General features: G+C 41.4%; 4 protein-coding genes across 4 annotated transcripts; 3 read left to right on the top strand and 1 right to left on the bottom strand.

Annotated features, from left to right (window-relative positions):
- Window positions 1-17,460: 17,460 nt before the first annotated feature.
- On the top strand, window positions 17,461-18,126 carry LOC142195821 (claudin-24-like). The gene has a single exon (XM_075265876.1). It carries the CDS (start codon window positions 17,461-17,463, stop codon window positions 18,124-18,126), a length of 666 nt encoding a protein of 221 aa, XP_075121977.1.
- Window positions 18,127-46,021: 27,895 nt separating this feature from the next.
- LOC142195811 (claudin-24-like) lies at window positions 46,022-46,867 on the top strand. The gene has a single exon (XM_075265864.1). It carries the CDS (start codon window positions 46,205-46,207, stop codon window positions 46,865-46,867), a length of 663 nt encoding a protein of 220 aa, XP_075121965.1. The 5' UTR covers window positions 46,022-46,204.
- A 35,498-nt stretch (window positions 46,868-82,365) lies between these two features.
- WWC2 (WW and C2 domain containing 2) lies at window positions 82,366-209,891 on the bottom strand. The gene is made up of 23 exons (XM_075258659.1): window positions 209,449-209,891; window positions 156,690-156,799; window positions 134,703-134,906; window positions 132,495-132,571; window positions 130,236-130,315; window positions 125,789-125,918; window positions 124,148-124,294; window positions 118,816-118,889; window positions 114,711-114,953; window positions 114,477-114,566; window positions 109,329-109,918; window positions 102,204-102,327; window positions 101,746-101,817; window positions 101,316-101,399; window positions 97,592-97,784; window positions 94,502-94,657; window positions 92,512-92,630; window positions 91,545-91,737; window positions 89,573-89,737; window positions 88,092-88,184; window positions 86,684-86,926; window positions 86,026-86,153; window positions 82,366-84,047 (listed from the first exon to the last, which is right to left on the bottom strand). Exons 1-23 carry the CDS (start codon window positions 209,574-209,576, stop codon window positions 83,981-83,983), a joined length of 3,510 nt encoding a protein of 1,169 aa, XP_075114760.1. The 5' UTR covers window positions 209,577-209,891; the 3' UTR covers window positions 82,366-83,980.
- A 46,353-nt stretch (window positions 209,892-256,244) lies between these two features.
- DCTD (dCMP deaminase) lies at window positions 256,245-270,010 on the top strand. The gene is made up of 6 exons (XM_075258684.1): window positions 256,245-256,361; window positions 259,428-259,539; window positions 261,336-261,471; window positions 265,079-265,195; window positions 265,806-265,902; window positions 269,473-270,010. The coding sequence occupies exons 1-6, from the start codon at window positions 256,336-256,338 to the stop codon at window positions 269,552-269,554; spliced, it is 570 nt and encodes a 189-aa protein (XP_075114785.1). The 5' UTR covers window positions 256,245-256,335; the 3' UTR covers window positions 269,555-270,010.
- The last annotated feature ends 18,348 nt before the right edge of the window (window positions 270,011-288,358 follow it).

The following is a 288,358-nucleotide window of genomic DNA, read 5'->3' as shown; positions in this document are numbered from 1 at the left end:
CTTTGGCTGTGTGGTTGTACCATTTCCCCACAAATCCCAGAACAAAGGGAAGTCACGTCCCAAAATCACATTATGCATAAAGTTTTTTACAACACCTACTTCATAATAAACAGATCCTAATATAGTCTCTATTGTGACCTTGGACATGGGGTAATCCTTGACACCCCCATGGAGGCAACAAACACTCATACGTTTGTCCGGGATAAAGTCCCCAGCTATCAAGCTGGTATGCACCAGAGTGACCAGGCTACCAGAGCCCAATAACGCCTTGACAGAATGGCCATTCACCACAACTTTGCAGACCTGAGGCCCAGTCTCTAGTCCCGGTGCCGCAGCACAGACAGGTTTGGCAAATAATGATCGACGCCCACCAGTGTCACAGTCCATTGGCTCAGAGGTGGATGGGCACTGGGCAGCAATATGTCCCCGCTCATGGCATCTCCAACACTGTACCAGCCCTGGTTTCTCCAGCAGAGAGTCCCTTCTTGGGCTGGTGGACTGCCTAGAAAACACATCTCGAGCTCTTTTTCCTCCACTCTCAAATAACGTAACAGTCTTACTGGGACGTGCCCTCCGCCGGGTGTTCCTGGGGGATGGTCACATTGTAGGGTCATCACGGAGTTCAGCCTCAGTCGCCAGGTACCTCTCCAGAAGGCTGATGAGCTGGTTGGCATCTTTGAGGTCTTCATGTCCAACCCAGCACTGCAATGTAGGAGGAAGAGCTCTGGTGATCCAGTCTAGGACCACCTTCTCCATCTTTGCATGGGTACAGGTGTCTGGTTCCAGACACTTTTTCACCAGGTGAATCAGGTCGTACATCTTGGATTTGGCAGGCTTATCCATCTGGTAGCTCCAAGTATGTACCCGCTGGGCACGGACAGCAGTGGTTACCCCTAGCTGAGCAAGAATTTCTGCCTTTAATTTGTCATAGTCCTGGACATCCTGCTGGCAGAGGTCATAATAGGCCTTCTGGGGTTCACCGTTCAAATAGGATGCAATGACGTCTGCCCAGTCAGCAGCTGGCAGTTTTTCCCATTCAGCCACTCTCTCAAACACAGTCAGGAAGGCCTCCACATCATCATCTGGGGTCATCTTTTGCAAAGCTCTATGCACAGCCCACTTCTCATCTCTGTGCTCCACAGGTCTTTGCGGGCTAGTGACAACAGTCTCTTTAAGGAGCACAATTTGTTCCATCAGCAAACGATTCATTTGTTGTTGCTGCACATTGGACTGTACAAGATGCTTTAGTATCTCCTCCATAGTCTGGGTCTGTATAGCGGCAGCAGCCTTCACCCAGGGCATAAAAAAAAAATTGTCTCCAGCAAGGAGTGGATGTGTCGTTGACCCTAGCAACCGCTGTCTGCCCGCATCCTCCACCAATTGTCAGGGTCTGGGGTTGCTAGGTGGGGTGGCATAGACACACAAGTCCAGTTTCTTTATTCCAAAACAAAGGTAGAGTTTTACTCAAAAAGGTAATGCAGCAACAAAAGGAAACAATACAAAAATAAATACCTGCCCGGCTAGGCTCTAACTAAACATAGAATAGGAAAACCATCCACCACGTAATAGCAGGTCCGCACTCCTTAGGCTTGGTAAAAATTAACTTTTAATCCGCCATTTTAAAATTACATAGGACAAACAAAAACGTGAAAAAAGTTCAGAAAAAAGACATAGTGTTTTAAAAACGCCAACGCGTTTAGAATAGGAATAGAATAGGTTACCTCACCTAGAATAACAGAAATCAAAAGCCAGTTGAATCATTCAGGACCCAGCTCCAAAAATATGACCTCTCTTTCGCTCTCCTGCCAAGCTCTGCCCAGAGTCTGCTGCTGGAGCTGGCTTCTTGAGCTCCCTTGATGAGCAGACTCTCTGCAGCTGAGTCGCTGCCAGAACATCCCCAAAGTGTGGACTGGAGGGGGGGGTAGAATGACAGGTCCCACTGCCAACCTACCTGCCATTGATAAAAATCCAGCCCAATACTGAGCATTTACCAAAATGCTCAGCAGACGAAAGTTGTCTGCTGAGAACAAACATTCCTTCTGGAGTTTTCTCATCTCACCCACCTTAGTAGTCTGGGTGAGATGTCCACCCCCTCCATTACCTGACCAGCCATCGGTTTACACTATTTACAACTTACAAAATTTTGAATATTAAAGCTAACTCCTGTCCTCGGTGTGTGAAAGACTGGCCTTTATTATCAAGCCATAACTTCCATATTCTAGCCAAAGATAATAGCCTGGTATCAGAGACCATGCCATAGAGATTCTCAGCTTAACCGAGCCAATATCAGTCTTAACTGATTTATCTCATGGATCTCAAAGTTTGCTAAATCTCATATAGGAAAAAAGGATATTAAAGTATCCTATATAATAGTTAGACAGATTCACTCAATGTTTATGACCAAAACTCTTCTATTACTATAAATAAGGAGATAGGAAATACTTTTAAGTATTACCACTGTTTGAGCTGATAGCTCCAAGTGACATGTTTGTTCCATTGATTTAACCTTATCATAAAGTTGTTTAATTAGTGTATGGCAATAACCCTTATCATGACATTTATTAGCCATCTGACCCAGCCTAATCTCCAATAATTTATCATCATCCACAATATGTGTGACAATGGAGCATTTGACTGTAGGGCAAACCCTTCACCATACTAAATGGATGTTGGCTGTCAAATCTTAAAAAGTTATTACTAGAGATGAGCGAGTAGGTATTCGATCGAATACTATGGTATTCGAAATACTCGTACTCGATCGAGTACCACTCGCTGTTTGAATGTAAAAGTTCGATGCAGAACCAGCATTGATTGGCCGAATGCTATACAGTCGGCCAATCAACGCTAGTTCTTCTCCTACCTTTAGAAGTCTTCTCCGTGCAGCGTCCCCGCGGCATCTTCCGGCTCTTCATTCACTCTGCCAGTCATCGGGATTGGGCAGAGCCGACTGTGCATGTCCGCTTGTAGTGCTTGTAGTGCGGGCATGCGCAGTCGGCTCTGCCCAGGCTCGATGCCTGGCAGAGTGAATTCAGGGCCAGAAGATGCCGCGGCGATGCTGCACGGAGAAGACTTCTCAGAGTATCCAGCCTGACCCTCATTCGTGGACTTGGTAAGTATAATTTGATCGAATGTTGCCTACCCCTGAAACGAGCATTTTCCCCCCATAGACTATAATAGGGTTCGATATTCGATTTGAGTAGTCGAATATTGAGGGTCTACTTGAAACAAATATCGAACCTTGAACATTTTACTGTTCGCTCATCTCTAGTTATTACATCTAGTCAATTTCACAGAGAAATACATCCTCCGTTTTTCTTGTTTAATACAAACACGTGTATTACAAAACTTTATCTCCGTAGTAGAAAAAGATCTGGTGAACATGATGTCATGATCAACCTGACTCAGAAAAGGAATCAAAAGACTCCAAATCAACCGTCCAAATAAAAAAAAAAAAAAAACCACTATCAATGTAAAGCCACCACCAGCACTGAGCTGAAGTGCTAGAAAACATACACATATGACTTTTCCAAATCAGCTATTACTATATTAGTATATGTGGAGTCTCCCAAGCATGAAAAACTTCAAGTCAGAATAATATCAAAAAATTCCTTGCATTCCAATTGGTGATCCTGACAACCACTGACTATTTTTTGGGATGCAAGGAATTTTTAGAGACAATTCTGAAATGTATGTATATAGTACACAAAATGAAAGGGTGTACTTTAGCCGGTATATGAAGCACGGAAATGCACGGTTGTGGTGCTGCAGGTAGACCGAGATGTCGATTTCCTTTCCCTCGCTGCAGCATGTGAAAGGAGAAATGAAGAAGAGAAAGTGCTTTAATGGGAAATCAGTTTAATCACTGTTACTTATTTACAAGAATTGCTTGAAGTATTGACCGCCTGCCTTGATGCAAGCAACATCGGGAGATGGATTGACGCAGCCGTTCACAGACTCCTGGCATGGCCCTCACCATGACGAACGCAGCCTGGATGCGGTTCACGAGCCATTCGCGGGTTGGCACAGGCATTGGATACACAACAGACTTGGCATATCACCACAAGAAAAAAAATCAAGTGGGGTCAAATCGGGTGAGCGAGGGGGCCAGAACACAGGTCTGCCACGTCCAATCCACCGATTCGGTCATCGGTTGTTGATGTGTTCACGGACAATGGGGCCAAAATGGGGAGGTGCTCCATCCTGTTGGAGCCACATCCTTGCCCTCATATTCAAAGGCACGTCTTTGAGCAACATCGGCAAATCATCCTGCAGAAATGCACTTTGTCGGTCTACCTGCAGTGCCGCCACGGTACATTTCCAGTCATATGTTCATTAAAAACGTTTCATATACTGGCTAAAGTCCACCCTTTCATTTTGTGTACTTACTTTCCATGCACCCTGTATATTCATATATATTATTTAATAGATAGATAGTTAGATAGATCCAATATACTGTATATATATTTAGAGAGAGAGAGAGAAATCAAGTTTCCATTTGGGATGTTCCCATTAACAGTTGCTGTCAGTGTAACCTGAAAAAACTCCATAAGACAGATGGAAGTGAATATTGTAAAAAATCTAAGTTATCATGAGATGAATATTTTGAAACCATCTTAGAATTCTTGTATTATGGGGAATTGATATGTGTATCTATGGCCAGTTATGATATTACAAATCTTTGAATGTAAAACTGCAGCTAATGTTTCTACGGTATATGTGATAATGTAGTATTTAGCCATGAAGTGCCTTTATATAAACCTCTGTGTTACATAATTATTAATTATATTTTTATTAGCTTATTTTCTCTTATCAGTTGCATGTTGTTCCAGTCAGAAGGTCATTTCATAGGACTAGCAGAGATCTGGCTTCTTACCTCTATATTTACTGTGTTTTTACAAAGAGCTGACACATGTAGCAAAGAAAGATGGTATAATGCCAACCAAGAAGAGAATGCGGGAGTCGCTGGTGGTTAATCTGGCTCATTCATGTGAGCGTTCCTTTATTCCACCTAGCAATTCTTATTTACTTATGTAAACAATGAGTAAGGAATATATTAAGCTAACAAAAGATTTTAGTCTCAGGATAACTATTGATAATACCACAGAATTATGTTTTTAGGACACACAACAGTATTGTAGTTGTCATAAAACGTTGACCATGTCTTTAATGATATGAGTTGTCTTACAATTAAATATTATATCAGTCTGTTAGATCATGCAAAGTAGAACAAATAAACATCAAATATCCATACAAAACCCAAAATCAAAGTGCAAAACTCTAATACCTGTGTATTAAAATACGGTAAAATATTGTATCTCCCCGCTGGGTTCAGAAAAATTAAAGGATAGATTACTAGCCATGCACATATAGCATATTAAAGGAACTCTATCATTGGGAAAAGTCATTTTTAACTAATCACATCCTTGCATAGGCTTTAGAAAGGCTATTCTACACCTACCTTTTGTATGTAAATAACCTCAGTGGTTTTTGAATGAGCTTGTTTTTATTTATATGCTAATTAGCCTCTCGGTGCACCCTGGAAGTCTCATCGTGCACCCTCTGCTATTCTTTCCTATGTATGTGTACAGCACAGGCTGCTGCTGCTGACTTCCTGCTTCCTGTTTGCACACACAGATAGGAGAGAATAACAGAGATGAGGCTGCTGGGAACTTCCTGTACTGGCTGGAAGCTCATTAGCATATGAATAAAAACAGGCTAATTCAAAAACCACTGAGGCAATTTACATACAAAAGGTAGGTGTGGAATAGACTTTCTAAAGACTATGCATGTATGTGCTTAGTTAAAAATGACTTTTCCCAATGATAGAGAAAGTAATGTGAACCAACCATAGAAAGTCACAATGGCATATACAGACCAAAGAGAACCAACTAATGGATGTTTCACTGGGTGCTTCTTATTGAACCCCATAATAATAGCTGAATAACAGATCAAAATAAGGGAGACAAATGAGAACATTTCTAGAATCTGTATATAGCGAGAACAAGTCAAGGTAAGAAAATGGAGTGCGTTAGACATAATGACAGATCCTCTTAAAGTTGCAGCACCATGCAGAAAACAGACACAAAAATTTGGACGTATAAACGAAGAAAACTAATAGACGGTACAAAGTTAGACTAGACAGTCTAATATTGCAAGAGATTTGTTGTCCAGCATAATAAATCTAGTCTGACTTTGAGAGTATTAGTAAATCTGCCCCAATAACCCCTTAATGCTCTGCGGCATACTATTACGTCACACTGAGCGTATAGTTAACACTCAGCATCATAATAGTACGGCATTGTAATGCCATGGGCGCATGAGCTGTGCCATAAGCATTACCTACAGCTCTCTCTCATGTGCCTATCACACAAAGCCACACCCCTTTCATATAAGTCATAAAACTGTTTGTTAAATAGTTCTTTGGTGCAAATTACACAAGAATTAAGCTATATTTTGTTTTGTAAATCTCTTCCACAGTATAGTTTATAGTTGATTAGTCAGTGATGGCTGACCTCTAAGCAACCTTAGACGTGGTACAATGGTTATAAAGGCTACAATAAACTTTTCAGATATTCTATCTACCTAGAAAGTTCATTCAGGACTTGCATAATACTACAGGTGTACTGAGGATAACATTCCACATTTTATATGACTGTGGTATGCTAAAGAAAATGTGGTGTAGTACACAAATCTCTATTATTAAAGATTATTAATTATTATTAAAGATCAGCTCTAAACTTAATGTAAGTTGGCAGCAGCTCTGGAATTATTTAGGTACTATAGAAAAGTTTTATGAGGACTCTGTTTGACACTGTGATATAGGCTTTATTTTTTAGTATTTTATTGACACTATGGAAATGTTACTTGATATTGATAATGATATTGTAGGCATTCTAAGCACGTTGTTTGATCAATACATTGACTGTACTTCTGTTACGTTCGTGTCTGAGTCCAGACCCAGATTCCGGGCTGCAGATTGCACCGCTAAGGAGACAGGGGAAGGAGACTATCCCTGGCACTACGGTGGCTAGCTAGGCCCTGCCTACGGGTGGTGGTCAGCTGTCCCCAAGCTAGTCTTGGCCCCAACAACTCCTGGCTCTCTAGCACGAAGACCTAGTAGACAGATAGGGCAAGAGCTATAGGAGAGCTAGGGACTGGGGTTTCTAAAGTGGTGACCCCTACAGAAATCCAGGTGCAGATGCAGACAGAAAAACGGGCTGGGAGGTGCTGGACCACGGACACGCAGCACAACACAATACAAACAAGAGAATGAGGAGAGGGACAGTGGAGAGGTGAGGAAAGGGTAAACACAGGACTGGGAGAACACTGGAACCCAAAACCTCTCAAACCACAAGAAAGTGCCAAGCACACAGAGCAGAAGGACAGGGTGGAGATGAAGTGTGTGGAAACAAACAAGATTCACACAACAGGCAAGTTTCACACCACTTCCTAATCTGCTGGAACCTTCACAAAACAATCCTCCTCCTAAAGCCAAGAATCCTAGGGTGAAAACCATGAAAACCGGCAACATGTGGAGCCAGCCCTCTTCCTTAAAAAGGCCCCAGAATCCTCCCATAGGACGATGGCAAATTAAACACCTGAGGTTCGATTCGTGGAACCTCAAGTCTGCTAAGAGGACTGGCACCAATACCACACCAGATGGTCCAGTGGTAAAGCAACCACCAGCAGAACATAGGAGCCCGGATCAAATCCCCATACACAAACAACCAGGTCATGACAACTTCTCTCTCTTTCTCTGTATCAAATGGGAGAGTGACCTACACATGCTGACCAGAGACCTTCAAAGACTTTGATCTGGCTTGGATGACTAGCGTATATATCAGGAATTTTAATTCAGCTACCGTTGCCAACCTGTGAAGCTTCTGCAATGTGAGAGTTCTCTGGACTTATCCAATTAGCAGCTGAGGATTATTATTTAAACTCTCTTCCTCCTCAGCCAGGTGCCTGCTATTGGTCGCACCTAGTATGGCTTTCATTTTTTGTGCTGCACAGCTTTTTTCTGATCTGTGATTTGAAACTGCAAAACCGATTGTCATCTAATGCTGGCTCTGACGTAACCTCTAGGAACTGACCCTTGGGTTGATACTGGAAAACCATTTGTCTTTTGATTTTGACTCTGAAGTTTCATTTTGAACTAGCTATTGGCCTAGACGTTGACTCTCCTGATTTATTCTCCTGATTCTCCAGGGTTCTGGTTTGATTTCTTATTGTAGAGCATTTATTTCTTGCACAGTTTCTGTGGATATAACTTGGATCCCAAATCCAACACAAGTCCATCTGACTTTGCAGCTAGCACCGGTGAAGGTGTTTGGGTGTCTGGGGGTATCTTTCAGCAATTGTTTAGCATTTAAACAGCTAGTTCTACTGCTCACTGTTATCAGCCAGGTCCTGTTATTCTCTGCCATTTACTCCAGGGTTTCTACTATAACAGCATAACAGAAAAAAAAAAGAATAGAAATTTTAACAATGTGATGGAAACAACCATCTTGGGAAATTATAATTGCTCAGAAATATTTTTATTGTGGACAAATGCTTTTTTAAAAAATAAGAAATTAGAATTGTAATAATTAAATTGTAATATAATTGTTTTCAAATTACTTCATTCAATAATGCATTTGCCACCAATATATTTTTGCAAACACTTGCATGAGCTTAGCTGCTTTACATGTTTGCAACATCCACTTTAAAGCCATCTCTCAGCACATTTAATCCCAGGCTGATAAGTAACAGGTATAGAGAATAGTTTTTCCACTGATTTGGCTTGATAATTCCTCCATTGTCAGCCAAGAAATGCCATGACTTACTCCCCAGCGCTGTCCTGTTACATACATTCATATCATATTACCCCTTGCATTACTTCCACAGAAAGTCTATCCTGTGTCAGGGATAACTTTACCAGAACAAATATTCTATTATGTGGCTGAAAGTAAGACCTTTATATAAGATGAAAGCTCATTGACCACTGAAATCCCAGGTGCACCCAGTAGATTTGTTTTATTACAAAGTAATATGTTCTGGCTTTGTAGCTTCAAGGATGTTACAAGGAGACAAATATAGACATATTCATATATTCACAGGCACACACCAAAATCTATTTATATCTCCTTACAAACAGAGCAGATGTAGATCATATATCTTGACACGAATTTGCCATTTGAACATGAGCTTGGTTTATTTTGGCTGAATGGAAATCCTTCATGTTTATTTTAATATTAACTAAACTTTAATATTGACTCAAATTCAGTATTTATAATATATATATATATATATATATATATATATATATATATATATATTTTTATATATATATATATATATATACAGTCCTATGAAAAAGTTTGGGCACCCCTATTAATCTTAATCATTTTTAGTTCTAAATATTTTGGTGTTTGCAACAGCCATTTCAGTTTGATGTATCTAATAACTGATGGACACAGTATTATTTCAGGATTGAAATGAGGTTTATTGTACTAACAGAAAATGGGCAATATGCATTAAACCAAAATTTGACCGGTGCAAAAGTATGGGCACCTCAACAGAAAAGTGACATTAATATTTAGTAGATCCTCCTTTTGCAAAGATAACAGCCTCTAGTCGCTTCCTGTAGCTTTTAATCAGTTCCTGGATCCTCGATGAAGGGATTTTGGACCATTCCTCTTTACAAAACAATACAAGTTCAGTTAAGTTTGATGATCGCCGAGCATGGACAGTCCGCTCTCAAATGATCTGAAAACAAAGATTGTTCAACATAGTTGTTCAGGGGAAGGATACAAAAAGTTGTCTCAGAGATTTAACCTGTCAGTTTCCACTGTGAGGAACATAGTAAGGAAATGGAAGACCACAGGGACAGTTATTGTTAAGCCCAGAAGTGGCAGGCCAAGAAAAATATCAGAAAGGCAGAGAAGAATAATGGTGAGAACAGCCAAGGACAATCCACAGACCACCTCCAAAGAGCTGCAGCATCATCTTGCTGCAGATGGTGTCACTGTGCATCGGTCAACAATACAGCGCACTTTGCACAAGGAGAAGCTGTATGGGAGAGTGATGAGAAAGAAGCCGTTTCTGCAAGCACGCCACAAACAGAGTCTCCTGAGGTATGCAAAAGCACATTTGGACAAGGCAGCTTCATTTTGGAAGAAGGTCCTGTGGACTGATGAAACAAAGATTGAGTTGTTTGGAAATACAAAAAGGCGTTATGCATGGCGTCCAAAAAAAACAGCATTCCAAGAAAAACACTTGCTACCCACTGTAAAATTTGGTGGAGGTTCCATCATGCTTTGGGGCTGTGTGGCCAATGCCGGCACCGGGAATCTTGTTAAAGTTGAGGGTCACAGCAGATTCTTGAGAATAATGTTCAAGAATCAGTGACGAAGTTGAAGTTATGTCGAGGATGGATATTTCAGCAAGACAATGATCCAAAACACCGCTCCAAATCGACTCAGGCATTCATGCAGAGGAACAATTACAATGTTCTGGAATGGCCATCTCAGTCCCCAGACCTGAATATCATTGAACATCTGTGGGATGATTTGAAGCGGGCTCGGCGACCATCATGCTCGGCGACCATCAAACTTAACTGAACTTGAATTGTTTTGTAAAGAGGAATGGTCCAGAATACCTTCATCCAGGAACCAGGAACTGATTAAAAGCTACAGGAAGCGACTAGAGGCAAAAGGAGGATCTACTAAATATTAATGTCACTTTTCTGTTGAGGTGCCCATACTTTTGCACAGGTCAAATTTTGGTTTAATGCATATTACACATTTTCTGTTAGTACAATAAACCTCATTTCAATCCTGAAATATTACTGTGTCCATTGGTTATTAGATATATCAAACTGAAATGGCTGCTGCAAACACCAAAATATTTACAACTAAAAATGATTAAGATTAATAGGGGTGCCCAAACTTTTTCATAGGACTGTATATATATACCGTATTTTTCGGACTATAAGACGCACTTTTTTTCCCCAAAATTTGGGGGGAAAAGAAGGGTGCGTCTTATAGTCCGAATGTGGCGCCTGGCACCCGCTGTAATAGAGAGGCGAATGCCGGCAAGGGATAGTCGCCATCACAGGTGCCGGGGCCTGAGACATCGCTGCGCTCCTCTGCCCTGCATGAAGCCAGCAGCTGCAGGGGCGATGCTATTCCGCTCCTCCGTCCCCCCGCCGCTGGCTTCATGCAGGGCAGAGGAGCGCAGCGATGTCTCAGGCCCCGGCACCTGTGATGGCGACTATCCCTCGCCGGCATCCGCCTCTCTAGTACAGCGGATGCCGGGTCTGTAGTCAGTATCGGCGGCCCCTTCTCCCCCGGAGCCGGTCCCCACCGGCCCCGTACCTGTGAAGTTGCAGGCCGGCTCCTGCGCGGCGATATCGCAGGAGCCGACCTGTTCGGGTGACAGCCGGGCGCCTAATGAGGCTCCCAGGCCTGTCACGGCTATATTAGTATTGCGGCTGAGTCTATGACCAGCCGTAATACTAATAGACAGAATGTCCCATAGACGGCAATACAGTACAGCAATCAAGTGACCGCAGGTTCAAGCCCCCGGGGGGGAACAAAATAGTAAAAAAAAAAAAAAAAAAAAAAAGCTTTAAAAATATATAATAAAAATATGAAATAAAAGTTCTAAATCACCTCCTTTCCCTAGAATATATATAACAATAGAAAATCATATATCATAAACCGCCAGGTTTTTTTTCAATACAAGGTGATCTAAGCAATAGATATTCCCCAAAATGGTAAACTAAAAAGTACATCTGGCCCCGCAAAAAAAAACAAAACACTCTATGCATCTCCGTACAGCTGCAGGGTCACCTGTCAATGTGGCCTTGCAGCTGTTGCAAAACTACAACTCCCATATATTAAATATTTTACCATTTTTTGCTTCAAAATTTTTTTTCCCTATTTTCCTCCTCTAAAACCTAGGTGCGTCTTATAGTCCGAAAAATACGGTATATATATATATATATATATATATATATATATATATATATATATATATATCTTTTGCATGGACAAAGATGGCCTCTGAGACTCCATATCATGTGGATATGAGAATCCTTTTCTATGTACTAGAAGTAATACACATTTTAATTGTCTGATCAATTGGTTGGCAGGAGATAATCCAAATGGAATGGAGAATTTCAAGGAAGGTCTTAGGGCGCATTCACATGGAGGAAGTTGGCAGTGATTCTGGCACGATAACTCGCGTCAGAATCAGTGCTGAAAAAAGACTCCCGTTGACTTCAATGGGTTCCGTTTTCCTACGTGTAACCCATTGAAAGCAATGGGAGGCTTTTTTCCCATTTAAAATGGAACCCACATGGAAAATGGAACCCATTGAAGTCAATGGGAGTTGTTTTTCAGCACTGATTCTGACGCGCGTTATCGTGCCAGAATCAGTGCCAACTTCCTCCGTGTGAATGCCCCCCTTATACTTACTTCTTCTTCCTGAATCCACTCCTGACTTTGACTCAAAAATACAGCAAAATCTGCACTAAAAAGCATCACAAACTCCATGTGTCTCCAGTCTTATTCTGTGTTATCTCCCTTTTTCTGCTGCCCACATATTTACCAACTTGCATGTTTGAAAGAATCCCCTAAATTTGTGTCCCAAATATATGCTATGTATGATGTTCTACTCTATATCACCATGTCAGTATACCGGTCAAAGGTTTTAGGCAGGTGTGGAAAAAATGTTGCGAAGTAAGAATGCTTTATATGCGTTATATGTAAATGCGCAAATGTGTAATGCAAATATGTGTTATATGTTATATTATGTGTTGTTATATGTATGTTATATTATGTGTTATATTATAGTTTATTATAGTGTTGCAACATAGTTTATTTTTGTCTAAAAACAAAATACAAAATTAATGGACAAAATAGAAATGTAAGGCCTGGTTCACATCTGCATTTGGGCCATTCCATTCCCTATCCGCATGAAATATGCAGAGAGAAAAGTTCTGCAAGCGGCACTTTTCTCTCTGCATTTTTTTGAGCCAAAACAGAGCAGAAACCACATGGACCCCATAGCTTATGGGGTCCACGGGTTTCCTTGGTTAACCACTTTTTATGCGGATAGGTTTCTGTTTGGGAAGTTCCCAAGTGGACTCCCAGAATGGAAACCCGAACACCAATGTGATCCGGGTCTTAGTCACATCAATATTTGACTATCCTTTACCTTCACAACATCATCAATCTTTCTAGATACAGTTTTAGGCCAGCGTGGTGTTTTATAATCACTGCAAGGTGGATCTTATCTACATCTTGTGCAAAAATATGTTCAGCGGGAAACGCTGTGATTTCCAAAACCATCTCAGTTTTGGAAATCATACCATGTTAATTATACCTACGGAAACACTGGCTGTTTACCTATAGATATAATGGAAGAAGAAAAGAATCGTCTGCGGACTTTCTGTGAAAAGTGTTGTGGGAAAAACCATGATGTGTTGCCGCCGCGGTTTTTCCTGCAGCAGGGCCCCACATGGCGGAAACCTTGCCAAAAATGCTGCAGAAAAAAATGCACCATTTTACTGCAAGGTTTCTAGCAAACCTCATCCACACCTTGCATAAAAATACGTGCACTGTAGAGATGAGCAAGTAGTAGTCGATCGAGTAGGTATTCGATCGAATACTACGGTATTCGAAATATTCGTACTCGATCGAATACTACTAGCTATTCGCAGTAAATATTCGATTCAAAACCAGCGTTGATTTGCGAAATACTATATAGTGTATAGCATTACAGTATATAGCATTCCAGTGTATAGCATTACAGTATATAGCATTCCAGTGTATAGCATTACAGTATATAGCATTACAGTGTATAGCATTGACCAGCGTTGATTGGCCATTGTACAGCATTCGGCCAATCAACGCTGGTCAATTAATTCCTATGAGAAAAAGTAAGCTCCCTTGTAACAGCAAGCTGCCAGCTTTCCTGACTAGCAAGGACGAGCCTGCTGCAGAACCAGTGTTGATTTGCCGAATGCTGCCGGAGGCTCTTCTGTGAGGAGGCGGAGTCTAAGATCGCTGTGTAGTTAAAGCGCACGGACCCCATAGACTATAATGGGGTCTGTACGCTTTAACTATATAGAGCTCATCCTAAACACTCTCCTCCTGCTATTCGTGGACTTGGTGACTCTCCTTTAGTCGAATAGTGGTTTCCTCTGAAACGAGCATTTTTCCCCATAGACTGTAATGGGATTCGATATTCGATCGAGAAGTCGAATATTGAGGCTCTACTCGAAACGAATATTGAATCTCAAATATTTCACTGTTCGCTCATCTCTAGTGCACTATAGAATTGGCCTGATTTTGGAAATTACAGCATGTCAATTATACCAATGGAAATGCCAGCAGTTCCCCTATAGATAAAATGGAAGCACGACTTTCTGTGAAAAGCGCTGTGAGAAAAACCTAATTGGCTTTTGAAGGCTAGATTTTGTTGGAATACTTTTCAGGTACCATGTCCCATTAGCAGATCCCCTTAGGTGCCAAAACAGTGCAAACAGGCAAAATCCACAGTCACTGCTAAGTCTAGCCAACCTCCCATCCACATATTGGAGAAAAACATGTGCAGTGGAAACATTGTGGGTTTGGAAATCGCAACATGTCAATTACATCAATGGAGAAGCTGGAATTTTCCCTATAGGTATGATGGAAGCAGAAAGTCCTCAGAGGAAACCTCTGTGGACTTTCTGTAAAAAGCACTGTGGGAAGATCCACGATGCATTGTCACCATGGTTTTCCCTGCAGCGCTTTTTTGCTGCTTCTTGCTACGTGGGGTCTTAGCCTAGCTCACTTTCTTGGAGAGGTTGTTCCAAACATCTTAAAGAACTAACCACACATCTTCTATAGATGTTAGCTTGATCTGATATCAGACAGATTGGATGATGTTGAGATCAGGCCTCTATGATACTATATCATCATCTTTTTAACTCTGAACTAAGTTCTTAATGGCATTGGCTGCATGTTTGGCGTTGGGGCTCCCCTGCTGTCAGATGCCTCCATGATGGTATTGCAAGATGTATAGGTAGCTGCCTGTATTTCTCAGCATTGAGGACACCAAATCTCCAACATCATTTACTTACTTTACTTACAAGTAACCTTCACAACGCTGCACTGTTGCCTGCAGACAGCCAAATACATCACATTTTGACTCATCAGTCCAGGGTACCTGCTGCCATTTTTCTATATTTTTGTACCTAGTTAAGACACTTGATCTTGGTTCTGTGTCAAATTTATACATTTTTGACTATAAATCTTCTGTGAAGCTCACTTCTCACCAGACTCTTCCGAACAGTAGATGAGTGCACTTGGTTCCACAGATTTGGGCCAGTTATGAGTAATAGTTCCACTGGACATCTTCCAGTTTGGAAGGGAAGTAAGCAAGATGTGTTTCATGTTTCCCTGATCGACCACTGCTTCTAAGATCCTCAACATTACATATTTCTTGGAGCTTCTTCGTAAGAGCTAGAACAGAGTATCTTGGAACCACAGTCTGCTTTAAAACCTGCTTGTGATTTGTTTCTGTGCTGAGTCTTTCCATGGTGTATAATCTGTGATATGAAACTGTCTTCCACCATTTCACCATTGTAGTGTCGTTTGGCAGTTCTTCACCCAGTTTGGCGCCTCTTACACAGCTGTTTCTGTTGATTGTTTCAACCTATTTATGAAAATGATCGGCTTGATCTCCTGCTTGGTATAGCTCACGATAATCCTACAAAATTCCTGACTTTGTGCAAGTGTTCCTAGAAGAAGTGAAATGGTTATGAAGGCAAAGGTTGGTCACACCAAAAAAAAAAAAAAAAAAAGGTCTGTTAGTGCTGTCAATGAGTTAATAAGTGCACCCAAATATCTTTAGCAGTGTTTGGGGTGATTTCGGGCTTTCTCTGGGAGCTCCTGGTGTCCTTTCCATTTTTTTACATGGGTAGACTTGGACTTGTCCTGCTGTCTTAGTCAGATCCTTCCTCTCACTTCTCTCACCCCCCCCCCTGTTTCCCTAGCTGGCCCACAGACTACTAGCCCTACCTAGGTAACTAACTCAGTCCCCCAACCCTCACCCCACCCCATCATATTTACCTCGTCCTGGAGATGACTTTGAAGTGCCATTGTCCCCTCTCCTGCCCCCACCTGGGAGCCAGAGCTGGCGCCTGTGCAATAGAATGCCGGCAGAAGCCACGCGTGCGCAATAGAACACTGAAGGAAGCAACACTCAGCAGAAGAAGAAGAAATGAGCATTGATGAGTATGATGGAGAATGGGGGGGGGGAGAAGAATACTGATGACCGGAAACAGCGAAACTGAACGTCACCAGGAAATCAGAAAATGTGCCTGGACCGCCCCATTACATATTTATTTTAAAAGGAGTAAATTAAATCTTACACAGGAGGGGGGGGTGTGTTGAGGGTTTAGCTTAATGTTAAACTTTTCGTTTATGCCAGACAACCCCTTTAATTCTGTTAATTGACAAACATAAACCTTTACCTTTGCAGCATTTTTTTCACACCTACCTTAAAGGGTCACATGGCCATTCTGCAGCTCCGTCCCATTCATTTTATTGAGACTGAGCTGTAGCATTGCCATCTGATCAACAGACATGAGATCACTTCCTGAGAGGACAAATCAGCTATTGCAGTATTGAAAAACCTCACATTTGCAATACTGTATATTTCGGAAGTCCTTACAAAGATGTGAAATAGAGCCTAAGGAGTAATCCTAACATTCTCACTATTGTTCTGCTTATAGTGGTAACAAATTTGTGAACAGCTTATATGTGTCACCCACTTTACTATGAATAGATGTCTGTTTGTCTTCTTGTGAAAGCTCCTCTACCTAGAATATGTGTAGTAACCTCAGCCCAAAAACAATAACCTTCTTTATAGAAACATACAAACCATTTCATTTAGTAAAAGTTTCAATGTGTTCTTATTTGATGCACAAAAACTTTCCGTTCGAGGTCCATTTTTATGCCCGGCTTATTTCTCCATGCCTGATTGTCAGGTACACATATTACAATGAAGTCCTGTTATACACACAGGAGGCTTTTATCACCCTTTAAAATCTAATTAATCCATATTGAAGCACAATGATTACTGTTGTGTTTTAGGGTGAGGGGTCATAGAGCTTTCTTTGTTCATCCACTGGCTTGTAATTATCAGCCATTGGGATATAATTTTACTCAGCAAATTGAAAGGTAACAGATCAAATGCTTATCATAAACTTAACTCCTACCTTCCAGGAATTCCTCCCCCATCTATATGAAACACTATCGTTTGTGTGAACAAAACCTTGTCTCCGGGTTAATCATGGGTTAAAGTCTAAAGCTTATATACCCTGTAGCTAGAAGCCACGATTATTAGTTCACTATCAACGGCAAGACACCAGATAGCTGCCGGGGTGTATACAACAATACCTTCAAGGAATAACTAAAAAGTATGGCTTGGGCCAAAAGAACTTACGTCCAATTTGGAGGGACTTTGTTGTCTTTAACGGGATGGATTCTGTCCTGTGTGGCTACATATGTGCCTCTCTGGAAAAACTTGAATCTAGATTTAAATGAGTTAGAAAACTGGACTATGGGACTCTGGCAAACTTGCGTTGTTCAAGAAGAAGGAGGAATGCAATGCAAGGATTTTGATTCTTTCTTGGCTCTTTCATCGGAGCTCAGGATTTCTAGGATTTTAATGTGCCTATCCATTGGCTCTGGGATGCTTGGACTTGTCATCTCCAGTCCTGGTTTAGAATGTGTGAAATTTGGAGCAGGAAATCAGGATCTGAAGAATCGACTCTTACTTCTAGGAGGCATAATGCTTTGGACTTCAGGACTAAGTGTCTTAGTTCCAGTTTCCTGGGTGGCTTATGACACTGTTCAGGAGTTTTGGGATGAGTCTATCCCAGACATTGTCCCAAGATGGGAGTTTGGTGAAGCTCTCTTCATGGGTTGGTTTGGAAGCTTTTTCCTTATCCTTGGTGGATCTCTTCTCGCTTCCTCCTACTGCTTCACATCTTCTGACGCAACATCCATATCTTACAAGCCTACCAAGCAGCATGAACAATGTCTATCAGTAAACTCCAGTAAATATCCAGATCTGGCTATATGACGTTTACCTGTATTATTTAGCTGTGAATCCTAAACCCAGTAGAAATGGATCTAAAACATGTTTTTTAAAAAATCTATGTTTCTCATTTTCTTATCAACTGACTATTATTGTGTTATGGCTTAAAGAGACATTGACAATGTTAGCCATGTGTAAGACATGGCCATGTGAAAGTCAGTCATACCAGTATTACTATAAATTTTCAGAAAATTACACAATGTGTTATATGTTTGATGCTGAGTCTTTTATGAAAACCTTTGTTTCTGAGTCAGGATATATAAGACAAAGCTAAAATGTTATGTCATTCTGTCTATGGTCTCAGCTTACACATTGGTTAAGTGCTATGGTATGGTAAATGTATTCATGACCAACAATGATGCTCAGGTGCAGCGTTACATTTTCTAAGTATTATATTAATCATTCGGCTTGTTAGTTTTGGTATTTGACACAATTCATACCTTTCATCCACTGTTCATTTCAGTTAAAAGCAGTGTTTGATCAAAATAACCCTTATTACATGTAATCTGAAGTGAAATTGAGGATTATTACACAGAAAAATTATGATAGGATTAAAGTAAGGGAATAAAGGATGTAGAATTCTGAATCATTTTTGATATATTTCAATGCATTCTGAAAGTGACATTTTAAGTAAAAAAATATTTTTTTTATTTCTGGATTTTAGTTCTTATTGTGTTAGACAACAAGCCAGCTTTTATCAGATGTCTGTACTGTTTTACATTTTACCAGTCTTGAAAAGCCTTTAGGTTCAGTCTTCTGAGACTGACAACAGGTCGGATATTCTAATAACCCTTTAAGAAGTCAAGTGCACCCATAAGTTCTTATTTCTTATATTGGTGACTGTGATTTTTTGTCCCTTTCTATGATATTGTGTCTACATTTCTGAGCATCAAGTATTAACTCTTAAGTCCTATCATGGTGTCTATCATACACCACTGTCATACACATATCATTATGATAGACACCATGATAGGACTTAAGGGTTAATACTATATTGCCAAATGGATTGCCTACCTATCTAAATCATTTACTTACTGTATAAGCACCTTCATGACACCGCAGATTCCGTCATCTATGCAGTTAATGTGATTTTAACTATTATTCTACTGTATATTCTTTTACTGTATCCAACAACTTTGGTCTTACTGGTTCCATTACCATGGGAGACTGGGGTCATTCCTGTGGCTGGCTCATGGGCTGCATAGTTTGTTTTGCTATTTTGTCCCTTGGATTTTGATTTATTCTTCAAAAAATGACTGGTCTATACTGAATATCTATTTCTTAACCTTTGCTTTGTGTCACCCAATGCAGGTAATAAACTGACTTGGATGAACCTTTAAATACCTGGAAACTGAGCCATGAACTTCTTTAAAATCTAAAAACATAAAACTATGTCTACTGTATAGGGGTATGTAGAAAGCAGTCATTATTGTATCTATTAAACAGATTAATTTGGTGAATATCTGAGTTCAAATAAGGTTTCAAGTTTATTTTATGGAGGGGCAGAGGTTAATAAAAGTTGATCATTCAGTAATGCCCTCCTGATGAACATAAACAGGAAGCTACTTACCAGTGGGAACGCTCTAAAAGTGCTACTAATGGATTTGTTATAGGAAGCCAAGATTACAGGGTAACTGGTGCCAACAATATCACACAGCAGCTGACTATACACAAGGAGAGATAACTGGCAGACACTAAGGTAATTTTTGTGCATCCCTTGCTGTGACTATTAATGGGGATTCTAACACCTCATTTTTATAGAAATACCACAATAAATGCAATATTATACCGTAACAGGAGAAGTCTCCTAATACTTCAGTTGTGAATGGCTGGAACTGTTATCTCTGTTAGTATAATGGGGGTTACCTGTTTACAGATTTTTCCATTACTGTGAACCCCAGCAACAACTAGCAGCAAGTATTCAATTCCTCTTTTGCATAGTCCCAGGAGAAACAAAGTGTTACATACTGTAGGTTCCAATGGAATTATTGGGACTTTCACAGTGGCGTAACTAGGAATGGCGGGGCCCCGTGGCGAACCTTTGACATGCCCCCCCCCCCCGGCTGACATCGAAAACCCCGACCAACGCCGAAAACTCCGCACGACCCCACCCCCCGCATTTCTACGCACACTATTATGCTCCATAGTGGCCCCTGCACACAGTATTATACCCCATAGTGGCCCCTGCATACACTATTATGCACCATAGTGGCCCCTGCACACAGTATTATCCCCCATTGTGGCCCCTTCACCCACTATTATGCCCCGTTGTGGACACCCATTAACAATTATTATACTCTGGGGTCTTTTCAGACCCCAGAGTATAATAATCAGAGACCCAGGGGAAGAACAACATAAAAAAAAAAAAACCACTGTAACTTACCTGTCTCCCGACTCCCTGCTGGCGGCCATCTTCAATGACGTCAGGGACATCATGTGACCGGGAGCCTGCGTCGCGACGCATAAGGACGCAGGCCCCGATCATGTGACCGGGCCGAAGCCTGCGCGGAGCCTGGAGAGGTAAGTAACACAGTTTTTTATGTTCAGTTACCTCTCCTGCACTTCTGATCATTATACTCGGGGGTCCGAAAAGACCCCCGAGTATAACAGTGCTTGTGGGGCCCGCAGTGTCACTTACCGATCCCGGCCCCTGCCAGGATCGGTAAGTATATAGGGCCCGTTAGCGGCTGGAGTAACTCCAGCCGGTAACGGCCTATTAAAAAAACCCAAAAAAACGCAGCGGTAGCGGCTGCCACCGGGCCCCCAATGTCCCGGGCCCTGTGGCAGCTGCTACTGCTGCTACCACGGTAGTTACGCCACTGGACTTTCATATAACACACTAATGTGTTCGGTCTTCCATAATAAGAACTGATGCTTGGGGCCCCTGTCAGCTCTAGTTAATAGACGAGAATCCTTAAAATGTACCTCCAGTTAGGAAATAACTTTTCATACATAAATAGTAGATGTGAATAGAAGAAAGAGTGCAAAATATTTTATTAAAGAAATATGTTTGCTTCTTTATTTATCAAGTTGAGACACGCAGATAACATCTACTATAATCTGCCACTCCATGTGTGAAGAAACTGTCTTAGGCTAAGGCCCCCCAGGTTGTGGAAAAACAGCTTTTTTTGTTGCAGATTCTGCTGTGGTTTTTTGAGCCAAAGCCAGGAGTGGATTGAGCAGAAGGATAGTATAAGTACTTCCTATATACTTCCCATTCCTTTTGTACCCAGTCTTGGCTTTGGCTCAAAAAAACACAACAAAATCTGCAACAAAAAAAGCTGTGTTTCCACAATGTGGGACCTCAGCCTTAATCCCTGCAATGTTTCAAGGTAAAAGTCTATCACTGCACAGGATGAGGCAATAAAATAACAGCCTCCTTGCCCCCTCCCCTCTCCGTAGAGTTCTGTGTGAATTGGCAAGGTAACTTTAATAAATTCCCCTACTGTTTGTACTGTCCAGGACCTAGATGTAGATCTTTTACGGTTGCTACATTTTTCACCAAAAAACACCATGGTCAAAAAAGGGGTTTGATTTGTAGGCATGGCTTAACTTTAATGGAAATAAATTACACTTTATTTTACACCATTTCCTGACATTTTTCCCTTGGAATAAACTATTAAAGGGGTTATGCAGTTTCTAATATTGATGGCTGATCCTTAGGATAGGTCATCAATATAAGATCTATCAGGGTTCAAAAGCTGAGACCCCTGTGGATCTGCTAGCCCTGGGATAACGCAGATACTGATATTGTTCACATAACGGGTGTCACACTGTTCACTTGCCATATGATTTGTAGCAGCTTGTTTTGGTACCGTAATGGTGGGGCATATAAACAATAGTGAGAGTGGTGCTGTTGTGGAGCAGCAGATCTGCAGGCGACTCTGCTGTTGGACCATCACAGATCTAATATTGATGACCTATTCTAAGGAAAGGCCATTATTATTAGAAACTGGTTATTCATTTTAATCATGGAAAATATCTTTATATCAAAATATAAGGAACAAAGTGCTCTCTATGGGCATAATAAAAAGTCTAGAAAATGTTGTGTAATGCTATAATCCAGTGTAATGCACCCATAATGGCCACCAGTACCCCTTCCCACAATATCATATTCCCTTAGTGACCACCACACAGTATAATGCCCCATACAAATATCATATTAGCTTAGTGACCCCACACAGTATAATGCTCACTTAGTGACCCCACAGTATAATGTTCTCCACACAATATAACGCTCTCTTAGTGGCCACCACCCAGTATAATGCCCGGAGTGCTCACCACACAGTATAAACCTCTTTAGTTACCCCACACAGTATAATGCTCACTTAGTGACCCCACAGTATAATGTTCTCCATACAATATAATGCTCTCTTAGTGGCCCCCACCCAGTATAATGCCCGGAGTGCTCACCATACACTATAAACCTCTTTAGTGCCCCTCACACAGCTGTTGCACAAAAAGAAAAAAGGTAATACTCACTGAACCCCCTTTCTCTGCCCCACGAATGTATTTTACTCTATCTGCATCCTGAACAGGCAGATCATATTGAAATCGGGACATTGTTAAAAAATACTTCCCAATGAGGCCAGTTAAAAATACCCACTGATCCAGCAGTTTAGAAACCTTAAATTCTGTCCTCTATCTCCTCACCTTTATTAATCACATATTGCAATCACATTTAAAAGAAATTAAACTATAAGAATACATATAACAATATATGCGGTAGCCCCCCTCCCTCATGGAATATAATAAACATGAAGAACTATCATATATACTGTATATATTGTACTGTGCAGTTATGAATTTTGGCCATGGTTGTTCCTGGTTGTCGTTTCTGTTCATTTGAGTGGTAATGACTTAAATATATGTCTAATGTATATACTAAATCCAATTTGCAATCCACAGCTCAGGATGAAGGAGATCAATTAGGCAGGATTCAGCGCAGACAGTCAGTAAATGTACATGTAATGCAAAGAAAACCAGGAGGCTGTGTGTGTGGCTTCCAGACCAGACAGACCGGCTGATGCTCCTAATCTGATGCATGGGAAATCTAAAAAATAATAAAGGAAAAACATGAAATCAAAGTTATATAGGTCATAATTCATGTTTCTTAACCATCTACTTTGATGATGAATATCTGAGGTCAAGCATATGGATCAGTACCATTCATAATCATCCAAAATTGTGTATCTCTAGAAGAGGGTATGATTTAATCTTCATGTTTGATATGTTTGGGCTTTCAAAACATTTAGCATCACTTGGACTAAATGAGATACCCACCCAGACTTACGGCACATTTCCAAAATATGTAAAATCCCTGTTCATTTGTCGCATGCAATTAGCCAGCTCCAGTCACAGGTGGGAGGCTCCAAACAGAGGGTTGGGTTAGGGGTCCATCAAAAAGGGATGATGGACAGGACTCCCATGGTCAGATATCTAGTCAGATACTTGGTCAGAGTATGTCTAACTTCCTGCTGAGCTCCACAGCCAGACTTTTAAGAGGTCTATTCTTTATTTTACTCCCTTTTTTATTTTGCATACTCTTTTGCTTGTTTTAACGTCTTATTACATCTTTTTTTCCCCTGTAAGCACTGTACCTTTTGGTTTATAGTCAATTGAACATTTAATAAGATTGTCCTTGGATTTAAACATCCTACAATCCCAAAGAGAGAAAACTACTGCTTAGGTTTAATACATTTTATTTGACAGCATGCTAGAGGTTCACTGTGTAGCGCTGGAGAATATAGGTGTGAATGGTCTGGGTTTATCAGTGTCTCATCTACTGTAAGTCGCGGGTGGTAGCAGCTATTTGTGTGGATGTGCAGATGTAAGGTTCTCTTCACTACTTTGTAGCCTATTGTAATAGGTGAGTTACACGTGTATATGTGGTGAGTGGGTGTTTGGTTTCCTGACACTAAAACATAGAAATCAATACAAAAGTGAACCCAAGGGACAATGTAATGTGCTGTAACATACATCATAGCAGGTTATTGTTACTGCAGGTAATTAGCGCATGTGTAAAAACATTTAGCAGGTATATTGATCCGTAGTAGATGACAACATATGATATATTGATCTTTCCTCCCAGCATGCTGGACTGGAAAGACCAAGCAAACCCAATGCTTCTACATAGACATATTGGATCAGATAAACTAATACAATGTAGACTAGTTGGTCTTAAACTGCACCAGATTTTCCAAAATATCTAAGGCTCTTTGGAAATTTAATGTACTTTAGGGGCCCCTTCACATGATACTCTGGCTGATTTGGAACGTGTAAACGTTCCGAATCAGCAGCGTTTAAAGCAGGTCCCATTGCTTTCTATGGGAGCTGGCATACGCGCGCTCCCCATAGAAATGAATGGGAAAAAGCAGCCCATTCATTTCTATGGGGAGCACACGTATGCCGGCTCTCATAGAAAGCAATGGGACCTGCTTTAAACGCTGCTGATTCGGAACATTTACACGTTCCAAATCAGCCAGAGTATCCTCCATGTGAAGGGGCCCTAAGACTGTCTATCCTAAGTTTGCAGCACTTATTAGTTGGATTAGTTTTCAACAACAAAAATACGCAATTTTGGCACTTTTTTGGTGCACAATGTTGAATTTTAAGCTCTGCTTCATTTTCAATAAGCCAAGCCAAACTGTTGGATCAGGCACAGAAACTGTTAGAAAGTGTCTAAAACACAAAGAAAATAGGGTGTAATGTACTGTATGTATGCCCATTTATTGCACAAATTATGCCAGAATTCTGGTGCATTTTTACTAGTTTATCCGCCCCAGTGTGTAGCATCATAAAGTGTATCATGTAATGTGTATCAGAACTTCACACAAAGCCTATCACAAAATGTATCCTTCAAAAGCCAGTTTGCATTCTTTCCGTTTCAAGTGCTACCATGTGACCATACAGCAGTGTACAAGCACATACTGTATGAGGTATTGTTGTGTTCAGGAGACAAAAGTTAGTTGGTTATTCACCTTTAGCCCATTGTGAAGATGAAATACACCTGTTCTGTGATGGTTTCAGTGGTTTCTTAGAGAGCACTAGTGAACAAACAGCATCATAAAGACCAATGAACTCACCAGACAGGGCAGAGATAAAGTTGGGGAGAAGTTTAAACCAGGGTTAGGGTATAAAAACATATCCCAAACTTTGAGCATCCCAAGGAGCACTGTTTAATCCATCATTCAAAAATGGAAAAAGTATTCTACAACTGCATATTTAGCAATCAGATTAGTATTTATGTCTACATCCACATCAATCTGAACAAATTCAGTACCAGCAAAGATATAAGCTTTTATTAAACAATATAAAACATATATATATATATATATATATATATATATATATATATATACAGTGGGGCAAAAAAGTATTTAGTCAGTCACCAATAGTGCAAGTTCCACCACTTAAAAAGATGAGAGGCGTCTGTAATTTACATCATAGGTAGTCCTCAACTATGAGAGACAAAATGAGAAAACAAATCCAGAAAATCACATTGTCTGATTTTGTAAGAATTTATTTGCAAATTATGGTGGAAAATAAGTATTTGGTCAGTAACAAAATTTCATCTCAATACTTTGTTATATATCCTTTGTTGGCAATGACAGAGGTCAAACGTTTTCTGTAAGTCTTCACAAGGTTGGCACACACTGTTGTTGGTATGTTGGCCCATTCCTCCATGCAGATCTCCTCTAGAGCAGTGATGTTTTGAGGCTGTCGCTTGGCAACACGGACTTTCAACTCCCTCCAAAGGTTTTCTATAGGGTTGAGATCTGGAGACAGGCTAGGCCACTCCAGGACCTTGAAATGCTTCTTACAAAGCCACTCCTTCGTTGCCCTGTCGGTGTGCTTTGGATCATTGTCATGTTGAAAGACCCAGCCACGTTTCATCTTCAATGCCCTTGCTGATGGAAGGAGGTTTGCACTCAAAATCTCACGATACATGGCCCCATTCATTCTTTCATGTACCCGGATCAGTCGTCCTGGCCCCTTTGCAGAGAAACAGCCCCAAAGCATGATGTTTCCACCCCCATGCTTTACAGTAGGTATGGTGTTTGATGGATGCAACTCAGTATTCTTTTTCCTCCAAACACGAAAAGTTGTGTTTCTACCAAACAGTTCCAGTTTGGTTTCATCAGACCATAGGACATTCTCCCAATACCCTTCTGGATCATCCAAATGCTCTCTAGCAAACTTCAGACGGGCCCGGACATGTACTGGCTTAAGCAGTGGGACACGTCTGGCACTGCAGGATCTGAGTCCCTGGCGGCGTAGTGTGTTACTGATGGTAGGCTTTGTTACATTGGTCCCAGCTCTCTGCAGTTCATTCACTAGGTCCCCCCGCGTGGTTCTGGGATTTTTGCTCACCGTTCTTTTGATCATTTTGACCCCACAGGGTGAGATTTTGCGTGGAGCCCCAGGTCGAGGGAGATTATCAGTGGTCTTGTATGTCTTCCATTTTCTAATTATTGCTCCCACAGTTGATTTCTTCAATCCAAGCTGGTTGCCTATTGCAGATTCAGTCTTCCCAGCCTGGTGCAGGGCTACAATTTTGTTTCTGGTGTCCTTTGACAGCTCTTTGGTCTTCACCATAGTGGAGTTTGGAGTCTGACTGTTTGAGGGTGTGCACAGGTGTCTTTTTATACTGATAACAAGTTTAAACAGGTGCCATTACTACAGGTAATGAGTGGAGGAAAGAGGAGACTCTTAAAGAAGAAGTTACAGGTCTGTGAGAGCCAGAAATCTTGATTGCTTGTAGGTGACCAAATATTTATTTTCCACCATAATTTGCAAATAAATTCTTACAAAATCAGACAATGTGATTTTCTGGATTTGTTTTCTCATTTTGTCTCTCATAGTTGAGGTCTACCTATGATGTAAATTACAGACGCCTCTCATCTTTTTAAGTGGTGGAACTTGCACTATTGGTGACTGACTAAATACTTTTTTTCCCCACTGTATATATAGGAATTCTGGGAAAGGAATAAGCAAATAAGTTCACTTTGAGGGGAGAAAGGCAAACTTATTTTAAGGTGTTTCTAGAGAGGAGGCCTGCAAACCTTTTTTGTCTGGTGCAGCTTTACAAAAAAAAAAAGTCAAAGATGAAATAATTATGCAACATGTGCCATGCGACAGTTGTAAGGGTGTCGACCTATATGAAAGTCACATTACACAAACCATTTAGTTGATATGAATTTCGGCTGAACATGTGTCTGCAGTAAGCCTGCTATGTGGACGGGGGAGGGGGGGCAGAAGATACCCCTCACACATCCCTTATTCTTGAACGAAATCAAACACATTTTTTGAGCCTTATTCAAATAAATTAAGGCAAGTTTAGCTTCCATATTGTACTTTGCACGGGCAGTTGCTGTCCTCTGACTAGAGTGCAGGCCTGGACATTAGAGTATCGTGCCTCATTCTTGCCCCCAGTCCTGCACCAGGTAGATACACCTTGGCTGACGACTCCTGGAACCAGTGCTGGGGGTTGCTAATCCCTATAGTAGAATGTATTTTCCTGTTTCTCCCAAATGGAACTTATTTGCATATTCATTTCCCATTATTTATCAGGAAATGCCTTAAGTTAATTTTGAGTAAGATCTTTGGAACTGAAATGGGCTGAAAGAAAAACAAACTGTACATATTACTCTCATTGTTTAGCTTAAAGGAGGATTTCATCCCAATATACTCACAAGATTAAAGTGGAATAAAGTTACTGGATTCTAGCCAATACAACACTATTGCCTTATAGACCGATTCCACAATGACCTCATTACTGTTGACCAATGACTTGAAGGAGGGGTTTACATTGAGCGCTCTCATGTCTGCTGTTATTTATAACTTAGAATTAAAATGAAGTGATACATAGAGATAGAAGGTCAGTTTCAACATACTGTTATTCCAGGTTTTCAATAGTAAGAGCACTTTTATACTTTGTAATACCTTGTATTATTGTATGCTGAAAGTTCTCACCACATAAAGTATTATATGACCTATGGCAGTCATGTATACACTTAAAATAGTAGACTGAGAACAAAATTAATTTTATATCTGGAAAGTGGTTCTTCATGGTCTTCTCGAAAACTTAGGTCCCTATAATGCACTATTTTTGCAAATACATTAACTAGGACTTCCAAAAAAACATTTAAAAAAACGATTAACCATTAATGGGTTACATTGAGTATGGCATGTGTCCACCTGTGCCTGAAACAAATCCTCCAATGGAAAACCAGATTGTCTTTATATTCCTCTTCCAGCTCCTGATTCCCTTTGGGAACACATTGTTATGAACTTTGTGACTGATCTGCCTCTTTCTGCAATCTGTATCATCATCTGGGTAGCTGTGGACCATTTCTTGAAGATGGCACACTTCATTCTTCTGTCTGGTCTTCCTAATGCTACTCACCTAGCCAGGTTCATTTTGGAGTATATTTTGCCTCCGGATAGCTTGCCTCTACATATTGTCTATGTAGATCATAGAGTGCAGCTTACCTCAAGATTCTGGAAGTCTCTCTGTGGTTTGCTGAAGCTTAAGTTGGATTTCTCAGGATAGCACACCCAGTCTAATAGGCAATTGGAAAGAATAAACCAGCTCCTGAACAACTATCTCCATCATTTGTCTCTTTTCAGTATTCATACAACAACCATTGCAGGTAATTTACTGGGTTTTCCCAATTTCATCTATGACCTGAATCCTCGTGTTTTCTTCCAATCCCCGCTGCTAACTATTCTCTTGAGAATAATTTTTCAGCTCTAGTAATAAACTGTTATCACACAACTTGTTTCCCAAATGAAGAAATATACAGACAAGAAACATAGATCTCTTCAGGGATTAAAGTCTGGCTTTCTTCCAAGAATATTCACCAGAAAATCCAGTCATACAAGTTTGATCTATGGTCGCTCTGACCATTTTGCAGCAGAGAGGCAGATTAACCAGATATGGGCTCCAAACTCTTTCTACATTAAGCCACCTTGAGCACAAATACCCCTATGTGCCTTGCAAACTAGTGTGGCTTGACCAAGGATAGTCCTAGCTAAGTTCATAGAGCTGGCCGGGAGCTAAAGATCCACAGGCTCCACATCTCTCTCTTCTTTCATGGTATCCATTGTATTCACCATTAAGCCTCTTGCTGGTGTCATCGTCACCTCTGTCCAGCTCTCTAAGGCATTGGCTTGCTGCCTGAACTAGAATTGTGCTTGGTACAGACATCTTCCCCATTGTACCTTCTTTCCCCTGACTTTTTCGCATTGGCCCTGGTAGCACTTCCTAAGTCCTCTTTTTGCAAAGTTTATGGGTGTACCCTAAAATAATTCCCCTCAGGGTCATCACTTGACTGTGGCAGCAGTGACGGACTCTCTGGCTTCCTCTTCATCTCAGTAATAGCGGCCACCATGGCCTGCTGTCATCATTTGGTGATCCCTTTCCACTATCCTAACCAGGGTGCTAGTCCAAGATACCTCTCTTTTGGCTACCAGAGGACAGATGGCCTCTACATCCACTGTAGTGACATGACATGGTATGTCCTCTTCCAGGGGTCTGAGGCCACTTTCTGGTGTGAGAAAAGACCGTGTATACTGTATTCGGAATTCTGGGAAAGGAATAAGCTAATAAGTTCACTTTGGGGAAAAAAAGGAAAATTTACTCTAAGGTGGCGCTAGAGTGTGTTTTGTGTGTTTCTCTCTGTTCATATTCATTTCCCATAATAATTCAGGAAATGGCTCATGTGAGTATTGAGAAATATCTTTGGACCTAAAATGGGTTGAAAGAAAAACAAACAGTACAAGTCAATCTCATTGCTTAACTTAAAGGAGGATTTTATCCCACTATACTCACAAGATTATAGTAGAATAAAGTCACTGGATATTAGCCAATAGAGCACTATTGCCCTACAGACCGATTCCACAATGATCTCATTAATGTTGACCAATGACTTGAAAGAGGGGTTTACACGGAGTGCTCTCATGTCTGCTGTTATCTATTTACTCAGAATTAAAGTGAAGCGATATAGAAAGATAGAAGATCAGTTTCAGCATACTGTTAGTCCAGGTTTTATATATCAAGAGCGCTTTTATACTTTGTAATACCTTGTACTATTGTATGCTGAAAGTTCTCACCACATAAAACACTATATAACCTATGGCAGTCATGTATGCACTTACAATAGTAGACTGAGGACAAAATTAATTTTATATCTGAAAAGTGGACCTTTATGGTCTTGTCGAAAATTTAGGCCCATAGATTTATAATGCACAATTTTTGTACGTACAAACACTAGGACTTCCAAAAAGATATTACATTACAAAAAAAATAAGTTAACCTGGCCTTTTTCTGCCAGGAGTTTCACTGTATCCTCTTGCCTATTTGCTTAATCTACTGGGTAAAAAGACATCCAGGCTATTTCTATACCTGCGCACCGCTGTCAGAACACTCATTGCTTTCCACTGGAAGAAGGGGCTCCCCCCACGGGTCCTGAATTAATTGCTCATATGAAGGATGTCCATAGTTTGGAGTATCTGGCCACCTTCCTTAGCCATAAGATGGAGACCTTCAATACCAAATGGTCTTCCAGGGGCGTCCAGTTCATTTTGCAAGGTCTCTAACTCCTACCCTCCCCCTTTTCTTCACCTTGACATCTTCCCTATACTCTCTGTGTTACTCAGGGCTCATTCACATCTGCGCCCGGTCTCCATTCTGCAGGTTTCCGTTTCCTGCACAAAACTGAGCAGGAGACGGAAAGCTGCAGGACTCTTTCAAACCCATTCATTTGAATGGGTTTGAAAGATGTCCGGCCGTGAGCGCCGGTGAGCATTTTATGCTCTCTGCCGCGAAACCGTTTTTTTAAAATTGGACACAGAGTCAGATATGCAGTACTGTGTGTCCAGTTAAAAAAAAACGGTTTTGCGGCAGAGAGCATAAAACGCTCACCGGCGCACACGGCCAGACCCGATTTGACAGCTTTCTGGTTTCTGCATGCAGAAGACGGAAAGCTCAGAACAGACTCCGGGCGCTAGTGTGAACCTAGCGTCATTAATTTTTTTCTTTCTGTATTTTTTCGATGTTTTTTTTATTATTGTTATTGTGTATTTCATGAAAATTTAAATAAAAATCAAAGTAAAAAAAAAATACAATAAGTACCATGTCAGCATGGTAAACAGATCAGAATATAAAACTGATCAGTGAGGACAATTAAAAGATTGTTCCAACATACAGATATTAATGGCCTATCCTCTGACTGCTTCTAGGACCATTCTAAGGACTGGCCATCAGTGTCTAAGGCTTGTATTTCCTTTTGAGCTGGTCCAAACAGACTATATTTCTTGTTGATAAGGAAGTGATGGCCAACATTTTTAATTTGACAACTCTAGGCAGAAAACCGTACATGGCTGTATGGTTTACCTAGGCCGAGGCATAGCTGGGGGTGCAAATGGGGCATGTACCATGGGTGCTGATTGTCAGAGAGGGCACCAAAAAGCCACTTTTATGTATTTAGTTTAGGGTAATAAACTAAACCTTTGTTCCGGGTGAAGGAATGTCAGGCTATAGTTCCGACCTCGGAACTGTAAATTGTGAGAATCTGCTGAGCACAGCTAATAGTATGACTTTGTGCTAAGTGCGGTATGAAATTTTGGGGTTACCCTGGTGTGATGATGCACTGTATAAGAGAGGCCTTTGCACCTTTTTAGAGTAGACAATTCAACTGGTTGAGGAGCGGATTTGCAATGCAGTTGGCAGGGAATTTTCCCACTAAGCCAGTTGTTGTTCATTAGGGTAGCTCTGTTGTGTGAGTGGGAGACACTAAATGTGTGGTTGGTGAGGTATGAAGAAATTCAGGAGAGGGCCAAAGTTGTGATTCCGAGGTATGAGAGAGTTTGTAATACGATGGAGAAATCAACTGTGTCAATAGCTAGAATTACATCTCCCCCACATACACAAATGTATCCAGAAGCCATGTGACTCCCCCAGGTGACCCCAAGCACATGACATCACCAACGAGGCAGATAGAGAGTGCCAGACATCTTGTGGAGGACTTAAGAGATAATGGAAGGTGACTAAGAATGTTTTTTATACCTCCCCTGACTCCCACCTATTTATTCTGGGTCTGAAGAGTATAATAAAGCCACTTTCACTTTGCCATAACTTTGGCTTAGTTTGCCTTAGGAGCTAGAAATTGGATAGATAGGAACCTGATAGGAACGTAGGAGCCCTGAGAGTACTGGGATAATATTCCTCCACAAACACATGAACAGTAAACTCAAACTAAACATACATTTTCTACGAAAACTCTAGTGATCACCTTTCTGACCAATGCATTGTAAATTCTCAAATCCCACATTTTCTATTGTACATTTCTTGTATTGTAGGGTAAATTGCAGTTTATATGTATAGTTTTATTTGTATACATCACCGGGCCTAATAATAGGCTTCTCTTAGTGAAATTCTATATACTTTATTCATGTCCTTTCTTCTTTATTTCCTTATATTACTTATATCATTGTTGTGCACCAAATAGTAGCTACCAACTGGAAGGTAGATGTAATTGTTTCTCAGAAACCGGTATTAGCAATTACTATGCAATCGTTGAAAGAACGGATGGTGAATAAGTAATAAAACAAATTGGTGTGCATTAAAAATGGCCTGTACTCATATAAAATAAACTCAATAACTTATCACCTGTACCACACAGTCCTAAATTGATAAATTACCTGTACCACACAGTCCTAAGGTAATAAATATATGGGTACCTCAGATTGAGGCAATATGCACAATTCAGATATTTACCCTGTTTGGCTAGGAGAGCAAGACACAACCACTGTTTAAACTGGTACCGCTCATAGATAGTGGAGTGGATGTCAAGGTCCAATAACAGACTTGGGCGGGTTCACTCCTGCACCCGGTCTCTGCTTTGTGGTTTTCCGTCTTCTGCCCGAGGAACTGGACAGGAGACGGAAACCTGGCAGTCAGTGTCCGCCCGTGAGCATCTTGTGCCTCTCCATGGTGAAACTTTTTTTTTTTTTTCCGGACACAAAGTCCTGCATGTCTGACTTTGTGTCCGGTTAAAAAAAGAACGGTTTCGCCGCGGAGAGGTAAAAGACATTCACGAGCGGTCACTTTGAAAACCCATTCAAATGAATGGGTTTGAAAACTGACTGCCGGTTTCCATCTCCTGTCCAGTTTCTCGGGCAGAAGACAAAAACCTGCATAGCGGAGACCGGGGGAAGGTGTGAACCCACCCTTAGTGTTCTAAGGGTGCATTCACACTACGGATACGGTGACTGATTCTGAATGTGAAAACACGTTCAGAATCAGTGTGTATAAAGCAGATCCCATTCATTTCAATGGGAGCCGGCATACGAGCGCTCCCCATTGAAATAAATGGGCTGCTTTTTTCTCTACGAGCGCTCCCATTGAAATGAATGGGCTGCTTTTTTCTCTACGAGCGCTCCCATTGAAGTGAATGGGAAGCGTTCGCGTGTACGGCTCGCCTTGTGAAGGGGCCCGGCACTCGGCTCATTCCGAGCCGTACACACGAGCGCCTCCTTTCCCTAGAATACATACAAAAGTAGAAAATTACTGTGAAATACATATACATTAGGTATCCCTGTGTCTGAAAGTGCCTGGTCTACTGAATATAGGGTATCTGCAGTGCTCCTCTTCCGTTGGAAAGGGGTTAATAGGAGCACTGCAAATACCGTATATTCAGCCAGACTGAATTCCAAGTGTGTGGGGGGGGGGGGAAATTAGTCCTCAAGCTCAGGGAAGGGGCAGACAGACAACCAAAACACCCCACTCCCCTTCCCCAGCACCCAGCAACTACTGCACCCAAAAACTCCCACCATTTTAATTTTTGAAATTTTCCAGTAGCTGCTGCATTTCCCCCCTAGGCTTATACTCGAGTCAATAAGTTTTCCCAGTTTCTTGTGGTAAAATTAGAGGGGTTGGCTTATATTCGAGTCGGCTTATACTCGAGTATATAAGGTATATGAGTATTTGGTTATTTTTAATGCATACCAATGAAAGTTCGTTTTATCCCTTACTTATTACCCATTATTTCATGGATAACATTAGTAGTTGGTAGTTGTTCTACTGTGAAAATTAAAAATTACTGTGGAGTAAATTCTGAATCTCTTGACTACGGATGTCTTCAAGAAGATTTATATAGGACTGCAAGGGACTTATAGTATGTTCCTATGACTTGCTTCACTGGAGAAGAATTGATGTACAGACAGATAGCCAGCAACTGGAACAAACCAAGGCCATGTGTGAATGAGCATATGTGTTTGGTAACAAGCATCGTGTGTAGGAGCAGTTTTAGCTCAAACAGAAACCATGGGAAATAGCATTAGCTCAAATAAGTTCGGCTACATTCACATCTGTATAAAAGGGGCTGAATTGTAGAATCCATTAAAAATTGTGCACAAAAAAGTCCTGCGTGCACAACTTTTCCATCTGACAAAAGCCCAAAATACCACATTATACTGTAGTTAGTGAACTTTTTTGAGCTCCATTGATGTCCATCATTTTAAATATCTGGCGCTTTTGTTGTTATGATTCAATAGTGGAGCAGAACAGTGGAAGTATGAGTTCAGATGTGAACATACCCCAACAGAGTAAAAGTGTTGCTAAAAATGGTGTGAACCACCTGACCTGAGAATATTTTAATATATATTCATTAGTTGGCTGCTTTATGGTTATTATTTCTAAAACCTATCAATTTTGGGTAGGGGTTTCTGGGCCATTGCACTACGGTACTATACAGATACTCAGGAGCAGGGCCAGAGCCTCCTCTGCGCCGTGCAGAGGCTGCCAGTCCTCCTCCTCCTGCACTCCCGGGTCCCTCACATCAGGGGTCTCGGGAGGCAGGCTGGAACCACCGCAACATTGCACAGGAGTTGCCGGCCTCCTCATGAGCCGGAAGGGGGTCTTCCAGTTTTCGGCCTAGTGGCGGTACGAGGCCTATTTAAAGAGGTCCTTTCATGGATCTGGGCACATTCGGTGTTATATAACGCTGGAAAGCACACTGTTGGCTTTCCCGATCTGTGCCCCGACGGGTTGGAGCCAGAGCCCATTTTAAAGAGGACCTTTCATGGATTTGGGCACATGCGGTGTTATATATCGCTGGAAAGCTGATCTGTGCCTCTGGTGAAGAGCTATCGTGCCAGTACCGTAGCTCTTCACAGTCAAAAGGCGTTTCTGACACTCTGTCAGGAACGTCCTTCTGCACAGCAGTGCCTATAGCCCTGTACTGTGTGAGCGGGGAGGAACACCTCCCCCTCCTCTCCTGATAATACTCATCTATGGACGAGCACTGTGAGCAGAGGGAGGGGGCGTTCCTCCCCGCTCACACAGCACAGCACGATAGGCACTGCTGTGCAGAAGGATGTTCCTGACGGTGTCAGAAATGCCCTTCTGACTGTGAACAGCTATGGTGCCGGCACCGATAGCTCTTCACCCGGGGCACAGATCAGCTTTCCAGCGATATATAACACCGCATGTGCCCAAATCCATGAAAGGTCCTCTTTAAAATGGGCTCTGGCTTCGACCCGTCGCTGGCTATTCAGTTGATCTAGTGTAAGCGGTTTCCTGTGTACTGATTACCTGTGTTTCTGACCCCTTTGCCTTTCCCTCCAACCCTTCTTTTTCCTCCTGATTTTGTACTATGCCTGCTCCTGTTTATGACCCTAGCTTTCCTCTAGACCAGGGGTAGGCAACCTTTTTTGTTCGGCGTGCCGATTTAAATAAAAAAATCAAAGATGAGGTCCTCGGAGTGCCAGGCAATAATTGTAAAGCCAACGACACCTACTGTACACTAAAGTCATATAGCACAGGGGTGCTGTCATACTGTGATCCAAGCCACATGCGCTTACCACTATTTGCCTTGATACACATGTTCTTTTCCATTAGAAGCAATGTAAGTACATGCGTAACCCACAATTAGTGGCAATGTATGTGACTGGGAGCAGAATAAGGTCATACCTGTAAAGAGCTGACACACAATGTACCTGTATGCTCCATCCAGTCCTCGGCTGTTAGTAACTTCAGTATTCTGTAAGGGAGCGTTCACACTACCGTCGGTGTCCGACAGCTAGTGTCCGCTGCTAATGTCCACACAAGATTTTCAACAGACATTAGCAGCGGACACTAGCTGTTGGACACAGACGATAGTGTGAACGTTCCCTAAGTGAAACGCAGATTAATTCCAGTCACTTTTAGTTCCTGGCGGTGCAGTAACAGCAAAACCCCAGCCAGAAATTAATGGGTGTCACACTTTCAACAAAGTGGCCACACTGGTGCCCAGGAACTGGATTTGGCTTTAATTGCATCTAGTTACAGTGTCACCACCCAATAGAATCACACTAAGGCTGAGGCCCCACATTACAAAAATGCAGCTTTTTTATTGCAGATTTAGCTGCGTTTTTTTTTCCGTCAAAGCCAAGAATGGCTAGAAAAGAAACACGAAATATATAGGAAGCTTTTTATATGCCTCCCTTCTGCTCAATCTACTCCTGGCTTCGGCTAAAAAAACCCAGCAAAATCTGTAACGAATTGTTACATATTTTGCTGTGTTTTTCTGAGCCTAAGCCAGGAGTGGATTGAGCAGAAGGGAGAAGTATAAGAAGCTTCCTATATATTTCCCATTCCTTCTGTAGCCATTTTTAGCTTTGGTTGAAATAAACCGCATCAAAATCTGCAACAAAAATGCTGTATTTCTGCAACGTGGGGCCTCAGCATTACTCCTCCTGCATACAAGTGGCACGCATGTGGTTTCACTGACCTATATGTTAAAAATAGGGGATGTATGGGACACATATAGGACCTGCTACATAGTTTTCAGCTCTTCAATTTGGCCCAGATACACAGCCACAAAAAGAATGGCTGTATATATGGGTCAATTGAAATGTATAGGTCTGTACTTTTATCCACAGTTGTAGATAAAGAGTCTGGTCATGTGCATTGCAGGTTACAACTCCATGTGCCTCATATTAATAGCATTTTACCCCATCATGTCCCTCACATTAACCCCCTGTGTGCTTTACATAATTGACACTGATATGTGAGACATAAGGAGGTAATAAGTGAATATCTTCATTATATAGGTCCTTCATTAGTACCCCATATGTCTCACATATCAGTAACCCTTATGTGAGCCACACAGGGGTTAATGTGAGGGTCATGGTGGGGTTAACTGCTATTAATGTGAGGCACATGGAGTTACTAAAACTAAAGTAATAACCCCAAATGCCTGACATTAATAAGAATAGTTAGTAACACACACGTACCTGGTGTTTTTACTTTCACTTTGCTTCCTCTCCTCAGGCTGCAGACGGCAGGAGCTCCTCCTCACGTGTAGCAGCAGGTCCAGGGAGCCCTTATCCTGTGCAGTGAGAGGCTCACCTCTGATTGGTGGGCAGGGAGAGAAGGGTGTGTGTCCTACACCTCAGCTCTACCAGAGCACTGAAGGGACGCTCTCTCTCAATTTAGTGTATGCTGGCTGCCGTGCCAGCAAAATATACCTCGCGTGCCAGGGGTTGCCGACCCCTGCTCTAGACCATTGCTTCCTGATTTACTGTTTTGTACTGATTGACCATTCCTATTACCGACCCGGCCTGCCTGATGTTCCCATTGGATTACCCACTGTACTGTGTTTCCCTCTTGGTGATAACCCTGGACTGTGCGATTATGCTTCACTCTCTACTTCCATCTTCTGACCACCCACCACAGCCCTCTCGATCCTAGGACCTAAAATGCTAACTGAAAACATTTGCTGGTAAGAGATCTCAGTGTCTGGTTTACTGTGATTTGTGGTGCGCTGTGTGTTTGGCATTTTCCAACCCGTACCACTCTGCCCAGCAGTGCAGCCAAGTCCATTTCCACCATCTGGGGCTCTGATGAAAACCACTGTGAGGTTGGAGTTAGTGCAGCCCGGGAGGTGTTGAATATATGGCTACATGTTTACCATTTAAGTCTGAGTATCTAGTACTGGTTCTCACTATTAGCCCAGATCTGAATCTGTTATCCTACCATTGTATTAGACATCTTTCTCCTCACTCTTGTTTATGCCAGTCACTCCAGTGGGACATATTTTGACTTAGCAATAGAATGGATATCTTAATCCTAATACTCAAGCCCTTTTCTTGCTTCTTCATTTACCATATGTATCTAGAAAAAGGTCGCGAATACAGGGGGAAAATTGTCTTGTATACATATCAGTTTACACACAAGATGGCTGATATCTGATGGTTGTGAGCTCTCCATAGCCCAAGACGTCCTCTCTTGTCATCTTACATTTGCCTATTTTAATTTTGCAGACTATAAAAGGAGTAAAATCTTTTAAGTCATGGTCATATTGTCCATAGCAATTAATTTCGTAAGGACTTTTATTTTCTAACTTGTTTAAAATAAAATTAAAGCATGATTCTGATTGACCCTGACTCTTATGTAGTTGGCTCCCTATTACATATGTGATTTTTTTTATTTGATTTTTTAGCTCCTTAAAAGTGACATCTTAGTTACATAGTAGATGAGATGAGGTTGGATAAAGACATGAGTCCATCAAGTCCAACCTATAATCCTACAATCCCTACAGTGTTGATCCAGGGGAAGGCAAAAAACCCCATGAGGCTCATGTCAATTGCCTTATTTCAGGGGAAAAAATTCCTTCCCGACTCCAAATCTGGCAGTCAGTATAAAACCCTGGATTAACGTGTCCTTAAAATCTAGAGACCATAACCCGTTATATTTTTCTCTTCAAGAAAAGCATCCAGGCCCACTTTGAACTCGTTCAGTGAATCCACCATCACCACTTCCTGGGGCAGAGAGTTCCAGAGTCTCATTGTTCTTACTGTGAAGAATCCCCTTCTATGTTTCTGGTGAAACCTTCTCTCCTCCAGACGTAGAGGATGTTCTCTTGTCACTGTCACTGGCCTAGGAGTAAAAATATCTTACTATTATCAATTTCCTTCGGGGGAGTTCACACGGAGTAACGTGCCGCATGATGTGTCACGTATACGCTGTGTGAGATTTTGAGCGCCGTATACTCTCCCATTGATTTCAATGGGAGCCGGGATTGTATACGCGGCGTTATTTTGCGGCCATGATTTTGCGGCCACAAAATCACGCCACGTATACGATCCCGGCTCCCATTGAAATCAATTGGAAGTGTATATGGCACTCAAAGTCTCACACGGCGTATACGTGCCACATCACGCGGCACGTTACTCCGTGTGAACTTCCAAGTTGTACAGGATACATTTTTTTTAGATTAGGCCAGGAAAGGTGAAAAAAAAAATCATGCTGACCTATCCCCGATGCTCTGATGTTCCCCCAGCATGGTCAGGTGTTTTCGTGTGGCAGAAGTCCCCATCACGCAGTGACCTCCTGTGTCCCTTTTCTTAGGCCGCTGATTGGCCTCAGTGGTCACATGCAGCTGGGACTTCTTCTGGAAGAAAACGCTGGAGCAACAGGACCATATCGTGCAGGCAGACACAGGTGAGTATGTTTTTTTTGTTTTTTTTTACCTTCCCAGCCTAATATAAAAAAAAAAAATTTATCTTAAAAAACCCATTTAATTTCGGAATGGCCAGACAGTCTGTATAATGCCAGCTTCTTGTGATCTAACGTGCATATTCTTTGGGGTCATCAGTCATGAGTGGTGACATCAGTTGTGGCTCCGCTCCATTCTTCCTCCTCTTACCTCAATTCCTTCTGACAGAAGGAACTCGGAACGTTGCACTCCCTCAGGTCTATAGAAATGGCAAGACGGCCTTGATGTGAGAGATTGGGGTTCATAGAGGTGCAGAGTATTACAGGAAGCCCTGGACTAGGGCTGAAGAGAGGATAAGCAATGGTGGACGCCTCTTGCAACAAAAAAGTGGGCAAATTATAGTTGGATTGTCCGCCTGTAAGGATATGATTTGCATACAAATAGTTCTGTTACAGAGAAGAAGCCTCAATGACAAAATGGACTTGTATAATGTTCCACTAGCTCCTTGCTGTATATAAGGGAATGTAATTGAAAAGTGAAGTGTCTGCTGAGGTATCATTGTGACCTCTTCAGTTATTACAAGTTGGAGATGGTTTTGACCGGAGGCAGGGTTTTGACTTTGACTTGCAATTGGATTCTCATTGTTATTGTTGCATTTGAGATATTTACCATGAATAATGGAAAGGGGGAATCTACTACTGTGGGGAAATTATGGGGTCCCAGTAAAAAGAGAGCAAGTGTTGAAATATTTATGAGGGAAAGGATGGATACATTTGTTAGAAAGTCTGATGCTGCTTATGGAGAGAATAGTTTAATTTGGATACTAGATTATTTCATGGCTTTGAGCAATGTGTCACTTAAAAGTGTTTTACAGATTAATCATCCAGAGAATCCAGTTCCAGAGACTAACCCTATGAGTGCAATATTAGAGGATGTAATTCATTGTAATGGGAATCTGGCACTGATTGTGGAACAATGGTGCAGCCTTTAGCCTTTCCTGGCAGCCACCATACTATTATGTCGGTATTTAAATATGGCGGCTGCTCAGGATAAAAATCAAAAGTGCTGAACCGACTTTTTTTTGCCTCTGAAAAATTTGAAAAAAAAAAAATTGATTGAAGCAATAGATATTCTCCAAAACAGTATAACTAAAAAGTACACCTGACCCTGTAAAAAAACGCGTCCTATGCATCTCCAAATATGGAAATATAAAAAACGTATGGGTATCAGAATATGGCGACTGTTAGAAAAAAAATTTTTGCACCGTTTTAGATTTTTGTTAAGGGGTTAAAATGTAAATAAAACTATAAATTTGGTATCCCCAGAATCATTCTGAAACAGAATATACAGTGAAGGAAATAATTATTTGATCCCTTGCTGATTTTGTAAGTTTGTCCACTGACAAAATACATGAATGGTCTATAATGTTAAGGGTAGGTTAATTTTAACAGTGAGAGATAGAATATCAAAAATAAAATCCAGAAAGTCACATTGTAAAAATTTTTTAATACATGTCTAAATTTTTTTATATATGTCTAAAATACACAAAAGAAGTTATATATATTTTTAAGTTTTATTATTGGTCGGTACAGCGGATCTGCAGGGGCCCCAGTTGTCAGACCTCTGCAGATCTAATATTCATGGCCCATTCTAAGGATAGGGTATAAATAATAGAAACTAGATAACCCCTTTAAAATATTCTCTTTTAAAAACGGGGAGAAAATCCTTAAAAGTGTTAAGACATTAAGAATCATTACTATATAATTTAGTGAGCTAAAAAGTTATATTTGTTCCAGTTGATTATAGCAGAAATACATGTGGTATGGGATGGATCGAAAAAGTTCTTCGAATTCCCGGAGCAGAGCTCCAAATGAATGGACAGTCTACCACTTGAGGAGGGGGATGTGGTCACAACCAGTGAGAAAATAAGTTTGATTTGATTGGGGGTTTTGTTTTTGGTTATAGATAGTGAAGGAGGGTTGCTGTATTTTTTTCTTCGTTCTGTTTTTAGATGTTTAGGTTTCTCTTGTGGAATATAACAGGAATGGGCAATAAATATAACAAGGGTCACTGTGTTTGATATGATAAGTAAGCAACAGCTTGGACTCAGTCTGAAGGATTTGGAGCTAGACTTTCCTATTGGTAAAATGATGTAGAACATTTTGGAATTGATTAAAGATAACAGAATAATGGAGAAATCCAACATTGAAGAAATTCTGTAATTTTTGGAAACTTTGGTAATTGTGAGAAAATAGAGATTATTACATTGGGATTTTTCCCTCTCAGGGGGATTTCAATTATTCTTTGTCCATAAGGTACATTATACCTCTAAAACATTGAAAAGGATGGGTTGCAGAAATTTAGAACAATTTCCTAATACTCATGGAAATCTTGTACATTTGATAGGCAATTGTCCAAAACTAAGAAGATATACATAAGGATACAAATTTTAAAGTTCTTGAGCATGATATATAATCCTGTTGTATGTATATTGGTGTACCATTAATTTAATATCAGATCTCTTTGGTTGCTATTTTATATGTAGCTAGAAAGATTATACTAAAATATTGGATAACTAAAATATTGAGGATTGGAAGATGTTTATAATTAACTCTATACATTTGGAAGGTGTGGTCTGTTACAATTACAATATGGTTAAAGAATTTGCAAAGATATTAACCCTTTCGCTGCCAGGCACGTACACTGTACGTGCTCCCAAGGTGGCACTTAAGTAGCCGAGGACGTACTTAGTACGTCCTCCCTACTAATGCCGATATCTCTGGACTGCATCAACATATCTTGATGCTTTAAAATGCATTTTAAAGAAGAGACTCTCATATTTAAAATGATACCAGGGACTTGATGATTTTACTTACAGTCTTGGAGCCATTCACTGTTGAAAACACTATTTGGCATTGAGATCCAACTGCAGATCTCAATTCCCGACAGCGTTTCAACAGTGAATTTCTCCAAAACTGTACATCCAATCATCAAGTTCTTGATATCATGTTAAAGATGAGATTCTCCTCTTTAAAATGCAATTGAAAGCATCAAGATATGTTGATGCAGTCCAAAGATATAGAGCTCCAAATTGTCCCCCCCTCCTGTCTAAGCAAGCAATTTGCGATCTAACAAGAAAGGAAGAGGGACACGGAGCAGCCCAGCAGAGAGAGAGAGACAGAGAAACGATCTCTCTCTCTGCATAACTTGTATGTGACAGCAGGAGGGGTTGGCAGGGACTCTATTGTCCCTATTAACCCTTCTCCTGCCAATCAGAGCGTATACTATACATTTGTCTCTGATTGTCACATACAGTTATAATGTAATTCCCCCCTGAGCTTTACTAGTGGGTTATTCTTATGTTATACCTCCTGAACATAACCAGGAAGTTTGTTGGCACTGTGACCCAGACATTTACCATTGTCCAGGTCGCAAGCCAAAAAAAAAAAAAAAGTCGCACCAAACACTTACACAACATATACATAAAGTCGCAAATAAAGTTTACATTTCACCCAATCCCTGTCCTGTCTATACCTGAGCTTTCTACAGTAAAATACGTCTCTAGTGATATCCGTTACACACTAAAATAATAGTAATGACGATTATCACTAGAGATGAAAGTATAGATTGCTAAAATTATTATAGGGGGATGGAAAATAACATTTTTATGTAAAGTCCTATTTAATTTGCATGCACAAAATGGGATGGCGCATTTCTGCGATTTTGGCGATTCTTTAACACCCGCCCATGTAAATATATACATGTGTGGTATGTATGAACTCCTCACATATTGCAGTTTTATGGACAGTACATTATGTTTGCAGAAAGGGATTTCTTGAGCCGCACTTTAGTTGCAAACTTGAATTTTTGCGCAATTTATGCTAGCAATCTCTGTTTGCGGCAAAGTTGAATGAAGGTGGTTGTATATATAAACTATTAAATTGTGTTTTTATATACGGTATGCTGTGTACTCTGAAAAAAGTTAGATTTTGGTATCACAGTCACAGTTTGCTAGGTGCAGTATAGCTTTTTAACATCTTAGTGAACAACAGCAAAATCCTGCTTGTCTTCTGTATTCGTGTTTTTGGGAGTCCGAGCTCTTGTTGTAGTTGATGTTTGCGGTACATATAGTATATATACACATTGTATACACCATAAGCTATTATTTTAAAAGTATTTTGTATATGAATGTGAGATTGAACATGAGTTTTAGGTGCAAATATGTGTTTTAGCGTATTTTTTCAAAAAATTATTTGTGTTGGTCGCAAAGTTGCATGAAGGTGGATGTGGCTATCGATGACCAATTAAGACATTTGTAATCTTCAGGTTGTCTACTTTCAAAAAATATATAGGGTTTAGGGGTTCACTTACTTTTCATGGTGTGTAATCCCTACATTTTATAGGATGATACTTTTTTAACATTTCCAGCTTCAAAGCAGAATTTTGTTCCTTCCAGTTCTAGCGATTTTCTGAAGACACGTGCATGCAGGTTCAGGCCATAGTGATATGTATGAACTCTGCACATGTTGAACTCTTATTTTTAGGAGGTTTGGTGCATTTAATTTTTTGTTTGGTTTCCGCTTTTAACAACTAATATACATTTATTTGCATTTTTTCATAAAACATTCACTTTAAATCAAAATTGCATGAAGGTGCCTGTTCGTATACAGTACCAAGTGGCATTCTGACAATGCTGCAGGTGTCTACTTTAAGAAAATATATAGGTATGGGGGGGTTGGATGCTTTTTTAATGTTGCAATTTAGGTTTGATTTGTCCATCTCAAAACTGTGAAAATTGCTCTGGCTACTGGAGGTGCAAAATTTCCAGAGACCCTTGGCAGCGAAAAGGTTAAAGGTTTGCAAACATGTTGTAACACCTGATAGATATTAGGAAATTTATGTCAGAAAAGCCAAGCTTTGACTGGAATGCCACATCCCTTTCCACTGCGAGGAACAATTGAGAAATACAATTTGCATAGATAATGGAACCAGTTAATTTAACGCAATTATACCAGAAAGCTGCCTTGATCGGTTTATAAATTCCCTCCCAAAATTGCTGACACCACTCTAAAAGGCCACATGTGCATTATTAGATTAGTATTAATAATTATCTACTGGTTGACCTTTCAGGAAATGTAAATTTCTTATCTGTCAGTTTATCTGTTATTGTTATGATTATATGCAAGACCACAATAAAAGCAATAGCAGGAGATTAGGTGATGACGGCAAGCAGTAAAGACAGTTATCTATAACTAGCACACTTCTACAAGCCACATCAGACCCCTAGATGCCTTCACCAGAACTCACTGCAAGGAGAATTGGACTTGCGCTGGATCTGGGGATCTGAATTGTTACCAAACAGATTGATGTATTAATAATAAATGCACTGTTGTGGAAACCAAAACAAAATCCACTAAAACTTACACAGTGGTGTGGCAACAAGAGAAGTCAGCAGGGTCAAAACCAGGAGAGGACGTGATAAGCAGAAATAGGAGATGAAAATATCCGGGAAATAAGTCAAGGGTCACAAATCCAGCCAGGAATGTCAAAGCAGAATCAGGAGGCAAATAGGAAATCCAGTGAGCAAACCAGATGTCAGTAAGCAAACAGGAATTCACAGACAAAATGGAAAGCCGAACTAGAAATAGAAAACTAAATTAGTTGGCACTAGTGTCAGGAGGGCAGGGTCTTATATAGGCCTCCAATAGCTGCTAACTGGACAAAGCCAGCAAGTCTCTGAAACTGCAAAAGCTTCCCAGGATGGCATGGTTACATTAAAGGTGCAGCAGCCGGATAGAGATTCCTGACAACTGTGCCTTCCTACAGCTGTCTAAATATTGTGAATTATGAATGTATTTACTTTACCAAAATGTAGAATTTTGAGAAAAGTTAATCTTTTTATTGCAAGTAAATGCTTTCTTAGAAGAGGAGACTGAACAGGAACAAATATTGAACTCTAATAGTCAGTAAGCTGTATATACAAGAAATGACGCATATAAGAATTAAGCTGTATATATTACAAAAGATGTATATAAGACGATACCTACATTTTCGTCATATGTACCAATTTTCCAGGAATACAATAGATTTTTTTGATCATATATTAGTGATGGCTACAAGGTGGACTATTCTTGGAATGGTAACTACTCTTCGGTGTACAAATTATTCTTGTATTAAATAAGCAGTCATACATGAGCTCCTTTGAAATGTTGATGTAAAGTACTGTGAAGCTCATCTGTCATATCTTGTAGCTGTTCACTTTAATTCCGAGCTATAAATAACAGCAGACATGAGGGTGTTTAATGCAAACCCCTCCTTCAAATCATTGTTCATAAATGATGAGGTCACTGCAGAGCCTGTCTGTAAGGGAATAGTGCTTTATTGGCCGAAATCCAGTAACTGTAACTGAGAACTTCATTCACTAAACATAGGCAGAAATTTCAATGGCATTAAATGACATATAGCAGCTTATATTTAACACCACTAACTCCAATACCAACACACTATTAAGATCTGAAACACCTGTTGTCAACAGGCTTCTTCCATCATCCTATTTGTCCTCCAAGACTCTGGACTTAATGGCTGTCACCCACAGGATAAAGCTACAATGCGTTGCAATGTTTTTTGCATTGCTGGGATGTGTTCTGATCTGTGTTAGCACTTTTGTGCCTCTCTGGAAAAACTTAAACCTAGATCTGAACGAGATGGAAATCTGGAACACTGGACTGTGGCAGACGTGTGTGGTACAAGATGAAGGTGGCATGGAGTGCAAAGATTTTGATTCCTTTTTGGCATTGTCACTGCCACTACAGATGGCAAGAATTCTGATGCTTATCTCTGATGGCTTGGGGATCATTGGTCTTATAGTTTCTGCCATGTGTTTGGAATGTCTGAAGATTGGAGAAATAGACACCAAAAGGAAGCAAGCTATGCTTGGTGGGACTCTACTTGTGATCTCAGGTGTCACTGCTTTAGTTCCAGTTTCTTGGATAGCTTATGATACAGTCCAAGAATTTTGGGATGAGACAATCCCAGAAATTGTACCCAGATGGGAGTTTGGAGAAGCTATGTTCATGTGCTGGTTTGGCTCTTTCTTCCTTATATTTGGAGGGTCAATCTTGTTTTGTTCAATGCCATCTACACATGACCAACCAAGTGTTAAATGTGTAGATACAAATATCCCTGGATCTTTATATCGACCGGCTTCTGTGCAAAGCAGGTGCCCTGATCTGATCATCTAAATGTCACAGAACTGAGAAGACTTCAGGAATCTAGAACAATATACTTCCATCCTCAGAGATTTATATACACACTACAGATTAGACTTAATTTTTTATGGAGCTGTATTCATTTTAGTAAGATATTACATGTCTTTTGTTAGATGCAATTTATACATTTATATATAAGGCACCATTTTTATGTTCTATCTGTGTTATGGTAACAATGTTATTTATTCTTGGTTTATGTTATATATATTATAGTTTATTACAATTGGAATGACTTGAAATGTGAAGTCTGCTAAAACAGGTTACACAACTGATTTCCTCTTTGTAAAGATAGTAACATATAAAACCACTATGCACTATGTCTCGACCATTAAACATATGCCAGTCCTAAAATATTGTGGCAGATTATATACCCAATCGCAAAGAACAAGCAAATGAATACAATACCTTGAAACGTTTTCTCTTGTTGCAGTCTTCATGCATTGCTGGCTCTTAGGTCTCTCCTTGATTTTGCAATGTTAATGTGATATAAGTATGTTTGCCAACACTTGAAAGGCATGGGGGAAATAAACCGGCAATAACTTTCTTTTGTTTTCAGTAAGCAGGTCTTTCCCGACCCCACACACTTAGATCAGTCACTTCAGATTGTGCAGAATATTGCATGACACATTCCGCACACATAATAGGCGTGTGTGGATTTGTCACATTAATCACACGCTGACAAGACTGTTTAGCATCAACCATTCAACATTAAAAGCTCATGTTCCGGCACAGACATGGTTAATGGTGTTATAAGACTCTTTAGTTTTGCAGTAAGAAGAATTTTGCAATTGAGTCCTGGCTGTGCCTTAAAGGAGGCTTTATAAAAAATGAAAAACAACTTCAACCTGTAACCCTTTACAGCCTCACAGTCAACATGTACATTATATCATAAATGTTGTTATGGTCACAATATAGTTTAAAAAAGCACTTAGACCACAGGATGGACAAACTTAAACTATACAGAGAATGTTGTAGTTTATTTGTATATTTCAAGAGGGAATAAATAATAAATAATAAATAATAATAATAATAATTATAATAAGCTGCTAAAATAGTGATATTCTATACGTCTATATACCTAATCTCAATGCTTACTTTGTTTTCTTCCCATCTGTTCCTTAAAAGGGAGCCTACTAGAGATGAGCGAGTAGTACCCGATCGAGTAGGTATTTGATCGAATACTACGGTATTCGAAATACTCGTACTCGATCGAGTACCACTCGCTGTTCGAATGTAAACGTTCGATACAGAACCAGCATTGATTGGCCGAATGCTATACAGTCGGCCAATCAACGCTGGTTCTTCTCCTACCTTTAGAAGTCTTCTCCGTGCAGCTTCCCCGCGGCATCTTCTGGCTCTTCATTCATTCTGCCAGGCATCGGGCCTGGACATAGCCGACTGCACATGTCCGGTTGTAGTGCGGGCATGCGCAGTCGGCTCTGCCCAGGCCCGATGCCTGGCAGAGTGAATGAAGAGCCAGAAGACGCCGCGGGGACGCTGCAAGGAGAAGACTGCTCGGAGGATCCAGCCCGACCCTCACTCGTGGACTTGGTAAGTATAATTTGATTGAACGTTGCCTACCCCTGAAACGAGCATTTTCCCCCATAGACTATAATAGGGTTCGATATTCGATTCGAGTAGTCGAATATTGAGAGGCTACTCGAAACGAGTATCAAACCATAGACATTTTACTGTTCGCTCATCTCTAGAGCCTACCACTTCCACCATACTCAACTTCCACCATGTTACAGAGCACAGTAAAGAGATAAATTATATATATATATATATATATATATATATATATATATCAGAGGTGTTGGTGGCCCTGGGTGCCAAATAAAGAGTACAACAGGTGATGGAAATCCAAATGTCTTTACAGCTGATAACAAGGATAAAGATAATAAATCAGCCTAGCCCACACACAGGGCAATACTTCACATCTCATACTCTGACTACCTTTTGAGGGCAACAAGTTTTATTGGGGTTCTCCTCAGTAATCTGGCTCACACTGAGTTTAAACTTGGAACCCAGTCCCAGACCACCTTCTCTCTGCAGGTCACCAGTAGCATTGTCTCTGGAGTTGGGCCACCAGTTTGGGAGTGCTCAAGGTCCTTTTCAAGCCTGTTTCCAAGTCGCTCTCCAGTACCCTCTAGGTTTAATATACTTAGTGGAGGTGGCAGAGACCCGTTAAATTATTGCTGTAGGCAAAATAATATGTACCAAGTGGATAGTGAAAATTGATGCTGGCAGTTACTAGGACGTGGAGTCTAAGGATAAGTTCACATTGTCTTCTTGTCCATTGTGAAAATCCACCATAGAACCAGAACAACAGACTGAAAAACTAATATAATGCCAGATGCAGATGGAGCCCATTCTCTCCTCATTCATCATCAGTCACAAGAATGTGAAAAACAAGATGGCGGCTTTCTTTTTCTTTAGTCTCATTTATCTACTTTTCAAACAGAAGATAAAGACGTTTCTTTAGTTTGAAAAGTGAACAAAGAAAATGGAAGCTTTGCCTCCATATTGTTTTTTCACATTATAGTCAATGATGACAGATACAGAGAGAGAGAGAGAGAGAGTATGCTCTGTCCATTGTTCTGATCCTATGACAGAACAACACAACAGACTTAAAAAAAAGATGTGAGCTTGGCCTTATCAGACACTGGTCTTTAGTGCATGAATGACCGATGAGCACTTTGATAGCAAGCCAAGGTGCTGAGAACTTAAAGGGCATGTACTATCTCTGAATTTATATAATACCCTGACTCCCCTCAAAGTAGTAACCAGCTGCATCCAGGATGTAGTAAACGAATCTTCACGGTAAGTTAAAATTTAACTTTTATTCAATTGCTTAAAAAGTTACACAGTAACTATTACAGGTATACTGTTAACCCGTCAATATGGCGACGCGTTTCACGAACGTCTTTTCCCTTCTTCTCGGCTGATGCAGCTGGTTACTACGTTTTATTGGGAGCTTTCATTACTAACAGGTTGAGTTCACCTGTATACCGGGCTCTCCAGGAGAAGTTTATTCATATGGATATGGTGAGCTGAATTTATTCCTTTTTGTGGTGGTCCCCTCAAAGTGGTCTGTAAAGCTACTATCGGAGGGTGTTGGCAGATATATTTCCAACGTCTCCTCCGGTAAAGTGAAGGAACAGAGAAAGTTTATAATTTGCCTTCACATGACTTAATGAAACAGGTTTTGCAGGAAAGGTTTCATCATCATGGAGGACGTACTGTATATAGGTTATTATCTCATGGTTATGTATTTTATCTCGGGAGAATGCTACAATTTTACCATTACCTTTAGTAGCAGTACTGATATTGATCACTATTTGTGCAAATCTATGTGTTGGCATATTTTTATATAAACACATGTATACACATCTGTTAGGGCATACCGGAGATATAACTAAGAAGCATTATTAGAGAACAGTCATGTGGACTATGCAGGGACTTTCTCTTCCATCTGAAAAGTAAACTAACATGATGGATGAAAGTTTCTGCCATGTTTTTTACACTGGAGTGGATGACGACAGACGAGGCTCTATCTGCATCTGTCACCCCAGGGCCATTTATGTCTGTTGCTCTCATCCTATGATGGATAAGAGCAATCTGGCATATCAAGTCACACCTCCAAGTGCAATTGTAGGCAGATTTGCATGTTCTTAAAAACAGGATTGTCCCTTCGTGACTATCTGTTTACAGTCACACGTATACTTTTCTGATCCTGGTAAAGGCCCTTACACGGCACAATTATTGGTTTAGGAGACATTTTGAACCTGTCAGACTCCTTTTTAAAGTGTAACAAAACTTTAGATTTTCTGACAGTATTTGTGTCATAAATACATTTTGTAATATACTGCATTAACAGATTTTGGATCCTTTCTGTGAAATCCTGCACAATTCATGTTGCATTAATGAGTGTTAACCATTGCGGACATACAGTCGTGTGCAAAAATTTCGGCAGATGTAGAAAAAAATCTGCAAAGTAAAATGATTCAAGATAGAAGTGTTATTAGTTTATGTTTGTCAATTAACAACATGCAAAATGAATTAACAAAAGAGAAATGTAAATCAAAGCAATATTTGTTGTCACTACACTTTGCCTTGTGGTTGGATCACTATCTAAATTATTTCCAGAGCTATCACTGGTTAAACCACAGTCAGGATTAGGATATTTCTATGCAGCAGTATAATATACACTCACCGGCCACTTTATTAGGTACACCATGCTAGTAACGGGTTGGACCCCCTTTTGCCTTCAGAACTGCCTCAATTCTTCGTGGCATAGATACAACAAGGTGCTGGAAGCATTCCTCAGAGATTTTGGTCCATATTGACATGATGGCATCACACAGTTGCCGCAGATTTGTCGGCTGCACATCCATGATGCGAATCTCCCGTTCCACCACATCCCAAAGATGCTCTGTTGGATTGAGATCTGGTGACTGTGGAGGCCATTGGAGTACAGTGAACTCCTTGTCATGTTCAAGAAACCAGTCTGAGATGATTCCAGCTTTATGACATGGCGCATTATCCTGCTGAAAGTAGCCATCAGATGTTGGGTACATTGTGGTCATAAAGGGATGGACATGGTCAGCAACAATACTCAGGTAGGCTTTGGCGTTGCAACGATGCTCAATTGGTACCAAGGGGCCCAAAGAGTGCCAAAAAAATATTCCCCACACCATGACACCACCACCACCAGCCTGAACCGTTGATACAAGGCAGGATGGATCCATGCTTTCATGTTGTTGACGCCAAATTCTGACCCTACCATCCGAATGTCTCAGCAGAAATCGAGACTCATCAGACCAGGCAACGTTTTTCCAATCTTCAATTGTCCAATTTCGATGAGCTTGTGCAAATTGTAGCCTCAGTTTCCTGTTCTTAGCTGAAAGGAGTGGCACCCGGTGTGGTCTTCTGCTGCTGTAGCCCATCTGCCTCAAAGTTCGACGTACTGTGCGTTCAGAGATGCTCTTCTGGCTACCTTGGTTGTAACGGGTGGCTATTTGCGTCACTGTTGCCTTTCTATCAGCTCGAACCAGTCTGGCCATTCTCCTCTGACCTCTGGCATCAACAAAGCATTTCCGCCCACAGAACTGCCGCTCACTGGATGTTTTTTCTTTTTCGGACCATTCTCTGTAAACCCTAGAGATGGTTGTGCGTGAAAATCCCAGTAGATCAGCAGTTTCTGAAATACTCAGACCAGCCCTTCTGGCACCAACAACCATGCCACGTTCAAAGGCAGTCAAATCACCTTTCTTCCCCATACTGATGCTCGGTTTGAACTGCAGGAGATTGTCTTGACCATGTCTACATGCCTAAATGCACTGAGTTGCCGCCATGTGATTGGCTGATTAGAAATTAAGTGTTAACAAGCAGTTGGACAGGTGTACCTAATAAAGTGGCCGGTGAGTGTATATGTTATAAAAGTTCTTATACCGACTGTGTTTTCAACTAGTGATGTCTCTGGAAATAATATAAATACCACTGTAACCGATCTTCTCTTTTATATAAGCTAAAAGCACTAAAAGCAAGTTTATATAATGTCCGAGATATAACGGTTCGGATGACTCTCCCCTACCCTCATTTTTTCTACATGTTACACAGCCCCTTACTCCATACACAGTAAGAGTCAGTTCACACAGAGGAATTTGCCGTGGATTTGGGGAGGACTTCACCCCTGAATCCGAAGCAGATTCCTCCCGAACTCGCCTCCCATTGTTTTCAATGGGAGGCAGAGATCGCAGCAGGACGCGGATAAATGGAAACCTCCTGCTCAATCTTACTGCACATTCCGCGGCTCGAGACTCCCTCCTAATTAGACCCATTCATCCAGGCCTAATGAGGAGCAGGATGCCGTGACAGAATGCTTATGCTTCGCATCTGCATCCCGTCGTGGCTAGCCTGCGCATAAAAGCTGGCGGCAGAAAATGAAAATTAATTTCCTCTTCATTTTTTGCCATGTGAACAGACCCTTAAGATTCAGTGAGAGTCAGCTCTCAATACAGAAACAAGGGAAAGAGTGAAAAAAAAAATGCAGGATTTTACAGAAAGGAGCAAAAATTTGCTAAGAAAATATATTACAAAATTTATTAATGACTCAAATACTGCCAGAAAATCAAGCCAAGTTGTCAGAAAGTTTACTTACACTTTCAATAATTTGTATTAAATGTCAATTATATCCTATTTTCTTTATACAATCACAGATAAAAAGAAAAAATACAGTTGATCACTCACAAATCAAAAAAGTTGAAGCAAAGTACAAAATCTAACCCATACCTATCGTTCCCACTTGTGCTTTATTAGATAAGTATCCCTTTATGGCAGTGTTAGGTGCGCTTAAGCTGAACAATATCTCTGTTTACTTTTGATATTGTGTATTAATTTCTAATTGAGCTGATAAATCCTCTGATGCTGTGAAATGGAGAAGTAGTGAACTTAATGAACCAGAGAACAGTCCTAAGGTCACATTATTAATTACCAGGTCATTGCGTCGTTTATGACAGTACAGACAGTACTTTATGAGGAATTAATGGACAAATGTAGAAAGTTTTAGTAGAAATGGCGAATGTAAACATCAGGGTGCTAAGCCTGAAAACACAGTCACATAAAGCCAAGTGTTAGGCAAGCTTGGACTGAACCCACAGCATGAGAAGCACCGAACTTTACATTGTTTATTTGTACCTGCAAATTAACGACATTCTATTTTACTTTTCATTATACGATAATCCTTTAATAGATCCTGATGAAGCCGCTTTATGTTATTGATTGTGACTATGCACAATAAACCTGGACTGTTGAACCGTTACATCTGCCAATATGTATCTGTGGAATACCTCTCCACAAGTTTTGTCTGCATACTGTGGGTCTCTCCGGATGAAGAGGAGAAGCACAGGCAATCCATCATAACACTATCTATCATCTGCTCTGGTTTAACAGAGTTTGGTTGCAACGATTTATGCATCAAATGGAATAGATCATACATTTGTGACCAGGGGGTTTTCTTTGCAGTAAGTCTATTGATGTACTCACTGGGCCTGGACGACTAAACTGGCCCCCAAGTGAGGGAATATTTCAGCCTTTAATTTTCTGTAGTCCTTTGGAGCTTGGAGCAGTTACAGGCACAACTCCTCTAAGTGCTGTCACTTGCTCTATTAGTAAGTGGTTAGTCTCCTACTATTGCAAATTGATCTGCACCATCTAGTGAATAAGCTCTGCCAGTTCTAGCGTTCTAGAGTTTCTTTCCTCAGTTGTCCTTCACCCAAGACTTTCAAAACATGCATGTTGTTGCCCCAAGCAATGATTTGCCCGCATCCTCCACCATATGTAAACATGGCCACTTCCAAATTAGACTTGTCACCAAACATTACTGGCACACATTTGGCAGATGTAATAGTTCAACAGTATATATTTATTGGGCACAGTCACAATCAACAACTCAAATCAGCTTCAGCAGGATAAATCAACAGTAAAATAAAATGTCTATAATTCACATGTACAAAACAACTATGTAAAGTTTGGTGCTTCTCACCAGATGCTGTGGGTTCAGTCCAAGCTTCTCTTACACTTAGCTATGAGGCACTATATCTTCAGGCTTAGTACCTTGATGTGGTCTTCCTCCTCCAAACCACTAAACACTATGCTCTTCTCTAACAGCTTTAAATTTATTAGTGGCTGTACCAGGGCCGCACCTCTAACGAGGCAACATGAGGCGATGGCCTCAGGCAGCACTATCAGGGGAGGACGGCATGGAGGGGCACTGGTCTGCATGCTTTCCGTCATGCCCCAGGCCATTATTATATGCCGCTCCTCCTGATAGTAATGCCCCAGGCTGTGCTGTTAACTAGATCGGTGTCTTGCAGACGCTGATCTAGCTAAAACTAATTATGTTACTGTAGCCACTGAGAAGACAGACAGACAATACGTCTGTTTCTTAGTGTAGGAGGCGCAATGCGATGATGTCACGCGCCTCCTACGCTGAGACGCAGACGTCTTGCGCGCTGTGATCCGGGTAATGAAGAGGAGACACGGCTGCATTAAGGGCTCCCAGGTAGGTGAGTATAACATTTATTTATTTTTTTTAGCTGAGTTATATATTAACAGGTGCTATTTATATAGGGCTATTTTGGAAATTATTAATACAAGGGGGGGAGTATTTTAAATTCCCCCCTTGTATTGATAATGCCCTTAATAGCCCTTTTATAAATACCGCATATCATTAATACAAGGGGGGTATTTATATAAGGGCTATTAGGGGCAATATTAATACAAGAGGGGTGTATTTTAATTACCACCCCTGTATTAATAATACATACGTACTATTACTCTGGATGTTGGGAAGGAGATTAAAAAAAAAAAAAAAAAGATCTTAGCGGCCATAGCCACCGGGTGTCTGCTGTTTTATACAGCAGATACACAGTGCTAATGCCCACGATTGGTGCCTGTACAGATTGCAGACATTAAACCCTCTGGTGCCTCGGTCAAAACTGACCAAGGCGCCTTTTTACTGGCAACGCATGGGTGCTGCCATTTTGCCGGGGATCACTGGCACCTAGAGCAACTTCCGGAGACAGTGTCCCATTTCCGAGACAGCCGGGAGCCTTGTGAAGGCCATCAGACCTGTCTGTAATTTTTAGTGTTGCAGACTACTCTATGTAGCCTGCAACAGAAATGCAGTTTTTATTTTTTATATTTTTATTTTTGTGAGGACCTTGTGGAAAACCCACAATTCTATCATAATTTTTTGCACATTGTTTACACGGCATTCACCCTGCATTAAAAATTACATGGTAACTTTGTCCGGCGGGTCAGTACGATTATAGTGATACCATGACAAACAATACAAAATCAGCCACAACAAGGCTGGGGCCAGTAAACAAACTGTATGAGGAACAGAAACACACCTTAGTGAGAAAGAAATGTCATCTGTGGTGATAGCATTGAGTGGGAGAAGGCAAATACGGAACAACAACAGACCCCAATCTAAGCTAGTCTAAGAATGGAGTAACATAAACAGTGAGAAAACTGACTTTGGCAGGTCTCAGAGGCACACCGCAGTGCGCAGCCCGAGACACGCAAAATCCTACTGGGGGAGGCAGAACACAATAAGTTGCTACCCAGTCCCAAGCCAAACTGAAAGACCCTGAAAGACACAGGAGGGAATGCAATAGGTGCCTAAATTATTATATTGGTTTTATTATGTTTTACCGCTTTTAAAAATGTCACTTTTTGAAAATGAACGTATTCTGACACCTATAACGATTTAACTTTTTTTTAATAGAACTACGGAAGGGCTCTTTATTTGCGGGACAACTTGTATTTTATTGGCACAAATATTTGGTATGTATGACTTTTTGATCTTTTTTTTGCTATTTTTTGTGGAAATGAAGGTGACCTAAATAAACTAACTTACAAATTGTGATCTATCTATTTTATGGTGTTTTTATTAGTGATGAGCGAGTACTATTTGAAACAACCGTTTTGAACAGCACGCACCCATAGGAATGAATGGAAGCGGCCGGCACGCAGACTTGGCCAGCCGCTTAGCCCCCTGCGTCCATTTATTCCTATGGATGTGTACTATTCGAAACGGGAGTTTCGAGTAGTACTCGCTCATCTCTAATGTTTACCATATGGGAAGAATAACGCTATTTTTGGATAGTGGGGACTTAGGCATGAAATATGCGGGGGAAAAAAATCATGCAAGCAGCACTTTTCTCTCCGCATTTCTTGTGCAGAAACCATATGGACCCCATTATAATCTGCCGGGGTTTGTACGGTGCAGAGCGAGAAGGGGTTAAGGGGTTTGTCCTGTTAGGGACACATACTCATCTTCGGGACAGGGGATAAATGTCCTATGGCTGGGTCCCCCCAGTGATTAGGAGGACAGAGTTCTGAAAGTATCCCTAAAAGCTTCTTGGGAATGGAGGTCCAGTCTGCTTGTGAAATTCTGTCTGCTTTACTGTGTTGAATGGCCACTATGGGACTTTATAGTGGCCCTCCATATAGTAGAGGACATTATGCGGCGTGGAGGGCCTCCAAGGGACCATGGTACCCTTAATCTGCCACTTCTGCTATCCCTAGACTTGCTCCATTTGAGTGTTCAGGCACCAGGGCACCGCCTCTCCAGATCTTAACGCAATCCTATTAATATTATAAAGGTGAAAGTTTGTGAGTTTGGATGTTTGTGCGTTTGTGTGTTTGGATGTTTGGATGTTTGTTCCTCAATCACGCAAAACCCGCTCCACCGATTTGGCTGAAATTTTCCACAAACATAGTCACTACACTCGATTGCGCAATAGGCTACTTTTCGTCACAATAGCGCACATACGTTTTTCCCAGGACCCCCACAAAACCCAAACTCACATCACTATTTCTGCAATCTCACACACTTTGGACCATAGGAAACCACAAAATTCATATTACCCTCTACAGCATAGGTCAGCAACCCCTAGCACACATGCCAAGAGTGGCACTCCTGCCATATTTCACTGGCACACCAGCAGCACAGGACCTGCAAGAGTTAAATGAAGTCCCTTAAGTGCTCTGCTAGAGCTCAAGCATAAGGACACTCCCCTTTGAGAGGGGTGCAGGAAACCCAGGGGGTGGAGCTTAATCGCTCAGGTCTCTGCCTGCTATAGTGGTCTGCATCCTGCCATCATTCCCCGAGGAGGAGAGGAAGCTGCTAGCAAAGTGAAACTGAAAAACACACAGGTACATAGGATTACTGTTCTCATTAATGTCAGGCATTTGGGGTTATTAGTTTAGTCTTAGTAACTCCATGTGCCTCACATTAATAGGAATAAACCCCATCATGTCCCTCATATTAACCCCTGTGTGGCTCATATTAATAGGAATAAACCCCATCATGTCCCTCATATTAACCCCTGTGTGCCTCACATTGATAGGAATAAACCCCATCATGTCCCTCATATTAACCCCTGTGTGCCTCACATTGATAGGAATAAACCCCATCATGTCCCTCATATTAACCCCTGTGTGCCTCATATTAATAGGAATAAACCCCATCATGTCCCTCATACTAACCCCTGTAGGCCCCATATAAGGGTTACTAATATGTGAGACATATGGAGGTACTAATAAAAAAACCTCAATAATGAAGATACTTAATTATTACCTCCAAGTCTTTCACATATCAGTAACTCTTACACAAGGGTTAATGTGAGGGACATGATGGGGTTAATTGCTATTAATAAGAGGCACATGGAGTTACTAAACTGTCATGCACAGGACCAGACTTTATGTGGCTGCTCGAGAATATCCTGTGCCCAAAACATACATGTACTGGCGGAAAATAACAAATCATACAATGTCGTATATTGAAGTATATTAACCTGAAATACCTCTGTCCCAAAGACACTATGTACAGTTTCTCACAACACCGTATAGCAGCTGAAATACAAATTACATTCAACACAAAAGTCTCATGTGCTCTCAGAATTATAGCAAAAACAAGATACACAGTTACATTTCATATCCCATACCTTATACACAGTACGAAAACCTTACCCGTGCCTGTATTTACCCACTTCTACAATCACCGCAGACGAAGTCGCGGGTACCAGCTAGTGTTTTATATGTTGCTACTAGATTTCTCAACATCACTGCCTCCAATATAAGCATATATTTCCTGGTTGGGAAAGGAGCTGTCTCCAGAATTGTGAAACATCATTTGGCCTAACCTTGCATTCATGCGACCAAGTTTCACTGGAGAAATGCAGGTAAAAAAAATATGCAAATCTATCCTCCAGGATGTAATTAGGAGAACAGTGCCTCACACACTCTCCCTAATTTGTATGATTATCCCCTGACCCTGGAGAAGACCAGTCAGTGTTTCTCAGATTTACTGACGCAAACAGTATGCCGGGTAAATCTGGCCAACACATGGACCAAGTTTCACAGGTGAAACCCAGTGATGTGAATGTAGTATAAGTCTCGTAAAAATTCCACTTTCACATAATATTAGGAAACCAATTGAAGCTACTAATGACATGGTACCATACCTGAGAGCTGCTCCATAAACCTAACCCTTGCCATCCTAATAAGTGCTGGCACTGCGACTCCCAGGGCGGCTTCCTTCTTCATATCTACTGGTAATGTCCTTGATAAAACCTTTGTTAACCATGGTCCAATCACTAGGACTCTCAGAGTGTAAGCTCTTGCGAGCAGAGCCCGCAGTCCCTTTGTGTGAATTAACTATTTCTTTGTAATGAGTCTTCTTTGTGTGTACTTGAACCCTACAAATTGTACAGTCCTGCAGAATATGTTGGTGCTATATAAATAAAATGTATTATTACTATGCCACAGTCTTTTTGACCTTTTCACTCCTCCAGACCAAATTATCTACCTCCTAAACTTTCCTCCCAAATCAGTCATGGTGCCAGGCTGTTTCTTGACGTCCTCACTGCCACCAAGCACCTTATTGCTGTCTTCTGGAAGCAGCTGGCCAAGATGTCATGTGGAGGTCTTTATTCTAGGTTGATGGACTTGTAGGCAATGGAATATCTGACTTTACTTCATAATTAGAGATGAGCGAACAGTGTTCTATCGAACTCATGTTCGATCGGATATTAGGCTGTTCGGCATGTTCGAATCGAATCAAACACCGCGTGGTAAAGTGCGCCATTACTCGATTCCCCTCCCACCTTCCCTGGCGCCTTTTTTGCTCCAATAACAGCGCAGGGTAGGTGGGACAGGAACTACGACACCGGTGACGTTGAGAAAAGTAGGCAAAACCCATTGGCTGCCGAAAACATGTGACCTCTAATTTAAAAGAACAGCGCCGCCCAGGTTCGCGTCATTCTGAGCTTGCAATTCACCGGGGACGGAGGTTTCCATCCAGTTAGCTAGGTCTTAGATTCTGGGTAGGCAGGGACAGGCTAGGATAGGAAGGAGAAGACAACCAACAGCTCTTGTAAGAGCTAAATTCCAGGGAGAAGCTTGTCAGTGTAACGTGGCACTGACAGGCTCAATCGCCGCAACCCAGCTTTCCCAGGATCCTGAATGGAATACACTGACAGTGTATTCTCGTATACCCCATATATACACCCCAAATCCCCGTTCCAACGGTGTGCCCCCCCACCTTCACCTCAGAAATACCCTGCAAGTCCCCTAGCAATAGAATTGGGGCTATATACACCCACTATTTTTGCTACTGCCATATAGTGCCATTGTCTGACTGGGAATTCAAAGAATATATTGGGGTTACAAATACCCTCATTTCTTGCTACTGCCATATAGTGCCAGTTTCTGACTGGGAATTCAAAGAATATATTGGGGTTACGTGCACCCACAATTTTTGCTACTGGTATATAGTGCCATTGTCTGACTGGGAATTCAAAGAATATATTGGGGTTACGTGCACCCACAATTTTTGCTACTGGTATATAGTGCCATTGTCTGACTGGGAATTCAAAGAATATATTGGGGTTACAAATACCCTCATTTCTTGCTACTGCCAGATAGTGCCAGTTTCTGACTGGGAATTCAAAGAATATATTGGGGTTACGTGCACCCACAATTTTTGCTACTGCTATATAGTGCCATTGTCTGACTGGGAATTCAAAGAATATATTGGGGTTACGTGCACCCACAATTCTTGCTACTGGTATATAGTGCCAGTTTCTGACTGGGAATTCAAAGAATATATTGGGGTTACGTGCACCCACAATTTTTGCTACTGGTATATAGTGCCATTGTCTGACTGGGAATTCAAAGAATATATTGGGGTTACAAATACCCTCATTTCTTGCTACTGCCATATAGTGCCAGTTTCTGACTGGGAATTCAAAGAATATATTGGGGTTACGTGCACCCACAATTTTTGCTACTGCTATATAGTGCCATTGTCTGACTGGGAATTCAAAGAATATATTGGGGTTACGTGCACCCACAATTTTTGCTACTGGTATATAGTGCCATTGTATGACTGGGAATTCAAAGAATATATTGGGGTTACGTGCACCCACAATTTTTGCTACTGGTATATAGTGCCATTGTCTGACTGGGAATTCAAAGAATATATTGGGTTTACAAATACCCTCATTTCTTGCTACTGCCATATAGTGCCAGTTTCTGACTGGGAATTCAAAGAATATATTGGGGTTATGTGCACCCACAATTTTTGCTACTGGTATATAGTGCCAGTTTCTGACTGAGAATTCAAAGAATATATTGGGGTTACGTGCACCCACAATTTTTGCTACTGGTATATAGTGCCATTGTCTGACTGGGAATTCAAAGAATATATTGGGGTTACAAATACCCTCATTTCTTGCTACTGCCATATAGTGCCAGTTTCTGACTGGGAATTCAAAGAATATATTGGGGTTACGTGCACCCACAATTTTTGCTACTGCTATATAGTGCCATTGTCTGACTGGGAATTCAAAGAATATATTGGGGTTACGTGCACCCACAATTTTTGCTACTGGTATATAGTGCCATTGTCTGACTGGGAATTCAAAGAATATATTGGGTTTACAAATACCCTCATTTCTTGCTACTGCCATATAGTGCCAGTTTCTGACTGGGAATTCAAAGAATATATTGGGGTTACGTGCACCCACAATTTTTGCTACTGCTATATAGTGCCATTGTCTGACTGGGAATTCAAAGAATATATTGGGGTTACAAATACCCTCATTTCTTGCTACTGCCATATAGTGCCAGTTTCTGACTGGGAATTCAAAGAATATATTGGGGTTACGTGCACCCACAATTTTTGCTACTGCTATATAGTGCCATTGTCTGACTGGGAATTCAAAGAATATATTGGGTTTACAAATACCCTCATTTCTTGCTACTGCTATATAGTGCCAGTTTCTGACTGGGAATTCAAAATGCGCAAGGCTCCCGGAAAGGGACGTGGACGAGGCCGTGGGCGAGGTCGGGGGAATGGTTCTGGGGAGCAAGGTAGCAGTGAAGCCACAGGGCGTCCCGTGCCTACTCCTGTGGGGCAGCAAGCATTGTGCCACTCCACAGTGCCAGGGTTGTTTGCCACATTAACTAAACTGCAGGGTACAAACCTTAGTAGGCCCGAGAACCAGGAACAGGTCTTGCAATGGCTGTCGGATAACGCTTACAGCACATTGTCCAGCAGCCAGTCAGACTCTGCCTCCTCTCCTCCTATTACCCAACAGTCTTGTCCTCCTTCCTCCCAAAATTCCCAAGCTTCACAGAACAATAACCCCAACTGTCCCTGCTCCCCAGAGCTGTTCTCCGCTCCTTTCATTATCCCTCAACCTGCCCCTCCACGTCGCGATTCCACGAACCTAACAGACGAGCATCTGTGTCCAGATGCTCAAACACTGGAGTCTCCTCCATCTCCGTTCAATTTGGTGGTGGATGACCAGCAACCCACCCTCATCGACGATGATGTGACGCAGTTGCCGTCAGGGCATCCAGTTGACCTGCGCATTGTGCGGGAGGAGGAGATGAGACAGGAGTTGGAAGAGGAAGTGGTGGATGATGAGGACACTGACCCGACCTGGACAGGGGGGATGTCAAGCGGGAAAAGTAGTGTGGATGTTGAGGCAGGTGCAGCACCAAAAAGGGTAGCTAGAGGCAGAGGCAGAGGTCAGCAGCTTAGGCGAAGCCAGGCCACACCCGGAATCTCCCAAGATGTTCCAGTTCGTACCCAGCCCCGAAAAACTCCCACCTCGAGGGCACGTTTCTCGAAGGTGTGGAGTTTTTTCAAGGAATGCGCCGAGGACAGATATAGTGTTGTCTGCACAATTTGCCTCTCGAAATTGATTAGGGGCTCTGAGAAGAGCAACCTGTCCACCACTTCAATGCGCCGTCATTTGGAATCCAAGCACTGGAATCAGTGGCAGGCAGCAACGGCAGGACAAAGGCCGCCTGCCGTTCACGCCACTGCCACTGCCTCTGCCTCTGCCACTGCTGACTGTGCTGGCGATGCACTCCAGAGGACGAGCCAGGACACCACTTCATCTGCCTCCGCCACTTTGTTGACTTCTTCCTCATCCTCCCCTGTTCCTGTCTTATCTCCTTCTCCTGCACCATCAAAGGCACCATCAGGCGCTTCTTTACAACAACCCACCGTCTCTCAGACATTGGAGCGGCGGCAGAAATACACTGCTAACCACCCACACGTGCAAGCCTTGAACGCCAACATCGCTAAACTGCTGGCCCAGGAGATGTTGGCGTTCCGGCTTGTTGAAACTCCCGCCTTCCTGGACCTGATGGCAACTGCGGCACCTCGCTATGCCGTCCCTAGCCGTCACTACTTCTCCCGGTGTGCCGTCCCCGCCTTGCACCAGCACGTGTCACTCAACATCAGGCGGGCCCTTAGTTCCGCGCTTTGAACAAAGGTCCACTTGACCACCGACGCGTGGACAAGTGCATGCGGACAGGGACGCTACATTTCACTGACGGCACACTGGGTGAATGTAGTTGAGGCTGGGACTGCTTCCCAAACTGGCCCGGTGTACCTCGTCTCCCCGCCTAACATTCCTGGCAGGAACACGAGAAGAACACCCCCCTCCTCCTCCTCCTCCACCGCCTCCTCCACCTCCACCGCCTCCTCCTCCGCCACCGCCTCCTCCTCCGCTGTTAGATTGACCCCAGCTACGAGTTGGAAACGTTGCAGCACTGGCGTTGGTAGACGTCAGCAGGCCGTGCTGAAGCTGATCAGCTTGGGGGACAGACAGCACACTGCCTCCGAGGTGAGGGATGCCCTCCTCGATGAGACGGCAATATGGTTTGAGCCGCTGCACCTGGGCCCAGGCATGGTCGTTTGTGATAACGGCCGGAACCTGGTAGCAGCTCTGGAGCTTGCCGGACTCCAACATGTTCCATGCCTGGCCCACGTCTTCAACCTAGTGGTGCAACGTTTCCTAAAGAGCTACCCCAATGTTCCAGAGCTACTGGTGAAAGTGCGGCGCATGTGCGCCCACTTTCGCAAGTTGACAGTAGCCGCTGCTAGCTTAAAATCTCTCCAGCAACGCCTGCATGTGCCACAACACCGGCTTTTGTGCGACGTCCCCACACGCTGGAACTCAACATTTCAGATGTTGAATAGAGTGGTTGAGCAGCAGAGACCTTTGATGGAATACCAGCTACAAAACCCTAGGGTGCCACAAAGTCAGCTGCCTCAGTTTCTCATCCATGAGTGGCCATGGATGAGAGACCTTTGTGACATCCTACGGGTGTTTGAGGAGTCCACAAGGAGGGTGAGCTCTGAGGATACGATGGTGAGCCTTACAATCCCGCTCTTGTGTGTTCTGAGAGAATCCCTGATTGACATCAGGGATAACTCAGATCACACAGAGGAGTCAGGGATAGCATCCGATCCATCACAGCTGGAGAGTAGGTCCACACATCTGTCCGCTTCATCGCGTTTAATGGAGGAGGAGGAGGAGGAGGAGGAGGAAGAAGAGTTGTCCGATGATGTGATGGTGATACAGGAGGCTTCCGGGCAACTTCGAATCGTCCCATTGTTGCAGCGCGGATGGGTAGAGATGGACGATGAGGAGGAAATGGAGATTGAACTTTCCGGTGGGGCCAGAGGAGTCATGCCAACTAACACTGTGGCAGACATGGCTGAGTTCATGTTGGGGTGCTTTACAACCGACAAGCATATTGTCAAAATCATGGAGGACAACCAGTACTGGATCTTTGCTATCCTTGACCCCCGGTATAAAAACAACATCTCCTCTTTTATTCTGGTAGAGGGGAGGGCCAATCGCATCAATGCTTGCCACAAGCAATTGGTGCAGAATATGATGGAGATGTTTCCAGCATGTGACGTTGGCGGCAGGGAGGGCAGTTCCTCCAGTAGGCGACCAAGTTCTCACCGGTCCACACAAACGAGGGGCACACTGTCTAAGGTCTGGGACACCTTGATGGCACCCCCTCGCCAAAGTGCCGCCAAGGAGGGTCCTAGTGTCACCAGGCGTGAGAAGTATAGGCGCATGTTGCGGGAATACCTTTCCGACCACAGCCCTGTCCTCTCCAACCCCTCTGCGCCCTACACGTATTGGGTGTCGAAGTTGGACCTGTGGCTTGAACTTGCCCTATATGCCTTGGAGGTGCTGTCCTGTCCTGCCGCCAGCGTCCTATCTGAGAGGGTGTTCAGTGCAGCCGGTGGCATCATCACTGACAAGCGCACCCGTCTGTCAGCTGAGAGTGCCGACCGGCTCACTTTGATAAAAATGAAACACCACTGGATAGAGCCTTCATTTTTGTGCCCACCTGTGTAAAGCACCCCAACATGAAACTCCATGTCTTTGCTCAACCTCTCCAATTCCTCCGCATCCTCATACTCATCCACCATAAGCGTTGCACAATTCTGCTAATACTAGGCTCCCTCCACCCTGATTTCCCCCAACTCTGCTGGTTAGAGGCTCCCTCCACCCTGATTTCCCCCAACTCTGCTGGTTAGAGGCTCCCTCCACCCTGATTTCCCCCAACTCTGCTGGTTAGAGGCTCCCTCCACCCTGCTTTCCCCCAACTCTGCTGGTTAGAGGCTCCCTCCACCCTGCTTTCCCACAACTCTGCTGGTTAGAGGCTCCCTCCACCCTGATTTCCCACAACTCTGCTGGTTAGAGGCTCCCTCCACCATGAATTGGTCCAAACTGGGGTTTTTAGAGGCTCCCTCCACCATGAATTGGTCCAAACTGGGGTTTTTAGAGGCTCCCTCCACCCTGATTTCCCCCAACTCTGCTGGTTAGAGGCTCCCTCCACCCTGATTTCCCCCAACTCTGCTGGTTAGAGGCTCCCTCCACCCTGATTTCCCCCAACTCTGCTGGTTAGAGGCTCCCTGCACCATGAATTGGTCCAAACTGGGGTTTTTAGAGGCTCCCTCCACCATGAATTTGCCCAAACTGGGCTGGTTAGAGGCTCCCTCCACCATGAATTGGTCCAAACTGGGGTTTTTAGAGGCTCCCTCCACCATGAATTGGTCCAAACTGGGGTTTTTAAAGGCTCCCTCCACCATGAATTTGCCCAAACTGGGCTGTTTAGAGGCTCCCTCCACCATGAATTGGTCCAAACTGGGGTTTTTAGAGGCTCCCTCCACCATGAATTGGTCCAAACTGGGGTTTTTAGAGGCTCCCTCCACCATGAATTGGTCCAAACTGGGGTTTTTAGAGGCTCCCTCCACCATGAATTGGTACAAACTGGGGTTTTTAGAGGCTCCCTCCACCATGAATTGGTCCAAACTGGGGTTTTTAGAGGCTCCCTCCACCATGAATTGGTCCAAACTGGGGTTTTTAGAGGCTCCCTCCACCATGAATTGGTCCAAACTGGGGTTTTTAGAGGCTCCCTCCACCATGAATTTGCCCAAACTGCGCTGGTTAGAGGCTCCCTCCACCATGAATTTGGCCTAACTGGGGTTTTTAGAGGCTCCCTCCACCATGAATTGGTCCAAACTGGGGTTTTTAGAGGCTCCCTCCACCATGAATTGGTCCAAACTGGGGTTTTTAGAGGCTCCCTCCACCATGAATTTGCCCAAACTGGGCTGGTTAGAGGCTCCTTCCACCATGAATTGGTCCAAACTGGGCTGGTTAGAGGCTCCTTCCACCATGAATTGGTCCAAACTGGGGTTTTTAGAGGCTCCCTCCACCATGAATTGGTCAAAACTGGGGTTTTTAGAGGCTCCCTCCACCATGAATTTGCCCAAACTGGGCTGGTTAGAGGCTCCTTCCACCATGAATTGGTCCAAACTGGGGTTTTTAGAGGCTCCCTCCACCATGAATTGGTCCAAACTGGGGTTTTTAGAGGCTCCCTCCACCATGAATTGGTCCAAACTGGGGTTTTTAGAGGCTCCCTCCACCATGAATTGGTCCAAACTGGGGTTTTTAGAGGCTCCCTCCACCATGAATTGGTCCAAACTGGGGTTTTTAGAGGCTCCCTCCACCATGAATTGGTCCAAACTGGGGTTTTTAGAGGCTCCCTCCACCATGAATTGGTCCAAACTGGGGTTTTTAGAGGCTCCTTCCACCATGAATTTGTCCAAACTGGGGTTTTTAGAGGCTCCCTCCACCATGAATTTGCCCAAACTGGGCTGATTAGAGGCTCCCTTCCTCCATGAATTTGGCCTAACTGGGGTTTTTAGAGGCTCCCTCCACCATGAATTGGTGCAAACTGGGGTTTTTAGAGGCTCCCTCCACCATGAATTGGTCCAAACTGGGGTTTTTAGAGGCTCCCTCCACCATGAACTGGTCCAAACTGGGGTTTTTAGAGGCTCCCTCCACCATGAATTGGTCCAAACTGGGGTTTTTAGAGGCTCCCTCCACCATGAATTGGTCCAAACTGGGGTTTTTAGAGGCTCCCTCCACCATAAATTGGTCCAAACTGGGGTTTTTAGAGGCTCCCTCCACCATGAATTGGTCCAAACTGGGCTGGTTAGAGGCTCCTTCCACCATGAATTGGTCCAAACTGGGGTTTTTAGAGGCTCCCTCCACCATGAATTTGCCCAAACTGGGCTGATTAGAGGCTCCCTTCCTCCATGAATTTGGCCTAACTGGGGTTTTTAGAGGCTCCCTCCACCATGAATTGGTCCAAACTGGGGTTTTTAGAGGCTCCCTCCACCATGAATTGGTCCAAACTGGGGTTTTTAGAGGCTCCCTCCACCATGAATTGGTCCAAACTGGGGTTTTTAGAGGCTCCCTCCACCATGAATTGGTCCAAACTGGGGTTTTTAGAGGCTCCCTCCACCATGAATTTGCCCAAACTGGGCTGGTTAGAGGCTCCTTCCACCATGAATTGGTCCAAACTGGGGTTTTTAGAGGCTCCCTCCACCATGAATTGGTCCAAACTGGGGTTTTTAGAGGCTCCCTCCACCATGAATTTGCCCAAACTGGGCTGGTTAGAGGCTCCTTCCACCATGAATTGGTCCAAACTGGGGTTTTTAGAGGCTCCCTCCACCATGAATTGGTCCAAACTGGGGTTTTTAGAGGCTCCCTCCACCATGAATTTGCCCAAACTGGGCTGGTTAGAGGCTCCTTCTACCATGAATTGGTCCAAACTGGGGTTTTTAGAGGCTCCCTCCACCATGAATTTGCCCAAACTGGGCTGGTTAGAGGCTCCTTCCACCATGAATTGGTCCAAACTGGGGTTTTTAGAGGCTCCCTCCACCATCAATTGGTCCAAACTGGGGTTTTTAGAGGCTCCCTCCACCATGAATTTGCCCAAACTGGGCTGGTTAGAGGCTCCTTCCACCATGAATTGGTCCAAACTGGGCTGGTTAGAGGCTCCTTCCACCATGAATTGGTCCAAACTGGGGTTTTTAGAGGCTCCCTCCACCATGAATTGGTCAAAACTGGGGTTTTTAGAGGCTCCCTCCACCATGAATTTGCCCAAACTGGGCTGGTTAGAGGCTCCTTCCACCATGAATTGGTCCAAACTGGGGTTTTTAGAGGCTCCCTCCACCATGAATTGGTCCAAACTGGGGTTTTTAGAGGCTCCCTCCACCATGAATTGGTCCAAACTGGGGTTTTTAGAGGCTCCCTCCACCATGAATTTGCCCAAACTGGGCTGGTTAGAGGCTCCTTCCACCAAGAATTTGGCCTAACTGGGGTTTTTAGAGGCTCCCTCCACCATGAATTTGCCCAAACTGGGCTGGTTAGAGGCTCCTTCCACCATGAATTGGTCCAAACTGGGGTTTTTAGAGGCTCCCTCCACCATGAATTGGTCCAAACTTGGGTTTTTAGAGGCTCCCTCCACCATGAATTTGCCCAAACTGGGCTGGTTAGAGGCTCCTTCTACCATGAATTGGTCCAAACTGGGGTTTTTAGAGGCTCCCTCCACCATGAATTGGTCCAAACTGGGGTTTTTAGAGGCTCCCTCCACCATGAATTTGCCCAAACAGGGCTGGTTAGAGGCTCCTTCCACCATGAATTGGTCCAAACTGGGGTTTTTAGAGGCTCCCTCCACCATGAATTGGTCCAAACTGGGGTTTTTAGAGGCTCCCTCCACCATGAATTTGCCCAAACTGGGCTGGTTAGAGGCTCCTTCCACCATGAATTGGTCCAAACTGGGGTTTTTAGAGGCTCCCTCCACCATGAATTGGTCCAAACTGGGGTTTTTAGAGGCTCCCTCCACCATGAATTTGCCCAAACTGGGCTGGTTAGAGGCTCCTTCCACCATGAATTGGTCCAAACTGGGCTGGTTAGAGGCTCCTTCCACCATGAATTGGTCCAAACTGGGGTTTTTAGAGGCTCCCTCCACCATGAATTGGTCAAAACTGGGGTTTTTAGAGGCTCCCTCCACCATGAATTTGCCCAAACTGGGCTGGTTAGAGGCTCCTTCCACCATGAATTGGTCCAAACTGGGGTTTTTAGAGGCTCCCTCCACCATGAATTGGTCCAAACTGGGGTTTTTAGAGGCTCCCTCCACCATGAATTGGTCCAAACTGGGGTTTTTAGAGGCTCCCTCCACCATGAATTGGTCCAAACTGGGGTTTTTAGAGGCTCCCTCCACCATGAATTGGTCCAAACTGGGGTTTTTAGAGGCTCCCTCCACCATGAATTGGTCCAAACTGGGGTTTTTAGAGGCTCCCTCCACCATGAATTTGCCCAAACTGGGCTGTTTAGAGGCTCCCTCCACCATGAATTGGTCCATACTGGGGTTTTTAGAGGCTCCCTCCACCATGAATTGGTCCAAACTGGGGTTTTTAGAGGCTCCCTCCACCATGAATTTGCCCAAACTGGGCTGGTTAGAGGCTCCTTCCACCAAGAATTTGGCCTAACTGGGCTGTTTAGAGGCTCCCTCCACCATGAATTGGTCCAAACTGGGGTTTTTAGAGGCTCCCTCCACCATGAATTGGTCCAAACTGGGGTTTTTAGAGGCTCCCTCCACCATGAATTTGCCCAAACTGGGCTGGTTAGAGGCTCCCTCCACCATGAATTGGTCCAAACTGGGGTTTTTAGAGGCTCCCTCCACCATGAATTGGTCCAAACTGGGCTGGTTAGAGGCTCCCTCCACCATGAATTGGTCCAAACTGGGGTTTTTAGAGGCTCCCTCCACCATGAATTGGTCCAAACTGGGGTTTTTAGAGGCTCCCTCCACCATGAATTGGTCCAAACTGGGGTTTTTAGAGGCTCCCTCCACCATGAATTTGCCCCAACTCTGCTGGTTAGAGGCTCAATCCACCCTGATTTTCAAAACAAATGTTGGTGCCAACCTCAACTTACTACAAGGGCCAAATTCACTGCTGGTGACAAGCTCTCCTCACTGCAAGTGCCAAATACACATGTTTCAAGGTGTTTTCCTACTGTCAGAGAGGTGGTATTGAGTGTGTAAAGTGTGTAGTTGTTAGGCTGTGATGTTGGGGTAATAGAGGGTCTTTGGTGTGTTAGATGCCCCCAGACATGCTTCCCCTGCTGTCCCAGTTGTATTCCAGAGGTGTTGGCATCATTTCCTGTGGTGTCATAGTGGACTTGGTGACCCTCCAGACACGGATTTGGGTTTCCCCCTTAACGAGTATATGTTCCCCATAGACTATAATGGGGTTCGAAACCCGTTCGAACACACGAACAGTGAGCGGCTGTTCGATTCGAATTTCGAACCTCGAACATTTTAGTGTTTGCTCATCTCTATTCATAATACCAAAGAGCAATTTGTGGACAACTGGTATTTATAAGACGTACTGTATATTATACTCAGGCTGGTCTCCAAGTCAAAGGGTCTGAGAGTTCGAAACGATTCTCTCTGACCTTTGTTTTTTGCTCACACATCCGTGTTCATGGTTATGCTCCATTACTTTGCTTTCATCTAGTATTCTTCTCACAACTGTTTTTTTCTTTTCTTTTTTTTAATGTAGATTGTGAGCCTCATATAGGGATCATAATGTATATTTTATGTATATATTTTTTCTTTCTCCTATCAGTATGTCTTTGTAGAATGGGAGGAAATCCATGCAAACACGTGTAGAACATACAAACTCCATGCAGATCTTGTTCCTGGCAGGATTTGAACCCCGGAGTTCAGCGCTGCAAGGCTGCAGTGCTAACCACTGAGCCACAGTGTTGTCCCTTGTTTTGTTTTGTTTTTTGTATTCATTTAAAGAAAAACCTAAGAAAGTTGAAATAAGTATCTATCATTTTCAGCTTTGCCAGTATTGCTTAGGGAGGGGTTTGGTGAACATTTTTGCAATATACTTTATTAATCTAGGTTCTGTAAGTGTTAGGGAGAGCCATCTTGTATTTACCCTGTATTGCCAGTATGTATCAGTTGCTATAGGGGGTGGGTCACTTCATATAGCCATATCTCTAGTTATAATAGAAACAGAGAAATCACACTTTTAAAACATATTAAAAAACAGCTTAGAAGGTGATTTTGTTGATGATGTATATATTTCCAGAATAATTTTTCTAGGTGGTATAAAACTAGAGCTATAGCTATATGAAGAGACGACCCCCTGGCAACTGCTATATCTGAATATGGAACGAATCTCCATAGAAACATTCTAAGCATTGTTAGGGAGAACTTTAGAATCTGCTAAAAGAAAGTACAATAGATTTATGAAGTATATAACAAGCATGTTCAAACATACATACGGACATGGTGCAGATATATAAATCCGCACCACACGTCAAATTTGGTCCATAAAATTTTCACAACGTGTAGATAAAACTTGTTGGATCTCATCTACCTTGCTGGATGTTTTATCTTAATACACAGTTTATAAATCTCAGGTAAGGTATTGGTGGCTACTAGGGTTGAGCCGATCTTGACTTTTCAGGATTGATTTTAAAATCCAATTTCTGATCATTTTTCATTCGAACCCGATCTTGATCCCAATTCCGATCCCAATGCAAGTCAATGGGATTTTTTTTTTAATCGGAGATCGGATTTTAAAAGCAATCCTACCCCCTGGTGTCCACTTACCTCCAGAGATGGCTGGTCCTGTGCCCCGTGCCTTCATTCTTCGCCTCACTGCTGCTCCATGCTGCAGTCTTCTCCCTTCGCTGCCCCCTCCCTGCCAGGTTAGGAGAGTTTGGGCGGGTTAGGAGAGTGTGGGTGGGTACTGGGAGGGGAGACGTCACGTCTCCCCGCCCTGTACCCGTCCACACTGTAAGCCATAAGCCACGCCTACCTAGCGCTTTAAACACTAACCTGGGAGGCGGGGCAGCGAGGCAAGAAGAAGGAGGGCACTGGAGCAGCCATCTCTAGAGGTAAGTAGCTGCTAGAGATGTTAGTTTAGACTCCCATTCGAATGAATGGAGGCAGCCGGTGCGCAGGGGGTTAAGGCTGTGTGTCGGCTGCTTCCATTCATTTCTATGGAACTGCAGCGGAACCTTCACACTAAATATACATCGTATACTCAGCGTGAAGACTAAGCAATGCATTGTGGGAAAAATCACCGATCTCGATCCTACATAAAAAGATCGTGTTCGGCATTCCGATGGTGATCGTGAAATTTTCTCGATCGCCGATCGGTATCCGATCTTTTCCGAATACGATCGCTCAACCCTAGTGGCTACTGGTATGAAGCAAAAAAAAAGAAAAAAAAGAGAGGAATGTATAGAAGAAGTAACAGGGATCCACAATGGAGGTAAAAAGCACTTGCATAGTTCACCGCATTACATATTCCTTCTTCATAGTGAAGAGTTAACTCGCATAATGCAGACAAGAACAAGGGCCTTTTTCTTCTGAAAAGGCTGTACTTCTAACAAACAATGCCACTTTACTTTAACAGTATGTCTGTATAACAGTCCTTAGAAGTGTACGGTATGGCTTCTTTACAATGAACAGTTACATTATGAGTAACACTTGGTTGCACTTAACAGCATGGCCTTGTAGCTGTGGCTTTATGACGCACATATGCTCGGGGCGCCTCTGTTTTCCTTGTATCAGGAAACATGGGATTAGAAATCCTACTACGTAATACCGCACCATTAAACCTTCAAAGAAATAAAAGCAAAACATGACAACCTTGCGGGTGGTGTAAAATGGCCACAATCTTGTTTATTAACCATGACATTCAACTAATAACTTACTCATTCAATTTGTCAATCTAGTATAAAGCGATGGCAGAGGACAGGATAAATTAAGGGAAGGGGAACGGGGCTCTCCCGGGTGACTTCTCTTTGGTGTGGTCCAATACCACTATATAAACCAACATAGGCAGGTCGCATGGGAAAAGAATTCCCAATGAAATGCCTGAGGACAATCCCCTTGTTTCTGGTTACATGGCTCTGACTAGAAAGTAGTTGTCCAGAGGTGACCACAAGAGCCAGCAATGATTAGACATATAATCCCATGACTATAATCCCAGGTATAATCCTGAAGAACAACTGCATGAGTGTAGCAGAGTGGACGACACATGAAGGCCATAATAAATCACACCAGCAACCATTTCTTTTGTTAAAAAATGTATTGTTTTGTTCAAATCATTGAGACACATGGAAAGTGCAGAGACAACGTTAATCTATGTGATGGTAGCATTTCCATAGTATTACTGACAAGGACACAATGAAAAACATAAAACACATTCAGAATTTAACCTGATTACATCTTTAGTTCAGTTCTGAGCATTTCAGATTCACGACTATTAAGGAGGAGACAGAGAATGTCGGATTTAACTATTTGTTCATTTGGCTACAAATAGAATCGTTTTCTGACATGTGGCCGTAATACTAGGAAGGTGATATATAGACAGAATAGGTACAATGAATACTAAATATCTTCTGATAATAATAATAAAAATAATAATAATAATAATTAAATAGTGAAAAGTTTATACATCCTCCAAAATAGAACAAGGCAACTTCTGGTTCTCTACAAGCACTGAGCCTATGAGAGGGATTCTCCCACATACTGGCTGGATGGACATGACAGGGCTTCCATATCTAGCCAGTTATATACTACAAGGCACTGAATGGCATATACTAATGTGGTGTAGAAATATACAGAAAATTCATGATTATGAGTGGATTATGAGAGCTTTTCTTATTCTGAGCTATATGACAGCTGGTGAGGATTTTAGTACAAATTTGCTTTATAATGAAGTTTCTTTAGATGAAAGCCAGTGCAGCAGTCACTAAACTTTGGCAATAACAGGTTCATGGAAAACAGTAATACCTTAATGTAGAAGATATGCTCATCATACCCCTGTGGGCAAAGCTATACAAATTGACCCTTTACGCCCCTGTGGCTAGCTACGTACAAAGAAAAGCTGAGTTTTTTTGGAATATGTGGATGCGTAGCTGTTCAATGGGGGATAAAGAAACTATTTACATGTCACTACTTTTCTATTCTTGGATTCACAGTTTTGACATGTGAGTTATATCCTTTGGATAAACATTATAGACATGTTAGACAATACTCAATAGTACATTATGAAACACTTCCTTCTGTTTTCTGCTTTCCCACAGCATTATCTTTTCCTGTATAATACTTTACAAGGGGAAAAAAGCTCCAGAAATAATTTTTTTTCTCTGAAAACTGCGTGCACAAAAAATGCCAGGACACACTTGGATATACTTGAGGTTTGTATGGCATTCATTTTCTTAACCAAAAAAATGTCAAGTCAAAAACTAAGTATGTTGCAAGCATAAGGCGGCATTTTGGCTCCGATGAACACTAAGATACCAATGTTACTCTGAAGATTCGCAGGACACCAAGCAGATAAATTCATCCCCACAAGGTTTCATGCAGCAGGCTGTAATACATGTGGATGGTATAGTGAAAATCTTCAGTGTGTCCAAGCTTAACCTTCCCAGAACTTCTCATGATACAAACTTATTACATTATTATGACATGTCAAGAAAACCTTGAGAGGCCGGAATTAACTTCACAATCATAGTCAAATATAGCAGAAATGTCTCCTGACAGCATCATAAAATCATTTTTTTTTTTTTTTTAAATGGCTCTCCCACACATCTTGGGCTATGAATAGGAAAGGCGCATGTGTATGTCTATAATGCAATGATTCTGAATAGGTGTCAGCTAGCCTCAGCAATGTCATGATCATCTGCCCTTGGTTAACCTAACATCTCCCGCAACATGTGTCTATAGATATAAATGAGAAATTATAACATTGAAAAGGAGTATGTCATATAATTTAGGTTCATTGACTATCGCCATCAAGGTCTGCTGACCTCTCATGCTGTCAGCTCATTTTACAATCAAATATTGTACAATTATTATTTGTGCTTTTGTCGAATCTTACATAAATCATATTGCATGATGCATAAAGAGAATGACATTGTGTGTGGCTCAGTTCAGGCTGCAGGGTAGCACGTCTGATAGAATCTGCTCACAATACATCTGGGTTGTGCTTACTGGGCCATCCTAAAACTCAATGTGTAATATTGTGTACATAACTGTAGGACAAGCTGTACGGGACTCTGTTAGCTTTATTTATGAGTAACATGAAAATGGCCAGAACTGAACTATAGGAAAACATAACATAAATAAGACAGTAAATAAATAAGTGGAGAGAGTAAATCATTAAAAAGACACAAACAGCTCTACACATCAGTCTGACAATATCAAGCTGACAAAAGAACAAAAAACAAAACAAAACAGGCAACCTTCATTAAACCTTAACATTAGCCTCCTACAGAGACCAAGGGTATCAGAATCAATGTTGTACCCCTGGATCTGTGGGGTTAAATGACTTCATTTGTATGTCCTCCCCAACTGTTTGACCTTACAAGTACATATGTGACTTCTTCTAGTAGTCTTACACGCAGGTAGAGCACAGCCGGGTAGCCCGCACCTCCCTAGGTTTAGAGCTGGAGGTTACTTAACCTCGGTGTAGCAGTACTCCATCTTGTATCAGCTCACTGGAATTTCATGCTTTTCTTACAAATAATACTTGATTGTCTTGAAACAGACACTTAAAACTATTTGCTCAATTTCCTAGTGGTAGGGTAACCCCACTTACAATGAGTGTGTTATTCACATTTCATAGTAGAGTGGATCACAATGACAGGTTAGCAAAGTAAAGAGGTGTCCATCTTATTATAGACTGATAAACTGTATTATGTCCTGAAAGGGTTTCCAGACATTGATAATAAAAATGACTCTCTATGGGAAGTGCCACTTCTGTCCATAGCTTGTCCCCGTTACAGCCGCTCAGGTCTGTTCACTACAATGCAGCAGCAATACTAGGCACGGCCTATGGACAGGAGGCATGACATTTCCTGAAAAGCACAGGCCCTTCTTTTCTATTTTTATATTACCCCTTTCAATAGAAAAATGTTAACAATGTTTGGGAGAATTGCCAACTGTATAAAAAACACTCTATATGGTTTCCTGCCCCAAAATACAGGGTCTTAGGAGAATAAAACAATACATCTGCTCCTTATAGAAGAGAAATATTTATGGCGTATTACTAGTCTTCATGCCGTAGCTGTAGTGTTATACTGCCCCCACTGGATCAGCATTAGAAAAGGCATAGCTGAAAAATATGGATTATCCAAACCAAGCACATTAGTAACAAAATGACAAATGTCCTTCAAATGACGGGGCCTTACAACATAGTGCTATATGTTATCACCGCAACGCTTTCTCTCCATGTTCTGATGGCCTCCTCCTACCTAAAGGTCAATGACTTCGTACTGTATATCTGAGTCCATATAAAAGATGTAATTGTGGTCAGCAAATGTTACAAACAAACCAACCATGGTATAGACAAATTGTAGCAAGATGGTGCCTGGTCAACGTACATGCTGGAAGGATACAGGCCAAAGTAGTGAGAATAGTAACAAGGGCTCTATACTACTCAGTGTCCAAGGACTTATGGGAGAGGTGGCAAATGATGTCATCTGCTGTATATTTATCCCCTAACCGTCACATTAAAATGGAAATAAAAACCTAACAAAATTGTTACATTTATATTGCAGATTTATGATTGAAATATATATATATTCCTGTTCATAATTCTGGTGCCTAATGTGTGTTTTAACCCTTTAGCCATCTAACATTTTATCCTTCACTGCGTTCCTGTGTTCATAACATTTTACATTTTATTTCAATGTAAGTTTAGGAGACCTTGTATTTTGTGGGTATATAAGACTTTAATAGTTGTTACTACTTTTTGTTTTTGAGAAATAAGATGAACAGAAAAAAGAAACAATTCTAGCGTCTGAATTTTAAGGTTTATGGCGTTTATCAGGTAGGAATGACATACTAATTGTATTTTAGGGGTTGTTACAAAGGCAAGTATGCTTCTGATTGATAATGGTGGGGGTGATAAAATGAACAAAAGTCCATGTTACCCCCTCCCCAGGGGTTATCTGAAGTGACAGTTACCGCACTGTCCTCTACACCCTGGTTACGGTAAAAATACAAATGTATGCACCTCTGCTTTTACCAGTGATCTCTAAATCTTTAACCATCTCTAAATCTATGGGGGCTACAGACATAATCTTGGTCTTATTTAGAAGTCAAGATTCTGGATAAGACCAAGATCACGGCTTTATCTCTCACAACTCCGGAGTCAGAGCCGTTTAAAGTAACATTGTTCTTGGTCGGGGTTTGAGCAAAATGCATAACGGTTCACCCCAAGCAGGGCTGTACAGGGGGGGGGGGGGGGGGTAAAAAACAAAGGCTACTATCTTTTCTATATGAAGGAATGCTATGTATTTGGTTATATGGATAGATATCCAAACAGTTTTTCCTGATTTTATGGCTTTTAATAAACTCACTCAACACCCCTCAAACTACCAGCTAATATACAACAGAGAGCTGACATTTTACACAAAACTTACATATTCTTATACATTGCTTCTTGTTATAACTTCAATTGTGAATGACAGGACAACAGACCATAGCATTTAAGGGGTTAAATGTCCATGACTGAAGTGATCTCTGATCATGGACACTGTAGGCAGGTATCTACAGTATAACACAGCAGGCACCTGTCCCACAAGGAAAGGGCTTAGCTCCTGAGACATCTAGAAATAGTTGTTGTCAGCAATGGGTTAACCCCAGGTGGTGACACAGGGCACAGTGAAGAATGGAGTGTCAGTATTTCAGCAGATCAGTGACTCTTCTGATCTATTTCCAATTGAATGTTTTTTGGCAATGAACTAGGCCATTGTGTTAGATGCTGCTAGAACTAGAAGACACATTTGTTTTACTTGTGAATCATAAATTCATCTAATCGCTGCCTTGTTGTTCTACTTAAAGCAGATTATATGTGGCCAAATATCCATATATATATATATATATATATCCATATATATATATATATATATATCCATATATATATATATATATATATATATATATATATATATATATATATGTATAGTGTATGTATGTAATGCAGAGATGGCTAGATAGACTCAGTATTGTGCAAATGTTGAGAACTATCACGGAGGTGGCTCCAGATCTATTCTGCAGGAGATAAACGATCCCAAAAAAAAGGCAAACTCTTATTCATGCTTTTTACTCTCCACCTTCCAAAGCCCATGTTGATTTTTGCGGAACAAAATGTAGTTCACAATAGCTCTATTTATTATTCTGTATGATCTGATTTTTTTTTCTCGCTTCACAGTAGAATAGGTTTATACTTTCATGTATGGAGCTGTGCGAAGCGTGTACAGGACATGTTTTTATTTGTACCATTTTGGGGAGTGTCTGACATTTTGATAAATTTTTTATAATTATTTTTGGTAAAGGGAAGTGCAAAAAAATAAATAAATAAAAAACCCAACACTACAGAGTTTAGAGTGTGCTGGAAGTGAAGATATGACCACAGAGCCCTGATCTCAAACTCATCCAGTCCATCTGGATTTACATGAAGTGACTGAAGGATTTGTGCAAGTCTACATCCACAGAAGATCTGTGCTTAGTTCTCCAAGATGTTTGGAACAACTTCCCTGCCCTTTGTACAAGTGTATCTAGAAGAGTTGATTCTGTTTTGAAGGCAAAGGGCAGTCACGCCAGATACTGATGTGATTTAGATTTTTCTTTTGTTCTTTCACTTTGTATTTTGTTAATTGATAAAAATAAACTTCTGTACTTGAAAACATTCCTACTCAGCATTCTTCTACATCTGCCAAAGAATTTGCACAGTACTGTGTGTGCGTGCGTGTGCATGTGTGTGTGTAAGTAAAAGTTTGGACACCCCTGATCAAAATGTTAACATGAACAATTAAGCAGGTTGAAGGTAAAATGATCTTTAAAAGGCATAATATTAAAGATGACACATTCACAATGTATTTTGGAAAAAAAAAAAGTTCACAACTGACATTGAAAAAAAATAAATAAAAAAAGAATAAAAAAAAAAAAATAGCCCAATGCAAAAGATGCTCACTCTACATGGCTAGTACCTAGCAGCACTCCTTTTGAGAGCTTGTAAATGTTTTTTGTAGCCAGCCAAGAGTCTTTATCCATTCCTCCTTCCAGTTTTGCGAGATTTCTAGGTCGTCTTGCATACTCTGCTCTTTTGAGTTCTAGCCACAGATTTTCAATGATGTTCAGATCTGGGGACTGTGAGGGCCATGGTAAAACCTTCAGCTTATGCCTTTTTAGGTAGTCTATGGTGGATTTTGACGTGCGTTTAGGATCGTTATCCATTTGTAGAAGCCATCCTCCTTTCAATTTCAGCAGGTTATGTTTGATTCAAGAATTTACTGAAATTTCATTGAATCCATTCTTCCCTCTACCTGTGAAATATTCCATTGGCTGCAACACAACCCTAAAGCATGATTGAACCTCCCCCATGCTTAATGGTTGAAGAGATGTTTATTTCCTGATATTCTGTACCTTTTTTTTTCCCCTCCAAACATACCTTTGATCATTGTGGCCAAAGAGTTCTATTATATTCTCATAGGTCCATAGGACTTGTTTCCAAAATGCATCAGGCTTGTTTAGATGTTCTTTTGCAAACTTATGCCACTGAATTTAATGGTGAAGATATAGCAGAGGTTTTCTTCTGATGATTCTTCCATGAAGGCCATATTTCTACAGGTATTGCTGAACAGTAGACCATTGTATTGCAACTCAAGAGTCTGCTAAATCTTCCTGAAGGTCTTTTGCAGTCTAGTGGTGGTTCTGATTTGCCACACTAGCAATCCTACAAGCAACTGTCTCTGAAATTTTTATTGCTCTTCCATATCTTGACCTCTACTGTTCCTAATAACTTATTTCTTAATTACATTTTGAACTGAGGAAAGGGCAACTTCAAAACACTTTGCCATCTTCTTATAATCTTCTTCTGCTTTGTGGCCTCCACAATTGTCATTTCCAGAGTGCTAGGCAGATGCTTAGAAGAACGCATGGCTGCTGTTTTTTGTCACAAGGTTAGGTAAGACTAGGTATTTATAAAGCTGTAAAATCTGTATCATTTGGCCTTTCTTAACAATAATAGTGAACAAGCCATAACCCTAACTGGCTAATGAAGGTCTGAGACCTTGGTCAAAGTTATCTGACCACACATCTACAAAGGTTCCCAAATTTTTGCAAGGTTCTACTTTTCCTTTTTCACTCTAAAATTAAAATAATAAATAATAATACATTACTATTGCTTAAAACTATAGACAAGTGTGTTTAATCTCCAAGTTTGTCTTTTAAAGATCATTTCATCTTCAACTTGCTTAAAGGGATTCTATCATTGGATATTTACATTTTTAACTAACCTATCTTCATATAAACTTACCTTTTGTTTTGTGATTGATGCAGCCAATTTCAAGAAAAACTTGTTATTTTCCTATGCAAATCAGTCTTCTCGGAGCATGCTGGGCATTCCCCCTGTGCTGCGAGTTCCCCCTGCGTCATCATCCTGGACCTGCATAGCCGCCCCCTCTTGCTTGCTGTTCTCTTCTTCTCTTCTTTCTTTCTTGTCCGTCAGCGCAAATGAAATCTCGTGCATGCGCTGTATGCTTGGCCACTTCAGCTTCAGACCTAAGCGCACAGAGCATGCAGCAAGAGGGGGCAGCGATGCAGGTCCATGATTATTATAGGGGTGCTCGCACCACAGGGGGAATGCCCACCGTGCTCTCAGAAGACTAATTTGCATAAGATAACGAGTTTTTCTTGAAATTGGTTGCACCAATCACAAAACAAAAGGTAAGTCTACAATGCCTTTCTAAAGGCTACATGAAGATACGTTTAGTTAAAAATGTAAAATCCCAGTGATACAATCCCTTTAACTGTTCACAATAACAGTCATTATGACGAGGGATGGCCAAACTTTTGCATGCTATTGTATATACTGTATACACATATATACATACACACATTTGAAATACATTTTAATAAGAATATGCACATTAAGCTTTATAATGTATACTATCCATTTTCCACTGAGGATTCATTTTGTATTTTTTTTTATTCAAAGTGACTAAATTTGGGATAAATTAAAAAAAAAAAAAAAAAAAACTGAAATAAGAGGATTACGTTTGAGGAAGAGTCTCTGAATAGGCACTTTCATACTGGGAATACTGGATAGCTATGGGTTGATTCTAGTAATTACAATAATTCTCTGTACTATACACAATGCTGGGCCTAATTCACTTTAATCCCCACTAAACATTTTCCTCTTCGTTATAAACTTACACAATTCTCGTACGGATTTGGCAGCCTGTTTCTCGGGAGTAACTGTATACAGTTTATCTACATGGGAATTGGCAAGAGTGGTCTCTATGTAAAAGCCTCATCATACGGCCATGGAACAGTCACAAGGCTCTCTGCAGGGCATCATGTTTGCGACTAAGAAATAGCTGTGGAATTTCATGTAAGTGTATCTTCCTTACATCTGAATATAGTGTGACAAATGACAATACTTTAAACACCCAAACTACAAAAACAGACTACATGTCTCTTCAATTACACCAATCCAAAGAGTATCCACTGCAGATGCTGTCCTCTTTGTTTACTAGCTGTCATGGTACCCATAACAGCTACTACCTGGCAGCAGCGGTCATATATGACCATGTTTGCAGCCAGTATACAAAGCTGGATATATGGGCTAGAATGCTTAAAAAGGGAGTAGTGTTTTTTTGTTACCCTCTTTACCATTACCTATATATTTGTATGAATCCTCCTAGTTTGGCTAGGTATACGTGTATTTTTCCCTCTCTATGAGATGTATCTTTGATACCCAATTCTAATTCTATTAATAAAAGATATATTGCAAGGATGAGAAATAAAGGCCCTGTTTCTGACTGCCGCTTCTCTCTCTGTATCACTATAGTCAGAGTTGTGAGTTTACAATCTTAGACTGTAGACATATCTAATATGCCACAAAAACATCCAAAAAGTCAGCAGCACAGGCCTTACCAAACTACCATGCTGAACATGCTACCAGAGTCCCAGACTTGTTTGCAGGGCTCGTGTTCAGCAAGCACATTAGATTAGGGGTTATACAAATACAACAAGCCAAGAGGGGAGACCAGATTAGGATATTGTCTATACAGTAGGGGTCCGAGTCAATGCTTTAAACTAGTGTTCATTTCAGATATAATCCCATGAATGATACCTAACAAATAACTTTAAAGACATACATTTCAATAGGCTGAAGGTTGAGATCACGTGTATGATGGTATATAAAGGTTTAGTTTTCAGGCCAAACCAGACACATCCATCTAAAGATGAGGCTGAATGTAGGAATTGGTAGAATGCAGTGCCTAAATGGGGCTGCCTGAAACCCAGAAAAATGGAAACCCATGACCTATCCAAAAGACTGATCAGTATGATATTGATCATCTGTTTCTGGCCACCAGGGGCCGTATACAAAGTATTTGACAAGCCCTGATCCTATTCAAGTAAATGGGATGCCAGCGTTATAACATACAGAGCTCTGTACAAAGCATACCGGTTTTCGGACCATACACTATAGTGGTACCACCGGGGACCTGCAGTTCTACTCCCATTCACTTACATAAGAACAGAGCTGCTTCCAGCTATATACCTTGTACAGTTACAGGGGTCTGACTGAGACTGATATGATACTAATGACCTACCCTGTGGAGAGACAAACCCCTTTAAGATAATTGTGCATGATATTTGTGGGCTAGGGGTAATAACTACTACATTTTTACCACATATGTATAAAAGCACACAACCCCAGTGAACCCCAACATTGCTCCCATAGTTAGGTGCATGTTGCTCTTCTTGTGTCCCCTGAGTTTTAAAATTAGAGACAGCACTGACCTGGTTTCAGGAGGAAATGTGGCCTTCTTCAGGCTGAATGTAGTTACAAGGGAGTCTGTATCAAACTAATGATAATATCTTGTAGGGCTGCTTCTACACTTTCTTATTCTGTATTGCAACTCCATTTTCATGAAAACTGCCGTTTTATTTGTGTCGAGATGATAACATAGCTCTGTATAGCCAGTCTATACAATACTGATAACCCCAGCATACTAATAGCTGCTACTTAGATACAAAAATTTAAGTAATAGTTGTGGAGGTATATGGATAGCTGGTTAATTTGTGAATCCTCTACAGAATTTAGCTAGCTTTGTAGGAAAAGTAACTTTATTCTCCGATGCTGTAACCCTGACCTGGTGTAGAAATGAATATGCGTCATCTCCCAGCACCTGTTAATTCGGTTTCCTTCAAAGTGAATACCAACAATAGCAATGGCACCACAAGGGGATACAAAAGCACCTGGTTCATGAGGCAGCCTTGTAGGTTTGGAAATTTAAAAATCGACTCCCAAAAAAGTCTACGGTGCAAAAGTAAAATGTACGGCTTATCAGCCATTTTCACAGTCAGCTTACATGAAAACATGAACATCAGTCCGTTGAACAAAAATGATGTGGGCACAGTGCAGTCCGACAGACGCAAAAGCACGCTGTCACTGTTTCTTTGCTCCACCTTTACAAAACTTTTAGGAATACTCAGATATGACACATACAAACTGTACAAAATTACCATCAGTGTACCAAATTACTCTACTTTGGTTTCTTCATTTTTTTTTTTTTAGGTTTTTCTCATTTGGTGTTTTTTTTTTTTTAACCTAGTCATTAAAGATACAGCATGAGATATTTTACAAACTACAGGTAATGTAAAAAAATATTCAGTTTTACTTTTACCATAAAAGCAAGAGCTATACTACAAAAATGTTCATCTAAAAAGATGGCCGATAAGAAAACTACAGCTGTGAGATAAAAAATAGAACTATACATCGTCAGCAGAGAGAGATGGGATACTGATCTTGGCTCTGGTGAAGTATGCAATCTTCTCCCTGAAATCATAGAAAGCAACACATGAGTTAAACCTGTGGACAGAGACTTCCATTAGTTCATGGCTGGATAGCCAGATTTTAGAATTAAAAGCACATGTCATGGTTACCGAATGCCAGATTTTATAAGTATATGTACACAACTAATCCAGGAAGATGAGAGCATGGAAAAATACAGACATCCATACAACGTAATCTCAATGACTCAACTCAAGGTTCAAGGCTAGAGCTGAGCGAACAGTAAAATGTTTGAGATTCGATATTTGTTCGAGTAGCCTCTCAATATTCGACTACTCGAATCGAATATCGAACCCTATTATAGTCTATGGGGGGAAATGCTCATTTCAGGGGTAGGCAACGTTCGATCAAATTATACTTACCAAGTCCACGAGTGAGGGTCGGGCTGGATCCTCCGAGAAGTCTTCTCCTTGCAGCGTCCCCGCGGCATCTTCCGGCTCTTCATTCACTCTGCCAGGCATCGGGCCTGGGCAGAGCCGACTGCGCATGCCTGCACTACAAACGGACATGCGCAGTCGGCTCTGCACAGGCCCGATGCCTGGCAGAGTAAATGAAGAGCCGGAAGACGCCGCGGGGAAGCTGCACGGAGAAGACTTCTAAAGGTAGGAGAAAAACCAGCGTTGATTGGCCGACTGTATAGCATTCGGCCAATCAATGCTGGTTCTGCATCAAACTGTTACATTCGAACAGCAAGTTGTACTCGATCGAGTACGAGTATTTCGAATACCGTAGTATTCGATCAAATACCTACTCGATTGAGTACTACTCGCTCATTTCTCTTCAAGGCGGACATAAACAATACATTACACCCTCTACCTTTATAAGAAGGACTAACATATTACAGGGCTTTTCCCTAGTAGTCACAGGATGGGAGATAAATGTCTAAACACTAGGAAGTCCCAGCGATCAGAAGAAATGGGAACCACAAGTTATCCTGTGAACGCACATGCTCAGATACTGCTCCATTCGCTTCTATGGGGCTGCCAGAGATCACCATCCTTACTGTGCTATTGGAGCGAATGGAGCCGTGACCATACATCTGCATCCCCGTTCCATTCACATGACCTTTTCAAGGAAACTTTCAGATTCCTTGTTCTTGTGATATGGTTTAAAGAAACTGCTGTAAAAAAAATAAAGATGCTCCAAGTTTATAAAAATTGTGTGACATCTTAATAAACTCGTTGCAAATAATAGCAACATTGCGAAGAGCAAAATGGACTTCAAACATACTGCACATGAAAAATATCCTATGATTTTGGGATATATATAGCTAGAAGCTTATTCCTAAACTGTCTGCTTGTGCTTTCTATGATGAATTGGCAGTCTACTCAATGAGTAAAGGGGTGAGTGAGCATGCAGAAATATATGATGTCACATCCGTTAACTTTGGTTAAATTGCAGGTATCATCAGTAAATGATATATTATTCATTATTCACCATTTTAATTGTATTACATATGTCATCATTCGTATAAAAAATCCTGAACTATTCCAGATTTAATACCAGCCCCTGATGTTTTCTATGTGTTCTGCAGATCACTTTCCAGCTTTACTGCTTAGATCGAGACAGGTCAGTAGAAATGTAGTTCTAGAGGAGACAGAACAGCAACTCCATACCTGCAGATAAGACTCTTTATGCAGTTGCCTTTACACTGCCTAGTCTGTATGTCATCACATCCTTTGTTAGTCTATGGATACTTTGCCATCCATTATTAACTCTTGTTCATTGCAGATGCGATAAAAACAAATACAATGCTGCACTATTCAATGTAGGAAAGAAATGTGTTCCTCCAATAGGGAGTCTTAAGTATATTGAAAAGTGCTGTTACTGACTTAGATCAAATGTGTATTGCCAGCTTTAACCCCTGCTTAAATGAAAAGCCTGGGTGCTTGCAGGTTGTAAGGGGATAGTTACATTGATGTGCGATAATGCTGCAATGCAGAGCAAATGTTCTGTGTCTCACCTGAATGTCTGTACTTGTAGAGGCACCTTCTGGCTCTGTTCCCGTAGCCTACATACGTCCTTTGAGGCTTTTCTCATTAATTTTTCAGCGCAGAATCCTTGCTTTTGTTCTTCTTTTGATTGTTCAGCCTACAGACAAACAAAACCATCATCTGTCTTTAAAGCTTACGGCATCGGATCACCAGGATGTATTACATAACTTCAATTAATGGGTCGTTCTGGGCCTTTTGGCAGACAACTTATTTTATCACCGCTATTGGCAGGTCACATTGAACTACGAAGCAGGAAACACAAAACTGTGTTATACAACTTCAAGCAGACACATGACTAATGATTTCAAACCCTTACCTTCCCATATAACCTCAGCATTTACTTCTACTTTCTTTCCCTTCGTACAATTCACTGACACTACAAGAATACATTAGTCTAAAAGTAAATTAGGAAAAAACAAAAAATAGCAAAAACACTATTTACATTTTAAAAGGTTTGGAATCAATGGCGTAACTATAGGGGGTGCAGAGGTAGTAATTGCTACTGGATTCTGGAGCCTAATGGGGCCCAAAGACCCCTCTACAACATAAGAAGACAATAACAACACTATAGATCGCACATGGTAAGTGTACCTGTAACTTACATGCAAAAATGTGAGGGCTCTTTACCTGCTTTTCAGCTTGTTTTAGAAGCTTCTGGAAGCGATCATCATCCACAACACAAGGTGGCAATTCCGTCTCTCCCCTGGCTTTCATCTCCTCTAACCTCTGCTTCAGATCTCTCAGTAGCTGCAGCTCATCATTGAGTCGACTCTGCCTTGTCCGTGATGCCTGGAGATCCAGCTCCAAGTCTAGAGAAGTCCGTTCACGACATTCATGCATTACTCTTCTTGTCACTGTCTGGCACATGGGCTAATGGGAACAACACACAGAGCATTGTGAATCTTAAAGTAGCACTCCTACAAAAAATTCTTTTTAGTCTTCTCACTGGGAGCGGTGATAGTGAGTTATCTTCTTTGTTCTAGTCCTCAACTGGGTCATGTGACTGACAATCTCATTCATCAACTAAGACAGCAAGTTAAAAGCTGTTTGTAGACCATTAAAAGTTAAACATTTTTGCAAATACAGAGGATTAAAACCTTTGCATCTTTAAAAATTTTCTGTAACCATGTTAGTGGGGACCGTGTTGTCTTGATCCATTGCCAACTGATAAGATCATGAATGCAAGAAACTTCTATGGTCTGGAACTCAGCCACAATTTCCTTATTGTGCCCTGTTATCTTCTCATGTGTCCCTGACTGATGTCCATTTCTAAGAAGTTCCACAAAGTAGAAAGTTCCTGCATTCATGGTAGTAACCATTGGCAACTGATGGAAACAAAAGGATTGAAAATCTTTAAAAATAGTTTCAAATTCTGCAAAAAAAACTTCATTGGAATACTATAATGCACTCATGGGAGTCTTCACAAGGTCCCAGGTCAGTACCAACAACTTGTAGGTACCGTTAAGGGTTAGGATGAAGCACCCCTGCCTTTGACTATCCTCTCCGGTGCAACTGGGGGCTATTATGCCACATACATTTATGGAAATCTGCAAAACAGTTAAACATAGTGGAGCAAATTTATGAAGGCCAGACAGTCAGCTATCTCCAGGAGATTGAGCCAGCAGAGGGTGCGCCTAATATGTGACAAGCCGCATGCGTCTTCAGGAATGAGGAGCATCCTCCACTGGGCTGTGTGCCTGGGGGAAATTATATGCCAGCTTGTAGCAGGCGTACATGTCCAGCCTCATTTATGCCATATTTCTGGTGTAAATGATGATGATGAATCTGGCAGGCAGATGCTCAAGCCCTTGACATGTCTCCTTTTTGGGAAAGTTGTGAAGACAGCACAGAGATTAAGAAAAGTAACAATTTTTCTGTGCACAAAAACTGATTACTTAAATCTTGTATGCCAGAACACAAGGCAGAATTATTTTGGGCCAATGGTATTTTCAATAATAATTAAAGTACAATTTAAATAAATCAATTTATGCAGAATAACTTTACAATTAAGCTCTTTGTAACGTGGTGAACATACCCTCTTCACTCTTAAACTGCGCCGTTCCGTTGCATTCCTTATAAAAGGTGACTTTTTAGCGAGGGTCGAGCTGTCACTGTCACTTCGACTTAGCTGCAAAAGAGATTATGGAAATAAAAGACTTTAATAACTTATAGTAGTACACACGCAAAACACAAATCTCCGATTTCAGTAAATTGGGTGACACACATTATGTTAGTAGAGTTGCCAATACATTATTGAGGCAGCAGAATTTATACAAGCACTGAAATCCCTTCAAACTGCTGATCAAAAGTGGTGCCAAGAGTAAGACCTCCACTGATCTAGAACTCTAAGGAAAGGCCAAAGCTGCAATCCTGGAAAACCCCTTTAAACAACTATTTTAAGGTGTAGTTATAATAGGATTATTGCAGAGATCCGATACCATAAGAAAGTCTAGTTACTCATTTAAGCTGATTTAAAGGAGAATTTTCTGTTTGACATATAAGATTGTTAAGCAACATCCTTATTATGCAATGCAAACTTTGGAAAGGCTACAAAAAGTGAAGATGTGTGAAGAGTTAAATTAAACGGACAGTGACCGATGGCACCGGTGCTGAGGAGGAAAGCAGAGCTAATGCTACGCATGCTGAGAAGCGGACTTGTACAGGTAATGCTGTTTTTGGCCAAGAATCAACTTTTAATGCAAGATTTAAAGACACTGGGGTCAGTTTACAGGAGGAAACGACAGATGCAGATTTCTGAATGACGTTCTCTGAAGCCTAAATGAAATGATGAAACAGAAGATCCTGTTCTTGAGAGATTATCTGAGGACATCTGATATAAGGATTCTCTAGGTCAAGACTATGATATAGGATGCACAGTATGCACAGCTACCTCTAGCGACACAGACCATGTGCCAGGATTTAATGGGAGTAATTTTGTGGTGCCTTTTACCTCAAAGGGGTCAAATTCCAGGAGAACGGCATATGGGTCAATGCTTTGAATGTATTTCTATTTTTTGGCATTTCTTTGGAAAATAATATATGCATGGCTAGAGATAAAAGCTGGGACCTTGTCGGCAGAGATTAACTAGTCAGCTGTTACCGGCCTGTGACTGCATTGTCCCAAATAACCTAAGCAATGTAACAACCTCTCTGTTCTTTTTGAAAGTTACTTATAAAGAAACTTCCTCCACTTTCACCAACTCAGCTCTTTTCATCCTTTAAGAGGTATGGATTCTGACTCAGTTGGATTATTTCTCTAGCCCACACCGTTCCTGAGCAATCACTGCAGTTAGTTTTAGCTCCTGGTGCGCTAACTAGACTCTCTGAGGTCAAGTGGGTGGTGTCAAGTAGTAGCATGCGAGGCTCAGAACTCAGAGACAGGCAGTGTTAAAGTACCTCCTTTCCTGCTCCTGCCTGACACCACCCATTTGACATTACAGAAATACACTCCATCACATTCAGCAATATTGTTGGTTAAGATGCCAGACCACAGGATAAAGATAACTCCCATCTTACCCTACATATGTACTGATTCTTCTCTCCCGGAGAGAATGTTTGAGACCGGACGATCATGCTGTTTCGTACAAACGGTCTCTGTCTTGATCCAAGGCTACTCCGATCCTTGGGTCGGACCGAAATACTTTCATGAATAGCTTCTTCTGTATTTGTTTCTTTGTCAACCTTGGATTATAAGAGGAGAACAAGAACTTTTGACTACTTTACCAAAATATTTGTCACGAAACAGGAAAAATACTAAAAAGATATAACAAAACAGAAAATAATTTGAGTTGAATAAAACATTTGGAAACCTATAGGAATAAGGATCTGTCTGTCTATTTTAAACATGCAGGTGGTGTCACTGGGAACAAGGTTAACTACAAAGTATGTTCGTATTAAAACATATATATTCAAACCTGCCTAAGAGAACATAAGGCTGTTCCACCTGGAGAGATAAAATCTCTGCCCTTCTCCACTTTTCAGGCCTTGCATGACCTTCAGATTAATATTTACACACCTGATAATTTATTTAAGCACTTTATAATGTGTTTGAATTTCACTTCAAGAGCCAAGTCTGCAAAATAAATCAGGCAGAAGCTAGGACACATCTTTACTAGGGCTTAGGACTTGGATTCCAATGCTTTTCTGAACATGTGATAAACCTATGGTTAAACACATCACATAATCTGTTCTTCAAGTGCCCAAAGATATTATAATATATAATATCTGGATGAAAAACACTATAGTTTTCAAGAGATTTGGTTAAATGGTCCTGTATTGTCATAGAGCAGGTGATTCCGGACCAAAATGTAATACGCTTTATTTACGAATGTTGCTGTTTTCTGCCCAAAAACTTTGTCTCCAAAGTTGCTCCCATTAGGTGTCTAATTTGCTGCTCGCTCCCTGTTACTAAGAAAAGTTTGTCTGTAGATACCACCAAGCTTAGAGCCCATGTACACGACCATTTTTAAGTTCAGTGTGGTATCTGGGTGTTTCCCGGATTACACACACTGACCCAATTCATTTGTATGGGACCCATGCACATGATCGCAATTTTCACGGCTCCGTGTGTGGGCCAACAGCCCATCCTGCAAAACTCATGATAGGTCCTATTTCGGTACGCTTTTGCAGCTGTTCTCACTAGACCCAATGAACAGGGCCGCAGAAGCACAGCCAGTGCATGGGTAGCACACGGATGACATATGTGTGTCACTCTTGCTGTTCAGACACGGTTGGCGTCACACACACAGTCATGTGTCATGCTGCACAGGGTGTGACTTAATACAAAGCGGCACATTTATTAAGTCACTTGTGTCTTTTTTTGGCATACAATGCACCTTTTTTGAGGCAGTTTCCTGCTCTATGCTTCATTTATGAAGTCTTTGCTCCTTTTTTCATGCCGTTATGCTGCTATCGCCACTTTTGCTTTTTGAGGAAAAATAGGATCGCAGCCTACATGGATATCCTTTTTATGCTGTATTTATGAATTCTTATTTTTTTTTAAAAGAAGCACAAAATAGATGCAAGTGCAATACAGTCCATGGGTAGCTTAAAAGAGCCCATCAGGTTAAAATGCATTAGAAAAAGGTAATTGCAAAATTTTTCAACACTTGCGCCTTTTTGCACAAAGCAGATGGCCGAAAAGGCAAATCTACACTGCACAATATTTAACAAGGAGGTGAGCCTACATCATAAATAACCACAGTAAGACTAGTCTAAAATACGCGCACATTCTCTCCACCCACTGTGACTAGTTATGATACGTTTGCATACGTCAATCTATGCTTACATGACTTTCAGCAACAGAAAACTTATTAAAGCACAGGAAATGCTATTACTTGATGCTGCACACACTGGGAATAGTGTAGGGTTTAAAATCCGTGTGACAGGTTCCCTTTTGATTGCCTTGTATGGCATATGCAGCTGCCTATAATGTGATTCAACAAACACACAGGATTACATTATTATATTCCAAGTCAGACATATTTACCAGAGTTGGAAGCTCAGCAGCAAGGGGAATAGTGGAGGTAGGATCCCAACTATTTGTTTCTTCATAGGGTTCTCTATGTCCCCCTGCTGGGTTAGCACTCAGCTGTAGTGGCGGGGAGTAATAGTCATCCAGAAGTTCTGTGGTGCAATGTTCAACCAGGCCATCAAATGACTCCTCAGTGGGTATTTCCACCCTAAATACAATTGTATGAGAGATTGAAAAGACATATTACAAGTGTATGACACCACAAGATTAATATTCATCATCTAACACAACCAGCTATAAAGAGTACAAATTAGGCTTGGTTCACATCTTGTTTTTGTTTCACGCTAAGAGTATATGAAGGTACATGCTAAAGGTGTCCATAGGCTTTGATAGCCACACAGAGGGAAAAGATGTACTTAGTGTCTCCGTCTGGTCAGTATACAGGATACCACTTTATTTATAAAAAAAAATAATAAAAATAATAGGTGGGATAGCAAATTAGGCTACACCATTGCATTTTGTGGGGTCCAGTTGCAGGGGAGCATAGCTGCAAGAACCAAGCGCTGTCACTACGCAGAAACCCAAAGCTGTGCTTCCACCTGCCTTCTCTGTGTTAGTTCCTACACTGACCCCTGCCGTAGAGGTGAATGTTGTTGTACCCCCACCTATGTGATATTGATAACCATGACTTGTAGAGTAGGATAGGTTAACAGAGACAGGGAGGCTGACTTTGTCTCGGTTATCCAAGGTTACAAGTACACTTGGAGCTATTCCTAGATAAGTAAACATTCTCCTTCTAAAAGAACAATAAGATGCTATACACTACATAACTGATTATAAAGTAGTTTTCTGCCTGTTACAAGAGTAAAAAAACACCCATAAGAACACATAGTAACATTACACGCACATGTTCATAAGGTGACAAAGACTACAGAGTAGTAAGTCTTGAGATTTTCCAGTTCCCCTTGGATTTGGCGCTTACCATTCCTCTGCAGGACACATCTGCTCCTGATCTCCCTCACTGGCTTCTTCCTGGGCTAATTCTTGTTCCACGGCTTCCAACTCAGCAGATGTCCTCTCTAGCAACGCTGACACAGCATCCTGGCAGAAAATCGAGTAAAAGCAGTCAGCGGTGGATCATGAAAAGAAAAGCGGGTAGGAGAAAAAAAAAAATTATAACTACAGCTCCCTAACCTTTAATTGAAATTGTGTTTGACTTCTGTCATCTGGCATCAGCCACTGCGGCAGAATGAAATGGTATACAACCTCTGAAATAAAAGCAGTCAATTTCAGATGTTGGGCTATTCTTTCAAAATCAAAGGCAAATGTCAGCTGACAGGAGTCAATTGTTCTCATCTTTAATGAAGGAAAAGGTACAAAGTGATGCCTGGTAGAAGAGCACTCTTTAAAGTCAATGGTTAAGGAAGCCGGGGTGATGCTGTGTGTAACAAAAATCCTGCAAAGAAGTGAGTATTTAGTAAAGAGGCTGAACATCACAAAGCAAAGAACAAGCAACCAATGGATAGTACAGGTTTTCCTTTGGCTTATACATAACAAGGTTTCCTAAATCCCGATGGCATCAAAATATTTCTGCATTGGTTATGCATTTGCAGCTTCACAGAAACAAAAAAGGAAAATTCTGGGGTGAAATGTGACATGTGCTGGTCAGGGACAAGAGTCAGATTTGTGTATTGGGGAGAAAAGCGACACCTCCCTTCCATCTGTACAAGCTGGCTCTATTACATCAGATGGCTCCTATTAAGCACCAGGAACCACTGCTTGAAGGGGATCACTATATTGTATTTATTGAAACCAAATCACTTTATTGTAATTTATTTATTTTCTGATTATAGATTTTACTTTTCTATTTTCTGTATGTGATTATGGGGCTGCCATGTTACTGGAGTGCTCTTATTTCATCTGCTTTACAATATTCTCATGGCCATAGGCAGTAATAGATTAAAGCTAACTCAGAGGTCAATGGGAAAATTCGAGAGATGGTCTGTGCAGTGAGGGGGGAAGTGATAAAATGTGCCAATCTATTTTCAGTAGAGAATGCAATGATCGATCAGTGGTATTAGCTATAGAAATGTTATCTTTTAATCCTGTCTGTGCTCTACATGAGGTAACTGCTGCAAAAAACAAACAAAAAAAACTACAGAATTGGAAAGTATCAGTCTATTATAAAGCTTAATGGCCAGAATGAAAATTGCAGGTTTTAGTACATTTTTTAATAGTAACATGAGAAATAAAAAAACCACCAGAAATTCTTTAAAAAAAAAAAAAAAATGTGTTATTCGCGGTTGACATACTCGCTTTAAGGCTGAAGCTCCACTTTGTGAAAACGCAGCTTTTTTTTTTGCTGCGATTTTTTGAGCCAAAGCGAAGAATGGCTACAAAACAAATGGGAAATATATAGGAAGTTCTTATACTTCTATCTTCTGCTTAATCCACTCCTGGTTTTGGCTCAAAAAACCCCAAAAACAACTAAATCTGCAACAAAAAAAGCTGCGTTTCCGCAACGTGGGGCCTTAGCCGAAAACATGTGGACTAGTGAGAGGCAGTATGAGGAGCAAGTGAAAATGGTTGCTAAGAAGAGTGGCTTCTGTAGGCTTTCAGGTGGTCAGACCCACTTGGTGAAGTTGGTCTGATGTGGTCACACAGTGCCTTTTGACCCCAGAAAAGGCAATCCTGTCAAAAACTGTATCTCATATGTTAAATAAATTTTACAAGAATAGATCACAATTAAGTCATACATATTCATTAAAAAAAAATACAAAAAAAATCCCCAAACACAAATCAAGTAGACTAGTTCTGGCTTATCAAAAGCGGAATGGAAACAGATTTGCTAGACAGAACACACTGTCAACATTTACTAGGCACATAAATATCTTCAATTATTTTTGAACAGATTACATTCTTATCTATGGAGTATCAGGCACTTTAAAGAAGTGATAACATCAGTATCTTACCAAATCCAAAGCTGCGGGCCGTGCCTTGTCTAATACTGACTTTTCAGTAGTCTCTTTTGGATGATGATGTATGGCTCTGCAGGGCATCAATGTGTGCCATCGAGTATACACTTCCTTGATGAATGACAGGTCTGCCAGAGAGATCTGGATGCCAGCCTGCACAGCAGACGGAAAGAGACAAAAAATAGGAACATATTTACTTTCATTTGCTTCTTAACCTGTCTCTTTTGGCACCCAGAAAAGATTTACTATATAGATTTTTTATTTGTCAAATGATTTTACCAGCACCACCCAGAGAACCTTTATATTAAGAGTCCACTGCGTCTCTGTTCTGCACAGGTCAAAAGGAATAATTTTGGTTTTCATTTTTTTGCCCAGAGACGTGCTTCGATCAATAGAATATGGTCGTCATTAAAGAATTCCCTGAATTGGATGTGAAACGAATGCGAGTGGAAAGTGAGATACGCTGCTGAATGACAGATTTTACGGAGGCAAAATTTGGGACTGATATGTGATCAACCAAATTCACAGACTGTTTGTCCATCCTCTTGAGATGGAATTTTTAAGAGTCTGCATCAACCAAAGGGTGCAATGCAAGGTTTTCAAGGCTGTTAAAAATGGAGGATGTTAGATAAGTGATCTCGCCCAGTATGTTAAAGCATGAAGATAAGAACTATAACAATCTTCCCCAGGGAGTGGTGACGGTGGATTCATTAAACAAGTTCAAAGAGGGCCTGGATGCCTTTCTTGAAGAGAAAAATATAACAGGTTATGGACTCTAGATTTTAAGGACATGTTGATCCAGGGTTTTAGACTGACTGCCAGATTTGGAGTCGGGAAGGATTTTTTTTTCCCCTGAAATGGGGCAATTGGCATGAGCCTCATGGGGTTTTTTGCCTTCCCCTGGATCAACACTGTAGGGATTGTAGGGTTATAGGTTGGACTTGATGGACTAATGTCTTCATCCAACCTCATCTACTATGTAACTATGTAAATTATTTGCCATCTCAGCAATTCTGTAAGTGATATTTATGTTGTATCTATGGCAGCAAAAATGATTGGCTCTGCCTGTCAGGCTCCATCACTCTGAGCACCAGTGGAACACTGTAAAGAATTCACTAAATCAATATTACACATAGGAAATCTCTCTGTGTTTAGACTCCATTTCTTAAGATTTGCCAGATTGCAAAAAATGATGGTACACACGTGTAACTTTACATGTTCACTAACTGTTCAACAAACTTAGCAAAAACCATTATATAAAACTCTGCAATACTGTTTATCAGAGGAAAACGCTTTTTTCTGCTTTCTTCAGATTGTTTACCTACTCCCTCTATGTGCCCAGTTGTCAGGTGCCACCCACCGATGCAGTCAGTCCACTATAGCACCTCCTCCTTAGTGTAAAGGAGAGGCGATAGAGAAGGCAATGTGCCACTGCCACACAAAGAGTTTAGAGAGTGCCAGTAAGTTTGTTTACGACCCAATGACATTGCATCATCAATTGTGAATGTAAGTTAGGGTTATGTAACTAACGCTAAGAATTTTCCTATACTGTGCCTCAATCAAAAGAAGATGCCCACTAATGCTGAATGCAAGTAACTTGTACAGATGTAGTACAACTCAGATCAATGGATGATGGAGGAAAATCATTTCATAGCTCCTTAAAGAGAAGGGTATATGAGATGTATGAAAGTCTGTAAATTAGATCTATAAATATGTCTGTCTAACCCTACAAATAGCAATGCAAAGTTCGATAGTGCTGCTAAATACAAATGGGTGTTTCTTACAAAGTGATAATGATTAGAGATGAGTGAGTAGTATTCGATCGAGTAGATATTTGATCAAATACTACGGTATTCAAAATATTCGTACTCGATCGAATACTACTAGCTATTCGCAGTAAATATTCGATTCAGAACCAGCGTTGATTGGCCGAATGCTATACATAGGACCACAGTAGTCTCCATTGTGGTCCAATCTTAGACTCCGCCTCCTCACAGACAAGCCTCCGGAAGAACCAGCGTTGATTGGCCGAATGCTGTACACTGGCCAATCAACGCTGGTCAATGCATTCCTATGAAAAAAAAAGTCAGGTCCCTCCTAACAGCAAGCTGCCAGCTCTCTCGACTAGCAAGGACGAGCCTGCTGCAGAACCAGGGTTGATTTGCCGCAGGCTCATATTTGCTAGTTGGGAGAGCTGGCAGCTTGCAGTTACGAGGGAGCTTACTTTTTATCAGCGCAATTGCAAGTGCTGTGCAGTTAAAGCACACGGACCCCATAGACTATAATGGGGTCCGTGCGCTTTAACTGCACAGCGCTCCTCCTAAACACACTCCTCCTGCTACTTGTGGATTTGGTGACTCTCCTTTAGTCGAATAGTGGTTTCCCCTGAAATGAGCATTTTTTCCCATAGACTATAATGGGATTCGATATTCGATTGAGTCGAATATTGAGGCTCTACTCGAAACGAATATCGAATCTCAAATATTTCATCTCTAATAATGATGCCTCTATGTATAAGATGTAAAAGGACCAAGAAAGAAAACAAGTGATGTAATGAAGGAGTAAGAAAAGTGTCAATACCGGGAAGGTGAGTCCATGTAAACTTTCTGCAATGAACAAAATTGCAATTTTTTTGCTCTTATTTTCATTATTATACCTGACATAATTGTAGTTCTATGATAGTTACTCACTTGCGGTACTAAAAATATCACGTCAAGATAGGATGTAAATGAAATACCAATACCTATATATAAATATAGGCAGAGCCCAGCAGGCGGATTTCATCCTCTCAATGAGCAGCGAGAAGTAAGTAACACAAGTGTTGATTCCATTGTATACGGGAATGAACACTGCCGTGCAGCTCAATGAGTTATTGTTCACTCAGTCAAATGATACTTGATTAAAGAGTCTGCTTTCACCAAGTCTCTAATATTTACCCTCAGCGCTGACACGCTGACAATTTCTGAATGCTACACACATACGTAAACAGAAATCCACTTGAGTAGTAATAGATTTCAAGGGTTCTTGGTAAGTAAGAGAAAACATAAACAGGCCACGCAAAGCAAAGTGAAGATATAAGTCATATACCAAGCATTCCTCTTGATGAGTCCTTCCAGCCAAACACACGTCCACTCTCAGAGTCTTCTGCTGCAGAACGCTTTGTGAAATGGACACTCTAAATAGCTCATTAAAAAGTATAGACTCCGTAGATGGGTGCACTTTGGTCCTAAAGAGGGAGCTGATGTCACTTGATGATGGGAGAATAGCAATCCGGATATAGCTGTATGGAAGGGGGAAAAAAAGTAAGTTAAGATTAAGTTGTATTATTTCATTAGTTGTTACTTCTCTATACTTCTGTCACAATACACCACCTGATTTTAGGATTTTTTAATGATTTTAGGTCTAAATTTTACTTTTCACATGGCTGAATATCCTTGTCTTTCCAATACTGCTGTACAGATAAAACAATATAATCAAGGGAACAGCTATCTAATGTATATATTTGATCATAGGTCTGCAGTCTTCTGGAAAACATAGGATATTACCATGTCAGTGTATATTTTATCAAGGAATCATCCGGCATGCACTAGAGGCCCAAATACACATTCAATAGTGCTCAGCCCGATGCTCCCTTGGCCAACAGCTATACGTAGGAGAATAGCCTTTCTTAAGGCTATTCCTATGTCTTAGAATCCCTTTAAAAAGGGTTTCTGGGCCAAAAATAGTTATGACCGATCACATTATTTTGCACGAACAATAGTGTGTTGTAAAGTAACTTTGTAATGTACAGTTGTTAGAACTATGCGAGATAAAGTATTTACAGATGGGCATTGAAGTGGAAGTCTCTCACACACAAGTCTCTCTTTCTTCTTTAAGTATTTGCATAGAGTTTCAAAAGTAAAAATCTGCACTAAAAACACACACTGCTCTTTGTCTGTACTGACTAGGAGTGCACTAGAGAGGAAGCTAAGCGCTGTTTTGCTGTATTCATAATAGCTGTATCCAGCACAAACTACAGTATCGCTGTGAATATCATATAAGGCAGGGGTCAGCAACCTTCAGCACTCCAGCTGCTGTGAAACTACAACTCCCAACATGCTCCATTCATTTCCATGGGAGTTCCAAGACCAGCAGAGCTAGTATGTATGCTGGGAGTTGCAGTTTTACAACAGCTGGAGTGCCGAAGGTTGCCTACCCTGGATATAAGGGATATAGAGAAATATGTGAACAATATATAAGGGATATTTCAGTCAGTATCATGTATCAGATATAAAAGGGATTGGTAATGAATGTTGGATCAAAGAGCACCAGGATCCCTTCAATAGCTAGAATAGAGGACCCAAGTTCCTCCGCACCAGTCTGCTCAGTCTCATTGAAGAACTGGCTTAGCATGGGTACAAAACCAGATGAGTGAGGAAAAAAAACCCATATATATATAAACATATATATTTGTATAACTCATTATACCTTTCCTATGAACCCCTTCACGTATCCAGAATGGAGAAAACAAGGTAAAACCTAGACATGTGCGCTACATTAAGGTCCTGTTATCATGGCAGTGCTCTCCCAGCAGCACAAATAGAGATGTGGTTGAGAAATATAAATGTCGTTTTTAGTTTCTATTACTTTTATATGCTTAAAAGTGCTTACAAGACTTTTAATCCTCAAGAAAAAAAAGGCCCGTGTAGCTGCAATCAAGAAAGGCAATACTAAGATGAAAGAGATAAATCAGACATCAATCATAACAGCAGTCTCCATTGTATATGCTTTCCACCCTTTGAACTTAGATATCCAATGCAACACAAAGCACTTAGTACTTGAGAGGATTTTTTTCCTTCAACTCTGCTCATGAAGGGAACTCTCTCGCTCTTTTCCTGAAGGTTGTTGAAGAAGTAGTCAAAGCGAACCCATGCCACCTCAATAGTCAAACTGTGCTCTGAATGACTCAAACTAGATTATTAACTTTTTATGGTCCTGGAGGGTTAATACCCTCTTGGTTACAACAGTTTTAGTACTAGATCTGATATTTTATAATATATTTACTATAAGTCTTTTAACGGGAAACTTAATATCAAACCAGCCAGAGAGCATTGAAGAGGACATTACGCTCGGCACCGTCATATAAAGGGGGCATGTCAGAGACTTAGATTTTGAAACCTGTATGCAGCTCCCTTGGAGGCTCTGGCATGACACCAAAGCACTTGAGCCTGATTTACAGATTTATAAAATATCTACAACTCACTATGGCTGGTTTGATATTGAGTTGGTCTTCATTACAATAAGGGATTTGGTGAGACTACGCTGTAATTAAACCCTTTTGGGAACGAGTGTTCGATTTATATACCCGAGTCAGTGGCCACTCAGTCTCACCTTGCCCTCAGTTGGCACTACTGTCCATTCCCCACGTAAGATAAGACCTCCTGTGACACTTCCTCTACGACTGCCAGATCAGTTATTCTTACACACTGGCAGATACCAGCACCCCTGTTCTGGAGGAATTGGCCCTAGTGGCAGAGGACTTTGACTCATCCAGGGTGGACATGCGCTGGAAGCCGTGGATCCCATTTCGGGAATCCGATGAGCACACAAATCTCCCATATGGGCCATCACTGTTTCTCAGACTGTCCTTACTACATTGAGGCCCAGACAATGACACAGTTGTATTTTTATTAAGCCTTTTGTACTATATTCCTGTTATTGGACATTCTGACACGGTACATTCTTTTGCCAATTTTTCTATATTGTGTGATGTTAACATGGAAAAATATTTCTTCAATTAACTTTGATTAAACACAATATTGAAAGGGATATTTTAGGAACATTAGGAAACATCCAACCCTGTGTTTTATTTAGGAATTGCTTAAAGAGGACCTTTCATGGGTTTGGGCACAGGCAGTTCTATATACTGATGGAAAGCCTCTGTGCCCTGGTTAAAGAGCTATCGGTACCGATACCATAGCTCTTCATCGTCAGAAGTGGATTGGCCAGATGGACAAGCCCAAATGTAAGTTGAACTGAAGTCATCATATCAGTCCAATTCAGATGAGCCATATTTGGGCCAGTGAATTGGTCTGGTGCATTTTTCTCAATGCGGGACTGTGAAATCTCACATGGCTCCAAATATTCACTTTACTAGTTGCCGCTACTTCCCTGGTCCCCTGCCAATCTTCTTACCCGCCTTCAGAGATAATATGAAAACATGACGTGACTTCTGCAGCCAATCACTGCACATGTGTAAACATGAACACTCCATTCCTGGAGCCGTAAACAGGTCGGTATGGAACTAGGGAAGCATCAGCACAGGAGAGTGTCACTTTGATATTGTATAGCATTATAGGTAATTTGTAAAAAGATTCACGTGGCTGGAAAACCCTACATGGGTTATTTCTGAGATGAATCAAAATGTCCTTCTTCACATCTCCAATGTCAAGAGCTGGCTACCAGAGAGTGGAAAATATCAAGTAGATCCTAGTGGCGGAATGTGAACTGGCAAGAAGCTTTGTTTTTTCAATGTTGGTATTTGGAAGCTGTTCTAAGTGGAGCTTAGCTGGGGAATCTGCAGCTTTTCCTGAATACTAGAATATCTAGATGATCTTTAGAAAAACAACTGAGCACTAGATGTACTTGCTGGTAGTAGTAAAAGCTGGGTAAACAAAATCTGATCTAGATGATCTTAAATGCAAGTGAAAGTGGATATTGTCTATTTACCAATGTTTAGTCCATATACACACAGATTCCATGACTGTGGAAAAGCAAATGTAAACTGTCGTCTCCTCTGGGAACGACCTGCAAAGTCCAATCTTCTACTTACACTCTGGAGCTGTACTGGACTCGAGAAGGATGGTTCCTCATCTCTCCAATAATTATCACAAAGCTGGAATTTCCTGGATCATATCTAAAGAAATAAGAAAATAATTCCCTGACTTTTACACATAAAAAAACATCAACGTCTGAATTTTAGTAGCAGCCTAACTGAAGACTTCCAGATTGGGTGCTGAGGATGAACTTCTGCTTATAGAGAGGTCCGGGCGCCATGTTATGTCTGATCACAATAGTTAAAAAAATGAGAAGGTAGAAACTCACCAAACATGTGGTGTGTGGACTGTAATATCTAGTACACAATTCAGGTTTATGTATAGGTGTGATATTTTTTTTTGTTCCCACTTTAATGGGGAAATGGGGAACAAAAAAAAAAAAAAAAACTTTTTTTTTTTTTTAAAGTGGAGGACTGAGTGGCTCACCTCAGAGATATCTGCACTTCAGCTGCCCCAAGCAATGGATAATCTTCACTAAATGCAGCATCTTCACAAGGCCTGGCAAACAAACGTACAAAAAACAAAACCCACAGTTTAAAGATTCACAGATTCAAGATAAAACTATCCCCATGAAGTTCAAATGTTAAAAAAAAAATTGATGAACTACAGAGACAATTGGTAGTGGGAAGAGCAATAGCAGCTCCAGGCAATGGGTTACTCATGTCCCCATATACAAAGTTAGGTGATAAGCTAGGCTTACTTTTATGGAATGGAATTTATTATTATTATTATTGTTATTGTTGTTATTATCATTATTATTTAAAAGTCCAACTTTTACATTGTGCCAAAATGAACGCCTTCTCCACTTCCCAGATCCCAGGGCTGATATCCTCTGCCACATTGAGGAGCACATAGAAGAAGGCGACATTGCATTCAACACTTACGGCTTTATGCATGCTTCATATACACCACTATCGCCTGCAACAGACTCATCCGAAACTGCAGCTGAAACACACGCCGCCTTCCCTTCCTGGATGTCGCCTGTAGACTTTCTTGGAAAGTCGACACCTACAGAAAATATTAAACAAGTAAATATGGCAATTCTTAAGATATGACAGTTTTTGCTTGCTCTGAATTAGAGGGCAACTTGCTTCACTGCCACACCATTCTTAGAGGGAGTCTGTCACCAGGGTGAACCATATGAAACCAGCAAAACAGTTGGATAGGTCAGGCCCACCTGAATGTAATGCTTGTTTTTACCATGAAAACTGATGCCTCTTAGCCAAGCTATTCATAGTTTCATAATATACAGAGTGTTTTCGAGCACAGTGGAGCCCCCGTGGCGAACTTTTGACATGCTCCCCCCGCCCGCATTCCTGCACACACTATTATGCCCAATAGTGGCCCCTACACACAGTATTATGCCTCAATGTGGAAACCCATGTTCAATTATTATACTCTGGGGTATTTTTAGACCCCATAGTATAATAATCGGAGACCCAGGGGAGGATACAATCATAAAAAACACTGTTACTTACTAGAGATGAGCGAGTACTATTTGAAACGGCTGTTTCAAATAGCACGCACCCATAGGAATGAATGGAAGCGGCCGGCACGCCAACTTTGCCGGCGGCCAGCCGCTTAACCCCCTGCGTGACGGCTGCGTCCATTCATTTCTATGGGTGCGTGCAAATTCGAAACCGGAGTTTCGAATAGTACTCGCTCATCTCTATTACTTAGCTCTACCTGGCTCCGATGTGGTCTCTGCTGATGTCAGCCATCTTCAATGATGTACGGGACGTCACGTGACCCACAAGGACGCAGGCCCCGGTCATGTGATGTCAGGGACATCACTCAAGTAGGCCTGAAGCCTGCCTGGAGTCCGGAGAGGTAAATAGTGTTTTTATGTTCCCTCACCTCCCCTAAGCCTCTGATCATTATACTATACTAATAATAGTGTTTATGGGGCCTGAGGCTTTACTAACCAATCCCCCCGCTCCTGCTCACAGCAGCCTCCGCAGAATAAGAATTGCCGCCTATTTAAAAAAAAAATAAATAAACTCCGCGCAGCTACACTGGTACTTCTGCCCCTGGTTCAGAGTAAATGGGCCACCCTCGGTGCACACCAGATTACTCATTCACATATTCTGAAATAACTGAATATCTCTGCGTCAGAGGAACAAATTTTCATGGGGAGAAAAGGATTACATATACCTGACCCCTCTGTGTTGCAGCTTTCCCCTGGTGACAGACTCACTTTAACAGTTACCCCAACGAACCGAGACAACAAGAACAAAGAAGGGATTCCATAAGGAAGCCTGTGTAACCTGAATTACACAAGAGTCTCATTATAATATCTGCATACCTCCTACTAGTCTGTCTTTTCAAGTGAATTTCCTACAAAGTACACCCTATATAGCTATTTACCCCAGCCCACACACTGTATGAAGTGGTAGAGTTCTCACTGTGGTAGTCAAAGAGAGAAATTGGAGAACTCCGAACCCTCTAGCTAAAGATTTCTAGGAGTAATTAGACACTTATCATTTATGCCGTTCATGTTTTCTGCTGAAAAATTCCTTTAAGTATTAAGAGACACCTGCTACAACATATAATAATATGAAAACATATGTAGGAAACATAGTGAACAAATATGGAAACTAATAGTGTCAGAAGAGATTTTCCTATTACGGTTTTCTAAGTGTTCTGGGACTTGAGCAACTTCCTTTCAAACCCTCTTTACACCACTAAAAGAGATTCTCATGTTATTTGAAAACACAAACACTGAAAAACCTCCCCGTTGGTTACATCGCCACTTGTCAAAGGAAGCCTTTATTTTCCCAATAACTGTGTTCCACCATGTGCTGCACCTCGTTACGTTTCATCCGTAACCCACATTCACAGGCTGGTCCCCCGCAGTGTGCCAAAAGTCTTTATTTAAAGACGCAATTCTGACATTCCAAGAGGGGCTTTCATCCACCGGCGAGAAAGTGCGCTGCGATGCACTGTGCTCCCTTCTGAGCGCAGCCCTTACATCTTGTTAAGATGTTTAAAGTTCCCCGGCTTTAGATTGCCGATCTGATTGCTGAATGTCTTTTTTAAGGTGTAACAGAAGAATGCTGATTTTACTCCCTTTTAATGATAAAGAAGCTTTTTAGATTTCCCCGTGTGATGGGGTGAAGGTGCAGACATGATTTATTGATTACCCACAGGAATATCTTTAGCCGTTCCGAAACTCTGGCAATGACAGACACTGACTCTGGGAGGACTTCACAGTCACTCTGACTTATATCTTAGCCAGCAGGAGTCGAGCTCCAGTGTCACCTTGTAAAGGCTTTAACAATAGGACGTGCAAAAGGGTGCAGTCTTCGGGAACATTCAGCAGTGACAGGCTACTCTGAGTTTGTCCCAATTGGAACAAAGTATGCCACTGGATTGTATTCTATACACAATACTATGCTGTCATGCCAGCATGAACCAAACTGCCCAACAGTCTAAGACAAGGTATGAGGATTATAAATATGCAACGTCCAAAATTCTAGTTTTGCCCAGTTTTAGCAAATAAGTGGTATTATTTGTGTAATGAAAAGTTTGACAATTTTCCAATATATTTTATATATCAATTAATTAGCGTTTTCTAGATCTCTGCTTGCCGTCATTTTTTGGTCACTTCAAGTGGATTATAGTCAGACCATGGTCATATGTTATGCAGTCCATGGTCATATGTTATGCAGTCCATGGTCATATGTTATGCAGTCCATGGTCATATGATATGCAGTCCATGGTCATATGATATGCAGTCCATGGTCATATGATATGCAGTCCATGGTCATATGATCTGCAGTCCATGGTCATATGATCTGCAGTCCATGGTCATATGATATGCAGTCCTTGGTCATATGATGGACACGGGTGCATGGCCCGTTACCAGGCAGATGTCTAATTACTGTGATGTGACTGTAACGAGCTGTACGCCTATGCTTCTGTTCCCTGACCCTGGACCTTCCATCACATGACCATTGACCCTAGGAAGCAGAGATCAGTAAACCACAAGGAAGTCATACAGAAAATTGTATAACTTTGTATTATACAAATAAACAATAAAACTTTAATTATGTTGGAACTCCTTTAAAGAGGATCTTTCACCAGTCCAGTTCTTTGCATCAATTAATAGGGACCGTTTCACTGATTTGGGCACAGTTGCAATCTTTTCTCTAGCCCCCACCATTCCTGAGCAATCAACGCTGTTAGTTTTGGTGCCTGATATGTTATTTAGGCTTTGTACTGTCAGGAGGGCGGTGTTGGGCAGGAACAGACAAGGGGTGTGATTCTGACCTCTGACACGGTGTCTGAATCATGACCCCTGCCTGATGCCACCGTTCTGATATTAAAGAGCCTAAATAGCACATCAGGCACCAAAACTAGCAGCACGTATTGCTTAGGAATGGTGAAGGGTAAAGAAGAAACTCCAACTGTGCTGGTATCAGTGGAGCAGCAGCTATAAACAGATGTTGAGAACTAGAATCAGTAGAGGTGGTGACAGGTCCTCTTTATGCTCCACATGGCAACCAGATTACAAAACACACACTACAAAGCACCTCTAAATACACGATTTGCAACAAAGTGCAGAATCCCTATATGCTTCTGTTTCCAGCAAACTTACTTCAGACCCCTTTAACACAACAAATACTCAATAAGGTTTTAAAGGGGTTTTATCGTGATAAGGAAAACATGTTTGCTTTCGCCCAGAAATGGCACCACCTCAGTCCATAGGTTAGAGCTAGTATTGCAGCTCAGTCCACTTTAATGGAATTGTACTTTAATATAAGACATGTATGGTGCACTGGTTTTGTTCCCTTGATACAACCTCTTTAAAAAGTACTTATTAAATTCTTACTTGACTTGATACAGTAAACTAGCTCATACTATGGAACCTGTTAGAGGGGGTTCTATTACAAAGAGCAGACAATGGTGTCACTCCACTGCTGACCCTTCCCATCAGGCTCTGTTCGGACTCCATAGATGTGTTGAGTGAATAGGGCAGTGACAGCTGCATAGGTGACTTCAGTGGGGTCAACACTACAGACACAGATTGGCTGCAGCTGTCACATACTGAAACACCATGGAATTGATGAAATTCAGTAAAAAAACTGGCGAAAATGCATTGCGTTTTTTTCTGCATCGTTTTTCATTGAGTTTTCCCCTGTGGTCTTCTGTCCCCATTATACCAATATTGAATATGTTAGCGTTTTTCGCAGAACTGACATGCTACAATTTTTGAAAATGCAGCTTAGCCACAATCCCATCCACTTTGTACTGTAAAACGCCGCATTCCCACCACAGCCAAAACACTACGTTTTCACAGCATGAGGCCCCCAGCCTTACGCAACAGGCCAAACAGGAGATTAGAGGGCTGTAAGAGTGTTCCTCTAGTGTTGCAGCCACAACACATGTTCATCAATGTTCTACATCTTCATACTGAATCTGAAGGCATAAACTTACAAAATACTCAACAAGTATATTTAAACCCGTGAGTAATATTGCTTTTTAAGGTTTGTTAAGCAGTGCGTTTGGAAAAGTGCAAATAATTACATTTACATACTGACAGTGACGGATATTCTCCCAGGAAACTGGAAATTTGGCAATACATAGCTTTATTTCCATGTGCTGACCACTAGATGGCAGAGTGATACAGAAATAAAAAGTTTCACGTAAAAGACCTGTTTTTTGTTTTTTTTTTGCCTCCCTTCCCTTTTTGTTTTGCGAAGACAGAAATTATCCCAAATAAGCTGAAGTATTAAATTCACACTGCTTCCATGCAGTCGGGGGTCTTTTCAATGAGAAATCAAGCTGCATTTTTTTTTTCGTCTCAAAGTGATACAGGTTTTGAAAACTGCTGCTTAGCAGGCGAGAAGCACTAAGAGCCCAGAGTCTCCAAGTCGGCTTTTGTTTGTATTTGCATAACACCACAAACCTCGGCTATTTCCACTCTAATTAGATCATTACATGGGCAAATCTCAATGACAGACCTACGTGATCTTAAAAAGCCCAGACATTTCGGTGTACTCAAAGAACGGGGCTTTAGAGTCGCCCAGAAAAAGAAATAATAAGTGGGCGTCTGAAATACGAGGCGCTCAATGGCTCAACTACAAATTGGCGTTAGAAATATTTCAGGCATTTGTTGAAATACAAGATACTGACTAATGAGTGTCACAATATCATACGGATTATGTAAAGTAAAAATAACTAGATTCTAGCCATGATTTTAGTCTATGAAACGTAAGATTCGGGATATAGCGCGCATCATCATGCAGTCTGAGGTTGTGTCATTAGTGCGGTTTTATTAGTGGGATTTTACATCGCTCTAAATAGCGCTTTTCTGTGTTTGTTGGTGCTTTTTTAACACCTTACTAAAGCTGTGCATTCATTCAGGCTCACATAAGCATCAACAGGATCAGTGCTAGTAGGTAAAAAAAAACTACTAGGTGCTCTATGGACGGTTTCCTGGGATTCACAGCACTTGGGGCTATCCGGGAAGCCTGGATAGATCACTAATCAGTTCTTATTTTCTGATTGCAGTTTTTTTTTATTTCTATTTCCTGTACAGGATCACGAGGGCTGCCATCTTGCCTGAGCTTCTCCTCTGTTAACAGCATTTAGTGATTTGCTTTACAGCATAGTTATGGTCATAATCAGGAGCCAACTCATCGAGGAGGAGTTTTCTAGACGGTGCAGGGAGGGGAAGTATATAAGCTGTGATCATCTATTGTCAGCAGTGCATGCAATGATGGGTGAGAAATATTGTTATCTACAAAGCAGTTATCTTCTATTGTAATCCTTGCAGAAGTATTATCTGCTGTTGTAATACCATCTGTCTTATCTGTGATGTAGATAGATAAGATGACTGCTACAAATTAAGCCCCCAATGTCAAGGAAATTTAAAAAAAAAAAAAAAGTGTGTGTATATATATATATATATATATATATATATATATATATATATATAATGTGAGTGTGTGAGCTCTGTCTTTACTGTATTTTGTACTTCTGTACTACTAGATATATGTGCCATATTTACTATGCTATGATCCAGTTTGTGGTATGTATTTTTGCAATTTGATGACTGACTGTACATAAAGTTATTCAGTCAACCTAAAACCGCCGTCTGCAGAGAAGTGTCTGGTTTGGCTTTCATCCTACTCGTGTCCCAAGACCTTACACCTTCAGTAGCTGCTTTTGGCCAACAAGCTATTCTTTCTGATCCCCCATACATATGCATGCTCGGTTTGGGGAGAGCAGAATAAGCTGCTGCCAGACACCTCTGACAGTGGCTTATCTCCTGTGGGCACAAAGGATCTGGCATGTTGAAACCTATAAGATTATATTCAAAGTTGGCTTACAATTTATCTCATTTCCAAGGCTCAGAAATAACAAATCTCAAGGTACGCAGAAAGATTTCTCCTGCTCAACACAGATAGTAAAATGGCAGAAAACGCAACTTGTGTCTGATAATCCAGTCCATAACTAACATGGCTATTGGAACACATCTTTTGCCCTTATTTAGGGGCTAATATTAAATAATATATAAAACTGATGAGATTATGTCATGCCACCCTAGTTCAGAAGTAGTCATTTTTCATTATCTTACTTGCCTCTGTACAGCACAGTTGTTTTCATGCTTCTAAGGCTAGCTATAGGAAGGATTACCAATGTAAAAAGTCTATAGTTTCTCATCTATTACAACATATATACTGAATGAAAATGCCATATTTGCCCAGTATTGCCTAAATCTATCGCTACCATCTATATTTAGATGTAGTACCACACAACATAGTGACTGACACACACCAATGGATTATGGCTTTTAGACATAATATTTACAGTGGTGAAGAAGTCCAGCGACGTGTGAACTTCCTAGAGCTCTTTTCCCTAAAGGATCATATTGTAAAGTAATACTAGAAAGAACTTCCATTATACCTAGTAGAATAATAAAATGTAAAAGCAGTACATAAAATCACACCTTTCCTGACCTGCTCACATTATAGACATCAAGGTGAAGCTATGTTCCTTACCTGAGCTCTCCTCTGGCAATGTTGCAGTCACCTCATGCTTTGTGCCTTTATCCTCAGAGAAGGCAGCAGATTGTTCTATACAAGAGTCCAATAAATGCTGATCTTCACTGATGCTCATTTCTGAGAACATTCCAGGAAAGTCATAACTCTCAAAGTCTGTATCAATGGTATCCTGAGTAGACAAAGAGAAAGCTCCTTCCAACACTGGAGGAGAGCCTGGTGGGGACAATGATGAAAGGGAGGAAAGGGATGAAAGTGACGTCACAGACTTTGGAGGTTTGGTTTCCTGTGGGTCCTCTTGTGCAGCGGGTAGGTTGGTATAGTCTGGCCTGCCATGGGAATGCACTACCTCATTTTCATGAATGGTAGTGATGGGCCCGGCTGGAATGTAACCACTTTTCTCTTGGAGCAGAAAGTCAAGCTTGTACTGATAGTCCAGGTCTGATGGGCTGTCTCCTGGATTGTAATACAGGTCAGTAGAGCTTAATGAATTGAGGGAACCTCGACTAGATGTGTTCAAGGACCCACGACTAGATGCTAAAGAGCCCAGGCTGCTACCCGATGAAACAGACAATGTGCTGGCAGACAGGCTGTAAATTTAAAAAGAAGAAAAGTTTTAACCGCAACTCAAAAAACAAAAACATTTTATTACGCAAATGTAGGGCAAAAAACGACACACAACAACCCAGTAAGGTATACTATTACCAAGTATTTAATAACTTAGGTTATGTTCACACACTGCTAAGATGTCCTGACACATAGCCTGGACCTATGTAAGATATTCTAAATGGTAAATGTAAGCAGGTCGAGTACAACAAAAAAAATCTGGTCTTGGTGGACTTTCACCTGGAAAGGTTGTATAGGATCACAACAACCAAAAAGACATTGAATCACAATGGGTTAAAGGTATTGTAGTAGGATCTTGACCGTCCAGGGATCAGATGGGAGGAACTCAAGCAGTATCATAGGTCAAGTAATAACCGTCCTTAAAAAGAAGAAACCTACGCTCACCAGATCCAAAGCAATATTCTTTATTAGTGTCCATACAGATAACACATTTTGGGGATATACAAAGGGTATATCAAGTGCATACAAATGGAGCAATGATCCGGTGAGCGCAGGTTTCCTCTTTTTCTGGATGGTTATGATCTGACCTATGCAACAGCTAGGTTATATAATATATTTTCCTTGCACAGAGCAAGGAAAGATCATGAAAGTGAAAAAATAACTACTTCTGAGCTATGGTGACATCATCTGGTGGGAATTCAGACACATGTAGGAACTTTTCTGTGTTTATCATAAGCTCCAAAAACCAGTTTGGAATATTTGTTTGATTTCTTTGTTGTGCTGTATATAACATTTAGCGGTCTTTTTATGTCAGTTTGAGCTTTCACAACCCTGCAGTAATCCGAGCAGCACTATGCGAAACAAAACGAGGATTTTTTTTTAATTAAACCAGCAACCATTGCATTATGGGACATGCAGAGCTCTGTGTATACTGGAGGACAGCATTAAACCAAGCATCCCTGGAATCTCTTTGTAATACTGTCAGCTACGCAGGTGGTATGCCCAGTATTAAGATCTTTCATGTCATCCAACAATCATCATGGCAGTTTAGAAATAGTAGAATCAGAAATGTTTGTTGGAAAAAAAAAACAGGCAAAATAGGTTTCCAGTCTATTCTTTAGTTCACTTTCCATTGATCCTTTTTTAATATAGACTGCTGTCCTTACAACCTGCACCTGAGCAAGCTATTGCCTTATTCATAGCAACTGTCCAGCAGGTTAAAAAAAAAAAAAAAAGTATAATAATATATATATATATATATATATATATATATATATAAAAAATAATATTTATTACAAAAAAAATTATATTATATATATAATATTGTATGTATTTATTTATTTAATTTATATTCTTTTTTTTTTTCTTTTTTTTTTTTTTTATAGCTTGTGATCCCCATATAGAGCTCACAATGTACATTTTTCCCTATGAGTATGTCTTTTTGGAATATGGGATGGAAATCCATACAAACACGGGGAGAACATACACACTCCTTGCAGATGGTTTTTTGCCCTTGGCAGGATTTGAACCGAGGACTCCAGCGCTGCAAGGCTACAGTGCTAATCATTGAGCCACCATGTGGCCCAATTAATTTATATTCTAACCAGCTTAGAATAGATTAAAACACACATACCCCTCACTTTCCAGATCCCCAATGCTCTTACTGAGTCCCCTGTGGTCTCTACTTACTGACCCCTGTTCATAGACAGAAAACAACTACTCCACCACTACACTGCAGTGTTGACCCACCTAAACCAATGAGTGTGTGTCAATACGGGGTCAGAAAGCAGAGACCCGGATCAACAGGGAACATTGAGGAGAGTGCTGTTTCTTTCATGTTTTTAACCCATTCTGAGCCAGTTTTAAAATTTCCCACCGCAACCAATTATTGGCCTTACATAAACTTGTGATAGACAATGTATCTCTTCACATAGCTAACACTTTCTCAATCTTGAGCTAATTGACACCATGTACTTTAGCAATGATGCATGCTATGGAATTAAATATTTGCCCCCACTGAATACTGCTGCAAGGAACACTTAGCAAGATAAAGTGCCTCTTATTGACAAGACTCTGGTGATTATTCAGCCTATAATGAAGATGTTTGTCAAACCTAATTAGTTCTCCAAACATTATCAATTTGTTTGTTTTGCTGTATATGTGTGGACGCCCCCAGAATGGATCATTATTACTCTATTAGTACATCATGTTAATTAAAATAAATAGTTCTGCTCACAATTACATCTAGGTACACAGCGTCTCCTCTACAGCACGCAAATATCAAGGCTGATTGGTAAATCCACTCACATCAAAGACCCGATACATGGGAAACGCTAGGATGGATGATATAATCCAGTCTGGGTATTCTTTTTCAACATTGTGCTCTAAAATAGTAAAAAGTTGAACTGAGCCGAAGAAAGTTAATCTTGGGCATTATATTGCAGCCCTGGTGTACTGGATTAGAATTAGACTTGCACGGGATTTCCTTTTTTCCAAACCAATAAAATTTCATGGGTCATGGACACCAAACATTCAGAATACTCGGCTGAGTGTAAAATGATTTTTTTAAAAATAAAAACTATCCAAAATTATTAAAAATATATTTAACTTTTTCATGTTTTATCCATTTTAAACAAGTCCTGCAGTTCTCACACCAAATTATTTGCTTCTACTTCCTGTTCTGTAGGAAACATCTATTTTTGCAGCAGCTACTTCGCTTATCAGCAGACGGTTGATCACATATATCAAGTTTATGTCGATAAGGCTAGGTTCACAACTGTGTTCGAGTTTCAGTTCGGGTGGTCCGTTTGGAGAAACCCCCAAAGGAAACCTATCCTGCATAAAAAATGGGTTACCTTAGGAAACTCGCGAACCCCATAGACTACAATGGAGTCCGAAAAGGGCAAAAAATGCAGAGAGAAAAGTGCTGCTTGCTATGCTGAGAGGAGAATCCCCTGCTATGAACCCAGCGGAAGACAAAATCCATCTGTCACAATAAGCAATTTCACAGTTTATACTCTATGCACAGATCAGGCTGGATTCAAACTTGCATTGGCATTTCCATGGGAGACTCCACTGCAGAATATGCCTAAAAATCATCAGAGAAAAGTCCTGCAGTATAAAACCGGTCGAAAACAGGTGGACCCCATTATAGTCTATGGGTTTGTGAGTATCGGTGTGTAACTGCTTGTTAAGTGGACAGGGTTTACTCTTTAAGGTCTCTATGCGGAACCGAAGGGTGGAAGTGTGAACCTATCGATGTAGAGCATGCCTAGAAACCTGACCCATAGCAGTCAGCAGGGTCTGCTCCAGACCACTCTGTCTATAGCCCATGCTTCAGCTCCAGGGAACAAAAAGTGACCAACCTTTTTTTTTTTTTTGGCTACACCGCAGGATTTTTAGATATTTTAATATAGACAAAAACATGCAAAAATAAAATCAATCACCAAAATTTTTTTAAAGATATTTTAAAATTACTTTCCTATATTACTAGATGAAGACTTTAATTTTATTCCCATTGGGCATTTATAGTATTGTCCCCTCCCTTATCCAGTGCTGGTGCATATGAAACAATAAGACTGGGAAAGGAAAGATGCTTACTTTGCCATGTCAGCACTAGGAACTCTTCCTGCTTCCATCTGCAATGGAAACTAGATACTCGAATCCTGACCAATATTGCTCAGCTTCGCTCCCAGCTGTCCAAATTAAGACCAGTTGGGCATACAGTTGACACTCCCAGAATTTTACAAGACTTCTCTAACAGCTCTCAATGATTCAGACAGTTCATTACCACCAGAATATATAGATGGTTTTCTGCTATATAAAAACAGACATAGTGGGGCAACACAGTGGCTCAGTGGTTAGCACTGCATCCTTGCAGCGCTGGAGTCCTGGGTTCGAATCCTGCCAAGGGCAACATCTGCAAGGAGTTTGTATATTCTCCCTGTGTTTGTGTGGATTTCCTCCCATACTCCAAAGTACGGATATGAAAAAAGTACATTGCTCACAATCTACATTAAAAAAAAAAAACCCAATTGATTGATAGTAAGCTTCCGACTTTAGCTGTAGTGCAAAAAAGTACATAAGGTGGAATGCAATCCTATGGCCTACAGCTGTCACTGGATAGGTAAAATCAGTTGATAGCATTACACAGTCTATCCGCCAGCCCATATCTAATAAGTTACACAGTTTAGCTTCTTCAGAGCTGAACTCCATGACATAGCGACACCTTTTCACCTGACAATGCATTAGCCAATATGCCCCTATTTGTATATACACTGATTATTTTAAGTACCTAAATCTATAAAGACTTAAATCTTAGAAAATGTGCATTATAGTTTTTTCCAAGGCTATGAACTGTGAGACATCACGGTGGCACCAAGGCTGTTAAACAAACGTACGACAACTCGGGTGTCTGGCAGATATGTACACATCACTAGTTTTATGCTTTACAAGTTAGAAATGCTTTTAGATGCTCAAGGACAGGTCTCTAATAAGAATGGACATAGGCGAACTCTGCGGAGAAAATGGCCCTGGAGAATACACCGTACGCTTCTAATTAACGTCAGGTCCCTGACCTACCTTTTCAGTTCTGAATGCAAATAAGTGGCCAGTTTTGTGGTTTCTTCCAACTTTTTCACCAACTCCTTCTTTTTTTCTTGAACTTTTAACCTGGAACATACAATGATCAGAGAGAAGCCTTGTGATGTTTCTGTAGGTTTTTATGGTCTATTTAAGAATCTATCAGACAATGTTAAAAGAGAAGGTTGCAGAGTATTACACGCCAGCGGAATACAGCATAATAAGGAAGATTACCTCTCGGCAAGTGCTTGGCTGGGAGTGCTTTTAACGGACAAGAGGTCCTCTTCTAGCCGCCTTCTCTCCGCTTCGAGTCGCTCCATCTCGTCCTGAGTGCGTTTCCGGGTAGTTACGAACTGAAGTTCTTTTAGAAGTTCCTCTTTTTCGTTAATTAGTAGAAGTTTCTCCTTCTCAATGTCCAGGGCTCCTGGCCAGGCCTCACTGTCCAACTTGGATAACTCTATTTTTAGGTTTGCCATACTGAAACAATAGGACCACCACTTAAAACCTCTAATCTGATAGCAGTTAGAAAGGTTAAAACACATGTTCACATGTAACAGTATATTGTGCATATTAGACAGACGCTGTATATTATCCAAACTAAGGCTGAAGGACATATTACACAACTCACCATATCAATACCACATTTTTCCTGCAGGTATTGAAATGAAATGACTGGAAATGGTGAGCTATTTGCCCAAGAGTCCTCATTTAAAGAAATGGGGTGGTCCAGTTGGAACAACATTATACAGGACCTTTCACCGCATCCAGCAAATACAGTTCTTTACGTCCTTTAACTAGTGCCATCCACATGAGTCAAACATATTTGCAGTTTTTTTCAGTGCTTGATACGCCATCTAGGTTCTCTAAGGTCAATTGGATGGTGTTAGGGAGGAGCAAGCAAAGGGGCATGAACTCTTCAATCAGAAGTAGACAAGGCGTGGTTTGGAGCTCTGACACCAGCCACTTAGTACAAGCCTACTTAGTATATCAGGCACCAAAACTAAATGCACTGATTGCAATGAGGGCCAGAGAAGAAATTCCAACTGCACCAGAATCAGTGGAGCAACACCTATTAAAGTGAACCTTTCACAACCTCTATCAAGTCCAGCTCTCTACATCTGTTAATAGTCGCTGCATCACTGATTCTGATACAGTTGTAATTTTTTTCTCTAGTCCCCACCATCCCTGAGTAATTGGTGCTGTTAGTTTTGGTGCCTGATACAGTTTAGGTTCTGTAATGTCAGGAGGGCAGTGTCAGGCTGGAGTAAACAAGGGGTGCGATTCTGAACTCGGACACTGGTTGTCTCTGTTTGGAGCTCTGAATCGCACCACTTGCCTGAGCTTGCCCTTCTGACATTACAGAGCTTAATTAGCACATCAGGCATCACAACTATCTGTGCATGCTGCTCAGGAATGGTGGGGGAAATTCCAACTGTGCTGAAATCAGTGGCGCAGCAATTATTCATAGATGAACTTGAACTGGTGGAGGTGGTGAAAGGTCCTTTTTAAAGGAAGCAAAGAACTGGAGTTGCTGGAGGTGGTGAACCATTTCCAGTGGATGTGCTACAGAAAGTTGAAAATATCCCTAAAAGTCAAACTCTAACTCACCTTAAGAGGGAGGGGAAGATTTTTTTCACATTAAGGGGATGTCACATAAAGACAACTAGTCTGAAAAGTCATCAGCCAGATATCAGCTAAGCACAGGTCTAGTTTCTAAAATCACCTGTTATGGCTGGGATTGTTACACCTGGTCAGACAGGAAAAATGGAGTATTACAAGGCACTCATTTAAATATAATGCATGGGCAGTCTGCCAGGGTGACGTGCTGGTCTGCGACCAAGCTGTTGAGGTCAGCAGAGCTCTTGGCTCTAGTGCAGTTTGTACAATCGGAGAGTAAATAAAGCAAAGGATTCACAAAAGCTTCTGATTTCATAGGAATTCTAATTACAGAAAAGCACAAGCTTACATCTTGTGTTCAACTCAGACCTCCATTAAACTAGATAGCAGAAATTTAACCTGCCATTAAACTAGAAACGCTTCACCCAAGCCCATACCGCTCTTCTTTTAGGTAGATAAAATGCCTAGAACTGTCGACCATTTCTAAATGTTGCAAAAAGAGGTCATAAGAAAAGCGAAAATCAATGCAAACTATATAAAATCAGGAAATGTACCGCGGTACAAAAAAAATATATGGCGGTAAAAAGCACAAGCTATAACAAATGCAACAATTAAGCAAAAGTACACCCAGCTTCCACAATGCAAGGAAAGTTTTTGTGGCCTATTCTTATTCTGCCCAGGGTGTAAGTTTGACAGATAGGCTTCAATTATCTCGCTCAAAAATACCTTTAAGAACACTAAATCATTGAGAAAGGGAATCAGCGAGAAAGCAGAAAAAAAGCAAAAATCTCCACTTATTGTGAACAATTTGCTGCTTTCATTCATGTCCATAAATAAACAATTTCGGGAAATTCAATGAAGAAAAACAAAAAAACCTGCAATTTGTATTAATTCCATCAGCGCTCTGTGGCTACTGATCAGATATGTGTGACACAAATTGATTGCAGTGATTATAAACCTGTTAACAGGGTAAACACCATACGCCTTGCAGATGGCTAGTGTATTACTAGATATTTATAACATCTGCTCTCCCCCGAAGATCTGCTGCTATTTATTTTGATAAGTGAAAACCACTGCACACTTCCAGCAATGAATGCAATTTTTCCCCATTTGCAAAGTCCTGATTCTTCATACGAGGCTCTTTTTCTTTTTTTTCTTCTAACATTGGACATTTTCTTTGCTTTTAGTTTATAAGGCAGCACTTTTCTGGCATTGTTAAAGTCAAGAATACACTTAGAGGCAGCAGACTGGACATGATAAACTCACTTGTGCTCCATGTCTAAAGGAGATGAAGATTGATCCGGTCACTAAATAGCTGCACCAGTAATGGGACACACAGTTTTAAGGATATTATCATTTTGCTGCTTCTATCTCTACAGCTTAAAGGGAGTCTGTCACCAGAAACCAACAATATCACCCCAGACCAGCATATAGATAGTTTAGGGTCATCTGAGTCAAACTGTGTTTTTCCTTTACTGCTTTCCAGCAGTATATGGAACTGCCTGTGCCCAATCTGATGAAAGGTTCTCTTTAAAAGAGAACCTTTCACTACTTCCACCAATTCAAGATGTTAGCATACGTTAATAGATACAGCGCCATTCTTGAACATTCAGTGCAGTTAGTATTATGCCTGATGTGCTATTTAAACTCTGTAATGTCAGAAGGGCGGTGTCAGGCAGGGGGTGTGATTCAGCGCTCCAATCAGAGGCAGCCAGAGTCACTCCCCTTGTCTGCTCCTGCCTGGCACCACCCTGACAGTACAGATCCTATATAACATACCAGGTACCAAAACTAACAGCACTTATTGCTTGGGAACGGTGAGGACTAGAGAAAAGTTTCAAACAGTGCCAGAGGAACAGCAGTATTAATTTATGTAAAGAGATTGGCCTGTTGGAGGTGATGAAAGGTCCTCTTTTAATGACCAACATTATCTGTCCAAAGTATACAAGACTTTGCCATAATTCTAAGAACTGGGATATACCCAAACACTCCTTACAGGTTGATAGTGCTGCCATTTCAGGCTTTCACAAGATCATTTGATCTAATGTCAGGATTTTGACAAAGAAACTTGTAATGTGCACTATGTGAGGAGTGGGGGTCCTGTCATAGGGGGAAGGAGAACATCCCAGTTGTGGCTATAGAGCTCAGGATGTGGACTTGGTAACTCATTTAGAAGATCATTTACAAAGGAAGAAGTTTATTAAACTTGACTCAAACAATAGAACACTTCCTGACAGATTTCCTCTAAAACTGCATAAAATAACTACAGTTCCATAGGTTTGTTGTTTTTTTTAATATGTCTTTATACATGCATTCCTAGGTGTTTTTAAGGTATGTAAAAAACAAACAAACAAAAAAAAAAGAACTATATATCGTTGACCACAAAAGCACCAGAAACTGCCCACAAACCAAAATGTTTTAGGCTGTAAAAAAACACCCAAAAAGTACCATTAAAATGCAGCAGCAACATAAGCAATGATATGAAAGAATTCAGCCTACTGAACCTACAAAAGTGACCTACAAACTGAAATCTCAATATTATAATGAGATTTACCGGTATATCACAAAAATTAAATAATCTGGACAAGAAATAGTCATCTGCTCTGGTCCATAGCGAATGTCTTGTCTCGTTTGTACCGGTTTTTGCAGATGTCCACTAGAGGGCACCAAAAGACAATGTCTGCTGCATCACACACATGGACTATAGCATCTTAAACATTACCTTCTTTTAGCCTCCTCGTACTGTAAGCTCAGTCTGACCTTTTCTGCCAGGTTTGCTCGGCTCCTCATTCCAATCTGTAAATAAACGTAAAAGTAAAACGTGGTTTACGCTGTTAAAAAAAAGGGAAACTTCTAACTGAAATCCTAAAAGTGGCCGTGAACATTAGACAGAGGCAGGCATCAGGCTAAACAAACAATGACTGCAACATCTACGTTACAATCCATGCTGCCTGTTATAGTCACTGTAACTAGCAATGCATGTTCAATCTCACCAGGTGAAGGACAGGCAATATTTCGGACAACGCTTTTTCAAGGAAGATTGTAGCTGAAAATTAAAACCATGGCTGAATTCTTTACAGACCACAACTGACATCTGTTGGCTAAAATGTCATGAGTTGTTGAATATTTGTTAGGGTTGAAATGAGCCATTTCTATCGTATTTAGTCTAATATATACGGCCACCTTAAGATGCTGTTAAAGATTTCTTTCCAGTTGCAGCCCATACAGAAAAATGTGGTTAACATCCAAAAGTATTACAGGAAAAGTCAGATCAATAAGGCTGGGTTCACACTAGCGTTGGTGTCCAACAGCTAGTGTCTGATGCTAATGTCTGCGCAAGATTTTAGCATTGGACACTAGCTGTATCCGTTTACAATTTGCATTATTTTAAATGGGATATCATGTAGTGTCCTTTAGTGTCCATGTCTGTCCTTAAGTGTCCGTTTACAAAGATGTCTGATTTTTCAAGTGGACAACTAAATCCTACATGTAGGAATCTGCTGAGCTTTATGCTACCAAATTGAAGAAATATGTTGTACTTCATTATCCTGTATACAGGTAAAAAGAGAAGTGTTTTTTATTTTTATTCATTTTATTTATTTAGATTATTTTAGATACAAAGGTAGATTTACAATACACATAAGGATTAGGTAATCTCTGGGATAGTAAAGACATACACCATACCATGCTGCTAGCAACATTTATACCAAATGACCTGCTTTACCAGCACTTTTACAGTTAATAGTGGTTTCAGAGAATACAGATCTACATCAATTTCTCCCACTTGCAATGGAAAGATCAGCCTTGCCAATTATTTGCAGCTTGTAGCTTTCCAGCTGTTGTGAAGCTACAGCTCACATAATGCCCTGTCAGGACCTGAGACTTCTAATTGTACAACAGCTGCAGAGCCACAGGTAGCACACCACTGCTTACTACATAGGAATAGATGCAATTGCCCTTTGCACCACTGGGTGGCACTGTTCTATAGGTGGTTGCTGCCATGCAGACTTGTGATTGCTTCTAATAATTCCATGCATACATATGTGCAGGGGCAAACACGTCTCTGTGTAATTCATTTAAAAATAAAATGGAATTATAATGATTGGCGATTGTGCTATTTTGTGTGTGATTAAATATTCAGTCTGAGCATGTTAAAATTTATCCCTTGTGGTCATGTACTGGTTAATAAAAACATCAGCGCTGACACTTGTACTGACTGAGGCCACAGAACACTTAGAAAAACTGATGCAAATGAGCACACGTGTATTCAGCGGATGGATCGAGTTTTAAGCATCAATTAGCATTTAAGAAAAAATAGAATAAAATGCTGCAGTGTCTTAGTTGTGAACAATGGCAAAGAATTGTACAATTCTCATGAAAGAGGTTTTCCATAACTCTGACACATTTGAACCGGTGGGGGTGCTGGATGTCGGACCCCGATCAATCAGAGAGCTGGGACTCCTATCCCCTGGCTTGGAGTCAGATACCACTAATCTGAAGGATATGCCATGGACAGGCCGTGAACATCAAAGTCCAGGAAAACCCATTTTTAATCCAATGAGATGTCCATATCATACAATGAAATTCCAGATCTTCCAGAAAAAGAAACACTCCTTATAACCACTTTCCACCTTTCCCATTAGGACACGTGTCACAGAAAAGCGGAGTTTTTTTGTTGCAGATTTTGCAGTGTATTTCTTTGACCCAAAACCAAGAGTGGCTTCAAAAGGAACAGGAAATATAAAGGAAGATCTAGAAGGAACCACTTATACTTCTCCTTTCTGCCAAATCCTCTCCAGCATTTACAGGTCCAGCAAAGTGGATGAGATTTTACGTTATCTCATCCCCAAATTGTGCAAAAAAAATAAAAAAATGCTGTGGAAATGACATTTATTATACCTGTGAAAATGCTGCATTCTCCAATAGACTTAGAGAGACCACAATGCAAAATTCTGCGGAAAAGCAGTGAAATATGCAAGTACTGTAGTTTTGCTGTGTATATTCCACAAGTTTTTTTTTAGTTTTTTTTTGCCGTTTCAGTACATGAACAAAGCCATAAAGGGGTTTTCATGACAAAGTAATGTCATATTGCTACAATACAGGAAACTATTGGAGAATCCTATTGAATGAAATGGAGTCCCTGCACAGTCTTTGGCCAGGATCACCAAGGTGTAATAATACAATATTAAATAGTTCAATAGCTTATAGGGAAAAAAAATAATTTGATAATGTAAATAAAAAACGTTTACTCAAAATTAAAAATGGCTTCACATACAATGAGAACCAAATGGCTGAAGTGCACGTGCCCACCATTTTTAACATCACCACAGGGACAGGAATTCTGCTGAATCTGTCACACAATGGGACTCGGGCAGCTTTTAGAAAAAGACATAAAATAGCTATGGTCAGCAATGTAGCAATGCAATCTGTACATATTAGGGCCGCTGAGTAATACGCTCATTTGCTGCAGGTGCATTTTTGCATCCAATTGATATTCTAATAAATGCATAAACCAAATGAGCAAAGCAAATCTGTATAGAAAGAAGTGTAAGTGTGCTGAGGAGAAGAGGGGAACACAATAGACTGGAGGAGAATGGAAAAGACTCCTGCTGTCCAAACAGAACGCACTACAGATGGAAAATAAACCAACCTACAAAGCAGAAAATCAATAAAGAACAGATTTAGAGAACACTCTTTTTGTATGTGGTTTCCCATAGATGGAAATAATACATTATAACTTTTCTGCAGTGCACTCATGATGTGAATATGGCCCAAGTTAGCCCGTCATATTGAAATTGAACTGCAAAAAAAAAATTTCACAAAACACTGCGAGAAAAAAAAAAAAAAAACCCCGAAAAACTGTATATGTAAATGTACGCTAAAGCCCCATGCACTTGGGGCAATGTGGACTGGAAAATCTGAAAGTTACATTGGCTTGAATTCCTGGTCTGAACATGGGATTCCTTGCACCTTGGCGATCTATGATGCTGGGAATCCCCATATATCTTCTGCATAACTGTATCCCATACTGTATATATAGTAAAGGCAGTAGAGTCACCAGGAAGCAGGGACTCCCAGCATCAAAGGTCTCTCTATGAAACAAGGAGTCTCCAGACAAGGTTCAGGCTGGGAAATCCAGGCTGATATACAAATCCGATGTTTGGATAGTCCTGTGAGCATGGGGGCCAAAGGGTATGTTGAAGTTAGTTAACAGTCAAGAAGAAAACTACAAAAACCCATTGCTGACCCTCAGATTTCTGCAGTGGATTTTCAATTCAATATGCTGCAGATCAGGATGGGTAACTGCTGTGATTTCTGTGCAGAAAACGAGTCTATAACGGACTTGTCACTTTTTGAAGTAGATTTCCAAATTGCACCCATATGAACACCATTAAAAATTACCACTAAAAACCAAAAGAACTGGTATTTCGCATGGATTTTCGTGACAAACATGCTCCAAAATCAGGGTGAAAATTCTGCAGTATTAACACAACTTTAGTGTATTTGCTGCAAACACCTCTTCATCATTGATGCACATCACAGAGTGTTTGACCATAGATGATTTGATCAAGTTACCCTTGGTAAGTACAAGACTGAAATCCATGATAAATACCCGAATTTCCTCCCATACTGATAGGGTCAATTTCATAGGTAATCAAATAACCTGGTATGAGAGTATGTAGGACAAGGAACTTGCAGAGCACTGCAGAATTTAGTGGTACTATAAATGTAATAGGAAATTTAAAAAAACAATAAAATAGAGCATGCTGAAGTTTATTTAGTCCAAAAAAAAAAAAATTAAAAAAAAAAAACACAATACCCTAAAAATCACTGTAAAATCCCAGCTGTATACAATCTGATTCTGCAGTACAGTACCACAGCGGTCACATGTGCAAAGGCAAAACCCAAAAACTCCAGAGAGTACAAAAATACACACTGTGCTCTCAGATTAACAACATGCTCGCTCCAATCGTGACTGGCATTTCAAATGAAAATTTAAAGCTACCGAAGAAAAAAGTAAAAAATTATTGAAAAGCAATTTGCTGGAGAACGGCCAAGGATAGTTGAGAGATCTTTGAAAGAGGTTATAAAAATAATGGGGATAGAGAAACGACTTCGTTTCACAGTCTGAAAAGAATATATTTGATCATGGTTAAATGAGGGGATATTGGTTTGTGCTATAACAAGAACAGATACGAGGTACTAAAAAATGACATTTCTCCCAATGTCAAGAGGGCACTTCTCTATCTCACCAAGAAAAAAAAAGTATATAATGGCATTCCCCTGTATTTTTCATCTTAAATACTGAGTGGGGAGGAGGGCCTGTCAGACTATATCAAACATAGAGACCCTCCATAGAGGCCGATGGTCATTTATAAGAATGCTTTACATGTATTATGAACATGGAGTAAGGCGAAGGATTTCAGCTACTACGCACCATGTACATTAAAAGAACTAATCCATGCCAATTGTGCAAACTGGTGAGCCATAAGAGGAGAATTAGGGAAAAAGGAGTTACAAGAAAGGCGCTAGGGGCAAATCCACCAGCCGGTTACTGGCATCATCTTCTTTATCAATGGCTTCATTTTTATACGAGACCACCCAGGAATAGTTTCATGTGGCTGCAAAAGTAATGCAGAGCTACAAAGCCAGCAATGCAAGTTACCAGCTGATCTCTTGGGCTACTAGAGGATCACCCTGAATATAAGAGGTTGTCTTTCCAAAATGGCCCTAGAATGTCTGCACCGGAGATATAGATGTTGGTCTGTGATCCCTCTGGAGCGTATACTGTAAAGAGTTGTCTATTGTGTAGGTATAAAATAACTAAACCAATGTAATAGCAACATATTAACAAGCAAAACACCATATAAATTAGTATAAGCTAGATATAATACAGCGCATATCACAGCAGATACACCTACCAAGGTAGCTCCATCACAGCAGTATTACATCAATACTGCACATACATGTATGGTGATTTGATCCCAACCTAAAACTTGCACACGAGCCATTGATGTTCTCCCTCCCATTAGTACAACCAGCGCAAAACTTACATCACCAGAAATATCGGTCTGTGACCCGGCATCCAGCGTCTGTCTGGACAGCGACAAATGAGAGTTGGTAAGGCTAGATGTTAAGTCTGGCTCTGATCTTCCTCTGCCTTCTTCTAGATGAAATCTTTCCTTCAGCTTTGCGAGGCTCTAATAAAACAAAGCAGAATGTACATGGTACAACTATAAAGCAAGAGGCAACAAAGCACAAAACAAATAGAAATAAACATGGCGTTTCATCTGTACAGAAGAAAATGCCTAGTAAATTCTACAGAGCCATAGTGAGTGGGAAGATGAATTACTACATAGCCTTGTGGAAGAAACATTGTAATAAGTATCATCAAATAATAAGAGTTCAAGTGCGTTCTATGGATATAAAAGGGCACTTCAAGCCCATGCCTTAAAGATGTGCACCAACACAACAGCAAAAGAAACACTACATCAAAGTCCTATGTAAGGTCTGGTCGCGAGACATTTCAGGAGCTGCACAGATTGTGCTTTCAGATCAATGACATTACATTACTCTGCTGTTTGAGAGGAATATATACACAATGTAGATTCAAAATAAATAAATAAATAAATATACACATATATATATATATATATATATATATATACACACACACATACATATATATATATATATATATATATATATATATATATATATATATATATATATATATATATACACATACACACACCATTTTCAATAGTCATGTTTCATCTACAGGCAAGCAACATTCCATTTATAGCCCTTGTGGTGGCTATAAATACATAAGTATATAAATAGCAGCCAACCATGTTAGGCTAGGTTCACACCTGCACCTGGAATTCTGTTCGGAGAATCCGTTCCCCATTCGGCTTGAAAAATGCGAAGAGAAAAGTCCTGCAAGCAGGATTTTTGTCTTCGCATTTTTTGGATGGAAACCTGGCGAACCCCATTATACTCTATGGGGTACACGAGTAACTGCTTTTTAAGTGGATTGGGTTTCTGTTTTTTGACTGGGCGCAGGTATGAACCTAGAGTAATCTGTATAAGGGGTTTCCAACTCTCTCAGCCACAGAAGTTGAGGGAAAGAAGGTCCAGGCAGGTTGGTTTCAAAATGCCCAATCCTTTTGTTTGCAGAGAAGATAAGATGGCCAGAGATCGCTCACACTCCTTATTGAGACCATATGCACATGTATACACGTATAGGGAGGTTGGGGGGAACAGCCATTAGCTGAATACAAGTGTGGGGACAGCAATCTAAGGTGTACATTAACATTTACCCTGTAAGTGCACAATAACTGTGTGAATATTGACAAAAACTGAAAACTAGATTAGATGATAAAGTTTTCTGGAAAAGTTAGTCAGGGATACAATGGGTTACAGTGACTGACAACATACATAGACTTTTCAAGTTCAGCAGAAAATTCTGTACTGACAGTATAGACTACTACACCGCCACCTCCTGCAGATTACAAGGATATTCACAGTCTCCTTAGACTGAATGTTCTAAAGCATTTCATACCTATGGCTTTGTAGACATGCTTATAACACTCCATCAATACATCAGATATCTTTGTCATAGTCACTGGTGGAACAAACAGACAGTAAGACATACGGTATATGTTTACTTATTTATCAGCGGCCCCACAAACCTGCATGAGGTCCTGCTTCTCCTTCTCCCCAGTGCTGATCGCTTTCCGGATGCTTTTTAGTTCGGATAGGATGTCCTTCGCTTCTCGAAGCTCATAACCACTCTGTCCTCCTGACATTTTTTGGTCAATACTAGGAGAAGAGATAAAAATAAAAAAAAGTTTTTCATCCGTTCCTTGGGCTGTTCTTTATTCAATGTCTAAACCCAAAATCTATAAAATCTTCACGCTATGGTCAAACTTTGAAAAGAAAATTATATTTATGGCCTCAAAATTAAGCAGATAAATACAGACAGGAAACTTTCTTTCCCAAAGCGCTTAACAGACCTAGGCACTGTTCACATTAGCATCAAAAGGTTTCATGCCGATCTAATACCAAGCAGAAACCATCAGCTTTATTAGGGCCTATTAGGGGGTTCTGTTATTTTGGATGGCAAGTGCTACACATAAATCTCTGAAGGTAAATGTTAGCATAGCCTTAGCGTGCGAGCGTGTAAGAGGACGCATGAAAATGGCAGACTGGACAGGTGCAATCGGTTCTGTCTTATGTGATATGGCAGAGCTGACTGGGCATGTGCGGGATTTGGATCCTGAAGAAACGCTCGACAGGTGCTGACACTGAAACTATATCGTTTGTATAATGAAAAATTACAATTTTCTAATATTCTTTCTGTACCAATTCCTTGTGTCTTTTTGTCATGTTTCGTTTACTTCCTTTGGATAAAAATCAGTTCATGTGTCTCCAACACATGACCATGGATTAGCTTTTACCCACTGGACTTATGGTTTTCTAGATCTCCACTTGCTGCCATTCATAGATTACATCCAGTGGATAGAAAGTAGTGATAGGCACACAGGGGTATGGCTCCAATTATTGTGCTGTGACTGTAACAAGCTGTGCACCTGTGTGACATCACATGACCATGGACCCTACATCACATGACCATGGACCCTACATCACATGACCATGGACTGATTTTTATCCACTGGAAGTAAACAATGAATAACAGTCAGCAGAGATCTACAAGCAAACCGAGGAATTCATACTTCAAAAAAACAAAAAAAAAACAAAAGCGTATTTGCTGAAAGTGACAGTATTACCAGTAAGACTAAGTTCACATCTAGACACTCCATCGCTGTGTTCTGCACAAAGGACTTTTTCTTCCGCCGGTTTCAGATTTAAAATGACGCACAACCGACAGATCCCTTTATAGTCAATGGGGTCGTCTGACAGTGTGTGTAACAAATTTTTTGGCGGTCTACCTATCTGTTGTTCTGCTACCCCAATGGGCCAGAATAATGGTTAGACAACGCTAGTGTGAACCTAGCGTATGTCTGCCCCAGTGTGAATACAGGCCAAGACTGATCTGTATCAAATTCCAAATAAAGTTGGGTTCAAGGTACCCAACTAAACAAAATCGCAGTTGAAGGTGTTGCATAGTTTAGAAATGTGATTTTCATATAGCCAAGTGACTGGAGCTGCGTCTTAGTTTCCTGCACAGTGGGTGGCCACAATCTTTGCTGTGCAGGGAAACATTTTGAAGAATGTGAAGTGCTTAACTAGCACTACTGTCCCTTCATGCCAAGCATCAGCAGAAGTCCCAGCAGTTGGTGTAATCCCCTTCCTCCCTTCCCAGATCAGTAAGCAAAGGCTTTGATTCACAATCATTTTTCATGGTGGGAAAACCCCTTTAACAAAGCTGGAACCGTAGCAAATGTTAACTTTGATATCAAACAGCGTTTCTGCACCTATAAAGACATGCAAAGGATTTCTGGCTAGTAAAGTAACATGCTCAGGGGTGTAGCTCTACATGTGCTTCTATGTGTCTGGTATGGCATGTCTCGGAGTGTCTGCCTGCGTTTCTTCAACAACTACCCATTGTTTCCTTGTGGTATGTTGTCAGTTTCTCAAACATGCTTTGGATTCCTATCAAAATTGCTTGCAAGCAAGCTGATTTAAAACAATACGGCGTTGTTGTATTAATATAATAACAGACTGCTTGGCTAACCTTTAATCTGGCACAGTGGTGTGAGGTGTGATTACTTAAGGTACAGAAAGAAGAGAACGGAAGAGAAAGAAACCATTTCTGGTCTAGTCTGTATGTCTAAAGAACAAATATTAAGCATAGGGTTCCGTTCCCTTTACAAGGTAGGAGGCATCTCCTATGCGGTATGCTAAAAAGCAATGCACTTAAATTATACAAGACAAACAATAGAAAATAAAATGAGTGTCATTTCCAATGAACGTCATTCCAGCAGATAGGCTCAACATTGACTCATACGACGCTTTGTGACCCATCTCAAAAGAAGCGTTTTCTTAGGCTAGCACCAAAGGCAGGACATGAAGAACACAGGCATAAAGTGGGGATATATTTAGCTTGTTACAAGCTGTACAGTTATAATGAGCCTAAATCAAATACCCAAAATCTAGGCCATAGAAACAGTCCTGCTGGTTTCCCCTGACCTCTGCACAGAAAACATTAAATTGAAGATATTCATCAGTAGGCCTGCTCTGAGAGGGAAGGGTGACATCATTTTAGGACTGAATACAATATGAGTAGCTATGGAGTAGTCTAGTGGACCGTCATATTAAGCGCTATCCGTCCACACTTTGTAAATTATGGGCTAATCCTATTTAGATTCCAGCCATCTCTTGATAGCACTTTGGGCCATCAGAAGGAACTGAAGGAATCGGCTCCTTGTCAGTAAAACCCTCAGAACACCACCCTCATGTTAAGCACTTCTTCGGCATCAGGGCAGTTTTCGTGGTATCCCCTGACACCATTATTCATGCACAGAGTACGCTTTAGGGCATACAGAGCAAAGACAAACTCTACATGTCTGTATACAGAACACAGATAATCGTGATCTAACATCATTTATCTGTACAGGGATAGATATGGAGACAGGATCTCACCATAGAGCATACCCCCTTAGGTCTCCATAACAAACCATCGGTAATTAATAGCCAGAAAGTTCATTATTTTAGGATTGTACCATTTGTTTATGAGGGGATAGGGCCCCAGACCTACTGGGCCCTGTTTGCACTAATGGTATGTCCAGCCCTGGATCTGCATACAGGGGTAGCAGTAAAAAAAACAAGCTTGTGTGCTCTCTGCTAACCTTTGCAGCAGTTGCAAAAAATAATTTCAAGAAATTATCTACAATTGTAAAATAAAGTAGCTACAAATAAATCTAGAAATGATAAAAAAAAAAAAAAAAAATAGAATGTGTATTAGGTATTAAGGCTTTCCTACCAAAGCAATGTATCCCCTATCTACAGCTGTATATCAGTGGGGATATGACTGCTGGGACTGATCATGAGAACAGGGGTGTTCCCATCCCCAGTCTGAATGAAACAGTTGTCAGAAAGGCGCTCCCCTATTCTATTTCTTACTATGGGACCACATGAGATAGTTGGGTCAGGACTTCTGCTATGTCTTCCAGCGGTCCTGTGGATAGGGTATACATTGCTTTGATGGGGGCAACTCCATTAAGTTTCGGTCACAGAAATGTACATTAACCCAAAAAATTGTCAAAATTTACAAACTATGATTAAAAGAAAGCAGGAAATTAATGACTGTGTTGTACAGATGAACACTGGGGGGCAGTTATTCTGTTTACTTTTATTTTTCAGGTAAGCGTTCCTTTAAGACAATTAAAAGCTATATCTGTTAAATATAACTAATGTCACCATTCTATTTATAGGTTATATGTTGGTAACTAACCTTCCAGGGCCTAAAGCGCGCACATCTTAGTGATAATATGTACTGCAATGATCACACAGAGCAAGTATGGCAGATCGCCATTCTGCAGGTTATCAATGCTAGTTTTACGCGACAGGGGTGCAACAAATTACATGTGTACATGCTGTTTTGCGAGCCTGCGATTTCAGAGTCACATAAAATGTGCGCACATTTATGCAGGCAGGGTAACTAAAAGACTCAGCACCATTTCCTGATTCATCTGCTTGGATTCCAAGAAAACAAAAAATGAAGCAGAAAGAATTCCCGTGACATTTTCATTTCAAAGGGTTTACTTCAAGCTAAATAAAGAAAAGCAAATCATTAGCGGTAGAAAGTTACCGTCTCCTCTGTTTCTACAAATGAGTGTGAGTGTCACAATGTCAGGAGATAGGTGGGGGATTAGATGGTAGTGCTAGAGCTAATCTTTGTTTTATTGTCTATTTGTCTCCTTGTGGAAACCTCTCACAGTCCACAATGTTACAATTTGTTACTGCGTAAAAAGTGTCATGTCACAAGCAGAGGATTATCACTTCAAGGCAAAAAGAGCGAGAGAATCTCATGACTCCTGATGGAAAACATGCTTGTTTTTCTTCATGTCCTTAAATGAAAAGGTTATGCCAAGTGTAAGGAGAAGGGGGAGGACTGTGTTGTGCCAAGACGCTGAGTGAGGTGTTGACAGAACAAGGTTTTGAATTGAAACTCACCGCTGCAGTGTCTGGAAGCCTTGCTCCTTGTACAACAGTTCCTGCTTCATTTGTGACAGCTCCCTCTTCAGTTTTTTTACCTAGTAAAGGAACATCAACAAGAGCTTGAGTGTTATTTCACTGACGTCTATAACAATTAGTCCTTTTTCACTCAGACATACTTTGGTCACTATTCTAAGTTGGTATTTGTAAGGAAAACCAGGAATTGGTCCAAAACACAGAGGAGGTGCAAATCCTTCTATTGTACTTTTTCACTCTCTCTGTCGTGCTCCTGTTTTGCATGAAAACTTTTCTTAGAGACTATCCTAAATTGTTAAACTTAAAAGGGAATAGGTCAGAAAAAAAATAGTTTTATGGTTGCAAAAAAAGGTTTATTAATGGACTGGACAGGGGTAGGAGAGGATGATTTATTTATTTATTTATTTATTTAGTTTTTTATATTCCATCTTCATAGGCCTCTGAAATTCCTGGGCAACCTTTTTAATGATGCCATCTCAGGTCTTTAAAGAGGACCTTTCATGGGTTTGGGCACATGCGGTGTTATATACTGCTGGAAAGCTGACAGTGTGCTGAATTCAGCGTACGGTCTGCTTTCCTGATCTGTGCCCCGGGTGAAGAGCTATCGGTTCCGGTACTGTAGCTCTTCATCGTTAGAAGGACATTCCAGACAGTCTGTCAGGAAAGTCCTTCTGCACAGCAGCGCCTATAGCGCTGTAGTGTGTGAGCGGGGAGGAACACCCCCTTCCCTCCTGATAATACTTGTCTATGGACGAGCACTGTGAGGAGGGGAGGGGGCGTTCCTCCCCGCTCACACTGTACAGCGCTATAGGCGCTGCTGTGCAGAAGGACATTCCTGACAGACTGTCAGAAACGCCCTTCTGACTGTGAAGTGCTACGGTACCGGGACCGAAAGCTCTTCATCTGGGGCACAGATCAGGAAATCCGACAGTGCGCTGAATTCAGTGCACTGTCGGCTTTCCAGCGGTATATAACACTGCATGTGCCCAAATCCATGAAAGATCCTCTTTAAGCAGCAACGGCATCAAGATCACTTTGGCTACATTGAATCTTATAAAAAGCACCGTTCAGATAAATGTAGCAACCAGATCAGCAGTGTCTTTTTTTTTTTAAATCTTCAAATGTAGCAATGGAGAGCTGTATTAAGTGTTACTATTAATGCTTGAAGACCTTTGAAGATTCCAGAGGTCCTTTAGCAATTACAAATCATCTGTGTATTGTATGGTACATTGACAAAGTACAGAGATGGTGCTCTCAGGTGGCAAATAGAAAATATAAAAATTATATGACTTTCAATATTTTCTTACAAGTGTAAAACAAAAAACAATTTTCAAAAACTAATAAACAGTTAACTACATATTAGCTCCCATTCACTTGAATGGCAGCTAAACTGCAACGATTCAGTTCAACCACCACATAGAGAATGGAACTGTCTGCTTCTTACTCCAACTAATTGGTGAGGGAGAAGAGTACAGCCTAAGTGGGCCCCCCATAATTTAATATCCTCAATGACACCTCAGTGAACCATTGATATATAATATACATATTAACTTTATTTTTATACTCCTAGCCCTGTTTCCTGAATAGGAAGTTTCTATCTCATCCCAAGTGCTTTATTCACACCATACAGGTCATTGGTTCTCTATCATGTACTGCTCCTGGTTATGAGTAAATGGGAGAACATTATGGAGGGGAACAATGTGTCTATGGAAGAATCACGACAGTTCGTATCCATACACCAGCTCTGGGACAACTCAGAATAAGCAACAGAACCTTCGAGGGGGAGGGGGGGGGGATGATCTGCTAAAAACAGAGTTACATAAAGGTACAAAATAGTGTTACTCATCTTGTATACATTTTGTATGATTAATCCGTGCAAAGTTTGTTGAAAGGTCAAGCGCACTTTAAGGGATATAGCTGTAGTGGTTTATTTTCATACTATTGTCTGTAACCTTGTCATACAGAAAACAGCCTGTAAACAAGTTCCCAATCCTTCAGTATCCACAGCTTAAAAGATCAGCTCACATAGACAGCATGTTAAACAGAGAATTGTCACAACAACATATTTGATAAACACTTTGTAATATTTTATATAAAGTATAAAATCCATCCAAGCCATTATACAACTTGTACCATTGCCTTTTGTGATATGTGATACAGACTCAGCATACAATGAATGCAAGCAAGATACATTTTAAAAGTTAGTAACCATAGAAACATGTATAAATTTAGAAACCTTACCCTGACTTTTGTGGTGGATATTTCTGCTTTAAGGATATCAGGGTCATACTTGGTACTTGAAGATGAGCCTGAAAATACTAAATTATACAATAAAACAACTAGATTAGTATAAATGAAAATGATCCATAAACATGTTTTACAAGTTTTTTTCAGAATAGAAGATAATATAGGTTAAATACGGTCACTTCTACAAGAAAAGCAGAAGGAGCCCAGGGTAGGAATACGCACCATAGAATAGATCAGAAAATAATATCTGTCTATATAAGCCATTGTGGAGAAAGGTGTGTGTTGTTAAAGATACCATTTGTAACCAGTTCGCTCACACATTAGGTCACATTTGATGACTACATAACAACAGTAACTTTTTTTTAAAATTATTGATAGCAAAATAGATTTCTCGCTTTTTTTTTTTTTTAAACACATAGGTTGGATTCATTAAGATTGGCGTATTATATGCTTGTCCAATTTTCCAGTGCGCCAACAGAGGGAGCTCTTTATTGATGATTAGAGATGAGCGAATACCGTTCGATTGAGTAGGTATTCAATCAAATATCAGGCTATTCGACATATTTGACTTCGAACAAATACCACGCGGTAAACGCAGTAAAAATTTGTATCCCCTCCCACCTTCCCTGACGCTTTTTTTTGCACCAATAACTGTGCAGGGGAGGTGGGACAGGAAGCAGGAAAACGTAGGGATCGAAAAAAAATAGGAAAAAGTCATTGGCTGGCTAAATCAGGTGACCTCGGATTTATAAGAATAGTGGCAGCCATATTCGTGTCAGATGCGGTTTGGTGAGATAGGGAGAGATATTGTGATCAGGGTCAGAGAAAGAGATTTTAGCTTCTGCTAGGCAGGAAAATTCTTAATCTACAGCTCTTTTCAGAGCTACACTGCAGGAACAGTGTATATACTCAACCTGCCAAAGTTTCACAAAAGCTCAAAAGAATAAAGCTTCGTACTGTCACCTGCACACATCTGTCAATGAGTCAGGGTGGCATAAAGGGACGGGGACGTAGAAATCCAGCTGGAGTTCCAGGCCACAGTCCAGCTACTGGAGAGGGGCAGCCAACAGTGCCCCTCGTCATTAGCACAAAGGGACGGGGACGTGGAAATCCAGCTGGGGATCCACGCCACAGTAGCTTGACTGTGGATCCAATTAGCTACTGGAGAGGGGCAGCCAGCAGTGCCACAACGTCAAGCAGGGTGCAGGGTACCCCGCTGACGAGGCCCGGCACCAGGAACCAATGTTACAGTGGATAGCAGATATTGTGGACCCGCAACCAGCATGTCCCGTCAACAGTACTGACAAGACACAGTTCCATGTGTCTGTGCCAGGTCATCAGGAATTAGGCGCCACTTTCCTGTGCCCTTGCACCAAGGTGCAAATCTGATTCATCAAATCCCCTACACCATATCTGTGGTTAAAGTTTGTTTGTTTTGTTTTTTTAATTTTTCAGGGTAAACTACACATTAAAAAATAAATAAATAAATCTAAAAATGGAGACTTATGAAATTGTTTAAAAGAGTTCTGTGTCTAGCATTCAGTTCTGGAATGAGCCATCTCAGGGAGATAAACGTCTCATCACTGGGGATCCAACCTCATGAGAACAAGTACACCAGAATGCACCATGTAAATGGAACAATGGTGATCACGTGTGACTACCACTCCATTCTCTTCTATGGAGCTGATGCAATTGCAATCTCTAAGTAGCTGTACAATAGAAGACTATGGAGCGGTGGTCTACCATGTACACTACAGCATCATTCACACACAACACAGTGGAATTTGCAGAAGCCCCTTTCACCTGACTGAAGTGGGGCCCATTGGTCATCCCCAAACCGTTATATTCTAGTCTGTGGCTATGGAATAAACGTCTATGGGGAAAACCCCTTTAAATCTCCCATACACAATTAATAGCTGGACTTTAGGTAAATTTAGATGAAGCAAAGTACTGTGCAATACGGCTACATAGGTTTTCCTTGTATTATTCAGATATTATTCTTCCCACTATTATACTGATACGTGGTGGTCATTACAGGCCGACAACAGAATGTCTGTCATGACAAAAGTTAAATACTGATAAGCTGAATAGGGGTGAAACCTGTTTAGCTACATACCACCAGATGAGCATTTTTGTCTCTATCTGTAGGTTGCAAATCTGGTTACATAAGAAGTCTTTAGAGCCACCACTCAAAATACTTACGGCTAGTACGTGAACTAGATTTTTCTTTATAAGCATCGTTGAGTCTCACATATTCATCTAGGGCAAGTGCCAACCGCTGCTCCTTGATGTGGTAGAGCTCCTTCTGAGTGCTTAGAGCATCTTGTGCCACCATTAGGTAGTCCTTCAGCATGCGCTCCTGTTCTTTCCTCCATAACTTACGAGGGTCCTCTATCTGTGTGGTTTCTAACACAAAACACAGAAAATTGAATTAGGCCATAAAATAATTTATAAACAGAATTTCTTGATTCTAAGATTCTAATTGATTAAGGCAGAAAAGGACACACACACACACATATATATTACACACATACGCACATGTATCACACACACAATATATATATATATATATATATATATATATATATATATATATATATATATATTACACACACACACAGATCAAAAGCTACAGTCCACTGTTCATCACAATTTCCGAAAATGGGAAGAGCAGAGACCAAGGAGGGACAGGCCCAGGACACTTCGTCCTGACATGTTTACTATAAGGTCAGGCTTACATCTGAGGCAGAGTCTCTGTCTGCCGCAGAATCCACAGGAGAATGGTGGAGCATGAAGTCCTGCACAGAGGACTTTTAGTATAAAAACAGCGGAAACCCGAAAAACCGGTTATAGTCTATGGGGTCGGCAGGTAACTGCTGTTTTAACGAACAGGCTCCCTATGATTCGGGTTCCCAGGCAAGCCTGAATGATAGATAGCTCAGCGCATGTGTGAGTCAAGCCTAATTCACACACAGAAAGCTGGTATACATTATATCTGAAACGTATGCCAGTTCCTGACAGTGTAGACTTCAATTCTGGAGCATTTGTGACGCGTGAAAAGGCCGAAGCCTCTTACTAACCGAGGAGCATCTCACACCAGCCGGAGATTCATACCAGTGTTGTACTCTCAATCATTCAGGTCTACTGGGGGCCCTGAACAATGGAGAGACTGATTGATAAAACAATGGTTACATTCGGACAGCTTTGACTGTAATGGGCTCCGCCATTTTCTAACTGAAAACAGCAGAGAGAAAAGTCCTCCATGCAGGACTTTTCTCTCTGCTGATTTATGGTGGTTTCTATGATGGAGTCTCCATCGCAGATGTGAACCTAAAGACTAGCGAAAATGGTAGTATATCTCTGCCCCCTCCAGACTATTAAACCAGCCTTACAAAGCAAATTTGTAGCATACCGGCTATCAAAAATTAAATATACTTGTTCATACATTACAGACAGATCTACAAAAATTTATATAATTACACAAAAACCTCCATTTCAGCCATAGCTTGCAAGCATTGTTTTAAGTGCACAAGTCCTTATAAGTCCACAATAGTGGATATAAAATGATGAATTCTATGACATTACAATTTCCATCCTATTTCTTAAGCAATAAACAAAAATCAGCTAATACGTCAAGATAGTAACAATTTTAGTATTCAGCAAGCCGTCTCTGCTATGTGTTTCCCTATAGAACAAGATAAAGAATGCCTCAGGGCTCCACAAAATATTCGTCCCTATTACGGGTCCATGCAGAGGTCTAATGATTTACACTAGAATACTGGAGCGGCTTTATAAGCCTTTGACAATAAAGACAGTAATCACAAGCCGCATCATGTGTGTTAAATAAAAACGGCTGCACAAAGGCGGTGGAGACATTGAAGAGATAGCTGGTAATTTTCTAGGGAATATAAATTTCCATACATTAGCTATAGGATTCATCCGTTCTGTAACCTTCTGATACTGCCCTAACTATCAACTACTACCAGTAACCAGGATTTACTATTTGAAGCATAAAGTTAGGAGAAAACACCACATTTAATCTGGACCCAAATTATAAAGTAATCTGAGACAGAGTCCAACATTCCCAAGTCATTGCAATACATGAGAATTGGTTGTGTTGGCAAGTCTAAAACCTGATGATATTGTCAAAACTAGAGGCTTGGACCTACAGCATTAATGGAATTTGCTGCAGTGCTGTAGATATTTTATATAGACTGTATGGGTGTCACTCAAAAGCATTGGGGAGGTGAGCTTCAGCACATTGTATAGGTCAGGGGAAGGAAGGGAACACATTTTTTGACATGCTTTTGGAGAGTTTCCACTGCAAAATGCAAATAATACAGCTTGTCATATGACACTTTCAGGAAAACCTCTCCGACCTGTGGGCCATCTTCACCAAAAAAAACCATGAATCCCTTTATCTATACAGTCAGCATTAATGATAGAGAAAGAGAAATGGTTAAATAGAAAAATCGACATCACCAACCTACCAACCTAATTCATATCATTACAGCACCTTAACAATCTTAGGGTATGTTCAAATGACAAAGTTTAGTAGCTGAAAAATATGGAGCCATTTGTAAGGAGAAGTCAGCTTATGAAGTCTAGGCACTTTCTTGGTGCTATATTGTAAGCCGATGGCTGGTCAGACAATGGAGGGGGTGTACATCTCACCCAGACTATTCAGGTGGGCGAGATGAAAAACTCCAGAAAGGCCGATTCTCAGCAGATAACTTTTGTCTGCTGAGCGTTATTTCAAGTTCTATTGGGCTGGATTTTTAGGAATGGCAGGTAGGTTGGTAGTGGGACCTGTCATTCCATCCCCCTCCAGTCCACACTTTGGGGATGTTCCAGCAGCGACTCAGCTGCAGAGAGTCTGCTCATCAAGGGAGGCTTAAGAAGCCAGCTCCAGCAGCAGACTGTGGGAAGAGCTTGGCTGGAGAGCCAACAGAGGTCATATTTTTGGAGCTGTGTCCTGAGTGATTCTACTGGCTTTTGGATTTCTGTTATTCTAGGTGAGGTAACCTATTCTATGTTTAGTTAGAGCCTAGCCGGGCAGGTATTTATTTTTGTATTGTTTCCTTTTGTTGCTGCACTACCTTTTTGAGTGAAAATAAAACTCTACCTTTGTTTTGGTCTAAAGAATCTGGACTTTTGGTGAATATGCCACCCCACCTAGCATCCCCAGACGATATATATATATATATATATATATATATATAGATATATATATATATATATATATATATATATATATATATATATATATATATATATATATACACACACACACACACACACACTCACCGGCCACTTTATTAGGTACACCTGTCCAACTGCTCGTTAACACTTAATTTCTAATCAGCCAATCACATGGCGGCAACTCAGTGCATTTAGGCATGTAGACATGGTCAAGACAATCTCCTGCAGTTCAAACCGAGCATCAGTATGGGGAAGAAAGGTTATTTCACTGCCTTTGAACGTGGCATGGTTGTTGGTGCCAGAAGGGCTGGTCTGAGTATTTCAGAAACTGCTGATCTACTGATATTTTCACGCACAACCATCTCTAGGGTTTACAGAGAATGGTCCGAAAAAGAAAAAACATCCAGTGAGCGGCAGTTCTGTGGGCGGAAATGCTTTGTTGATGCCAGAGGTCAGAGGAGAATGGCCAGACTGGTTCGAGCTGATAGAAAGGCAACAGTGACTCAAATAGCCACCCATTACAACCAAGGTAGCCAGAAGAGCATCTCTGAACGCACAGTACGTCGAACTTTGAGGCAGATGGGCTACAGCAGCAGAAGACCACACTGGGTGCCACTCCTTTCAGCTAAGAACAGGAAACTGAGGCTACAATTTGCACAAGCTCATCGAAATTGGACAATTGAAGATTGGAAAAACGTTGCCTGGTCTGATGAGTCTCGATTTCTGCTGCGACATTCGGATGGTAGGGTCAGAATTTGGCGTCAACAACATGAAAGCATGGATCCATCCTGCCTTGTATCAACGGTTCAGGCTGGTGGTGGTGGTGTCATGGTGTGGGGAATATTTTCTTGGCACTCTTTGGGCCCCTTGGTACCAATTGAGCATCGTTGCAACGCCAAAGCCTACCTGAGTATTGTTGCTGACCATGTCCATCCCTTTATGACCACAATGTACCCAACATCTGATGGCTACTTTCAGCAGGATAATGCGCCATGTCATAAAGCTGGAATCATCTCAGACTGGTTTCTTGAACATGACAATGAGTTCACTGTACTCCAATGGCCTCCACAGTCACCAGATCTCAATCCAATAGAGCATCTTTGGGATGTGGTGGAACGGGAGATTCGCATCATGGATGTGCAGCCGACAAATCTGCGGCAACTGTGTGATGCCATCATGTCAATATGGACCAAAATCTCTGAGGAATGCTTCCAGCACCTTGTTGAATCTATGCCACGAAGAATTGAGGCAGTTCTGAAGGCAAAAGGGGGTCCAACCCGTTATTAGCATGGTGTACCTAATAAAGTGGCCGGTGAGTGTGTGTGTATATATATATATATATATATATATATATATATATATATATATATATATATATACACACACACACACACACACACACACACACACACACACAAGAAAACAAGTGGTTTTGGGTAAAATCAACTTTTAAAACACCTTGGGGACAATTTATTAAACAACTAAAGATCTGTGGGGATTTGACACCAGGACCAGTGGATCAGAAAGTTGAACCAGCAGTGACACTCCCTGAGCACCCCTTCCACTTCTCAGGCCTTGTCACTTCATATTCGGCAAATGGCAAAGTCACAATCAAGTGAATGGGCTACTGTAAAATATAAATAGTGAAGAGGCTGCAGCACTCACATGAACACTATAGCTTCTTCTAACAGCTGATCAGCGAGGTTTTAGTGTCAGACCTCTGACGATCTTTAATTAGCTATCTTTTAAATTTATTCAATTGCAATTCTCTTCCTTTTCCTGATGAAGTTCAAGGAGGTACTATAAACTGGTCACCATGAGGCACTAACTTCACAAGCTAAAAAAACAAACTTGTATTACAGGTTTCTAGGAATCCATTGCATTTCATGCTGTAGAAAAGTCAATATTTTCACACTTCTGCGGCTTTACATCTCTGCGGAATGTCCACTGCGCTGTTTACTAAAATAAACAGGGACCTATTTTACATTCATTCAGATGATATTTTAGTCACTTAACAAAAGAAACAGTCATTTCAGGTGACTTCAGAATAATCTGCCCTGTGTGTACATGAATTGTAACTCTATTATGACCATTATATGACTTGCATATTACATTTATCAGCTGTTTTACCCTTTGCAGGCTCCCAGCTAAGCTATTGTCTCTACTGAAAAACAGCAACAGCAGTGTGGAAGATATTATAGAGAAATACTGAACTGTACTGTGTTGGATCCAATCCTCAGAGGAGGTAGTAGTAAGCTAGAAGCAGCAGCGTGGAAGATGTTATAGAGAAATACTGAACTGTACTGTTGTGGATCCAATCCTGAGAGGAGGTAGTAGTAAGCTAGAAGCAGCAGCATGGAAGACATTATAGAGAAATACTGAACAATTGTTTTACCCTCTGCAGGCTCCCAGGCTGTCATTTTTCCTTAAGCTATTGTCTCTACTGGATACTACTCACCCAAATCTCACATATGAAAAAACAGCAACAGCAACATGGAAGATATTATAGAGAAGTACCGAATAATAATGTTGTGGATTGAATCCTGAAATGCACTAAAAGTGAGCTAGAAGCAGCAGCATAGAAGACATTATAGAAAAATACTGAACTGTATTGTTGTGAATCCAATCCTGAGAGGAGGTAGTAGTAAGCTACAAGCAGCAGCGTGGAAGATATTATAGAGAAGTACTGAACTATACTGTTGTGGATCCAATACTGAGAGGAGGTAGTAGTACGCTAGAAGCAGCAGCGTGGAAGACATTATAGAGAAATACTGAACTGTACTATTGTGAAGCCAATCCTGATAGGAGGTAGTAGTAAGCTAGAAGCAGCAGCATGGAAGATATTATAGAGAACTACTGAACTGTATTGATGTGTATCCAAACCTGAGCGAAGGTAGTAGTAAGCAAGAAGCAGCAGCGTGGAAGATACTATAGAGAAATACTGAGCTGTACTGTTGGGGATCCAATCCTGACATGAGGCAATAGAGATCTCAAAGCAGCACAACTGTCACTCAGCAGCTGCTCCTTCCTCTTCCCAGTATATATTTGTGGGCAGATGATCTAACCTGATTTCTTAGTAAGGCTACATGCACATAAACATTGCTGTGCGGTAATGTGTCAGTTTCTCATGGACGCTCACATGACACTCAACTATAACGCCAGCCCTTCTGACAGTACAGAGATACTGGTGCCGAAACTAATGGCACAAATCTCTCTGCAACCGGGGCACATACCAGAAAAGCTGACGCGACACACACGATCAGCTTTATAGCAGTATATAACAAGTAGCAGACATTCACTTAAAGGCTATCTCACATAGCAAATTGCCAAGAATTGCCCATTCAAATCAAGGGAGGTCTATGTAATGTAATGCAGGACAGGACCTCCTTGGTCACCATTCTCTGTTTTAGGATCTTTATACCTTGGCCAGAATAGACAATACTAACCATGAATTTTCGTGGCATAGGAAATGGATTTTCTAACCCTTTTAACTAAGAGCATCTACTGTAATCCCAGATCTTGTTTGACCTGTCAGTAGCAGCCATGTGCAATATGCAAAATACAATTTTGACTGGCATCCATGGCAGCTCTGCAGAAACTGACTATTATAGTACATGGTCAATGGATAAAGGACATTCCTAGTCTGTTTCTGTTTGCATCAACAACTCAATTACTGACAAGAATCACAGATGATGTCTTCACCCAAGTCAAGTCAATAAGGGCAGTTCCTGTAAAGCCCATCCCTAACTCTAAACCATAGGTATGCTAGAAATGAAATGTATACCAACCGGCTTACAACTTATACACTAACCATGCCCTAACACGGCACAGGAACAGCCTCTGCACCACAGTAGGGAAGCCGGCCAGGTCAGCGGTATCCAAACAATAAATCATATTAGATACACTGGAGCACATGATGGTCTATACTTATAAGACATAGAGCTAGCATTTAAGAAACGTGAACAGGTTATACATAGCTCCCAACCGTCCTGGATTCCACGGGATAGTCCCAGTTTTACACTCCTGTCCCGTGGTCCCACATGGCTTACTGCATGTCCCGCTCTGCGCCTGAAGTGTTTTGTTTATTAATAAACATTCCCTGGACCACCACCCACTCTTATAACAGTTAATAAGGTTGTACCTGGAATAAGAGCAGGTGGTGATCAGGGGAAAGCTTCACTACTGTACTCAGAAGGACCTGTGTGACATCAGACGGTCACATCACTAGATGTCACACAGGTCCTAGATGTGAGATGCAGGGTGGGCTGTGTGGGGGAGATGTGGGTTAAAGGGTGTACTGTGGGGGGGATGTGGGATGCAAGGTTGACTGTGGGGAGAGAGATGTGGGTTGCAGTGTGTACTGTGTGTGGGGGAAATGTGGTGTGCTTGGGTTTACTATGAGGGGAGAGCTGTGGCATGCAGGGTGTACCCAATGAGAAATGGGTGGGAATGAGCGGAGTTAATTTAGAAGTGGGTGGGGCTAAATTTGTCACGGCCCGCCCACATTTTTCCCCTCTTTCTATCCTTTAAAAGTTGGGAGGTATGGGTTATATGTTCATAAAACACTGCACTAGGGCGATTGTAGGACATAACACAGCAGGTATGAGGTATACAAGTAGTATTCTATATACCAAACTGAATGTAGCGCTTTTTCTCCATGAACATTTGAGCCTTCATTGCTGAAATATTAATTTATGTCATAATATGTGAATGACCAGTCAGGGGCACAGAGAGCAACGCTTGCTTATAGTACTACACCCACACTGCTTGAGAACACAGGGCCAGGTGAGGCTTCAGCACAGGGATATAAGAGCAGTATAGGGCATAGTGGTTTGGGGCAACAGAGTCATCCTCGGTGCTCCAGACTGTTCATTTGCATACTGTAAAATAATTGTCGGCAACTGAAAACACTAATTTTTATTTGGAAAAAGGTGTTCCATTCAGGTGAGCCTGACCTATTTAAGTGCCGGTTTCATAAGCTTCACCCCGGTGGCAGACTCCCTTGAACATACTGTATACTGTATGCCTCAATATAAAATCTCATTGTAGCTTCATGTATGTTTTCATGTATCAGATTTGACATAGGATCGGAAGCAGGAATCCTAGACTGATGCACTGATTTTTGCACATGTGCAAGTTGATATGCCATGTATTCACAAGAAGAATATGCTCATTAAATAGGGGTCAATTAACATGGGGCTTATTCACAATACCAGAAGAGTAACTTAAAAACCCTGTGCCCCAGTGCAAAATCTATACTGAGATTGCTACCTACTTTGTACCATTTTGAATAGTGACACATTTTAAGGACTTTTGGAGTTCTCCTGAAGGTCCATGACCTGGTAGTGACAGCTACCTCTGCATCCCCTATAGCTATGCCCCTGCACAGAACCAGAAGTTCACTTTACATTATGCATACCGTCCAAGACCACTTTTCGGTGCAATGATGGGAAGTAATTTTAATGAATTTTCATAGTATTCAGCTGAGAACATCAGTAAATATACTTAATCATGTATCTTGCATCATTCTCCAGTTCTCTGATGGGCCAGTCCAAAATTGTTCACGCTCTTATCCTGACTTATAGGCTATAGTTAGTTTCATGTGGCACAGTTCAGGCCAGAAAACTCGGCTTGCCTAGACTTACCAGGCCAAACCCAGCTTAGCCGAACTGAACTCAGTAGGCTAATTCAGTTGACCCTCGTTCAAGTTTAAAGGGATTCAATAATTTCTCCCTAACACATAGGAATAGCCTTAAGAAAGGCTATTCTTCTCCTACCTTTACCACAGACATGGCAGAGCCGACTGGGGTTTTTCAGCCCTTAAATAGTTATGGAATGGAGATTCCATACTAGACGTTGCTACTTTTCTGTTATCCATGAAGGAGTGGTACACTCAGGATTGTTCTGACTATTTGGGGGTGGGGGGATCCTAGGGGCTGAGATTGCTAGCAATCATACATTTACTTTACACCAAAACATGGCACCAGTCGGGAAGACTGGTAAAAGTATCACAATACCAAAGAGAACATAGCCAAAGCAGCACAGCCAATGTCCTGCATAAGGGTACAAGGGACATCTGCAGTGTTTCACACTGGCCCAAGGCATCTATGCCATCTCTGACAACCAACCTGAACCAGAATTAGCAGGGAGATTTAGGTGTGAAGAAGGAAATATATTTTGGTAACTGTAGAACCATCTTGCATTCAAGACCTTTGCTTATGAATAACTATACCCAATGTATTACTGGTATACATACATTACGGTCAATGGATGTACTCCAACTTAAAGATTCTCTGCAACTCGTAAATTAAGAGATAAGATAAGATAATCCTTTAATAGTCCCACCTTGGGGAAATTTCAGCACTTGCAAATGATGATAGGATTACAACCGTAACACCTTTTTGGACTAATCCATATAAAACATAAAACACATTGTGTGACTACATGACTGTTTTCTTTCTGAAAAGTGTACTAGGTAAACAAGTAAAAGTTCAATGGATGTGTTTTGATAAGGAGACGGGAGCAGAGAAGCAAACATATACCTACAGCACATCATATGTCAAGTTATCTGCAATATGCAGAATGCACTAAATCAACTTGTGATAAAGATGTCATGTACCTCGCAGGAGACCGCATTCCAGCAGTTCCACAGATAGGAGAAAGCTGAAAAATTCCACAACCAAGTTTGACATTTTTACCCTATCAAATATATTAAAATGAGAGTTTATATACCATATATCTGTCTATCTTATAAAAACGAATTTCTGTCTGTCTGTTCTTTATGCGCGACCAAACGACCGTACCGATCTTCACCAAATTTGGCACACAGATACTTCAGATGTCCAGGAAGGTTTAAGATGAGAACCTAACTCAATCGGACATACCGTTATGGAGATACAGCTTTACCAAGACCCTGACCCCCCATTAGCCAAAACAAACCTGCAAGTCTTTCGCTCATATTCCAACTGCAATACACACTGCACATGTACAATCCAACACTGATAACCAAGCTGAGATACACGCATCAGAGGATTAGATACACAGGTCAGCACACAATATCATATGTCAAAGGATTAGATATGCACGTCTGCACAAAGTAACACACGCTGGAGGATAGATATGCGCCACTGCACACAATACCACACACAACGGAGGATTGGATACGCACCACTGCACACAATACCATGCAGGAGGATTAGATACGCACATCTGCACACAGTTCCACACGCCACAGGATTAGATATGCGCTACTGCACACAATTCCACATGCCGGAGGATTAGATATGCGCCTCTTCACACAGTACCATACGCCGGCCGGAGGATTAGATACGCACATCTGCACACAATACCACACGCCAAAGGATTAGATATGCACAACTGCACACAATATGTATATCTATACACAATTATACATGCCGCAGGATTAGATACGCACGTCTTTACACAATACCACATGCTGCAGGATTTGATACACATGTCTGCACAGAGTTCCACATGCCGCAGGATTAGATACGCCCATCTGCGCACAGTTCCACACGCTGGAGGATTAGATACGCACGTCTTTACACAATACCACACAATGGAAGATTAGATATGCACTACTGCACACAATACAACACGGGGAGGGTTAGATATGCATGTCAGCATACAGCACCACATGCCGGAGGTTTAGATATGTACTTCTATACACAGTTACACGTTGCTGCAGGATTAGATACGCACGTCTGTGCACAGTTCCACATGCCGGAGGATTAGATACGTACGTCTTTACACAATACCACATGATGGAAGATTAGATACGCACCAATGTACACAATACCACACGCCAAAAGAATTAGATACACGCTATTGCACACAATACCACACAGGGAAGGTTAGATACACGTGTCCGCACACAGTACCACACGCCAAAGGATTAGATATGCGTGTTTGCACACAATAACTCACGCTGGAAGATTAGATACACAAGTCAGCACACAGTACCACATGCCGGAGGATTAAATACGCATGTCTGCACACAGTACCACAAGCCGGAGGATTAGATACGCGTGTATGCACAAAGTACCAAGCGCCAGAGGATTAGATACACACATCTTCACACAATTCCAAACGCTAGAGGATTAGATACGCACCACTGCACACAATACCACACGCCGGAAGATTAGATACACGGCTCTGCACAGAGTACCACATATTAGAGTTTTACTCCAGGTTTCCATAGCAACCCAGCCATTTTTCTTCACTGCTTTATGCCAGCATTAAAGGGGCAGGGTGCTGTGGATGACACTGTTACTCAAGGTCACATACACACAGCTTTACTCCAGGTCTCCATAACAACCGATCGCAGGTTTTTCACGAATATCCAAAATGAGATGCTTATAGACACACACACAAACGATATGCAAAATACACTAGTGCAAAACTGGACAATTCTTATGGGGCCACTACACAAATAAAAAATGAAATATACTCGTGCGAAGCCGGGTCCTCCTGCTAGTTATACATAAAAACATGTTTATAAGTTTGCTTTATGGATAATGTAAAACTCTTGGAATCCTTAGGGTACAACGGTAATTTCATGTGGGAACACTACATTTTATTTCTCTGCAGGTACCGCCATAAGAAAACATCCAAGGTCTCTCCTTTAAATGGAATGTAAAAATCTATGGTTACCAACTTTATAGATCAACAGTCATTTAAACAAGGGTGTTCTTAGATACTCTATATGAGAATCTATGTAAAACCTTTCCTATTATACTGTAGTTCAGCCATTTGTGCTCTACAATTCAACTTGCCAACATTGTCTGCTATGTTACAGATACAGTGACACAGCAGTTAAGTCATGGTCACTACCTCAGCAAACTTACTTCCTCACATTACATTTATCCCACAGCCAGCTCAGTTGAACTAATCCCTATGTGCAGGTTTGCAATTCCGTCTGATACAGAGTTTACTGGCCTGAATCCGGCGATGTGAAACAGTCCTTGCCTGCAGAGGCTGCTGTAATTACAGGAGCTTATGAAATATATCAACTTATTTGCAAAAACAATATATCCAAAATTTGAAGTGATGACATAGTGAGGTAGCCTGACATGTCTAGTAAAATGCTGGGATATCTGATCACATTATAGTCCATGAAGTCAGTCTGGCACCATTGGTATCTGTACTATAACTGATCCAATGTTTTAGTCATAGTAACTGTTCTATAACTGTGCACAACAATCCTACTAATTGTTTGTGAGTTTGGATGTTTGTTCCTCAATCACAGCCAAATCGCTGAACGTATTTGGCTGAGATTGCACACATACCTGGATGGTGACCGGGAAGGAGACATAGGCTACTTCATAGGCCGCTCCATCCCCCGACATCACGACCGCTACCGGAGAACGTATGGTCCTGCTACGCTGCAGGACCTAAGATGACGTCATCCCCGGCTTCAGCAGGGCTCCGATAGGTCTGCCTGCATCCTGTGGGCGGTGCAATGGATGAAGTGCCAGCCGAAAAACATGGTGGCGGCTCACCGCTCCGGCTCAACACTGACATGCAGGCTCCGGGCACAACGCTGCATACCCACAGCTGCGGAGTGAAGTGGACACGCGGCCTCACTCACTGTGTGTGAGTAACCACGGGGGACTGTAGTGTTCGGTGCCGGGGGCTGCGGTATAGGACTTTCGGGCCCGAGGGGGTCGGGCAGGAGGGGAGGGGGCCGCAAGACAGTGCTTTGAATAGGACTTTGGACACGCAGGGGGTCGCGCAGGAGGCCACGCAACAGTAGTTTGGGGAGACAGAGGGGTGCCCAGGGCCTCCTTATCAGGGATGCTGCGGGGGTAGAGTTTGGAGGTGTGCATGGGAGGAGAGGGCTGCACTACAGGGGTTTGGGTGGGCCAGAGCCACGCGGGCCAGTGGTCATGAGTTACATACAGGTATCTGAACAAAGTACCACGTGCTGAAAGATTACATACGCGCATCTGCACACAGTACCACACACCAGAGATATAAAAACCCACAGGTCAGCACACAATATCACACGCCAGAGCATTACATACGCACGTCTGCACACAGTACCACACGCCGGAGGGATTGCATACACACCAATGGACACAGTACCACACGCTGTAGGATTGGAAAAGGATTAGATACGCGCGTCTGCACACAGTTCCACATGCCAGAGGATTACATACACGCGGTTGCACAAAGTACCACACACCAGAAGATTACATACGCACATCTGCACACAGTACCACAAGCCGGGGGATTACATAGACACGTCTTAACACAATACCAGACGCCAGAGGATTAGATACGTACGTCTGCACACAGTTCCACATGCAGCAGGATTACATACACCCCACTGCACACAGTTACACATGCCAGAAAGATTACATATGTGTATCTACACACACTTCCACATGCCAGAGGATTACATACGCGTGTCTGCATAAACTACCACACGCCAGAGGATTACATACCCAGGTTAGCACACAGTATCACACGCCAGAGGATTAGATGCATGCGTCTGCACAAACTTCCACATGCCAAAGGATTAGATACGCGCATCTGCACACAGTTCCACATGTCAGAGGATTAGATACACAGAACAGCACACAATACCACACGGCAGAGGATTAGATACGCGCCACTGCACACAGTTTCACATGCCGGAGGATTACATGCGCACCACTGCACACAATACCATACGCGGAACATTGAATACGCACCAATACACACAGTACCACATGCCGCGGGATTGGATATGCGCATATGCACACAGTTCCACACACCATAGGATTAAGCTACACAAGTCTGCACACAGTACCACATGCGGTAGGATTACATACGTGTGTCTGCACACAGTTCAACACGCCAGAGGATTAGATACTGTAGAATTCGATACGCGCCAATCTACCCAGTTACACACACTGCAGGATTAGATATGCGCATCTACACAAAATTCCACATGCCAAAAGATTACATACGCACGTCTGCACACAGTTTCAAATGGCAAAGGATTAGATACGTGCATCTGCACAAACTAACACACGGCAGAGGATTACATACACAGGTCAGCACACAGTATCACACCACAGAGGATTATATACATGCATCTACACACAGTTCCACATGACAAAGGATTACATATGCGCATCTGCACACCGTTCCACATGCCAGAGGATTACATACGCGCATCTGCCCAATTACCACACGCAAGAGGATTAGATACACAGGCCAGCACTTAGTATCACCAGCTAGAGAATTAGATATGCACGTCATCACACAGTACCACACGCCGTAGAATTAGATACAAACGTCTGCACACAGTACCACAATACCGAGGATTACATACACATGTCTAACACAATACCACACGCCAGAGAATTAGAAACGCACGTCTGCACACAGTACCACACGCCGGAGGGATTGCATACACACCAATGGACACAGTACCACACGCTGTAGGATTGGAAAAGGATTAGATACGCGCGTCTGCACACAGTTCCACATGCCAGAGGATTACATACACGCGGTTGCACAAAGTACCACACACCAGAAGATTACATACGCACATCTGCACACAGTACCACAAGCCGGGGGATTACATAGACACGTCTTAACACAATACCAGACGCCAGAGGATTAGATACGTACGTCTGCACACAGTTCCACATGCAGCAGGATTACATACACCCCACTGCACACAGTTACACATGCCAGAAAGATTACATATGTGTATCTACACACACTTCCACATGCCAGAGGATTACATACGCGTGTCTGCATAAACTACCACACGCCAGAGGATTACATACCCAGGTTAGCACACAGTATCACACGCCAGAGGATTAGATGCATGCGTCTGCACAAACTTCCACATGCCAAAGGATTAGATACGCGCATCTGCACACAGTTCCACATGTCAGAGGATTAGATACACAGAACAGCACACAATACCACACGGCAGAGGATTAGATACGCGCCACTGCACACAGTTTCACATGCCGGAGGATTACATGCGCACCACTGCACACAATACCATACGCGGAACATTGAATACGCACCAATACACACAGTACCACATGCCGCGGGATTGGATATGCGCATATGCACACAGTTCCACACACCATAGGATTAAGCTACACAAGTCTGCACACAGTACCACATGCGGTAGGATTACATACGTGTGTCTGCACACAGTTCAACACGCCAGAGGATTAGATACTGTAGAATTCGATACGCGCCAATCTACCCAGTTACACACACTGCAGGATTAGATATGCGCATCTACACAAAATTCCACATGCCAAAAGATTACATACGCACGTCTGCACACAGTTTCAAATGGCAAAGGATTAGATACGTGCATCTGCACAAACTAACACACGGCAGAGGATTACATACACAGGTCAGCACACAGTATCACACCACAGAGGATTATATACATGCATCTACACACAGTTCCACATGACAAAGGATTACATATGCGCATCTGCACACCGTTCCACATGCCAGAGGATTACATACGCGCATCTGCCCAATTACCACACGCAAGAGGATTAGATACACAGGCCAGCACTTAGTATCACCAGCTAGAGAATTAGATATGCACGTCATCACACAGTACCACACGCCGTAGAATTAGATACAAACGTCTGCACACAGTACCACAATACCGAGGATTACATACACATGTCTAACACAATACCACACGCCAGAGAATTAGAAACGCACGTCTGCACACAGTTCCACACGCTGCAGGATTACATATATGTGCGTCTGCACACAGTTCCACATGCCCAACAATTACATACGTGCCATATAGCTTCACTCCAGTTCTCCAAAACAACCAAACCCTGGTTTGTCACTAATATCTGAAATCAAATACATATGATCACATGATACTTATGGACACACACGCATACAATATACAAAATACACCAATTCACAAACTGGCCAATTGTTATGGGGCCACTACACAAACAAAATATGAAATATACCCGTGCGAAGCCGGGTCCTCTGCTAGTGAAAAATAAATATGCTAATGTGAACATACCCCTATAGTGAGTAAGGTCAATACTGGCTAGAATAAAACTGTACACAGGAATATGAACAGAATCATGAAAACAGACAGCAACTTTCAATAAAAATGCTAAAGTTCTGAAACTTTACAATGGATGTTAACTTCTGAATACAATACTGTTATGGCTTACATATATATCTTCGAATACAAAAGACGGTCCTTAAAATCAGGTTACTCTAGGCCAGTGATGGCGAACCTTTTAGAGACCAAGTTCCCAATCTGCAACTCAAAACCCACTAATTTATCACAAAGTGCCAACACACCAATTTAACCTTAATACTGTGTGGATCAACAATTGTAGACAATTACAGACCAGCAAAATACGGCCATGTGAATGGAGCTTCACAGAGATTTCAAACATCTTTATACTGCATTTGGTATAATTTTGAACAATTAATGTTCACCATTTACATTGTACAGATCTGTTTTATAGGACCGTGCAATGTTATTATGATCCTTAATATCACGTCTGCTATAAAAAAGATAGTGTGTGATATAAATAGTAAAGGGTCCCCACTCAGTCCAATCTGCTCTAAAGTAACCCACACACAGTACAATCTTCTCTACGTTGCTCCCCACACAGTACAATCTGCTCCACAGTGGCCACCACAGTATAGTCTGTCCCACAGATGGGTGCCCACAGAGACAGCTCTGAGTGCCACCTCTTGCACGCATGCCATAGGTTCGCCATCACGGCTCTAGGCTGGATGGCAGGGATCTTTTGATCACTAAATAAGTTAGCACATGAGAAGAGAAGCCAGCTTGTTTGTTCTGGTGTTATAGTAGCACCACATCATTTGTAACCCTATGAAGCGCAGGCCTGACACTTCAAACATTCTTGGTTCCAGCAGCAAAATATTAATTTCAGTTTTATTTTCTGTTATGAATAGAACATGAACCTATTCCTCAGTGCTGTACTGAGATCATCACATCAATTCCTGTACACAATGGCTCTCACAGTATAAATTCCCTAAGTCAGACATATAAACATAGTCCAATTACCCAAAAAGCCCATTAACCTATTAGCATATTTATGGAGTGTGAGAAGAAACCAAAGTACCTGGAGAAAATTCCTACAAACACAGAGGAAAATATGGTGTTCAGAAAAAAATACATTTTATCCTGCTGATCATGCTCAATGGGCAAAATATCAATCCCTCATTTCTAATCGTCTCTGTAACCCAAACCAAGCCCAAAAGCAAAAACTATCATGTCTTTTTGTGGGGTGGTATTAAAGGAAAACTCTGAATGATTCAGCAACAAAAAGTGCTGTAGAATTCCTGGAGAGAACACAAGGTTTCATATCCTACCCTACATCTCTACCATTTTAGCTGGTAGAAGGCTAGAAGGGCAAAGTTTAACAATCCTTGTGGCAACACGGTGGCTCAGTAGTTAGCACTGCAGCCTTACAGCGCTGGAGACCTGGGTTCAAATCCTGCCAGGAACAACATGTGCAAGGAGTTTGTACTTTCTCCCTGTGTTTCCGTGGATTTCCTGCCATACTCCAAAGACATACTGATAGGGAAATATGTACATTGTGATCTCTATATGAGGCTCACAATCTACATTAAGAAAAAAAAAAAAGTTTAGCGATCCTTGTGTCCGACTGCAGACAGGATGGCGGTGAGGCCCTTGCTGCAGCCAGTTGTCCAACAGACAAAGGATGAGGGAACATGGCTGATCTATTTGAACATATAAAGAAAAATTCTTTATAGATTTTTTTGTTGTTGTTTTAATTGCAATATGAAACTGAATATTATTTAAGATAAGAAGAAATTTGAAAAAGAGCAAAAGAAAATCTGCCATAAATTTCTTTTCTATTTTTTTCGTTTCTTTTATGCTTAGCGGTTCATTAAAAATAATCAGAATATATCATTGATCGGTGAACTTGGACCTCCATGTAATTAGTACAAAGAGGACCGGATGGCTGCTCCTCCAATCCTCATGCCCCATAACTTTGGGCTCAAAGATCTTTGGATCCTTAAGTCTGTCATCGGCTTTCTGATTGAAGTCAAGATTTTAAGCAGTCCAAGTGTACAGACCCACGCCCTGTACATCTTCTGACATGTGTTAATGACATGTCAGAAGATGATCAAAGGTGAACCTTTACTTTAAAGAATCTTAAAAAGCGAATCTTCGCTTTAATTCAGAGACAGGGAGACTTTCATCACATGAAGTCTAAAAAGTGAACAGTAGAATGCCACACTAAAAGAAAGCATGCTATCAGAAGGGTCTTTATAGGGCTACATAGTTCAAATCAATATCACAATGAGTTTATTTAGCCAAATTATAAAGCCAGGGCTCTCTCTGGCACACAACAATGCCAACTTGTTCGTGTCAAGTGCTCGCTCTTGAAACACTAATAAATGCCTGCACAATACAAAAAAAAAAAAAATCAATTACACCCTTTACAACTTTGCTGTGTATTTACAGCCCCTGCCAACAGCAGCTAGTAATGGGATTCATGTTATGCAAGATGGTTGTGTCACCATTTCTAAATGAAATAACCCATATTTACAACGATTTTAGCCTCTCTCATTACATAAAACATGATTAACTGCAGGGGACAGTAAATAAAACACCAGTTAAACCCCATTAACCTATTTTTAATGAATTCCATCTCATTTTATAAATATAAGCCTAACTGTAAATTACATTCTGGTTACATTTTTTTTCTTTGTTCTGTGAAGAAGTGACAAATGAGGGGTTGGCCTGCAAGGAATGCATATCTACAGACATGATAATGATCATGTAAACTTCACTATACCCATGCTATGTTCTATACAGCGTGACCTTGTAGATATTTTATGCTAATTCTTAGTGCAGTTTGAATTGTCATTCATAGGAATCTTTCTCCATACACATTAAGGTTCTATTCACATGTGCAATATATACCCATATTAACAGATACCACTAGTGCCTGATGTCCCCTAATAACTTACAAAGCAGTCTGTCAGATTTTGGCAAGGGAACCATTGGATGCATCACTATTTTTGCTGTTAAATATGAAGGAATGTATTTGAAACTGTTCCTGTAGCTATGAATAGATCACCTACAATATAAAAGAGCCATTACTAATCTAACAGCTGCTAGAGATGAGCGAACAGTGAAATATTCGAGATTCGATATTCATTTCGAGTAGAGCCTCAATATTCGACTACTCGATCGAATATCGAATCCCATTATAGTATATGGGAAAAAAATGCTCGTTTCAGGGGAAACCACTATTCAACTAAAGGAGAGTCACCAAGTCCACGAGTAGCAGGAGGAGTGTGTTTAGGAGGAGCGCTGTGCAGTTAAAGCGCATGGACCCCTTTATAGTCTATGAGATCCATGCACTTTAACTGCACAGCGCTTGCAGTTGCGCTGATAAAAAGTAAGCTCCCTCGTAACCGCAAGCTGCCAGCTCTCCCAACTAGCAAAGATGAGCCTGCGGCAAATCAACACTGGTTCTGCTGCAGGCTCGTCCTTGCTAGTCAGGAGAGCTGGCAGCTTGCTGTTAAGAGGGAGCTGACTTTTTTGTCATAGGAATGCATTGACCAGCGTTGATTGGCCAGTGTACAGCATTCTGCCAATCAACACTGGTTCTGCCGGAGGCTCGTCTTTGAGGTGGAGTCTTAGATGGGACCACAATGGAGACTGCTGTGGCCCGATCTTAGACTCCGCCTCTTCATAGACGAGCCTCCGGCAGAACCAGTGTTCATTGGCCGAATGCTGTACACTGGCCAATCAACGTTGGTCAATTCATTCCTATGAGAAAAAGTCAGCTCCCTCGTAACAGCAAGTTGCCAGCTCTCCTGACTAGCAAGCACGAGCCTGCTGCAGAACCAGCGTTGATTTGCCGAATGATATACAACATATAACATTCGGCCAATCAACGCTGGTTCTGAATTGAATATTTACTGTGAATAGCTAGTAGTATTCGATAGAGTACGAGTATTTCGAATACCGTAGTATTAGATCGAATACTACTCGCTCATCTATAATAGCTGCAAATTTGGATGCCAAAATTAAGTAAAATAGCTGGCGACATGGTTCCAAAAAAGCATAAAAATCTTTAATAGTCTAATGTTGCTCTTTGGAAGTTATTTTAGGGGGACTATAAAAACAAATGGGACAAGACTTAACTTTTTGGAGATCGAGTCCAGATTTCTCTGTGGTCAAACATTAAAATTCCCTATAATCTGTATTTTATCCCTTTTTGAGAGGTGTACTCCTCTACATCAGTTTCATGCATTCATCAACCCACGTTTCTGAAAGAGCCCTTAATACAAGAGAACGTTTCTAAAATATGCAAGTGCAAAATGTATCCATAATGAGCTATTCATGCAACTACAAGCATTATACTATTACACTGGTTACACATCGATGCTTTGGGAAAGCCTCCACTGCACGCTTTAGCCCCATTTTAGTGTCTATATTATCGCTGCCATATCTGGTTCTCCAGTAGTTTTACCGAACTGGACTTAGATCACCATAATGCTCTAGGTTAGGGTTTGTTTGTTTTTTTTTTTTTTGGGGGGGGGGGGTGTCTATGACCAGCCGCAATAATAATGTATAGAATCTCCCATAAAATAGAGAAGAAAAAAAAAAAGCTTCAAAAAATATAATAAAAAATAAAGTAAATAAAAGTTCTAGATCCCTCCTTTCCCTAGAATACATATAAAAGTTGAAAATGACTGTGAAACACAAACACATTAGGTATCCCTGTGTCTGAAAGTGCCCAGTCTACTGAATATAGGGTACCTGCAGTGCTCCTATTCCATCGGAAAGGGGTTAATAGGAGCACTGCAGATACCCTATATTCAGCAAGGCTGAAATCCAAGTGTGTGTGTGGGGGGGGACCCAGTCCTCAAGCTCAGGCAAGGGGCAGACAGACAACCAAAACACCCCCTCTCCTTCCCCAGCAACTACTGCACCCAAAAACTCCGACCATTTTAATTTTTGAAATTTTCCAGTAGCTGCTGTATTTCCCTCCCTCGGCTTATACTCGAGTCAATAAGTTTTCCCAGTTTTTTTTGTGGTAAAATTAGGGGCCTCGGCTTATATTCGGGTCGGCTTATACTCGAGTATATACGGTAGTTTAAAAAACGTGCAGTCTCTTAAATACTCTCTTACTTGTCTTGATCAGATGCCAATAAATAGAAACATGAATTCGGGAACGTTCTCAATGTATGGCATTTGTAAGAAACCCAGCCATGATTTCCTTATTGTTGCCAGATTATCTTCTCATACACAGAGTGCAAAATAGTGTACATAGTGTTCACAATAAAGAAATCAGAGCTGGGTTTCTGACAAGTACAGGACCTTGGAAAGTTACTGCACTGATGGTCATATCCAATGGCAACTGATCAATACAACAGACTGTCACCAGTGCAAAAATGTTTGGAGTTTAATGGTCTACAAGTTTTAGGGTTAGTTCACACTTTGGCCGTCCGCGCGGGTTTTGACACAGAGAGAGAGAGAGACGCGAAAAGCGTCTCTCTGGTCAAAACCCGCCTGCCGCGACCATCACGGTCGCGGTTTTCCCCTCCTATGTTGGCTCAAATGAATGAGCCGACATAGCAGGGTGCTGCCGCTAGGCGGAAGCCACGGTCCAGCGCACCGCGGTTTCCGCCTGAAGATAGGACATGTCGCTTCTTTTCTCCGCTAGCAGCAGCCCTCCGCTAGTGGAAAAAAGAAGCCCAGCGGTCTGCATAGACCACCATTGTAAAGAAGCGAAATCCGCAAGACTGAACAGACACCTGTGGGAGACAGCCTGGGACAGTCAAGTATGCTTTATTTAGTCAGTTTGAACACCTTTTCGGCCACCAGATGGTTGTCCAATTCCTGGACAACCCCTTTAAATGTTTTTAAGTTTGTGAGACTTCCTTTAAATCAATAACAATAATTGAAAAAGAGGAGACACTTACTATTAATATGATTAATATAGTAAACTCCAATTTGTGGATCATAGCAAGATTCCCATCCCCATGGCAGCTCATTACCAACACAGTCTGCAAAGGACAGCGGCTTTGTTAACCTGCAAAAAACATAGGATATTCAATTTATTAAGAGACATAAATTGATGAAAAGAGAACACTGAGCATGTATGTACTTGTGCGAACTTCACCTATGTTCTCCAGTTACCTCCTATGGTCATGCTGACTGGTTTCTTATAACACAATTCCTGGTAACCAGATGAAAACATTCAGTATGCCATTGTGGAATATGCTGGCGACAGACATTTTTTTGTCAGAGTGGCTCAAAAATAAATAATGTAAATAAATGTATATAGTAATACTCAGCTCACCAATCCCCCACTTCGGTTCTGACACTAACTGGGTCCCCACTTGTCTTGATTTGACAAACCGGAAAAGCCCGCTCCCCCAACCTATGGAAGTAGTAGTGACCCATTACATCCACTTTTTGGCTAAGCAGGACAAAGTGGACTGGTCCTGGAAGTTTAGACCAGCAGGGAGCCTGTATACTTTGGCAGGAAATCAATAAGGTAGCTTTTTAAAAAAAAATTTAGCCATTAAAGAATTTGTCCCATGGGAGAAAGTTTTTGGCAAAGACATAATAAATCAATCTATATAATTACTCGACACGTAGAGGCAACTAATTGGAAACATCAGTTTTATTGTATAGTCTAACATGTAAATGTATATTTTTTTCTTTATATTTTCTAGCGGATGTAATTTGTATAATAAATCTTCATGAAGAATTGCAATTGTCAAGTCGGGGAAACAAGCTCATTCTTATTGCAGCTCTTTGTGCTGAGGAGTGATTGGAATACAGAAAGCTCAGTGATGGAATGCATATCAAAACTGTCGCCAATCCCCAAAATAATGCGTTCACAAGCAACACTAAATGGTATTAACAAAGTGAAGATTTGTTTTTAGCAAAGAGCTGACAATATGAAGATGCTGCTCCAGATTCTCAGCCTTTTAAGCTCAATCTTCATGTATGGGATATGTAACAAGTAGAGTCACCAGTCACATGATGTCTGCATGGAGTTTGTATGTTCTTCCCCTTGGGTACACAAGTTTTCATGTCGTGTTTTGGTATAATGAGAAAGTTTAGATGTGATATAGGGGTCCTCCATAGTTTACTGCAGGACTAACATATTGAAGCTCTTCTCAGGGCAATTGTTAGAATAAAGCTGGTTGCACATGTCTGTGTGCTATCCGCCTGCCATGAATGAACGGCATGGGTGGCACACAGGACAGGTAGATGCACTGGCCGTGCTTCCATAGCCCCTTTCATTAATAGCAGCCACAGAAGCAGTGCTGCAAATTCGGACAAGAATAGGACCTGTTCCATATTTTGCGGCCCGAACTGTTGGCCAGCACACATGACCATGTCATTCACAGTCATGTGTAAGGGCTCATAGAAATGAGATCAGAGTGCTATCTGGAAAATAAAATATCATAACCCCAGAATATCCCTTTAAATATTCTAAACATATCCACAATGCACTTTTCTACTGTTTGTACACAATGCCTAGGGATGTGGTGCCATTCTCTATACGACCCACTTCTGTGTTGCAGGAAATATCTAGTTCTTTAGTAAGCAGTCTATATCAATTCTTTCACCTTGTTTCATGTAAGTCTTTTTAGTATAAGCCGAATTTTTCAGCCCAGTTTTTGTGCTTATACTCAAGTCAGCAAATATATATATATATATATATATATATATATATATATATATATATATATATATATATATATATATATAAAAAAAATTTATTTTATTTTATTTTTTTGGGGGGGGGGGCTCTATGACTAGCCACAATATCAATGTACAGAATCTCTCATAAAATAGTGCAAATAGAAATAAAAAAAAAAAAAAAAAAAAAAAAAAGATTTAAAAAAATAAATAAAACAAAAAGTTCTAAAAACAACTCCTTTCCCTAGAATACATACAAAGCTAGAAAATGACTGTGAAACACATACACATTAGGTATCCCTGTGTCTGAAAGTGCCCGGTCTACTGAATATAGGGTATCTGCAGTACTCCTGTTCCGTTGGGAAAGGGTTAATAGGAGCACTGCAGATACCCTATATTCAGCCAGGCTGAATTCCAAGTGGGGGAAGAAAAAACCCAGTCCTCAAGCTCAGGGAAGGGGCAGACAGACAACCAAAACACCCCCTCCCCTTTCCCAGCACCCAGCATCTACTGCACCCAAAATCTCCAACCATTTTAATTTTTGAAATTTTCCAGTAGTAGATATTCATTCTTGCTACATGACTTTTTGGGGAATCTGGAAACCAAAAATATTTCAGAAAAAAAAAAAAAAAAAGAGCACACAGACACACTAGGTAATGTAAACCGGTGTTCTCTAATACTGTCAACTATTCTGTTTGGTCTATATAACCTCATTTCACATATTTTCTTATACTGCACTGTATTATCAGACTGCTCCATCCAGTGTAAGCCCACTGACAAGGCGAGAATAGGAACCATGACAAAATGCTAACAGATCTGTGTGAAAGCTGACCGGTCTGACATAAATCCTTTATGGCTTTCTCACTCTTTACAAACCCCTCATATATCTTCCTGCTACAGGTATTGAACTAGTTGCTATGAAACATTCCATAAGGTCTACTGTATCATATCACCATGACATTACTTCTGCATAACTGGAATAGTGATAATATTTGCTGCTGACATTTTCAGTTATGACTATTGCACAATCTGGTTCACATAGTCAAATGAATCAATTAGCTTGGTGTGCATGAGCACCAATATCCTTCCATGAGTACACAGGAATCACCAGTCATGCACAGTGGTAGAACCAACTGCAAGTTTTCTTTTAAGTAGTAGCCAGTAGAGATGAGCGAACAGTAAAATGTTCGAGGTTCGATATTCGTTTCGAGTAGCCCCTCAATATTCCACTACTCGAATCGAATATCGAACCCTATTATAGTCTATGGGGGGAAAATGCTCGTTTCAGGGGTAGGCAACATTCGATCAAATTATACTTACCAAGTCCACGAGTGAGGGTTGGGCTGGATCCTCCGTGCAGTGTCTTCCGGCTCTTCATTCACTCTGCCAGGCATCGGGCCTGGGCAGAGCTGACTGCGCATGCCCACACTACAAGCAGGCATGTGAAGTCGGCTCTGCCCAGGCCCGATGCCTGGCAGAGTGAATTCAGAGCCGGAAGACGCCGCGGGGAAGCTGCACGGAGAAGACTTCTAAAAGTAGGAGAAGAACCAGCATTGATTGGCCGACTGTATAGCATTCGGCCAATCAATGCTGGTTCTGCATCAAACTTTTACATTCAAATAGCGAGGGGTACTCGATCGAGTACGAGTATTTCGAATTTCGTAGTATTCGATCGAATACCTACTCGATCGAATACTACTCGCTCATCTCTAGTAGCCAGATGTTGAAGGTCCCTATTTATCATGACACTTTATTAAAATGTAAGGTTGTTATTTGTTACATCGTGTGTGAGATATAGAGATATCGCTATCTATCTATCTATCCATCCATCCATCGAAAAAGAAAAAAAATGGCATATATCTATATGAGACATTAAGTAGACACAGTAACCGCTTTGGGTTTTAAAGGGGCTCTATCAGCAAAATCCTGCAAATAGAGCCCCACATATGCGTGCATAGCCTTTAAAAAGGCTATTCAGGCACCGTAAATGTTAAATTAAACTACCCCCCCGTTTTAAAATAATAACTTAAAAAAGAAAGTTCTCTACTTACGGAACGTGCACCCTGGGCGGGCATTCAGGGTGTGTCTTCATCTTCTTCCCCGCCTCTTCTTCATCTGACGTCTTCCGGTCCCGCCCTCCTCCGGCGCTTGCTCGCGGACACTGATAAAAAAAAAATAGCCCGGGCGCATGCGCAGTAGTAGTAGAGGCCGCGTGCTACTGCGCATGCGCCCGGGCTATTTTTTTTTATCAGTGTCCGCGAGCAAGCGCCGGAGGAGGATGGGACCCGAAGACGTCAGAGGAAGAAGAGGCGGGGAAGAAGACGGCGCACCCTTAATGCCCGCCCAGGGTGCACGTTCCGTAAGTAGAGAACATTCTTTTTTAAGTTATTAATTTAAAACGGGGGGGGGGTAGTTTAATTTAACTTTTACAGTGCCTGAATAGCCTTTTTAAAGGCTATGCACGCATATGTGGGGCTCTATTAGCATGATTTTGCTGATAGAGCCCCTTTAACAACTAAGGGGGCAATTTCCACTGAGATGTAGAGTGCAACTAATCAGAACTGTGTAAGATGGAATGGAATATAGAAAACTGAATTTGCCTCCATTACTTTTCTAGGGTATCTTGAGGTCTGCCATACTGTGATGTCACAGCGTACACAGTGATCATTTTGTCTGTACATTATCCCTGCACTGTGACATCACTCTGTGCATTATCCCTGCTCTGTGACATCACTAAGCTACCCCTGTGTGAGAAGGAGGCAAAAATTGCACACTGTTCAAGTTCTAAACTTGCTGCTTAAGGTAGACATGGTATAGCATGGCCCCCATGGTTACTTGTTACTCCCGTTTGTATCCTAGTGTATTGACATGTACCAGTTTAGTGCACTTTAATGGGCAGTTACTTATATGCCATTACTTTGTATATAAATGATTACTTTTACGTGGTTTCTGTATATGGTGATTAGGCCTCATCTCTCCTTAGGCATTTTGGGGAAACTGAACCTTTGAACAGGATGGGCATTGTACTGCGGCTGAAGTTTTATGACACACACCTTTATATGGAGCCGTAGGTCATAGAAGACATAGGGTCTGTACAGTGGAGCAGCCACTCTATATACGGGAGTTCATGCAAGTCACTTCAGCAATTTGTGTCAATTTGACTCCTTGCCATCCTCCATTATGTAGCCTGTCAGGGTCTGGGGTTGCTAGGTGGGGTGGCATAGACACACAAGTCCAGTTTCTTTAGTCCAAAACAAAGGTAGTTTTATTTTCACTCAAAAATATAGTGCAGCAACAAAAAGACAATACAAAACATATATACCTGCCCGGCTAGGCTCTAACTAAACATAGAATAGGTTACCTCACCTAAAATAACAGAAATCCAAAAGCCAGTAGAATCATTCAGGACACCGCTCCAAAAATATGACCTTTCTGTCAGCTCTCCAGCCAAGGTCTGCCCCACAGTCTGCTGCTGGAGCTGACTTCTTAAGCTCCCATGATGACCAGATTCTCTGCAGCTGAATCGCTGCCGGAACATCCCCAAAGTGTGGACTGGAGGGGGGTGGAATGACAGGTCCCACTGTCAACCTACCTGCCATTCCTAAAAATCCGGCCCAGTAACCAGATCTCTGAAATAACCCTCAGCAGACAATAGTCATTTGCTGAGAAACGTTCTTTCTAGAGTTTTCTCATCTCACCCACCTGAATAGTCTGAGTCTCCATTATTTTGCCGGTCATCAGCCTACAAGCCGCTGCATCATCGGCGAGCGGTCTATCCAAACCACTATTACTGTGCAATGCTCTGAGAGACTATAGTACTGATCTATGCTGCTCTTGTACTGATGTATATCTAAACATGCTGAATTAAACAATCGGTTCTGTTGAGACAAGTGTATGCAAGTGAGATCTGTGGATGCAAAGATTGACCACTAATTTTATCGCTACCGGAGCCGATTTGGGAATGACTTGGGTGCCCATACGAAAGCAAGTTGTTCAACCAATGGTTAGGTTTCCCAACTATGCCATTCAAAAGCCAATTTGACTCTGCCCAACTGGCACAGCCCCTACCAGTATCTAGAGGTTCATTATTCTATTGAGCTTTCTCCGACTATTAGGTACCACGTATTGCAGCTGCCACAAAACACACACATACTGATCATACAGACATTATTGCAAATTTCAAGAAAGCTTTCATAAATGGTTACAGCATATACAAGAAAAAATAAACCCACATATTTAAGACATGACACAAAGCACTCCAACCTGTTTGATTTGGACTTCAATGAAAACAAAACAGATTTACACAGTACAATTACTTTATGGATTCTATACCAAAAATCTGCATACAATAAATGGGTTTTTCAGGTTTGCCAATTTTAGGACTAGCGGTGAATGTTACAAATCCTTTGTAACTGAATGGAAGACTAGATCTGAATCAGCATGTAAAACACATGTCGATCTATGATGTGGCTGCTATGCGTCTCCAAACTTTTGGCATACATCTGCACTGTTTGAACATAACCTAAGTGTAACAGGTACAAAATCCTCGGTTACATGAATAATTCAGGTAGGGTGTTACATTAGCAAGCCATTAAGGTGCATATCATAAAACTAATTTCAGGAAGTACCTTTACTCAGGCAATGAAATGGCTGGAATTTCTGGCACACACTCAAGGTACAGAGGTCATTATACAACTTTCAGACTGACCTACGGACCTTTTATAGGAAAGACTGAAGTAGAGTTATGAATGCAAAGAAATCCTCCATTAGTCCAGGCAGAGTCCTAGTGTAAATAACCCATGAGGTTACTTCTGATATACTTGCTTACACTTCCAGAAACTCCTGAAAACGGAGATAACCTCCCGGCCTTCCAGAGGAGTGGGCAGGTCTCCCAAGCCTGGCATCATGCTCCCACATCTGCTGGTGTCTCTATCATATGTGACATGGGCAAGTTACATGCTGGCCACTTCCCTGAAAAGGGATGTGGTCAGAAAAAGTGTAATATGTCCCAAAAGTGGATGTGTTACACAAACCCATGGAGTGGAGTGGCTTCTCAAATGGAGCAATGGCTGTTGCTAAAATTTCCGTACCATGTTAGGTACCGTTCTCCCAGAGCAGCCTTCACAAACGTTGCCAAGTATGAATATACCTACTGCAAATGCCCAGTTTGTCAGAACTTCTTGGCCCCATTTGCGCACTCATTTAAGTTCACAATTAAAGGGGCTCTATCAGCAAAATCATGCTGATAGAGCCCCACATATGCGTGCATAGCCTTTAAAAAGCTAGGGGGAAATAGAAGCGACATGCCTTATCTTCCTGCAGATTTCGCGGCCAAGTCTGCTGCGGCGTCCACAGCTCGAGTCATGCTCCCGATTAGGCCCATTAGGCCCAAAGTCACATGGCGGAAAAGGTTTTATTAATAGTAATATATTCTGTAGGCTCACCTAACAACCACTTTACTTCTTGTCTATGTAAGTACCATTTTGTTCTCATAGCTGCACATACAGCGGCGCTTACAGGAAGTTCTCTGCTTTAGGATATTTAGTGCCCCATATTTATTTAGATTACCCCCCAAATCTGTCATACGTATCAAGTGAGAATAGCACAAGAAATCCCATAGCTTGACTAGGAAGGCAAATAAAGTACGTTCTGTTGTAACCAAGAACAAAAGGGGACAGAAAATGATGTAAGAGGTTTGATAAATACCTCCCAACTTCGATGATTTTTTTTTATTTATTTTTTTTTATAGTTGCTTCCCTGGATCCTTATACCCCCTGACACTTCCAAAACTACATCTGTCAACTGTAAACTATACCCAGAATAGTAGGTGAATACACATAAACCACTTGGTTTTTTTTGTTTTCAGTATTAAAACCTCCTATAATACCAAGGTTAAATCTAAGAAAATAATTCTCTATTACCACTACAAAACCTCACCTGAGAAAAAGATTGCAAAGAGTGTGGGAATTTTCATAAATTCTCATATACTAATACTGTAAGGTAAAACTGCTAAGGCCCTCTGTGAACCCGGCCTTAAAGTACCCATTCTAGTTACTGCCGAACATATTTCAAGACACTTTGATGTATAAGAACTATTTCAAATATTTCGTAATACTTTTTTTTTTCCTAAACTCAAACAAAGATTATATTAAAAGGGAATAAGTTGTCTATTGGTATAGGTCCTGCTATTACAGCTCAGTTCCCATTGATTTGAGTAGGATCCAAGTTGCAATTGTGTAAAAGGGACACTGCATAGCTTATAGAGGAGGCAGTTTTTAGAGATGAGCGAGTAGTATTCGATCGAGTAGGTATTTGATCAAATACTACGGTATTCGAAATATTCGTACTTGATCGAATACTACTCGCTATTCGCAGTAAATATTTGATTCAGAATCAGCGCTGATTGGCCGAATGCTATACAGTGTATAGAATTCAGCAAATCAACGCTGGTTCTGCAGCAGGCTCGTCCTTGCTAGTCGGGAGAGCTTTGGCAGCTTGCGGTTATGCAGGAGTTGACTTTTTCTCATAGGAATGCTTTGACCAGCGTTGATTGGCCGAATGCTATACAGTGTACAGCATTCGACCAATCAACGCTGGTTCTGCAGCAGGCTCGTCTATGAGGAGGCGGAGTCTAAGATCAGACCACAATGGAGACTGCACACGGACCCGTTATAGTCTATGGGGTCCGTGCACTTTAATTGCACAGCGCTCCTTCTAAACACTCTCCTCCTGCTACTCGTGGACTTGGTGACTCTCCTTTAGTCGAATAGTGGTTTCCCCTGAAATGAGCATTTTTTCTCATAGACTATAATGGGATTCAATATTCGATCGAGTAGTCGAATATTGAGGCTCTTCTCGAAACGAATATCAAATCTCGAATATTTCAAAGTTCACTCATCTCTAGCAGTTTTGCCATGTTCAGAATGACTGATCAGTGCACGGCCAGGTGTCAGCCCACCATTGATCTCAACTATCCTAAGAATAGGTTGTTAATTTCTAGTCTTGCATAAAACCCTTTAAGCAAAAAATATCCATTTTATTGCATGCAAATATGGCATATCATCAAAACTAAAAAATAAAGAACTCTAAGGATTCCCAAATTATACAATTAAGGGAGTGTCGGAATGGATTCGTCTCATTCGATTAAGGGTCAAATCACATGGAGGAATTTGCCACAGATTTCACCCCCAAATCCGGAGCAGATTCCTCCAGAATCCACCTCCCATTGTTTTCAATGAGAGAAAGAAATGGCAGCAGGACGCAGAAAAAAAAACAAGCATCCTGCTCGATCACGAGACTCCCTCCTGATCAGGCCCATTCATTCGGGCCTAAACAGGAGCGGAATACCACGATGGAGTGCTAATACACTGCCTCGGCATCCCGTTGCGGCTAGACCACGGAGAAAATGCTGGCGGTGGAAAAACAGGAATTCCCTCTTCATTTTCTGCCATGTGAACAGACCCTTAGAGTATCTCTTTAAATATTTGTCTTTTATGTTTTCAATTTCTCTTTCAGATGTAATAAAATTTATATACTTTGCTAAATAAAGCATTCTGTTGAACCTAAATATTTTGCAAAGAAGACCTAAAATACATTTTTCATCATCCAAAGCTAATCCATTGTATGAAAAGAAAAAGACTATTGTGTGGTATGCTTACAGTCATCATAACAGTCCAGCTCCTCTATGTACTGATAAACAGGAGTTCAATAAATGACATTATATTCTGTGGTTGGGGCCAGGGACAGCGGTCACAGGGAAGTTCACTTCCACTCGCTATCTCACTCCTGCGTAGATAAAGCACAGTTCAGGTAATAAGAGTTTATTAGAGAACCACATTGAATGAAATTCCTTGAAAAATAACGCAAAGGAGAATCGTCACCAACTTCGACAGAAAAAGAAAACTGTTCTGTTATGTGTTTTTATAACTTCTGACCAGGTGGACAGAACAACAAGTAGAATAGCAGAGGTTTATATCCTACTAATATAAATGTGAAAGTTTGTGTGTTTGGATGTTTGTTCCACTATCACAGCCAAACGCCTGAACGGATTTTGCTAGATTTTCCACATACCTAGAAATTTAGCTGGAAGGAAAGATAGGTCGCTTCACGAGACGCGCACTCCCCGGACAGCCCCGCCGCGAAAGGCGAAACGACACTCCGGCTCCGCTGCAAGACCTGAGCCGACGTAATCACAGCTCTTTCAGCGACGCTCCGATTGGTGCGTGGCAGGCTCTAGGCAGCCCGGTGGAGAAGCGGCGCGCCCCGATACATCCCAGGCAGTCTGTGGACGGGCCTGGCTCCGCTGTGCGACCCGGCCAACATGGCGGATACTGGCGGCTCCGAAGCGCCGCAGCCGTCCCGCCTGCTCTGCGGTGCGCAAACACTATAGACACGGCGGCAGGAGAGCCCACCATCGGGCCGTAGGCAAGGTATGTAGAGCCATGGGGAGCCCGGGGAGACTGTAGAGTGCGGATACGGCGGGCCGACCATGCTTGGGCCCGCGGGCAAGGCATGTAGGACCCTGAGTAGCGCGTGGGAGGATGGGGCGCCGGACACACTTTTGGGGGTACAATGGGGGGGGGGGCCCGGGCACGCGAACCAGGGAAAAAACTGGAGAAGGGTTGCAGTGGGAGCAGAGGTGCCGCCGCGGTAGCAGAAAGGGACCCCAGGCGGGGGGCCCGCAGAACGGTACATGGGGCCCCGTAACATGGCAGATCCTCTGCAGGTGCGGGAGCTGCAGCGAGAGAGAGAAAGCACCAGCCCAGGGGTGATACGGGTCTGCCTTTGCGCATCATCTCCACCACCGACACACTAACTCTATGCGCTTTGGCCGAAGTTGCGGGTACATGCTAGTAAATACATAAATGACACATTACACTGAATCTTCCCCACAATAATATATATCTGTGTGCTCAGCTTCTCCTGCTCTATAAACTGAGGCCTACACATTAGATGTTGGTTACTTTTACATGGGTGCACTGCCATGTGCCCGCAGGGGAATGGCTTTTAACAACAAGGCAGCCTGAAACAAGGAGTTTCTCACTGTTGTCTTTGGTTCCACAGAGCAATGTGCTGTAGTCCTGACTATGTAAAATGTAAAACTTTTTACACATTGGTGGCTGTAATTGGGATCTACGGTATTCATTAATATAGGTTTGTGTTAATGGCAATAGTTCTTTAAAGGGGTTGTCCAGTTACACACCAATATTAAGACAGAAATATTACTTTTCGTATCACTTCCTCAAGGTTTTGTAGGTCTCTGCTTCTCATCATCTATGGTTTACTTTCAGTGGATAAAAATCAGTCCCTCAATTAACCATGGATGGATTTTATCCACTGAAAGCATTTTTTAATCCAGTTTTATGTGAAAAATATTTCAAAGCATTTTTGATAGATTCGTAAAAATCCTGCAGTTATGACTCTGGCCACTAAGACAAATAATATGCTGGATCTTACTTTTTAGTATATTTCTTATTGCAGCCATCTCGCTTATCAGCACACTGATGATCCCAGCTATTATGTATCCTATCCTACTAATATTATAACCGTGAAAGTTTGTGTGTTTGGATATTTGTTCCTCAATCACGCAAAAAAGGCTGAAAGGATTTGCCTGCAATTTGGCGCATACATAGATTGCAACCTCGATTAAAACATAGGCTACTTATTATCCCGGTAAATGACCTCACTTCCCGACCACTATGAATGAATTTATGTTCAGACTACACTAAAGGACCCTTGATGACGTTATTGCAGGTCCTTGAGCCGTTCTCAGATAGGATCACGCTATTGTGTGGGTGGAGCTATATAGGATGAAACCAGACAGTGTGGAAGCTGCAGAAAACGGTGTCTCATGGAAGGTCAGGAAAGTGGCGAACATGCAGCCTGTGTGTGGGCAAGAGGAATATATCAGGTGTACAGTTTGTGTGAGTATGACGGGGGAATGTGGTGGTCAGCCTCTGAAGGGGGCGGAGAACTGTGGCAAATTTCAGCAACATCCTTTCAGACGTTTCTAACACAGAAGCTGCTCCAACACTGCCATAAGAAAGCCCCTGTAAGCCAAATTGCCAGATGTAGCAGAGCTTAGGCAAAGCTGCAGCACAGCTAAGTATGCTCTCCATATGCAGAGATGTGCATCTCCAACAACAACACGCGGACAGAGTCACAGGCAGATACTAGTATGAAGATAAAACACATAATCCACAAGTCAAAATAAGGAATTTCAGAGCTCATCTACTTTCCCATTTATCTGTGCAATGTCTACTGTAGGGGTCCCAGAGTATACCTTGAAAATGAGTCCATACAAGCTGCTGCTGATGATGATGATGATGATGATGATAATAATAATAATAATTACATATTCAGCAGAACTTTACAAATCAGAAGTTAATAATGTCTTTTCCAGACTAGTGTGCCTAGGAAGTCACAAAGTATTTTATGCTTGGTGGCAAGAGTTGTATTTGCAAAATTTTTAGGATTTTTAAAATAGATAATAAACATGAAAAATTAACACCAACATCACCAACAATTCTTCAAAAATATATTTAATATAATAATATTTAAACAAATAGGTAGTTTCCTTTTAAGGACTAAGAAAACAATTCTTAGTCTCCGCTGTGTTTTCTAAACACTTGATACTTTGGAGCTGTAATCCTCCGCAGGTTAGCCTTGTGCCCCATAACCTTTGTGATCACAGACTCTCACTTTCTGGCCCATTGTAGTAGAGCTCTGCTTGACTAGACACAGACTGGAAAATGGCTGACATAGGTTTTACTCAGCACAACAGCTGAAATATTGATGAGCCATTCTAGACACCAGCCCTGGAACGTACCTTAATATTTTATGGTCAGCTGTATTAATTGCAGGATGGACAGGATACATTACATTGCAAGACCCCCATGGAAGACAAGGGAATGACATGATCAGTTCCTTGTAGTAGCCCAGCATATAACTACACCTTAGAGAAATTATTCATTTTCCTTTCTGCCTGCTCAATAATTCAGTAACTTTCGGGTCCCTTGTAATATTAAAGAATGTTAATGGTGTCTTGTGACATGTACATTTTAGCCTTCAGTAATATCACATGATGTGGAGGATTTGGCATAAATTATAACTGTGTGACAATAATAAGAATTAATGATAGTTAGTAATGCGTATTTATTGCAGTGTGAGCAATGACACTGAAGGTCAATTAAAAGGTATAATAATAAGTGGCTGTATAGGAGAGTAACTTTTACATATGCATATTTTACAGCCATCTCCTGCCCTTTAATAAGTGAAGGTTTTACTGCCCTACACGTCTTGAGTCTTATCACTCAGGAATCCTGGATGTGCTCTATCTCCTTCATTCCTCACATACCATTCATTAGTCCAGAGGCCTTCTTACTCAACACAAGCAAACATAACCTGCCAAACAATGTCCGCAGACTCCGTCCTGGTAAGAACGCTCCTAATAATATATTATTATTAATATTACATTAAAGCAACGTCTCAAGTTTGTTCCCATCAGTTACCATTACAGGCTTGTGTTCATCCTTAATACAAATTATAGGATGGCTTCCTGCTAGGCCAGTGCTTTTTGAAGTTACAATGAAAAAAAACACATCGTTTCACTGGGCACATTACTTCAGGTAGAGCACCAGGCCAATAGTGTGCAGAGGTTGTACATAGAGAAGTGCAAAAGGCACTGCCTCCAGCACCACCAAAAGGAGCAAAAGTAATTTGCACCACCTCTGGTTCAGACAGTACCTTACACATTGACTTGGCATACAATATACACAGCACAATAATAAACCATCAGCAAACCTTACAATACACGCAACCACTTCATTGATACAACACAAACATAGGCACGCACGCAATGGTAGGCCGGCCAAATTGTTGTGAGTCCTATACTTAAGGCTTTAACAGTGGCTTCTACCCCTCACACACACATCGAATTAGCCAGAAATGGTTTATCTAGGCGACTACAAGATTCTTACTCTTTTACATCCTAGTGCTGATCCAAAAGAACCTGAGGGCACTGTACTGAATTGGACTATTGGATGCTGGGACCATGAAGACAGAGGCCATGGAGTATCCATGTAAAGCACTACACATTCCATAGAGAGTGACTTACCAGAGAACAAAAAATTGTAACTACAAGCAAAGATGTTATGCTAGTTTCACAACTGCATTTGGGTTTCCTTTCGTGAGGTCCGCTTGGGGAAACCTATTCCGCTTAAAAAAGCAGCTACATAGACTATCCGGATATCTGACCGTTTCCATCCGAAAAAGGTGAAAAAATGCTAGCACGACTTTTCACAGTGTTTTTTAAGCAGATATGGAGACAGAAACCCCAGGTGGAGACAAAGTGCAGATGTGAACCTAGCCTAAGGGCTCATTCACATCTCGCCCGGTCTCCGTTCTGCAGGTTTCCGTTTCCTGCATAAAACAGAGGCAGGATACGGAAACCTGCAGGACTCTCTCACCCATTCATGTGAATGGGTTTGAAAGCTGTCCGGCCGTGAGCGGCGGTGAGCATTTTATGCTCTAAGGCCGCAAAACCATTTTTTTTAAATCCGGACACAGAGTCAGACATGCAGTACTCTGTGTCCAGATTTAAAAAAAAAAAAAAACTGTTTTGCGGCTGGGAGTATACAAACGCTCACCGCCGCTCACGGCCAGACCCGATCTGTGGTTTCCGTCTTCTTGCATGCAGAAGACGGAAACCACAGAATGGAGACCTGAAGTGTGAACCTAGCGTCAGCCAGTCAGGACTGCATGCCTTCTCTCTTTTCTTGGTACCAGATGATAGGGAACAACAGGGAATTTGGATTACATATTGTAGTACCTAACAAACAAATGCTCCTTTGAGTAACAGAAGCATATTATGGAATTGCTAGCACAATATATATATATATGTAACTATCACCCTAATTAGGCCCAGTTCACACCTGTGTTTGGGAAATCTGCTTGGGGAACCCTTGAATGGAAACCTATACACATTAAAAAGCGGTTAACTGGGAACCCTCGGACCCCATACACTATAATGGGGTCCATGTGGTTTCTGCGCGGTGTCCACATGGAACATGCGGAGAGAAAAGTGCTGCGTGCTAATGTGAACGGGGCCTTAGGCTATATCCACATCTGCTTATTTTAAGTCCATTGTTCTTATCAATGTCAAGTATTAGACCAAGTTCACATCAGTCCGCTGTCCTTATCGGTCACAGAATCAGAAAAATTGACTGAAAAACAATAAGGGTTTCTTCTGGGTGCTCCAGGCATACTGACAGGGAATGAAGATTGTGAGCCCTATATGGGACAGTGACTGACAAGGTTTATAAAGTGCTGTGGAATATGTTGGCGCTATGCAAGGAAGCAAAGATACAATCACTGATGGAGAGAGCACATTCTGTCCGCATACACCCTCACTTAAAAAAACACAAAAACAAAAAACAAGATGGAAGCTTTAGACAGCAGACATAGGCGTGTGTGCAGTGTTTTATCTTCCTTTTTTAAGCTTGCATCCTGTTTCTACATTACAGTGAATGAGGACGGATGCAGACAGCATGTGCACAGTCAGCATCTGTTATTATATTGGCTTTTCAGTCCACTGTTAGGATCCTATGACAGATCAGAACAACGGACTGTTGTGAACTCAGACTAATAGTCAAAAAAAAAAAAAAAAAACAACAAGATAAATGTGATAACCTGTAATAGTCAATTAAGCATTAACAATTAGAGCAAATACCAAGTCTCCTACTGATCCCTTGATCCGATTAATCTCATCCTTAGCCTTACACCACCTTTACTCATTACCATGAACTTAGAGGCAAGGGTCTGTAAAGAACCATGATTAGGAAGATTATTGTAGTCCAAGTGTCACAGGACCAGCCCTACAACAGATGCATCTACTAATTATACACAATATTTACTTCAATGAGGTGGCCACTTAATAGCCGCCTTTGATTAGAATAGGATAGAAGATCTAACTAAAAACAACATTAATAATTGCAACGGCTTGGAAAGAAAGGTCAAAGGGCACGCATTTATTAACACTAAATACCAGGTACTGCTGCGGTAAATCAGTTTAACTAGAAGCCAATTACAGAACCATAGAATTTCCAATATATTATAGTTAAAGGCTGTTTTATTGTACTAGAATGTTACAGAAACATGATATTAAATTGCATTAAAAAATAGTATAATATTAAACTAGATTTGAAGAATAAAAGTTATCTATAGAAAAAAAAAAAAGGTATAAAAAATATTTTTCTGACAATATTGGTAATGGTAGCAGTTTTAGCTTCGCATCTATAATTTTTAAGTTGCATTGTGGCAGTATAACAGTCTGTATATAAGCAAAAAATCCTACAAAATGAATTAAAAAAAAAATGAAATACCATGAAATTATATATAATAAAAAAAAAAAAAGAAAAAAAGAAAAAAAAAAAGGTTGTCCCTGTATTTCTGTATTTGTGTGTGTTTCTTCTCACAAACATGGACATTTAGGGCTCACAATCTCAATTCCGTATCAATAACAGTTTTGACAACATCTGTAACATGCTGTGGAATACAATGATGCTGTATAAGGCTAGGTTCACACAGACCTTATAGATTATAATGGGGTCGTCGGGTTTCTGACATTTTTATACTGAAACCAGAGGACAGATTCCTTCATGCATAACTTTTCCCTGCTGAACACCAATGGATCCTGAGGGACCCCGCTGACCATAACGGGGTCCACCAGGTTTCCATTCTTTTTAACTAATATCACCATGAAAAAAGTCGAGCTTGCAGGAGTTTTAGATGGACACTCAGAGACTCCGATGCAAATGGGAATCTAACCTTTTCTATAATAATAAATACTTCCTACTATTGCACATGTAGTTTGCTGTAATTTCCTTGCCCAGTAGCAAATGTGCCCTCTGTTGTGACCCTATGGCTGGGGCACTCCCAAATACGAACCATGTCACAATGTTTAAGACTATTCCTCATTGGTCTGATACAATCAGCCATTCATTAGGCCTGATAGAAACTAAAGTCTACTAATTGTTACTAAGCGGTTTCTACATCTTACAATAATAAACCGGCAGATTTCATGTCCTGTACTTCAAAAGCCATGCATAAACTGGCAGGGCAGTGTATAAAACACTTGGAGGCTAAATGACTCCATGCAGATTTAGGACAGTACATAAACTGCACAGAGAATGACTTCCAGAGCTCAGGGATCAATGAATGCCTTGGCTTAATCATTCTTTCTAATGCGCAGTAAAAATAAACTAGCCACAGTATTTATTTATGTTGTTATAAGATGCCCAAGGCACGCGGAGGAAGGAGCTTTGACGCTACTTAAGACTATGCTGAGCACCAATATATTATACGCATGTATATAATATATGCAATGTCACCTAAAAAGGGCCACTGCTAGGTGATATGCAGTCTTATTTATATATGTTTTATACTGTTTTACACTGATTTTTGTACTTTTCCCAGCTAAGGGTTGTCTGGGTAGTTGAAACTATGTTTATTCATCTGGCGGATTCTTGATGACGGATCGGTTCCTGGCCTGTTCTGGTTCCAACCGCTGGGTCACATGATTAGAACCAGACCCAGACCCCCTCCCTCCTCTCCTGATCTCACATACCTGTGCTATGGGGGCTGCTTTTACTATAGTCAGCCAGCCATCCGTTGCAGACCTACCTCTATTTCCAGAGGTATCATCGGTTAAAAACACCAATCGCAACCGGAAGCAGCTCTATATCAATATCCCAAACCCAACTGCTCTGCTCCTCCACTGATAATATCTCTGGAACTAACACAGGTAGAACTGCAACCAGAAGCAAGTTTCTACATTTTGTAATGCCCCAGATATAAGTGTTTGAAGTTCCCTGCAATACATACAAGCCTTTACATTGTACACAGCAAGGAGCAGGACACAACTCTCAATGGCACCAACAAAGAAATGAAGGATTTCACAGAAAGGAGCCAAAATTTGTCAAAGTATATTACAAAATGTATTAAATGACACGAATGCTTCCAGGAAATAAAAAAAAGTTTTTAGAAAGTTTTGTTACGCTTTTAAAACTCATTTTTAAAAACACAAAAGTTTTGCCATAAAGTCAGCCCATGTGTAAGCTCCTGGAACGTTCCAGAATCCAACAAACATCTGAAAGTTCAGGCTGGGGTCATGAATTCAATAACAAATAAATAATTCCTACTTCACGGGGCTCTGCATCAGCTTTCCAGTCACTGCCCCACTGTAGGACTGTAAAACCTAGAGCCTTTAGGAAGACATGCATAAATGATGAATAGCGTGACAGTGCACACATTAGGACTCCTGAAAACATGTCATATTAATTCCATCTTTCATGTCCACACCATGTACCTTGGAAGAAAATAATGATAACTCATAATTGAGGTGGGCCTGTCTCCATCTTCAGATCCCTAAAAAGTCTGCAAGACATTATTTCTACGTGCCTGTATTTCCACTGACGCAGAGATAGTATACAGTCTAATATAGTGAAAACTGCACTGTGCCACAACATACCATTTTACTCTTCGGGACTTTAATATTAAAGGGATCCTATCATACAAACCCTTATTTTTCTGACTACCACATCGGAATAGCCTTAAGAAAGGCTATTCTTCTCCTACCTTTCGTTGTCTTCTCTGCGCCACCGTTCCGTAGGAATCCTGGCTCTTGTCAGTATGCATATAAGTTATTTCACAGCACTGGGGGCGGGCCCAATGCTGCGAGAGAACTCTCTCCAGCGCCGCCTCCATCTTCGTCAGCAGTGCTGTTTGAGCACTGGGGCCTGCGCCCAGTGCTGCGAGAGAACTCATTTGCATACCGACAAGAACTAGGACTCATACGGAACACCGGCGTGGAGAAGACAACGAAAGGTAGGAGAAGACTAACTACTGACATCCTCACCGATCACCTGATTAAAGGGACCATAATGCTGTAGAAACAATCACAGCGCCATACACTGTGTAGCGGCCATGAGAGATGCTGCATAGGTTATGAAAAAGTAGGCGAAAGATGGAACAGAGTACAACTATAAAATAGAAACCAATAAGAGCAGACTAAATGAAACATGTGGTCTTTCTCTGCTATCAGTCTTCTATTATCTATGTTTTATTTTAGTATAGACAAGTTTATCCCAAGCATGGTTAAATTCACTTACTGTAGATTTCAAAACCACATCTGATGGATGTTTGTTCCAACACTCAACTACCCTTTAAGTGAAATAATATTTCCCGGCATTGCTACCGATCTCCCCCACCAGACTAACTTCACATGTCCTTTGCACTTGTATTTAGATTTTTACAAAAAACTCTCCTGAACCTTACATATACTTTTAAGCCCTTCCTCACATCATCCGTGCTATTATGATGGATTTTGGGTCTTTAAAGATGGTGGCCGCTCTGCTGCAGGTACTGCTAAGGGTCCCTCCCTCCCCCTAAATATATATATATATATATATATATATATATACACACACACACATACATATACCACCCTGTACCTCCATCATTGTAGGCCGGCTCCCACACGGTGAGATTGCGGGAGATGAACTGTTCATAGGGAAACCTGGAGCCTTATACAGGCTCCCTATAGGAATATTACTATAGAGGCTGGTCTATGACCTGCCTCAATATTAACGTAGCAGATCTCTCATAAAATGCAATATCATTTAAAATAGTAAAAACATATAAATAAAAAAAGTTTAAAAAAAATTTCAAAGTTCAAATCACCCCCTTTTCCTAGAATACATATAAAATAAAATAAAACTACTGTTGAAACACATGCATGTTAGTTATCCCTAAGTCCAAAATTGCTGGTCTCCAAACCTATAAAAAATATTTAAAGTTTTGGATTTGAGTTAAAATGTAAATAAAACAGTATAAAATTGATATTCACAGAATTGTAGTGAAACACAGAATACAGGTGACATTGTCATTTTGGCTGCCGAGCGAACCCCTTAAAAGCGAAGCCAAAAAGAATTTTTTTTTCCCCAGCTTTCCAGTACATTGTTTGGAATAATAAATGGTACCACTATGAAGAACAATTTGTCCTGCAATTTCTTAGGGTTTGGAAAGAGGGGAGTCAAAAACGAATTTAAAGGTTTTGACCATGCCCCTCTTTCTCCTCTTTCTTAAAGTCTATACAGACTAAGTTTATGACGGGTCTAAAACATAAAACCCACTTATGCACCCGTACCACTTTATTGGTATTATTTTTTATGTGGGGGTCTCCGCAGTTTTGTAAAAGTGGTCTCACTGGCTATACAGTCGCGCATCCCACTTGCCTTCTGTGCTGCCTGACTAAATTGTTGATTCATTTTGAAGCAGTCTGATATCTGATTGTTCTCTTCTGAAGTCCTAGCTAACACAGACCTGTCAATACGATAGTTAGCTAGAAGGTTCCCTCTCCCCATGTACATTACCTAATATTCGGAAGCATGGAATTGCAATTTCCATTTATCCCAAGAAGCTAAATCTAATCTTTCCAATAACCTATTCCAATCTCACCTACAAAAATATTTAAAAAAAAACAAAAAAAAAACAAAAAACATAAGACATAGGCAGACCCTTGAAGAACATCACCCTTCTCAGAATACACCCCACCAACAACCTTGATAGCTATTCTTCGTCCAAATGTAAATCCATAGAACTATCCAATAATTAAGTCCAATGTTCAAAAAGTTTTTATCCATCAGATCTTCACATGGCACTCCATCAAAGGCTTTGATGTAATCCAAGTAGGAGATATTTACGATGCCACCTTTGTCCAACACTTTTAAGACACCGGCAAAGAAAGAAGATGAATGTGCATGATGGGCCCACACTAAAGCCATACTGTTTCAAATCCAACACATTGCTGAGGTGCAATGGCCATAAACAGTAATAGTCTGGGACTGACTCACTGAGGACTATGGGAGAGTGTTATATGCATGGTCTATGAAGGGAGGGGGAAGTAAATAAGCTGTGATATCATCTATTAACAGTAGAGGATGCAATGATGGGTTATTATGAGTATTATCTATAGAGGTGTGAATGTATATTGTAAAGCTATGCGTTTGGCCTGATGTATATGAGGTGACTGCTGAAATGAAAACCCCTACAGAACTGGCAAGTATCTATGTAGTAAGCTTAGTGGCAAGAGTGAAAATTGTAGGACATTGAACTATTATTAGTAAAGATGGCGACATGGAAAAATTAAAACTAAAATCAAAAATTGTTAAATAAGTTTAACAAAAAAGAAAAAAAAATGACATTCCTTTTAGCTTCAGATACTGCTGTAAGTTCTATAACTTTCTTAAGGTACTTTAAGAAACTTGAAGAACTATATTAGAAGACAATTAGTCAAACCAGTCTCTCTGATGGCAGATGTCGGGAGGGGGGTGGGAGAAGGATAAGGCATGTCTGATATTTTGTTCTTAGAGGAGATAAGCCAATGCCAGAGTAGACTGGTGGCGACTTATTCCCCCTCCCTACTGCAGACATATGCACACTCAGCCAAGCATGCATTTATTTGGGGGGGAAAGCTGTCAGCTGAACACGTACTTGTCCAACAGCTACGAAGCTGTATGGGCACCTTAAAAATTAGGCTTGTGCATTGTGAAGGGCAATTATTTGCTGTTTCTTAGACAGCGCCAACATGTTCCACAGCACGATACCTCATTCATGGCAAGTAGACAGAGTGTGGCATTAAATATGTTACATACTGTAGGCACACTGTTAAACCACACATAAGCATGGACAGGGCTTCAGTTACAGTTCACGACTTAGACCAGTCCACTGCCTCCAAGAATATCTCATTATACATCTTGGAGGACATCTTAGACAGCACCTGCATCCATGATGCCAGATAATTTGCCATCGTGGGTGAAATTTAGAAAGACAAAAATCCCTACTTACAGGTTTCAAGACAAGCAACATTTCAAAGACCAAGAAGCCTTGACTCTGAAAGCAATTAAACCAGCTACGGTAGGTAAGCAATTTCTAAACCAAAGCCACAGCTTGTATATTTGCCTTCTTCTACAAGATTTATTTTGCATTAGGATGAAAGGTTTAGGTCACTTTGTTGGCTGCATGTCCAATAGGCCTGTGTGTAAAATTGCTGGGTGTATTATGTGTAAGGTGACAGGGGATTAATCACACATTACTGGTTTGCATTTCTAGACTGTAAGCGTACAATCTTCCAGTAATCAGATTTAGCAAATAGTTTCCTTTCAAAGCAGCAAAATGTGACTTAAAGAATTTTGTTTTCTTTTATGCTCCAGTGAGCAACTGCAATTAGAATCTTCATAAAGCTGCGGTGTGGCTCCGAAAGACCAGCAGATTGTAAGCCCTCATGCCACCTCCAGGGGAAAGACACCCAACCTCGACCGACACTATCCCACTAATGAGTACAGGGATGACACCAGCACTGACATCTAAGATTATCAGAAGCTCATAAGGATAGAATGCATAAGAGTGGAAAAACATAGTATATATTTTTAATTTAAAATTTTATAATTTTTTATTTTCCATACACACACACACACACACACACACACACACACTATTTTATATACACTGTGGGAAAAATACGGTAGCTTGGTAGCAGCAATGGTGCGGACCCAAGCAGTCAGTGACAGAGACACGATGTCTGATGCGAGCAGGTTTATTTGGGAAAAACAGCAAAAAAAAAAAATTAACCTTCACGTCAGGCACAGAATAAGCAAAAATAAAATATACGCTTAACAGCAGGCAAAACAGCAAACAAAACCCTGCTTGTCCGAGCTCTAACTAAACATTAAAAAAAAACAAAACCTAACTATACGTGTGGCTAACTACCAACCACATGAACATAAAGTAGCACAGTACAGTCTCAGCCGACTCTCACTGTTCGGACAGACCCAGGCATTTCCTCTCACTCCCAGGATCTGCCCTGAAGTGCAGGCTCTGCAGCTTTTTCTGGCCCAGTAAGTGTCCATTCACACTGAGAAATTTGGCACCGATTCTGGCTGCAAAACTATAACAAAGAAGCAGAAGCCCACTCCAATCCTGCCAGGCTACCAGGTCCTTCCAGACCTTGCATACTACCTCTCAATAGGCCCAATGTGTCCAGGCAGAATCTAAATTGACAAAAATTAAAGCGGTATTCCCATCTCAAGGACCATATTCAGACTCGTAGTTTAAAGGGGTTTTCCCATAAACATATATAAATTTATAGATAATCAATAGTAAATAAACATCTCTGGAAAATATATATATATATATAAATAAATTAAACATTTTGAAGAGTATTAAACATTTTCTGTCACCTCTAAGATGGTCAGAGAAAATCTAAAAAAAAAAATTTATTTAGTCATTTCCAAAAATGATTAAACTTTTAATTATCTGCAAGTTTAGATCAGAAAGATGAATGACTCAGTTCCTGCTCTCAGCTATCTACCGTATATACTCGAGTATAAGACAAATTTTTCAGCACAGTTTTTGTGCTGAAAAAGCCCCCCTCGGCTTATACTTGAGTCAAGCAAAAAATAATGCCTATCGTATGTCTATGACCAGCCGTAATAGTAATGTATAGAATCTCCCATAAAATAGTGGAGAACAAAAGAAGCTTTGAAAAAAAATCTAATAAAAAAAATCTAATAAATAAAAGTTCTAAATCCCTCCTTTCCCTAGAATACATATAAAAGTAGAAAATGACTGTGAAACACATACACATTAGGTAAGGGGCAGACAGACAACCAAAGCACCCCCTCCCGTTCCCCAGCACCCAGCAACTACTGCACCCAAAAACTCCGACCATTTTAATTTTTTAATTTTGGTATATTCCCTTCCCTCCCTCTTTCTCTCTATAATGCACCACTTCTCTGGAATGCTCTATCCCAGACAATCAGATTAACTTCCAATTTCTACAGCTTGAAGTGCAAACTAAAGACATCTTTTGAGACAGGCCTGTCATAATTCCTAATGTAAACCCTTCAGTTCCGTAATTAGAATACCTAAAATGTACCCTTCTCTGTTCCAGCTCCCACATTACCCCACATGATATGATGCCGTTTCAGACTAACTGTATATGTCCAGGCACCATCCACGTGTAAAGGACACGACTGGTGACGGCTCATACAGTTTTATGTTTGTGTAATGACAGTAACCTCGATTACAAAATTGTCTGACCACTGTATAAGCAATGCTACCTCCGATGCCGCCCCTGCTACCTCTTGTGTCACCTCCTCTACCTCATAGATTGTAAGCTCCTGCGATCAGGGCCCTCAGTCCCACTGTGTGAATTTGAACCCTACAAATTGTACAGTGCTGAAGAATATCTTGGCGCTATATAAATAAAAATTATTATTAATTATTATTATTATGCTTTCAGTTGCTGAGCCCTGATAAGAGGCAGAAAAGTTCCTTGATCAGCGCCTCGGTTATTTCTGAATGTGAATCCAAAGGTAACTGCAGTTTACAACAAGTACAACAGTCTGCCGCGGCATTTTACAGTAACTGCAATGTGGATGGGATTCTTGCTAATCCCATGCCTACTTTTCAGTAAAAAGCCGGCGGCTTCCCTGTAGATATAATTGTAACAGAAAGTCTGTGGAGGAAAACTCTGCAAACTTTCCGTTTAAAGCGTTGCGGGAAGAACACGTACCATTGACGTATTTGGCCTAACAGTGCCTGTTAATTGCCCTTGACAAAGAACTGTGTTTTGGCCCGAAACGCGTCGTGACATTCTATTGTGATTTTCTCTCAAAAAGCTTGTTGTAAGTAACCTTCTGGACTGTGTGGCACCGCCAATACCAGTGAGCGCGGGTCCCCTGTATACAGACCTTGGGTCCTCATCTTGTCCACTGTATCCTCCCATTCCATCAGGGTGTAAATGTTGTACCGTTGCCACTCCCACCTGGAATACTGACTCCTTCACAATCTTTCCAGGTGAGAAGCCATCTGGTCATTTTGTATGGTCAATACCATTTCACTACTATAATACTACACTTAGTGCGCTCGGTGTCTTCTCTCTCCTTTTCTCAATATGGTAGATTGTGATAATTGTGAACATTCAGAGTTGGGGCAGGATGAAAAGTTCCACAGAGGACACATGCTGTTCCATTGAGACATATATATTGTCTTTACCTAAATAGTGAGAAGATGAGCAGTCGCACATTCAGTCGTCTCCTGCACCTCCAGACACTTATTACCGGCATCTGAATGACGGAGTCTTCTGATCTCAGCAGTTATGGGATTATTTGAAGACATGTATGAACTTTGCACATAGAATTTCGTGTAGTCTGGAAATTTTACAGTATCCTAAAGGTCTACTGTCAAAAATATATGGCTATTGGGATATATTGTAATATATTATTTTATAATTCAGGTTTAAATTTGTGTTTGCACAAACGTCCTGGCAGTGAAAAGGTTAAAGAAATGGTTAGCTGTTCTGTAGAAATCTCCTGGATATTACAAATATCATGAGCTTCCACGTTTTGACTCAAAAAGGAAACTTTTCTCATGATAAGCCATTTAGCATGTCTGAAGTCTAAGATTTCCAATGTGATCCTGGCATCTACATTCAACCTCTATATAGGGAAGTCTTGAGATGGAGGTTTAGCGGTTGGTCAAACACTTATTATATTCTCAGCGCTTCAGAGAAGGTTTCTGTTATATCTTAAGACACCATCACAATGAATATACCAGTTTTACATGACACAGTACAAAGAATTTCGTTTTCAGGCACTTTCCCTGCTCGGTCAAGCTTACAGTCCATTTTTTGCGCTTAGACACAGGCAGACAAGGTGACTACTCCAAGGTCAGAAGTAGCTCACACAGGGATTTGCACCACGCTCGCCAGAAAATCTCTTAATGTCATAATTATATAGTCATCCATACCGCCGGGCGTCTTTTCCTTTGAGACGGTATTATGAGAAAACACCAGAGTATTCACAGGATTTGAAAATGGATGTAAAAGTAGCGACAGAAGGCAAATCCAATCGCCATTAGAAATGATGCATATGGAACACCAAGAATATCCCAAAAACGCTAGGATAGATTTGAAGGATTTACAAAAATTTGACCAAAAGCAGTGAATGCAATGAAATAAGAAGCAAATGAAATCCCCCATAGTTACTTCTTCAGTCCCCTGCCACTACAATGATCCCCGGAGGGTTACTTTCAGCAGCCATTGTGTGCAGCATTCAATTGATGTCTTGAGAGGTAATGTCTGCATATAGACTCTTAAAGAAGACCTTTCACCACTTGCAGAGCATTGCACCTCCAGTGCCGTTGGAATATTTTGTCTATCCTAGATATGGTAATTAGGCTCTCTACTGTCATGTGGGTGGTCCTGGACTGGAGCACACAGACTGAGACTGCCCATCTGCCACTAGAGAGCCTGATCAGCAAGTCTGGTGCCAAAACTAAGGATTTCATGGGAATGGTAAGGGCTAGAGAAACAATCCCAACTGAGCTGGAATCGGTGGACGAAATTTATTAAAGGAAGTAAAGAGTTGGTTGAGGTGTTGAAAGCTCCTCTTTTAGGTTTTCCTTGTTAATCCCATTCCCTTCTATTGGTCATATTCTTGCAAATACCAGACAACTCTTTAAAGGGAACCTCCCCACCTGATTTGGGAGGGGTTTATATGATTTGTGGTCACTAATCCACCAGCATGTTATTATAACTTGCTAATATCCAAACCAAAACTTTTAGCAAACCAAAAAAGGTAGAATATAAAACTTACTAGAGAGTAGTCCATCTCTTTGGCCTCAGGTGCAATCTGTCACTCATATGGGGACAATGTACTGTATATGAAAGGCTTGTCTGCCATTTTTTAATAACAGAATAAAATTAATAATAATAGCACTGAGGGGACATTTTTATTTCTGCCAACTCATTCTAAAAAGACACGGAGCGCCGGTGAAGAGCAGCGGCGGTAAACATTACACGCACAACGGCTGCCGGTCTGAGAAAACAAGATTCAATGGATCTTCAGAGGAGGGGGGAACAAAGTCAGAAAAAATGAGAACATGTATTGTAATCCTTTCAATTTTACATCGTACACTGAAACCTGATGATCTGTCACTTTCAATTCTTCCCTCTAGTAAAGACACAGCTCAGTGGTTTTTCCACTACAATCTATTGGCTTCCACAATATCCCATAAATAATGAAACAAGAAATGATGTGACCGACGCACAGCTCTAGCAAGCTTATGTATAGAGCCAAGTGCAACGAAAGTCTCTACCGTGTATTTACTCATCAAGGTGGGAAATCACTTTCCAGCTACTAAAACACACACACACTTGTGAAGGATACACAGCGAAACAACTTTAATCCGACATTGGATAATCCAGTAATGCAGATTATTCAGGCACTTCAGCACGACCAATATTATAATCATGGTATATACAAGATCGCAAGAAGATCCAGCAGTTACGAGACTTCTCGTTCTATTTGTTGAAGCAGTTTTGGTCCTGGAGCATCATCCCATTGATGTTTATAGGGCTTCTCACCAGTTGTACCATGGTAATACTGAATTCTCACCAATGGAGGACATTGACACCACTCAAACTAATAAAATTTACATTCTGATCATACAAGGTTAAAACAAGCACAAAAATCAATACAAGGGGCAAATGTGTGCATAGCGTGCCAATTTTTTTTTCAGCCCACACTCACTCCTATTTAGATAGGTTAAAAACAGTCCAGTGAAAACAGTGCAGCATGCCATTTCCATAGCTCACCATATTTTATTCACGGCTAAATTTATTTATAGATCCCGAACCTTGCCCGTATCCCCTTTCACCTTCCCTTTGTGCCCCCACACAGTAATATTGCCTTCCTTGTAACAGGAGTCTATTGCCGCCCCTTGTGGTATACTGCCGCCCCTTTCAGCCACACACAATATACTAATTGGGATCTTTCAGGGCTGTCTCTTTCCTGCTACTACATCCTGAAGCATCTGAAAAGGAGATGAAACAGAAGGAGATTAGGGCGCTATGGGAAGAAGGGGGCAGGAAAGAAGTGCCAGCAAGGCATTATACCAGTTGTGCCTGTGCCAAACAGTTCTCATTGTAAAAACAGGGCTAGGGCTCCATGCACATGACAGTGTGCTATACACTATTTAACAGGTAGCACACTGACCTTTTACTTTATATGACCCTGTGCACACAATTGTGTATTTTCATGGGTCTGTAAGCCGAACAGTTACTATACCTGTCCATTTGAGGCCCTGGATCTGTGGAGGCAGTAACAGTACACAGACAGGGCCGCCATCAGGAATTTTGGGGCCTCATACAGCCTAAGTGTCTGCCCCCCCGTTTTAAAACTACTTTAATTTGCGACATACCCATTCTGTATTACATTTCCCTTTATTTAGCAGCATTACTAGGCTTAATCAGATTCTATTTGCAGGTACAATCTGCTCCGTGTGACAGCGCCTATAGAGAGCCAACACAATTTATAAGAGCCCTCCTTATAAATCCTCAGGGCTTATTCACATTGCGTTTTTGGCCTCCCTTGCCGGGATACGTTGGTAACCAGTCAGAATCAGCTGTCAACTTATCCCTGCACGAAGAACTGGCCATTAAAAAAAAGGGGGGCCTGCAGTTCTCCGTGCAGGGATAAGTGGGTAGCTGATTGTGACTGGTTACCAACGTATCCCGGCAAGGGAGGCCAAAAACGCAATGTGAACACTCCTTTATATTGAAAGTCCCACCCCCAAACAGGCTGCTATGCTAGTAACATAGCAGCCTACATCATTATTAATACAAAGCACACAGACCTTTGGAGCTATTGTGTGCTTTGTAGTTCTCCAGCTAAAAACTTATATATTATATATTATTGCCTCAGACGTTCCCTCTCGACAGTGCCGCACAGTTCCCCCCCTCCACCTTCTAACATCTTTCCACTGCCCCCTGTACCCATACCTCCCAACTTTTGAAGTATCAAAAGAGGGACAAAATGTGCGGCGCGCTTTGCGCGCCGCGGCAAATTTAGCCCCACCCACTGTTATGTTGACTCCACCCATTCTCATTAATTTTTCATGTGCCCGCACACAGTATAATCCTCCTACAGTCACCCGTACATTATATGTCCCCCCCTCTATCTCTCCCCCAGCTTCATATACACCCTTCATCTGCCCCCAGTTTCATGTCTCCCACCCAATCTCTGCCCCCAGATTCATGTCCGCCCATCCATTTCTGCCACCAGTTTCATGTCCCCCCCTCCATCTCTACCCCCAGATTCATGCCCTCCATCTCTGCCCCCAGATTCATGTCCCTCCATCTCTGCCCCCATTGTCATGCCGTCCTCTCCATCTCTGCCCCCATTGTCATGCCGTCCTCTCTCTGCCCCCAGTTTCACGTTCCACATTACACTGACTGACTTACCTTCTCCTTCGTTCCCTCGCAGCTCTCTGCGCGCCTGTCTCTCACTGGCGCACAGTTATAGACGTGATGTGACGTCATCACATCGCGTCTACAAGCCAGTAGCGGAGGCGGCGAAGCGAGGAGCTGACACAGGTCAGCTCCTCGCTTCAGCCGCATATGTAACAGCGAGAGAGGCGCACAGCGGCGAAGCAAGGAGCTGACCTGTGTCAGCTCCTCGCTTCGCTGCCGCCGCTGCTACTGGCTTGTAGACGCGATGGCTGAAGCGAGGAGCTGACCTGTGTCAGCTCCTCGCTTCGCTGCTACCGCCGGCTACTGGCTTTTAGACGCGATGTGATCACATCGCGTCTACAAGCCAGTAGCAGCGGCGGCAGCGAAGCGAGGAGCTGACAGGTCAGCTCCTCGCTTCAGCCGCATATGTGTCAGCGAGAGAGGCACGCAGCGGTGAAGCGAGGAGCTGACACAGCTCCTTGCTTCAGTCGCGTATGTCTTCAACTCAGATCTGCGTCCTCTGGATGCAGATCTGAGTTGAAATAGGACATACACAATGACTGCTACGAGCGCCAGGGGGCCGGCACACGGTGGCGGGCCAAAACCGGGCCCCCCCCATTTTTCAATTTGGCCGGGCCCCTGACGCCAGTACCAGTAGTACTGCCCTATCGGCGGCCCTGTACACAGATATCATCTATGTACCATCCATGGCGTTTTCCAACATGTTCACATGCATTTATCCTAAAAACAAGGGTTTTTTTGTTTTTTTTTTTAATCGCTTACATTTATCTTATTAACTAGAACTTGGAAAAACTACAGAATGCAAACTCATATGCAGAAATTTTATTTTCCAACTCCCATAACAGAGGTACATTTTTTATGAATCCAGGGACACAGGGAAATCATCTCTAATTTTCCATGTCACCCCAGGTCAACAGCTGTTCGATAGCCAAATCCCAAAATATCCATTTGGAGCTTTACAAGACAGAAAAGACAATAATAAAACCCACCTGATCTGATCCACAGTAATATGCCTTCTGTTACATCAGTACATTTAGCTAATAAATGGGAGTGCAGCAGAGATAAAGTCTGGGGAGGGGATTTGTCCTAAGAATATTAGGCTACATGACAGCCATATGTTAGGTCTCAGAGCCAAATAACCTGTTCCTATCCAAACTGGACTATTAACCAAGTGCTTAAGGAATCTTTCTTCTTCAAAATGATGACTTCTGTACACGTATCTGTAAGCCTAGTGTTATCCTGCTGTATAAAATAGATCTAGCATGCAGTGAAATATGGCCTTGTGGTAATCTATGGTCTGCTTTACATTTACCTTTGTACCACCATATTAGAAGGCAATGGCTTTGATGCTCGGCGGGGAGCACTAATAGTGAGAACAAAGGAAGTATCTCCTAATAGTGTAAAGTACATGTCATACAGCTTCACTTGTAAACAGCACTGAGAATATGCACACTCCTGAGTCCATCACTATACAATACAGAAACTCGGAAATAAGTGGGGTAACACGGTGGCTCAGTGGTTAGCACTGTAGCCTTGCAGCGCTGGAGTCCTGGGTTCAAATCCCACCAGAAACAACATCTGCAAGGAGTTTGTATGTTATCCTCATGTTTGCGTGAATTTCCTCCATTCTACAAAAAAGACATACTGATAGGAAAAAAGAAGCGAGCTGCACTTTCTTCAGGCAGATTCCCCGGCTCATTGAGCTGCGGCGTCTGCCTCGCAGCAGCACGCTCCGGACTAGGCCCATTCATTTGTGCCTACTCCGGAGCAGGAAGCCGCGACTGTTGTGGCAGGTGGATTTTGGCCCTATTCTGACGCAGCTTCCGGCATCAGAATCACAACCAAAATCTGCCATCCGCGCACGGGGCCTTATTACACAGCCCCACTCACCTAATACTACTTGTATTTTATACTTTTCTGAGAAGACTTTTCTAAGATTTTGCGGTTTGTCTAAGGGAATGTTTACCTATTCATCCTGAAGAGCATTTGGAAGGTCAGAATATAAAAACTGAGTCTTCAGTAGTTGACATCTTTTAATGGAAAAAATGTCTTTGTACCATGTTAGCCAGTGGATATGAAATGAAAGAAATTTTTTGAGAGAAGTCCTCAGTAGTACCATATTCCATCTTGATGAGGGGACCTCTATAGAGTCCTGAAAGCTCGATATGTCATCAAAAATTTTTTTTTAAGTTAGCCATTAAAAAAGGTATCAACTACTGAGGACTTCTCTCAAAAAGTTTCTTTCATCTTTTAATGGCTAACTGAAAAGATCAAGACAAATAGGAAGCTTCCAAGACTATTTTGGTCGCTTCATCAGGCGTGGTATAAAGCAATACCTGGAGTCACAGATTTGTGCACAACAGTACATAGTAATATTGTGGTAAATGAGACAAGTGATGTAAAACAGAGCTATCAATATAAGGTGTAAACAAGTACAGCAGTAAATATTGGAGCAGTTCCTAGATAAGGAGTGTGAAAGTTTTATTGTCCTCTGATAGAGATCTGGTCCCTGGTTGCAATGCCCTCATCAGATCGGAGGGCACATTCCTTAAGTTACATAGATTGACATAGATCCATGAGACACATTCATCCCTGTTCTGAGAGTCTAAGTTTCTGCCCTGTTTCTCCTTCATATAGACCACAAGTAGGACATTTGGTATATATAAAACGTTACTAGAGTCTATAACACATATAGAGGACCTTTCAAGTCCTCGGGCACATGTGGTTTTATGTACCACTAGAAATCCGGCAGTGCACTGAATTCAGCGCACTGTAGGCTTTCCCGTCACGTGCCCTGGGGGAAGAGCTATCGGTGCCGTTACCAATAGCTCTTCACTGTCAGAAGGGCGTTCCTGACAGTCTAACTGAGAACGCTCCTCCTGACAGTACTGTCTATAGCTCTAAACTGTCAGAGGGGCAGTTCTTACTGCCCTGCCATGACACTTAGTGGTGAGAAATGCCCCCCCCCCCAGTACTAGTCTATGGAAGAGTACTGACAGGAAGAAGGCAGGGGTTGTTTCCTCACCGCTCAGGGTCATGGCCTGTCAAGAGGCCATGAGGGGGCGGATTTTGGCGCTGAGTCTACGTCATAATCCGCCCCCTCACAATAGATGTCTATGTACACCTTTAGCTTACTTTTTTCAATGAGCAGCAACATAGAAGAAGTGAGCTGCCCTTTCTTCAAGCGGATTCCGCAGCTGATTCAGCCCCGGCGTCCGCCTCGCAGTATCACTCTCTGGGCTAGGCCCATTCATTTGGGCCTACTCCCGAGCAGGAAGCCGCAACTGTTTGAAGCCGCGACAGTCACGGAAGGCCCATTTTGGCCCTATTCTGATGCGGCTTCCCGCGTCACAATCAGGACCAAAATACGTCATACTGCGCCCCATGTGAATGGGGCTTTAAGGCACTGCGAAGCATTTCATACAAAAATACCTCACATTATAGCATATCAAATTTGATTTAAAGAAAAATGGAATATGCAAACAACTCGGAAAAAGAGCAAGCCAACCGTCAAATCAGCACAAAATTAAACCATTTATAAAAATATCAATTTTATTAAATCTTTGGTAAATAATTATCACTAAAATCAAGATACAGCAGGGCAGATGGATTTAGCCGGAGACATACATTATAGACACACAGAATAAAGACCTAAGGCGCTATGATGAGTAACAACAATAACAAATACAGGTGAATGTAGGTAAATATAACCAATGGGTTCAAATTATGGCACTCAAAGGTATATAATCAATCATAAATATAACAGTACATCATAGGTAGTAAATAATATATCAAGACAAATATATAAATGTCAAAATAATAGACCATAGACAACTGTGAAAAACCTAAGAAAGGGCAAGAGTATCAGGATCAAAAGTATATTCAATAATTATAATGTCCCTATCAGAGAGACATTCTCTCATATATACAATTCCACAAGTATATTGAATAATGTTGTGTCCAAACTAAGCCCTGACAATACGGTATGAAAACCAAAGAGTTAGCCAAAGATTGCCCATCTAATCAAAACTGAATTCATTACCTGTAGTCATGTTCATGTGCATCAATCCGCACAGAGAACTAAATGATCCTGCAGTGTGTCTGTGTTTCTTTCTTTTTTAGTTGCTCTGATTCCTAGGATTTCTCTGCCATGAGCTTGTATATGTTTCTCTCCTGTTATATACTACTGTACCATCTATGAAACTGTATCACTGAAATTTCCCCATTGTGGGACTATTAAAGGAATATCTTATCTTAAAGGGATTCTACCACTAAAACACTTTTTTTTTCTAGTTACCACGTCGGAATAGCCTTTAAAAAGGCTATTCGTCTCTTACCTGTGGAAGTGCTCTCCGCCGCGCCGTTCGTTCAAAATACCGGTTTGTACCGGTATGCTAATGAGTTCTCTCGCAGCGATGGGGGCGTCCCCATTGCAGCTCGAAAACTGACCGCAGCGCTGCCTCTCTGGTCTTCGGTGTCCTCCCTTTGCTTCTTCAGCGTACTGTTGGACGCCTGCGCAGTACGCTCTGTTCGACGAAGATTGCCGAACGTACTGCGCATGCGCGAAATTGCGATCCCAGCCATAGTGCAGGCACCGAACTTTCGCGCATGCGCAGTACGTTCGGCAATCTACGCCGAACAGAGAGCATACTGCGCAGGCGTCCGATAGACGCTGAAGACGCAAGGGGAGGACACCGAAGACCGGAGAGGCGGCGCTGCGGTGAGTTTTCGAGCTGCAATGGGGACGCCCCCATCGCTGCTCCTGCGATGGGGACGCCCCCATCGCTGCGAGAGAACTCATTAGCATACCGGTACAAACCGGTATTTTGAACGAACGGCGCGGCGGAGAGCACTTCTACAGGTAAGAGACGAATAGTCTTTTTAAAGGCTATTCCGACGTGGTAACTAGAAAAAAAAGTGTTTTAGTGGTAGAATCCCTTTAATAATCAGCTAGATGCCCAAAGAAAGGTGAATGACAGGCTCACTCGTGAACTGCCATTAAGTAAAATGACGAGTGAGCCTGCGCAGTAGCACTCCAAGGGGAAGCGCTACTACGCAGGCGTGGGATTTGAAGAGAAAGAAGCCGGAAGAAGACACGGAACCAGAGGGTGTTACTACAAGAAGACAGAAGAGGCAGGCGTGCCCGAAGCTGATGTCACATCGTGCATCCCCGCCCATGGTGCACGTTCGGTAAGATTAGCATATATGTTTTAATGCTTTTATTTAAAAACGGGACCGGTATTTAATATAACATTTATGGTGCCTGAATAGCCTTTTTAAAGGCTATTCACGCATATGTGGGGCTCTATTAGCATAATTTTGCTGATAGAGCCCCTTTAATCCCCAGCTGAGTAGCAGCTGCCCTACACAAGACTATGCTTGAGTATGTGGCTCACAGAATTTCCGTGCACAGCAGAATGTATGCATATAGCCCAAGTCTGGAATAATTCCCATAAAACACTTTAAGATACTATAAAGAGGTACCAGACGGAATTTCCAGAGCTTGGTAAAGATTCTGCAAACACAAGTTTAATGCGGGAAGGACTTATCAAGCTTTGCTTTCTAAAGCTTATGTGTACGAGCCTTTAACATGAATTTCTCTGAGCGCAGATTTGCACAATGACGGGAAAATGTGATTAGGACAACGATAACAAAGACATAAAACACACAAAAGTGCTACATAAAAGTTTCCCTGATAACGCCTGACCACCTATTCATGGCAACCATTTATGAGGCAAAACCAAACATTATTGTTAGGTTTATTACATGTAAAGGTGGAGATTAAACACTGAACCAATGTGTAAGATATCTGGAATATTGTAAACCTATTTTTATGTATACATGTGTCAGAAACACAATATATATATATATATATATATATATATATATATATATATATATATATATATATATAGCAATTCTAAGTTGTCTTGGCTGTATACATATAAACCTCAAACACTGACGATGTAAAAATGGCCTAAGACTGCGTTCACATCTGTGCCACAGTCTCTGTTGCAGAGTTCACCAATAATCGGCAGAGGAAAAAAGACCTGCACTGAGAACTTTCCCTCCCCCCTCTGTTTAAGTTTAAAGACAATGGACACCCAATAGACCCCATTATAGATACAATGCTAGTGTGAACCTAGTGTCAAGTTGTCGATGCAACATAAATACCTTACTGTGTGCATCACTACTTAACATATTAAAGAGGACCTTTCATGGATTTGGGCACAGGCAGTTCTATATACTGCTGGAACGCTGACTTTCCCAATCTGTGCCCCCCGGTAAAGAGCTATTGGTCCCGGCACCATAGCTCTTTACAGTCAGAAGGGCATTCCTGACAGTCTGTCAGGTACGTCCTTCTTCACAGCAGCACCTATCGCGCTGTGCTGTGTGAGCGGGGAGGAACGCCCCCTCCCTCTGCTCACAATACTCGTCCATAGACGAGTATTATCAAGAGGGGAAGGGGCGTTCCTCCCCGCTCACACAGCACAGCGCGATAGGTGCTGCTGTGAAGAAGGACGTACCTAACAGCTCTTTACTCGGGGCACAGATCGGGAAAGCTGACAGTGCACTGAATTCAGCGCACTGTCAGCTTTTCAACAGTTTATAGAACTGCCTGTGCCCAAATCGGTGAAAGGTCCTCTTTAAGCAAGTGTGGGAAAAATGCTGCATGGTAAAAATACTTCCAGATCTGTAAGTGTTAATAGATTATTTTTATCAATTGATAAAATGAAGTGAGTGAGCAAGAGAGAAATCTAATCGCATCAATACTTGGTGTTATTGCCCTTTACCTTCAAAACAGCATCAATTCTTCTAGGTACACTTGTACACATGTTTTGAAGGAACTTGGCAGGGAGAATGCTGCAAAAATCTTGGAGAACTAAGCACAGTTCTTCTGTGGATGTAGGTTTGCAAAAAATCCTTCCGTATCTTCATGTAATCCTAGACAGACTGGATGATGTGGGGTCCATATAATCATTTCCTGGACTCGTCCCCCACAGGGCGCTCACAACAAAAATTGATGCGATTTAGATTTCTCTTTTGTTTATTCACGTCATTTTATCAATCGACAAAGATAAACTATTAATGGTTCTATTTTTAAAAAGCATTCTTAATTTGCAGCATATGCCTAGAACTTTTGCACACCACTTGTAGCTGTGAGCTACTTCTTCAATCTTCATGTAAACTTTCCCAACCGTAACCACGCTTGGCATAGTATGCATGTGTTCTCAATAAGGAGAGAGATATATGCAGCAGCTTATCTCCCCTAATTCTAAAGGATGGGGCATGTTGGATTTCTCCTGGATAGGAATAAGTGTCCATAATGACACAACCCCTTTAAGTATCAACTCCATTCAGATATATTGACGTGATTGAATGATTTCTGCTTCACATGAACCAAATATTCTTTAAGTTAAACATAAAGAAAAATCAGAACAGTTCACCCACTGTGGATATATTTCTGCAAGCTGTCAGCAGTCCAGCATATAGTAACAGTGCACAGGCCGCTTGAAGGACAGGACAGAAGGACAGAAGATGGTCATCAGCCCAGCAGCACCATTAAGGTTAAAATGCCATATCTAGAGATGAGCGAACAGCATTCGATCGAGTACATGTTCGATCGAATATCAGGCTGCTCGAGATATTTGATTCCAATCGAATACCACACGGCAAACGCACTAAAAATTCGTATCCCCTCCCACCTTCCCTGGCACTTTTTTTGCACTAATAAGGGAGCGTTCACACTACCGTCTGTGTCCGACAGGTAGTGTCCGCTCAAAATCTGGCACGGACATTAGGAGCAGAAACTAGCTGTGTCAGTGACACCTGTCATTTATTTAAATGGGCATCGGGTGCGTTCTTTTGCACTCCGTGCCCTTCCTTCACTGTCCGCAAGTAAAGATGTCCGACTTTTCAAGCGGACAGAAAAACCCGACATGCAGGGTTTTTCTGTCCGCTTGAAAAGTTGGACATCTTTACTTGCGGACAGTGAAGGAAGGGCACGGAGTGCAAAAGAACACACCCGATCGCCATTTAAATAAATGACAGGTGTCACGGACACAGCTAGTGTCCGCTCCCAATGTCCGTGCCAGATTTTGAGCGGACACTACCTGTTGGACACAGAGGGTAGTGTGAACGCCCCCTAACTGCGCAGGGGAGGTGGGAAGAAACTACGACAACGGAGACATCGAAAAAAAAAATCAGAAAAAGTAATTAGAGGCCGAAATCAGGTGACCTCCAATTTATACGAATGGTGGATTTCAGATTCGGTTCATATGAGACTGAACTATGTGACTGTGAGACAGGGATAGATGTACTGGCAGGGTTAGCTGGGTGGGAATGTCACTCAAACAGCTCTTTGGGGCTCTATCTCGTGAGCATCCCGGTCAGCTTGCGATATGTGGGAGCTGACTTTTTCTCGTAGGAATGCATTGACCAGCGTTAATTGGCCAAATACCATACAGAGTACAGCATTTGGCCAATCAACGCTGGTACTGCCGGAGGAGGCGGAGTCTTCCGTAAGATCAGTCCACAGCAGTCTCCATTGTAGTCCAATCTCAGGTATAGCAGAGTTGACACAGCTCTGCTACACCTGAGCTCAGCGCATCTCAGGTGTAGCAGAGTTCAGCGCAAGGCCAGCTCTACTGCATCTCAGGTGTAGCAGAGCTGTGTCAACTCTGTTATATCTGAGATCGGACCACAATGGAGACTGCTGTGGACCGATCTTAGACTCTGCCTCCTCACAGACGAGCCACCGGCAGAAGCAGCATTGATTGGCCGAATGCTGTACTCTGTATGGCATTTGGCCTATCAATGCTGATCAATGTATTCCTATGGGAAAAAGTCAGCTCCCGCATTATTAGTGGTGTAATACAGGTATTTGGGCATGTTAGATGCCCCCAGACATGCTTCCCCTGCTGTCCCAGTTGCATTCCAGAGGTGTTGCCCTCATTTCCTGGGGTGTCATAGTGGGCTTGGTATCTCTCCTGAGTCGAAGAGTGGTTCCCCTGAAACAAAGCTTTTTTTCCCCCCATAAACTATAATGGGGTTCGATATTCGTTAGAACAGTCGAATATTGAAAGGATATTTGAAATAAATATCGAATATTTGACTGTTCGCTAATCTCTAGCAATATACATATATGTATCTTGATTCCCTGTATTTAAAAGTTTGAACGCAGCATGGCCACTCGAAACATGTAGGCTGTCATATACAGATAGGCCTTTACACATGTGGAATAGATATTGGATTGTTGCTGTATAGAAGAATATCTTCCTCTATACAATGTTTTTTCTAGTACATGTTCTGCCCTTTCAAGAGCCCATGAACATGGCATACTGGGCTTTTAATACAAGTTCAGACATTTTCACAAGGGCCAGGTAACAGTGACTAGATCTAATAGTAGAGCCCGGTCATAGTGCAGTGTAAGGTTAGCCGTGTGGCAGCACATTCCATTCACAGGTATGTCACCACACCACTGACACATCGCTGCCTATTCTGTGTAACCACAACACACACATAGCAGCTTGTTTACCCTGATGTGTCACATGCCGGGAATGCAAGGCATATAAGGCAAGGTGTTTCACCTAAATAATAGAAAAAAAAAAACCAAAAAAACATCTTATGTACTGTATCCAGATAATAACCATTAAAGATTCACAAAACAGAGAAGCCACACGTTTTCCAAATATAAAGTACAAGGAAATATTCCTGAATATTGACACAAGCGTTTACATTTGTGAACCCATATACTGGGTTCACACTAGTGCTAGCTCTCTGTTGTCCTGGTGCACTGGGGGACCCAGACAATGGAGCGCAGACCACTAAAATAGCAGTTACACATAGAGCCCGACGGACTTCATTGACTATAATGAGGTGCGTTGGGTGTCCGTCGCACCTAAACTTAAAGGAGAGGGGGGGGGGGGGGAAATCGATTTTTGGTGGACTCTGAGGCCTGGTTCATATCTGCATTCGGTATTCCGTTCGGGAGACCACTTGGGTACCCCCCCCCCCCCCCTCCCCGAATGGAATACCAAATGCATTGACAAGCGGTGAGCTAATGAAAGCATACGGACCCCATAGACTATAATGGGGTCCGTGTGTTTTACGCGCGGTGTCCGCAGGAGTCATGCGGAGAGGAAAGTATTTTATGAAGTACTTTTCTTTCAACATGGCTCGTGTGGAGACCGCGCAGAAAACACACTCACCGCTCAGTACTCACCGCTTGTCATTGTGTTCGGTAGTTTGTTTGGGAGGGGGTTCCTCAAGTGGACACGTGAACAGAATACCAAATGCAGATGTGAACATGGCCTTACTCAGTATATCAATATAGAGTCAACATTTTCAGACATGTTGGTCACTTTGGACAGGTTACCCTGCGACTAGCTGGCTACAAGTAGAGAATAGAGAGACACCGAGCACACTTATAGTGTAGATGGTCTATTATAAATATATAGATGAATTATCTGGTGTTTATGAAAAGAACTCAGGACCTGGTGGCCTCTCACCTGATCGGGTTGTGACTCCGTTCACAACTCCGTTTTCAGCAATATTAGGCTTCGTCAGAGTGAGTGTGGCAGCACGTCTCTATAACACTGGTCAAAAACCAGGAGGATGCACCAATGGAAGAACAAAAGGACGGCGCTCTCAGGTCCAAAGGAATTTATTCAAAAAGAAGATTGCACAACGCAAAAACAGTTGCCGCGTTTCAGGTCGGAACTAGAGATGAGCGAACACTAAAATGTTCGAGGTTCGAAATTCGATTCGAACAGCCGCTCACTGTTCGAGTGTTCGAATGGGTTTTGAACCCCATTATAGTCTATGGGGAACATAAACTCGTTAAGGGGGAAACCCAAATTCGTGTCTGGAGGGTCACCAAGTCCACTATGACACCCCAGGAAATGATACCAACACCTCTGGAATGACACTGGGACAGCAGGGGAAGCATGTCTGGGGGCATAAAAGTCACTTTATTTCATGGAAATCCCTGTCAGTTTGCGATTTTCGCAAGCTAACTTTTCCCCATAGAAATGCATTGGCCAGTGCTGATTGGCCAGAGTACGGAACTCGACCAATCAGCGCTGGCTCTGCTGGAGGAGGCGGAGCCTAAGATCACTCCACACCAGTCTCCATTCAGGTCCGACCTTAGACTCCGCCTCCTCCGGCAGAGCCAGCGCTGATTGGCCGAAGGCTGGCCAATGCATTCCTATGCGAAAGCAGAGACTTAGCAGTGCTGAGTCAGTTTTGCTCAACTACACATCTGATGCACACTCGGCACTGCTACATCAGATGTAGCAATCTGATGTAGCAGAGCCGAGGGTGCACTAGAACCCCTGTGCAAATTCAGTTCACGCTAATAGAATGCATTGGCCAGCGCTGATTGGCCAATGCATTCTATTAGCCCGATGAAGTAGAGCTGAATGTGCGTGCTAAGCACACACATTCAGCACTGCTTCATCACGCCAATACAATGCATTAGCCAGTGCTGATTGGCCAGAGTACGGAATTCGGCCAATCAGCGCTGGCTCTGCTGGAGGAGGCGGAGTCTAAGATCGCTCCACACCAGTCTCCATTCAGGTCCGACCTTAGACTCCGCCTCCTCCAGCAGAGCCAGCGCTGATTGGCCGAATTCCGTACTCTGGTCAATCAGCGCTGGCCAATGCATTCTATTAGCCCGATGAAGTAGAGCTGAATGTGTGTGCTTAGCACACACATTCAGCTCTACTTCATCGGGCTAATAGAATGCATTGGCCAATCAGCGCTGGCCAATGCATTCTATTAGCTTGATGAAGCAGAGTGTGCACAAGGGTTCAAGCGCACCCTAGGCTCTGATGTAGCAGAGCCGAGGGTGCACTTGAACCCTTGTGCAGCCTCGGCTCTGCTACATCAGAGCCGAGGGTGCGCTTGAACCCTTGTGCACACTCTGCTTCATCAAGCTAATAGAATGCATTGGCCAGCACTGATTGGCCAGAGTACGGAATTCGGCCAATCAGCGCTGGCCAATGCATCCCTATGGGAAAAAGTTTATCTCACAAAAATCATAATTACACACCCGATAGAGCCCCAAAAAGTTATTTTTAATAACATTCCCCCCTAAATAAAGGTTATCCCTAGCTATCCCTGCCTGTACAGCTATCCCTGTCTCATAGTCACAAAGTTCACATTCTCATATGACCCAGATTTGAAATCCACCATTCGTCTAAAATGGAGGTCACCTGATTTCGGCAGCCAATGACTTTTTCCAATTTTTTTCAATGCCCCCGGTGTCGTAGTTCCTGTCCCACCTCCCCTGCGCTGTTATTGGTGCAAAAAAGGCGCCAGGGAAGGTGGGAGGGGAATCGAATTTTGGCGCACTTTACCACGCGGTGTTCGATTCGATTCGAACATGGCGAACACCCTGATATCCGATCGAACATGTGTTCGATAGAACACTGTTCGCTCATCTCTAGTCGGAACCCTTTATCAAGTGCGTAACTAGTTAAAAACAATAAATATAGTATATGTATAAAAAACATGAATATACAAAGACATAATTTAAAAAACAGATTAGCTTGTCAAAGAAAAAAAAACAGACCACGACGTTATTAGGCAAGAAAATCATTTACCTATAAACCCAGAACCTATAAACAAATCCAAGGTATATTATATGAATTCTGAATTAAACTCAGGTGATGTATTACACATCATTAGTCATAGACAAACTATTATATATTGATCATATTATTCATACTCGAGATAACTATAGATCCTTAACATTCCATATGTTCAGTGACTATTATTATATTTCATTAGAACAAGATTCCAGCAATAATATTGTCTTACCTTCACTAATCGAGCTTCACTCAAGCTAGGAAGAAATAAACTCTATCCGGAGCGCTACTCGGCCTATTTAACCGTACCGCTCCATGTGCCACTTCCGGAGGAAAAAGATGCGGTCCAAGCTGGAACGCATGCTCATTAGCTAGATGTTACGAGCCTTTGTGCAAATTTTTCGGCGGAATATTCTATCACCACAAGAGCACGGGCACTCCGCCCGCACCAGAGAAACCAACAGTACGGGCTAAGAAAAAACGGTGGTACGACCTATCAAGAGTCGTATAGCTAAGTATGCAAATGTGAATAAAAAATAAAATAAAAGGAAGTCATGCGGTTCAACCTGGAACGCATGAACTTCTGCGCATGCGTAAAAGGACAATCTGCTATACGAGTCATCTAAAAGAATTCATAGTGATGATATTTGCCTAGGACGTAACATAAAAGTTTAGAAAATGATTCTATAATTAGAAAACATAAAAATCTATATGATTACATTCCTAAAAAAATATATATATATATATATATATATATATATATATATATATATATATAAATATAGCCCACCATGTTCATGATATACTCGATATTGGTACATTAAATTTCTATCTGACTATTATACAAATTAAAAATGAAAAATAAATTGAATAATTTAAATAGTTTAAAACATGCATTTCAACCAATTATATAGGCCCTTCCCTAAAAATACACCTTTTAGTTAACAGTATACATTATGACCAAAAGGATTATACAAGGTAACTCATCTGTTTACATCCTCAGTTGCGATATTTAGGCCCGCTGGATGTAATGTATTAAATTTAAACATCCAGAACATCTCTTTTTTATTTAGCTTACTCAGTCTATCACTTTTTTAATTTTATTTTTTTGGTAACACCAATTGACTGGGTTCCCCCGGGTAATAGTGATAGACTGAGTAAGCTAAATAAAAAAGAGATGTTCTGGATGTTTAAATTTAATACATTACATACAGCGGGCCTAAATATCGCAACTGAGGATGTAAACAGATGAGTTACCTTGTATAATCCTTTTGGTCATTCTTAATGTATACTGTTAACTAAAAGGTGTATTTTTAGGGAAGGGCCTATATAATTGGTTGAAATGCATGTTTTAAACTATTTAAATTATTCAATTTATTTTTCATTTTTCATTTGTATAATAGTCAGATAGAAATTTAATGTACCAATATCGAGTATATCATGAACATGGTGGGCTATATATATATATATATATATATATTTATATTTTTAGGAATGTAATCATATAGATTTTTATGTTTTCTAATTATAGAATCATTTTCTAAACTTTTATGTTACGTCCTAGGCAAATATCATCACTATGAATTCTTTTAGATGACTCGTATAGCAGATTGTCCTTTTACGCATGCGCAGAAGTTCATGCGTTCCAGGTTGAACCGCATGACTTCCTTTTATTTTATTTTTTATTCACATTTGCATACTTAGCTATACGACCCTTGATAGGTCGTACCACCGTTTTTTCTTAGCCCGTACTGTTGGTTTCTCTGGTGCGGGCGGAGTGCCCGTGCTCTTGTGGTGATAGAATATTCCGCCGAAAAAATTTGCACAAAGGCTCGTAACATCTAGCTAATGAGCATGCGTTCCAGCTTGGACCGCATCTTTTTCCTCCAGAAGTGGCACATGGAGCGGTACGGTTAAATAGGCCGAGTAGCGCTCCGGATAGAGTTTATTTCTTCCTAGCTTGAGTGAAGCTCGATTAGTGAAGGTAAGACAATATTATTGCTGGAATCTTGTTCTAATGAAATATAATAATAGTCACTGAACATATGGGATGTTAAGGATCTATAGTTACAGTCCTATGAAAAAGTTTGAGCACCCCTATTAATCTTAATCATTTTTAGTTCTAAATATTTTGGTGTTTATAACAGCCATTTCAGTTTGATATATCTAATAACTGATGGACACAGTAATATTTCAGGATTGAAATGAGGTTTATTGTACTAACAGAAAATGTTCAATATGCATTAAACCAAAATTTGACCGGTGCAAAAGTATGGGCACCTCAACAGAAAAGTGACATTAATATTTAGTAGATCCTCCTTTTGCAAAGATAACAGCCTCTAGTCGCTTCCTGTAGCTTTTAATCAGTTCCTGGATCCTGGATAAAGGTATTTTGGACAAACAATTCAAGTTCAGTTAAGTTAGATGGTCGCCGAGCATGGACAGCCCGCTTCAAATCATCCCACAGATGTTCAATGATATTCAGGTCTGGGGACTGGGATGGCCATTCCAGAACATTGTAATTGTTCCTCTGCATGAATGTCTGAGGATTTGGAGCGGTGTTTTGGATCATTGTCTTGCTGAAATATTCATCCCCGGCGTAACTTCAACTTCGTCACTGATTCTTGAACATTATTCTCAAGAATCTGCTGATACTGAGTGGAATCCGCTGATACTGAGTGGAATCCATGCGACTCTCAACTTTAACAAGATTCCCGATGCCGGCATTGGCCACACGGCCCCAAAGCATGATGGAACCTCCACCAAATTTTACAGTGGGTAGCATGTGTTTTTCTTGGAATGCTGTTTCTTTTTGGACGCCATGCATAACGCCTTTTTTTATAACCAAACAACTCAATTTTTGTTTACAAAATGAAGCTGCTTTGTCCAAATGTGCTTTTTCATACCTCAGGCAACTCTATTTGTGGCGTACGTGCAGAAACGGCTTCTTTCTCATCACTCTCCCATACAGCTTCTATTTGTGCAAAGTGCGCTGTATAGTTGACCGATGCACAGTGACACCATCTGCAGCAAGATGATGCTGCAGCTCTTTGGAGGTGGTCTGTGGATTGTCCTTGACTGTTCTCACCATTCTTCTTCTCTGCCTTTCTGATATTTTTCTTGGCCTGCCACTTCTGGGCTTAACAAGAACTGTCCCTGTGGTCTTCCATTTCCTTACTATGTTCCTCACAGTGGAAACTGACAGCTTAAATCTCTGAGACAACTTTTTGTATCCTTCCCCTGAACAACTATGTTGAACAATCTTTGTTTTCAGATCATTTGAGAGCTGTTTTGAGTAGCCCATGATGCCACTCTTCAGAGGAGATTCAAATAGGAGAACAACTTGCAATTGGCCACCTTAAATACCTTTTCTTATGATTGGATACATCTGGCTATGAAGTTGAAAGCTCACTGAGGTTACAAAACCAATTTTGTGCTTCAGTAAGTCAGTAAAAAGTAGTTAGGGGAATTCAAATCAATAAAATGATAAGGGTGCCCATACCTTTGCACCGGTCAAATTTTGGTTTAATGCATATTGCACATTTTCTGTTAGTACAATAAACCTCATTTCAATCCTGAAATATTACTGTGTCCATCAGTTATTAGATATATCAAACTGAAATGGCTGTTGCAAACACCAAAATATTTAGAACAAAAAATGATTAAGATTAATAGGGGTGCCCAAACTTTTTAATAGGACTGTATCTCGAGTATGAATAATATGATCAATATATAATAGTTTGTCTATGACTAATGATGTGTAATACATCACCTGAGTTTAATTCAGAATTCATATAATATACCTTGGATTTGTTTATAGGTTCTGGGTTTATAGGTAAATGATTTTCTTGCCTAATAACGTCGTGGTCTGTTTTTTTCTTTGACAAGCTAATCTGTTTTTTAAATTATGTCTTTGTATATTCATGTTTTTTGTACATATACTATATTTATTGTTTTTAACTAGTTACGCACTTGATAAAGGGTTCCGACCCGAAACGCGGCAACTGTTTTTGCGTTGTGCAATCTTCTTTTTGAATAAATTCCTTTGGACCTGAGAGCGCCGTCCTTTTGTTCTTCCATTAGCTGGCTACAAGGAGACACATGACCACTTAGGGTCCATTCACAAATGATGGACCCGCAGAATGCAACTTCTGTAAAAAAAATTTACCTAATTTGTTCAGCATTTTTGTTTTTAAATGTTAGGGTGCACATTTTTATGGATGTTTTACTATAAAGTTCCGTGGTTTTTCAATGTTTACATACAAAAGGAACATACTCTGAAAAATTGAAAAATGTCATTTACGGTAAGCCAAGGGCCCAAGTTGTGGAACTCAGAAGATACACGCAGTGTTTTATAGTACCAGTGCAGTGGATGAGATTTAATTTCATCAAGTCTTCATATTTCGGGAAAAATATAGCTGCCGAAAAGTGCCGATTTAAATAAAACACACTAATTTTAGCCAAATAATTGCAAGTGGTTTCCCTATAGATTTGATACAGAAAGGATAATCATGGAAGAAATACAATAAAAACTCAATGAAAAATGCTGCTGGAAAAAACATGCAATGCACTACATTTTTTTTTTTTGATGCATTTCATAACGTGGGGCCTTAGTTTTTCTTTACTGGGATTGTGAAACGCTATGGAGGTTTTGCTTCAGAAAATTTGCAGCAGGTCCAGCCTGTGTGAATGGACCCTTACTATGTGTTTGTGCATTAAAACACCAGGATAGTGGCGATATATCTTTAGGATAGGTCATCAATATTTTTATAACACAGAGGGCAAGGTAATACAGAACAACTCTGATCAAGAGCTATCCATGACTAGCATAACCCACAGGCCCATTGACCTGAATTACGCAACTGATAGTATACAAAAAAAATAAAATAATGCTGCAACGGCTGGACTGGTGACATGTGGGCAAGTACACCAAGAAGCTGCATCACTTGTGTCCTCAGGATTGTTGAGAACTCCAGTAATCTGACGCCCAATAGATCAAGCCATTGGCGAAAGAGAACAAATCTTTCCAAGTACACATTTATGTATTTATCAGGAATTGGGGGTTATTCACACTCCCAAGTTCCAGCCACGAAACAATCAATGTGGTAAATTCATCATTCCCTCAATGCCAAAAACCTGGAATAGGATGATATTGAGCAGCACATTTGGAGCAAGGCCCTTACTTGTGGCAAGTGTGTGCCTCAAACCCTGATCCACGCCTTGTCCGCCACATTATGTGAATATGGGTAATGCAGTGCGGGGATCGGGGACAAGATGTGCACATCTTAGTCCGACAGTTTTCTGACTTCATTGTTGCTAACTGTCATAGATTTCCATTGTCCACAGGGAAGGCAGTCAGATGTATGACAAGGTTTGGACTAGCCAGGCTGGTTATATCAGATATATTTTCCAGACTGACCATGGCTGTGTGAAAAGAACTAAACTACAACACAGTGAGGTCCGAATCACATCTGTATTCAGGCCATTTCTGTTCCCCTCTCCGCAATTTTCACGCGGAAACCGAGCAGAAACCACACAGACCCCACTATAGTCTAGGGGTCCACAGTTTCCTAAGGTAACCGCTTTTTTTCTGCAGGTTTCTGTTCGGGTATGTGTGTGTGTGTGTGTGGGGGGGGTCTTCAAATGTACTCCCCGAACAGAAACCCATACGCAGATGTGAACCGGGCCTGAGATATAAAGAAGTAAACTCCTAAAAGGTCATACAGAGCTTTGGCTCCGTTCTCACGGAGTAATGCGCCGCTCATTTAAACACGTATCAGAGCGCGGCGCTTCAAAACAGATCCCATTGATTTCAATGGGTGCCGGCTTACGCGCATAACACATCGAAATTAATGGGAGGCTTTGTAACCCATTGATTTCAATGTGTTATGCACGTAAGCTGGCACCCGTTGAAATCAATGGGATCTGTTTTGAAGCGCCGCGCTCTGATACGTGTATGGGTGTCTAAATGAGCGGCGCGTTACTCTGTTAGAACGGAGCCTTACGGCTGAAGTGTAATCAAGTTTTATTATTAGGATTATCACAATATTGAAACAATATTCTAAAAACTGTCGCATTTCACAGCATCTTGTAAATAAAGCCATAAAGTCAATTATATTAACACTCAGTGTACCTATATACTGTAACAGGAGCAGCCAAACTATTGTGGCCTGGTTTAAATCCATCATTGAGACTTGTTATCTATAAGACGTATTGATTTTGCTCCATCATGACAAGTTCACACCTACAATTTACTATATTTGGATGTGAACCAAACAATATATTCATCACACAAATATGTTGAGGAGTATGATCTTAGGATTCCTATGTCCCAGCCAATAAAGTTATAGAGTAAAAACTGACTTAAAGGGTATTCCATTTGTTATGTTTGCTTTAGGGGAGCATAAGAAAATTAAAGATAAAAAAAAAATACTCATATGAACCTCTCATATCGGTTTAGACATGATGGCACCACCACTGGTGTTTACTTCCCAGTGCCCAACTGAGAGCAAAAACCGTGTCTTGCTGAGTGGGTAACCCAGGCATTTCTTGTGTGTCAAAAGACACCAGAAAATAGGGAACGGTGAGGACCAGAAAGAAGTGGAATCGTAATCAACAAGAGGTCAATATCTCCTATTTTATTATGCTCCCATGAGCCTACTTAAACATAAAGGCTGGAATACCCCTTTACATACATATAAACAGCCACAAATGTTTTAGCGGTTTAATACAATTAATTACGATAATCATGTACCCCCTTAGAAAGGGTTCGAGCAATAAAACGATGCCAATATTCTGGACCCTATTGGGCCATGTGCTTTTTTCAGACTCCACAGCCCAGCTTATTTGTCAAGTGCAGCATCGCTGCTGGCTTCACCTGTGCCGGCGTCTACACACCCCGGAATCTGCCTCTCTATTACAGCGGATGCCGGGTCTGTATTACATTGTGAAGGCTGTACGTCCGATGCCTAGTGCATCGGTAGCGCACATGCAGGGCTAGCAGCATAGAAGCGACGACTTCTCGCCGCTGGCTTTGCATATGTAACCCCGCCCACCAATGACTCAACAAAGCCGGAAGACAGAAGAATTTACTGCAGCGAAGACTAACGAGTATGCGACGTGGGACAACCCCTTTAAGGCTGCGATTTGCGTGAACAGAAACGCCATGGAAAAAATTGTGGCATTTACAGTCAGAGCAAAGTGGATGGGATTCTAGTGAATCCCATGCCCACTTTGTGGTAAAAATTGCACTGCGGTCACGCTGCGGTTTCCAGTTTTGGAAATCACAGCATGTCAATTATACCTATGGAAATGCCGGCGGTTTCCCCATAGGTTTAATTGAAACAGAAAGTCCACAGAGGAAACATCTGCAAACTTTCTGTCTAAAGCGCCGCGGGAAGAACCACTATGTGTTGCCGCCACAGTTTTTCCGTCAGCAAAAAAGCCACGTGGAGCCCTAGTCTTCATGTAGCGAGATGCAGCAAAAAAATAAATAAAAAATTCTGCAGAAAAAAACACGTGGTGGTACGGCATTACAGTTTTTTCCACAGCGTTTTTCACAGAAAGTCTGCAAGGTTTTCCTGTGTGGACTTTTTGCCCTATACGGAAAACAGAAACATTTCTGTGCGTATAATCAGCATACAGTGATTTTTTTTCTTGAGAACACAACTTTTCCACTTCAGTTTTTTTTCTGCAATGTGTGGATGAGGATAGCCAGAATCCCATCCACTTTGCAGATACTGTACATCGCAGCATTTTTGCAACAAGCAGCCCTGGCCTAAGACAAATCCATTCACAAGTAGCGCTGGTTTGGTTCTGTGATGGTTGATACATAAAAATCAGCGTATTTTCTAGCTCGTCCAGTCCAATGTTCACATACTTCATAAACAGTCATAGTAAATCTACAAGACGGGCTTCGGGCTTAAAAGAGAGAATGTGGTTGGTAACCCACTAAAACAAATAATAATATACAAATATTAAATAGTGACATTTATTCTAAGGTGCACTAAAATAAAAAAAAGTTGCTACAACTACAAACCAATTGAAAAATCACACACATTCTACACACAGAAAATATCCACGTCTGCTCACAGTAAACCAAAAACGCTGTACGTTTGTGTAACCCGGCCTATATGCAGATTCATCAAATGGTTGTGTTATAAATGGCAAACATTAAGATAGTGTGATTGTAAGATTATACATGCTAAAACAATCTTACCATCTCCACAATATTTATCACTGAATGACAGGAGGTGTAACGGAGGAACGCTGGGTGCATCACTTTACCTGAATGAGCCCTCCACACATTAATCCTGCTTGGGACTGAAATGGTCAGGAGACTTTTTGTGGTGCAGGATTAATGTGTGGAGGGCTCATTAGAGTAAGCGATACATCTGAATAGCCAGCGTTCCTCTGTTACACCTCCTGTCACTGGATGATAAACACCATGGAGATGGTAAGTCTGTTTTATTGTCTTGACATACAGTCTAGCATCTATAAACTTACCATCACACTATCTTAAGGTTTGCCATTTGATGCGTCTGTTTATAGGCCGGGTTACACAAATATATGGCCTTTTGTGGCTTAATGTGAGCAGACATGGATATTTTCTGTGTGTACAATGTGTGTGATTTTTTTATTTGGTTTGAAGGTGAAGAGACTCATTTTTTCAATGCAAATGTTCCTATTTTATATTTGTACTAGTAACACACGCGACTGCGTCTGCGCCCCCCTTCTCCCCCCTGCGCGACCCACCTGTAGCGCGTCCCCGGGCCCCCACCCCCCATTGTCCTACGGCCACCACGACCCCGGACCCTGCTTTCCCCCCACGCAGGACCAGGACCGACCGACCGAGCCCCGTCCCACCCGTCACCGCCAACGCGACCCCGGCCTCCCCCCCCCCCCAAATGCGACCCCCCCCAACACCAGCAATGACGTCAGCTCAGGTCTTTCAGCCTCTGCCAACCGGGATTTTAGTGCTCGCGGATGGGAAAACCGGCAACCTACGGGGATGGTAAGACGCCTATGTTTCCTTCCGGGCGCCATTCTAGGTATGTGTGAAATCTGACTGTAATCTGTTCGGGGGTTTCAGCGCGATTGAGGAGCAAAAAATCAAAAGCCACAAACATCCAAATCCACAAACTTTCACATTTATAATATTAGTAGGATATTGTTATGTTCGTGCTTTCATTAAATTTATTTCATAGCGGACATCTGTAACAGGCCTCAGGTGGCGGATTTGAAACCCACTGTAACCAACCAGAAATGAGGCTACGTTTCCACTGAGAAGCTTGGATACATGAGGCTCAGTGCACCAGGCACAGACTCATCTCTACCAGCCAAAAAGTTTTCATTCCCAAGAAAACTATACAACAACTGGACACAACTGGGTCCATTCTGCGGGTTACACACTATAAGTGGTACAGAACAAAATTCTACTGATTTTTCAACTTTATTTCACTCAACTCTCCCAAAAATGGTGCTTATGACAAAAATGTGAGGAGCCAAGGATGAGAATTCATTGGATGCAGTGCTGGGCACTAAACTGGTTGTGACTGAAGGAATCTGATACATGTCTTTGCCATCAGACATATCAATAAGGAGCGCTAGGGGGACCGGGCATCACCACAATAATGAACCAATAGGAGATATCGCCGCTTAGACCACGTGAAATAAAGTCTCTTATATAAAAATAGAGTAGTGAGCTCAATAAAGATGCACGGATATCCAGATAGCAACTGGAAAACTGCAATCCAAGGAATATGTAAAAAATCCAGCATTCAATATAAAATTTAACTTTTAATTACTCATATAAAATTCCATAAAAGTTTACATCAACAAGGATCCATGAAGTGAAAGAACAAAAGTCAGCTTACGCGTTTCAGGGTGTCCATTCCTATGAGTAAGGGGCTTGGAATGGACGCCCTGAAACGCGTAAGCTGACTTTTGTTCTTTCACTTCATGGATCCTTGTTGATGTGAACTTTTACGGAATTTTATGAGTAATTAAAAGTTACATTTTAGATTGGATGCTGGATTTTTTACATATTCCTTGGAGCACCACAATAATGTCCAAACATGACGTCTTATCACAAGCGTAACATATTCTCTGCAATAAAAGCTCTGCATCTATGACCACTAGAAACAGAAGACGGCCATCTCCAGTAAGTAGCAGTCACATTGCTCCAGTCATGACAACAGTCGGATGCCATCAGCTTGAGAGCAATGAGGAATCTTGTGACACTGGTATGTGCAGTGACAAAGGCACATTATTGACATTTATAGCACACAATGCTGGGAGGCCAGTATGTAACTACTATGACGTGGATGGGGGCTAGTAGCCCCGCCACTAATACTCTGCCCTGGCGTCATGCCTCACTGGGTGCAGTAGTGCAGCTCAATAATGGCGCCCATGTACACGATATCAGTATTTACGCTGACCTGGCACGTCTGTCACTGCGCCACATGAGTTCACAACTTTTGTGGTACTTTTACTCAGCTATCTCATGTGCCGCACATTCCTCATACTTTGTGAGACTTTTTGGGGCCAGTCCCACATGTGAGACAAGCAGGAGCCATACTTTATCCATAACCCCTATTATTATTAGTTGGAGGGTGAAGGGCAGCACAACAGTTTAGGGAGTGTGGGAAAACTGAGCCCCCTCCTCCCCACCCAGCTCTGAGCTGCTCCATGTTGCCTCACCACATTTTTTCCCTCACAGAGCCCAACATTCCTGAGCTGGCTCCTCCTCCCCTCATTACCCAAAGTGACTGCTCCATGGATGCCTCCGCCTGCCCTACCACCACCCCCTGTCCTGCCACCTCCCCCTGCCCTGCCTGTCTTTCTTCCCAAACTCCCTCCCCCTCCAGGCTCACATACAACATAACCGTACAACAGCTGCTACATTGTACATACAACTTCACTATATAAGCTGCAGTGATACAATGTACATGTATGGCACAGCCAGCACTAGTGCTCAGGAGGGGAGGGGGGAGCAGTCTGCCAAGTAAATGCACTCAGCCTCTTCTATGTAGCCGGGGCCACATGTCAACCTACCTGTCCCTGGGGTCGATCCAGCTGGTCTGCCTGGTGTTGTGGTCGATGTAAAATACCTTCCCGTCGTAGTCTCTCGCTTCTTCCCAGCCATCCGGTAAAGGCAGCTGCCCATTCCCCTTCCTAGGCATGATCAGCCCCTGCAAACTCCTCCATAAGTACAGAAAGAGGCTGGAGAGGAGCAGCCGGGGCTGAGGAGAAGGAGGCAGACAGCTAGTGCAGGGCACAGAGCCGCCCAGCAGCAGGCAGGAAATCCTCTGTGCTGCAGGCCAGCATGTCTGGGGGGCTGCGCCGCGGACAGGGGGCACTGGCAGCTCCCGGCTTGGAGTTCGCACAAGCAGCAAGGAGCCGTCTGGATTAGGATCCGGGGAAGCCAATAACCTCGGCCTGTTCCCAGCCACAGGCTCATTAGCATGAGATTAGCATCCGTCTCATCTGCATGCACATTCCACACTCCTGCATTCCTCACCGCTAACCCCTTGTGTGCCGGCACTCACCAGGGCAGGGCGCCCGCCTGCAGGAAGCAGCCACAGCTAAGCAAAAGTTTATTGTACAAGTCAAGTCGGGGATATAGTACAGAGAGGCCTAAACTATACCATGAAAGGAAAGTCAGGAGGATGACAGCAAAAACTGCACGCACTCTTGTTTCTTATACTAGATCTTATTTAATGCCAACATGTCACAGTGTCCTCACCAGTCCCTGTCCTAGTTTAATGTCCCTATCCCAGACGTGCATACTAGGGCCAGTTACATAGAGATACATTAAAGGGTTTTTTATAACCCCAAATAGATTTTTCATACGGATCACCTATAAGTATGTGTCCCAGTAGTGGAATGACCCGTTACTAGACGCTATTTACTTAGGGCTCGTGCACACTACCGTTGGTGACCGTCAGTAGTGTCCGTTACAAGATTTTAGCATCGGACAGTCTCAGGAGCATCACAAAGCTGTTAAAGGGATCTATCATTAGAATCCCTTTTTGAACTAAGACCACGTTGGAATAGCCGTAAAGAGGACCTTTCACGTCATGAGGGTACATGCGGTATAATATACCGCTAGAAAGCCGACAGTGCTTTCCCATTCTGTGCCCCCGCTGAAGAGCTATTGGTTCCGTTACCAGAGCTCTTCAGTGTCAGAAGAGCGTTTCTGACAGTGAGTCAGAAATGCCCATCCTCACGGTAGCGTCTATTGCGCTGTACTGTGGAAGGGGGCATTCCTTACTGCCCCCTCACACGCAGGACTTTTGTGGCCGTAAAAAACAACAGCTTCACGACGGACGTCAATCATCCGTTATCTTTTAACATTAAGGGTGAGTTCACATGGAGTAAAGTGCCGCGTGATGTGGCACATATACGCCGCGTGAGATTTTGCGGGCCGTATACACTCCCATTGATTTCAATGGGAGCCGGGATCATATACGCGGCCGTGATTTTGCGGCCGTGAACTCACCCTAAAGTCTATGGGCGACAGACAGGCTTCTGTTATACTGTCCGTTAATACTGTCGTTTTTTTTCCACGCACGCTCAGAAAGCAGAAAAAAAGCAGTTAAAAAGTGGACACATTAACATCAGTGAGTTACTGTTAATGTTTGTTATGATAGATGTCTGGGTTTTTGGGGGGTTTTTTTTGTGTGAACCTACTCTTACGGATCCCCAATCCTGTCCTCAGCTGCCCCCACTTCCCCTTCAGTTTTCCAGGGGCCACTGCGCATCTGACACTATTCACGGCACTCAGGACTGAAGAGAGAAGTGAAGGCGGCCACAATCAGAATCGGTAAGATCACAGTACTGAGTATTTGTTGGGTGAGCCTAGCAAGATTGTATATGGGAGAAGCTGTGTGTGTGTGAGAGGTGATGTATGTTGTTACAGCGGCCACCGTGTGTGTGTGGGGTCACTGGGGTGCTCCTGCCTTTGGGCATTTGGGGATCCCTTGGGTACTGGCTTCATGTGGGGGTGTCTAGGATGCTGTCTTATGTGTTTAAGGATCCTTGGGGCGCAAGACTTAATTTGACTCTAATCCCCATTACGTGATTTAAACTATCCAATGAGATGTTATTACGCTAGGTTCACACCTGCGTTTGGGGTCTCCGTTCTATGGTTTCCGTCTTCTGCATGCCAGAAGACGGAAACCATAGACCGGGTCCGGCCGTGAGCGGCGGTGAGCGTTTTAGGCTCTCCGCCGCGAAACCGGATTTTTTGCATGTCCGACTCTGCGTCCGGATTATAAAACCCGGTTTCGCGGCGGAGAGCGCAAAACGCTCACCGCCGCTCACGGCCGGACAGCTTTCTCACCCATTCAAATGAATGGGTGAGAAAGTCTCCTGCAGGTTTCCGTATCCTGCCTGTGTTTTAGGCAGGAAACGGAAACCTAAGTACGGAGTGCCGGGACGCAGATGTGAACGAGCCCTTAGCTGGTTTACTCCATGAGTGGAGGCAATGCTAGACCAAGGCAGGTAAGTATGAACACTGTATTTTTTTGCTTTGGGCTTTGATTCAGGACTAGAGATGAGCGAACACTGTTCGGATCAGACGATCCGAACAGCACGCTCCCATAGAAATGAATGGAAGCACCTGTGACGCTGACTTTGCCGGCGGCCGGCCGGCGTCACAGGTGCTTCCATTCATTTCTATGGGAACGTGCTGTTCGGATTGGCTGATCCGAACAGTGTTCGCTCATCTCTATTCAGGACCATTGGAGATTTTTAAATAAAATTGCTAATGGGGGTCACGTGGGAGATGTTTTTATTTCGTTAAAATATTTTTTTAATGACTGTGTTTTTTACGTTATTAGCGTTGCTGTAGTAATGGCTGCTGTGTGCTTGTAGTGCCCATTACTAAGGCCACATTTACACAATCGAGTCCTTGTATTCCCCAGACTGAACATTTATCTGGAGAGAGGGACTCCTACTATAATAGTTATCTATGGTGCTAGCAGTCCCAACCTCCCAGTGATATTCTGTCTTGTATTCAATACATCGCTGGGAGGCAGAAACTCCTAGCATGAGCAATAACTATCATGCTAGTAGTCCCTCTCCAAGCATACTGTTCAGGGCAGTAAATCCAGTGAACACACGGACCAAGTTTTAGAGGGGTTGCCCATGATAAATCAATATTTTAACAACAAATTCCCCATGCCAACCCCTACCCGCCTGCGATCGAAGTTTTCCCGCTGGGCCTCTGCTGTATGCCCTGTAGGGGCCATATTTCTTGATATCCGTCATACTATAACATCTCTGTGTTATCCGATCCACTCCTTGCTAGTCTGCACTTCACTGAAGAGACTAGAATACTGACTCCATGGTAGGACCATTCTATTGCTAACTCGAGAGTAAGGACCTTATCTTACCTACTCCATTACTGACTCCAGTATAAGGTCTTTATTCTATCAACTCCATTCGAGCTTGCTCTATAAAGAAAAACTTAAAATATGGATTTCAGGGTAAGGTTTTTATCCTACCCACACCATTGCAGACATTGGTGGAGGGGCAGTAAAAATTCAATACCCCAGAAGTGTTTTTGCAGCGGGAGCTATGCAGCGGAGGTATTCGATCGAATATACTTGCTAATCTCTAATGCTCAGTCATATATATAGGCAAAGATTAGGAGACATACCTGTGAGCCACACAAGTGTTCAGGAGACATGTGTTTAATCTATACGTCCAGTCTAAGGCCGGTTGCTGACAACTGTGCTGCAACAGGTCTGCTGTGAATTAAAAGCATGGGCTGCACACGTGGGACACAGGGATGTCCCTGTTTGCTGCCCATGCATGGGTCGTGCTTCCGCAGTCCCTTTCTTTAAATGAATAGGAGCCACAGAAGCATGGGCCGCAAAGTAGGACAGGAATAGGACCTTTCCTATCTGAGGCGGCTGACTGTTGTCCCACACAAGGGACTGTGAAAATCCCAGTCATGTGTACAGGCCCACAGAAAAGAATGGGTCAGTGTGCTATCTGTGAGATACGCGGATAGCACAGTGACCAACACCATGGTTGTCTGCAAGGGGCCTAAGGCTATATTGACAAAAATGGATAGAGTGGTGTATCAATGTCTCACATATTTTGTATCTATTTAATATCTGTTTATTTTCTTCCAAGTTAAGAAAACAGATGAATTTCATAGTTATTTTTTGTTATCCAATTCATTGATCAGTTTTTAACAGCTAGGATGCTAATTTGATTTGACAGCCTTTAAAAACTGACCCATTGACTTCTGTTGGGGCCATTTGACCATCCAAACAACCAAAAATAGGACGTCCTATTTTTTGATGGTACTTTAACCCCTTCCAGGTTAAAGTATGAGGGATCAATGTTTTCAGACAACGTGTACTTCGTATTGGTACCATTAAATATTCTGTACTATGTAAAGGGAAGCTGAAAAAAATAAATTCTGAAAGGGTGGAAGCCAAAATGACATGCTACATTTCAACCCCTTAAAAAAAAAATTCAAAACTTTGGAAAAAATAACTTTTTAGATTCGCTATATTTTGAAATCTATAACTTTTTATATTTCTATGTACAGAGCTGTATAAGGCGCTTTTTTTTGCTGGGCCTTATCTACTTTTTATTTATACCATTTTGAGGAATATTTATTGTTTTGATCCCTTTTTGTTCAAATTTTTATGGAAGGAGAAACCGCTACTACATTCACTGTATGCAAACACAGGGATACCTAATGTGTATGTGTTATATTTTATTTACTTATATTTAAATTTAATCTAGGTGATTTAAACTCTATATAATTTTTTTTCCTTTTTTTTTTTTTACTTTTATTTTTACACCCCTCCTATGGCATCAGATCACTGCAATGCACTGAAAAATCCCTATACTTCTATTATAGGTTGCCTAGTGCAGCCTGTAATAGAAGTGTACTGATAAGATAAGATAAGATAATCCTTTAATAGTCCCACCTTGGGGAAATTTCAGTGTGTTACAGCAGCATAGTAATACAGATACAGGATAATACAGAGTAATATGTTACAGACGTAGACACAGATAAGCTGAGAAGAGAAGATATACTAGGAGTCCATGGCAGCTAAGGAAAAACAGAAGAGAAAGAGGAAGACCTCATGGTCATCCTCATAATCATTAGTTCTCTGTGCGGAGAGCTCTTCGTTTGGTCTGATGTAGATTATACAGCCTGGTCGTGATGACAAGCCTAGGAGCTTTCAATAGGTTCTCTGCTGTCAGAGTAATGGATCACCGCTCTGGATCTCTTTCCTAGGGACAGTGTTCCACGACAAAATGACAGCACCCATGTGTTGCTGGAAAAATGGTGCTCCTGAGCAGTTACCATATTTAGCCACTCAACATCAGCCGTAATAGTAAAGTAAAAAAAATGGATATGCAAATAGTCCCACTTAAATTAAACTGTTTTAAAGACGACTTAAAAAACTGTTGTTGTATGGCCATTTTTCACTGTCATGTGGCGAAGGGGTTAGACTAACATCCTCCATAATCCAAAATTGGCACTCCTGTATCCAAAATTTTTTTCAAGCTGCGCCGGTTCACTGGAATGTGATACCCCAAGTTTTCAATTTTTGCATCACCTCTATTTCCTCATAAATTGTAAGCTGTTTCAAGAAGGTAACTCTCTCTTCTTGTTGCAGTTGTTTATTAGTTTGTTATGTAATGTGTTACAGCTTCACCCATTCGAACTTCTGCGCCATTCTCTGGCCACATTGTATAGCGCAGGAGGCGTGTCCACTCATGATTACCTGCTCCTGGACTCTTGTCATTCTGTATTGGCACTATTAGGGTTAACTTTTGTGTGCTTGTGATTGACAACTTATCTGCCAATCAAGCCTTGGGCGTGTTCTGGACTTCCTAGAAACAGGTCATTAGCCCACACATGTTTGCTGGCTATTGTGTCTCTGACGTTGGTAAACATTTGTCCTTGCTCTTGTTTTGTATTTACTGACCTTTGCTTTTTGGTTTTCAACTTCTCTTTTGGATTGCAATGTGGTACTATTTGTCTCTCTGTTTGACTTTGGCTTGCTGACTTCTCTTCTGTGTTGTGTTGTCTTGTCCTGTATTACACTTATCTAGAGCAGAGAGTGTCGCCCAGTTGTCCTCTACTGCCTAGGGTATTTGAGGCAAGTAGGTAGGGTAGGTATCCTCTATTATCAGAACTTCCCATGCTCGTATACAAGACTTCTCCTGAGTTGCACCACTTCTCTGGAATGCTCTATCCCGAACAATCAGATTAACTCCCAGTTTCTAAAGCTTCAAGAGCAAACTAAAGACACCTCTTTCCAGACAGGCCTATCACAATTTCTAATGTAAACCCCTCCATACCGTAATTAGAATCCCCAAAATTTAACCCTCCTCTGTTCCAGCTCCCACATTACCCCACATGATATGATGCCATTTCAGGCTAAATTTATATGTCCATGCACCATCCACATATTAAAGGACACGACTGGTGATGGCTCATATAGTTTTATGTTTGTGTAATGACAGTAACCTCTATTACAAAATTGTCTGACCACTGTATAAGCAATGCTACCTCCGATGCCGCCCCTGCTACCTCTTGTGTCACCCCCTCTACCTCATAGATTGTAAGCTCTTGCGAGCAGAGCCCTCCGTCCCATTGTGTGAAATAACTTTCTTTGTAATGTATCTTTGTATCTGTAATTGAACCCTACAAATTGTACAGTGCTGCGGAATATGTTGGCGCTATATAAATAAAGTTCATTCATTCAACATCCAAATAGCTCAATTATAACCATTTAACAACTATCTGCCTTTTTTTTAAAAAACTTTTGTGAGCATGGCAAACAGCAAAGACAGATATATGTGCTAAATTTGATGTTGTGGATTTTTTTTTTTTATCTTTGGTTGTGAAGCTGAGTTGTTGGCAACCCTTGGAAGCTGTTCATTTCAAATGACAGATGTCCACACTATCAGCAGACGTCCAGACCTAGGCAGAGATCAGTTGGCAATTTATCACTTTAAACAATGGTGTTCAGAACACCCCAGACAAAATCCTTCACAGACCAACCATGAAGAAGGAGTTCAAAAAACATCCATCTGATAAATAATTTTATAGCTATATTTCGAACATAGAGAGACCTAGCACAGCCTGGAGACACAAAGTAATTGCTAGAAGGGTTATGTCTACTCAACCAAATCTCACAAAATAACATCACTATTAACAATGAAAATTTTACTCAAGGCTTCATGCACATGACCATTTTTGCAATCTGAGCGTCTTCCATTTTTTTTTCTTGGAAGGCACTTTGATAACATCAGAGTGTTATTCGTCTTTTACACTGATCTATTGATCTAAATGGGTGGCTTAGATCCATGAAAATAGATCTAAATGAGACATACTGTAAAGTAATCATAACAGAGACATGGACTGGAAGGCACTAAGCAAACATTATAACACAGGAATGCAAAAGAAGGGATGGGAAAAAGGAATATACGGTAGTTATGTATGGTGGAGAAAAGAGGAAGGAAAGAGAAGGCTCCAACATGCAGTGTATGTGGGGGAGGAATTAATGTATATTGCATACTCCAAGGTCTCCATATTCTCAAGGGTCGCTCACAGGAATGGTTTAATCTGGTAAACCAAGTTCCCCATCTTCTGAGTATGGCCAGTTTTAATCCCTCCCTGACATCTGCTGTACTTAGCAGGTACATAGAGGTCAAAAGCACATCCTAAACTCCACTGCTCTGGCCACTTTTTCCGTCATTTTATTATCATCACAGTCAGTTGCAGTTTATACTGTATCAGGGTCTGGGGTTGCTAGGTGGGGTGGCATAGACACACAAGTCCAGTTTCTTTAGTCCAAAACAAAGGTAGAGTTTTATTTTCACTCAAAAATATAGTGCAGCAACAAAAGGAAACAATACAAAAATAAATACCTGCCCGGCTAGGCTCGAACTAAACATAGAATAGGTTACCTCACCTATAATAGCAGAAATCAAAAGCCAGTAGAATCACTCAGGACACAGCTCCAAAAATATGACCTCTCTCTTTTGACTCTCCAACCAAGCTCTGCCTCAGTCTGCTGCTGGAGCTGGCTTCTTAAGCTCCCTTGATGAGCAGACTCTCTGCAACTGAGTCGCTGCCGGAACATCCCCAAAGTGTGGACTGGAGGGGGGTGGAATGACAGGTCCCACTACCAACCTAAACAAAAGGAGTGTTTTAGTGGTTTGTCCTTACTAATAATATCTCAGCACCAACAAAAATGGCAAGGACTAAAATGTAACTTTTATTATATTGTAAATGTTAAAAGGACTTCACACATAAAAAGTATTGTGTACACTAACTAGGGGTAACCAAGAGCAACCATGGAACACACACCTGTACTAACAGTGTATTAACTCCAACTATATTGTCACTCCTATTCCCTCGAGGATCTGGATAGACATAAAGAGTTAAAGACGGGTCGGTTCCTCTGCTTATATTGCTACTTAGTATCCACCTATAGCACACATATTGCCAGGCCAAAATATATAACACCTATGCCTGAATGTAGCCTTTTTAATTACTAGGCAGCTATAATTTGCTTTATCAGCAGATCTGTGAGGGTTTGAGGGTTATGGGGTATATACAACCTTCCTTATAATTTCTAAAAGGCTGCACCATTGGGTCAATTATATTGTAGGCGATCCAAACTGATATGCCCACTAAAAACACCAGTGAATGTGCATGCTCACTCCATATATATCATACGCTGCAATGTCAACAAAATAGGTCCTACCTGCCAATCCTAAAAATCCAGCCCAGTACTAAACATTTACCAAAATGCTCAGCAGACGAAAGTTGTCTGCTGAGAACAAACATTCCTGGAGTTTTCTCATCTCACCCACCTGAGTAGTCTGGGTGAGATGTCCACCCCCTCCATTACCTGACCAGCCATCGACTTACAACTGGTTATACCTGTTACAATAACAGATATAACCAATGTAGTGTACAGAGAACACAGGAATACACTGTTCACAATAATGATGTTTAAAGCTTATCTACTCCCCCTTCTGCATAATGACCTCTAAACAGGTCACAGATTATAACTAGAAAACTCTTGTCTATTGTGCCCTATGGTCCATGTGGCTGCTGTAAAGCATATATCTCAGTGCTGTTAAAAGCAGTTCATACAAGATGGTGACATCTTGAATAAATATGTACATTATACAGAATATATCATTGTGGGACATCTACAATCAAAAAATAAAAACAGGTTAGAAAATGGAATATGTAATCTGGTTTTTACTAGTAAAATATATAAAGGATACAGAGATTTAGGTTTTTTTGGCAAGTAGCAGTAGTAGTAGTGTAGACTACTATTTAGATGTCAGAAAACTCATCTTCAAAATATATTCCTATGGCAGCTGAATACACATAGGGGGTACATATTTTTTCTTCTTCCCAATCAGGTCAAAAATGGAGTTGTGACTAATATATCCTGACTTGTTTTTACTCTATAGATGAAATTGTTATTTTTGAAGTATTTTTCAAAGGCTAAGTTCACATGATTTAATCCTGCTTGGTGTAATATACATTTTGCCCATTGTGCCATTTGACTAATAGAAAGTGCTGCTCCTGTCATTGGAATAATCATGTTTTGTTCATTGAATAGGTTTTCAACGTTCTTTATATTCCACAGTGTGGGAGTTTGTGACCACAATATTAGCGTTGACTTGCTATAGCAGTAACTACCTCAAATGTATTAGAAATGGGTTAGACAGTCCAATTTTATAACGCTGTGCTAGCTATTTAATGTGCAATGTCCTTTTTCCTTGCTTTAATTCAAGGACTCCAAGTAAGAGGCATTCCTTTGTGACTATAATGGAACCTTGGAATGTGGCAGAAGCAGATATGCTTGTAACAACGTCACACAAACTGAATTGTCTATGATAGGGGGTGTAGGTATGTTATAATGTTTATGTAAAATTTAAAAAAGTAACTGCTTATGTTAAATAGAGGATAGACTTTGAAATGCTAGCTTTGGAAAACTACAAGTTTCTTTAATAATAATAATAATCTTTATTATATATATTAACATATTTTGCAGGGCTTCACAATTGGAGAGCTTCGGGCCTGTTCACACAGGCACAGAGGGGGGCGGATTATGGCGCGGAATCCACAACATAATCCGCCCCCTCACAATGGTGGTCTATGGAGACCGCTAGCATTAGTTTTTCCGCTAGCGGAAAAAAGAAGCGAAATGACCTTTCTTGAGGCAGATTCCACCTCAGGAAGTCAATACAAGAGAATGGGAGGCGGAAACCGCGTTGCGTTTTTTATGCCAAAAACCACGTCACGGTTTTTGGCGCGGTTTTTACTAAAAACCGTGCCTAAAAACTAAGACACAGGTTTTTAAGGTACATTCACTGTCCAGGAGGGAAAAACCGCCTGGTGTTTTCGGAAGTGGTTTTTACCAAAAAACTCTCCAAAAAACGCCTCAAGGTCCAAAAGGCCCCTCCACACAGTATTATCCCTCATAGTGGCGCCTCCACACAGTATTATCCTCCATAGTGGCCCCTGCACACAGTATTATGCCCCATAGTGGCCCCTGCACACAGTATTATGTCCCTTAGTGGCCCCTACACACACTATTATGTCCCTCAGTGGCCCCTCCACACAGTATTATCCCTCATAGTGGCGCCTCCACACAGTATTCCAGGGGGAGAAGAACATAAAAAAAAACCTGATAGCCGCGGTAGCGGCTGTCACCGGGCCCCTAATGTCCCGGGCCCTGTGGCAGCTGCCTCTGCTGCTACGGCAGTAGTTATGCCACTGACCACACAGATATTCCATGGGAGGGGTAACATGGTGGCTCAGTGGTTAGCATTGTAGCCTTGCAGTGCTGGAGTTGTGGGTTCAAATCCTGCCAAAGACAACAACTGCAAGGAGTTTTTATGTTCTCCCTGTGTTTGCATGGATTTCCTTCCATATTTCAAAGACATACTAATAGGAAAAAATGTACATTGTGAGCCCTATATGCATTTACATTCCACAGAAAAAACATTTATAGGCAGATTTATGTCTGTACAGCTTCACTGAGGAGATATTGTAATACTTGGATCCTTTGTAAAGGCCAGCATATTGTTTGAGCCTGGGATTGCCGCTACATCTAGAAACTCTAAGGCTGCATTCACACAGAGTAACGCCAGGCGTTTTTTGTGTGTTTTTTGCACATAGCGCCGCGTTTACGCCGCGTAGTGTCGCGTTAACACCGCGTATACGCCGCGTTAACGCCGCGCTATTTAGCGGTGGCGTTGCCCGGCGTTAACGCGGCGTATACGCGGCGTTAACGCGACGCTACGCGGCGTAAACGCGGCGCTATGTGCAAAAAACACACAAAAAACGCCAGCGTTTACTCCGTGTGAATGCAGCCTAATGCTGTATATGTGGCTGAGTAACCCTATAAACATTACCACTGACAGAATTTTAAAAATTTGTGGATTCTGCAAGAAAACCTGACATAGGAGACCTGAAAGAAAACCTGACATAGGAGACTTGTCAGAAAACCTGACTGAGGAGACCTGTCAGAATACCTGTGCCAGGAGACCAGACAGAAGACTTGACCTAGGAGACCTGTCAGAAGACTTGATACAGGAGACCAGACAGAACTTCTTTAAGTACAAAGATTTGAAATATTTGAAATTGTTGTGCTGACCTTTTAAGAGGCTAGGTGCAGCGATGGAAGTATAGCAGGCGGTGGAGATGACAAATGTTTTCATAAGGACTCAGGTAATCTCTGGAAGGAGAAGGACCCTGACACACATCCTAACAAAAATACAAACAACAAGGACATGTAACCACTCCTAATCGAGCAAACGGTGACCTATCTGTGCCCTACTGCCTGCCTAAGTTGCTGCCCACACATCCACTACAGCTCTTATGCCACATTCATGTGACAGTGTAAATGGACATGTGATGTCCATTTTTCTAACAGATGTCACACGGCAGCATTAAATTCAATGTCAGTGAATAATAGCTATTCACATGACCGTTTTTTTGACGGTCCTGTTTTCGCCCCCTCAGGTGCCTAACAGTCCATCGCTATTTTGCATCTTTGTCAGTTGACTGTAAGATAAGATAAGATAATCCTTTAATAGTCCCACAGTGGGGAAATTTCAATATGCTACAGCAGCAAAGTAATACAGATACAGGATAATACACAGTAATATATTACAGACGTAGACACACATATGCTGAGAAGAGAAGATATACTAGGAGTCCATAGCAGCTAAGGAACAGAAGAAGAAAGAAGGAAGACTTCATAGTCATAATCATTAATTTTCTGCGTGGAGTGATCTTCGCTTGGTCTGATGTAGATTATACAGCCTGGTCGCGGTTGGAAGGAAGGACTTACGATAGCGCTCCTTCTCACACTTAGGGTGTAGCCGTAGTGTCAAATTTTGCTCCAACAGAATGGAAAAGATGGCTGTAAGAAGCCTACAGACCACTCACGGTGCAAACTTGTTGCCTGCTATTGCTAACTATGGACTCCTTCTTGCTCAGAAGACATAGCTGAGATCAGTTGTATTTCTAGATGGAGATCTGTGTGGCCAGATACTACGACGTTGCTCAGCAAACTTGTTGCACTTTACATTAATGATAGACTGTTTTAGGAAATAAACTAATACTAAGTTTTAGACAGTGCAGACTTAGACTAGATGCTCGTAACAAGATGCTGACTGCCCACTGACTATGTCTGAGCAGTTGGGTATCTAGGTCTGCAAGGATGTACCAGTATTTCCTTGCAAAGCTAAATTCCAAGAGCAGGGAGCAACAACCGGACAGTTTATCACTGTCCAAACAAGAGAAAAAGGTTTTTCCAGCTTCCCTCCAAAACCACAGATTAGTTACAATAAAACATAGCTTTTATTGCTAGAAGTTAAAATACATGTGTGTATAGCGGCATAGTTCACAGCAGCCTACGTGTTTCGAGAGCGTACCTCCATTACTCATGTGGCTTCTCTTCTGGCCCAGTGGTCATGTGACCCACCAGGTGCCAGGAACTGGCCCAGGTCAGCTCTGTTGTTCATTTTAGGAGGCTGCATTCCTCCTGTAACTGGGGCTAATTTATGAATCTCAGTTACAGGGAAAATCAGCAAAAAAAATAAAAAATTAAAAAAAAACCCTGCTAAATATCTGTTATGACTAATAATGTAAAGAAATAAAATGATAAAGTAAAATAAAAATAATACGAGTAACTAAAAATTAATTGATAAAACACAGAACTAAGTTTCAACTACACAATCATTAACATAAGATATAACAAAATATTGTAGTAGGACTTGTGGTATTAAAACAAAAATTAAAATTTAAAAAACAGACATGTTTCCCCTCCGTTTTTGTTTACATTTTCCTGTTAATATTAAGAAATAAAAATGATATAAAAATAAAATCTGCAAAAATATTTGAATAACCTAAACAAAAATTTAAATGCTGTAGCCCTAAAAACTGCATAGACAAAAAGACCCAAAAATGTGTCTGGCCATGAGGCGGAGAAAATGGTCCAGCATTGCAGTGGTTAAACTATTACATTTTGAAAAGTGTCTAATGCTGATACTCTCTTAGAGTGTCTAGTCTAACTTTACTCCAATTATTAGTTGACCTTTTTTTTTTTTTTTTTTAAAAAAAAGCACCAATATTTTCTGTATTTTTTGGCGTATGTTGGTGCATATTAAGCTCTGCCCGTTTTTGAAAACCCACATCCCTGTTATGATAAGTCTGCCCAAAAATAGACGTGCTTCATGCTGGGTAAAAACAAATTGTGTAGGTACACAGGAAGTTTTATTGTGACTATGCATTTTGGGAACTATCCACTCCCTTCATCAGGTCAATTCTAAAATACACATATAAAACCACATATTTCTAAAAACCAATAAAAAAGTACTACATGCTATGTCTATTTTCCTCTAGTTTCCTTTTGTATAGTATATGGATTTTTCCTAGTATACAGTCCACTATCCATTTGGCGCTATTTTGATGTACCGTACTTACTAATATTTTGATATATTTATGTATAATTTGTATCCTGCTGCTGATACCACTACTCAACATCTGATTACTGAGGCTAATAATTGGCTGCCGTGGTCACCTGACCCTCTGCACTACCAACCTTCGTAGTCCGTGAACTGGAGGAATCGGAGGATGAAATGCCCAAACCAAGGAGCGAGCATAGGGGAGTATAATTTCCTTCTTTATTTTGCTTCACCTTTGGCCCTCAGGAAGTTTTTAATCTTTCCTGAACAACCCTTTTAAGTTAAATAGATACTATGTGGCACTATATGGGCACTAATATTGCCCAATAAAGCATACAGTCAGCTGGAACAGTCCCAGACTGTGTTTTCTTGAAGCAACACTTCCCCAGTACTTTCATTCGAGCAGCTGTTGTTGGCTGCCTACACATCCTGGCAGCATCCAGTGTCGGACTTAGGTGAACACGTGCTTTCTTTTTTATTGGAACATTTATTGACACTGCCAATAAGGATACCGTGTGACTGGGGGGAATCCTGACAAGACGTTTTCTCCAGCTGGCACGATTTATGAGTGCATTCTGGCTGACTCTTTATGGGGGATGCATTCTAGCACTGTTTATTGGAAAACATTGGTGCCATATAAATATAGATTATTATTATTTATAGATACAAAAGTTGGCTTGTGTATTTTGAACTATAAAAATCTAGGCCCTCTATACAGATATGTGTCCAGACAATAAATTGGTACATGTTATTTCTGGCACTGTAGGAACTGCACTCTGAGGCTGGTACAAATTTCATGGGATTTTTATTTATACATCTCAGCTGCTGCAAAGCCTCATTTTTGGGGGTCATGATATTATACTAATGTACAGTATGTTTCTACTTTCTTATGAAAATGAGCTCCTGCAGCAATATTGGAAGGTATGCCCCACTGTCTGCTATTAAAGGGGTTGTCCAGGACCTGAAAATAGTGGATACTTTAGCTTTATTTAGCATACTTGTATAGCACCATCATATTCTGCAGCACTTTTACAGATATTACAGTCACTGTCCCATACAGGGCTCACAATCTACATTCCCTATCAGTCAGTGGTGTAACTAGGAATGGCAGGGCCTCAAGCCGAACATTTGACATGGGCCCCCCCTTGTCCTCAATTACCAATCCCCCTGCTCCAAGCCCCGGCGGCCATGAGCAGAAGCCAGGATTGGTAAGTAAATAGAGCCCGCTACCTGCTGAAGTTACTCCAGCAGGTAACAGCCTATTAACAAAAAAAAAAAAATCCAGAGACAGCGGTTGCCGCCAGGCCCCCTAAGGTTCTGGGCCCTGTGGCAGCCACTACCGCAGTAGTTACACCCCTGCTATCAGTCTGGGAGTAAACTGGAGTACGGAGGAAACCCACGCATACATGAGGAGAACATACAAACTCCTTGTAGATACTGTCCGAACCCAGGACTCCAGTGCAACAATGCTAACCACTGAGCCACCGTGCTGCCACAGGATAGGCCATAAGTGTCTGATCGGTAAGGGTCTTACACCTGAACCGACACCAATCTGATTTGGCAACTCATGCATTATGTCTATTACCACCCTGCACTGCTTAAGTAAGGGTATGGCAATTTTTACAGTGTGTTTTTCTCCTTCTAACATATACGTAGGGGAAGATCTCAAGGTATACATTTGAAGACTGGGAGGAATACCATACAGTGACATCCGATCTCCATAGAACTATATTGTAAAAAAAAAAAAAAAAAAAAAAAAAAAAAGTGTATAGCAATTATTCACTATACAATTATTCTTACTGCCAGCCAGTATATAGAATAACTCAGCTGGCAGTGCCATTCTATACAACAAAAAAGACAGAAACCCCACTGTATACCACTGAACAGAAGCTAAATTGGCCTCTGATCAGTGAATAGGAATCTATGAATCATTTACTAGATTACTAGCTCTAATAGGAGCATCCAGTAAACTGGCACTGACCACGTAGTGTGAAACGTGCTCCATTTAAAATATATTGTAACAATAAAACAAAAAGTGCAGAAATGACACTAAGTTTATTTCCAGGTCCAGTACTAGTTAATGGCTGCATTTTAGTATTAATGTTATTGTACATGAGTGTTTTATATTTATCCGCAAAGATGAAATGTTTCATTGTGCGGTGGCATTATTACTAGCACCATTGATTCACAAAGCTATAATATTGATTTACTAAGTATAGACTTCTGCACAACTCTATTTAATGCGTTCAAGCAAATGTAATTGAATGTAATGAAACAGTGTACATTGGCTACATTTATAGTTAATACTTAGCAATGAAGCTGACAGGTTGAAACGATCGTATTACAATGTTATACTAATGCTTATATAGAGGTCATGGATTGAGATGCTGATGTATGACATTCATATGCTAATTGTCATTCCAGCTCAAAATGCATAACCTAATGTAGTTCTTTAATAAAATGTCACATCAGTAAAGGTAGAAAAGGTATAATTATGCAGCATTTACATTCTCTTTTTATTTAGAAACATAGCAGAAGCCTACCTTTTCTAACTCCAAATACAAGGCCGCTGACAGGTCTGCCTGGTCCATTTTTTCATTGTTCCATTCAGCTATGCAATCCATCTGGTTGGTTACAATCAGAGAGCTACAAATGCTTATTGTTGCAGGGTTATGTAGGTTTATTCCATTCTTTATGAATTCAGAAAGCTAAGTACTACTGGTATACACAGTATCTTGCACCTGAATGTATACTAGTAGATTAAATTATTGGACTAAATTAATATGTTTTTTTTTTTATTGCCTTTGCGCTTAGGCCTGGTTCACATCTGTGTTCAGTATTCCATTTGGGGAGTCCGCATGGAGACCCCCTGAACTGAATACCGAATGCATTGACAAGCGGTGAGCTTATGAAAGCACACAGACCCCATAGACTATAATGGGTTCTGTTTGTTTTCCATGTGGAGAGTCATCCGAAGAGGAAAGTAGTTTATGAAGTACTTTTCTCTCCGCATGACTCGTGCAGAGACTGCGTGAAAAACACACGGACCCCATTATAGTCTATGAGGTCCATGTGCTTTCATAAACTCACCACTTGTCAAAGCATTAGGTATTCGGTTCTAGGGTCTCCTTAAGGACTCCCCGAATGGAATACCGAATGCAGATGTGAACTAGGCCTTAGACACTATTGCAAATTTTTCAAAAGTTTTGCATAAATCAGTACAAGAGAATAGAATAAACTAATATCTTATTAGAGAAAATTCCTCTTTCTCCACTTATATGGCTCATTTCCTACCCCTGCCCACTCTAAACTGACATTTACTCTGAAATCTCTGCTCAATTTTTGCGCAAAACAGAGAGAAGGTCACAGAGGTGTTATAGCTCAAAATAGAAGTCTACAGAGGTCACAGAGGTGTTGTAGCTCAAAATAGAAGTCTACAAAGAGGGTAGTGAAAGAAGTGAGAAGCAGCTACTATAAGTGAGAGAAGGAAGAGAAACACACAGACAGAGACTGCTGCAGGTAATAGTTAAAGTGAGTTTGTCACTAGAGTGACGTGTATTAAACCAGCAGTACTGTTAGATAGGTCAGATTTTTACAGTATTTTCCCATTAAAACTAGTGTCTCTACAAGTCTTTTCTCAGAATATGCAAGTGAGTAGTCTGGAGGCTAGGGAGCTAAGGCTGGATTCACACCTGTGCACAGTTTCTATTAGGGGTTTCTGTCCCCATTCCACGGATCATACCATTCTCCACCACCAATGGTATGATCAGTCCTAGGTAGCTGGTAGCCAGCTACATCTTCTGTCCCAAGTTAAGGGTTGAAATCTTGATGACTTCCAGTATGTCATGGGTCTCTTTCCAAAGTTCGTTTGCTGGGAACATCTTAGAGGCAGTAGGCCGCTAGTTGACTCTCTGCATCCCCCACTCTCAGGACAAGACATCTGTAAAGGAGTATGCAATGTTTTGACTGGCTTCCCCACTTCCATTCTAGACCTCCTAATACCTCAAAAAAAATCCTAATTTACACCTCATTGATCTAAGATGATCTCTTCTCTCCTTTTCCCTAACTGTTCCTTTAATGTTATACATGTTGGTTGGTTTATATCTTTTAGACCTATTATCTCATATTTGTACTTCTTTTAATACCTGCTTATCTATATTTGTGCAATTTATTATGTAATCTGTAAGAATAACATACTGTAAGTACATCTGCTGTGTATTGTAAAAACTAATTAACAAGTATCTGGAAATTAAAATTTCTCCTGAATTCACCTGTATTCACTTTTTAAAACGAAAAAAAAAAACCCCATTGAATCCAGAAAAGAAGGGTTTGGGCTGCCAACTCTGCCATCTGGTCCTTAATGTAGACCACCACCACAATCTTGATAAATGATGGTCAAGACATACTTGTAACTCTGCCGTATCTCCTGTACAAAAAAAAGAGTCCATTGAAAACCGCTTCGGCAGACTTGTTGTATGGGTCAGTACCACTGGGGTTCTCTATTCTTACTCTCCTGCCAGACCAGAGTTTTGACTTCATTAAACACAACCTGGTATTTTTGTTTCTGCCAATGCAGGACAGGGTCTCCTGCTTGCGGTGGGGTATCCACTGGGCCTCATCTGTAATATGGCAGTCCTGAGCTTGCTGCACTTGCCATTCTTCATCAGTATGGGGCTTCAAAAGGGCCTATAGTTTGAGTTTCCCTGCTTGTATCAGGGACCTGCCACACCATCAGTGCTGTCTCGGTGAAGTCTAAAATCTTGTCCTTCTTGAGATCCTCATCTGTAGCCCTGCCCAATACTGCATCTTGAATGAATACTTCCCGAGGCATGCCATCCAATGTTGCCCTAGTGTCTCTAGCAGTATCAAGATATGCCAAAGGATTATTGGCATCATCAAAGTGAACTCTGTGTCTACCAAGACATCTTCATATTTTTCAATCATAGCCCATACTACTGCTAGGAGCTTTTGCGGAATCCAAGCTAGCATATACTTTCATCCTTTCTTGACTGTCCTCGATCTAGGTTAGCACAGCTGCTAGTCCCTTCAGGCACCCATCTGTCTGTGATACAAAGGATAAGTCATAAGTCAGTATCCTTCAGTACCCAGCATGGCTCCCTGCAGTTCCACATTGGTAGCCACCCGCAAAGGCACTGGCACATTGCGCTGCGATAGGCAGCAGTTTTTGTATTCCGGTCAAAAACTTCTTCCACAAAGCAGCCTAGGTAGACATGTAACTTGACTTCATAACACGTGACTTCATAAAGTTCTTTCAAAGCCACCAGTATCGCTTTGATCATGCCCCTGCGAGCAGCAGGCTGCAGCATACTCAGAGCCAAGAAGTGAACAATCGAAAATACTAGATGCAGACTCTATACGTCCCCTCTCCCCCGCAGGTCTCTCCAACCAAGTATGTCTTGATTGGCTCCTTAGAAAGTTTCTCTGCCACCTTCTTTGCTGTTTGCTTGCACCTACCATGCTAGTCAACTGGAATACTTGATATACCTCTGCATACCTGCAGGGGCTTTGCATACCAAAACCATTGTCACGACAGCCCCCCCTAGTGTGTGGGTGCCAGCTATGCATGGACATGTAGAGTCTTCCAAAGTCACACGTGCTGTTAGTAACTGCTGTCCCTTCCAGCCAAGCGATGAAGATCCTCATATGAGTACACACTAGTAGGATAATGGAATGGGTTTCCTAAACCAGACAATATTCTTCATCAGATCCTTTGCAGACAGTGTTAAAAAAAATTTCTAGGCAAAGTATATGAATAAGTATGTCTAGTTTTAGTGGTCAGTTCCATAAATTGCATTGTTGTCACATATGACCAACAAATTGCGTATGGAGTAGAACTTTTTCAACTATTTCCTTTGATGTGTTAAAACACTCAATACCTCCACCTAGTGGTTATATGTGCGGATAGATGTTTGTTTATACAGTGACTGCTCACTTTAATATTTCAGCTGCTTTCCAGGAATTTAACAAAAAATATAGCACTTGCTTATATATCCATTGAAACTAAAGCTGCACTCACCACAGATACTAATATATATATAATAATAATATAATATAATAATATACAATAAAATACATTAACCAATATTATCTTAGACACTAAGCATGTACCTATCGATCCCTCATGGAATATAGGTTTTAGTTCATGAGCCCTGGGGCAGAACCTGTAATAGCCCTCCCTAAAATTCATATTTGTAATAGTACTGGTCACGTCATACAAGGCAGAGGGACTCTCGAGCCATGTCACAGCGCAGGTATAACTGTATCCCCAATAGTTATCCCCCTGACAGGGTTACTATATTGATCTCCTGTCTTTTTGAGCAGCATGACAGAAACTCATTCTCAGCACTATGCTGCTCTAAAATGATGACATCTCATTAAATTGGCTGAAAAAGTACATTTCTTTTCCAAAAATACATTTGCAGAGATAATAAGTATGTGATGTAGCTGTACAGCAGACAATATTATATATAGAGAAGTGGTGTTTTCCTTTAAATATTAGAGAGCGGCCCTTGGGTTCTTCTTAGGGACTCCCTCAGCTAGGAATCCTTGCTTAATAAATTAGATTATAAGGGTACTTACATATGTTACGTCCACAGGGCAGCAATGTGGTAGAATACGTGGTCTTACCATAAATCAGTATGGTGTTGCAAATGGTTGTTAAAGGTGTAATAACTATGTGAAACTGGGGGCAAGGCCCCGAAGTCGCCCCTTACCTCACCCTTACCTTTCTCTGCAAGGTTTTGGATTCGGGCACTTGTTGACCACTAAATACACTCTTACATACTTGTCACAATGGGAACGTTAGTTTACTAGCAAATGTTCAGGTACAAATGGGCATCAATATGAATGAGAGTAAGTGTCTCACAGGTGTAAAAGAGTCTTTCGAAGTCCTTGTACACGATGAGCAGTCACTTTAGATAACACACAGGTCACAAATGTCCATCTGTCCTGCGACAAGCAAAATAACACACTGTACACATTGTGACATACTTGAAAAGTGCGGACCAGACTTCCATCAAAGTTCTTAAGAGGGACAAGTGGTTCAGTAGGCGAGGTTATTGGCAGGTGAAACAAATACTCTAAAGCAGATCAGTATTACAGTTCAATGGAGTCGTATGACAACATGACTCCAGGAGAAGGGGATGGAGGTGTCAATATGCACACCACCGGACCTGAACACTGAAGCTTTGTGCAGGCACTCCCATATATAGAGTTTGGGTGCACTATGGGGTAGACCCACTGTGAGGTCATAGCCATTGCAGATTTTCACTGAGAAGCGTGTCTCCAAACTCTGTCCACAGTGCAACATCCAGTCTGCTCAAGGAAGAAATAGAAGAAGAGATGGGACATGGTCACCCTCACAAAAGACAATGTAACCTTTTCTATCTCAAACACGTATCACATATTCAGTACAATATTACACTATTACAGAAGTGTGTTGGGGGCAGAGGCCTTCCCATAAAAATCTATTTAAATAAGAAAAAAATGTGGCCGCTATGCCTATATGTACCCACCTATTATGTTTATTTTTTTTGTAAATAATGTTTTATTAAATTTTTAATATGACAACAACAACAAAAAAAACATAGATATTGTTGCAAACAATATGTGTGGTGGTACAGACTACTCAGCCACCCATAAACATATTACTATGGCCTAATTCCATGTACTTTGGAGTTTACTGCTTGGGTATGTCTCCTTGGAAAACAAAAAAATCAGCAAATTATAACATACATATTGAACACCTGCTTCCATTTTGGTCAGTGATTGGATACACCAACTCCGAGCTACCTCCTGCTTTAAGATTTTAAACATGGCCGACTTTATTTTTTCTAGACATTGACAGTGTATCATTGTTTGGTTAAAGCCAGGGGCGTAAACTGAGGAGGGGGAGAGGGTGCAGTCGCCCTGGGGACCAGGAACGTTAGGCTGAGTTCAGACGGGGTTTTTTGGTCAGGATTTTGATGCGGAATCCGTGTCAAAATCCTGACCAAAAAAGTCAATGGGTGCCGATCATTTATTTTTTCCACGAGCAGTTTGTTCCCGCTCCCTGAAAAAATAAGCGATACTCCCTCCCGACTAGGCCCATTCATTAGGGCCTTATCTGGCACGGAGTGCCGTGACTGGATGCCAGTGCCGGTGCGGAGGCCGCCTCAGATTCCGGACCAAAAAACCCTGTTTGAACTCAGCCTTAGGGGGTCCATAAGCACTGGCATCAGTATTGAGATTGCAGCTTCCATCTGGCCCATAAACCAAGGAGACCCACAGATTACCCTAACCACACTAAGGTTCATTAAACTCTTTAGCACCCGTAACCTTCAATATAAAGAATTCTCTGTAGGGATGAGGTAGGGCCCCGGACAAAAGATTCCACCCAAGCCCACTAGACTTTAGTTACTTCATGCCACTGGTTAAAACCATAATTTTTTTGTTAAATCTCACTTATCATATAATAACTTGACCACTTGTTGGTTGATCAGCTTTCAACTAATGTTTATGACAACCCCAACATGCTCAGACCCAGACAGCTGGAAGTCCCAGAGCGTATTATGTACAGCCTTTCAGTTTCTTTGCTAAAAACATTGAAAGCTTTTCTATATCTCAGGGACAGAATTTATAAATTCTCTTTAGCACAAAACCTACAGGTTTGTTAAAGAAATGTCACAATAATGCCAATAGATTTAGTATTTAATAAAGTTAGATAAACGGATGAAATGAAACACAGAGCTGTAATGTTCATCTTATCTAAATGAAGCACCTACACATTCCCTGAATGTCAGAAGGGTTAATAAATATTGCAAGATTTAATCCACGGGATGTTTCATCGAGCCTGAAACCAATGCTAGTGCTCATAATATTGTTAAACTATTACATGAAGTGTACAAGACAAAGTCATAAATATAATCCTAAATATCTCATCTTCTCTTATTCTATCACTACAGAAACACTGCCAGTGATCTGCTAGAGAATTACTTTGGCTAAAACAAGACCCATTTTTCTACAGCTTGTATTCAGTTAGCTCTTTGCGGTTTCTTGTAGGACAATGCCTAAGGGCACACTATTAAAATGCCATTTTTGATCAGAAATTGCAAGTTCTACACTACTGTCTTCAAGACTGACTTACTCTGTTGTGAGGGATGGAAATAGACGGAATCTGCCCTGGCTTGCAGACACTTGTATGCTGTCATGTGGCTGCTGCTAACATTTTACGGTGAATCCGCTCCAAAAGACCACCACTTTGAGCAGAGTGCCTGCTATTCAGCTCATACATTCTGAGATAGGTGTACAGTTCCACCATATATTATGTATATTGATCATCATCTTTAATAAGACCATCCCCAGGAGACAAGTTTTCAATGCAACTTAGTGTCGTAGTGTCAAAAAGGGTTTCATTGTATAAGAATGTCTTTCCCTTGACAACTAATTCACAAAAGGGTCCCACATGACTGTTAAAGTAGCATGCACAAGATTAGCAGAGCAGGTTATTATCTGTGGATATTTACTGTATATGAAGCTTCTGTGACTGAGTGACAAGTTCCACAATGCCATAATGATGTAAATATAAAAAAAATGTCTGTAGATCCTAGACTTGGCATGCCAGAAATGTCTGATGTCAATCAAAGTCCTTGTTCTGATCCGTCACAAGACAGAAAAAGAGAGAGAATGATTAATGCAGATGGAGCCCACTCTGTCTGCATCCATTTCCATTCCATAATGTTAACAAATGAGAGAGGACTTTTTCTGTCTTATTTTTTCAATAGAAGAGATAGTCAAGCAGGTACCGGTATATCTTTCTCTTCCATTTAAATAATAAACAAACAAGGGTCTCCTTTGTGTTCAAGGGGGTGTTCACACTACCACCGCTGTCCACCCCGGGGTTTCCATCCGAAACTCCAGGGAAACTGGACAGGGGACGGCTTGCCGGCAGTCAGCTTTAAAACCCATTCGTTTGAATGGGTTCTTAAAGGTAACCTCCTGTGTCTGTATGCAGCCTCTCAAAGTGGTACATGCAGGACTATGTGTCCGTGCAAAAAAAGGTTTCCAGGCAGAGAGGCTGCATACAGACACCGGTGGTTACCTTTAAAAACTCATTCAAATGAATGGGTATTAAAGCTGACTGCTGGCAAGTAGTCCCCTGTCCAGTTTTCCTGGGGTTTAGGACGGAGCCCCAGGGCAGACAGCGGTGGTAGTGTGGACGCCCACTAAGATTACAGTGAATGGAGACAGATGCAAAAAAAGAGAGTGCTCCATCTGTATCACTTATTCTGTTTGTGTTTCAGTCCGATCCTATGATGGATCAGAACAACTGACTTGAATGATGACAGTGTGAACATAGCCTAAGGGTTCAAATGCGGAGACCCTCACAAAAATGAGTGCATCCTTTTTTTCTATAACATTGACTGTGTGGGGCTACACAGCACTTTTGGCAATGACATATGCCACATGCCCAACGCTTGCACGTAATATAAGTGAATGGGGTTGCAATGCAGCCATGACAGTCATAATAAAAATTGATCAATGCTCAAATGTATTCACTTCCAGAGGACCTTTCATACCCTCCACCAACTCCAGTTCTTAGCATCATTTAACAGCTGTCACTCCACTGATTCGCACACAGTAGGAATTTTTTTCTGTAGTCCCCACAGTTTCCAAGCAATCAGTGCAGCTAATTTTGGTGCCTGATGTGCTATTAAGGTTCTGTATTGTCAGGTGGGCAGCAGACACAGGAAAGGGGTGTGATTCAGAGTTTCAAACAGAAGTGGTCAGTGTCAGAGCTCAGAATCACACCCCTTGTCTGCACCGGCCTGACACCACCCACCAGACATTACAGAGCCAGTACAGTGCACCAAAACTAACTGCACAGATTGCTCGGAAAAATGGTGGGGGCTAGAGAAAAATAAAATCATATGCGATGGTATCAATACAGGTGGAAGTGGTGAAAGGGTCTCTTTAAACTATTTGCTGTGCTTCTGGGTGGCAGTAATTTTTGGTAGCGTGACTGATGTCATGGTGAAATTGCCCTAGCCATATGCTATTGGAGAATGACTGCGCATGTGCAGCCATATCTACAACAGTAACACAGATCTTGGACGTGGCAGGATCAGCATGCACACTAAGCCAAGCATGTCTGTTAAAGGGGGACTCAGAAATAATATCTGTCAGCTGAATGAGTGTCCAGCTGTTATTTCATGGACAGGAATAAGAACTGGAAAGATGGCTTTGAAGAGTTTTCAGAATATGACAGGTGGTGAGATGTGATGCAGAATAAGAATATGTTCAATAATGTTAATCTGTTATTAACAGAGGATGTAAATACACTTCTCTATAAAACCAAATACTGATGAAATGTCAACAATGATGCCCAATGTCACTCTATGGCCTGTAATTACTATTCTGTCTAAGCAGAAAAATCCATGCAGTCAAGAATGAAGCTAATGAACATTGTCAATGGCCAGCAGGTGACAACTCTAGAGTATCAGTCCATCTGTATCAACATCTACCATCAACCAAGAAGACAAAAACCTCAGCAGCAGGGCAAGCTAATGAATGGAAATGCCTGGAGATGATCAATTCCCAAGCAGAGCAATTAACCTGCAATAAATGAAGCTAATTGTCAAGCGTCCATTCTGAACGGTTTGGCATAGAGATATAACACACGAGCTGAATACCACTAGCGCGGGTCAGCGAGGGCCATGTTCTTTGGCTGTTCCTAAACAAAACAACAGTCTGATAAATACATGAAACAGGGGCGAAGTGAATGATTTCATTAGACCCGAAATGTTAACTGAGATAACTGAAAGAATGCAGACTTCTAAAGACCGATGATATATTCATTGTATCAGAGAAGGAAAGGAGATGTGAAGAATCAAGAACGGTGATAAGAAGACGGTTACATGTGATTGGTGTTCTTTAGAAGTTACTGCCTCTAGGCTATCAGCAAGAGTTGTATCTCTCTCGTTTTCCTCTTGTAAGAAAGCGAGGCGGAAATCTATTTCTAAGCCTCTGCAGTGTGAATAAAGCAACAAGACATATATCCATTCCTGACCATCTGGGGCCTATTTATCAAGCTCTGAATTCATGTTGTGATATAAAGTCTCACAGCTTGACTTTTATCGGTATGTTTCAGACTTGTTGACCTATTGCGAAAATTTCCATACCTAGCATAAACTCCTGTAGTAATGACTAGCACTTCAAAACTTCTCCCCGACTGTCTTACAATGCTGGTTACAAAGTACGCCAAAGTTTTGTGAAGAAGGCAGCGTCGTATATACCGTACTAAAGTTTTTATGTGTAAATGGAGAGCGCTTTCTAACCCCGTTCTCCTAGTTAAAATGCTAGAGAGGAGTAATTAATGTCTCCTTAAGCATTCTGTATGGATTATTTTTCACATATCCAAGTGTGAAATGACCTATAAACCATGGGTGGGATGCCTGATAGGATTATCAGTCCATTACACTGCAGAATTATATTAAGATGGCGATCAATAGACACTGAGGAATACGGATTCTTCTTGTTTTCAAAGAGATCATTAATAAATAGGCTGGAATAAACTTAAAAGGGCGTCTGCGCCTTTTAAAAAATTAAAACAGCCTTCAAATATGCTAAGTAAAAAAAACAATCAATACTCACCTCTTCATCCACCATGATTCAGCCATAGATGCTAAGATGTCGCATGAGGGTAAACAAAGGCAGGGAAGACAGCAGGAGTACCAGCGCTGGATAACTAGGAGGACGAACAGGAGGGCATTTATTACTTTTTGTTTTAGTACACTTATAAGGGTTTATATTTATTAAAAAGAGGACAATCCCCTTAAGAGACTGCCGTCAGACTAATACATATTAATATATATAGTGAGATGTATATACAAACCTTCCAAAAAACTTTTATTGTATTAATTTGGGAAATAAAAATTAATATTGTAACTAAGGTAAAATGGTGGAAAGACAGTGAGAATATCATTGATGAGACACTTAGAAACTCTCTGCTACAGTCACATATTTAGGGCAGCACAGTGGCTCAGTGGTTAACACTATTGCCCTGGAGTTCTGGCTTTGAGTCTTCATGTTCTAACCTTGGGTTTCCTCCGACACTCCAAAGGCATACTGTTAGGACTGTGGACCACAGAATATATTGGTGTTGTATAAGCAAGGAAAATAAAATATTACTTGATAAATGGGTTCTATAGGCCATAATCAGTTTGATGCTAGACTGTCTTAAGAATTCCCAAGTCTTCATCCTAAGTCACACATGATGTCCACAAAATAGTCATGCACTAGTAGTGTCATCAAGTTTTTTTTCCAGAAGCATTAATCTAGAGAAGAAGATAGGAGAGTAGTGAAGAACACAGTCAAAGGCAGCCAAAATGTCTAGGAGGAAGGTATTCTCAAGAGGACACCACAAGTATCAGATGACGTCATCACAAGTTATTTCCCTTCACTGTGTTTTATTATCTCGAGCGATAAAAGACGCCAGCCAGGGCGTTTCCGCTTTTTTGGTGCACAAATGTAGAGATCTTCTTTACTGCTTTTTTAGTACAGGAGCTATTTGGATAACACAGTCAAGAAGATATGAGCTAGTGCACAATAGGATTTGTGTTCAAGCAGGTGGAGTACACAGCAATCATCACTCCAGAAGCCTCACCAGCAATGGTACAAGTGCTTTAATACTTAAAGAGGACCTTTCATGTCCTTCATGTAATACACCGCTAGAAATCCAAGTGTGCTGAATTCAGTGCACTATCGGCTTTCCAATTCTGTGCCCCCAGTGAAGACCTATCGGTGCCATTAACGTAGCTCTTCACTGTCAGAAGGGCGTTTCTGACAGTCTGTGAGGATCGCCCCTCCTCACGGTCGTGTCTATTGTGCTGTACTGTGAGAGGGGGCGTTCCTTACCGCCAAGCTATGACGCTGAGCGGTGATCGGTGAGGACGCCTCCCCTACTCCTGATAGTACTTGTCCATAGATGAGTATTGAGGAGGCGTTCCTCACCGCTCAGCCATGTAAGAAGTCCGCAAAGGAAAACTCTGCCAATACAAAATGAAAAATACTGCGGAAATAAATGTGATGTGTTTTTTTGCTGCATTTCACTACAAGTGGCCTTAGTTTAAGGCTATGTATACACAGTACACAGTTTTTAAGTGAAACGCTGATTATTAAATATCTTTACCAGCCACATGGTAACAGCGAACCCATACAGCCAGTAATAAGAAATAACTCACAAATAATCAATGTTTCACATACATATAAGGGAAGGCATCAGAGGCCGTAGCCTGGAGCATGGCTATACTGTGACTACAGTCATCTTATGGCAGAACCAATATAAAGATAGCGGCAAATGGCATTGTGATTATTTCATTTTACTGGCTACATGCAATAAATTCTGACACGTAAAACTAGAAATATATTGATTTATAGATAGAGGATCACACAGCGCATAGAATTATCCAGTGTAGAAATACAGTTTACTGTGCTGTGATAATGATACATTGCATGTTTCTTCATTATGGCAAATACTTATGACCCCCGGTGCTAAACTGCAAACAATAATATTTCCAGCCTCATTAGACCTACAGCAGAAAGCCTATTAAGTTATTGCTGACATTTTCATTCATTTTGGCTTGCTGAGTAAAACTGTCACCTTTACACATTTTGTAAAATATCAAAGAGATATTCCCATTTCATTGAAATCTACCGGCGCTATTTCTGTCTTTGTTCTTTGTAGCACTTTTGATTTTGCCCCCAGTTTATACGCTTGATGGTTTGGAAACGCTGCGACAAATATCACTGGAAATTCTAATTACAACCGCAAGTAAACAAGCTTTTATTTTTTTACACATTTTTGTTTCCCTGGAGTTCTTGCAATAGTCCTATCAGACCCTACAGACAACTGACACCTACTTGTTGTGTAGTTGTAGGATTCATTTTTCGTTGGAGTTGAGGGCGCCACTGAAGCCGGGATGAGGATGGAACCATAGCAGGAACAATTCTCTGCGCTCATTACTTTCATGACTTGCTATTCTTCTTGGCATTGTTTGCACTATTATCCTTACTGATATTAATGTACTCTAAGGGCTAGTTCACACGGGGCACGGGACCGCGTATTTTGGTCCTGATTTTGATGTGGGAAGCCGTGTCAGAATAAGACCAAAATGCGCCTGCCACGACCCGCAGCTTTCCGACAGTCGTGGCTTCCTGCTCCGGCGTAGGCCCAAATGAATGGGCCTAGTTTGTGAGGGGGCAGATTCTGAGTTGGATTCGGCGTCAAAATCTGTCCTCTCTTGCCCAGTGTGAATGAGCCCTTAGATTTGAAGGGAAGGCCTTCTACCTCTTACCATTAAGATGCTTATTTTGTTAAAGGTTTTCATTTGCCGGATCAAAAGGTCTGAAGTTGCCAATGACCTACATACAGTCCTATGAAAAAGTTTGGGCACCCCTATTAATTTTAATCATTTTTAGTTCTAAATATTTTGGTGTTTGCAGCAGCCATTTCAGTTTGATATATCTAATAACTGATGGACACAGTAATATTTCAGGATTGAAATGAGGTTTATTGTACTAACTGAAAATGTGCAATATGCATTAAACCAAAATTTGACCGGTGCAAAAGTATGGGCACCTCAACAGAAAAGTGACATTAATATTTAGTACATCCTCCTTTTGCAGAGATAACAGCCTCTAGTCGCTTCCTGTAGCTTTTAATCAGTTCCTGGATCCTGGATGAAGGTATTTTGGACCATTCCTCTTTACAAAACAATTCAAGTTCAGTTAAGCTTGATGGTCACCGAGCATGGGCAGCCCGCTCTCAAATGATCTGAAAACAAAGATTGTTCAACATAGTTGTTCATGGGCAGAATACAAAAAGTTGTCTCAGAGATTTAACCTGTCAGTTTCAACTGTGAGGAACATAGTAAGGAAATGGAAGACCACAGGGACAGTTCTTGTTAAGCCCAGAAGTGGCAGGCCAAGAAAAATATCAGAAAGGCAGAGAAGAAGAATGGTGAGAACAGTCAAGGACAATCCACAGACCACCTCCAAAGAGCTTCAGCATCATCTTGCTGCAGATGGTGTCACTGTGCATCGGTCAGCAATACAGCGCACTTTGCACAAGGAGAAGCTGTATGGGAGATTGATGAGAAAGAAGCTGTTTCTGCAACCACGCCACAAACAGAGCCCCCTTAGGTATGTAAAAGCACATTTGGACAAGCCTGTGGACTGTTGAAACAAAGATTGAGTTGTTTGATCATACAAAAAGGCGTTATGCATGGCGTCAAAAAAAAAAACAGCATTCCAAGAAAAACACTTGCTACCCACTGTAAAATTTGGTGGAAGTTCCATCATGCTTTGGGGCTGTGTGGCCAATGCCGGCACCGGGAATCTTGTTAAAGTTGAGGGCCGCATGGATTCCACTCAGTATCAGCAGATTCTTGAGAATAATGTTCAAGAATCAGTGACGAAGTTGAAGTTACGCCGGGGATAGATATTTCAGCAAGACAATGATCCAAAACACCGCTCCAAATCGACTCAGGCATTCATGCAGAGGAACAAGTACAATGTTCTGGAATGGCCATCCCAGTCCCCAGACCTGAATATCATTGAACATCTGTGGGATGATTTGAAGCGGGCTGTCCATGCTCGGCGACCATCAAACTTAACTGAACTTGAATTGTTTTGTAAAGAGGAATGGTCCAAAATCCCTTCATCCAGGATCCAGGAACTGATTAAAAGCTACAGGAAGCGACTAGAGGCTGTTATCTTTGCAAAAGGAGGATCTACTAAATATTAATGTCACTTTTCTGTTGAGGTGCCCATACTTTTGCACTGGTCAAATTTTGGTTTAATGCATATTGCACATTTTCTGTTAGTACAATAAACCTCATTTCAATCCTGAAATATTACTGTGTCCATCAGTTATTAGATATATAAAACTGAAATGGCTGCTGCAAACACCAAAATATTTAGAACTAAAAATGATTAAGATTAATAGGGGTGCCCAAACTTTTTCATAGGACTGTATAAAGTGTATATATTTTCACCTATAAGAATGAACTGTACTGCTACAAAAAAGCACATTTTTCAGAGATATTATATGAGTAATATCCAAAATCCTGCTAAAGTTAATAATGAGATGAGTACTAAAATATGCAACTCCTCATCCTCAGCAGAAATAATTTCTAATGCACCACAAAAGTATCAATAAATCATTTTTCAGTGCTAGCAGAAATGGTCTCATCTGTAAAACAAGATATGTCTATTAAAACTGAAGACCTCCTGAACTCTTACCCCATGGGAAACTCGGTCCATGTGTTGACTGGATTTATCATTCTGAACAGTATGACAAAAGAGGGACTCCTAGCTATACAATTATCTATGCTGCTAGGAGTCCCTGTCTCTGAGCCACGTACTGTCCTGTACTATGGTTGGACCCTTTCCAGGCTTATGGTTCAGGTGGGTAAATTCAGCCAACATGGACCAAGTTTCACCCATGTTGTGTGAAGGCTGGGATAGATTCTGTTCACATCTATATTGTAGGCTTTCTTAGGAGATTTGGTCAAAAGAGCCAGACAAATCGCACCGTATACTATGCTGTACTGTTAAGTAAAATACCAGGTCACATGATCGAGATCTGACATGTCCTATTATAATCAATGGGTTGTCTCCTATTAAAAGTAGGTTAATATCTGAACACTACTGTTTCATTTATGAAATCTATTGCAATATTAGTAGTACCTGTTATGTAGATGAAGCTGACTTCTCCAGACTCTTTGTGACTGCTTTACTTTTAGAAATGCAGAAAATTACAGTGGAACATGAAAAAATTGTTAGAATTCCACATTTGCTGTAGTGATATAACTGTATACTTTTTATAACTTTTTAAGGCTCTAAAGGTTTAAACCTGTGCTGGTTGTTTGTGTTGTTTTGCTCCTTGATAGGTTCTAGATCCTTGATATGACACAAATGACACCGGGACTAATTTGGAGTATGAAGAAGTTGTTGCAATTCTGTGCATGTAGCCCTGTCTGGTATAGTAGGACAGCCTCATTTACTGGAAAGGTGCTGAAATGCAACACTGGATGGCGCTGTGTTGGACTGGGTTTATATAACACATCAGCACAAGCAACAGCACTGTAGCAAAGTGCCAATATTGCACTCAAGTGGCCACCACAGCCTCTTCTTCATAATATGTCTCTTATATTGCTGGACCCTTGCAGGCCACCCCGCAGATCTCCACACCCTGCAGTTTCATTGGCAGAGAAAGGACACACACAAGACTTCTAGAACAAATGTCATCCAGACAGATGACACTGGTGGAGATGTTTGGCCATAATGCAAAGTGTCACATTTAGTAAAAAACAAACACAACATATCAGCACAAATACGTTATACCAATTGTCAACTACATTGGTGGAGGGGTGATGGTTTGCTGTCACTGGACCAGAGCACATTACAATATTTGAGTCGACCATGAAATCCCATGGCTGAAACTGGCTCATGGAACACAACAATAATCATAAACATATCAGCAAATCTACTACAGATTGAATGAAAAAGAAAAGTATCAAGGTATTGCAATGGCCTAAAGTCCAGACCTATGTTTAAAGTGATGTGGCAAAACGTTAACTGTGCACAAAGCCCACAGACCTCAATGAACTGAAGCAACAAGTGGGCCAAAATTCCCCCAGAATGATGTCAGAAATTGATACAGTCATATAGAAAATCATTGCTTTAACTGGTTTGAGCACTTTCTAGAAGCTTTTAATTCTGTAGTTAATTGTTGACCAAGTTTACAAAATGACCTAATGTGATATTTTCTTATCCAGACAATCATCAAAGAAGCCGCTTATGCAGAAAAACATCAAGGATATACTGACATTCTGCAGGAAGTATAAGGAAGGGATTTCAGAGTGCCTGGGTAAAGTGATTGTCTTTGATGGAGCAACATATAGAATGCCTAGAACATCTGAAAGAATGGTCTGGACAAGAAAAAGTGAGCACTGCCATGAGTCTTGTGTTATATTCACAGTAAAGCATCCTGAGATCATTCATGGGTGGAGTTATTTTCATCCAAAGGATTGGGCTTACTCACAATTTTGCCCAAGAACACTGCCATGAATAAAGAATGGCACATAACATCCTCCAAGAGCCAAAATTCGATCCACCTTGCAGATACTGTAAAAATCTGTGTTTCCACTGTGGCCAAATCGATGCATTTTTGAAACGTGGGGCCCTGGCCTCAAATAGGAATGAGCTACAAAAAGGCCATATGATCCATTACTATGCCATCAAAGGCTAAAGAAAACACTGCAATACTTGCCCAGTTGACAGAGCTGCCAGGGGAGAGGTCATTAATACAGATGTCCTGGTAAACCTCTTTAAGTTTGTGACCAATGGGATGCTTCACATGCAGACATATTTCTGTACAAACCCTGACTTGAAGAACTTTTGTATAACAGGCTCTGGGATTGAGACCCAAAGGAAATGTCAAAATCGTGTTGCCTTTTCTGGTTAAGGTATACAATCAGTACAGGTCACTAGGGGCCGTCTCCTAATGTTGTGGGCAGTATATTCGCTTAGGTCGGTAGAAGTAGTGGTGCGGACCCAAACAGTTAAGACAGGGACACAAAATATGCAGTAAAATAAATAAACCTTGACCTCAGGCATAAATGAGCAAAACAAAATACAACCTTAATTTCAGGCAAAAATAAAACAAAATCCTGCTCGTCCGAGAGACTAACTAAACAGATGTAATAACCTAACTATATGTGTGGCTTACTACCAGTCACATGAAAAAACAAGCACAATTTGGTCCCACCAGACTCAGGGTACAGGACAGATCCATACACCTCCTCACTTTCTGGATCTGCCCTGAAGTGTAAGTTCTGCAGCCTTTTATGGGCCAGTAATGAGCCTATGGCCCACACCTGGGGCTGAAACCTATTCCAGACCCGCCCTGGACCACACATAAATTAGGAATCTGGGGCTGATGTAGCGGGACTCCAGCACACTGCCTGTCACCTTCTAACACTACATTTATTTTAATACATTACATTATTCATGATTTTACTTATTCCTGTGAAAAAATAGCATTTTCTCCAAGCACGTTTCTACAAAACCGCAGTTGCAGACCCTACCTATGCCGACTGACCCCTTGAAATAATAAAGCCAAATGACATTGTTCTTGGCATACAGATCTTAAATTGTACATTTTATAGAACCATGGACGATTCACCTCAGCGCCCTGAGCGATGAAAAAGTCCATGTCACACAGAGTAGTTATGTCGTAAACATGTCTCTTTTCTTCTGCTTTTGGCTGCTTTCTTAAGTGATTTCTGAAAAGATAAAGAAAGATCACTCTGGGTATGCTGGCTATATATAAGGTAACACTGCAGTGTGGTGCTGAGAGTCAAATACAGATCACCAAGGGAATGGACCTAATGGATGTTCAAAGGGAAGACGCCAGGAACAAAGTGCTGCTGTGTTATCCCATTTGAAAATATTTTCATGCGACAGAGAACACTTTGTTGGCAGTGCTTACACGTGATGGGAAATTGCTTCCCAGGGTTTGTATAATCTTCTGAGATGTACCATGTGGTTATAATGGCTAATAAAGACACAAGTGAAGGTTTTTAAACAATAACACATGGAGGGCATTTACTACCAGGATAATGACTTCAACTGAGTTCTGTGCCAGAATCATGTACAACACAACAGAATTCCCAAGGTCACTTTTCATCTTGTCGCCTACACATGAAGGAACCTGTGTAAGAATGAATTACTGTACACCGAAGGGAAAATAACAAAGACAAAATAGTTTTCTTACATATGGGGCCTGACAGTAGGAGCAGTTGTTTGGACTTTTTATAGTTTCTACAAAAGATACTGTTAACCCTTGGATTAGCGAGTTTTTATATTACAACCTACAAGGAAAAAAGTGATATGGGAGAGAACCAAAAAATTTGGAAATTGCAGCATGTCCGCTGCGCGTATTTCTATGCAATGTGTGGATGGGATTCACAGGGACTGCAGTGGCCATAGGGTAAACAATTGTATTTTGTAGGGCAAGGTCTCAGCTTTGGGGCAGTGTGTTGACTTGCGGGGCATTCACACAGAGTAACGCGGCGCTGATTCTGGCACAATAACTCGCGTAAGAATCAGCGTGGCAAAACAGAATCCTATTGATTTCAATGTGTTACGCGCGTTAAACGGAACCCATTTAAGTCAATTGGATTCTGTTTTGCAGCGCAGATTCTTACATGAGTTATCATGCCAGAATCAGCGCCGTGTTACTCCGTATGAATGTCCCCGTGCATTGCTGGGGTCCTGGTTTCAAATCCAACCAATATCTATATAAATTTTGTACATTTTCCTTATGTTTGTATGTCTAAGGCTTGTGAGAAGGTAAAAGGCAAAGTGCTGGAGTCCCGCTACATAAGCCCCAGATTCCTAATTTATGTGTGGTCCAGGGCGGGTCTGGAATAGGTTTCAGCCCAAGTGTGGGCTATATGTAAGAAAACAGTGGAACTGCACACTCATATGTTGGATTGAGGTGCAAGCAGAAAATGGGTCCTCCGACCCTGTCAGTATCCAAAAAGAAATTATCTGCTGCACACTCGTGATTCAGTGATGAATAAACAAATACATTTATTGTGAAGGTATCATAGGTTGATGCGCCATGGAAAAAATGGTATTTAGGTATACATGAAAAATTGCTCAAATGTTAAGCAGGGATGTTTCGCTCCAATGACCTTCATCATGCCAGATCAATGTGCGAAGTACAACGAGCCTCCATGGCATGGTGTGGTCAAGTGTGGGCTATAGACTCATTACTGGCTCAAAAAATGCTGCAGAGCCTGCACTTCAGGGCAGATCTTGGGAGGAGAGGAAGTGGCTGGGTCTGTCCTGACACCGAGAACCCCTTCATACAATACAGTGGTTTTTTTGGTTGATTAGTGTGGCTGGTAGTAAGCCACACGTACAGTTTGTATTTTTCTGTTTAGTTAGCGCCCAGACGAGCAGGATTTTGTTTCACATTGTTGTTGCCTGAAGTTAAGGTTGTAATTTATTTTGCTCATTTTTGTGCCTGACGTAAAGGTTTATTTATTTTGCTGGTTTTCTTAAATAATCCGCTTTGCTGCAAGATTTGTGTCCTTGTCTCTGACTGTTTAGGTCTGCACCACTGCTTCTACAAAGCTAAATTCCCCACAGGCTACATGCACACGACCAAGAGTGAACACCTAGGGGAGACCAATTTCATAGCGGATAACATCCGAATATCATCTGTTCCCCCAAAATCTTTCCATGGGTACCTCCAGAACAAGATAGGATCTGTTCTATAATCATAGGAAGGGATCAGAGCATTGAACCCCTCATTGCAAGAGACTCGGGCCTGCATACTCAGTCTTGAGCATGAGGCCTAAGGAAGAGATACCCCTATTAGGCTATGTTCACACTACTGTTGTTAATATCCATTACTGTCATATGTCATTGGATAGCACTGGACATTAACTCTAGCTGAGTAATTGACATAAATGGAGGACAATGTCTTCTGTCGCGTTTGTTTACTTTTGTAACTGAAGAAAATGTCCTGCATGCCAATTTTTTTTTTCCACCTGAAAAGCAAAACACATGAAGGCAGAAAGCCATCATCATTTTTTTTTATACATTGGAAGAATGCAGACAGACCCCCGATGGAGGAGAGTTCATCTGTATGTGTCATTTAATGTCTGTTGCTCTTATCCTTGTGTTATGGATGAGAACAACAGTCATTTAATAAACATGGTGTGAACCTAGCCTTAGGAAATATCACTGTTCTGCTCCCCCATGCTGCCATCTGACATCTCTAGGCAAACATCGCTCCATTCAATTGACTAGTTAAATTGGCAGCACATTGTACTTGTGCCTAACACTAGGCGGCACTGTGGCACTACAAATGTTAAAATGACACTACTTTTGGCAGATGCCAGTGTCTTTCATAGTAGTGGGGGACATTTCCTGATTAGTTGTTAATAATGGTGAGATCGTTCATACAAATGATTATCGGCCATACACATAAGATTTGTTGCAAACATTTCTTTAGTTGTTCCATTCTTAATGGTTACTTGCAGAAGTCCATGTGCTTGTCATAAAATGAAACTTCCATTTTTAGGGTAAGAGTACATAGCGACTTTGGCCATGACATTGGCCCTGCGACTCCTTCACTGCAAGTACTCTTCATTTTCCACCATGGTTTGCAGTGCATCATCATTCCGTTGCGGCTTTCCTCTGTTGATTATTCCCGGATGAATGCATCTAATCGCAGGAACCCCCGAGATGCTGAATTGGCAGCCAATTCGAGCAGGATGCTGATTTTTTTCAGCGTCCTACTACGATCTCTATCTCCCATTGAAAACAATGGGAGGCAGATTTGATGCGTAATCTGCCAAGGATTCGGGGGCGGAATCTGCTCCCAAATTCATGGCAGATTGCTTCATGTGAACATACCCGTAGGGTTCGTTCCCACGATGTAATGCGGCGCTCATTCTGACATGTAAACATGTGTCAGAGTCAGCGCTTCTAAACAGAATCCCATTGACTTCAATGGCTTCCGTCTTACGCGCACTACACATTGAAATCAATGGGAGGCTTTTTAACCCATTGATTTTAATGTGTTACGCGTGTTAAATGGAACCCATTAAAATCAATGGGATTCTGTTTTGAAGCGCTGACTCTGACACGTATTTACGTGTCAGAACGAGCGCTGCGTTACATCGTGGGAACGAGCCCTTAGGGTACACAGCATTTTTAGAAAAACATTGCTTTTTATGTTTTTTTTTCCTTTTTGCAGCAAAAACACTCCCCAAAATGCATAACAAAGCTTCTGTAAATATTATGTCTCTCTTTCCCTTGCTGTTGGGGTTCCTCAGGGCTCGGTCCTAGGCCCCCTGCTCTTTCCACTCTACACAGCCCCCATTGGACAAACTATCGCCAGATTTGGCTTCAGGTACCATCTTTATGCTGATGACACCCAATTATACACATGACATCACCCCTGCACTCATACAGAACACCAGTGACTGTCTCTCTGCTGTCTCTAATATCATGTCCTCGCTCTATCTGAAACTAAATCTCTCTAAGACTGAACTATTACGGTTTCCATCATCTAACAGATCTGTCCCTGATATATCCATTGTAGTCTCAGGCCTTACTATAACTCCTAGGCAGCATGCCCGCTGCCTCGGGGTCATGTTTGACGCAGACCTTTCCTTCAGCCCTCATATCGAATCACTCGCACGTTCATGTCACCTGCACCTCAAAAACATCTCCAGAATACGTCCTTTCCTTACCAGAGATACACTAAAGACACTTATTGTCTCTCTGATTCATTCTCGCCTTGACTACTGTAACTCCTTACTAATCGGTCTTCCCCTCACTAAACTCTCCCCTCTACAATCTATTCTGAATGCAGCGGCCAGGCTCATCTATCAGGCTAGACGCTACAGCGATGCCTCTGGTCTGTGCCAGCCGCTACACTGGCTGCCTATTCATTATAGAATAAAATATAAAGTTATTACTCTCATCCACAAGGCTCTCCATAATGCCGCACCTCCCTACATTTCCTCCCTCATCTCTGTCTACCGCCCAACCTGTGCTCTCCGCTCACTCAATGGCCTAACACTTACATCCTCTATTATCAGAACCTCCCATGCTCGTATACAAGACTTCTCCCGAGCTGCACCACTTCTCTGGAATGCTCTACCCCGGACAATCAGATTAACTCCCAATTTCTACAGTTTCAAATGCAAACTAAAGACTCATCTTTTCAGACAAGCCTATCACAATTTCTAACGTAAACCCTTCCGTACTATAATTAGAATCCCCAAAATGTAACCTTCTCTGTCCCCGCTCCCACATAGTATATTAGTTACCCCTAGCAACCAATCACAGCACAGCTTTCAATTTCAGGACCAGAATATAAAATGAAAGCTGTTCTGTGATTGGTTGCTATGGGCAACTAAACAGTTTGCTTTAGCCCCTAGTGTATTTAGAAGGGGGTTTCTATGTTGGGCTGATAGTTTAGATTTGCTTTCAAAATGCGGTTGACCTCAGTAGGTTCATCATAGGATCCCGGATAACCCCGCTATTTATATTCTATACAATGTCCACAACAGAATGTAATATATGGATGGACCGGGTCTGCCCAACATAGAGCGGGTCCTAACTACTTAGAAGGGTCCCATTACATAGAGGGGGTCTTAACTATATAGAAGGGTCCCATTACATAGAGAGGGTCCTAACTACATAGAGCAGGTCCTAACTAGGCAGAGAAGGTCCTAACTACCCTCTGTGATATACATAACTATAGTAAATTCAGGATAAAACCGCTAAAATACCATCTCTGAGAATAAATGTATATTATAAAAACTACAAACCACTAAATTATTATTAACCCCTTAGCGACCCTTGACGTAACTGTACGTCATGGGTCGCATGGGGATGTATAGAGCGAGCTGTATAATACAGCCAGGACCTGCCACTAACAGCAGCGGTCGGTGCCCGAGCCGATCGCTGCTGTTAACCCTTTACACACTGCGGTCAAACGTGACCGCAGTGTGTAAACGGCGCCGGCGGCATAGGCGCCGCCATGTTTCGCCGATCGCCGCCCTCCTGAACGTCACAAGAGGGCGGTGATCGGTTGCTATGACAGCCGGAAGCCTATTGAAGGCTTCCAGGCTTGTCTCTGCACTAGATCTATTAGACGATGCCAGAGGCATCGTCTAATAGAAGTGCTGCGATTTTCCTATTCACTGCAATACTGTAGTATTGCAGTGAATAGTATGAGCGATCAGACTCCCTAGGTTTCAAGGTACCTAAGGGGTCTGATCATAAATGTAACAGAAGAAAAAAAAAAGTTTTTAAGTATTAAAAAAATAAAAAAAATATAAAAGTTCAAATCACCCCCCTTTCCCTAGATCAGCTATAAAAGTAATTAAGGAACATTAAACATAAACATATTAGGTATCCCTGCGCTCCAAAATGCCTGAACTATTAGAATATTAAAACATTTATCCCGTACTGCGAACGGCGTAGCGGCAAAAAAAATAAAAACAGCCAAAAAGCGTTTTTTTCAACACTTTGCCTCCTATAAAAAATTGAATAAAAAGTGATCAAACCATCGGATCTTTCCCCAAATGGTATCAATAGAAACGTCATCTTGTCCCGCATAAAAAGACACCACAACCAGCTCCATACATGGAAATATGAAAAAGTTACAGGTGTTAGAACATGATGACACAAATTTGTACTGACACGTAGAACACAGGTAACATGTCATTTGTACCAAACAGTGAATGCTGTAAAAATTAAACCCATAAGAAAATGGCGCAAATGCATTTTTTCTCCAATTGCGCCTCATTCTGAATTTTTTTCCAGCTTCCCAGTACATTGCACAGCATATTGAATGGTGCCATTACAAAGTACAATTTGTCCCGCAAACAATAAGCTATCATGTGACTCTGTGAACTGAAAAATGAAAAAGTTATGGCTCTTGAAATGTGAGGAGGGAAAAACGAAAATGCGAAACCAAAAAATGGCCTGGTCCTTAAGGGGTTAATAACTGCAAGTAATCTCAGCCTGTTATTAACTCCGTCCTCCCCATTTTATCATTCCATTCTTGTTCTGTAGTGATGACATCACAGAACAGATGACATCATAGACACCACATGGCATCACAATTGGAACAGAATGTCTGAAGTTGTGCAGCAGCACAATCTTGGGTCACTTGAGCTTGACAGCTTGAAGATAATGGTTTGTTGAGGTAGGTAGATGTTCACACAACGCTGAGCTTAAAATGGACAGCATGTTAAGGTAGGTAGATCTGCAATCATTGCTGAGGCTCGTTCACACATGGGGTAGTTGTGGGGGGAGGGGTTGTGGTGAAGGTCAGATCTGCACCAATCTCAGCAAAAATAAATAATTTCTTGCTGTGATTTTCAGGATTTGTTTTTACACAAAAGACATTTCTATGAACCTGATTTTATAGAGAATGTGCACATCCTGGTTCTGCTAAGCCTATAAGCACAAAGTATGCCATGTCTGAACTAGGTCTTACAGGGGTGTCACATCTGGATCACCCTTAACCCAAATGATGACCTGTGGGCGATCAGCTGATGGCTGACACATTGAGGACACATCTAGTATGACATAGCCCTTGTTTCAAAAGAATGAGTGACTATGTAATACAGGGTCTGAGACCTCCAGAGCATGAGCTGTTTTTAGTAGGGGTCTTTGCCCTGTTTTATATCAGAGGGGATACAAACTGGGTCCTTCCACTAAGGCATAGGGCATATAGGCATATGAAGCTCTTTTATCAGGTAGTTTCTACTATAATAGAGAAGAACAAAGCATTCTGTGATGTAAATAGGGTTACAGAATGCTGCTGTCTTCCGTTATCAGCCTATTACGCTGGGTTCACACCTGCGTTCATGTCTCCGTTCTATGGTTTCCGTCTTCTGCATGGCAGAAGACGGAAACCATAGACCGGGTCCGGCCATGAGCGGCGGTGAGCGTTTTAGGCTCTCCGCCGCGAAACCGGATTTTTTTTATCCGGACACAGAGTACTGCATGTCCGACTCTGTGTCCGGATTATAAAACCCGGTTTCGCGGCGGAGAGTGCAAAACACTCACTGCTGCTCACGGCCGGACAGCTTTCTCACCCATTCAAATGGATGGGTGAGAAAGTCTCCTGCAGGCTTCCGTCTCCTGCATCTGTTTTATGCAGGAAACGGAAACCTGCAATAAGGACAGATGAACGCAGATGTGAACGAGCCCTTAGCATGACAGTTTGGTGTATATGCTAGGAAAATACCGCCATATAAACCATGCACCTTCATAGGGCTCCATTCACTTAACAGAAGCCAAAATGAGTGTCCTTTTGTCATGTGTCAAACTATATGGCCGTATATACTTTTTTCAGTATGCAATAGTGTAGTAGGCTATGCTATTCCATACAACAGTATACAGTAAAAGAGGTGTATACAGCACGGTATCCATTTATACTGTAGTATCCTATATATCACTTATCAGATTGTATGGCTATACAGTAGATACATCATAGCCTCCTGTTGGCGGTATACCTTGGCATTTTTCCCGATGTAGATATCAAAGGAAGGCTAAAACTTTGATATGAAGATCCCCTTATATTGGTTCAGCCCTCAGGAATGGTACAATGGTACAGGAACATTTTCCCTGAAATTGTTAGGGTAAGTTCATACCCAACATGTGTTTTGCCATGCAACATGCAGCAGAAATCTGAGGCTAAGCCTTGGGGTTTCTGCTTTGGTTTGCATTTTCCACCTGACGTCTGGGATAGTTCGTGCCGCTGTTTCAGCACTGTTTTCGTCAATGAAACCGCATCAAGATAGAGCATGCTGCTTTTTTCCCATGATGCTGGAATTCAGTTCTGTGCATGGAAAAATCTGTACTGTATGATGTTCTCCACGGTTTCCTATTGAAAATCATGGACTGGAGTAGCAAATTTTTTTTCATGCTGATGAAAATATGCACCAAAATCAGAGACAAATTTTGCAGTCTGTACCGATATCATATATTTGAGGGATTATGGTGCGGATTTCTGAGACATCCTCATCACCCCAGTACATTAATATAATGGGGACGTTTTACATATCATAAGGTGCCAAGTAATAAGTTATTACCTGATAGTCATCCTATTCTGTAAGGTCACCATACACATTAAATTGGGTGAATCTAATGTGTACGACAGGTGCCCAATTTCTACTGACAGTAGATGTCATGGGAAAGATGGATCAGCCATGTTGATTGTGAACATGTCTGTTCTAATATGTAATAAGCCACTTCCAGATGGTCTGCTACACAAGTGTACATATGTATATAGGGCGTATAGGAGACAGTCAGGCGGAATAGCTGTCGACTGAATGAATGTTCATCCGATACCTATCTAAGGTCTACGGGCAGTTTTATTATGTGTTCACATGGAGGAATTTGCTGTGGATTTAGGGGCGGATTACGCCCCCGAATCTGTAGCTGATTCCTTCCAGAATCCGCATCCCATTGTTTTCAATGGGAGGCAGAAATTGCAACAAGATGTGGAAAAAAGAAGTGACATGCTTGATCTTACTACGAATTCCGCGGATGATTCAGCTACGGGGTCCACAGCTCGAAACTCCCTTCTCATTAGGCCCATTCATCTGGCCTAATCACGAGCAGGATGTCGCAATAGAATGCTGATACACTGCATTGGCATCCTATCGTGGCTAGACGGCAGCGAAAATGACGATGGCAGAAAATGAAGAGAATTCCTCTTCATTCTCCCCTCGTGTGAAATTACCCTTAGGAGTAGAGTCTGACTTGAGTATTGTATATTAAATTGTAATCTCTAAGGAGCAGAGACTCTAAAATATTAGATTGTACGCTTTTAGGAACAGGATGTGTATTGTATTACGCTAGGTTCACACTAGCGTTCGGGTCTCCATTCTCAGCTTTCCGTCTTCTGCATGCAGAAGATGGAAAGCTGTCAGACCGGGTCCGGCCGTGAGCGTTTTATGCTCTCCGCCGCAAAACCAGTTTTTTAAAAACAGACACAGAGTACTAAATGTCTGACTCCGTGTCCGATTTTAAAAAACTAGTTTCGCGGCGGAGAGCATAAAACGCTTACCGGCGCTCACGGCCGGACATCTTTCAAGCCCATTCAAATGAATGGGCATGAAAGAGTCCTGCAGGTTTCCGTCTCCTGCCTCTGTTTTGTGCAGGAAACGGAAACCTGCAGAATGGAGACCAGGCGCAGATGTGAACGAGTCCTTAGATTGTAAGCTGTTAAGGGTAGGATGTGTATTGTATTAGATTGTAAGCTTTTAGGAGCAGGATGTGTATTGTATTAGATTGTAAGCTCTTAGGAGCAGGATGTCTTTGTTTCTTTCTTCCCTTACAGATTCAGCTTTCCGGACAATATAACAAAATACAAATATAAAGCAATATGCAGCAGGACAAATGTAATCCAGGGAGATATATCCGATCGCCACATCTGGGGTCAGGAAGTAATTTTTTGCCCCCCTGAGGTATAACGCTCCGGGGAGTTTGTTTCGCCTTCCTCTGGATCTTTGGGTCGGATGGCTTTCATCTCAGGACATGGTGATCAGAATGCAGCGAGCTCTGTAGTCTGCACCGGCCTGACCTGTGAGTCACTGTCACCCATTTTATAGTTTATTAAAGGGCCAGTAATAATTTTATTACAATGTTGCTTATTGCTATTCAATAAAAAAAAGAAAGAAAATCTATATTGTGATGTTTTGTTTTTGTTTGGATGTCTCCTTACATATAAGACCACAATGACAGTGAGTCAATAACATGATGACCGTGATCAACAACCTAATCTAGTTTTACTAGAACTAGACTCGGCCATTTATCCAGTATACTGTATAATAAAATATATTGTCTTCTATATACCTGGCAGCATCTGATACAGGATTAGGGACTATAGGGAACACCATATACTAAGAGTAGTTCACACATAACTCTATGTCATAAAGTATCTTCCTGTCCTAGGTTACATTACAAGTGTTATGGGGGGTCAGTCTCTGTGATGGGAGTAATAACTGAAGAAAGAAGACTGAAGACAACAAGCAACAAGAGTGGCCGAATACAGTAGACACCAGGGGTCTTCTATAAACATAAGAAATAAACTAAAGAAGTGTCAGTCACAAAGGTCTAAGAAATAGCCATAGGGCCCCATAATAAAACTTGGACCACCATTACCAGACAGTTGACACATTTACTAACACTAGTGGATCTTATACTAGGCTAAGTAAAGGGGATACTAAACCTATATGCCTCTTAAAATAAATGATAAGTATATAAAAAGCAAAAGAAAAGGATATGCAAAATAAATTTTATTACAAAATTTTAAGTAAAAAAAAAGGTAAGACAAAACCATCTATGACACAGTATATCTTGGAAAGGTGGAAAAACTCAGGGCGTAGAATCAATAACTCCACAATGGAAGCTATCAAAAAGGTCAATGAATAAATGTGTGAACATAATGTACAAATAGACACACATATATAAAATAACCAGCCAGGTGGCAGATACTTGTTTGTTTGAAAACTGTTTTTATTAAGGACAACATACAAAGTAAAAGAGATCATATACATCAAAAATAAATGCATTGAACTCATTTTATTATACAAGGCATAAAAGAGTAATAGCAGCTTGAGAAAACCTACCGTAGTAATAAATGCAAACAAACTTGTCATAGAAATGAAAGAGGGGAAAAAGGGGGTGGGGGAGGGAGGTGAACCGTAATAGGTATAGTGGATCGAAGGTAGACAAGTGATGTCTATGGGTTGTTGTGGAAGTTGATTTTGGCAAATCGAATAATGGCAGTACGAAAGACTCAGGCAGCGGGTGAATGAAAGTGTTCAGATGTACATAGAAGAGAGAAAATTGTCAACCTGTGAGTGTCTGTTTAACAGAGATACCTGGATTGAAAATATGACCCAGAATTTTATCTGGCTGTATATACCGGCATAAAAAACCAGTATAATAAACAGCCAGAAACTAAGGCCTGGTTCACATCTGCGTTCACTAATCCGTTCGGGGAGTTTGCATGGGGACCCCACCCCGAACAGAGTACCGAACGCATTGGCAAGCGGTGAGCAGTGCAAGCACACAGACCCCATAGACTATAATGAGGTCTGTGTTCTTTCTGTGCGGTGTCCGCACTAAACATGCGGACAGGAAAGTACTTCACAATCTACTTTCCTGTCCGCATTATAATATGTCCCCACATTATGTTTTCCTCAAATTGTTCCCACAGTATAACGCCTCTATCATGGCGCACCCACAGTTTAATATCAACCTCCAGCGCTCCAGACATCCCCTCATTCAATTTGGCCTAATCAGTGGTGGAAAGCCACAAGAGAAAGCGGATACCCCATGATGTGAGCCAGGGGAAGAAAATAAAGAAGAAGAATCTGAAGCAGATGTCCGACTCAAATTCCTCTTTACTTTCCGATGTCCGAACAGGTTGTATCCACTGGTTTGGAATAGACTGTAATACGGTCCACTCAGTAGGTCTCCTCCAGCACAAAACACCCAATTCTGATTGTTTTTTGCTGCAGTGAGCATGAGTTGTTCCAAAAGGGGCCCACTGGGATTCTGTGGCCCAAGGGCCTACACAAACCTAGAGCCGGCCCTGATGGTGACCTACACCTAGATAGTGAAGGAATGTAAATGATGCTAAACTATATTAAATGTCCCCTGTCGCTATCTGCTCCAGCCACACCCTGCTGCTTCTTACAGTGTCTGTCCTCACCTCACATGACCACTGAGCAAAGGGTTGAGACGATTTTGAGATTTCAGGTTAGTTTTTAAAATCTGATTATCGATCATTTGCCAGCCGACCCCGATCATGAAATTCAGTCGATTTTTTTCACCTTCCATGGATTTCTGCCAAAAACTCTATATCTTGGACAACCCCTTTAACTCCTGGAAAATCTCTTTAGGATGCCCCGCACATGTATGTACTCAGGAGAGTAACCTCTCATTACCTCTTCCGTTCTAATGTCCTTCAATAACAAACCTGGCTGTGAGCACAACTAGCACAAAACCTGTACTACACTTTTCTCATCTGAGGGAGGGGAGAGCGTATGCCCATAAACCCCGCTGGTGAGCAGCAGCAGCCCCTATACTAACGCGTTATAGCCCCAACTTTATATAGTGCATGAGCGCATGCGCAGTGAACATCCAGCCCACCCCTCCCCGTATGAAGCTACAAGGAGCCGCGCTACCAGCCTGGCCACGTATAGGGGCGTGGCGAGTGTCAGCTAATCAGAGTGGTTTGGTTGACCAGGCTATACCGAGGAAGTTTAGCTGCACGCTGGTAACGTGGGAGATTGTTGTAGTGCGGGGACCATGAGCGGAGACTCAGCAGCGAGCGGGTATGTGTGTGCTAGTCCTGAGCCCTGCACCGGGGGTGGCAGCGGGAGCCGGCTGTACAGGACTGGGTCCTTATATTGGCACTAAGTCTTATGACGTCACTGTTATGCTCAGGACGTGACGTCAGTCCTCTCATCACTACAAGTTGTAGCGTCCTGGAAAGTGCTCACTTCCATTGTAGCCCTGTGTGCGGTATTTCTGTTGCCCGGCCAAGATCTCTGTGAGTTCTATAAGGCTACATTCAGATGTAGCAGATTTTCTGCTTTACAGTAGAGCTGTAAAAATGGGTTTTGTATAAAGCCTGCAGAGGAATATCCTCATGTGGGCGGAGGACATGCTTTGGGCTCAGTGTCAGTTCACATGCAGCAGTAAGACTTGTATGATACATGTATGTAATGTAATAAGCTGATCCACCAGGATCTGTGTGACTGGGTCCTTATTTCCGTGCACAAGCCCATCCCTTTAAGGCTGGGTTCACACCAACATTGACTCTCTGTATGGGGATTCTGTTCCCAAAGCGGTGCAAGCAGCGCCTTTCTCTGCATTTTTTGCCCATTTCAGGCGGAAACCACGCGGACCCTTTTATAGTCTATGGGGTCCACGGGTAACCGCTTTTTTATGCGCATTAGGTACATAGATGTGAACTAAGCCTCAATTTGCGCTCACTTACTGTTGGCTGCCTTTGTTTTATGCTTGTACTATGTGCCCAAGGTCTTAAAGGGATTCTGCCACCAGAGCCCAGCATAACATCCCAACCCTGCAGATAGATAGGTTATGGTTGCTTTTCCCCTTGTAAGTCATCACCATCCTTGTTCATTTTGAATATGCAAATGAGCTCTTTGGAGCAATGTGGAGGTTGCAGCTTACCACTTCGGACCTATCACTATACCATTGTTGCTCCAAAGAGTGGTTTCTTGGCAACTGAGGCAACAACTGACAAGAGGGAAAACACAGGTTAGGGTGGGTTCACATCTGCACCCCGGTCTCCGCTTTAAGGTTTTCCTCTTTTGCCTGAGAAACTGGACAGGAGACGGAAACCAGCAGTCACTTTTCAAACCCATTCATGAGCACCTGTGAGCGTTTTGTGGTCTCTGCGGCAAAAGTTGTTTGTTTTTTTTATTAACCGGGCACAAAGTCGGACATGCGGGACTTTGTGTCCGGTTAAAAAGAAATAGTTTCACCGCGGAGACCACAAAACGCTCACGGGCGGACACTGTCTGCCGGGTTTCCGTCTCCTGTCAGCAGAAGACAGAAACCTGAAAGTGGAGACCGGGGCGCAGATGTGAACCCGCCCTTAGGGTCACCTTCATGAAACTATCTGGAAGACTGTGTCGATATCCCGGTTTCTAACAACAGACTTCCTTTCAGGTACTCCTACACCATAGCTGTCAAACTCCCCATAAGCCACGCGCTGTGTATCCTGACTACTACAGACATATATATAAATGTGAAGAGGGAATTGCCACTGCCACACACCTCTGATAGTTACATATACTCTGCCCGATGCAGAAGGAATCCAGCTTGCCCCAGTGGAGTCATTTCCAACATCATCTTTAAGGGGAGATTTGGGATACCCCTCATACATATCATATAGATGCTTTTTTATATACTTTGTGGGATGTCCTCTTTAAGGGGAATCTGTGAGCATGAAATATCAATCTAATAACAGCTTCTTTTAGTGCTGCTTTCCAGAGATGTCTATCATATTCTGCATTGCAGATTGATTTTCATGGAAATCAACATCTTGTTCTTACACATCTAAAACTGCTGGGACGGAGTCTGATGTTTAAGTGACATTATTTTGTCACACTTTGCTTTTCACGCTAAATAACCAACCCTAACTGCAAAGTCTGGCAGGAAAAGAAACTCCCCTAAATTCCTATTCAACTAATTCCCATAGGAATAACACATTGAATTAATGAAAATGGAGCTGCAATGCTGAATAAGAAAGGCATCTTTGGAAAGTGTAGATGCAGCCCTACAAGGTACTGTCATTAGTTTGATACCATTTTTCTTGCTTAACAGACTCTTTAATACAGAGGTCTCCAAATCCGGTCTGCGTCGCAGTACCAGACGATGGAACACAAGGTAGCGGGCTGCAGGATTCTCTATTGGTTCTGTGCGGGAAGAAGCAGCTCTAAGGAGCGCCATGGCCAAGAACTACCCTGGTTACTTCCCAGCCGGGGCGCGCTTCGTTGGCTGCTGCTGCTCGCACACGCTGCTCATTATAAAGCAACACTCTCTGAAGCTGCACTTTCACACTACCGCGTTGCTGATGTGATAGTCACATGATATACTGTCCCATACGTAATCTCTATGCAATAGTATATCATTGGGAGGAAGGGGCTCCTAGCATCACGCATAACTATTATGTATGGAGTCTCTTCCAGCTTAATGTACTAGCCAGGAACACGGACCAAGTTTCAAGTTCAAGACCCAATAGTGTGAAAGCCGCAAAGAGCCACCGAGACCACATCTCTGGTTTCCCCACACCCTGCAAGACAATTGCCCCATGAACACCTCCCATTACGTTCCGCCAACACTTGCCTTGAGGCGTCTACTAGTATGAACAGCACAAGCCCTGTATTTCTCCTTTCCGCTAGTTGTCATGCCCATGATGACTTAATATAAGAGCTGTGATTGGAGATCAGTATAAAATATTGCTCATATTCACGACTCCTAATAGTCATTGTTCATGGCTTTCAGCGCCTTAAACTCTGCTGTAAATGAAGAAAAGTGAAGTTTGACGGCTCTAGCGGCAGCCTGCTGAGAAGATCATTAAATGCTGGCCTCCTGGCATCTTCTAGTAAGACTGCCCTGCCTGTGCTAGCGCGTTTTACGTATGTAGTGAATCTTTTTAAGCATGTTTTACCCAGAATCCCTCTCTGCATAGATTATGTAAATATGTTCATTAGTGCTAGTTACAATGGCTCTGGGATCTAATGAATGGAGTGTCCTGGGAGCGAAAGGCTGACCTGAGAATAATTGACAGGTATCAATATTTCCATTGTTTACGTGCTTATTTTTAAGGTTCATTGCACTCTCCCAATTTGCATTTTGCTTTCTAGGCAAGCCGTTGATGCGATGTGTAAAAAGCGGGAAGACTACTTAGAATGGTGTGAATATTTTATGGCTGTTGCCTTTTTATCAGCTCAGAGGAGTAAAGATCCAAGTTCTCAAGTAAGTACGTCGCATTGATTATCTCACTTAATGCTGGTAAATAATGCGGCAAGTCCCTTCCCCCCCTCCTCTCATAGTTAATAGCGTTACACAAATTGCATATGGGGGAACGCTTTCAGAGGGAATTATTAAATTGGTCTCTTGGGTCACTGGGAGAAAATTACATGTGCAGTGTTTGCAAAAACTTTTTCAATCTGCTTTGGAAAGTATTTTATAAATGTATGTTGTAGTTTTCATCTTATTGGTTGGCCTCTAATGGAAATTGGAACTTTTGGAAGATCACATGTATAAGGAAGGTATAGAGGAAATCTCTGGATTCCTGTGAATCTAAGGGACCCAGTTAAAGAAGTGGTTAAAGAGGACCTTTCATGTCGTCGGGTACATGCGATTTTATATATCGCTAGAAAGCAGACAGTGTGCTGAATTCAGCTTTCCTGTTCTGTGCCCCGATGCAAGAGATAGCGTTGCTGTTACTGATGTGTGCCCACTGTCAGAAGGCCGTTCCTGACAGTCTAGCTGGGCTGTGAGGAATGCGCCCCCCCCCCCCGACAGTACCCATCCGTAGCCCTGTACTGTCAGAGGGGGCGTTCCTTACCACCCAGGAATGACACTGAGCTGTGAGGAACACCCCCTTCCCCCAGTACAAGTCTATGGTTGAGTAGTGTCAGAAGGGGCGTTCCTCACAGGTTAGCATCATCGCTGGGTGGTAGGAATGCCCGCTCTGACAGTACAAGGCTATGGACGGGTACTGTCAGAGGGGCGTTCTACACAGCCCCGCTAGACTGTCAGGAATGGCCTTCTGGTGGGCAGGCTTCGGTAATGGCACCGATATCTCCAGTCACGGGCACATAACTGGAAAGCTGACATTGCGCTTAATTCGGCGCACTGTCTGCTCTCTAGCGGTATGTACAACCACATGTGCCTGAGCACATGAAAGATCCTCTTTAAAATCCACAGGATACTCTCTATATGTCTGATAAAGGTCCAAACTCTGGGATCTGCATCTATGTCTAAATTGGAAGTCGCCCAACTCTCTGCTTTGTTGGCTATGGCATCTGTGAGTGGATAGGTAGCTACACATGTATGACTGTCTGTATTGTTTTGTTTTCTGTGTAATTTCTGAAAACAGCCAAGAAGGTTCACAACTTCTCTTCACTATTCTCTGCAGCCCCCACATGTATTATAATGGTTCCCACATTCACCTGGATTGCCCTAACAATGGCCCACATGTAGTAGAATGGCTCTCACACCCAGAGATGTTTAAGGAGCCGGTGATCAGCTGCATTTATTACTTCACTTTGCTCCAGGACCTGCTGTAACATCCACATTTGGCATCCAGAGCATAGAGGGGTATCTGTAACAACAATATGTGCCTCAATTGGTACTGCTGGGAGCACTCTTTGTGCTTCTAAGGTAAAGATGGCACCTGCAGCTGTTCATGGGCATCCATTCTGGGTAGTCAATGACTCTCAGCTACTGTATGTATCCCCGGGGACTGTAGAGAGTACTTCATGGGATGCAGACACTATAGCTTGAGAACCACTGCTCTACGATTGCTGCAGACCTGCAGGTATGAGATATATATGAAGATTTTTGTTTCCCTTTGGGATTGTATATAAATGCTACACTTATACTTTCTAGCCTCTGTTTCATTGCCGTATGTTCCCATATGCTCTATGTTCTGATGTCTCACTCTGCATGTTCAGTAGAAGATGCTTACTTTTATAAGTTTTGCTTTACTTGTCCTTGTAACTACAATGTTACTTTAAATACTCATCCTCCTGTTTTTTTTTTAGGTCGGAGCGTGTATTGTAAATCCAGAGAACAAGATAGTTGGTATTGGGTATAATGGAATGCCTAATGGCTGTCACGATGATGTCCTTCCATGGGCTAGAACAGCGAGTGATAAGCTTGACACTAAATATCCTTATGGTATGTATACATCATTGTTTGCTTATAGATATATAAATACAGAAGTAAAATAAGGTTAATAAGTGGACTAAAGTCATGGTGTGGTATTCTAATATGTGTGCTCTGCATGTAAGGAGTGTTGCCCCTGCTAAGGTCTCTACTCCATTCTTTGTCTACAGTGTTATTGTGAACATGATGATATGGTATAATCTAAAGACCATAGAATGGGAGGACACCCATGGGTAGCCACTATTCAGAAATTGTATGATGCCGTATTTCCATATTGTTCTTTATAGTTAGATGTAGTCAAATTTTATTGAATTCTCATAACAGAACAAAATAAGCGCACAGTACAGAATGCAAACACTGATGGTAATAACAATTGTGCAAATGGACGCATAGGTCCGAAACGGGTAAAGAATGAGATAAACAGAAGCAAAAGAAAGAGAAGATGGGGAAGGGGGAGACAGAAGGGCCCTGGGGAACAAGCAGACACCAAAGGGAAAAACGAGAGGGGAGGGGGGAGCAGGGAGAATCATGAAAACAAGTTAGAGAACATATTGTTCTGTATAGTTGTCACATTACAGCTTTACTCCTTGAATTCGTGAGCATTTCTCTAGTCTTGTGACTATATTAAATATTTGGGGCTGGATTACCAAGGCAGTGCAAAGGTTTTCTTATATTTGCATTTGGGTGACAACTATGACCACCTTTGTACTATTAGAAAGAGATAGATAATTAAAAAATGTTCATTTGATTTCTAAATACAAAACAAAGCAACTTTTTAAATCGTGTTACTTAGAGCTGGGTGATTTATCCTTAAAATAACCGAAATCGAACATCAAACCGGAAAACCAAAGTGATTGTAGATGTTGGTTATTTTGGATAGGTTATTACAATACTTGCAGTTTCGTTCGGACCTATTTCGTCCGAACAGAAACTATTATTATACTTTAGGGTCTCTTCACCTCTCCTAGCCCCCCTCTTAATATACTCTGGGGTCTGATCAAACCTAAAAAAGTGTTACTCTCTGGCATGACTCCATGCTGTCTTTGGCGCTTTTGGCTTTTCTGATTATAGTTTTCCTCCCCTCCGAAAAATACCATACCTCTAAAAATACAAGGATGGAGCGAGACCCTCACGGATCCTCACCCCTTTTGGGAAGGAAATGAACAATTAAAATAAATATAAAGGTGTCCTTAGCCTTTATTCTGGAAAAAAGTGTGTGTGTGTGTGTGTATATATAATAATAATAAAATATATATACGGTGTGTGTATATATATATATATATATATATATATATATATATATATATATATATATATATATATATAATTTCTATTCTGGTTACTGCTTACGTTTGGGTTATTAAATTTCCATTTTTTACTCTTCACTTACTATATATCCTAAAATTTTATTTTATTTTTATTTTTTTAATGAAATGAAGAACTTCTTGCTCTTTTTAAATAAGCTGTTATCATTTATTTTGCCTCCAAATTGCGAAAATGGAATTTGTGTTCTAGTAAAAATAAGCTTGGATCTGGCGATCTAATATTTCAGCTAGAACCCAGCTGTGGCACCTTATGAATGAGCTATGTAGATGGAATGGGTTTTGCTACTTCCCAGCTTCAGTGTATATATCTTTTTATTTCTGGAACTCCTTTATATGTTAAATTGCGTATGTCAGTGGGAATTGGTCACAAAGGCTTTGTGAACATAATGAAATGTCCTATGCATAAGCTGATGAGTGCCGCAGCGCTTGTATAACAAAAACCAATGATACCTTTAGGCATTTGCAACTTTAAAGGCAATCTTTCATTAGAATTGTATATGAAGGGAGAAAATGTTGTGGTGGCACAGTTGTCGTGATTACAAGTTACAAAGACACACTTCGATGTTAAATTTCTCCCCTGTCCAGAATACCAATGGTCTGTATACTACTGTGCCTTTTTCCGTACATCTGTTCATTGTGCAGTCTGTAATACCGCACCTAGTTATGTTCTCTGACTGTGGAGCAGATTATTGCGTAGGGGTCAGGGCTGTGCAGTCGGTAGGTCAAACCACCGACTTCGATTTCTCTATTTTCTATATTTATCTGTAACAGCCCAATTCCAACTCTTTCATAAATGGCTGATAGCCAAGGTCAGGCAGGAGCAGGAAAGCTCTTCTAATTCATTAAAGTTGTTATGCAACTAAAGGGATGTATCCTCTCTCCTGACCGATTCAGGTATCTATCTTTTATCCCAGGGATAGAGGACAAATATTTTTCAAGTCGTAACCCTTTTTAAGAAGCCAGTGATTGAATTCCCATGAAAGTAAACATGAATTTAATTATACAATATTAAAATTTGTCCCATGCCCAGTACCACACACTTCTTTACGGGCCAAGTGAACGGACTCTGCAATACCAGCCCAGTTGTTATATAAAGTTTGGTGGTGTACTTTGTAAGCAGACAGGCTACAGTAGGGCTGGACGATTAATCAAAAAAAAATAACCGAAATCTGACAACAATGATAACCAAAGTGATTTTATTCACATCTGTTATTTCAGTTCAGATATTGCAATTTGCAGTTTTGTTTGGACGGAACATGGTCTCTTAAGACATCAGAAATATAATGATCGGAGGTCCAGGGGAGGTGATCAAACATTAAAAACAGTGTTACTCACCTCTCCTGGGCTCCAGCATGACTCTTTTCTGTCTGGTGGTTCTTCCTGTAGTCGGAGACTGCTGAGACCTGTGATTGGGCTCGGCGATCACATGGGTCATGTGGCATTGCAATGCTATGTGATACTGAGGCCCATTCGCAGATCTCAGCGGTCTGTGATGTCAGTCAGAAGTGCCAAGACAGCAGGAAGTTGTGCTAGATCCCAGGAGAGGTGAGTAACGATGTTTTTAATGTTTGATCACCTCCCCATCTCCTCTATTCATCATACTCTGGTGTCTGAAGAGACCGCAGAGTATAATAATTGCAGGCTTGGTCCGAACGAAACGTTTAACACTGAAAAGGGGGCGTGGTTCAAAAGAGGTGTAACTTAAATAATCACCATTAATAGTAATCGAGTTAAAATGGCCGATTAATTGCGATTTTGGTTTAGGTTATAGTCGCCCATCCCTGTTATGGCCCCTAGGTTGCATGACATATTTTTTCATCTACTGAAGCTCAGTAGATGGGACAACAGAATTCTAGCACGTTTTGAGTAAATTTGCCCAATTGTGTTCTCTATCTGAGTCATTTAGTTATAGCCCAACTCATTATAAAGTGAAATCCATCAGGGGACTCTGTTAACTGAGAGGTGGACTGCTAAAACAGCGCTTACACATGGAGCCTGCTGCACCCCATTAACAGGTACCCATCATTATAAAACTGACATGTTGTGGGACTGTTTCCTTTAGCGGATTTTCAGTGGACACTATGAAGGGGACTCTGCCTCATATGTGAACATAGCCCACCAGTGTTTTGCTCAAACTTAGATATAAATGGTATTCTAGTACATGTCTATGAAAGCTAAATGGAGTAGTGCGCTCACCGCATGTCACCTGCCTGTCTTTTTACTAATATAATATGCATAGAATGTGATGAATTTACACCTAGTTTATGGAAACTTTATTTTGTCTTCCCCGTAAGTTTGTCATGCAGAACTGAATGCCATCATGAACAAAAACTCTGCTGATGTTAAAGGCTGCGTCATGTATGTCGCTCTGTTTCCATGTAATGAATGTGCCAAACTGATCATTCAGGCAGGTAAGTGGTTCTGTAGGTGTATTTTCTTTATTTTAATGAAAGTTTACCTGTCATCATAAAAATGCAGTCTAGGCTTCTGTGGTTAGAAGCCGTCTTATCAGTGATTGACAGCCCTTCATGTATGATTGTGCACAGACGCAGCTGTCAGTCTGATGGGACTTGCCTAACGCTGGCTTGTTTTGTGTCTCTTTTTTTTTTTTATTCAAAAAAAAAATTCATAACGTATATTAGAAATATATATATATAATGCAGTCCCTGCAAAAATGTGTAAAAGGAACACAGAAGTGACAGATCCTCTTAGAGATAGGTGCTCTTTGTGGCTACTCTATGCTGTGGTCTGTAGAGACCCCTGACCACCCTTCTTTGGATTTTAGGAATATTCTAAAATGACAGTGTGTGTAATGTACAGCATTACTAGTGATGTAGTAAGGATAAGCAGATGTACAATATAGAAGAGAAAAGAAGAAATGTTTGTTTCTGACCTCATATAAAATGTGTGTATACGTGTGTGTGTATATATATATATATATATATATATATATATATATATATATATATATATATATATCTCAAAACAGAAAATTTTAATGTATAACTTTTTTTTTTAAAGGTATTAAAGAAGTTATATACATGTCGGACAAATATCATGATACACCAGAAATGACAGCTGCAAGGCACATGTTTGACCTAACTGGGATCAAATACACGTAAGACTAACATGTTTTTGTATGCTTTTGACAATAAACTTAAATTTACCATATTAAAGGGGCTCCATCAGCAAAATTTTGCTGTATGAGCCCCACATATGTGTGAATAGCCTTTAAAAAGGCTATTCAGGCACCGCTAATCTTATTTTAAACCCCGCTCCTGTTTTAAAATAAAACTATAAAAACATATGTAAATCATACCTTTGCATGTACAGGTGGCCGTCGTGCACGATCCGATGTCATCTTTGGTCACGCCTTCCTCTTCTTTCTTCTTCCAGCAACGTCCTCCTATCCTGGCTCTTCTCCGCCTTCATCTTTTGTTCTTACAGCGGGTTGCATTCAAATCCCTCACGTGCGCAGTAGCGCTCCTTCCTTCCGGAGCGCTACTGAGTCGGCGCCATTTTTGTTGTAGCTCTAAGTATCCCTTAGAACTACGCAAGCATGTGCAGTGCGCTGGCGAAATGTCTTTATTCCGGAAGAACAGAAGATGAAGGCAGAGAAGAGCCAGGACAGGAGGACATCGCTGGAAGAAGAAAGAAGAGGAAAGCGGGACCGAAGATGAGGTCGTGTTTTTTATAGTTTTATTTTAACACTGGAGCGGGGTTTAAAATAACATTAGTGGTGCCTCAATAGCCTTTTTAAAGGCTATTCACGCATATGTGGGGCTCATAGAGCAAAATTTGGCTGATAGAGCCCCTTTAAGGGTAAGACCCCATGTAGCGAAACACAGCGAAAACACAATGTTTTTTTTTCCATAGTGCTTTTGCTGAGTTGTGTGTTTTGTTTTTTTTTGTTTGTTTGTTTTTTTTAAAAAAGCAGATTTTCTTCCCTTGTGAAACCGCCAACATTTCTGCTGGTTTAATTGATACGCTGCAATATTTATTTATTTTATTTATTTTTCCAAACAATGGCAACCAAACACGAGATTCAGCCGTCTCTGTGACTGTGAAGATATACGCTAAGGGCAGGTTCACATCTGCACCTGTGCATGCTTTAGGCAATCCTGCTGGGCTTCTGTCTTCTGCCCCGAGAAACTGGACAGGGGACAGAAACCCGGCAGTCAGTTTTCAAACCCATTCAAGTGCAGGACTTTGTGTCCGGTTAAAAAAGAAAAAAAACTGTTTCGCTGTGGACAAGTAGAAAATGCTCACGGGCGCTCACTTTTCAAACCCACTCACTTGAATGGGTTTGAAAACTGACAGCCGGGTTTCCGTCCCCTGTCCAGTTTCTCGGGGCAGAAGACTGAAAGACAGCAGGATTGCCTAAAGCGTGCACGGGCGCGGAAGTGAACCCGCCCTCACATGGAATATATGCATTTGTTTTAAAGAAATTGTCCATAGGATAGGTCATCAGTATCGGTTCACATCAGTATGAGCGAACACCCAAACCGATCAGCTGGTGTGGCCGCCAGAAGCCTTATACGGCCAGAAGCAGCTGTGCAGTTCCAGGCAGTACCACTACACTGTACGGACTTCTGTACAAGAGCTGCTTCTGCTGCCCACATCAGCTGATCAGTTCATAGTTCAGATGACAGACCCTGAACAATCTGATAATGATGACCTATCCTGTAGACATTATCAGTTAAAAAAAAAAACTTAAGGTCTTGGACAACCCCTTTAAATTGCTTTCCTGTTGTATTTATTAGCAAACTTCGACAACTAATGCATATTCTGATTCAAATTGTGATCCCACCTGCCACTATATGGCAAACTCATACAGATGGTTCCTTCCACTAAACAGACTCTCTTATGATCCTATGACTATACAATACATTCAGGGATTTTTTTTCTCCTGTTCTGATTGAAAAACAGTCTTGGACAGGTAAGAGAAGTGCATGGCTAAAATTGAAGTGGTCACTGCCCTGACAACAAAGCCAGCATCTTTTAAGCAAACTGAAATCCATGTGCAAGTGCTGTCACTATGTGTTTTGTATTAGGCTATTTTCAGACATTGGTTACCCAGACAGATTTTTGACCGTTCAGACCAATGCTTAGACAGATATTGAAATTGATGGGTGTCTACAATTTACCACACAGCTATTTGGTTAGGTGCAGGTCTTCTCTTCATGATCCTAAAACAAAAATTTTCTATTCCCTTTAATGGAGTTTTCTGTCAAATAATCTTTCAGGTGCTGTTGATATGGTCCACCATTGTGACTGGCAGATGAGACAGATGTCTGTCCGATCAATTGGCCACTTAAACACAGACACACATTTTGATTGTTTCTGGAAACTTTTCATTACCCCTGAGGAGTTTAAGGCTAAGGCCCAATGTAGTGAAACAAAGCAATAGCACAGCTGAAGTAAAAAAAAAAAAAAAAAAGACTAGAAACGCATCATGTATTTTTTTCCGCAGCAATTTTCATTGCGTTTTTGCAGAATTTTTCTCTTCGGACTTTCTGCCCTTATACCTATACGGAGAATGACAGCATTTCTGCAGGTATAATCACATGACGTGATTTTCAAATACATGAGGGCTTTTGAAAATTCAGCTTTTCCGCTGCAGATTTTTGTTTTTCTGCAAGATGGATGGGTGTGGATGGGATTAAACAGAATCCCATTCACTTTGCAGGTACTGTAAAATGCAGTGCCTCCGCTGCAGCAAATCCGCTGCATTTTTGCAATATGAGGCTTCAGCCTAAGCGTGCCCTAATGTATCCCGGTTGCTGCATGTGGCTAACACTACCTTCCTTCAATGGCCACGGTTTGCATGATCTCTCTTTTAGGTTATGGCCCCATGAGATGTCCTGCAGCAAAAAAGCGCTGTGGGAAAAACCGCAGCAGCAATGCATCGCGGTTCTTCCCGCAGCGCTTTAAATAGAAAGTTCTTGGAGTTTTTCTTCCCGGAATTTCTGTTACAATTATACCTATGGGGAAACTGCTGGCATTTTTCGTAGGTATAACTGACATGCTGCGATTTCCAAAACCGCATCGGTTTTGGAGGTGACCAGGTTTCTGGGAACATACAGCTGGAATATGGGGACACACCCCAGTAGTGATGGGTGCCATTCAGCACTGAAATCACTGTTTGATACATCTTATGGGCAGAGAATCTGCCTGTGTTAGACGCCTGATACGTATGGCCACCTTACTGACTGATTTACTCTTTATTTGATAGTTGTACGGAGGATCTGTCAATACAAATCTTTTCAGCTTATTGAACACTCCCCAGATAAAGAAGGCGAGCGTTATCTTTAACACAAGTATACTTAAGTTTTTAAATTAACTTCAGCAAAGAGAATAAGGAAGGGGCAGTGCATTTTGCACAAAGGGAAAAAACTTTAGCAATGAAACCAACTCCTGGAGCTCAGTTGTTAGAAATGTTTTCTTTTCCTGATAATTTATGATCTCTGTTAGCTGAAAAACACACAGCCTCAGCAACCCCATGTGTCTTTTTGTTTCAGTCTATCCCTTCTAAGGATTCTCTCTGCATGGGGCACTATAATTGGCTTCTCTAGAGAGAGCATGAAGTCTAAGCAATGTATTCCTCCCCCTCCTCCTTTCTCTTCTCATTCTACTGATGGAAAGTGAGTTTCCGCACATAACTAACCTATATATTTTATATTTTAAGGAAATTTGTACCCAAGCGGAAAAGTATAGTCATCGACTTTGATTCAATCAATAACACCCGGAGGAGTCCACCCGTCTTGTGAAGACTGCCTGATCCATCTTGGGTTTTGTAGATGTCACCTGCTTCAGTAGGGAGGGGTTAGAACCTTTCTGCACTTTTCTCCATTGAATTCTTTCGATTCATCTTGGAGAATCTCTTCAATGGCAAGTTACCAAAGTTGATGGGTTTTCTTTTAGGCTGGATGCACACATGCAATTTTAATGCAGTATTTTGAGCTAGTTTTGGATTGACTCCCAGCTGTGGGTCACAAAAATCAGCACCAAAAACTACGTGTGTGATTCCAGCCTTTGTGCTCAAGAAATGTCTCCAAAGGCCAGTATAACACTATTGCTCTACTGTTTTCTTCCACATACTGTTATCGCAGGTGGGCCTAGAGATGAGACTTTACTTGTCTGCAGTGATGACACTGGTCACGTTTTATCTGTGGATTCTTATTTTTTGGGTTTTTTTTTTTCTTTCCCTGTATTAACTTTCATTTAGCTGGTAGGTTTTACTACTTTTTGTACGCCTTTATATGCTGCTATTAAATCTGTATATGTCTCTTTTTCTTGTGTCTTAATGTCACTGAACATAGGGGCTTAACCAACTACCAGTGTATAGAAATCCAGAACTACATGGTGCACCTGATGAATGGTAACCACAGTGTCTTCAGTTATTCGTGAGGAACAGGGGTTTTTAAAGCAAAGCTGGATGATCCTTATCTGATGGATATAGTACAACTAAGCGTAGTCTGCAGTAAGCCTGCTTTGTTTAGGGACATACAGGCCAGACTTTTTGTCAAATAAACCTTCCAGCTTTGTTGAAATAAACAAAGGCAAGTTTAGCTGCCATATTATACTTTAAATAAGCAATTGCTGTCCTCTAGTGAGGCTATCCCATGGCCCAGACACTAGGACATCATGCTTCATGCTCCCCTCTCCCAGTGCATCCTCCCCTCCGACTGAAAGAGATTGCTACCCGGGGCATCATTGCCATGTGTTAAGACAGCAGAGAGAGCCCTGTCCCAAACAGATAAGCCTGTGGTGCTGAGCCTGGTGCTGGGGGTTGCTGCCCCCTAGTATAGGGTATAGATCACATTATTCTACAGGAGTACACTGTAGAATGGGTGCATCATAAGTGTAGAGTTAATTTTGGCCTAAAATCTTTTACAAAGGTCTTTCAGCGTTGTACTCCTTGCAGCAGATAAACACTCTTACTAATATAGATACTAATTTTATAGAAACCCACAACAATGATTTTGACCTTTTCCATAACAATGTTGATTGGCCAGAAGTCTAAGGGAGCCTTCACATGCGCGTATCACATTGAAAGCAATAGGGAAAAAAGCAGCCCATTCATTTCAATGGGGAGCGCTCGTATGCTGGCTCCCATTGAAATGAATGGGATCTGCTTTGTACACGCTGATTCTGAACGTGTTTTACGTTCAGAATCAGCTCAGCGTATACTTAGTGTGAATGCACCCTATTTTTGCAAAATACATGTGTAAAAATAAGACTCCCTTTGACTACAATGATATTTTTTTACACGTGTAAAAATACGCCTGTAAAAATACGCCTGTAAAATGTCATTGAAGTCAATGGGAGTCTTATTTTTACACGTGTATTTTGCAAAAATAGAGTGCATTCACACTAAGTATACGCTGAGCTGATTCTGAACGTAAAACACGTTCAGAATCAGCGCGTACAAAGCAGATCCCATTAATTTCAATGGGAGCCGGCATACGAGCGCTCCCCATTGAAATGAATGGGCTGCTTTTTTCACTACGAGCGCTCCCATTGAAGTGAATGGGAAGTGCTCGTGTGTACGTCTAGCTCAGCTCATTCCGAGCCGTACACGCGAGCACTTCCCATTCACTTCAATGGGAGTGGTCGTAGTGAAAAAAGCAGACCATTCATTTCAATGGGAAGCGCTCGTATGCCGGCTCCCATTGAAATTAATGGGATCTGCTTTGTACGCGCTGATTCTGAACGTGTTTTAACGTTCAGAATCAGGCAGCGTATCAGTAGTGTGAATGCACCCTTAGACTGGTCTCTTCTGACAGTGCAACTTCTTGTCACATGACTGACTCTACTCTACTTCTGCTGCTATAGTGGGGGTCTGGTAAATGGACAGATGTCACTGCACTTTAGTATGTGGTGCTTGGGTACAATCCGTCCCTGGTGGTGAAATCAAATTAGCTCATTTATTTGGTAATGGGTGATACAATCTAATACGACATTTTGGTCTAGTTAAGACCTTTATTAAACACCGACTGCTGAAACCTGAAAGAAGAAGCAGAAATGTGCTACCATAGGAGAGCCTGTGTGGCCGGAGAGTGTTTTTTTGTTTTTTTTTCCCATTATATGTAGATTGTGAGCTCCATATAGGGATCACAATGTACATCTTTTTTCCCTATCAGTATGTCTTTGTAGAATGGGAGGAAATCCACGCAAACACGGGGAGAACATATAAACTCCTTGCAGATGTTGCTCCTGGTGGGACTCGAACCCAGGACTACAGCGCTGCAATGCTAACCACTGAGCCACCATGTTGCACCATGTTGCTTATAAAATTTCTGTTGGATAGGAGGCAGCCAAACTCCAAATTCTCCCCTGAAGCCATCTTTAAAAAAGGGAACTATTGGGCTTGGGGGTCAGTGATCTCACCTCTCAGCATTCCTTGTAATGTGGAAATCAAGATTCATATTAGTGATTAGGTAGAAATGAAGCGACATAAAAACTGTGGTTGAGAGACTTTTAGACCGAGACCCTACATTGCAGAAAAACTGCTCTTGATGTAGATTTTACTATAGGGTTTTTTTTTTTTTTATAGGACATATAATGGCATTTATAAATCTCCCTTCCACTAAATTCAAGCCTGCATTTGGCTTAAAAAAAAAAAAAAAATTGCAAAATTTAACTTGTGGCCTCAGCCTTGCAGCTCTAAGGCTAGGTTTACATCACATTTTTAACATGTTTCACTTGTATTACCTGATGCTTTAAGATGCCCTGTAAGTACAGTCAACTTGGATTTGACCATTTAAGTCTTGTTTAAGAGCCACGAAAAGCCACTCCTGTAGTGCTGAAGCTAAATCTCCCCTTTGGTTATATAAATATGGTTTGATAATGAGTGTGATAAAACAAGTGTATGAACAACCTACCTAAAATGCGTCCAGTATGAACACTTTAAGGCCGGGGTTCCATGTAGTGTAAAACTGCTGCGTTTTATAGTCCCTGCAAAGTGGATGAGATTTAGGCTAATCCCATCCTTACATTGCATAAAATAATCTGCAGTGAAAAAGCTGTGACTTGAAAAATGCTCACGTTTTTGCAAATCATAGCATGTCAACTATACACTGGCGGGTTCCATATAGTTATAATGGAAGCTGAAAGTCCATACAGGAAAACTGCAGACCTTCTGTGAAATGCGATTCAGGAAAAATCATGAGGCGTTTCCACCGTGGTTTTTCCTGCAGTGCTTTTTGTTTGCATCTGCTAGATGGGGCCTTATCCTAAACGTATTGAAGGTAAATGTGCATAAACAAAAAGCCTGCAATGACTAATGTGATATCTGGTTAAAAAGGCATGAATGATGAATGAATTCCATATAATAAGGGCATCTGGGGGGTATAACACAAACCATATGATTGCCTTCTAGTGAAACTTTATATCCTTTTTAAGGATTTTTTTTTTTTTTTTGGTCCTCCTGGTTCTTGTCCCTTCTTCTAGGCCTCTATCTACCGCCTTGTGTCAGTCAGTGACATTGATATGCTATACACACTGAGTATACAGTGTACTAGTATTCGCTACCAAAGCTAACATCATTGAGAACTGCTGTGTCTGCAAAGGTTATACAGTCAGTTGTATTTTTGTGAGGATTCGTAAGGTTTACAGAAACACCTTTCACCTATTGTGGGAAAGAAATCTGCGCACAAGACCTGCTCTATTTTTCAAGTCCAAAGCATGTGTAACTAGATTTCTTCAGTGTTTGCAGAGGCTTTTACCTATTTATATAGCCTGAGCATATTCTGTAATGCTGTACCAATGGAGTAAATAAAATAACAAAACAAATCATGAGAAAAAGGAGCGCAGACCCCCACTATAAAAGCTTAGGCAGTATTCACATGTTTGTGCATGAAAACTGTTGTGAAAAGAGAAGCTATTTTGCATCTGTTTGGAACCTCTTTTCACAAATTCCTCTTAGACTTAAAGCTGAGCTGACGGGGTTTTTTGGTCAGGGTTTTGACGATTCGAAATCAATGGGTGCCGGTCATTTGTTTTTTCCGCGAGCGGCATCCAGTCGCGGCTACCGTTTTTTTGGTCCGGACTCTGAGGTGGCCTCTACATCAAATTCCTGACCAAAAAACCCCGTCTGAAATCAGCTTAAAGGGGTTGTCCGGGATAAAGTACAAATTAACCTCAAACTAGTCCCCCTCACCCCACCTAACTTCTAATTTACTTCTATTAAAAAACAAACTATAATTACCCATATCCTGCCCCAGGGACACTTTCTGATAATCCGGTGATGTTCTGTTTCGCCGCTTCCGAAATGGAATGTTACCAGTACTCTTACCCCACCCTCACAACCAACTCCATCAATACTTACGTGTCTTTCTGTGCCTGGAAATGGCTCCTCCTTCTCCTCTCTTCAAGCGCCTGCACAGTCTGGGGGTGAATGAAAGACGTGCAGTAGAGATGGCAATCCATCTCTACTGTGCAGACCTCACAGGTACTTCTGGTCTGTGCGCAGTCTCCAGCCTGGGCAAAATGAAGAGGAAAGGAGGAGCTGTCTCTCAGATGAGAAGCTAAGTAAGTATGATGTGATGGGTGAGCAGGGCACTTAGTTACTTGAGAAGGGCTAGCAGTGGGCAGGATAGCTTAAAGGGGTAGTCCCATCACAAAGATCCTATCTATACTGCTTGTTAATGTGGATGTAAGACTTTTCCTAAATACATTGCTTCAGCATAACTGCTTTGTTTGTCCACTGTATCACTTTATTCAGTTCATTGTTGACACAGCCCTTGACTTATCTGGTCAAAAGTCAAGTGATGTATCTGCTTGCTCTCAGGGGGGAGGGAGGAGGGGCTAAGTGCACGGGAGCGAACCTAGGGGGGGGGGGGGAGTTTATACTTTGGGGGAAGGGGCTGCCAATACAGACCTGGCATCCGCTGTAATAGAGAGGCGGATGCTGGGGAGTGTTAGACGCCGGCACAGGTGCCTGCGACATCGCTACGCTCCTACCGCTGCTGGCTTCATGCAGGGCAGGGGCGTAGCGATGTCGCAGGCACCTGTGCCGGCGTCTAACACTCCCCGACACAGCGGATGCTGGATCTGTATTGCATTTTGAAGGCTGTACGTCCGATGCCTAGCTGCATCGGGAGCGCACATGCAGGGCCAGCGGCATAGAAGCGACGTCTTCTCGCCGCTGGCTTTGCATATGTAACCCCGCCCACCAATGATGCAACAAAGCAGGAAGATAGAAGATTTTACAGCAGCGAAGACTGGTGAGTATGCGACGTGGGAATACCCCTTTAATGTAGCTTAGCTGTACCTCGAGACGGGGGGGAGGGGGCCTAGTAGTGGGCAGCACAGCTTAGCTAGGGAGACAGGAAGGGGGGGGGGTGTAATGGCGTGAGAGAGGAGGTGGGGGTTTCAGTGACATGGAAGTACACAGGAAGTTAAATAGTAGGATGTTAATACTATGTAAACAAATGCAAAATAACCACATTGTAATACAACTTTACAACCTAAATAGCCTTATTTTGCTGTAGGTCATTTCCCAGAGCAGACAATGTATTAAAAATTCCAATGACCTTCAATTGTGATGCAGTGGGTTTTTTTTTTTTTGTTAGGTTTTTTTTTTTTTTGAGCTTTCCAGGTAACTTAGTTGCTTTATACATGGGCTGTCACAATTTTATATTTAATCATATATTTTTTAAGTTTTAGCTTTAATTGGGGAAGCTTTTGAGTAATGACGTCAGTGCATTGGTGACCCAACGCTGACTTTTATATCATACAACATGGCAGAAGTTAACAAAAGCTTCCAAGATTGCCACATCTGGGGCGCCAGTTCTTTCGCACTCTGCCTTCTGTTCTTCTATCATATTTTCCAGAAAACAGGGTTCTCTTTTAAAGTAATCACCACGCAAGCATTTGTCATCGGGGCTTATAAATATCAAAGACTTCTCCATTCTCTTGCCCAAAGCAAAATTCTTGGCTGTGTTTTGAAGAGAAGTAAAAAAGAGGGATCCCGCACTCCTGTGCATCTCCCGAGAAATGAGCTTTTATTTATACTTAAATTAACTGAAGGAGCTTATTATGTTTTAGTGCTATAAACAACTGAGGAGTAAAACAGTCAATGATATCAGGGCAATAAGACTTTTAAGAGTGGTCATAATCAATATCATCTAAGTAGCACATAAAATGCATTCCAATGCATAAACATTCCACCAATCCAACATGTGTACTAGAGAAGAAGAAAAGCATTGTAAACTATTAATAGCTAGAGGCCTTCAAAAGCATGTTGTACTGGGGATGAGACTGTATACAGAACAGGATGCTGTATGTCAGTGCACAGTACTATAGGCACAACATGGAGCGCAATATGACAGATAGGTGGAGCTTCTAGGGGAACATCACTCTACAATTTTCACTCCAGTGGAATGTGTTATATTGCTTCTATGTCCGATTTACATGAAAGCTGGTTGAAAATACCTCTAAGACGTATACGAAAATATGGATATCATACTGCTACTCTGCACCACTCTGAGGCTGTGTGGAGTTTCAGTATACAAGTATATGAGGCTTAAAGGGGTTGTCCTACTTTATACACTTGTTCCCTGTACTCAGGATAAGTGCCTTGAATTTCTAGGGTTTTGAGCTCTGTGACCCCAGCATGCAGAAGAACTGTACATGGTGACTACTTCTATGGGGCTGCTGGAGGTCACTGTCTACGCAGTCCCATAGTAGTGAATGAAGTAGTAGCCATGTATACTCACCACCATTGTATTTATATGGAGTGCTAATGGGCAGCGATGGGTCCACCTTTCTTCTGAGCGCTGGGGGTCCCATCAGACATTTATGCCCTATCTTGTGTAGACTGGGACAACTCCTTCACACCCATTCTTTGCATTGTATTGAAAATAATAAAAACCATAATAAGGCATGGAGTAACTTCCAAGATGTTTAGCTGGGCTTTGAAAACCAAATGCATTCGGTAAGGCCAGTTTCAAGATGGCTGCAATGTGACAATAATGTGAAGCCGAATGCCAATATAACAAGGTCAAAATATTATTTCTTTTTTGTATTCAGGCACCATAATTTCTTCATGTATGGCCGATCACAATTTTATATTTAATAATTTATTTTTGCCTTACAAAGAAAACACCAGTGCCTGCCTATCTGGGCTGATTCTTATTGTCCAAGTTAAATGTTGGCACTCCAACTTTTGAACCATCCATGAAGATGTGTTTATATGTCATTTCTACCAGACATAAAGCATTCCTCCAATTCTAGCACTATTTTTCAGAAGTGAATAGTACATGTGAGTACAAGAAACTTTCTAATTTATTTTATTAAGGAAACCTGTTTTCTTCCTTGTCACATGCAAAATGTCCTAGCAGGTGTCAGGGGTTAAGTCACTCAATCTTGCACTCATCCTTCACTCAGGCTTCAAACTGAGTGTAAATCACACCTCAACACAGTTCAAACACCCCAAATACACGCTGCCAGCACTACTAATTTTGATGGTTTTAGTAGGAACCCTACTCACAGATGAACACATCTCTAACAGTCAGGCACAAACACACTTCAAAAAGGTAATAGGTTCATAGAGCATACATAGATTGTAAGCCCTTGGGGGCAGGGCCATCTATCCCACTCTGCCAGTTGGTCGTTGTTAGTATTGTATTAGTTTTGTATATTTTGCATTCTGTACGTGAACTCTCAAATGTACAACACTATGGAATTAATATAATAAAGTACAGCACCATGGAATTAATATAATAAAGTACAGCACCATGGAATTAATATAATAATGTACAGGACGATGGAATTAATATAATAATGTACAGGACGATGGAATTAATATTATAATGTATAGGATGATGGAATTAATGGTACTATTTAAATAAAGAACAATAATAATACATGACATACTACTAAGTTCACTGGTTTAATACCCACGGGTTCTGTGCATATATATACAAAAGACAAAACAGCTTATAAAATAATCTGAGCAAATCTGTGCATTAGTGTCCTTATATGTCCATGAAGCTTGGAGGATCTCAGATGGGATGGACACACTCAGCTTGTTGTTCACTCCAAAGGTATGACAGTTTTTCCAGAAACCACAGTCTTTGTAATGTTGAGCCCCTGGCTCTTACCTAGCCACCATCCCTTCCAAGCCCCCCCCCCCCCCCCTCCTTATGTGTCCCCCTCCTTCATGTGTGTGTGTGGAAATCTGGGTGATGAACTGACCCATTTCTGCCTGGCAAAGCTGAGTACCATTGGACCACTGACATCGAATCCCAAAGTGTGGATGGGACCTAAGGATATTTCTAGTTTCAGAAAATAAAGATAATTTGTGATGTAATAAAGTTATACATTTTTCAAAAATACTCATCTGTATTTGTGGTTCTCAAAATGTTATATATATATATACACACACACACACACACATTTTCACTGTGCCATTCCAGGGACATGTTTGCCTGTCACAGGGCCGGGCAAGATTTTTATGTGCAATTGGAATTCTCACCTGGAAGTATATAATAAAGGCCTCTACTGAAAGACAGTAAGAAAAATACATCAAGATCTGCCTGCCACTTCCATTGGAAAAAAAGGACTGAATACTATTGTAGATTAGATTAATTGGATCTCTTTGGAAATATTTAAAACAAACGCAAAAAATGTAGGTTTCTCTGAAAGATGGGCAAATATACAATTACATACTTTCTTTTTTGTACAAATAGGGTGTGATCCCAATCTTGCATTTTCTAATACCATGTGAAACATTCTTTTAACTACAAGTATTAACCCAGTTGTGAAATCATGAACAATAGTCCACTGGTATAACTCTTAACATAATACAGTATATACTGCTAAATCTTCACCCATATAAGGTGGCCAAATAGTTTATCACAATCTATTGGCTTTGTAATTTGTCCACCAGAATGTTCTTTTACTTGTATTAAGTGGGAAAACTGCCTCCTAAGGGCTCGTTCACATCTGCGCCCGGTCTCCGTTCATACAGGTTTCCGTTTCCTGCACAAAACAGAGGCAGGAGATGGAAAGCTGCAGGACTCTTTCATACCCATTCATTTGAATGGGTGAGAAATCTGTCCGGCCATGAGCGGCGGTGAGAGTTTTATGCTCTTCGCCACAAAACCTTTTTTTTTAAATCGGACACAGAGTCGGACATGCAGTACTCTGTGTCTAGTTTTAAAAAACTGGTTTAGCCGCGGAGAGCATAAAATGCTCACTACCGCTCACGGCTGGACTTGGCATGACAGGTTTCCGTCTTCTGCACGCAGAAGATGGAAACCTGAGAACGGACTGCCGAATGCTAGTGTGAACCCAGCATCATAAGCATTTGTTTCCATGTGCGTGAAATACTCCTTGAGTCATATAAGGACTTGTGTCTTTTTGACTTTCTACTGTGGGTATCACCTTAAAATCTCAAGCGCTCCCTAGCTGAACAGAAGAAAGCAAACAGTTGAAGGTGCATAGTCATTTATGAATAAGATATAGCTGTTAATCCAGCGCAATAAGTAACTGTAAGGGTATGTTCACACAGAGTTTTTCACAGGTGGATTTTGACACGGAATCTGCCTACAAAAAAGGCTCCCATTCATTTCACTGGGAGCCGCTTGCTCCCCCCCCCCCCCCCCCAGAGAGTGATTTTTTTTTTCAGCTAGAGGGAAAAAGAAGTTATATGCCCTATTTTGCCATGGATTCCGCGGCTGACTTCACCGCGGTGTTCACAGCTCGAGGCTCACTCCCGATTATGCCCTTTCATTCGGGCCTAATCAGGAGCGGGATCCCGTCACAGCTAGCCACGCGGAGAGTTGGAATAAGCTTGGGATCCTTCAATAAGTTCCTGGCTGTCATGAGAACCAATCTCCACCAACTGATGACATTCTGGTGGGCAGTTACTGGGCCGCCCATGTGTCTGTGCTCTTTAGGTGCCTCGGCCACAATTGACCAAGGCATATATAGGGTTTACAGCCCATCACGGCTGTTATCGGCTGGTGTCGATGGGTATGGAGGACTCAGCTGCTGAGCCCTCTCCATACTACCTTAGCAACACCATGATGTACAGGTACTCCATGTGTTGCAAGGAATTAAAGATTTTCTCTAATCATCTTAGTGGTGACAATCTGTTGTCTTGATTAGTTGCCAATGGATTCAGCCATGATTGCAGGAACATTCTGTGGTCTGGCACTTGTCAGACATCCTGCCATGATTTCCTTATTGTGGCTGTCTTATCTTCTCATACATAAACTTGATAACCTGGCCAAAATAAAAATTAAACATTCCTGAGATCCTATCAAGTTCCAGCAATCATGGTCTTATGTATTGGCAGCTGATCAAGACAACAGACCACTTAGTCCTTAAAACTCTGGAAAATTTATAACTATATTCACAAAAAAGTTTAACTTTTAATTTTAATTAAGCAGGACGTAGCAAAAAAACACTGTGGGAAAACCGCAGTAGAAATCCATCACAGTTTTTCCCGCAGAGCTGTTCACAGAAAACCTATGCAGACTTTCTGCTTCCATTATATCAATAGGAAAACCGCCAGCGTTTCCATAGTTATAATTGACATTCAGCGATTTCCAAAACCACAACTGTTTTGGAAATCACAGTGTTTCTGCTGCGTGTATTTTTCTACAATGTGCGAATGGGATTCGCTAGAATCCCATAAAAAGTGCATCCTATAGTCAAAAGGTGATATGGTGACCTGATATACACTTTAGTATAAGTTTGTAGCTTTAATTGAATCTAAACTTTCTATCAAATGAATAAATCACATGGACATGTTCTCATTGTAGACGTACATACCATATGGGACCCACAAACAGTAAGTCTTTTAACTTTCTTTGAATATACAGCCATGGCAGGTGAGGGGAGGGTTTGACAGGGCCCCATTATCCTGACTATTTATGCATGAGAGGAGCTGATGCCTCCATTTCCCTATTGACATGTTTATTAATATCTAATATAAGCAACAGCAATTCATGTTGTGAAAAAGGCAACTTTTATTCTCGGGTTGTTCCATATGGTTAGTCTTAGGTCTCGGAAAGTAAATGTTTCATTCTTTGTGTGGATTTTTTTCACCTCATTAGCAGTTTTGCCCAGCTAGCCATAGCATTTGAAGCATTCTGTGTTGTTTTACTATGTTTCACCCCACTGCCTGCAAAAGCTGCAACCTTGAGTTTTAACATTTTTTTATCTAATGTACTTTAAAACTCTCTGCAGTCTTCACCTTTGAAAAATTCCTTGTATTTTGGTTTCAGTCCACTGCACTGAAACAGATACAAACATATAATTCTAAGTCTCCTTTTTCACAGCTCTCAGTGGTGATTTCTATTGATTCTTGGAAGTCTGATCAACATAGAATCCCCACTGATAGGCTGACTGAAGCTTCTGCATATATTCTGCTTGTCAGTCCAGCTCCAGTGATGTTGACAGACCTCTTTTTATAGTGGGCACCAAGGTGTTTCAAGTGCAAAAAAAATAAAAAATAAAGTTTAGATACTGCGGATGTTCATCCTCTGCTGAGAATGATATAGTGCAAAAGATATATGAATCTATTAGACTAAACTTCCAATAGTCAGTCCTATTCTGCACTGGCAGGGGGTTGGCTACAGAATTTTACTTTACTACTGGATTATTTTATCTTCCATATAAAATACTGGATTTTATGACTTATTTCTCATGCATTTGAGCATTATCCTCCATATTACACGTTCCACCCAAACTTAGGCTTGCAATTTCAGTTATATTTCTATAGTTTAGTTATATTTGTTATAGTTACAATGCAGTAAAATGCAGTAAAAAGATTGCATTTTGAGGCTTGAAAAAGCGCATGTAGAAGCGCAAAACGGCTGTTGCCTTTCTTGCCATCGATGCTGTACTTCCCTCCCTAGAAGAATTTGTTTTTAAAGATGTGATACCCTAATAAAGGAAGTTCTTTTATGAAGATGAGCCTTTTCGTGGGTGAGTGCCCTTCCCATTTTCTTTTTTGCTATTGTTCCACAATGCAGTAAAATGCAAAAGAAGACATTGTATGATCCAGGGTACATAATAGAAAAAACAAATCCAACATAACCTAAGTAACAGGCTCCGTTCTCACGGAGTAATGTGCCGCTCATTTAGACACGTAAACACGTGTCAGAGCGCGGCACTTCAAAACAGATCCCATTGACTTTAATGGGTGCCAGCTTACGTGCGCTACACATTGAAATCAATGGGAGGCTTTTTCACCTACTGCTTTCAATGTGATAAGTGCGTATCACATTGAAAGCAATAGGTAAAAAAGCCTCCCTTTGATTTCAATGGGTAGCGCGCGTAAGACAGAACCCATTGAAGTTAATGGGATTCTGTTTTACACTGCTCATATGACACGAGTTTTATGTGTCACAATGAGCGGAAGGTTTGAATATGACCAGGGGAAACATCTTCATGAAGTTTGTATGGGTGTTATTGAATTTATATAGCACCAATATATTCTGCAGAACTGGATATAGATTTTCATCACTCATATTAGTATTATATTGGGAATTTCATATTTATCTGTATGTATTTGGAGTAGCAGAGCAAAACCATTGAAAACTCAAGCAAACAAGGGGGCAAACAGCCCCTAAAATGCATTGTCTATTAAAAGCTCATTGTTTCGTTTTACTTGGAACTTGTCTCCTTGAACTGGCTGGCAACACAACTCAATTGCCAAGTTTTATGACTTCTATGGGCAACCCAGTTGGTTTGGACTTTTGGATAGTGGACTTCTCACAGTAATACTCGAGACTCTTTCTAGTGGTATGACTGTCCTTGCACAACCCAATAAGATGAGTATTCTACTCTCCAATTTTTTATCTTCACCTTTGGGATGCAGACAATGCTACTATATGGTGCACTGCTTTCCCCTATTTTAGAATAAAAGACAAGAAATTGTGTAGAGTCAGTGGATTAACCTGAAATAAACCCCAATGTGTGAGAGTTATTAGATTGGGAGCGCTATCAGTGGGGTTGGTGACAGTATTTATGCAGCACTGCAGACTATGTTGGTGCTATATAAAGCAAAGAAGTAATAAAAATAAATGAGTGGTGTTAGAATAAACAGGCAGGCTGAATTTTATGGATACAGACTTCACATGTTTTTTTAAAATCTATTCATTCTGAAGCATCATACTTTCATGTTTGCTGTTTAGTCTTCTTGTGAAGTAAGAGCTTTGATGTTTGCTTACGACCAAACAGATATTTCCCACTGCTCCCTGAAAACACTAAGACTTGGTTCAGATTTTGACCACTGGACATTTTGCATTAAATCTGACACATATCTGTGTGGCAAAAATATGTTACATGCGGAAATGTTACCAATTCTGAACTTGGACTAAGTCAGAAACTGCAGCTGCATCTCACTTTCCCCCTTTTATGTATTGTTTTACACTAGACTGTTTTTTTGATGACTGAGGGGGCTTCTAAACATATACATACAGGCTGCTGGAAGTAAAGAAGAATGGCATGTGCAATGACAATGCAGATATACTTCAAAAGTATTTTGAGATATATATCATACAGTGGCATACAGTGTTGGCCAAAAGTATTGGCACCCCTGCAATTCTGTCAGATAATACTCATTTTCTTCCAGAAAATTATTGCAGTCACAAATTCTTTGGTATTATTATCTTCATTTAATTTGTCTTCAATGGAAAACTACAAAAAGAATTGTCAAAAAGCCAAATTGGATATAATTCCACAGCAAACATAAAAAAGGGGGTGGACAAAAGTATTGGCACTGTTTGAAAAATCATGTTATGCTTCTCTAATTTGTGTAATTAACAGCACCTGTTACTTACCTGAGGCACTTAACAGGTGGTGGCAATAACCAAATCACACTTGCAGCCAGTTGAAATGGATTGAAGTTGACTCAACCTCTGTCCTGTGTCTTTGTGTGTACCACATTGAGCATGGAGACAAGAAAGAAGACCAAAGAACTGTCTGGGGACTTGAGAAGCAAAATTGTGAGGAAGCATGAGCAATCTCAAGGCTACAAGTCCATCTCCAAAGACCTGAATGTTCCTGTGTCTACCGCGGCTGTTATCAATGCTGACGGGGGCTGGGGGCTATATTGAATATACAAAGCATACTCCAGCGTCAGAAAGAAATAATAGAAATGACACCTCTGATGATGTGTCCGATAGTAAAGGGACATTGAAACCGGTCAGGTGACAGATTGAGGTGGTAGAATGGGCGAGATAAGTGTCTAGCTTGCCCTATTGTTAGTTGAATGATTCCCTGATATATGTGAGTCAGTAAACTTCTCCCTACTCAGCTATACAAACAAGTTACTTAGTGCACTATTAGCATGAGAAAAGGGTTAATACAATAGTGGTTAAGAAGGAGGAATTAGCTATCAGAAAGCAAAGACTAGCCTAGCAGTACACCGATACCAGTGAACAGCAAAGTGTTAATGATATGGACACAAGTGCAGGAGTGTTGTGAGATTCCATACAAGTAAATCAGATTGCTCACTGTGGTTCTCTAGTAGCTGCTAGGTGTGAATGCTGTCCAATTGACATAGCAATTTCAGAGACACATTACTCTGTCCATTCTCCTTTCCTTTCTTTCTTTTTTAATGGGGAATTTTTTGTTTGTTTGTTCCTTTGGGTATTTTAACTGAACCAATAAAGGCTATATTTTAATACGTCCCATTTTGGGTAGGTTATACTCCCCTACTCTGAGTTTATAAACCATCCTTTGACATATCCTATCCTGCCTTAAAAACTCCGTAAGCAACATTTCCACTTTGTACTGTCATTCCACTTCCAATTTTTTGTCTAGCTACAATCAGGCTTCCATCTACACCACTCTACTGTAATATCTCTTACCAAAGTCACTTGTGATCTCCTAACCACCAAAACTAAACACTTCCAGACCTTTTCTTTGCTTTTGACACAGTTAACCCCTCCCTGCTGTCTCACACATACTCTCTTATCATTGGTATCACAGACTTGGCTGTTTACTTACTGACCATACATCTAGTAACACCACACCACCTTCTCATCTTTTCCTTTCTCTACAGGTGTCCCTCAAGGCTCAGGACCCCTACTCTTCTCTGTTATGTCCTTCTTTTCTTCCCTTCACAAAACACATTATGGGAAAAACTGAATTCATAATTTTTTACCATCTACCTGAGTCCGTTATAGTTAATGGCTCACATTTCCCCCCGTCTCACAAGTCCACTGCTGGGTAACCTTTGATACTGTCTATCAAACTACATATCTAAGCCCGCACCCCTTGTCTGTAGTCTCCCACTCTTGCTTCTTTCACTCTACCTTCAGCTCTGCTGCTCAGGTACTTATCCTTTGTTTTTTCACTGCCTCTCCACTCTGTCATTGCATTCACTAGCTACCCATTGCCCAGCAAATCAAAAATATTACCAATGACATGCAAGTCTGTCTACAGCCTGTCCATCTTTGACTTAAACTCCAAATACTTCCCCACATGTAAATCTCTGATCCTCAGAAAACCTCCTTCTTTGTTTTCCTCTTATCTGTTTTTCATACAGTCATCTCCAAGATTTCACCTCTGCATCCCCATACTCTGGAACTTGCTACTCTGAGGCCTGTTTCACATCTGCGTTTGGTATTCCGTTTGGAGAGTCCACATGCGGACTCCCCGAACGGAATACCGAACACATTGACAAGCAGTAAGCACTGAAAGCACACTGACCCCATAGACTATAATGGGGTCCATGTGTTTTCTGCATGCTGGCCGCACGAGTCATGCGGAGAGAAAAGTAGTTCATAAAGTGCTGTCCTCTCTGCATGACTCGTGCGGAGACCACGTGGAAAACACACGGACCCCATTATAGTCCATGTGATTTCTTAGCTAACTGCATTTTAATGCGTTTGGTATTCCGTTCAGGGGGGGGTCCCCAAGCGGACTCCCGAACAGAATACCGAACACAGATGAGAACCAGGCCTAACACATCAAGTATATGAATACATTAAACATGCGGTATATATGGTATATGCTATATGAATGGAAGCAGGATCAGACTACACAGAGTTTGTTTGTTGTCTGTTACCGTGGAGACACACAGATCTACATACCAGCCATTTTTGTTAAAAACTACACCAAAGTTCCTTCTTTTAGAGGCCATGAAGAAATAAAAAGTTGGTTGTAAAGGTGTACATAGCTGTTAAAGCCTGAGTGCCAAATAATCTGTTGATATTCCTGAAAATATGTTCTGAGGTTTTATATTAAATATAGATTAAATTTCCATTCCATTAATTTATGATTCCTACAGATATCAGGACATTATAACATCTAGTTCAGTCTTTTTTTGCTATTTCCTTTTCATAAAGTTTAAGGGCAGCAATATCACTGAGTACCGCAACACAAAGAAGTCCATATACATAAATCTTACATAAGCAGGTGAAAGGATATTGGCATTTTAGGTCAAAAAAGCCCATGTAAGACATTGAAGCTTGAGGGAGCATCTACAAGAGAATGATTGATATTTCAACTCATCCATGTCTGCAAAGTAGATGTTTCCCATCCCATTAGCATAGGAGAGAGCTTTTCATGTCTCACCCCATTTATTGCACTGCACACGGAGCTAAATATCAGACATTCTGTGCGGATGCTAAGGCGAGCTTGTGGAAAAGAAGTGTCAACTTAAAAACAGAATTTTATGCTGCAGTCAAAAATGATGGAGGCAGAATGTAATAGGCAGTCAAGACGCTCCACTTACTAACCATTTCCAGACAACTTTAAATGTAGCCGTAAACTTGGAAAGGACATAACATTTACAGGTGGCTGTATTTCCATCGCACAATAAATGGGGAACAAAACAGTTCCAAATTCCCCCTAGTTTTACCAAGTTGAGAAGGTAATTGTGTTAAACACAAGGGTTTCGTTCGGAAATAAATTCTGTAGACCGCATAGACTGAATAACCTTTTATATTGGTTTTAACACTATTTTATTTATTCATGTGTTCAGCAAATCGTTTCCCCCCCAGGCTGAGTGTGAGAAATCCAGTGTAATATTATGTTGTACATCCTCAGTTTGCCACACATCCAGGTCATGCAATGAAAATAAAAGTATTATAAAAAGGAGAGGGAAAATATCTTTTCTACAACCTGCTAATTGCATTTGTTTGTACTGGGATTTCTTTACTAAACCTTTCGCTCCAGAGGTCTTTTACAATCGGCGCAATGAATTGATTCCGCTACCTTCTATGCCGGCTTCCGAGGAAAAAGAAACTCCTATTGTTCTGTCTTCCATAGATCATTTATGTAATATTACTGACTGGATGGATGCTAAATTAGAGTTATTTTCTTTCTTCCGTGACACGACTGTCCTCGTGCGGGCATCTTTATGACCTTCGAGGCCTACAGGGCTGGGTTACAAACTAGTAGCAGAAACCATATTTGTTCTTCTACGGTCAAGGCCTCAGCCTACAGACCTCCATAATTCTTATTGTTTCTCCCGCCACATCTTTTTTTTTTCCTTAATGTTTAATGAAGCACTTGATACAGTCTTCTGAGTAATGCTTCAGATGTTTTGGAAGTACAACATAGATATTTTCAACGTATTCTTGTAGACCAAGATGAATCCATCCAGGACTGCCTTCAAGTCAGGGAAATCAAAAATTTATTAGAAAAGTTCACTGGTATTTTTTATTAAATATTACCTGTGTATTATTAAACAGCTCAAGCTGACTGGACCTGTTTACCTTTCATTCTTTATCTTAACATGATATTTTTTTTCACAATGACATGCTTTTATGACATGTCCATCAGGCGTGTAATAAATGTTAGATGGTCTGGCAGCTGGAAGAAATTGGATCTTCCAGATTAAGGCTGATTCTTATGCCATTTTCAGCAGAGATGGCTATGAATGAGTGGACACGCACAACCGAAATGAATGGGAGAAACGTGTAGTAAGAGATTTTCGTACAGATTCTGAATTATTGGATCTTTCCAATTTTAACCCTTTATTTTGTAAGTTATACAATATTCAGAAACAAGTTTCTATTGTTGTGTATCTATAGGATTCATTTGTGTATATTTGATTTTTAAAGGGGTTGTTCGCCAACCAATAAATCAGTGGAAATGTTTGTATGGCCACAATGTATCACTCATAAGAGTACATTCCAGAATTTGTATACAAGGTTTGTACTTTTCTCATGCCATGTGACAGCAACAAGGTTACACACCTTGGCGTCTGAAATTTAAGGTTTATGGTGTTTACCATTTAGAATATACTGTATAACATACTAATTTTAGGGGTTGTTTTAGATGTGGTAATACCAATTGTAAGTCTGTGGTGTTTCTATCAATGCATTTAAGGGGTTACATGGCAAGTATGTTTCGGATTGGTAATGGGGGGGTTGATTTATTTATTTTTTTAATGTAGATTGTGAGCCCCATATAGGATTTTTCTTATCAGTATGTCTTTGTAGAATGGGAGCAAATCCACACAAACACAGGGAGAACATACAAACTCCTTGCACATGTTGTTCCTGGTGGGATTTGAACCCAGGACTCCAGTTCTACAAGGCTGCAGTGCTAACCACTGAGCCACCATGTTGCCCCAGCAATGGGGGGTTGTT

Source organism: Leptodactylus fuscus, chromosome 1, assembly GCF_031893055.1.
Source record: "Leptodactylus fuscus isolate aLepFus1 chromosome 1, aLepFus1.hap2, whole genome shotgun sequence".
NCBI lineage: Eukaryota > Metazoa > Chordata > Amphibia > Anura > Leptodactylidae > Leptodactylus > Leptodactylus fuscus.
This window is presented reverse-complemented; position numbering and strand designations above follow the sequence as displayed.

Coding starts and splice junctions, on each gene's coding strand:
- LOC142195821 (XM_075265876.1), top strand. CDS start 17,461: ATGGCTTGGGCCAAAAGAACTTACGTCCAATTTGGAGGGACTTTGTTG.
- DCTD (XM_075258684.1), top strand. CDS start 256,336: ATGAGCGGAGACTCAGCAGCGAGCGG. Junction 261,472..265,078: donor TGACACTAAATATCCTTATG/GTATGTATACAT, acceptor CTTCCCCGTAAG/TTTGTCATGCAGAACTGAAT. Junction 265,903..269,472: donor CTAACTGGGATCAAATACAC/GTAAGACTAACA, acceptor TTATATTTTAAG/GAAATTTGTACCCAAGCGGA.
- LOC142195811 (XM_075265864.1), top strand. CDS start 46,205: ATGGCTGTCACCCACAGGATAAAGCTACAATGCGTTGCAATGTTTTTT.
- WWC2 (XM_075258659.1), bottom strand. CDS start 209,576: ATGCCTAGGAAGGGGAATGGGCAGCTGCCTTTACCGGATGGCTGGGAA. Junction 132,572..134,702: donor ATCTAGTTCACGTACTAGCC/GTAAGTATTTTG, acceptor TGTATAATTTAG/TATTTTCAGGCTCATCTTCA. Junction 88,185..89,572: donor AGAATCAGTACATATGTAGG/GTAAGATGGGAG, acceptor TCTCTTTTGCAG/CTAAGTCGAAGTGACAGTGA.